Genomic DNA, 288,358 nt, shown 5'->3' with positions numbered 1-288,358 from the left:
AGTATATTTAAGTACGAGTATATTAAGTATGAGTTGCCAAGGAGGGTAAGAAAAATCTGTTGAGTATACAAATCTGCCTTTGTGGGGATGAAATACGTTCAATTTCTTATCAAATGTTTAAGAAAATAGAATTAAATATGTAAATAATGTTAAATGTTTAGGAGCATTTGATCAATTAATTTTGCAGCCAACATCCCTCTGGCTTGTCAGCTGCCACACTTGTGGCCCCTCGCTGGGTGGAGCTAACCCTTGGGCTGGCCGACTCTATGGACACGCCTCATTCACCATGTACGAGGCAGAGTTGTTCCCAGCAGGGTCTGGTGTCTGCTGGAGCCTGCTCTTGTCCGAGCCATTTGTGTGGCTAGTTTGGTTGAGCTCTGGTGGTATGAAACCCACCACTGGTTGTGCTGGTTTTGGGGTCTCCTTGGCCTGGGCTCCAGTGCAGTTAGATGTCAGATGTTGCGTGTAGCCAGTCTTGGGCTACCCATCTGGTGCTACCACCTATTCACTGTTCGTTGCTGTGTCTACTGGGCCTGTGTGTGTGTGTTGGGGGGTGGGGGGAGGGGAGTAGGTCAGGCTGTGTACCAGGATTGGCTTCCTGAAGCTCCAAGCTGGGAGCAGATTATTAAAAGTCCAAGGCTCCCTGGGGTTGGCCACGTCCTGTCAGCTATTCCAAGGCCCCTAAGGTTGCCTGGCCTTCCTCCAGTCTGATGAAGAAAGGCCGTAGTGGGCCTGAACTGGCCATGCCCACTAACCCTTCCGCAGGGCTCAAGCTCAGTAGGGTGGGGCCAGTGGATTGGGAAGACAGGACTAGTGAATCCTCTACTTGGGGGCAGCGTGGCCAGGGACTCAATGGGGAGAATGGGACCCCTATTTCAGAGCCAACTCTAGCTCCCCCAGGAGGAGCGAGCCACAGGTTCAGGTTGGGTATAGCCAGCTGTTCCCACTGCAGAGGTAAGCTTGGCAGGGTGAGGTCACCGGGCCTTGGGCAAACAGATCAAGAAAGCCCTCCGCTGGGGTGGCAGCGGCTGGACTGCCCCGGGGGCGAGCTGCACTCCTCCCCTCAGCTCTGTATCCTCACGAGCCCCTACCTGGAAACTGCAGGAGGTGTACTTCGAAGGGATATGCTACCTCGGAACCAGCCACCTTCCCCCCGCTGAACTGAGCCTCGAACGACAGGGCCAGCAGGAATGACAAAACAAATCAAGGGGGTGACCCAGGTCAGCAGAGGGGAACAAGCTGCCCTCCTCCCCTTGGCTCTGCAGCTATGCCGCCTGAGACCCCAACAAAGGAGTCTCCATTGGGGTGGCCCCTGCGGAACCCGTGGGAGGGGAAGATTCGCCACCATTCCAAAGCCACACAGTTCAATGACCACCTGAGAGTCTGCCTCTAGTTTCTGCAGGAAAAGATCGCACCTCAGGACCCTGTTGGGAGCAGCCAACAGTTGTTGCAGCGGACTTGAGCTCGGCGGGGGGGCGTCCCCAGTATTTGCAGGACCAGGTTAGTGTGCTCCCCCAGGTGGTGCTGGAAGAATGGCTCACCCTGGGCCTGCGTGTGGGGGATGGTGCCCGCAGGCGGTGTGGGATGCTGACTCAGGACTGGGACCTGTAGCCAACCCTCCAGACCTCTCTCCAGAGCCATCCTTTATGGCTTCCACATGCTGAGTCGCCTTCCCACTACCAGAGCCCCAGGTGAGTGCCCAAGGGAACGCTCCCGTGCATGGGCCTTTAGGAGAGCACCTGGGATTCTAGCAGACCCCCTCTTTCCAGGGGACAGTCCCCACCGATTTCCACTGTCAGCAGTACCCAGGCTCCTCTTTGGCCCTGGTGCATTGGGGTGGGGTTCTGGGTTGAGACCCCCAGGCTCAGGGAGGACTTCTGCAGCCGTTTCTCAGTCACTGCACCTGGGTGCAGGAGTCAGCCCTCTCGGGCTCCCCTTCCTTATCAGTCTCTGCGTAGCTTCTGGGAATCGTGGCTGTCATACTCTTGTCCAGCTGTCCAGCGGGCTGACCGCGCTAACTCAGCTGTGACTGCAGTGCGGCACTGGAGGAGGTGCAGCCTCTCGGACCCTTTCTAGGCCTTCGCCCCGCAATCAATCAGTAGATTTCTACTCAGGGCACACCCTGGGCTTAGTAATAATCATTAACCTAGAGACGTTAAGCACAGTTTACATAAGAGCCTACGACCACATTTTTTTCTAATTTACTTAATCTTGAGGTAGGTAGTATTTTCAATGTACAGATGGAGAAACCAAGGTCGTGCCATCTGCCAAGTGGCAGAGCCAGGATTCAAACTGTTTGACTGCAAAGCTCTGAGCTTCTGCAGCTCCTGAGATGAATGACAGGCGCCGAAGTTGCACATCGTCCTCAGGCTTGTAGTTTCTGGGTATAAGCAATCAGTCATGTGAGGAATGGTTTTAACCCAGAGTATTATTTTACATAGGAACTCCACACATTCATTCACCTCTCTAATCAGTACTCGTATTACTGATTCATACATGGTCTGAATCCAGGGTCCTTGATGGGTTGTTTCCGGAGGGAGGTGTGATTTTTGAGTAAGGAAATGAAGGTAGTCTATTCCTGACATAGGGACCATCTTCTCAAGATCCTGGAGCTCCCCTGTGACCCTCCCAGGCACACAGCAATGCCAGCTAATGAATCAATGGGAAACAAATTGTTGGCTAAAAAGACAGTGTTTAAGAGGCTGGGGTTAAATATTTGCACTTAGTTCAGTGTTTGACAAAGGGGTTCATTAAATATTTACAGAGGAGAATGGCATTTCATTAATTCATCAGTATTTCCTGACCCTCATCCATGTCTTGGGCACCCTGGAAGACACATGGTTTAATGCAGCATGATTCACACATGGTTCCTACTTAGAAGGAATTTGGGGTATAGGATAAATAGCACCCAAAACAAGGATAGATGACAGAAAGTAGTACATACTGACATAAGACTGCCTATCAAGTGTTTTCAATTTGAAGTTAGGAAAAACAAGGAAAGGAAATTCTTGACCCCTTATGTCGGTTTATTTCTTTGGACATTTTTTCATGTACTCCTTGGCAATTGATCTCATGATCTTAAACTTCTCTTCCAGGCGTTAATCCCAAATATATTCGTTCTGATTTGTCTCCCTAGTTTCCATCTTCCTCCTTGACATCATCTCTATGTAAATAATCAGCCTGCACAGTAAACTCCATGTAACAAAAACTGAACATAGAATTCTCTCCCAAATCTGTCCCCGACTCCCTGAAGATGCAAAGAAACATGATGCAGGGTGATGAGAAGGAGGCAGAGCATCCCGACACAGGAAGACAGGGAGACAGGGAGACAGGGAGACAGGCAGGAAGATGAGATTCACTAAGGTTTCTGGGTTCTGTACCACCTCAACCCATTTTCCAATTTCTAACATAATCATGGAAAATATCTTGACTTTCCCTTCCTGTCCTATAAGTAGAAAAGGTTTCAAAGTCAAGGGGAAGTCTTTCACTTGATATTACCATGGAAGGAAATTTAGACCCTCACTTCAGTGACTCTTCTCTGACTTCCTTTGGTGGAGGACAAGGTCAGGACTGCCTTCCAGGACATGCTCAATAGGGCCAGACTCAAAGAAAAAGGGCGGCCCCGGCTGGGTGGCTCCTTTGGTTGGCATGTCTTCCCATACACCAAAAAGGCCGTGCAATCGATTCCTGGTCAGGGCACATGTGGGAGGCAACCGAGTGATGTTTCCCTCTCTCTCTTTCTCCCTCTTCCACTCTGTAGAAATCAGTAAAAGGATATACTTGGGTATGGATTAAAAAAAAGGGAGGGCAGAGACTAGTTTGATTACCTTTGAGGAAGCTTCTTTCTCTCCATAAATTATGCCCTTTCTTTTCTATTAGCTACACAGTAACATAGAGGAAACTTTAACATTACAATTAGAGTTACAGAATTAAGGATGAGAAGACTAGTTCAAGAATAACTTGATATAATTTTGGGTGCATTTAGCCCTTCAATACCTTTATTGGAACCCTCAAAAAGAATACATTAGATGAGTATGGCAAACTGGCTAACTGGTCAAGAAAATGATTACCCCATTCCCTGAATTCCTTTCAGTTAGACGGGCCCCTTCGCACTTTTGTCCACGGAACATACGCAAGGGACATGCCTGACTTCCAGGTCTGACCCGGACATTTTCTATGCATACGTTTCCCTCTCCCCTCACGTGCTCCTCCAGGAAAGGCTGCAGGCTGAGGGGACGGCACCTGCCAGGACAGGACGAAGGAGCGCGGGACTCAGGACAACCGGACGCTGCGCGCTGACCAGCAGCAAGCGCACGGAACCTGCCAGAGAGAAATGACCTTGGAAATGCACGCAGCCGGGTCCCAGTCTCCTGTGGCAAGTATTTGTGACAATGTCTGATCAAGGGTAAATGCTCGATAAATATTAGCTCTCATTATCATCAGAAAACAAAATCCACTTTTAACTTCCCTTCTTTTTCTTGGGCAAAGTGGGTGGGGTAGTTAGTGGAGAGTACTAGGATGCATTTACTAGTTAGAACACTGGTGTATTTAAGTAAAACAAACATTGTAACAGCAACTCAAAGAGGAAAAAAATCCACCTGGATCCCAAGCATTAAATTTTATAACTAGTCTCATAAAATTGAGCGCTAAAACAGTAAAATCTAATAAAAATGTGAAGCATAAAAAGAACGAGATAAACTCTTTCTCTCCTTGACAATGAGCATCTGGGGACAGTCTACAACAGTTTTGACAATCAACATCATCTCTACGGTTTGAAATCAATATAAAATTTGTACAAAGAATACTCTGTGCTATTACAATATTTGTGATACAGCTTAATAGTCATAAACTTTTATCAATTTTAAATAAATAGCCTTTACAAACCATGTTTTTCCAATATATTTATGTTACAATACACATTTATGAGACTATTAATTCAATCTTTTTTGCAGAGGAAATGGGAAAAAGTGAGGGGAGAAGAGGGAGAACAAGATTTCAAACTAATCTTCAGTGTTAGGCCTAAATATTTGGCAATTATTCCTGATTATAGAAATTACAATGTTGAAACATCAAAAATGCAGTACATCCAGCCAAAATGAATAGTTCCGTTGGATATTTTATTTTGTAAAATCAATCCAGCATGACTGCCATTCATATTTCAAAGCTGAACCAATTCTGTCATTATGATTTTTGACATAGTTTCTGGGTTGTGTTAGAAATTAGAAAATTCTAACTGAAGATCTTGTTACTTTTCTATAAATCACATGAAAAATGTCATATTTTATGTTGAATAGCCTCCATGTAGTTTTTCCATAAAAGGGATATATAACATTTCATTTTCTTCCAAATACATTGAACAATAAAAAGTGCAGTGCTTAAATGTAATTTAAAAATTAGTAGTGTTGCAATATATTATTTGGACATCAAATTTCCTTTGTAACTACTTTATCAGTTATTGTTGTTAATCTGTGCCTAGTTTATAAATTAAATTTTATCATAGCTTTGTATGTATAGAAAAAAATACAGTATATATACATATGCATGGTTTGGAAAGATCTGCACTACCGGGTCTGGAATGTGTGCCCCATGGCGAAGGGGAAATACTGCATATTCAGATTCACAGATTTTTACACTTATTAAAATACAGTTTTGAATAATAAGCATCAAAATCTTTAAATAATCCCAGATCTGGATTAAATCATGGTAGTATCAAAAATTTTTTTAAATTCCAATTTATTCATCAATAAAATGTAGTATTTGACAATGTCCCCAGAGAATAAACTTCCTACATGTAGAAAGTGATACTCTAATTACACTGCTATTAACTAGGTCATCTACAAAGCCACTAAGATGTTACATTGGTGTATTTTTCCACCTGATGTTTGCACTTGAACAAATCACGCTAAAACCAAAGATGCGACCGTCCCTGAAACAAGGAACCATCTCTACCTCAGTACTTCTTTGTTACGGTGCTTAGTCCGTGTTATTAAGCACAATGGTGTTTTCTTAATGAGTATGATAGATGAAGGCAAAAAGACATGACCTAGTCCCCTCAATAATTTATTTTCTATCTTTTAGAAATGGTGCTGAGACTACACAAATTACAGCTGTGCGGGATCCTAGCCCACCATCTAGCACGTCAAGCATGAGGCTGGAATCGGCTGTGCACAGCGCCCTCCCTGATCCTCCATCGCGGTCCTTCCGCAGCAGCACCACAATGCTGACTTTCAAATGATGCCATCTACTTGCTATGTCTCCTGACTACAGTTTTTCTTATTGAAAATATTTAACTGGACAATACTCTATTCAGTCTTTGCAGCCTCCCCAGTGGCTCCTCTCTCACTTCCGCACCCGTTCCCCACGTGGCTGCTCCACTTCTGCTCTTCCATCTTCTTCACGTAGCTGAGTGGTCCCTTCCCTTCAAAGGAGGAAGGATTCTTGAATGAGCCTCCGATTCGATCCCACAATGTGAAATACTGTCCATAGTTATAGTCGAAGAACATGTGGTGGTCTGTATGATGAGCTGAGCCATTAATAAATGGCCTTAAGATCCGGGGGACACGGAAATCACCATCGTGAATGGAAATTGTCCAGATATTCACTAAGATGTACAGACCTAAATAGACCACCTTGTGTAAGGGGAAGACAAAGGGGTATATGTGGTAAGGCAGGCTCTGCAGGAAGCCGTCCACGGGGTGGAAAGCATGGCTCGCGAACGGGGTAGGGACCTTCCAGACATGGTGGGGTTTGTGCACGTGCTGCAGAAGAAGAGACACCGTCAGCACCGCATGACTGATGCACCTGCAAGCAGCTTTTCACACAGGCTCTGAAAATGACTTAACTAGAAACTCCCTTTGCAATGAGCAAATCAGTTTATAAAATGCCCTCCTTCTTCAACCCCAAACTGTAACATTTTAGCACAAACACTTCAGACTCCTAAAACTCTGAACAAAATATACTTAGCATTTGTCACGACTATGGTTACTTAGGTATTTAATCTAGTTATAGGAAATTCTTGGAAATAGAGAACTGAATTAATTCATAATCAGGAACTGCTGAAGTGTATATATTTTTTCTTTTATCACACCCAGCTTGCCTTAAATTACACTACAGGACGCCACACACTGCGTTTCCCACCAGAACCACAGTGACCCTACTCTCCTGATGCCCCAACCATATTCCAGACTCAGGCTTTAGTGCGCCTGAGCAGCATCTGAGAAGTTTGTTAAAAATGAGATGCCTGAGTCCTATCTCCAAGATTACAATATATAAGTCTGGAGTGGGGGCCAGAAATAATTTTTAGTAAGGACCCAGGTGGTTCGGATACAGCTAGCCTGGGGACTACACTTTGAAAATACTGCTATATTGAGGGTAACTCTTTCAACATTTGCTGCAGGATTTTAGTTAGAATAAGGAATGTGGCAAATCACCACTGAGTCAATAAAATTCCATGTTCCTCGATCTATGTCAGTGGGATCTATAGCTCTTTTCAGTTGTGCAATAAAATTCAGTGAGAACAAAAGCAGGAAACCCCATAACTCCATCCTCAGTACTCACCCCCATCCTGTCTTGTCTAGCCCGAAGGGTGCCAGTCTGGACTGTAAGTGTCCAGTGGCACTGACCCAGGCGAGAGAAACTCAAATATTCTTGATGTTCTATGCAAGGGTCTTGAGAGCTGGTGGTCCTTCACCAAAACAGCAAACCAGGTCAGGCACACAGTCCTCCCACCAGCCACACCAACCGCTGAACCTGGCATCTTCTTATGTGGTGCCACCACACTTGAAAAGATTTCTTTTTTTTTTAATTGAATGTTTTTGGTGACACGGGTTAATAGCATCAGTTTCAAGTGTACATTTCCACGATGCATGATCTGTACACTGCCCTGTGTGCCCACCACTCGAATCATCTTCTGTCACCATAGTTTTGCCCCCTTTACCTCTGCTACCCGCCCACCCCCTTCCTTCTGGTAACCACCATAATGTTGTCTGTGTCCATGAGTTTCAGTTTATATATATATTTGTATACAATACTGTTTTTTCCCCACAAAAATGACTACCTTATATATGAGCCTGTGGTGCAGGCCTCTGTGAATCCAGTAGATGAGCATGTCAGTGAAGAAGAGGAAGGACAGCACACTGACGACGAGCTGCAGCCAGCCTGGGAGCGAGAACAGTGTGAAGCAGAATCGAGATTCGGCTTCAGGATCAGCCCTTCTCTTGCGTATGTCTACCGCAAAACACGGTCCTTCGCTCAACACTACAGACCAGCTGTTTTGGCCAATGAAACACATTATACATTAATCTCCCTTGACTCTCTGGAATCTGCTCATTTCCTCCTTTCCCTCGTATAAAAACCTGGAAGTGCCCCACCTGAAATATTTCTGTGTGTCTGTTAATCCTTCCACTCATTTGTAGATAGGGCGAAAGGGAGAAATAGCGATGTGAGAGAGGCATATCCGATTGGTTGCCTCCTGCACCACCCAGACTGGGGCTGTGGTGTGAGCCTGCAACCCAGGTACGTGCCCTTGACCAGGAATTGAACCTGAGACCAATCGGTTTGCGGGTCAATTCTGTAACTGCTGAGCCAAACTGACCAGGGCTAAAATATTTCTTAAGAATATACTATTAAGCTATTTATGAGACAGAAAAAAGGTATTCCCGAAGCACTGTTATTATTTAAATGTGAAAATAATTATATTTAATAATTTTCCTTCATAAACATATCTGTATATTATCTCCCTGCTTAGACTTTTATTTTCCACGAACTACCTTAAACTGAGCAGTTCCTCCGCAACCTACCCCTTTCTGACCCTCCCAGCCTCGCCTGCGCCCGCGCTGCCCAGGCTGGCACTGATGTCCTCCCCGTGTCCTGGAAGGCTCCCCTCTGCCCTCCAGTCATGCTGTCCCATGTATCCGAAGCCTTCCTCCTTCTGTTTTTGCTCATCATCCACCCCTTTTCAAAGCCTGGTCAAGTCACCTTGGTGTGTGATTTCTGTCCCCTCCTTTAACTCACTGACCTCTTACTTAGAAAGCAGGGTACTGGTGCAGACCCACCAATTATTTGTTGAGGAAATTGGGCAAGTTACTGAAATTCTCTGTGAACTTAACTTACTCACATACAAAGTAGCATAATAACAGAACCTGCCTCATAGAGCTGATGTAGAATAAAATGAAGACATACATGTGAAAGCTTCAAACTGTAGCTGGTGCCTATTAACACTTGGTAAATGTTAGCTATTACTCTTACGTTAGAATACTGGACACTAGAATGTACCTTGAATTCCACAAAAAGTTAATTTAGTTAAAGCAAGACTGTTTATAATGGACAGAAAACAAACAATCTAAGTCTAAAAATTAGAGCGCATTTAAATAAACTATGGATATCTATAAAATGAGATACTATAACTAACGTACTATATAATGCCAATAGTTATAGACATAAAAATATGGGCATGCCCTGGCAGGTTTGGCTCAGCGGTTGGAGCGTCGGCCTGCGGTACAGAGAGACCCGGGTTCGGTTCCCGCTAAGGGCATGTACCTCGGTTGCAGTTTGTCCCCGGCCCTGGTTGGTCGTGCGGGTGGCAGCCACTCGATGTGTCCCTTCACGTCGATGTTTCGCTCTCTCTCTCTCTCTCTCTCTCTCCCTCCCGCTCTATCTGAACAAAAAATGGAAAAAATGTCCTCGGTTGAGGATTAAAAAAATAAATAAATATGGGCATATCTATGCTAACAGAAAAAACAGTACAAACCAGTATGCATAGTCAAGTTCATTTTTGTAATGTATATATTTTAAGCATATAAGGCATAGAAAGTGTGAAGATATAAACCACAAGATTTACAGCTTCTAGGTAGAAAGAGAATTGATATTTTAACCCCTCTATTTTCTGATTTTCCACAATTGTCATGTACTATTGGAGTTATTCATTTGTATAGAATTTTTAGTTTTAAAAAATTCAATACAGTTAATAGAAAGCAATGCAATGGCTCATGTCTGATCAGGCCAATCTCCACTCAGGCACAATTTCATCTCAAACGAAGACTTGAAATTGAACTTAAGTAGGTGTTGTATGTGACAAGACATAAATGCATCAAAGAAAAGAATACTAACAAATACTGAAAACAACGGAGCAAGCGGCAATTATTTTAAAAGGAAGGAGAGGCAGATCCGGTTCCTGGGAAACCAGCCGTGCCGGACACTGTTCTCCACTCACCGTGCTGAAAGCCGCCCGCGTCCGAATACAGTTTGCTGTAACCCCGCAGCTCCAGCAGGAACAGTGAGACCGTGGGGATGCTTATCCACGGCAACGACCGCACCGTGAACATAATCTCTCGATAGACTTGATTCTGGAAATGAAATTGCCAATACTTAAAAAATCACAAACTGTCTATTAAGCAAAACTAACAAAGTTGTTTTGGATTGGATTTTTACACTCTTCTTTATATGAACAAGCTTACTTCCAAAACGTTTCTATTAAAATGTTAATACGTGGGAATGGGTGTGTAAAAAAGAATTCTTTTTGTACAGAGCAAAAACAATAAACATTAAAAAAAAATTTACTGATTTTTCGAGAGGGGGAAAAGAGGGAGAGAGACATGGAGAACATCGATTGGCTGCCTCCTGCAAGCCCATTGGGGGGCTGCAACCTGGGCATGTGCTCTGACCAAGAATTGAACCAGCGACCTCTTGGTGCATGGGTTAACTAACACTCAACCACTGAGCCACACCGGCCAGGCAAAACAATTAATTTTAAATTCTCAAACTTGGTTTCATTATTTGTTTAAATTAAGGAAGGAGGGGTGGGATTAGCCCTACATAAAAGATATAACCCATTTGGGGCTGGTTTCAAAAACTTTACTTAATGCTTATAACCAATTTCACCTGAATAGCTCACAAATTCATTGTGTTGTTATTTTTAGTGTAACAGTAATTAAAAGTAGATAAGAAAATCACTTACCTTTAAAAACTGTGGATGCTTCATCAATGAATGATCAAAGACAAAATAATAGCTCAGTGTTGCAAATACGAAGTAAAGGATATAAGCACCGAGATTTGTTATGATCAGGAGACTAATAGTTTGTCGAAAGAAGTCATCCTCTGGCCATGTGGCTGGATATACGTATGGAGTAAAAACATAATAGTCCGCAGCACTGAGTACCAGATCCATCTCAGCACCTGAAGGATAAACGTGGGCGACAACTATTTACCATGCTGACATTTCTCAAAGCAACATTTTTCAGAAAACTATACACGAAGTTCCTGCTTTAAAAAGCATGTGAAGCTTTAAAAAGCACGTGAAGCCCTGACCGGATTGCTCTGAGCAGCGGTTAGCGCATTGGTCCATGAACCAAAGAGGTCCGGGTTCGATTCTGGTCAAGGGCAGTACCTCGGATGCAGTTCAGTGGCCGGCCCAGGTCAGCGTCGTGTGGGAGGCAACCAATCAATGTGTCTCTCTCAAGTGGATGTCCCCCCCCCCCCCGAAGATAAATGGGAAAAGATCCTTAGGTGAGGATTTAAAAAAAAAAATCTGTGCGTAGTACAAGTCTGCTCCTACCAGAACCCCCTAAATGCCATCTTTAGAGCCAGGAGGGATCCAAATATCCTCTCCAGTCCAATCTCTTCATACTACACATGGGGCACCGAGGCTCAGAGCAGCTGAGAGCAGCAGGTTTTTCTCTACGGTCTAGCTCTAGCTGATCCCGGCCTGAGTCCGCATCTGACCCCACACTCCTGTTCTTTGCTGTGTCCCCGGGCGACAGGGCAAGTCCACGGTGTGGAACGCAAGGCACCAGGCACTCAGGCAAATGGTGTCCTCTTCCAGCGACACCAGGTGCCAGCAGCTTCTCTCCTAAACAAAACGCTTATTTCAGATTTTTGCTTCAGCACTGAAACTTGAGGTTAATTTCCTAAAAGGTATCTATGTTGCCACCACAAGCATAGAAGTCAGGAACTTCCTGTTCTTATGACAAGAAAAGGAGAATATATTTATTCCTCTCTCCACTAAGCAATACTCTAGGTCAGGGGCTGGGAAATGGGCGCACGATCCAAACCCAGGGCCTCTTTCTGTAAAAAAACAAAAGCTTTATTGGAATACAGCTATGCCAAGATGTTTACATATTGTCTATGGCTGTTTCTCTAGAGAGGGCTGTCATTGCAGCCAAGACAGGATGGCCCACAAAGTCTAAGATGCCTAGTTAAAGGTAAAAGTTGTCAGCTCAGGAAATAATCAAGCCTATTCTACATGGATAATGCTGTTATATAGTTCAGCTACATTATGGTCAGCATGTGTGGACTGACCACTGACTCCAGATCACTTTTGATCTATGCCTTCATTCTTTTTTTAAAAAAACTTATCCTGATTGTTGAATGTATTACAGATTTTTATTTGGGTCTCTTCTTTAAAAAATAAATTCAGTCACTTTATCAATAGCTTCTACTTGGTGGGATATTGTCCTCATACTTTCTTTGAGTTATTTAGATGGTGTTCCTTAAACATATTTAGAGTAGCTGATTTTAAGGTCTGCCCAGTAAATCTAGATTTTCTTAAGAGATAGTTCTGATTGATGCTTTTTGTGCATGTATAGGCCATATTCACTGTTCCTTTGTGTGTCTCATAATTTCTTGTGGAAAATGGATATTTTAAATAGCACAGTGTGGCAGCTCTGGAAACAGACTCCCCGTGGGCCACCCCGAGGGATTCACGCTGTTGCTCTTTATTTAAGTGGCTTTCCCAGACTACTTGTTCGACACCACTGTTCTTTGCTGTGTGCAGCTCCTGAAGTCTCTGGCCAGCAGCGACTGGACAGATTTCCTTACATGCCTCAGACCAGTACGTCTCCCAGCCTTCTGTCAGACGCGGCGTGTTGGGCTCTCTTCGCTTCCGTGGGCAGGTCGCGCCGGGGACTGAGCACTCCCTTCCTGCTGGCACAGACCGGCAAGGTCGCGCGAATGAGACGGGGGCCTTCTCCCACGTTCGTGGTAGGTGCACAGCACTTCCCGTGGAAACCACTCTGATTCCCGATAAAATGAAGAGCTTTCCAAAGCCTCCTATGGACATGCCCCAGAGCTTCCTATTACGTTCTTTGGTCTGGCTCTTCTTGGTGCCAACTGTCAACATTTTGTCCTAAAACTACGATGCCAAGCAGTCACCTCTGATTGTCTTGACAAAAATCCTAGGGATAGGATCATTCACAGCTAACAAACTCTAAGTCAGGTCAAATAAAGAAGAACCTTGAAACTAAAGTTTTTCAGAGAACTGCCAGAGGTCAAACAGCGGCGGTTCGGTTGGGCTTTGCGGGGACCTGCAAAGCTGTCCGCCCCCCACGCGGCGCTGCGGTCCCGCGGCTCCGAGGCGGCCGGGCAGCGGGATGGAGTAAGGAGCTGGCATGCCACAGAGCTTTCGGTTTCACTGCGTTTCAGCCCTTTTCTAGAATAAACCTTCACAGGATTATTGTCCATCTTTAATTTCTAGAGTTCTACAAAAGTTGATCTTGACAAGTTCTGTCAGTATTTTGCAGCCTTTATAAAAGCAGATTTTCAGAGGTTCTCAGCCTGCTACTCTGGAAGTCATCACCTCCTCCCGTACAGTACAGGTCTGCCATTTTTCACAAAACATTTGGTTTCAGATGTATTTTACAATTCACAATTTCTGGATGGATTTTTCAGAGGTCAAACATCTCCTTGCTAGTAAACACAAATATTTGTTTATAAAAATGTATAAATGTTCACCCTCAAAGAAAATACACTGTAAACAGTTTTACAACTCATTTGTATGGTAATAATTTATGTAATAATTATATATGTAGTAATAAACTAATAAAAAGAGAATTAGTATAGACTGAAACAGTACTTTATTACCCCTATTTTTAAAGGAAAATACCCAGTAAATTTTCAAATACATAGCCGAGTTAAGTAACTGTGCGTGCATACACGTAAGGCACTCACTGAACCTGGCTGAGGCCTCACAGAGAAGGGTCCACGAGGTTGGGCTGTGACAACGAGGATGGGGAGGATCAGGCTCCCAGGCGACACAGCAGCGCTATGCAGGATGCCTTCTACGATTCCTGCCAACGTCATCCCTTAACATGTCTCAGCCCAAGCAACTGCTGTTTAACTGTCCCCCATAATGCCTTCGGGAATTTTTCCACTTGCATTCACAACGTAGCCATTGTCATCATCATTCTCGTAGTCATGACTACACTCATGCTTGAGTGTGTTCAACAACCTTTCAGCCGTTTCCCCGTCACCCAAATGCACAACAGAAGCATCGTGATTAATATTCAGCATTTCTTCAGCATCAGAGTCTCCTTACTTATGGTTTTGGCTGTTAAAATAGATGATGTACTTAATGAAATCAGGTATCATCATCTCACTGGATATAAAATGTTGCAAAATCTTTCTCTGCAGGTTCATTTTCAAACCTCATTGTCAGCTACAATGTACAGCATTTACTAATGCCGACTTATCAACATCATTTCAAGCATTAGCAATTTTGAAAAAAAAAAAGATTGTTACGACTGCACTTTTTTTTTTTCAACTAGAATTTTTTTCCTTTTTATTAAATCTATTGGGGTGACACTGCTTAACACAATTATACAGGTTTTGCACAAATCTACAGTACATCATCTATCCACTGCACTGTGTGTTCACCACCCCAAGTCAAGTCTCTGTCCATGAACATTTATCCCTCCACACCCTTCTCTCCCTCTCCCTCTCCCATCCCCCAACCCCTACAATCTTGTAAGTTCTCTTTTGTTCCTTTTTGTTCAATCTCTCCATTCCCCCAGCCTACTCCTACTCCCATAATAGCTGTCAGCCTGCTCTCTATTTTTGAATGTTTCTATTTTGCTGATTAGTTCATTAGATTCCACATATGAGTGACATGATATGGTATCTGTCTTTCTCTAACTGGTTTATTTCACTTAGCATAATGTTCTCTAGGTCCATCCATGCTGTCGCAAAGGGTAAAATTTCCTTCTTTTTTATGGCCAAGTAGTATTCTATTGTGCAAATGTACCACAGCTGTTTTTTTTTACCTCATCTACTGATGGTCACTTGGACCGCTTCCAAATCTCAGCTGTTGACAATAACGCCACAATGAACAAAGGGGTTGCATATATTCTTTTAAATTAGTTTTGGGTTTCTTCGAATAAATTCCCAGAAGTGGAATAGCTGGGGCATAGGAAGTTTTTTTTTTTTTTTAAATACAATTTACTGGGGTGACACAAATAAATATTATGATTTGCAAAACCATGTAGGTTTCAAGTGTACAACTCAATGAAACATCTTCTGCCCCCTGCATCATGTGCCCAATGCCCAGCAAAGTCCCCCCCCCCCTCCGCTTCCCCCACCTCTGCCCACAGCCGCCTTTACCTCTGGTTATCACCACGCTATTGTCTGTGTCTGTATGTTATGTATATACGTTTTTAGGCTAATTCATAAGTCTTTGTTAACTACTGCAGGTAGTACAAACACTTGTTTTTCCCAGAGTGTAACACATCTTAGTAAAAAGTCTGTATTTCAGTCATAGTTGGTGGAAAGTAAATGCAAAAATCATTATTTTTAACAAAAAGCTGAGGAGAATGCACTGAAGAGCTGTGTAGGAGTCACTTAAAATCTTCAGCTACCTTCCAGTCCTGCCTGCCTAGAGCTTGTACCACCAGCATACATGTTACTGAATCAGCCAGAAGATTTCTCTGCGTAAATATGCTCACTTTATGAGATTCATTTGAACAGTTTAGATGGTGGTTTCTTCTAATCATTGACAACTTTATCTTTTATGTATCTGAAGCACTGGTATTTCTCCTGCAGTCTAAAGTCTTTTAGGAATGTAAAACAAACACGCAACTATTTCATCACCACTACAAATTTATTCAGCACTCAGGGTTTCATCAGATGTCATCTTAGCAAATTCATTAAGGTAATGTTTAGCTAGCTATTTCATGATCAGCTGGATAATATTCACCAGACTTTCAGCTATTTTTCACTAATACTGCTTCCTAAACTTCTGAACCCTTTCTTCTTAATACTAATGTTAGTGTAGGTAGCCATATATGTATACACACACACACACATTTTTGTTGTTAATCATCACCCGAGGGTATTTTCCATTGATTTTTTAGATAAAGTGGAAGGGGGGGGGGCACTAATGTGAGAGAGACATCTATTGGTTGCCTCTTGCATGACCCTGACCAGGGCCAAGATGGAACCTGCAACCCAGGTACATGCCCTTGACTAGGAATTGAACCCAAGACCTCTTAGTACGAGGGCCGACGCTCTAAGCACGGAGCACACTAGCCTGGGTGGTAGCTGGATATTAGTAAAGGAAGGCAGCAAAGGGAGCACAATAAACTAGACTTTAATTGGACAATAAGCCTTTTTGCTTCACTAGGAAGTTATGGCCTCACCCACTCCCCAGGGAACCACGGCCCACCCTCCACAGATCACTGGGGGAAGGAACAGAAGGATCAAGGGGGAGGTAACCTCATGTGCAGTAGAAGCCCAGATAATGACCATAAAGGCCTGTCTAGCCTGGGAAAGGATCAGACTGGATAAGGGACACAGCATCCTGGAAGACCTAGGAAATGGACTGGGGCCTTCCCAAGCCTGAGATAATATAACCAGCCTAACAGAGACAAAGCGAGTTCTCTCTCTCGCCCGGTAACAAGGCCTTGCCCGGTTTGCTCATACAAAATGTCTGGCCACTGGCCATTTCGGAGCCTGATAAAGAGAACACTGAACTGTTTTCACAGCTGGATGGAGCTACACCTGGGACAGTTCCTTGTGTTTACTGTACCCCGGTAACGCTTACCACTGACCCTCCCTGTATGGGTCTCCAGAGCGCTCTCCTGCGGCCCTGTGAAAGGACCCCATTTCCGCTGGCAACACTGACATTCATCTAAGTAGCAGTTCTTCATGATACATTCTAGCTTATGTCATGATCCACACAGCAACCTGGCTTTTACTTACTTCCTCATTATCAAATCCACTTAATCAAAAATGGTCAGATGAGAGAATAGACATATTCATGAGAAATTTAGCAGGCAAAATCCCAGTAAGATTTGATAACTGATTAGATATTGGGATGTGAAGGAGAGAAACATCTAAAATGCCCATGAAGTTTAGCTGCCTGAGTGGATGGCAGGGTTGTTTCAATGCCCAATAGGTACAGATGTAAACAAAGCTGACTCCATCTCCATGTGCTGTCGTCTTTCTAGTTCACATTCTGAACCCGACCTAGCTAGTCTCAGCCAGCACCAAAGCCTCATAGTTAATCATTAGCTTTGTCCTATGGGCTTACACAATGTAGCCATAAAGACTCCTGTCAGTAAAGGTCAGGATGGCATAGCAACCGCGATATCAGAGCCAGGTGCTGGTACACGGCTGGTGTGCTCAGTGGACTGAGAGGTCCTGGTTTGATTCAAGGTGAGGGCACATGCCCAGGTTGCGGGCTTGATCCCCAGTAGGGGGTGTGCAGGAGGTAGCCGATCGATGTTTCTCTTTCAGATCAGTGTTTTATCTCTCTCTCCCTTCCCCTCTCTCTAAATAAAAACAAACAAACAAAAAACTAGGTGCTAGTGTCCACTGTAAGCAGTTATCCACTGTAAGACCACCAGGAGGTGTGGCTCCTGCCCCGTCGCCTTGCCAGCCATCAGCAGTTAGGCTCCAGTATAAAGCTGTGTAGCACGGAGAGCCATCTGTGCCGAGTCTGTCCCCTCCAACCGAATCTTCCTGTAAGTAAATTACCCACAATAAATTCTCTTGGAATTGAGTCGCCCAATTCATTCTTCAGTCTTGATGTATCTTCTTGGGTGGAGGTCACTCCTTGTCAGACACATGGAAACAGGGACTTGAGAGAGCCAGCGGATTTGGTTCGACAGGGATAGGGTGTATGTAAGGAATAAGGCATTCAGCTTGGGTCTTAAGTCTAATTGCCTGTGGCTCCTCTCAGCTACCAGACATAAACAGCAGACTACATGCAAACATGAATCTAAGTTCAACAATGATCCCAGTAGTTGAAATTGAAGCCATATAGGGTAGACTGTTAAGGGGGATAGTGTAGCAGGGGAAGTACACTAAGCAAGCAACACCAGGAAACATAAACATCAAAGAAGAGTCTAAGAGTTGTAAAAGATATTGCTACCCAGCAAAGGCTGGTGAGAGCTGACGGACTGATCTGTGGCACCTGCAATACACAGAGCCCCAGTTCAATCCAGGACCCGAGACAGCACAATGCAGTCAAGAAGAACTCACACGTTACCCAAGAATCTTCTTTATCCAATCTTTAATATCAGACAGAAATAAAAACTTTGTAAGATCTCAACCCTTAACTTTAAAAACTCTTTAATACATACTTTTTAATACTGTATTAATTTATGCATTATCTGTACGTAATTGTTATTACAGTAAACCTATATTTTGTAGACCTCGATTTACAGACTTTGGATTTAATGGGCAAAACTGCTGGTCCATGTCATATGTGAAAATGAACACCCTGTTAATTTAAAAATGCTTTTAACCAAGATTTGCTTATAAATAAATTAAGAGATTATTTTTTGTTATTAATTCAGTTATTTTTAACAAGTTTTAGCGAACAGGCCATTAGTGGAGAAAACACTAGTAATTTCAACGACATAAATAAATATTACCTATATACAACTATAGTCTACATATTTAAATCCAAGAGTCAACACTTGAAAACAATGGGGACTAATTAGCAGGTGATCACACCGCACTGTACCCGGTAATTAGTTCTGTTTTGCATGAGTGACTTTCCCTAGCAGTTTTAACACTTGTAGGCTGATGCTCCTTGTGCGCCCCGCCATGCACCAGCCGTGTGCATCTGTTTACTTGCGGTGACGGGTGAATGCGCCCATGTACTACTAGGCCTGTTCCGTATAAATTTAAAATTACTGTAATACACATACAAACCTTTTCTGTGACATTAAATTGTTCACACATACTTAATTTTAATTACACAAACATGTCTACATAAATAAAAACAGGTAAACTAGCGAATTGGTCAATTTTTTCACATACACATTCGGAAAGCCTACTTTATTATATAAATAAACAGACGTTTGGCTTGAATGGACCCCCCCGGCCAGACCCAGTCCTCATGTCGAGGTTCCACTGGACAGCAAACCAGTGTCTGGAAGGAGGACAAAATGTTCTCCAGTCCATCTAAGGCCAGTCTTAAGTGTTTTTAAAATTTTGGTTTCAATTCATTCTATTTGTTGAACGTAGTGAGTAGGTATTTATGAATATGTTGCTGTAATTTCTGACATCTAATATAAAATATGAAATCAACAGCAATATGATTGTAAAACTGAAATTCGAGTTTGAAGTTTAGATTCAAATTCACATCGATAAATTGGTGATAGCATATCCACATTATATATTGTTGTAAGAATCAGAGACTAAGAAACATGGTTTAGGGGCATAATTTCAAACATAGAAAGTAGTTAACTAATTGGAGCTATTATTATTACTGTAATGGGAGCCAAAGATGAGTCAAAACTACCCTAACCTAACATGAAAAAAAGTAACATTTGATTTTTCTTGGAAAAATAATTAATAGCTAAACACTGATAATAATAGAAATATTAATATTTTTACATACTAGGTATTATAAATATTAACTCATTCATCCCTTTGAAGAAATCTCAGGTATTAGGTACTAACATTATTCTTATTTTACAGAAGAAGCTGGGTACAGAAAATTCAAGTAACTTTCCCAGGGCCATTGAGAAAATAAATGCTTGAGCTGAGATGCATATACATGAAGTCTGGTGGCCAAATCCGCTGACTTTAACCAAATTCTACTGTCTCTTTGTCACTCTCAACTCTTTAGCTCTTTAATTTTTAAAATTTCGGTGACTCTACAAGCTCATATAATTTTAAGGTGTTGAATTCAGGGGCTAGAAGCTTATAGTAAATATTATTTTACCTTTGTAAAAACAATTAAACCTTTTCTTAAAACATAGTTATTGATAAAATACAATTAGGCTTAGACCGACTAAGCCTACAATTACCTTTTTGCTTTTCCCTAAAAGTACAGTTAACACAGTCGTCCCCGCCACTTCACACTTCAACCTTCGCGGCTTCACTCTATCGCAGTTTTTTCAAATATATTCATTAAAAAGTTGATTGAGGCAGTGAAACTGATACTGCATGCGCTCGGTTGTCTGAATCAATTATACACCCCTGTATGACAATTAAAATTAAAATCACTGTACATATGGACTGGAGGCCTATGTATTCGAGCACCCCAGGGATCCTTCAACACCAGGTGCAACCACTAGAGTCTGGAACGGATGAACCACGATAAACGAGGGACGACTGTATTACTTAAAGCATTTTTATGTATTCCATTTCTTAATTCTCATAATGCTTATATCTCAAAACCCTAGTATTATTTAAAGCACTGTTTATGTATTCCACTGCTTAATTCTTGTAACCCATTTCTTAATTCTAAAACTCCTATTTTATAGATCGGGAAATTAAGGAGTATGTACATAACTTGTTCAGTAACAAGTGAAAGCCAGGATGCATATTCCAGAGCCTGTTCATTTAGCTATTACATCATATTATCTCTCAAGATGTTACACATACAGGTGAGATATGGAGTATCCATATTAATTACAACACATAATGAATAGAAAGATACTCTTTAAAAAACATCAAGAATCATGTACTTATTGTTGTTAGGTATTTATCATTACAAAGCTAAGGGGGAAAAAAAAAGATAAACTGTCAGAGGCTACCCGCCAGCCCGCAGGCAGAGATGAGTCTCTGGGCGCTGAGCATTGGGGCGCCTTGCGGTCCTTGAGTTTTGTGGCTCAGCACAGGGGACCAGCCAGCCTGGTCCCCTGTGCTGAGCCATGAACCTGTGCTGCAGAAACCATTCTTCTCAGGCAGGGTTCTATCAAAGCCGCTGTAGCCTGGGAAGGAAGCAGCTGCCTCCCTGGAGGAGCCGGCACCTGGCCCAGACCTGCACTTGAGGCGCACTAACTGTCAGACTACCAATCAGCCTGCAGGCAGGATGAGTCTCTGGGCGCTCTGAGCCTTGGGCCTGGCTTGCAGTGACTGAGTTCTGGGCTCTGGGGTCAGAGCGGTGACGGCTACCTGGGCTCCTGCGCTGAGTCATTAACCCACACTGCAGAAACCATTTTCTTCAGGCAGAGTTTTCCTCACAAAGCTGCTTTAGCCCAGGGGTAAGCAACTGATTAACCCATTGGAAACTGCCCACTTGGGGGAGTTTTCATCCAGCTGAGGGCTACAACCTGAGGCTCATGAAGTGACTGAGACTAACAGTCAACCTGCAGGCAGAGGTTCTGGTTAGCTGAATCGTTGCCTCGCCTGCGACTCTACCTGGGAGAGTTAAGACCAGACATTGGTGTTCAGCTTGGTTCCTTCCATACACATCCAAACCCAACAGAGGGAGCCACAATCTGCGGAACATCAATACTCACGGGGAGATTTTGGCGGCTCCCAAACCCGGCTGAGACAGCCAAACTGGTGAAACAAAGAAACAAATCCCAAATGAAAGAACAAGAGACTTCTCCAGGAGAAGGGCTAAATGAAATGGAGACAAGCAAGTTATCTGAACTCTTTCAGAGTAATAATTATGAGGATGCTCAACAGCATGAGAAAAGTAGAAACAATGAAAAACAACCAATCAGAAATCAAGAACTGACAAAATAGAGGCAGGTGAGGCAGTGAGGATGGGACCATAAAGGGAAGGCTAAGACAGAGGGGACGTTTCAGATGGCTTGGAGCTCAGCACACAGGCAGGCAACCCAGTACAAAGTATATCTGAAGGCTTATTTGGATTCTACAGATCTCAAAATAAAACTAAATCGACAAGGGATACTATGCTTCCAAGGTCAGAAAACCCTAGCTCCCATTTATAGAAATGCAAATTAGAAGCTCATGGAAGAAACACAGGTCAATTACATAACAAAAAACCAGAAAGGCTATTTACAGGCAAGGCAGGATTTACAGGATTGATGAATGAGTTCTGCTATAAAACTGTAGAGTGTGTTTCTATTACAGAAAGCCAGGTTACCTACAGGAAACCAAGGTTGGATTTGGGGGAAAAACCAAAAGCAAGCATAGGGTTGCTCCAAGGGTGTTTCCCCTCCTCTTCACTAATAGTGTGGGAGCATTTGAAATTATCAAAAAAGGGAAGCTACGAGGAATCCTATAGATGACCTAGGGCTGAACCCAATCAGGCAGAAAACACAAGCTTTAAAAAGTATGCAAGCTGCTAAGGCAAAATTATTTGAAAGGACCAATCAGAGGCTAGCAAAGTATATATCGACCCCTAGACAATGGAGGCTAACTGGCAACCCTTTTGGGTCCCCTCCCCATTGCAGGGAGTCTACCGATCTTTCAAATAAACTTTCCTTTAGCTTACCCCTTTGTCCATAAACCCATTCTTCGATTTTTTGACAACAAATCCACACCTGAACACTGCTGCTTGGTTTCAGAACGACATAGCAGAAATAAAGAACACATCTGAAGGAAAAACCAGCAGATTAGAGGAGGCTGAAGACAAAGTAGAAAAATGCCACTCAATCAAAAAAAACAAAAAGAAAAAACAATGAAAAAGCAAGACAGTTTTAAAAAGCTGTGGGACAAAAGGAAATGTAACAACATCTGCATCAAAGGAGTACCAGAAGACAAAACTGACTAAGGGTTAGAGAAACCATTTTAAGAAATAGGGGCAGCCCTGGCCAGTTTGGCTCAGCGGTTAGAGCGTCGGCCTGCGGTCTGGAGAGACCCGGGTTCGGTTCCCGCTAAGGGCACGTACTTCGGTTGCAGTTTGTCCCTGGCCCTGGTTGGTCGTGCGGGTGGCGGCCACTAGATGTGTCCCTTCACGTCGATGTTTCTATCTGTCTCTCCCTTTCTCTCTCTCCCTCCCACTCTATCTGTACAAAAAATGGAAAAATATCCTCGGGTGAGGATTAAAAAAAAAAAAAAAATTTAGAAATAGGGGCAGAAAACTGCCCTAACTTGGTGAAGGAAAAAGGGATACAAGCTCAGGAAGCACAAAAAGCCCTAAGCAAGAAGATCCTAAAGAGGTCTATACCAAGACACATCATAATTAAAATGCCAGAAATTAAAGACAAATAGAGAAGCTTAAGGGCAGCAAGAGAAAAGCAACAGATTACCTACAAAGGAGCTCTCATAAGGCTGTCAGATGCTTTCTCAATAGAAAGACTACAGGCCAGAAGGAAATGGTGTGAATTATTCAATGTAATGAAACATGAGGATCTGAATCCAAGCCTACTCTATCCAGCCAGGCTTTCATTCAAAATAGAAGGTGAAATAAAGAGTTTCCCAGACCAAAAAAGGCTAAGGTAATATATTAATACCAAACCAGCACTGCAAGTAATGCTAAAAGGACTGCTGTAATTAGTAGAAGAAATAGGAAGAAAAATATAACCACACTAAACAAAAATGGCAATAAATAAATACATATCAATATCATTAAATGTAAATGGATTAAATGCTCTGATCAACAGACACAGAGTAACTGAATGGATAAGAAAGCATGACCCACATATATGTTGTCTACAAGAGACCCATCTCACAACAAAAGACTCACAGAAGATAAAAGTAAAGGGATGGAAAAAATTTTTCCAAGCAAATGCAAATTAAAACAAAAAGCTGGGGTAGCAATACTCATATCTGATAAAATAGATTTCAAAATTAAGGCCATAACAAGATACAAAGAAGGCCACTACATATTAAAAGGATTGATCCAACAAGAAGATATAACCTTGGTAAACATATATGCACCCAACATGGGAACACCAACATATATTAAGAAACTTCTGGAGGACTTCAAGGGAGAAATCCACAGCAACACAATCTTAACAGGAAACTTCAACATCCCACTGACATCACTGGATAGGCCCTCTAAACAAAAAAATAACAAGGAAACAGAGACCCTAAACAATGCACTACATAAGACGAATTTAATAGATATTTACAGAGAATTACACCCCCAAACTACAGAATATATATTCCTCTCAAAAGCACATGGGACATTCTCAAAGATATACCACATGTCAGGACACAAACTAAGTCCCTACAACTTCAAGAAGACTAAAATCATGAACCTAGAAATTATATACAATAAAAACACTCAAACACATTCAAACACATGGAGGCTAAATAATATGTTATTAAACAATAAATGGGTTACCAAGGAGATCTAGGAAGAAATAAAAAAATTCCTGGAAATCAATGAAAAAGAACACACAACGCAAAATAAATGACATGCCCTGGCCAGTTTGGCTCAGTGGTTGGAGTGTCAGCCTGCGGACCAGAGAGTCCTGGGTTCAGTTCCTGCTAGGGGCACATACAAAAAAAAAAAAAGTTAAAAAAAATAAATGACATAAAGACTAAAAAACAATTCAAAAGATCAATGAAATCAAGAACTGTTTCTTTGAAAAGATAAAACAAGACTGATGGACCTTTAGCCAGACTCACCAAGAAAAAGACAGAGGACCCAAATAAACCCCAAAAAATCAGAAACAGAAAAGGAGAAGTAAAAACTGACAACACAGACTGTTAGAAAATACTATGAACAATTATATGCCAACAAATTGGAGAACCTAGACGAAATGGACAAATTCCTAGAATCACACAATTTTCCAAAACTGAACCAGGAAGAGTCAGAACATTTGAACAGACCAATGACAACTAAGGAAATTGAAGCTGTAATTAAGAAACTCCCAGCAAACAAAAGCCCCGGTCTGGACAGCTTCACAGGGGAGTTTTACCAAACAGACAAAGAAGAACTAACACTTATTCTTCTCAAGCTATTCTAAAAAATCAAAGAAGGAAGACTTCCAAGCTCTTTTTATGAGGCCAACACAATCCTAATTCCAAAACCAGATAAAGACACTACAAAGAAAGAAAACTACAGGCCAATATCCCTGATGAACATAGATGCCAAAATCCTCAAAAAAATATTAGCAAATTGGATCCAGCAGTATATTAAAAAATGTATTCACCACAAACATGTGGGATTCATCCCAGAGATGCAAGGCTGGTACAATATTCACAAAACAATAAGTGTGATACACTACATAAACAAAATGAAAGATAAAAATCCTATGATCATATCAATAGACGCTGCAAAAGCATTTGACAAAATCCAGCACCCATTTCTGATAAAATGGCTCAGCAAAGGGAAAATAAAGGGATCATATCTGAACATAATAAATGCCATATATGAAAAACCTATAGCCAACATCATACTCAATAGGCAAAAACTTAGAGCATTTCCCTTAAGAACAGGAACAAGACAGGGATAGGGATGTCCACTTTCGCCACTGTTATTCAACATTGTACCTGGCAGTTTTAGCCACAGTAGTTAGACAAGAAGAAAAAAATAAAAGGGATCCAATTGGAAAGGAAGAAGTGAAACTGTCATTATTCGCAGATGATATGATATTCTACATAGAAAATCCTAATGACTCCACCAAAAATGACTAGCTTTCATAAATGAATTCGGCAAAGTAGCAGGATAAAAAATGAGTATCCAGAAATCAGTGGCATTCTTATACACCAATAATGAACACTCAGAAAGGGGAACTAAAAAAACAATCCCATTTACCACTGCAACAAAAAAGTTAAATACCTAGGAATAAAGTTAACCAAGGAGGTTGAAGACCCATTCTCAGAAAACTACATGACACTGAAATAAGAAATAGAGGAAGATATAAAAAAGTGGAAACATATACCATGTTCATGGATTGGAATAATCAACATCATGAAAATGTCCATACTACTCAAAGCAATCTATAGATTCAATGCAATCACTATTAAAGTACCAATGGCATACTTCACAGATGTAGAACAAATACTGCAAGTTTATATGGAACAAAAAAAGACCCTGATTAGCCTCAGCAATCTTGAAAAAGAACAAAGTAGCAGGGATCACAATACTGGATATCAGGTTATACTACAAAGCCATCGTAATCAGAACAGCCTGGTACTGGTACAGGAACCAGCATACAGATCAATGGAACAGAAGAAAGAACCCAGACATTGACCCAAGACATTATGCTCAATTAATATTCAACAAAGGAGGCAAGAGCACACAATGGAGAAAAGGCAATCTCTTCAATAAATGGTATTGGGAAAATTGGACAGGTACATGCCCCCCAAAAAGAAACATTAAGCTGGACCACAAACTTAAACCATAAACAAGAATAAACTCAAAATGGATAAAAAGACTTAAATGCAACTTGTGAAACCATAAAAATCCAAGAAGAAAATGTAGACAGCAAAATCTCAGACATCAGAAGTAGCAGAATTTTCACTGATACATCGCCTAGGGCAAGCAAGAGAAGCAAATTGAAAAAATTCATAATGGGCTACATCAAACTTACATGCTTCTGCATGGCAAGAGAAACCAGCCTCAAAATGGAAAGGGAACCCACTCTCTGGGAGAACATATTTGCCAAAGATACATTGGACAAGGGGTTAATATCCAAAAAATATAAAATACTCATACAACTCAACAAAAGGAAAACAATCCAATTAAAAACGTGCAGGGGACCTGAATAGACACTTCTCCAAACAGGACATAAAAATGGTCAAGAGACATACAAAAAAATGCTCAACGTCACTAATCATCAGAGAGATGCAATTTAAAACGACTATGAAGTATTACCTCACACAGACCAGAATGACTGCCATCAACAAATCCTCAAACAACAAGTGTCGGTGAGGGTGTGGAGAAAAGGGGACTCTAGGACACTGCTGGTGGGAATGCAGACTGGTGCAGCTACTGTGGAAAACAATATGGTGTTTCCTCAAAAATTTAAAATTTGAGTTGCCATTTGACCCAGTGATCCCACTTCTAGGAATATATCCTAAGAAGTCTGAAACACCAATCAGAAAGAATATATGCACCCCTATGTTCATAGCAGCACTATTTACAGTTGCTATGATCTGGTAACAGCCCAAGTGTCCATCAGTACATGAGTGGATAAAAAAGGTGTGGTACATTTACACAATGGAACACTATGCAACCGTAAGAAAGATCTCTTATCTTTTGAGAGGACATGGAGGGTTTTGGAGAGTATTATGGTAAGTGAAATAAGCCAATCAAAGAAAGACAAATACCAGATGATCTCACTTATTTGTGGAATATAATGAACAAAATAAACGGATGAACAAAATAGATCCAGAGATAAGGAAATAGGGAACAGAGTGACAAACCTCAGAGGATGGGGGGGGGGGTTGGGAAGAGATAAAGGAGAGAATTTTATGCATATATACAAAACCAATGGACACAGACAACAGTTTGAGAAAGCAGGAGTTGGGGATGGAAGCAGGAAGGAGGGGGTCAATAGGGGGAAAAGGAGGGGAACATTTGTAATACTTTCAACAATAAAGATAAAAAAAACGTATCTCTTAGCCTTAAATTTTGCCCCCGTTTGAGATTTGGTATTTTTATAAGTAGATTTTAATTAATTTACACTTTTGTTTTTGTTGTTAATCCTCATCTGAGGATACGTTGATTAAAAAAAAAAAAAAAAAAAAAGAAAGGAAGGAAGGTCATATACATTTTAGTCAGCTGTATCAGGTTTTGGCTGAAAATACCCAGCCACCACCAACTTCGCACTTCGGAAATGACCTACCCAGGTAACTTCTCCGGTACAGCCGCCCAGTTCACTCTGCTGTTACACAGGAACGCTAGCGGACGTGCTTCTCCTTCGAGGGCGCTAACACGGCGCTTCTTTCCCTAGTCTTCCGATCTCCTCCAACGCTGGCCTGTTGCCCCCCGCCTCGCCCCGTCTAATTAAGATGCTGTCATTGGGGCTGGCAACCAAGCGGTCAAGAAGCCACAGATGATGACTAGTTTGTCAGTCTGAGTCCTTTGCTCCCTAAAAGACGGGAGCAAGCATCCCTGCCAGAGGGGAGGGACGTCCGCGTCCAGGTAAGGCACAGCGTGCCGCGGCCCGCCGTCCGGGGACCAGGGCTCCGCGCACCACCGAGCCCTGCGCGTTCCCACGCCCGTCCGTCGGTCCGCACCACGCCCAGGCCTCCGCGCCCGGACCCACCTCTGCCGCCAGGCAGGGGCCCCGGACTGGGTCTCGGCGCCACCTCCTCCCCGCGGCCGGGCCGGCGGGCGTGCTCAGCGCCAGCCCGCGCCCATCGCAGCCCTCGCGGCCGCGCTCCGGGATGTCCACCTACCTGCCCGTTTCCGCTAGCAGCGGGGGCAGCGGTCCCAGGGGCAGGCTCATCCCATCCGCCCAGGGACTGCCCGGCTGGGGAACAAGTAGCCAGGCGCCCCGCTCTCCCCTGCCCGGGTCAGTCCGCCCCCCGCGCCCCTACCTAGTGCGGCGCCGCGATCCGCTGCAGCCTCCGCGCGCTCTGGCTCCGCGCGCGCCGCTCCTCCGCGTGCACTGGCGCCGCGCCCTGCGGTTCAGCCCAGCAGGCGCGGCCAGGGGGGCGGAGCCAGGCCCTCCGCGCCGTGGAGCCGCCAGCCAGTCAGAGGCCAGCACCATAAGCTGATATGACGTCGGAACGCGCGATTCGACCGCACCCCGCCCCCTCACTCTGACGGAAGGAGGGCGGGGCCTGACGCTACTCCGGTCGCGGGTGCGTGAGGACTCGCAGGTGCTGGGTTTCTGGCTGTTTAGCTGACTCGGGCTTCCGTGCGGGTCTCCGAGGAGCAGGTTTGCCGTGTTGTGGAACCGGGCCGAGCCACGACGCGCTGCCTCGGGACACGGATGACGTTCCTCGGAGGTGCCTGTCCGGCTTTTCCCCTCCAACGTGGGGGAGGCTCGGTCTTCCTGCCGGACAGCTGCTAGTGTTACTGTTCCTGCAGCCGGGCTGCCCTTTGCAGTAGCGTGGGGTGGCGGAGTCCACCTGAGCCAGCTCACACAGCGTTTAGAGAACAGAAACCTTTTCAACATGGGGCAGGAATGGGGTCACATGCTGACCCCATAGCTCAGAGGAGGCCTGCCCGACAGCCGTGCAAAGTCCGACCCAAGGTCACCAGGAAGGACAGCCGGAGGTGAAAATGTTTTAATTAAAAGCAGTTTATGGCAGGTAGTCATGTCCTAGGCCGGCATCTTCCCTGACAAAGGTCAAGCTTTACCTTAACCCAGCCTGTCTACGGTCTTATGCATCTACGCTGACATACCTTTGCATGTCAAAGTCTTTTTCCTTTCTTGGGACCCCTCAAAGCACAGGCACCTCTCTATAAATCCCCTCACCTTTACTGAGTTCACTGTGGCGTGTTAACTGTCCTGCACCCCCTAGTAAAGGGAGCATGTGTCTATCATTTCACTTTCCATCCAATGCCAGAGGTTTCCCTGCTTTGCTTTCTCCCACTCCCATATGTCACCAGTGGATTTCATGTAACCCACTTAAGTCTCCTCTTTTGATAGTAATGTATAAAATAAGATGCAAAACCACCCTTCTCTGGAGCATTATCTCAATCCATTGAGATTTTGCTTTTTGACAATTGACGGTTTTGGCTCAAATACATACACAAAGTTCTTTTACAGGTTTGAATGTTTCTTACGTTTACTTGGCATGGTGCAGCAGGGACCCAGAGAAGCTCACCCAGGAGCACCCTGTGGACCCGGACCTGGTGCTAGGATCCAGCAAAGGGCCCAATGAGCCCGCGGGCTCCCCACCTGTCACATGACCTTGAGTGAGTTATCACTTGGATCCAGGACCTTCCCTGCCTGTGGTAGAAGGTCTCACTTTATTTGAGCTGTATTTTTTAATCCTCGGGGTTAAGGGTAGACAAGACCCAGGCTAAGGAGAGACAGAAGGAAAATGGGTAGCTGGTTTTGATTTCTGCTTTTCAGTTGGAATAGCTTTCTGAGAGTCCGAGCAAAAATCCTTTGCTGTGTAAAGGAGAGCTGAACTCACTCGGATTCGAAGGTAAGGGGCAAGGCCTCCTCCAGCCTGCATCTGGCTGTTCATAGGCAACGGAGAATCTTTGTCAGAGGTCATTCCTCATGACATACAGGATCCCCATGGGGAATTCCAGCTTAACTGTAATTAACTGACCGGCTCCTCCAGGGGAAGTGCCCATAAGGTTTGGTCAATCTGCCCCCTTGAGCCCTTGTAGTTGTTTTGGAGAAAAACAAACCCTTCAGAGTGTTGAATGGAGGGGTGAGAGCCTCCTGGAGCTCAACCCATAAGCAGCACACTTCGACCCACTACATAACACCCCTAGATTTTGCATAGACTCTACAGATTTTAAAATGCCCCTGAATTGACATGGTAAGTAGTGCCTCCAAGGCCAGAAAGCCCCAGACCCCAGCCCTCATGAATACTCCTGATAGGAAGACCCTACTTACAAGTGATTTACAGAAATGAGAAGATATAACTGGAAATGATATCAACTGTAAATGGCCAAAATGCAATTGTCCAGGTACCTAAATTAATTCTTTTGCGTGCAAAAATTAGAAAAATGCTGGCTCTAAAATTAAACGGAATGAATGAATGGGAAGCATATCTTGATATGGAAATTAGAAGCTTCTAAGGAGAAGCACAGATAAATTCTTAAAGAAATTAATAAGTTTTAGAGACTGTTTCTGATCTACGCTGAAGCTAGTAAATGCCTACACCCCATTCCTCCCCCTTCTATCCTCCTGCACTACATCCTTTGTCTCTGAACTTCCTGGTCCTTCCTGTCTCTGGACTGGCCCTTCCCCTTCCTTCTTTCTCCCCTGTCTCCTTCACTACCACTCCTTTCTGACTCAAGAGAAAATGAAAACAGGAATTCTAACAGCTCCTTTTGGAGAAAAGTTTGTCTCAGCCAGAGAGGAACAGACAGTTGTTCCCAATTTTATCCAGGAACCGGATAGATTCACCAAGAAATTTAACTGTTGGAACATGTAACCCTGGCCATTCTCACCGATTTCAATTAACTGGTTTCTGGGAGCAGAAGCAACAGAATTGCTAAATAAGGATTGCAAGAAATCTCCTGTAGAGAAGTCCGCCCACCATAAGGATTATAGGAAACTGAAATGGGATTTAGAAAAACAGAAACAAGCATAGGGCTGTTCTGAGGACTAAGAAGGCATCTCCCCTTCTCCTTATTAATAGTTTAGAGGAAATTAAAATTACCAGGAAAAGAGGGAGCTTATAATTCTTTGTGCAAGGTCCTGTAAGTCTCCCAATAAGAAACCAAATAGTAAAAATGGAGGTTTATACACAATCTCGGAGCTATAAATAAACTAGTTATTCCCAGACATCCTGTGGTTGCAAATTCACACACCTTCTCAGCCATTCCTGTGACTCAATATCTTTCAATAATATATTTATATAGTGCCTTTTTCAGCATTCCAGTAGAAAAAGACAGCCAATACATCTTTACTCTAACCTGGGAAAATTACAAGTTTACTTGTCAGTATGTCCCAGGGGTATACTAGGAGTCCCACCTATTGCTTAGAAACTAAAAGCTAATTTAAATAATGTTAAATTTCCTAGATATTCCACTCTAATACTACATGTGGGTGATTTTGTTTTATGCTCTAGAAATTGCTAGACTCCCAAAAGGACACAATATACCTATTACAATAGCTTGTTCTACAGGGGCATGGATATCAGAGAATAAGTTCTGACTCCAGTAAAACACTTTAGTCTGATATCTAAAGTTTGGCTACTAATTAACCCTGAAAAAGAAAAACCCAGAGGAATCCCTCTTTTCCTCTTCAAAAACAAACAAAAAATAATAAAGCATCTTAGAGGATACCTGGGTTTAACTGAATATCTTCATAATTGGGTTCCAAATTTTTTATTAATGCCCCAGCCTCTGTTATGTCTTATTAAAATTAAATCGACTTGATACAATTCAGTAAAACCTGGAAATAAAACAAGCTATAAAGTCTCTGAAGAATTATCTAAATCTTTCACTCTGGGACACCTTAATTATAGAAATGTAAACTCAAAAATTGACCTATAGGTTATTGTAGTCAGCAACTAGAGTTGGTAGCCAAAGGGCTCCCTCCCTGCATGACAACCATTTCTGCTATAAACATATTATGCAAACAAACAAAAGGGAGTTATGGGCTCTCCTTTGTTTATGTTCCTCACTCTATTAAATCTCCACTGAGTTCTCAGCACATTCGACCACTGGTCAGCTGATTGGCTCTTGCCTTCTGTAGCTAATTGCACTTAAACTGGATACAACAGTCTTATCCCAGCCACGTTGCTACTTACTTTACTGGATAAAGACATCCATGATTGCCTTTTGCTGACTCAACAATTTATCCCTAGGAATGGTTCATAGGAAACTCCTTAATAATGCTGACTTAATTTGATTCACAGATGGATCTTTAAAGGATAATCAGGAATGTTATCACACTGGATATGCGAAAACTTCCAGTGGACATAATTGGAGGTTCTTATCTACCTAAATATAATATGCCCAACAGGCCTAATTCTAATTCAGGCTTGTCGATTGGGCAAAGATCAGATAAGCAGTATTTACACTGATAGTGATTATGCCTTTGATATAACTGGCAACTTTAGAAAGTTCTGGAAGCAGCAAGTCTTCCGTATTTCCTAAGGCAGCCCATAAAGAATGGAAAATAGGTTGCAGAACTATTGGATGTAAAACACAAAAATTTAATCAATTGGCAATTATCAAAGTTCCAGAACATTCTAAAGCTGCTACCATGGAAGCAAAAGGAAACTATTTAGCTAATGTTACAGCTAAACCTGTTTTATCATTCCCAAGGGAAAGGGACAAAGGTCCTGTATATCCAAGACTTCATGGCTCTCAGAAGTGACCCTAAACTCTGTGCTGTCTGCAAACTAGAAAAACATACCCACATGGGAAGAGACAGTCCAGAAATGGGTGACTGGATTTGTTGAGTCTGTTGTTGAGGTATTTAAATAAATAAACAAATAAATGAATAATAATGTCCTTGTTTTATAATGCAGTCCTTACAGGGCCATAGGTGTGGCTCTAGAAATTCAAAGCTCACCAAATCCTATCTGGGCCATCTTTTATTTTTTTATTATATTTATTTATTTAATTTATTTATTTTTGTTACAGATGTTTCTCCTTTCCCCCCACTGATTCCCCCCTACCCCTCCCATCCCTACCCTGTCCCAAGCTTGGTTGTCCATGTCCATTGTTCATGCACATATGCATATAAGTTCTGTGGTTTATCTCTCCCCTACCACCCCCTCTTCTGGGGATTGTCGGTCTGTACCCCACTTCCACGTCTCTGGGACTACCCCATTCCTCAGACTGTTATGTTCATTATATTCCACAAATAAGTGAGATCATATGATACTTGACTTTCTCTGTTTGGCTTGTTTCACTGAAAATAATACTTTCCAGGTCCCTCCATGTCGTCTCAAAGGATAAGAGATCTTTCTTTCTTACAGCTGCATAGTACTCCATTGTGTATATGCACCACGGCTTTTTTATCCATTCGTCTACTGATGGACATTTGGGCTGTTTCCAGATCTTAGCTATTGTAAATAGTGCTGCTATGAACATGGGGGTACATATAGTCTTTCTGATTGGTGTTTCAGGCTTCTTAGGGTATATTTCTAGAAGTGGGATCACTGGGTCACATGGAAGTTCAATTTTTAATTTTTTGAGGTAATACCATATTGTTATCCATAGTGGCTGCACCAGTCTGCATTCCCACCAGCAGAGCACTAGAGTCCCCTTTTCTCCACACCCTCGCCAACACTTGTTTGATGATTTGTTGATGGCGGCCATTCTGAGAGGTGTGAGGTGATACCTCATAGTTGTTTTAATTTGCATCTCTCTGATGATCTTCATATGTCTCTTGGCCATTTGTATGTTCTGTTTCGGGAGGTGTCTTTTAGTTTCTCTGCCCATTTTTAAATTGGGTTCTTTGTCTTCCCTTTGTGGAGTTGCATGAGCACTCTATATATATTGGAAATTAACCCCTTATCTGATATATCATTGGCAATTATGCTCTCCCATACAGTGGGTAGCCTTTCCATTTTGATGATTGTATGTTTTGCTGTGCAGAAGCTTTTGAGTTTGAGGTACTCCCATGTGTTCATTTTCTCCTTTGTTTCTCTTGTCTTAGGCATTGTATCAGTGAAAATTCTGCTGTTTGTGATGTCTGAAATTTTGTTGCCTACATTTTCTTCTAGGATTTTTATGGATTCACGAGTTACATTAAAGTTTTTTATCCATTTTGTGTTTATCCTCATGTATGGTGTAAGTTGGTGGTCTAACTTCATTTTTTTTTTGCATGTAGTTATCCAATTTTTCCAACACCATTTATTAAAGAAGCTGTCTTTACTTCATTGTGTGCTCTTGCCACCTTTGTCAAATATTAATTGAGCATAATGTCTTTGGTCAACTTTTGAGTTCTCTGTCTTGCTTCGTTGATCTATATGCCTGTTCTTATGTCAGTACCAGGCTGTTTTGATTACACTGGCTTTGTAGTATAACCTAATATCCGGTATTGTGATCCCTTTTACTTTGTTCTTCTTTTTCAAGATTGCTGTGGCTATTCAAGATCTTTTTTGGATCCATATAAACTTTTGGAGAATTTTATCTAGTTTTATGAAATATGATGTTGGTATTTTAATGGGGATTGCACTGAATCTATAGATTGCTTTGGGTAGAATGGACATTTTAATGCTGTGATTCTTCCAATCCATGTACAAGGTATATACTTCCACTTTTCGATATCTTCCTTTGTTTCTTTTTTCAATGTCCAATAGTTTTCTGAGAAGAGGTCCTTCTTTGGGTAAATTTATTCCTAGGTTTCTTAGTTTTTTTGTCAATGGTAAATGAGATTGTTATTTTTTGCCAATGGTAAATGGTAAATGAGATTGTTATTTTAGTTTCTCTTTCTGTGAGTCCATTGTTTGTGTATAAGAATGCTGTTGATTTCTTGATGTTAATTTTATATTCTGCTACTTTGCCAAATTTATTTATTAGCTCTAGTAGGTTTTTGATGGAATCTTTAGGGTTTTTGTATGTGCAATATCATGTCATCTACAAATGATGACACTTTTACTTCCTCTTTCCCAATTTGTATCCTCATTATTTTTTCTTCTCGTCTGATTGCTGTGGCTAAGACTTCCAGTACTGTGTTAAATAAGAGTGGAAAAGTGGGCATCCCTGTCTTGTTCTTAAGGAAAATGCTTTTAGTTTTTGCCCACTGAGGATGATATTGGCTGTAGGTTTTTCATATATGGCCTTTTTTACGTCAATATATGATCCCTCTATTCCCACATTGCTGAGCGTTTTTTATCAGAAATGGGTGCTGGATTTTGTCAAAGGCTTTTTCAGCTTCTATTGATGTGATCATATGGCTTTTATCTTTCATTTTGTTTATGTGGTGTATCACATTTATTGATTTGTAAATATTGTACCAGCCTTGCATCTCTGGGATCATTCTCACTTGGTCATGGTGAATAATTTCTTTGGTGTATTGCTAGATTTGATTTGCTAATATTTTGTTAAGGACTTTGGCATCTATGTTCATTAGTATATTGGCCTATAGTTTTCTTTCTTTGTAGTGTCCTTATCTAGTTTTGGAATTAGAATTATGCTGGCTTTATAAGTCTTGGAAGTCTTCCTTTTTCTTGGATTTTTTGGAATAGTTTGAGGAGAATGGGTGTTAGATCTTCTTTGAATGTTTGGTAAAACTTCCCCATAAAGCTGTCCAGGCCTGGCTTTTTGTTTGCTGGGAGTGTCTTGATTACATCTTCAATTTCCTTAATTGTTATTGGTGTGTTCAAGTTTTCTATCTCTTCCCGGTTCAGTTTTGGGAGAGTGTGTGTTTCTAGAAATTTGTCCATTTTGTCTAGATTGTCCAATATGTTGGCGTATAATTGTTCATAATATTTTTTAATGATCCTTTGTATTTCTGTGATGTCAGTTGTTACTTCTCCTCTTGCATTTCTGATTTTGTGTATTTGGGTCCTCTCTTTTCCTTTCTTGATGAGTCTAGCTAAGGGTCCATCAATCTTGTTTATCTTTTCAAAGAACCAGCTCTTTGTTTCATTGATCTTTCGAATTGTTTTTTTTTTTTTAGTTTCTATGTTGTTTCTTTCTGCTCTGACCTTAACTATTTCTTTCCTTCTTCTTGCTCTTGGTTTTTATTTTTGTTTACTTTATGGTTCTTTAAGTAGTGAGGTTAGATAGTCAATTAGAAATTTTCTTGTTTCTTGAGGTAGGCCTATAGTGCTATGAACTTTCCTCTCAGGACTGTTTTCGCTGCATCCCATAGATTTTGTGTTGTTGTGTGTTCATTTTCATTGGTTTCCAGAAAGTTTTTAATTTTTTCTTGATCTCCTTGATAACTCATTTGTTGTTTAATAACAATACATTTAGCCTCCATGTGTTTGAATGTTTTTGCATGTTCTTGTTGCAATTGATTTCTAGTTTCATGCCATTGTGATCTGAGAAGGTGCTTTATATGATTTCAATCTTCTTGAACTTGTAGGGACTTAGTTTGTGTCCTAACATGTGCTCTATCTGTGAGATTGTCCCATGTGCACTTGGGAAGAATGTGAATTCTGCAGTTTTGGGGTGTAATTCTCTGTGGATGTCTTTTAATGTCTATTAATGTCTAGTGCTTCCTTTAGAGTCTCTATTTCCTTGCTAATTGTTTGTCTAGAAGATCTATACACTGATGTCAGAGGGGTGTTGAAGTCCCCTGCTATGATTGTATTGTTGTCAATTTCTCCTTTGAAGGCCTCCAGAAGTTTATTAATTTTTTTTTTTGTCTGGGAAGCTTTTTATTTCAACTTTTATTTTGAATGATAGCCTTGCTGGATAGAGTAGTCTTGGGTTCTGACCCTTTTTTTTCATTACCTTGATTACTTCATGCCATTCCTTTCTGGTCAGTAGTGTTTCTGTTGAGAAGTCAGCTGATAGCTTTATGGTGGTTTCTTCCTAGGTAACCTGTTGCTTATCTCTTGCTGTCTTTAGGATTCTCTCTTTGTCTTTAATTTTTGGCATTTTAATTATTATGAGTCTTTGTGTGGGCCTGTTTGGGTTCTTCTTACTTGTGACTCTCTGTGCTTCTTGGACTTGTATATCTTTTTCCTTCACCAAGCTAGGGAAGTTTTCTGTCACTATTTCTTCAAATATATTCTCTAGCCCTTGCTTATGTTCTTCTTCTTCTGGCACACCTATGATGTGTATGTTCTCATGCTTTATGTTGTCCCACAGTTCTCTTAGGCTGTCCTCCTGTTTTTTAATTGATTTTTCTTTTTGTTTCTCTGATTGAGTGATTTTTTTCTACCCTGTCTTTTTTTTTTTATCCTCAACCAAGGACATTTTCACATTTTTTGTTCAGATAGAGTGGGATAGAGAGAGACGGAGAGAGAGAGAGAGAGACATCAATGTGAAAGGCACACATCGAGTGGCTGCCACCTGCACAACCCAACCAAGGCCGGAGACAAACTGCAGCCAAGGTACATGCCCTTAGCGGGAACCAAACCCGGGTCTCTCCAGACCACAGGCCAATGCTATAACCACTGAGCCAAACCGGCCAGGGCTACCCTGTCTTCTAATTTACTGATCCGGTCCTCGGCTTTGTGTACTCTGCAGGTTATTTCTTCCAATATGTTCTTTATTTCTGCTATGTCATTATTCATTTCCAATTGGTTGGTTTTCAGTGTTTCTATATCTTTACTCATGCTACTGAGCTCTTTACTCATGCTGTTGTTGCACTTGTTCCTGATTATTGCTCTGAACTCTCCCTCTTACATCTTGCCTAATTCTATGTCATTCATTTCTTCTCCTGCAGAATTGTCTTGTTCTTCCATTTGGGATTTGTTTCTTTGTTTCACCATTTTGGCTTTCTCAGTCAGTTTTGGAGCCTGCCAAATTTTCCCTGTGGTTGTTGGTGTTCTGCTGATTGTAGCTCTCTCTACTGGGCTTGGATGAGTGTCAAGTCTTACTTTCCTGTGTAGTTTTGCAAGCTAAGGAAAGGGTCGGTTATCCTCTAGCTATTTGCCTGGAGGCCATTATTTTCAGTTGTTTGATGAGCCTCGGGTGGCTCTTGCTAACTTATTCAGTTGAGATGTTAATGAACCTCAATTTGCATTTCCCCTGCCTGGCCTGGTGGTATTGAATTCCTGTGGGAGGGTCCTTTGCTTCTCCCCAGAGTTCTAGGAAGGGGCTCTTTGAGTAAGATGGCCACTGTCCTGAGTGGTAGCGACCCAGCACCGAACTCCCGGCGTCCACCCCTCCCGAGCCAACAGTTCTGGACTTTCTCCATTCAGTTCCAGTCCAGTCCGCCCTCCCTCAGCCAGAGAATAAGGTGAGAGGCTATAGCTGATTTGCCAGTGAGGCCCTTACTAGCTTATTAAATTGAGATGTTAAGGAGCCTTAATTTGCATTTCTCTGGTCTGGCCTGGTGGTGTTGAAGTCCTGCAGGAGGGGCTGTTGCTTCTCCACAGGGCTCTGAGAAGGGGCTCTTTGAGTAGTATGGGTATCATCCTAAAAGGGAGTGATCCCACACAGAACCCCCTGTGTCCACCCCTCTGGATCTCGGAGTCTTCTTTCCACTCAGTTTCAGACCAGTCCCCTCCCGCTCTGTCCAGGCCCAAGGTGAGTGGCTGTAGCTGGCTTGGTGCTTTTCTTTTTTTAAAAAAACCTCTGCTTTCTCAGTGGGAAGCACACACTGCTAATACAACTCCCCGCAGACTCCCAGTCCGTGCCCGCATGCCTCTGCAATTCCCACCAGGCTCGATTTGGTGTCCCTGGGTGTAGTGGTTCTGTCCAGCTGTTCTTTAGGTGGTGTTTCCTGATAATTTGTTTTTATTTTAGTTGTAATTCCGGTTTGGTTCTGGGAGACAGACTTGTAGGTTCCATTAACTCTGCTGCCATTTCTTTTTCTGTGGCTAGAGGTTTTTTTTATTGAGAGTTTCAACAGGTCTTTCTGCTTGGTATTTAGGAACTTCCCTCCCCTTTTATGGTCTTCTTCAAGGTTGTCAAAAGCAAATGAAAAAAATCTTGCATCTTCTGTGCAAAAACGAGTAATTCAGAATATGTGTATGATCTTTATGTGTTTAGTCTTCATGTGTATGGTCTTTATGTGTTTGTCTGTGTATGATATGTGGTGTTACTCAAAATGGCATTACTAAGGGCTGATATTTTATTGACCTAAAGAGAGTAAACACTTATACAGGTTTAGCAGGTTCCTATGGTCTGGACACAATATTTAATATTAAAATTGGTTCATGTTTAATTATGTCTGTTAGAGTTATTACCATAAAATATGTGTTTGTTTTACCTAGATTTACAGAGAGTTTATGATATAATCTTTTGACTAAGAATGTTTGACAACCTTCCCAAAGTTTAAATTTTAAGAGAACTTTTAACTGAGAGGTGACTTTGAGTTATTCCAGTGGGCACTGGAACACCTCAAGGATTTATTCTCCTTATAAAATAAATGTTTTTAAACTAATCCTATTTAATATGCTTGAAATTACATGGTAAGCTTTATCAAATAAAAAAAATAATAACAGCTGTTCTATTTAAATACATATTTTTAATGGATATTCTAAAGATTTCAGTCTGCACTAGGGAGGAACTTGGCAAGATTCAAAGCCAAGGTCAAACAGGGCGCTCCCAGGGATAGCAGGTGTCTTGTCGGTGGCACCAGGCAAGCTAAAGGTAATGGTTCCCAGTGGGGGTGTCCGGCATGGTACCTGAGTGTCTGTGGTCCACACATTGGAAGTTTATGAATTAATTCCAATGCTCAGTGCACACTTCTGATAAGCTATGTGAAACATTTTAAAATCTTGCATATTACTTGTTCTTTATATATTGAAATTGTGTATTGAGTCCAAATATGCATATATACATACTTTATGTTATTCTCTATGTCATTTAACAATAATTATTATTTACCAAGAAACTGTTGTCTTACAGATGTTATATTTTATAAAAAAGCAAAATTTTTTTATCAATTGCACTATAATCAAATCTATAACCTTGTCACTTTAAGTTCTGTCATTTATAGATAGTTATTGTTTCACTCTCATGCAGATATGTGACATCTTTAGAAAAATTCCTGAAAAGGACTCTGACTTACTCTAAATTACAGGTTTCTAAGCAGGTCATATCTTTGAACTGGATGAAGATTTATAGAACTCTAAGGAATAACAGTTCGTGAAAATACTGGCAAATAAGCAGAGTAAACAAAAATTGGCTATGAGACTAAATTAACTGAGAATAATCATTATTCCTATGAATCTTTTAAGTATTGTTGATTTTTAAATCTCCCTGTTTTCCAAATATAAGAAAAACTAAAAAGAGACATTCTGCATTATTATCAGTGGCTCATTAACAAGGTTAAAGGGACTGAAAAATTAGTGACATGATTTCACAGTGTGCTCCCAGGGGGCAGACTTCAAAGACCATGACTTACCATCAGAAAATTTTTGTCCATTGGGAAAGACATTAATTAAAGATTCTGTTCAACAGTGTTGGAAGGGACTTGACCTTATCAGACGTCTAACTGCAGATGGACATCTGTCCTGGTCTCTGATTCTGACGTCTGTCTACAGCAGAGATCAAGGACTTCTCAGGGATGAGAAGCCTCCACCACGGAGGCAGACAGCTACCCCACAGGCCAAGGTCCGTGTGCTAACAAACTGATGCTGCTCAAACCTTATTCTTATATCACCTAATTGTTATTAAGTAAATGCACATAAAGTTATTTTTATATTGTTATTATCTTCCTTAATAATCTTTTCCTCATGAAAACAATATCTGTCTCCCGAGACCCCCTCCCTTATTATATACATGAACATTTTAAGTTGGGTATCTGCTAATTTTTCCCCCTACTAGACAATGATATTCTGATTGTCAGTTACGATAATGAAGTAGTACAGAGTTTTAATTAACCTGGCCAAACATATCATAAGGTACAAGTGACAGTGGATAAAAAAGAAAAACATATAATTAGCTTAATAAAAAACTATGATAATACATGTAAAGGCCTTTTTCATTTGGCTGGGATGCTTGTTCCCCCGAAACTTTTTCTTGTATAGTAATAGACATTTTATGTTCCTAATTGGTGTTACTGTTGCATTTATTCCCGGTATATAAATGTTATGCTAAATGCATAAAAAACAAATACAACTTAAGACCAGCAGCAAAAAGATTCGAATCATCGTGGCTCAAAAATTAGAAATATTCCAGAATATTTTTAACAAGGGCATACAGAATCTGACTACCTCCCATTGGCCTGCCTTTTTATTTTGAACAATAATAATAATTTGATGGTGAATGCCATCTAAAGTTACGGTCTTGCCCATCCTCAGTGGTCCACCCTGTTTAGCAAGACAGGCACCAGCACCGAGACTTCCAGGAGTGAGCCTTCCTAGCACCGTGGAACCTTGTCATCCAAACAGAACTTTGGTCATCAGTGTATCCTTTGCATTGATTATTGACCAAAAGGGGGTTGTGTAGATGAGGGGCCACATACTAACCTGACAAGCTCAGGGAAGGTCTGTGTGGTGTCCTTGCAAACTCAGTGACCTAAAGTAACCACAAAGTATGGTTTGAAATTTGAACTTTTTAACTAAAAGCAGTTTATGTCAGGTAGTTGTGTCCTAGGCCGGCTTCTTCCCTGACAAAGGTCAGTCTTTACCTTCACTGAGCCTGGCTGTTGTCTTTTTGCATCTACAATAACATATCTTTGGAATGTCAAAGTAATCTTCCTTTTTCTGGACCCCTCAAAGCACAGGCACCTCTCTGCAGGGACCACTAATCCTCTCATTGTTACTGAGCTCACTGCTGACTGTTAACTGCCCTGTATCCACCTATGTAAAAGAGGGATGTGTCTATCACTTGACTTTCCATCCAATCCCAGAGGTTTCCCTGCTTTGCTTTCTCCCACTCCCTAATCTGTCACCAGTGGATTCATGTAACCCACTTACATATCTTTTTTTCATTGTAATGTATAAAATAAGGGACAAAACTACCATTCTCTGGAGCATTATCTCAGACCTTTGACATTTGGTGCCCAGCAATTGGCAATAGTTTGGCACAAATAGACTCACAAAATTCTTCACAGGTTTGAATGTTTCTCATGTGGACATATGCCACCATGATGTAAGAGGGGCTAGTTTGATTGAATGAATGGCGAGAATGTTCACTATCAGTGTGACTCATCAGCAGGCTCCTAGGAAAGTCTTTTTGTATTGAGATAATGAAATATTATTCCAGCTTCTTGAATTTGAAGGTCGAGCTTTTTCCATAGGTTTGGGAAGTTCTTATTGATTATTTGTTTGAATAGGCTTTCTATTTTTTCTCCTTCTCTTTTCCTTCTGGTGTACACCAGTTATTCTATATTGTTCTTTCTAATGCGATCAGATAGTTCTCTGATTTTTTAAAATTCTCAATTCTCTCTCTTCTGGGTCATTTCTAAATTTCTATCTGCAAGCTCACTAATTGTCTTTTCTATCTGCTCTTCTCTTTTTTCCATGGCCTCTAATGTATTCTTCATCTCATTTATTGAGCTCTCCAGCCTCAGAATTTCTGTTTGGTTCTTGTTTATAGTTTCAGCCTCCTTGGTGATGGGCTCCTTTTGTTTGTTGATTTTACTCCTGAGGTCAGTGAACTGCCTTTTGAGTTTTCTTGTATCTCATTGAGTTTTTTCAAAACTGCAATCTTGAATTTTCTGTCATTTAAAACACAGTCTTCCATATCTTTGAGTTTGGTTTCTAGAGATTTTATTTTCTTTCTCAGCTACCTTGTTACCTCGGTTATTCATGGCACTTAAGGAATTATAGCTCTGCCTTGGCATTAAGGGAATTGAAAAAAATTTTAGGTACTTTTTTGCTTTTAGCAATTCAGCAGGTTGATAAGCAGAGGTCTTCCTGTTTTCTTCCAGTAGATTGTGGTCTAGTGCAAGTTTTTATTTTCTCTTATCTGCCCTACAGGTAGTTCCAGGATCTCAGAGGGTCAGGGTTACCTCCCTCACAGGAAATGCCCTGTGCTCTCTGAGGAGATGGGCATCCTCTCTGTTACCAAGGCAGCCTGCCTGGGGCCACCTCGCCGTGATGTGGGCCTGGCCTGCGCGTTCCTGGCACTGCCTCCTGTCCCCAGGGCTCCAGCTGTGCTGTGCTGTCAGAGTGGTCTCTGTTCCTCTCCCGGCTCTGCTGTGGTGGCGTGGAGGGGTGGGCAGGAGGAGGGGTAGCAGATCTGTGGCTTTGCCCTCTTGCTGGTAATGGGGGTTGCTAGTTCCCGGCTGCCACATGCTGTGCTGAGTTTTGTCCCAGTTTAGCCACAATGTGCCAGTTACTCAGGCAGGAATGTTGCTTTTGCCCCTGAATGTTTCTTCAGGCTTCCAAGTAGGACTTGCGTCCTCACATCTCCACTGCTAACTCCTCACCTTAGAGCGAGTGGGTGCTGGGAGGGAAGACGAAGTGGGCTCCTGTGTCACAGTTTGTCTTCCCTAGCCATGGCAGCTGCCACACCACGGGGTGGGTCTGTGACCCCGTCCTGCTCCCCCCCCCTCCCCTGCTCATCCCAGGGCACCCACATCCCCACATCTTCATACACAAGTTTGTGTACTGAGCGGGGATTTTTTGTAGGTTTATAGTTGTCTGACATAACTTTAAGTGGACAAATCAAGGGACCTTCTCTCTCCATGATACCGACATCACTTCTTGAAAAAATATTTTCAAATAGGAATACTCTGGAACTCATTTTATGAAGATAACATAATTTTGGTATGAAATTCCAATGACAATGTAAGAAAGAAAAAGTATAGGCCTATATGAATTAATTATTAACAATTCAACAATGTTCAAAATGGTTAATATTTTACAAGCAAGAAGTATTTATCCCACGAATGAAAAGTTGGCATAATATTAGGAAATAAATTAGGCAAGTACCATATCAATAAGTTAGAGGAAGAACTTACATGATCAACTCCATAGATGCTGGGAAAGCACTTGAGAGCTTTTAGCATCGAGTCATAACGCAAACTATTGACAAAGTGAAAATATAAGGAAACTCCTATAAACTGATAAAGGGCATTCACAAAAAATTTGAAAGCAAAGATCCTACTTGATGGAGACACATTGAAAGTTTTTACTTGTGATTAAGATCAAAACAAAATCACCTGCCATCACTCTTGTTAAAGTGTCCCTGATATTCTACCCAACACAGTAAGACAAGAAAAATCAATAAATAAGAATTTAAGTGGAAAAAATTGTGTGGGTCCACTTACATGAAAATTTAAAAAAATAAATAGCAGTCAGCACTTTGTGTTTGCAGATGTACATCCATAGAGTTGACCAACCACAGATGGAACACTGTTTTCCCATTTCCGACTGCGGTTTCCCAATACCGCTCTCAAAACCACAGGTTGAAAGGACTGTGCCGACCCAGGGCTGGTCGGATGGCATGTGCGAAGAGCTCATTGTGGTTGCGTTTCTGAGGAGTCAAAATTTACGCACTGATTGCCAACTGTTTGATATCGGCACCCAAAACCTCTGTGTTGTTCAAGGGTCAATTGTATATAAAAAGCAATTGTATTTCAACACATCAACAACAGTTAGAAAATATGTTAAAAATAATAGCATTTACATTAAAGATTTTTTTTTTCTCTATTGATTTTAGAGAAGAAGGGAGAGGGAGAGAGAAACATAGATGAGAAAGAACATGAATTCATCTCTGCAAATCCAGGCAAATAAATATTTTTTAAAAAATTTTTTATAGATTTTTAGAGAGAGAGGAAGGGAGAGGGAGAGAGAGAGAGAGAAACATCGATGAGAGAGAAAATTGATTGGCTGCCTCCTGCATGCCCCCCACTGGGGATCAGGCACACAACCTGGGCATATACCCCAACCTGGAAATGAATTGGTGACCTCTTGGTGCATGGGTCCATACTCAATCACTGAGCCACACTGGCCAGGCTAGCATTTACATCAGCAGTTCTCAACCTGTGGGTCACGACCCCTTTGGGTGTCAAATGACCCTTTCACAGGGGTTGCCTAAGACATAACAGTAGCAAAATTACAGTTATGAAGTAGCAACGAAAATAATTTTATGGTTGGGGGTCACCACAACATGAGGAACTTTATTAAAAACCACTGATTTATATTAATAACAATTATATATATATAATTATATATTATGGCTTCAAAATAAAAAAGATATTTGGAAATATATTAAAGTGTGGCCCTGGCCGGTTTGCTCAGTGGTTAGAGCATCGGCCTGCGGTCCAGAGAGACCCAGGTTCAGTTCCTGCTAAGGGCACGTACCTTGGTTGCAGTTTGTCCCCTGCCCTGGTTGGATTGTGTGGGTGGCAGCCACTCGATGTGTCCCTTTCACATCAATGTTTCTCTCTCTCTCTCTCTCCCTCTCCCTCCCTCCCACTCTATCTGAACAAAAAATGGAAAAAATGTCCTCGTGTAAGAATAAGAAAATTAAATAAATAAAAAATAAAGTATAAATAAATAGAAAAATTACGTTCATGGGTAGGAACTATTGTTTATAAAAGTATCAGTTCTCAAGTGGATTTTGAGATTCAATGGAATTCCAATAAGAACTGTAATAGGATTTTTTGTTTTTTGGGGGGTGGATTTCTGAATGTTGTTTATGTAGGTTTCTGTGGAACAGGAAATGACATGTGCTGGTATCTGTATGGAAGAGTGAATCCTTAAGAAGAGCCAAAACTCTTTTGATAGAAAGAACAAAATACAAGTATGCTCTCTGGTAGGTATCAAGATTTATTATAAACTATCGTAATTAAGACAGTATGGTTTTAAGGCAAAAATAAGTTAGTAGGCCAGTGAATAAAATATTCAGTAACAATCCACATGCAAAGTGGGCACTGCAGACAACGAGAAGAAGTCATTCCATGAATGGTGCTTGGGCTGCTGGGTACCAAATGGAACGAAAGCATGAACCGTATCCTGATCTCACCCCACAGTCAAGTCCAGGAGCTTAAATACTTAAATATAAAACTTGAAACTAAATGTTTTAGGAGAAGGAATTTATGAACTTGAAGTAAGAAAGATTTTTCAAAACATATGCACACATACACAACTAACCATTGATTGATAAGTCAGTCAACTATATTAAAATTAAGAATGTGTATTCCTTACAAGGAATTATAGAAAGAGTAAAATCAGGTCACAAATTAGACGCTATTTTAAACATTTGAAATTATACAGATTAGAGTCCAGAATATAAAACTTTTATGAATCAATAAAAATGTGTTTATTAGGAAAATGTGCAAAAGCCATAATCAGATGGCACAGAAGAAGAGGCAAAAATGGCTGCATCAAAACATCTTCACCAAAACTTACTGTTTGTTGATTTGTCGATGATAGCCATTCTGGCAAGTGTAAGGTGCTATCTCACTGTGGTTTTAATTTGCATTTCTCTGATGATTAGTGACACTGAGCACTAATATGTCTACTGGTCATCTCTATATCCCCTTTTGAGAAATATCTATTCAAGTCCTTTGCTCATTTTTTAAATTGGATTGTTCATTTTTGTGGTGTTAAGTTGTATGGGTTCTTTATAAATATTGGATATTAACCCTTTATCCAATGTATCAGTGCGAAATATCTTCTCTTATTCAGTAAGTTGCCTTTTCATTTTGTTGATGGTTCCCTTGCCTGTGCAAAATGTTTTAGTTTGTTGTAGTCTCATTTGTTTATTTTGTTTGTTTTTCATGCCTAAGGAGATATATCAGAAAAAAATATTACAAAGAACAATGTCAGAGAGTTTACTGCCAATGTTTTCTTCTAGGAATTTAATGGATTCAGGTCTCACATTTAAGTCTTTAGTCCATTTTGAATTTATTATTGTATATGGTATAAGTAGATGGCCTAGTTTTATTTTTTTGCATGTATCTGTCCAATTTTCCCAACACCATTTATTGAATAGAGTATCTTTCTCCCACTATATGTTTTATTTTATATTTTCATAGATTAATCAACCATATAGACATGGGTTTACTTCTGGGGCTCTCTATTCTCTTTCATTAATCTATGTGTTTTTATGCCAATACCATGCTGTTTTGATTACTATAGCCTTATAGTATAGTTTCATATCATGTAGTGTGATACTTCTAAATTTGTTCTTTCTCAAGATTTCAGTGGCTCCTCAGGACCTTTATGATTCTCTGTAAATTTTAAGATTATTTGTTCTAGTTCTGTGAAAAATGCCATTGGTGTTTTGATAAGCATTGTATTAAATCTATAAATTGTTTTGGGTAGTATGAACATTTTAACACTGTTAATCCTTTTTATTCATGAGCATGCTTCTATTTATTTGTATCTTCTTCAATTTTTTCTTTAGTATTTTGCAATTTTCCAAGTACAGATATTTTACCTCCTTGGATAATTTACTCTTAGGTATTCTATTTTTTTATGCAATTGTAAATGGGATTATTTTCTTAATTTCTTTTTCTGATAGTTTATTATTGGTGTATAAAAAATGCAACTTATTTCTAAATATTAATTTTGTATTCTGCTACTTTACTATATTCATTTATTAGTTTTATTCATATATAGTTTATTTGGAGGAATATTTAGTTTTTTTTCTATGTAGTATCATGTTATCTACATATAATGACAGTTTTACTTCTTTCCAATTTGAATGCCTTTTATTTATTTATTTTTGTTGTCGGATTGCTGTGGCTTGGCCTTCTGATACTATGTTAAATAAAAGTGGTGAAAGTGGTCATCCTTGTCTTATTTGTGATATTTTAAAACAAAGCTTTTTGTTCTTCTATAGTGAGTATGATGTTGGCTGTGTGTTGTCATGTATGGCCTTTAGTATGTTGACATATGTTTTATTCACACTGGACTGAATTTTTATCATATATGGATTCTGGTTTTGTCAAATACTTTTTCTGAATCTATTGATATGATCCTATAGGCTTTTTGTTTTGTTTTTTACTGATTTTTTAGAGAGAGAGGAAAGGAGAGCGAGATAGAAACATTGATGTGAGAGAGAAACATTGATCAGCTGCCTCCTGCATGCCCCCTACTGGGGATGGAGCCCACCATCTAACCATATATAAAGGCTGACTTGAGGTGAAATGTCAGAGCAATCTTTTCATGGTCTTACATCTGCTGCTCTCTCAGATTGCCAGCCTTCTGAAGAATAAAATGCACCATAAAGAGTTAACCACATTTCTGCTTCTTTGACTCTGGTGGCAGTGGGCAGTAGGACCCTTTCATGTCTGGTGTTAGGGTCAGCACCCTGCTCGGTGTCTGGCCAGTGTGGGACTGCTGCAGGGCAGCCCGCTGCTAGCTCCGGGGCTGTGGTGACTGCAGTGTCACTGTTCTTCCCACTTCCTCTTTCTCTCCACTAATCCTCCTCTGCATAGGATTTGAAATTACTTTCTTTTTAAGCCTCACCTGAAGACATTTTTGCATTTATCTACAGATAGAATGGGAGGGAGAGAGAGAGGAAGAGAGAGAGAGAAACATCGATGTGAGAGAGACACACTGACAGGTTGCCACCCACACGGGGCCGGTGACAACCTGCAACCAAGGTACGTACCCTTAGTGGAAACTGATCCCGTGACTCTCTGGTCTGAGAGCCGATGCTCTAACCACTGGGAAAACCTGCCAGGACTGAAATTACTTTAGAAAAATGTTTTTATTTATTATTTACAGAGAGAAAGGAAGGGAGATAGAAACATCAATGTAAGAGAGAAACATCCATCAGCTGCCTCCTGCACGCCCCTACTGGGGATGGAGCCTGAAACCCAGACATGTGCCCTACTGGGAATTGAACCAGGACCTCTCAGTCCATGGGAGGATGTTCAACCTACTGAACCACATTGGCCAGGCTAAAATTACTTTTTTAAATGAAAAGTGGAAGCAATAAATAGGGCATGGAGGATTTTGGGGGCAGTAAAACTATTCTGTATGGTACTATAATGGGGATACAAATCTTCATACATTTGTTAAAACCCATCGAATGCAGAGCACCAGCAGTGGGCCTGAGCATGAACTACGGACTCTGGGTGGGGACATCAGTGTCGATTCACTGACTGTGACACATGTACCCTCGGCTGTGGGGTGTCGACAGCAGGGGAGGCTGTGCATGTGCATGGACACGGGGATATGGGAACTCTGTGTGACTTTTAATCAATTTTGCTATGTTATATAAAACTATAAAATATAAAGTACTTAAAAAATAAATTGGATAATACCATTCACAAATCATCTTCTAGTGGATTACTATTACCGTTGAAATAAAATTCAGCCCAGTTGGTGTTGCTCAGTGGTTGAGCGTAGACCCATGCACCAGGAGGTCACTGGTTTGATTCCCAATCAGGGCACATGCCCAGGTTGTGGGCCAAATCCTCAGTGGAGGACATGCAGGAGGCGACCAATCTGTTCTCTCTCATCAATGTTTCTACCACTCTCCGTCTTCCTTGCTTCCTCTCTAAAATCAATAAGGAAAAAATATTTTAGCAAAAGGAAATAAAAATTCAGCTGCCTTCTTGTGGCTAATAAGGCTCCTGCCCACCTCTCTAGCCCTCGCTCGTGCCAGCCTGGAACAGTCCGTGCACACTCGCCCTTCCTCGTTCCTGCCAGCCTGCCGTGCTCGTCCTAGCGCCCTGCCCTTGCACGAACCGCTGTCTGCAATCCTCCTCTTTCCCGCAAACATCAGCTGGAATGATGCCATCCCGGAGGCCTGCTCGACCACTATATTTAAATGAGTGCCCCACTTCCCTATTTTTTCATAATTCCCTATTTGTTTTCTTCATGAGACTTTTCTCCGTGGGTAATGACATCTTCATCATTTTGTTTTCCTCTTTATTCTTGCTCTGCCCCACTGACCTATACATTCTATAAGGGTAGGGACTATATCTGTTTCTATTTGCAACTGTAGACCTGGTACAAGGTGGTCAATCAAGTATGTGGTACGTAAATGAATCAAGCACGTTTGGCTAATAAGTGGTGAAACTAGGGTTAAAACCCAGTTTTGTTCAACTTCAAAGTCTGCGTTCTGAGTTATTATGCTATGAGCAAAGTTACTCCATTCCCAGCGAGCATTCTTTCCCCATTGGTTTCCTTAGCAAACGGAATTGGATTCCCAAGTTCTTCATGGAACCATGAGTTATTTTGTGCTTTAATTTTTATCTATAGACACAGAGCTATGTTCCTCTATCATGAAGATGTTGTCTTAGATGAGTTTATTTCAGCAAACAAAATTAAACCATCATCACAAACAGAGCCTTTCATTAGAACAGTTATTGCTGGTGAGATTTAATGCATAGGAAAGTAAATCACATTCTGAGGGGGGAAGAAAGACTGCTAAATACTTCACGGATTTTAAAAATCAGATTATTTCTTAACATTTAAGAAATTTTTTTTTCAACAGCTATTTTTGGCAACAACACATTAGAAAGTTCATATTAAGGACACAATTTGCATGGGATGCCAAGAGCTAGTATTCTCCTGGAACAATGCTTACTGTGTGCATAAAATAGCAAACTGTTCTCCAGAAAGTGTCCTTGGCAATTATGTGTTCTCTAAAGCTAGATTCTGGTAATGTTCTGCATCTAAGGTTTCAAGAAGAGGAAGAAATCCTATTTTTTTTAAAAGGTATTTGCTACTGATATTTAGAGAGAGGGGAAAAGGAAGAGAGAAACATTGATGTGAGATTGAGCCCACAACCCAGGCATGAGCCCTGACTGGGAATCGAACCAGTAACCTTTTGGTGCACAGAATGACACCCAACCAACTAAGCCACACCAGCCAGGGTGTAGAATCTTTTTTGATTGGTGTAAATATACAAATTTGGATTTTATGCAAAACCAAAAAAGAACACCAGAAGGTGGTGTTAGCTTTTGTTTTTCACTAGGTTATACTGCAGATGCCAGGGCATTGGGGACCTACAAAAATGCCATTATGTTCTGACCAGAACCACTTTGCAATGAAATACAGGATGTAGAAATACCAAGTTCTAGAAGAGAGTCCGGAAGGTTCAGGATTGGAGTCGATGCTTAGTTAATTCTGAATTAGTCTTTGTTAACCTAAACCTGCATGATTATCATCTTTATTTTTTGTTTTTTTATACTATTTATTTTTGTTACAGACATTTTTCCTCTCCCCGCCAGACACCCTCATTCTGATCTCCCCCAATTATTGTCTGTGTCCATTGGTCATGCTTATATGCATTTAAGTTCTTTGGTTTATATCTTCCTCCTTCCACTCCCCCCCCCTTGAGGTTTGTCAGTCTGAACCCCACTTCTGTGTCTCTGGGTCTATTTTGCTCATCAGCTTATTTTGTTCATTATATTACACAAATAAGTGAGATCATGTGATATTTGTTTCTCTCTGACTGACTATTTCACTTAGGATAATACTCTCCAGGTCCCTCCATGTCATCTCAAAGGATAAGAGATCTTTCTTACTTATAACTGCATAGTACCCCATTGTGTACATGTACCACAGCTTTTTTATCCACTCATCTACAGATGGACACTTGGGTTGTTTCCAGATCTTAGCTATTGTAAATAGTACTGCTATGGACATAGGAGTACATATATTCTTTCTGATTGGTGTTTGAGGTTTCTTAGGGTATATTCCTAGAAGTGGGATCACTGGGTCAAATGGCAGTTCAATTTTTAATTATTTGAGGAAACACCATATTGTTTTCCACAGTGGCTGCACCAGTCTGCATTCCCACCATCAGTGTATGAGAGTCCCCTTTTCTTAACACCCTCACTAACACTTGTACTTTAAGGATTTGTGAACAGCAGCCATTCTGGCAGGTGTGAGGTGATACCTCATTGTTGTTTTAATTTGCATCTCTCTGATGATTAGTGATGTTGAGCATTTTTTCATATGTCTCTTGGACATTTGTATGTCCTGTTTGGAGAGGTGTCTGTTTAGGTCTTCTGCCCATTTTTTTAATTGGGTTCTTTGTCTTCCTTTTGTTGAGTTCTATGAGTACTCTATATATTTTGGAAATTAATCCCTTATCTGATGTATCATTGGCAGTTATGTTCTCCCATATAGTGGGTTCCCTTTCCATTTTGATGCTGGTTTGTTTTGCTGTGTAGAAGTTTTTCAGTTTGATATAGTCCCATTTATTCATTTTTCCTTTGTTTGTCTTTCCCTTGGCTTTGTATCATTGGAAATTCTACTTGTGGTGTCTGAAATTTTGTTGCCTACATTTTCTTCTAAGATTTTTATGTATTCATGAGTCACATTTAAGTCTTTTATCTATTTTGAGTTTATTCTTGTGTATGGTGTAAGTTGGTGGTCTACCTTCATTTTTTTTTTTTTATGTAGCTGTCCAATTTTTTTAACACCATTTATTAAAGAGGCTGTCTTTACTCTACTGTATGCTCCTGCCACCTTTGTCAAATATTAACTGAACATAATGTATTGGGTCAGTTTTGGGGTTCAATGTTCTGTTCCATTGATCTATATGCCTGTATTTATGTCAGTACCAGGCTGTTTTGATTGCAATGGCTTTGTAGTATAACCTGATATCTGGTAATGTGATTCCTCCTAATTTGTTCTTCTTTTTGCTCTGGCTATTCAGGTTTTTTTTTTGTTCCATATAAACTTTTGGAGTATTTGTTTTAGTTCTGTCAAATATGTCATTGTTAATTTAATAGGGATTGCATAGAATCTGTAGATTGCTTTGGTAGTATGGCCTTTTTAATGATGCTAATTCTTCCAACCCATGAACAAGGTATATGCTTCTACTTTTTTATATCTTCCTCTATTTCTTTTTTCAATGTCCTGTAGTTTTCTGTGAACAGGTCCTTTACTTTTTTGGTTTAGTTTATTCCTAGGTATTTTACTTTTTCTTTTTCTTTTTTTTTTTTTTGCATTTGTAAATGGGATTGTTCTTTTAGTTTCTCTTTCTGTGTGTTCATTATTGCTGTATACAAATGCTGTAGGTTTTTTTATGTTAATTTTGTAATCTGCTGCTTTGCCGAATTCATTTATTAAGTCTAGTAGATTTTTGATGGAGTCTTTAGGGTTTTCTATGTACAATATCATGTCATCTGCAAATAATGACAGTTTTACTTCTTCCTTTCCAATTTGAGTCCCTTTTATTGTTTCTACTTTTCTGATTGCTGTAGCTAAGACTTCCAGTACTATGTTAAATAAGAGTGGTGAAAGTGGACATCTCTGTCTTGTTCCTGTTCTTAAGGGAAATGCATTTAGTTTTGCCCATTGAGTATGATGTTGGATGTAGATTTGTCATAAATGGACTTTATTATGTTGAGATATGATACTTCTAGTCCCACTTTGCTGAGAGGTTTTATAAAAAATGAATTTTGGATTTTGTCAGATGCTTTTTCATTTAATTTATGTTTCATTTTGTTTATGTGGTATATCACTTTTATTGATTTATGAATATTGTACCATCCTTGCATCCTTGGGATAAATCCCGTTTGGTCATGGTGTATAATTTTAAAAATATATTGCTGGATTCAATTTGCTAAGATTTTGTTGGAGATTTTGGCATCTATGTTTATCAGGGATACTGGCCTCTAATTTTCTTTCTTTTTTTTTTTTTATTTCTTTTTATTTTTTTATTTTTTTTATTTTTTATTATTTTTATTATTTTTATTTATTTTTTATTTTTTATTTTTATTTTTTTTTATTTTTCCACATCTTTATTGTTGGATGTAAAATGTATTACAGATGTTCCACATTTTTCCCCCATTGACCCCCTCCTCCCCACTCCCGCCCCCCTCCCACCTTTTCCCAAACTATTGTCCGTGTCCATTGGTTATGCATATAAGTTCTTTGGTTTATTTCTTCCCATCCCCCCCAACCCCTTTCCCTTTGAGGTTTGTCAGTCTAGCAATGAATTTGTGCTTCTTAATCCCTTCACCTTTTTCATCCATTCCCCCAACCCCTTTCCCAACTGGCAACCAACAAAATGTTCTCTGTATCTATGAGAATGTTCCTGTTCTTCCTGTTCATTTTGTTTGTAGATTCCATTGTTGATGGATATGTATTCATTACCATTTTGTTTGTTCATACATTTTATCTTTTTCTTTAAAAAGACCCTTCATCATTTCATATAATAACGGTTTGGTAGTGATGAACTCCTTTAACTTTTTCTTGTCTGGGAAAGTTTTTATATGTCCATCGATTCTAAATGACAGCTTTGCAGGATAGAGTAATTTTGGTTGTAGGTTCTTGGTTTTCATCACTCTGAATATTTCTTGCCACTCCCTTCTGGCCTGCAAAGTTTCTTTTGAGAAATCAGCTGACAGCCTAATGGGAACTCCCATGTAGGTAACTAGCTGCCTTTCTCTTGCTGCTTTTAGGATTCTCTCTTTGTCTTGAACCTTTTGCATTTTGATGATGATGTGTCTTGGTGTGGGCCTCTTGGGGTTCATCTTGTTTGGGACTCTCTGTGCTTCCTGGACTTGTATGTCTGTTTCCTTCACCAAGTTAGGAAAGTTTTCTGCCATTATTGTTTCAAACAGGTTTTCGATTTCTTATTCTCTCTCTTCTCCTTCCGGCACTCCCAAGATGCGAATGTTGGCACACTTGAAGTTGTCCCAGAGGCTCCTTACACTATCCTCATTTTTTTGGATTCTTTTTTCTTTTTGCTGTTCTGGTTGGGCGTTTTTTGCTTCCTTATATTCCAAATCGATGGTTTGCTCCTTGGATTTACGTACTCTATTATCGAAGCTATGTAAATTTTTCTTTATTTCAGTTAAAGCCTCCTTCGTTTCTAACTGTGCAGCGATCATTTCTGACTGGTACTTTTTTATGCTCTTGAGGCCCTCACTGAGTTCATTGAGCATCCTTATAAGCAGTATTTTGAACTCAGCATCTGTTAGGTTGCTTATCTCCATTTCGCTTAGTTCTTTTCTTGGGGTTTTGTTCTGTTCTTTCATTTGTGACCTGTTTCTTTGTATCCTCATTTTGGCTGCCTCCTGTGTTTGTTTCTGTGTATTACTTAATGAGAAGTATGGGGCTCGCTGAGACCCATGCTGCTCGTTTGAAAGAATTTAGGAAAAACCTGAAGCAGGATCCAAGACCGGCCAATCCTATGGTTAAGCAAGTAGCAACAGCTTGGGTGGGCTTGAAAGTTGTGTGGGGCGGGGCGGGGCGGGGCCTCAGGGAGTCAGCAGGGCGGGGCTACCAGTGTGAGCCAGGTTGCTGGAGTCCCAGATATGGCGACTGTCTGCCGCCCCAGGGAAGGGCTCACCAAAGGAACAAAGGCCTCTTACAGCACGTTTGTCCCCGAGAAAGCCCCCTCTCCAGCCCTCGCTCTAGTGCCAAACAGCTCAGTTCTTCCCTGTATGTCTCTGGTGCCCCTCGAGCTGCCTCCCCTCCGAGCTTAGAGGGAGAGAGTCCGACCAGTCTGTGCGCGGGCCCTTTAAGGAGCTGCCTGTGGCTCCAGCCAGGTCAGCTTCCCTGAGCCTCAGTTTCTGCTGTTTTTTCCAGCCAGAAGTTATGGGGACTTTTCTTCCTGGCACTGGAAACCTGAGCGGTGCACCGGTCTGGATGTAGCTGCTTTTTTTTTTTTTTTTTTTTTTTTTAAATTCCGTAGTTGTAGGACTTCCATTCAGCTTGATTTCAGGCGGTTTTGGATGATGGTTGTTCTGTAGTTTTGTTGTAACTTGGATGTGGTTGTGGGAGAACGCGATACTGCATTTCCCTACGCCGCCATCTTGACCGGAAGTCTAATTTTCTTTCTTTGTAGTGTCTTTATCTGGTTTTGGAATAAGGATTATGTTGGCCTCATAAAACGAGCTTGAAAGTCTTCCTTCCTCTTGAATTTTTTGGAGTAGTTTGAGGAGAATTGGTGATAGCTTTTCTTTGAATGTTTGGTAAAACTCCTGTTCTACCTTGTCTTCTAATTCACTGATCTAATCCTTGGCTTCCTCTACTCTGTTAGTTATGCTTTCCAATGTGTTCTCTATTTCTGCTATGTTATTCTTCATTTCTGCTTGGTAGTTTTTCATTTCCAATTGATTGATTTTCAATGTTTCTATATCTTTACTCATGCTGTCGAGCTTCCTCATTATCATTATTCTGAACTCCACCTCAGATAATTTCCTTAATTGCATTTTATTTATCTCTTCTTCTGTAGAATTGTCTTTTTTTTTTTTTTTAATCCTCACCCAAGGATACTTTTTGCATCTATCCTCAGACAGAGTGGGAAGGAGAGAGGGGGGAAGAGAGAGAGAGAAACATCGATGTGAGAGAGACACATCGAGTGGTTGCCACCCGCACAACCCCAACCAGGGCCGGGGACAAACTGCAACCGAGGTACATGCCCTTAGCGGGAAGCGAACCTGGGACTCTCTGGTCCACAGGCCGATGCTCTAACTGCTGAGCCAAAACCAGCCAGGGCTTGTCTTGTTTTTTAATTTGGGATTTGTTTCTTTGTTTCAACTACTTTGGCTGTCTTAGTGAGTGTTGAAGCCTGCCAGATTTTCCTTGTGGATGTTGGTGGTCCACTGACTGTGGCTCCCTCTACTGGGTTTGGATGGGAGGACCCATGTTAAACACCACTGCCAAGTCTTACTTTCCTGGGTAGATTTGCAGGCCAATCAAAGGTTCATTTTTTCTTTAGCTTTTGACTTCTGGCTATTAGTCTCAGTTACTTGATGAGTCTTGGTTTATAGCCCTCAGCTGAAGGAAAACATCCCTCAGGTGTTCAGGATAAGAGGATTTCAGCAGGTGCAGTAGATGCTTGCTGGCTATCTGTAGCTGTTAATGTGCCTCAATTTGCATTTCTATGGCTTTACCAGGTGGTGGTAAATTCCTGAGGGAGGGACTGTTGCTTTTCTCAGGGGCTCTGGGAAGGGTCTCTTTGAATAAGAGGGCTACTGTCCTTTAAGGGAGTGATTCAGCACAAAACTCCCGGCGCCCTCCCAGCTCTCCAAAGTCCCGAGTCTCGCCACACAGCTCCAGTCCAGTGTGCCTTCCCTTCTGCAGATCCCAAGGTGAGTGGCTATAGCTAATGTAGTGCTCTGTCCCGGCACTCTGCACTGTGGAGCTGGCTTGGTATTTTAACCCTGAGAGAGCTGCTCACAACTAAAACAGACCCCAGCTTCTGTCCGTGGTCTCCCAGCCCATCCTCTCGTGCCTCCACAGTTCCTACCAGGCTTGATTTTGTGTCCTCTTTCCATCCCTGGTTATGCAGATACTCTCCAGCTGCTTTTCTGTTGGTTTTCCCTGATGATTTTTCTTTATTTTAGTTGTAATTCCAGTTTTGCCCTGGGAGATGGTCTGTGTAGCTTCCATTCACTCTGCTGCCATGTTTCGACCTCCTATTATCTTTATCTTATTTTTATATATTTTTTAATCCTTACCCAAGGATATTTTTGCATTAATTTTCAGATAAAGTGGAAGGGAGAAAAGAGCAGAGAGACAGAGAAATACTGATGTGAGGGAGACACATTGATTAGTATCCTCCTGCATGAACCCAACCAGGGCCGGGGATCAGACCTGCAGCCCAGGTATGTGCCCTTGACTGGGAATTAAACCCAAGACCCATTGGTCCATGGGCTGATGCTCTAACCAGTGAGTCAGAATAGCTGTAGCTGATTATCATCTTTTGATAATTAATTAATTTATTTAGTTGAAAAAATTTTATTAGACTTCAATATCAAACAGATAGAATATTAGACAATGTGAAAGTTAGTGCATTCAATATTTTTAAAATGTATCTTTATTGTCGAAAGTATTACAGATGTCCCCCTTTTTCTCCCATTGACCACTACCACCTCAATCCTGCCCCCACCCTTCCTTCACCACACTGTTGTCAGTACCCATTGGTTATGCATATATGCATATAAATTCTTTGGTTTATATCTTCCTGTGCCTCCTCCCCTATTCCCTCTGAGGTTTGTCAGTCTGTTCCCTACTTCCATGTCTCTGAATCTATTTTGTTCATCCATTTTATTTATTTATTTATTTATTTATTTATTTATTTATTTATTTTTATTTTCCTTTTCAGATAGAGTGAAAGGAAGGGGGAGAGAGAGAGAGAGAGAGAGAGAGAGAGAGAGATGTGAGAGAGACACATCAACTAGTTGCCTCCTGCATGACCCCAACCAGGGCTGGAGACTCAACTGCAACCAAAGTATGTGCCCTTGACCAGAATCAAACCTGAGACTCTTGGGTCTGTGGGCTGGGCCAACACTGTAACCACTGACCAAACTGTCCAGGGCCATCCATTTATTTTTGTTAATTATATTCCACAATTAAGTGAGATCATGTGATATTTGTCTTTTGCTAATTGGCTTATTTTGCTTGGTGTAATACTCTCTAGGTCCCTCCATGTTGTCTCAAAGGAAAGAGATCTCTCTTTCTTATAGCTACATAGTGTTTCATTGTGTATATGTATCACAGCTTTTTTATCCACTCATCTATTGATGGACACTTGGGCTGTTTCCAGATCTTAGCAATTGTAAATAGTGCTGCTATGAACATAGAGGTGCATATATTCTCTCTGATTTGTGTTTCAGGCTTCTTAGGATATATTTCTAGAACTTGAATCCCTGGGTCAAATGGTGAGTCAATTTTTAATTTTTTGAGGAAACACCATATTGTTTTTCATAGTGGGTGCAGCAGTCTACAGTCCCACCAGCAGTGTACTAGAGTCTGGTTTTCTCCGCACCTTTGCCAGCACTGTATTATTTCTGTTGAGAAACCAGCTGATAACCTAAGGTGAGCTCCTTTTTAGGTAACTTGCTGCTTTTCTCTTGCTGCCTTTAAGATTCTTTCTTTTTCTTTAATTTTTGGCACTTTAATTATGATATGTCTCAACATGGACTTCTTTGGGTTTTTCTTGCTTGGCACTCTCTGTGCCTTTTGAACTTGTATGCCTTTTTTCTTCACTAAGTTAGAGAAGTTTTCTGCCACTCTTTCTTAAAACAGATTTTCCAACCCTTGCTCACTTTATTCTCCTTCTGGTACTCTTATTGTGCAGATGTTGCTATGTTTCATATTGTCCCATAGCTCTCTTAAATTGTCTTCCTTTTTTAAATTTTTTTATTTATTTTTTTCGTTCTCTGATTGATTTTTTTCCACTCTGTCTTCTAATTCTCTGGTCTGATATTTGGCTTCCTCTAATCTGCTGGTTATTCCCTCCAAAGTGTTCTTTATTTCTAATCTGTCATTCTTTTTTTATCCTCACCTGAGGACATTTTTCCATTTTTTTTTGTTCAGATAGAGTGGGAGGGAGAGAGAGAGAAACATCGACATGAAAGGAACGCAAGGACAGACTGCAACTGAGGTATGTCGTCTTAGTGGGAACCAAACCTGGGTCTCTCTGGACCGCAGGCCAACGCTCTAACTGCTGAGCCAAACTGGTCAGGGTATAATCTGTCATTCTTGATTCCCAATTGGTCATTTTTCATTGTTTCCACATATTTTTTTTATGCTGTTGAGTGTCTTCATAATCATTACTCTAAACTCTATGTCTGATACGTGCTTTTCTTCATTTTATTTAGCCATTCTTCTGGAGAATTCTTTTGTTCTTTCATTTGGGATTTGTTTCTTTGTTTCACCATTTTGGCTTTCTCAACAGGGTTGGAGATTGCCAAAATCTCCTTGTGGGTATTGATGTTGCGCAGATCGTGGCTTCCTCTTCTGGGTTTAGATATGTATGGGAGGCACCAAGCTGAACATCAATGTCTGGTCTTATACTCCAGGGTAGAGTCACAGGTCAGGCAATGTTCAAGTGTCACTGAAGCTCTGCCTTCTGGCTGACTGTCTCAGTGACTTACTGAGCCTCATGTTGTAGCCCTCAGTTGAATGAAAACTCCCCCAGGTGGGGAGGGTAAGAGTATCTCCAGTGGGTGAGGCAATTGTTTTCCCCCTGTCTAACTTTGAGAGGAACTCTGCATGAAGAAAATGGTTTCTGCAGCATGGGTTAATGACTCAGCACAGGGGCCCAGGAATCTGCCTTCACAGTTCTGACCCCAGAGCTTCGAAACCCAATGACCGTGATCTTGGCCCAGTGCTCAAAGCATTCCAAGACTTGTCTTTGTTTGCAGCTTGGCTGGTAGTCTCTGACTGTTAATGAGCTTCAGGTTGCAGTTCTGTGCTAGGCACTGGCTCCTCCCAGCTGATAAGGATTAAATTCTAATGGGTGGGACAGTGGCATCATTCCTGGGCTATAGTTGCTTTGATGGGAGAATTCTGCCTGAGTAAAATGGTTTCAGCAGTGTGAGTTAATTGCTCAGCACAGGGAACCAGGCTTCAGCCATCACAGCTCAGTCCCCAGAGCCACAAAACCCATTGACCATGAGCTGGGCCCAAGGTTCAAAGTGCCCAGAGACTTGTCTCCACCTAAAGGCTGGCTGGTAGTCTCCGACAGTTAATAAACCTCAAAACTTGGTTATGATTCCTCTCAGCCAGTTGGGGTTAAATTCCAGTGGTTGGAGAAGTTGCTCCTCCCACCCCCAGGCTATAGCTGCTTTGATGGGTATATTGTGCCTGAGAAAAGTGGTGTGCAGCATAGTTTAATGGCTCAGCCCAGGGCCTCAGGCAGTCGCCTTCACATTTCAGTCCCCAGATCCATGAAACACAACAACCGAGAGCTAGGCTCGCTGCTCAAAGCATTTAGAGAATCATCTCTGCCTACTGGCTGGCTGGTAATCTCTGACAGCTAATGAGCCTCAAGTTGTGCTTCTCCCAGCCTGGCAGAGCTAAATTCCAAAGTGTGGGGAAGTTTCTCCCCCTGGCCGGGCTAAAGCTGCTCTGATAGGAAAAGACTGCCCGAGAAAAATGGTTTCTGTAGTGTGGGGAATGACTCAGCATAGGACTCCTGATGGCCTCCTTCCCAGCTCTCTCCCCAGTGCCTTGAACCCCTGACTATCCTTATGCAGCTCAAGTCCAGTCTGCCCTCCCTCTGCAGGAGCCCATTGTGAGTGGCTGTAGCTGTAATTAGTTTAGTGCACTGGCCCTTTAGGTGGGTGCCCCTGTTCTCGGTGCCCCTTTCTTCCAGATAGAATCTCTGCTCTGGTGTTTTTCACAGCCAAGTGTTATGTTGGCACCTTTCTCTGTTCCTCCACTCTGTGCTGGGGAGCTGACTTTGGGGTTAAACCCCAGACTTCTCAGAGGGAACTTTTCACAGCTAAGATAGCCCTCAGCTGCTGCCTGTGGGAGCCCAGCCAGCCCTCTCACACCTCCGCACCTTCTACCAGTCTCAATTTGGGCTCCTCTTTAAGTCCCTGGTTATAAGGGTTCTCTCCAGCTGGTCTTCTGTTGGTTATTTCAGATGACTATTTTTTAATTTTAGTTGTAATTCCAATTTGGTTCTGGGAAACAGTCAGTGTAGTTTCCATTCATTCTGCTGCCATTTTTCCTTCCTCCACCTTCAATTTTAAATTATAGACTTGCTGGATAGAGTAGTCTTGATGTCAGATCCTTGATTTTTATTACCTTGATTACTCCATGCCAATCCATTCTATACTGTAGTGTTTCTGTTGAGAAATTATCTGACAGCCTTATGGGCTCTCCTATTTAGGTAACACATTGTTTTTTTCTTGCTACCTTTAAGATTCTTACTTTGTCTTTAATTTTTGGCATTTTAATTATGATGTGTTTTGGTGTGGGTCTCTTTGGATTCATGTTGTTTGGGACTGTCTTGTATGATTATTTTCTTCACCAGGTTAGAGAGGTTTTCTATCAATATATCTTCAAACAGGTTCTCTATCCCTTGGTCACTTTCTTCTCCCTCTGGTACCCCTATCATGTAGATGTTGTTATGTTTTACATTGTCCCACAGTTCCCTTAAACTATCTTCATGCTTTTTTATTATATTTTATTTTTGCTGCTCCAATTCAGTGATTTGTTTTACCTTGTATTCTAATTCTCTATTTGATCTTCTGGATCCTCTAATCTACTGTTAATTTATTCCAGTGTACTTTTTATTTCAGATATGCCATTCTTTGTTTCCAAGGGGTTGTTTTTCATGGTTTCTATATTCTTTTTTATACTGTTGAGCATTCTGGAGACCACTACATTTTATTTTGTTTTTGATTAAAATGCTTGCCTCCATTTCGTTTAGCTCTTATTCTGGAGTTTCCTTTGTTCTTTCATTTGGGGAAGGTTTCTTTGTTTCCCTATGCTTGCTCTCTCTCTCTCTCTGTGTCTGTGTGTTTGTTTGTTTCTGTGTATTGTACAGGAGTGTTATGACTCCCAGTTTTGGTAGAATGGCCTTCTACAGTGGGTGTCTTGTGGGACCCAGTGGTATATTCTTCTTGATCTTCTCAGCTGGGTGCTCTAACAATGTCCCTTGTGTGGGTTATGTGTGCCCTCCTGTTGTATTTAAATCTTTACTGGTTTTGTTCTGTTCATTGGTGGGCTCAGCATCAGGCATGCTGACTGGGAGGCTCTACCCCAATCAGATCATACCCACTGTCATATAAGTTCAGACAGAACAAAACTAGAGAAAACATGACCAAATGAAAAACAGCACACACACACACACATGTGCGCGCACACACACACACACACACACACAACCAAAAAACAAACAAAAAACCATCCACTGCCAACAACAAAAAAGACCAAAAAAAAAAGAATAAAGACAAGAGACCAAAATAATTAATAAATAAACAAAGAAACAAAAGAAGAGAACATGAAAGAAAAGAATAAAGAGAAACAAATAGGAATAAGAATAAAAATTAAAAAATAAATGAGATAATAAATTTAAAAGTAATAATAAAGAATAAGTTCAAATATAGAGTAGGAAAAGAAAAATGAGAAAACATAGAAAATAAAAATTAAAATATAAAAGGAAAAGAGAAATAATAGAATAAAAGGAAAGAAGACAATAAAAGATATAAAAGGAAAAAAAAAGAAGGAAAATAAACAAACCATTGTATCTCCTATTTGTGGAGCTCTCTGGATTTTGTACCAGTGTTGTCTGAATCTGACCATTTGATTTGCCTGTCCTGGGCCTCCTAGGAGTTTCTCTGGTACAAGCCAGTATCAGTTGCTGTCCCTGCCTGGACCCCAGCAATCTGACTGAAGAAGCACTGCAGGGCAGAACCCTAATTTGTTTATTGGCTAAGGCCTGAGTAGCCCAGAGACGAGGTCTGCCTTGGGTCTTGCACCCTGAATGTCCCTGTTCTGCGCTACTTTCCCATCCCCAATAGAACTGAGCTCTATGGGGTTATCTGGGACCTGGTTAGGATTGTTCAAACAAACTCGCTTTGGGGGTGGTGCTCATAGCTTGTAGGAATGTATGTGGGCACTTCCTCTTTTACCCAGGGCTTCATTGGCTGAACTCACTGGGTAGGTCAGCTCTGGTTCCCTGTAATGCAGCCAAAGGGCCTAGAATACGCCATCTGTCTCACAGACAGAAGCCCAACAGAGAGACATAGTCACAATGCCTCAGCTCTGCCTTGTTCCCTGGCACCCCCTTGCCACCACACCAAGTAGGAATGGATAAAAAAGTTAATTTAAAATTTTAAAAAGTCATCCCCACTTGGCCCTTTAATCTTTCAGCATGGCCAACCCCCAATGGGTGGGGCCTCAGCCCAGGCTCCAACTGGGCCATATGTATGGTCCTCCGTGCCATCAGATCAGGCACACAGGTGCATATTTCCAGCCAGTAAGAATTAGCATAAAAAATTCAAAGTGATGAAGATCAAAGACCTGCGACCAAGATTACTTAACCCAGCAAGACTATGATTTAAAACTGAAGGAGAAATAAAAAGCTTCCAAGACAAGAAAAAGCTAAAGGAGTTCATTACCACCAAACCAGTAATACAAGAAATGTTAAAAGATCTGGCCAGTGTGGCTCAGTGGTTGAGCATCTATCCAAGCCCCAAGAGGTTGCTGGTTCGATTCCCGGTCAGGACACATGCCCAGGTTGTGGGCCAGATCTCCAGTGGGGAGCATGCAGGCCAGTTAATGTTCTCTCTAATAGATGTTTCTATCTTTCTCTCCCTCTCATTTTGTCTCTCTTTCAAATCAATAAAGGAAAAAAAATTTTTTTTAAGAAATGTTAAAGGGTCTTCTTAAAGAAGAAGGAGAAGGTATAGAACAAGAACAAGAACCAGAAGAGCATTGTTATAAAGAATAAAATGACAACAAAAATGTACCTATCAATAATCACTTTAAATGCAAATAGCGGAAATACATTTGTCAAAAGATATAGGGTAGTAGAAGGATAAGAAGATAAGACCCATATATATGTTGTCTATAAGAGACTGACCTCAGAATGAAAGATACACTCAAAATAAAAGTAAAAAGATGGAAAAAGATTTCATGCAAGTGAAACAAGGGCCATAAAAAGAGACAAAGGACATTATATAATGCTAAAGGGACCAATATGACAAAAGGATATAACCCTTGTAAACATTTATGTACCCAACACAGGAACACTTAAAATTATAGGAACACCTAAAGTTATAAAGCAAATCTTTATGGACATAAACAGAGAGGTCAACAGTGATGCAGCCATAGTAGGGGATTTAACACCCGTTGAAATCAAAGGATAGATCATCCAGAAAAAAACATCTAAAAGGAGATGGTGGCCTTAAATTACACACTAGATCACATGGGTTTAATTGATATAATTAGAGCATTTCTTTCTTTCTTTCTTTCTTTCTTTCTTTCTTTCTTTCTTTCTTTCTTTCTTTCTTTTCTTTTCTTTTCTTTTCTTTTTTTTTTTGGTACATGCCCCTACTGGGAACTGAACCCGGGACTCTCTGGTCCGCAGGCAGATGCTTCAACTGCTGAGCCAAACCAGTCAGGGCTATTTTGAGTATTTCAACACAAAGAAGCAGAATATACATTCCTTTCAAATGCACATGGAACATTTTCTAGGATAGACCAGATGTTAGGACATAAAACAAATTTTAATAAACTTAAGATTGAAATGAAAAGTCAAGAACGAGAAAAAAATGGAAAAACACAAACACATGAATGCTAAATAACATGTTTCTAAACAATGAATGGGTTAACAATGATATCAAGGAAAGAATCAAAAGATACCTTGAAACAAATTAAAATGAGAACACAACAACTCCAAATCCATGGGCCACAGTGAAAGTAGTCCTAAGACGGAAATTCATAACAATACAGACTAGAAGAAAGGAAATAATTAAGATTAGAAGAGATGCCTGGCCAGTGTGGCTCAGTGGTTGAGCATTGACACATGCACCAAGAGGTCGCTGGTTTGATTCCCAGTCAGGGCACATACCCAAATTGTGGGCCCAATCCCCTGTGGGGGGAATGCAGGAGGCAGCCAATAGATGTTCTCTCTCATTAATGTTTCTATCTCTCTCTCCCTCTCCCTTCTTCTCTCTCTAAAATCAATATAGAAAAAATATTTTTTAAAAAGTTTAGAAGGGAAATAAATAAAATAGAGTTTAGAAAAATACAAAAATACAAAAAAAAAAAAAAAAATCAATGAAACCAAGAGCTGATTCTTTGAAAAGATAAACAAGACCAAGTTGGAGGAATCATGCTACATGATCAAAATATATAAGGCTACAGTAATCAAAACAGGACAGTACTGACATAAATATAGACATATGGATCAATGAAACAGAAAAGAAAGTCCATGCCTTTATGGCAATTAATATTTGACAAAGATGCAAGAACACACAATGGGGTAAAGGTGGTCTATTCTATAATTGGTGTTGAGAAAACTGGACAGGTACACGCAAATCATTAAATTAGACCACCTTATTACACTATACACAAGAATAAACTGAAATGTAGTATTGTCTTAAATCTAAGACCTGAAGCCATAAAAACCCTAGAAGAAAATATAAGCCATAAGATCTCTGGCATTTCTTGTAACAATATACATATATATTTTTATATATTTCCTTGGTCAAGGGAAACAAAATAAACAAGAAGCAAATGGAACTATATTACACTAAAAAGTTTTTGCACAGCATAAAAAAACCATCAACAAATTGAAACAACAATCAACTGATTAGGAAACAAATTCACCAGTGATACACCTGATAAGGGATTAATATCCAAAATCCATAAAGAACTTATATAAGCCAACATCCAGAAAGCTGATAATCCAATTAACTTGATGTTCACTTCCACCACTTTGATTCAATACAGTATTGGAAGGCCTAGCTACGAGATTCAGACAAGATGTAAAAGGCATTAAAATTGGAAAAGAAAAAGTAAAACTGTTATTATTTGCAAATGACATGATATTATATAGACAGAATGCTAAAGATATTGTTAAGTAAATTTAGTTAAGTAGCAGGATACAAAATTACTTTTCAGAAATTGATTGCAATTTTATATACCGACAATGAACTATCAGAATGAGAAAATAAGAAAACAATCCGCCCTGGCCGGTTTGGCTCAGCGGTTAGAGCGTTGGCCTGTGGTCCGAAGAGACCCAGGTTCGGTTCCTGCTAAGGGCATGTACTTTGGTTGCAGATTGTCCCCGACCCTGGTTGGTCATGCGGGTGGCAGCCACTCGATGTGTCCCTTTCACGTCGATGTTTCTCTCTGTCTCTCTCTTCCTCTTTCTTCCTCCCACTCTATCTGTACAAAAAATGGAAAAATGTCCTCGGGTGAGGATAAAAAAAATTAAAAAAAAAAAAAAAAAAAAAAAAAAGGAAACAATCCCATTTACAATTGCATCAGACAAAACCACCTAGCAATAAATTTAATCAAGGAGGTAAAAGGCCTATGTTCAGAAAATTAAAAGACATTGAAGAAAGAAATTGAAGAAGATACAAATAAATAAAGCATAGACCCCGCTCATGAATAAAAACAATTAACGTTGTTAAAATGTTCATACTACTCAAAGCAATCTATAGATTTTAATGCAATCCCTGTCAAAGTACCAAAGGCATTTTTCACAGGACTAGAACAAATAACCTGAAAACTTTTATGAACCACAAATGACCCTGAATAGCCACAGCAATCTTGAGGAATAAGAACGAAGTGGGATACACAACCTTATACCAAACTATACTACAAGGCTATAGTAATCAGAACAGCATGGTACTAGCATAAAGATCAATGGAACAGAATAAACAGTTCAGCAATAAACCCGTGTTTATATAGTTAATTAATCTATGACAAAGGAGGCTGGAATATACAATGGGGTAAAGACAGACTATTTAATAAATGGTGTTGAGAAAATGGGACAGCTATATGCAAAACAAAACAAAAAAACTAGACTACTTTCTTACAGCATATATAAGAATAAACTAAAAAGGGATTGAAGATTTAAATGAAACCCCTAGAAGAAAACATAGGCAGTAAAATCTCAAACATTGATCTTTGTCATATTTTTTTCTGATATATCTATTTGGCCAAACGAAATAAAATAAAAATAAACAAATGGAACTACATTAAACTAAAATGTTTTTGGACAGCAGAAGAAACTATCAACAAAAAGAAAAGACAATCTCCAAAATGGGAGAAGATATTTGGGAATGATACAGCCAATAAAGGGTTAATATCCAAAATTTATAAAGAACTCACACAACTCAATACCAAACAAAAATAAACAAACAATCCATTTAAAAATGGGCAGAGGACCTGAATAGACATTTTCCCAAAGAGGACATACAGTTGGCCAATAGAACAATGAAAAGATGCTCAATAGTCACTAATCATCAGAAAAATGCAAATTAAAATGACAATGAGATTTTGCCTCACATCTGTCAAAATGACTACCCTCAATGAATCAATAACAAGTGTTAGTGAGCATGTGGAAACGGGGAACCCTTGTACATCATTTGTGGGATTGAAAATTGGTACAGCCACTGTGAAAACAGTAGGGAGGTTCTTCAAAAAACTAAAAATAAAACTACTATCTAATCCAGCGATTTGACTTCTGGGTATTTACCTGAAGAAATAAAAATGCTAATTTGAAAAGATGTATGGACTCCTATGTTTACTGCAGCACTGTTTACAACAGCCAAGATATGAAAGCACCTTACATGCCCATCAACACATAAGTGGATAAAAGAGTGTGGTACATATATACAATGGAAGAAAACATAGGCAGTAAAATATTACTCAGCCATAAAAAAAAAGAAATCTTACCATTTGTGACAACATGGATGGACCTAGAGGGCATTTATTATATAGTAAGTAAAATAAATCAGACAGAGGCAGACAAATACCATATGATTTTCTTATATGTAGAATCTAAAGATTAAAATAAATGAAACAGAAAGAGACTCAGGTACAGAGAAGAAACAGATGATCACTAGATGGGAGGGGGTTGGGGGCTGGGTGACACATTTGAAGGGATTAAGAAGTATAAATTGGTAGTTATAAAATAATCATGGGGATGTGAAGCACAGCACAGGAAATATAGCCAGTCATAGTGGAATAACTGTGTATCGGGTGGGTACTAGACTTATCAGAGGATCACTTTGTAAATTATATAAATGTGTAACCACTACACTGTGCACCTAAAACTAGTATAAAACAATATTAAAGGCCAACTGTAATTGAAAATAAAAATAAATAGATGAATGGGTAATGTTGGCCACACACACACACACACACACTGGAATTTTATTCAGCCATAAAAAGGAATAAAATCCTACCATTGCAACAACATGGATGGACCTTGAGGGCATTATGCTAAGTGAAATAAGTCAGTCAGAGATACTGCATGGTCTTACTTACACGTGGAATCTGGAATAACAATTCATGGTACAGAGAGCACATTGTGGTTGCCAGGGGCAGGGGTTGGGAGTGCGTGAAATGAGTGAAGGGGTTAAAAGGTACACACTTCTAGTTACAAAACAAAAACATCCTGGGGACTGTAATGTACAGCATGGTGACCCCAGTTAAAGTCCTGTATACAGTGATACCTCGGTTCTCGAACGCCTCGGTTTTCGACCAAATCAGGATTCGAGAAACTTTTGTCTCGGAATCCGAACAAATATTTGGAACTCGAACTTCCGAGATGAGCCGAGTTGAGCCGAATGGCGTTCATTCGGCCCAGCGCGCCTTGCTTGCGTCATCAGTGTGAGTGCAGAGAGAGAGTCACGCTTCTCGAACAATTCGGTTCTCGACCGTCCTCCTGGAACGAATTATTTTCGAGAACCGAGGTATCACTGTATTTGAAAATTGCTAAGAATGTAGACCTTAAAAGTTGTATCTGTGTGGTGATGGATGTAATCTAAACACTTTGGTGATTACTTCCCAAAATACATATCCATATCAAATTAGTATATTGTTCACCTGAAACTAATGCATTATATGCTAATTATATCTCAATTTAAAAAGTATAGTACTGAACAGGACCAGAGAAATAAACAATGGAAAAGAATCAAGAACACACAAACAGAAGCACAGGTATTGAAACCTGATATATGATAAAGGCGGTATTTGAGTTCTAGGAGGAACAGAAAAATTGTTCAGTGAATTCTGTTGAGAAAAAAAGGGATTATCTAGTTTCCATGAACCCCTGTCCCAGGGTGAGCATGAGGACCAGGGCCCCTGGCATGAGTGAGGTTTCTTTCTTAGAGATCTGTGTTCAACACTGAGACTCTGCAGTCTTCTGTTATGGGACCACCACCTAGCTTGTCCCGACCATAGACAAGTTAAGGGTGTCAACCAAATGAGACATCCAAAAGTCAAAAATAAAGTATGGCAAGAAAGGACTTAGTTTAAATGCTTTAAAAAAAAAAACCCAAAAACCCATTGTCCTTTTTTCCCTCAAGTCTGCCTTTATTTTTTTATTTTAATTTTTTAAAATAATTTTTGTTACAGATGTTTCTCCTTTTCCCCCACTGATTCCCCCCTCCCCCTTTCTCCCTGCCCTTTCCCCAGTTTGTTGTCCATGTCCACTGTTCATGCACACATGCATATAAGTTCTGTGGTTTATCTCTCCCCCACCACCCCCCTCTTTAGGGGATTGTCATTCTGTACCCCACTTCCGCATCTCTGGGACTACCCCATTCCTCAGACTGTTATGTTCATTATATTCCACAAATAAGTGAGATCATATGAAACTTGTCTTTCTCTGTTTGGCTTGTTTCACTTAGGATGATACTTTCCAGGTCCCTCCATGTCGTCTCAAAGGATAAGAGATCTTTCTTTCTTACAGCTGCATAGTACTCCATTGTGTATAATATGTACCACTGCTTTTTTATCCATTCGTCTACTGATGGACACTTGGGCTGTTTCCAGATCTTAGCTATTGTAAATAGTGCTGCTACAAACATGGGGGTACATATATTCTTTCTGATTGGTGTTTCAGGCTTCTTAGGGTATATTCCTAGAAGTGGAATCACTGGGTCAAATGGAAGTTCAATTTTTAATTTTTTGAGGTAATACCATATTGTTTTCCATAGTGGCTGCCCCAGTCTGCATTCCCACCAGCAGTGCACTAGAGTCCCCTTTTCTCCACACCCTCGCCAACACTTGTTGTTTGATGATTTGTTGATGGCGGCCATTCTGACAGGTCTGAGGTGATTCCTCATTGTTGTTTTAATTTGCATCTCTCTGATGATTAGTGAGGATGAGCATTTCTTCATATGTTTCTTAGCCATTTGTATGTCCTGTTTGGAGAGGTGTCTATTCAGCTCCTCTGCCCATTTTTTAATTGGATTCTTTGTCTTCCTTTTGTGGAGTTGTATGAGCAAAACCCATTGTCTTCAATACAGAAATTTCTAATGAGTTTGAAATGAAAATCAATGAAGAGGAGTTCTTCAGTACTAAAACCTCCTTCTTTGCATGTTTTCAGCTAAAATTCATCTAATAAATCAAGTCAATCGTGTGAATAAGACATTATTGTATTCAACTCAGATTCTGTCTGATTGTGGAAACTCAAACCTCACACTGAGTAGAAGAGGTGGTGTCCTTTGAATCTTCTGATCTTGGAGTGGGCGACAATCTGGAGCCGAAATTTCTACGTGAAAAAAAAGCATCAACTTCCACCCCAGTGAAGATGTATTGTGTCTCCAGAGAATAAATGGTTTGATTCCTGACTCCATCTCAGTGTGCATTTCCCAGAGGAGCTGAGTCCCCGCTGAGCAGATCCTGTTTTCTCCATGGAAACCCATCGTGTTTTTAGCCACATCGTGTGTCACCAAGACAAGCCCCCAGCTGCGGCCGTTCCCAGGGGTCGGGCACAAGGCAGCGGGTGCAGGCCGAGCGAGCCCCTGCGTCCCGGGCCGAGGGCCTGCCGCGCTGAGCGACACTGGTGGTCCTCACTCCCGCAGCGAAGGACGCTGAAGATTTCTGCTGGCATTTCACTGAGTTCGGGGAAAAATCAAAGTTGCCTTCAGTTTCAATCCAGAACAACTTCAAAATAAGTTTGAAGTGGGGTTTATCTTGCTTTCACCTTAAGAAGCATTTCGGGGATATATTTAGTGGACGCGCCATTTGGTGGTTGAGCATAACAAGCGCGTGTTTCTGGAGCAGTCACACGGGAGCGCTGACCGCGCCCAGCAGGAGCGCGGAGCCTCCCGCCCGCGGGCCTGGCCGCGCTCCGCCCGCCGCGGGGTCCGCGCAGCGGGAATGATGGCAGCCACCACGTCGTGAGAATACTTGAACACAAGTTTATTTAAGCATAAAACACATTAAACATGATTTGGTTGATTTATAAAAGAGGAGAAATTGGGTCGGAGGGGACTGGATAGGGGGGTCCCCAACGTCTGCAACCAATACACCCCGTGACCCGGCTGCCTGGCGGAAGGACAGGAGGGGAGACATGCATCGGGGAGAAGGGGCGACTCATGCATTTCACAGGTCAGACACTGCACGGGAGGCTCGGGCCGCCCCTCCGCACCCTGGCCCACGGCCTCCTGGTGCCGGCTAACCCGGGGCAGCGCTGGCTGGACAGAGTCTGCTCAGAGTCCGGGGAGAATGTTCTAACCGGAGGTTTTTCCTTTAGTGAATCAAAGTTTCTAGCGGCAACTGTGTGAACATTTTGGGTGAGATACATGCTTTCCACAACTGGCTTCAGAAGCCCGTGTGTACTCGGAAAGAGGAGCCGGGACTCTCCCGTCTGCAGATGTCTGGCCGTCTGAGGCAGGTGGCATCATGGCGAGCTCTGGACACTTTCAGGTAGGTTCGACTCGGGGCACACACCTGTTATCCTATCGGGAACTGATTTACAGTACTTTACAGAGCAGCCCTGAGCTAACTATGAGGTCACGACTGATCTATACACAAAGCACCATAATGAAATCTGGGTCACGATGAGGAGAAGTGTCCGCGCTTGAAGTTCAGTGGAAGAATTAGAGGCTGTGGACAGAAAGGAACATAGTAAGTCCTGTGAAAACACCCAGACACCTGTTTGATAAAGATTAGACATGTTTGCAGTTCTCAGCTAAAGGGAATTACATTGCCAAGAACCCACTTTATCCAGTGGCCACAAAGAAACAGAATCAGGCCCGGCCAGTGCGGCTCAATGGGTGAGCGTCGACCCTGCACCAAGAGGTCACTGGTTCAATTCCCAGTCAGGGCACTGCCCAGGTGGTGGGCCTGAACCCCAATGGGGGGCATGCAGGAGGCGGCCAATCAATGTTTTCCCTCATTGATGTTTCTTCCTCTCCCTTCCTCTCCCTTCCTCTCTCTATAAAATCAATAAAGAAAAATTAAAAAAAAAAAAGTAGAAGCAGAATTAACTCAACTTTCAGAAGACCCCTGTGAACCTGAGCGCACCAGGGAAACCAGAGCCAAGTCTGCTGCAGGAAATCTTGTCTGTTGAACCAAACATTCCAGTTCCAGCCACAGCCCAGGTAGACTTGGTGGCCAGATGCAAGGCCAACCTTTGGTCCTTAAATGGTTGGATACATTTTTTTTTTTAATCATCTTTATCTTTTAGTAAAATAGCAGAAACCCAAAGGTTTTAAATGATGGTGCTAATATTTCTTGGGAGTTTTTCTAATCTTTCCTTCTTAATTTCTGAATTTTTATAGATGCATTGCTGGCTGGGCCTCAGGCATGACTTTCTGCTCCTCTGTAAAGAAGTCCCTGTGCCCAGCTGCTGCCCAGAGTGGGCACGTCTACCTCTGCAGCTCTTGCCGTCCTCCTGCAGGGTCCCCGTCACGCAGCTGCACAGAGGCCCCTCGACCCGGCTCGTGCAGATCTGCTCACACCCTCCGTTGTCCTCACACCAGTCCAGCCCTAAAACAGAGCAGTGCGTCACAGTAACTGCCCGCGCCTCAGCTCTCGCCTCGTACCCAGGGCAAGGCTTTAATGTTAGGAGGGAGAGAATGCTCATGTGAGTGTGAGTTTTCACAGTCAAGGAAAAGGCCTCATTATGGAAGTGGGAAGAATTCGAACTGGCCCCCTCGACCGCCCCGCTCACCAGCTTCACGTCACCGGGAAGCAGGCGTCCCCAGCCTGCAGACCCCATCGCCTCCACGTTTACAGTGTGTTTCAGGAAGTATACGTACTTTTTCTCCTAATGGGTCCCACTGAGATGATTTGTTCTTTAGTTTCTTTGGTATACTCTGTGGCGATCCTGGAATTTTGTGGGCAGGTCTGAAAGACAGAACACCAGAGCGAACATTTCACACAGTCAAGCTGATAGCTTTTACTCGCCATGTCTCCTCCCAAGGCGCAGTGGTTCAGCCTCAAGCAGGTCACTGTCCCGATTAATTAGCTCCAGTGCCTTTTTGATCACTGAGCCCTCCGGGACTCGAGGCTTTATTTAGAAGATAATTAAATACATTCTCCACACTAGAATTGGTCAGAGAGTCCCCCCTCCTGGGAATGGGGCTGTGTCTCAGCAGATGACAGTTTCCACAGCCGCATGTGGAGGACGCTCGGACTATAATTCACAGCTCAGTTCTACAAGTATGGGTTAAGCAGAAGCTGGAATGTTAAAGGCAATGTCATTGCCTTATGTGATGGGGGCAGACACCTGGCACCGAAGACGGGATTGGTTTGTCATCTCATCCCACCAGCCCTTCCGGAGGCTCAGGCTCTGCTGTAGCTCAGGATGAGCTGCAGGACAATTCCTGTCTAAAGGACACCTGGATCCAGTGCCCCTGAGCCCAGGAGTCTGCTTCTGCCGTGGAAGGGAGCTTGGCCCCACTACTCTCTGCAGAGTCAGGCGACCTGGCTCCGGGAGGCTCCAGTGCAGTAGTTCTCCAATGGGCTGCTTTGCCCCAGGCCAACTGGCACTGTCAGGAGACGTTTTTGGGCGTTGCAGCTGGGTGGGGGTGCTACTGGCACCTAGTAGGTAGAAGCCAGGGAAGCTGCTAAAAGTTGTACAATGCACAGAACAGTCCTCACACAAAGACTTATTCGGTCCAAAATGTCAACAGAGTCAGGGTTCCAGGATCCCTCGTCTACTGTTACACCAACGACAGCCCAACACCGCAGAGCTGGAGGGGCCAGTGGGCATCATGTCACGCGTTCTCTCTCCTGCTGTCCCACCAGAGCTGGCTTCCCCTTGAAGGATCTGAGGGTGATTCTAGTTCAGCCGTTTCCAGGTGCTGTGAGACCCCAAGAACCCCGAGGATTCACACAGGTCCTGGCATTTGTGAGTCCCATGGTATGAATCCTGGGGCAGTGAGAAATGAGGCTACGCCTTGACTCGCCCCACTGCCACTTACTATTTTACAGGAGTACTTTTCTGAATCACAGAGCGACACTGCACAGTGGAGGTGGACTTCGTCGTAATCCCCGATGAACTTGAAGACTGTGACATGAAAGCGGCAGGTCAGGGAGACGCCATTCTCCTCGATGCCAATGGTGTTGTCTTTAATGTTCTGACATCTATTTGGACAAAAATAACATCTTCGATTCTTATTTTTATATTTCAAATAAAACCACTGTCAATGGTAAAAATGCCTTTGCATTTGAACGTGATCTCTGGACTCTGTGAGTTTGTCATTTGTTACCATTCCCTTGTATTTACATAGTTGGTTTTAAAAATTATTTCCCTTTCTTGATTTTAGAGAGGAAGAGAGAGAGAGAGATAGAAACATTGATGAGAGAGAACATTAATTGGCCGCCTCCTACATGTCCCCCACTGCGGATCGGGCCCACAACCTGGGCATGTGCCCTGACTGGGAATCAAACTGGTGACCTCTTGGTGCAGGGTTGACGCTCAACCACTGAGCTGCACCAGCGAGACCATAGTTTGTTTTAAAAGCATCAAACAGCACCTCCAGTTAGTACTCTAACTGCAATAAAAAACACAATGACTGAGGTGGAACTCAATCTCCCTGAGCCTCAGTTTCCCATTCTGCTCCCTCCCGCTGCTGCTCCTGACATCAGTGTACCAAGCACAGAGTGCTTCTTCTGTAGGTTCTTTCGCTAACTCAGCTCGGGGAGGAGCCCCTGATTCAAAACCACTGGGAAACCTTCCCCTGAGTGAAACGGGGAGCTGGAGGAAAAGAAGGAACAGTCAGGGGTGAGCTGGAGAACTGTTTGAAGTAGGTCCAGTCTCTTCTGTCACCCCTGCTCCGAGGGGTACTGACAGATGCAGCCCTCTCTCAGGCACAGATAGCTGGTCTCCACTGCTGAGAGCTCCCCAAATGTCCAGTCTCTTTTCACATAATGTCCCCCCTCCCCGAAGTCTTTCTGCAGCTCTTCACATGCATGACTCCTGCTCTTTCTCCAGCACCAGTCTGCTCCCCTCCTTTGTAAATATTCCCTGGTCCTGCCCTGCTCAGGCAGAAACAGCAGCTTTTCCTGGTTTGCCAACAGCGCTCTGCTGAGCCCCAGGATGCGAGACTCCCATCATGACTCTACCGTGCCTCTGGCACACAGCAGGCGTTGCATCCTTGTCGGACACCTGCACTAGTGAGCCTATGGACCTGCTGTATGGCTCACGGGAGCTAAGAAGGTCTTTAAAATAATAAAGATAAAAGGATGACTCTTTCTCTTATGTTTCCCTCCTTGAGCCCACAGAATTAAATAGCTTAGTTAATAGGAGAATTACAAATTGAAGTAATCCTTTAGCATTCCCACACCTCTTACATTTTGCAATTAGTCTTCAAGGCAATAACCTCTTAAATGCTTTGAAACAAAAATGTTTCAGACTGCTGCTTCTTGTCACTGCTACTCATTTGAATAATCTAAATTGATTCGAAGATTCTAAAATATTCATAGCCCTTGATCTTCAAGCCTTTCCTCCAACGACCAGAGAGATTACTTGAGGTTTCAGCATCACAAGAACATGGAAGGGAAGGCAGAGACCCAGGGGCGCATAGGGCTGCCTGTGCACCCCCGTGTGAGCAACAAGCCCAGAACTCTGCGTCCTTGCTTGGAGGAAACCGGCCTTCCTCCGCCAGGCACCTGAAGAGGACAGCGACTGACTGCACGTCCCCAAGCTTCTTTCTGAGTCACAACAGACCCTGGTGCCATCTCTGCCCTCCACAGAGTTGGAAGGAACAACGGCCCTCCGAATTCTTAAGGGGCCTCATTTGGGTGTGTTCATCCAGCACTGAGCACTTTTCACGCAGGTTCATGGAAACAGAAGACAGGATCCCGGGTCAGGACTCATGGACTAAGATCCTCCCACGTGATGAAATCACTTTGCACCCAATAACGGTTTCATCTGCAGGCCTTTATTCAGACCCAGGAGGAAGCTGAGATTTCTGAACATGCTCACTTGCCCGCTCTTTCTCTGGGGGTCAAGTCTACTAACCACTATTATAAAAATGCTCCATGCACAGTGGCCTTCCAAGGAGGCACCGTCCATATCACCTGGGTTTGCATTTGGTAGTGGACCAGGTCTTAGCCCTTCCACCTGGGGCGGGGGGGAGAAATGGAGAACAGGAGAACAGTGATGCTAACCCAAGCCCTGAGGCCTGCAGGGCACCACGCAGCCACTAGGTGTCCCTGTGCCTCTGAAGAACCTAGAAACCAATTTGGGAAGTCAAAGGCCTTAGTGAGACCTTCGCTGAAAGTCCCAGTTTGCCGCAGACACGCCCACCACAGGCCACATCTGGCCAGTGTGTCTTGATGCCTGCGAGGACCCTTCCCCCTCCCCTTGCTGGTTGGGCAGCGGTGGCCAGTTGTGTACCGAACCTCTCTGAGCCTGTTTCATCTGCCAAATAGTTGCTTTTGTTGTCCACTCAGACCACACCCTTCCTTTGAGGAATCATTCCCAACCTTAACTACAGGTAACACAGCACTTCCTGACCCCCGCGCAGCAGGACCCAGGGCACACTCCCTCAGAGCCGGCACCTTGGACAGCGAATGCTTCGAGGGGAATGACTCTGAGATAACGGCAGAAGCAGGAAGGTTGTCCTGATCTTCTCCCTGACCCTTTCCACCTGAAAAGGGTCATAAAGCCCTCGTGTGGAGGTACCCCAAACCCCAAGGCAAGGAGCATCCTCATCTCCAAGACAAAGGGGCTCGGAGAAGCACCTCAACAGTCACTACGATCGTTTCTTGCTCTGACCTGTCACATGCTCCATGACTGCCCATCAGACCAGCATGAAGCTCTCAGGTCTCACCATTGCCTTGGGTCTTCATGTCCCCTAATGAAGGCTCCTGTGTCACATAAAACTTGTATTAACTAAATGATGACACTTTTATTTGTCCATCTGTCTGTGTCTGTTTAATTTTCAGACCCAGTCAAGGACCCTCAGAGGGTCAAGGAGAGGTCGGTCCCCCTCAGTACCAAGCGGTTTCACATGCATCTCCTCCAGAGGAGAAGCAGTGGCCATGAGGGCTCCCCGCGCCCCTGCCCGGGATCCCTGCGTCGGCCGGACCCGTGCTGCGGATGTGCACCCAGGGCTGCCCGTGTCTAACAAGGGGACCAGAGACAGAGACAGACACAGGGACGAAGGCGAGACGGGGACCGAGCGAAGGAGGGAGAGTCAGGCAGGGCTGGCCCCTGGACCTAGTCACCCCGAAGCCACACGGCTCCTGGGAGCTGCTTCTGCAGTTACTAAATGCCTTGTTTTCTGCATAAGCTACTTTTGAATTGGTCTCTACCACAGCTAAAGGAAAATAATTTGATTAAGCAGTCATCTGTGTTAGGGCGATGTTCTAAAATTAGATTATGGTGATGATTATGCTCCTCTTGTAAATCTACAAAAACACATTGAATTTACATTTAAAGCAAGTTTATTTTATTGCATATAAGTGATGTATGCAATAAAGCTGTTAAAAATAATTATTATTGCTTGACACAACCAGTGTTTTAAAAACAAATTATCATTATTGTTGTTTGATCTATAGTCTTTTCTTCTTTTTTATTCATTTATTCACACAATAAATTTTGTTTCATAATCACTAAATTTCAAAAAATAATCATTATAATCACCTCGTTACTATATTTCGAAAGAACTAGGTGCCGGGCATACAGGGTGAGTAAAAAGAAACTCTGGTTTCTAGGCTTTCTAATTCCTTAAAAATTTTAACAGAAGTCCTAGTCACCTTTAGTTATTCTCATTCTGTTCTTTCATTTGCAGATGGTCCACCTGTCTCAGACTGAAATTTACAGAGGCAGGAAGAGCCCTCTCGGACCACACTGAGAATATGTCTGTGTTCAGCGCCACGTGGCCTTCGTGGTCTGCGGGCTCCTCGCTGTGTGACCCCGAGCAAGTTGCTGGTTCTCACTAAGCCTCAGCCTTCTCTTCCATAAAACGGGGCTTCTGCTGTCTACCTCACAGGCGGTGATGCAGCGTGATAGTGCTGGCCCTGTAGGTCGTTGGCAAATATTCATCCCTGTTCCCTTCTCTAAACTAGGGTGTAGCTTAAGCCTGTGCTGAAGGCTCTGAGCCCACCCTTGATGACAGGCTACGCACCCTTCTTCGATGATGAAATACCGGAGTTTATCGTTGCTGTCGCGGGAGGGCGTGGCATAGCACTTGTTCAGTGTCAGGATCAGATGTGTGGCATCCGCCCCGACCACAAAGACGCCGACATACAGCACGTCTCGGGTCGTCAGCACCACTTCGCCCTGCCGATAAGGGTGCTTGTACGAGGCGTTTTTGTAGAGTGCCATCTTGGTGGTGAAGCTGCCTTCTTGGGTTGGAACTGTCAGGTTAATGACACTAAAAGGGAAAAAATAATCATGAGGCAGGGAACCCCAAACAATTATATTTATTCAATTACCTGCCATTATTTCAAGCTGAAAATGTAGAGCTAAAGAGCAGTAGATAATAGTAAAACCCAAGGCTTCCCTGTCCAGAACGGTGCCCACTGGCCACACGTGGCCGTTAAAATTATATTAAATTAACATTTCAATTCCCCAGCCACATTTCCAGGGCTAATCGCCACACAGAGCTATGGTGCTGGGTAGGACAGATATAGAATGTTCCCATCATTATAAAATGTTTTACTAAACAGTGCTAGTCTAAGCGAAAATAAGATGCAGAAAATATTATTTTTCCTAGTGATTCAAAGATAAAAGCTAGCAATTTTGATTATGCTAACCTCACCTGTCAGTGAGCAGACAAAGCAAGGTGCACAGACTGTGAGACTGTACCTTAGCATGGGCTTCACCACGGAGTCCAAGGAGATCTTGATATCCAGCTCGTAAGCACATGAAAACTCCACGTTGATTGTGCGGTCCCGGGTGATGATGTTGCCAGTGTTGTTGGCACTTTCTATCCAGACTGTGTTCTTGTACATGATGTGAGTGCCGTTGGACTGCAGGGCAAAGGGGTCAGAGCATTAAAGCTGGGCCTGAGTGTGCTGGCTTGCATTCAAACTCACGCCTGAAAGTGGAGAAAGTGCTTCCTGTCGTACACACCTCAGATGCCAATATAAATCAGCAGGGAGCTAGCTTCAGCATGTACTAAAAACCTGTGATAATAGAAGTCAACAGCATTCTTCAGTGGGTGCCCTGGCTGCCTGCAGAGGGTGGTTTCAGGAATGCTAACTATACCAGCCCCACGTCTCTCTGGGCACCAAGCAGGGGACAGCATAAAGTATTACCATTAGGAGCTAATATGTGTCTTCTTTTTCCATTCTTAATTCAAAATCTCTCCTCCACCAAATCTTATACCGGACATGTCCACAAGGACCAAAATGAACAAATGCAGTTTCACCTTCTTACTTCTTTTACTTCCTGATAAAAGCGTTAATAAAATACAGTTCATATCAGCATTACTCATAAGGGCCCCATATGGATGTAACACAAATGTCCATCAACTAATGAATGAACAAGCAAAATTATACACACATGGAAATATGATTCTGCAATAAAAAGAATGGAGTGCTGATAGATGCTATGACCTTGATGAACCTTGATAACATGCTAAGCAAAAGAAGCCTGACACAAAAGACCACACACGTTATGGTCTATCTACGTGAATGTTCAGTTTAGGAAAGTCCATAGAAACAGAGTAGAGGTTGCCAGAGGCTGAGCAGGAGGGGAGGGATTGTTAACAAGTGAATGAGTTTTTTAAAAACATGTTTTTACTGATTTGTTTTAGAGAGAGAGATAGAAACATTGATGTGAGAGAGAAAATTAATCGGCTGCTTCCTGCACGCCCCCTACTGGGGATCCAGCCTGCATGCAACCCAGGCACGTGCCCTGACCTGGAATCTAACTGGGACCTCTCAGTCCATGGGGTGACGCACAATCCACTGCGTCACAGTGGCCAGGCTAAATGAGGGTTTTTGAGAGATGATGAGAATATTCTGAAATTAGATAGTGGTGATGATTGCACAATTCAATGAATGTGCTAAAAACTACTGGATCGCATGCTTTAAAGAGTGAATTTTATGGTATGTGAAGCTTGTCACAATAAAACTGTCACTTAAAAAAAAAGAAACAGTTATAAAAAAACAAAACAAAAACACAGACAGCAGGAAGAGGAGAAGAAGGAAAAGGCTTTGCTAACCCACAAATTGGATAATCTGACACCAGAAGTTGGGGCCTGCCGTGTTTCTCTTAGATGATGTCTGGGACACCTCTATCCCTGACGTAGCTAAGCCCAGCTGTGTTTACCTGGGAGAGCAACAGAGGGTAAGCGAGGGAGCAACGTGCTGTCACCGTGCAGGGCGGGGGTGAGGAGAGGAGCTTGTCATCCAGCGAGCTCACAGCTCAGTGTCCACTTGGCACCGAGTCATCATTCTCCTGACGCCTTTCATTACCTACACGCACCTGCTCTTTCCCAAGGAGGATGTTTCTAACTGGACCCACCTGAAGCTGGCTGTAAGGACAATCCCTGTGCAAACACCGGGGCAGTGCCTGCTTCTGCCAGGTGCTCCCTGGCCCGTTTCTCACCTGCACAATGTTTCCGCAGTTGCCTTTGGTGTTGTTGATCTGGAAGGAGATGAAGTCTTCCCCTTCAATGCCAGTGCACTGCCTGTCATTGACCCGCACACCCTCTCTCTCGAAGCCAAGCTGGAACAGTTTGCACTTGGATATGGACACTTCCATCTGGGACGCCTTGCAGGTCACCTCGGCATCGATGATGTCATGGGAGTCTGCGGGGAACAGTTGTGAGAGCCAGGTGAGTGGGAGGTGATTGCAGCCAGGTCAGGGGAGGCATCTGCACAATTTCCTTTAGAGAAGTCAATCTGCACAGGGCTGTGGCAGTTCTAGCTGAGCTTGGTACCAGATGAGTATATGAACTCATTCAGTGCAATAGCTGGGACATTGCAGGGCCTTTTTAAAAGATGAAAACACTGCCCGGCAGGTGTGGCTCAGTGGCTGAGCGTCGACCCTACCAAGAGGTCGCCGGTTCGATTCCCGGTCAGGGCACATGCCCAGGTTGTGAGCCCGAACCCCAGTGGGGGGCATGTAGGAGGTGGCCAGTCGATGTTCTCTCTCATCAATGTTTCTCTCTCTCCCTTTCCCTTCCTTTCTCTAAAATAATAAAGAAATAAAATAAAATAAAATAAGAAAATGCGAATGAAGTGTCTTTTGTTCATAAACCCAGGACTTTCTCCCCACGTGGTGGGAGCAGTTTCTGCAGCTGTGTCTGGCTCATCATGGCTCAGCCAGAGAACCTGCCCCAAGTCCCAGTAGCCCTGGCCAGGCCGGCCCAAAGCCCCAGCACATTCCCGGGTGAGCACCAGGAGCTCTTGTTCCTGACACAGTGGCATGCCGGCGGACGCTCTGTGAGCTCACAGCACAGCTCCGGGCACAGGGAGACAGACGTTCCCCTCTGCAGGGACGTTTCCGACACAGTGGCATGCCGGCGGACACTCTGTGAGCTCACAGCACAGGGAGACAGACGTTCCCCTCTGCAGGGACGCACGGACAGCACCTGTCGTCTCCTCCTATGGAGCCAACGAGGCTTTCGTGGTCTACCAGCGAGAATGCAGCACGTGCCTGCTGAGTTACCTGGTGTGTGTGTGGGGGGGGAGCAGCTGCCCCTGACATCACGGCTGTGCTCCTGTGGGACTGGCTGGGAGCGGGGCCTCACTCCTCCCTGCTTACGGTTGCCTCAGACCTGGGGCCCGACCAGCTGGCCTCCGAGAGAGGTGACGCCCGCAGTCCCGCCCTGATCCTCTCAAGTTCCGTCAAACCTCCGTCACCCTGTCCGTCCGTCTCAAACGTCACTTCAGCTCTTTCTAATGCTGCACGTGGCCTCAGGTGACACTGCCTGATTCCACTCACGTGCACGTTTTTGTGTCATCATTTATTGCGGGAAAGGATGTGGTTAAGTGGAAATAAGCATTAGCCTCCTTCGAGGTGGTCCGGTCACTTCCTTGTTCTGACGAAAGGCTCTTTAAGTCTGCTATTCCTGGGCGCTGCCTCTGGCCTGCGGGGGTGGCAGGGTCACTCACTGTTTCCGTAGGGGGGCGGCTCGATGCAGCCGCACAGCTCTCCCCCGTTGTCCAGCTCACAGGTTCGGTTGGGACAGTCCGCCCCCACACAGGGGTCTTCGACCACTCCTGCTAAAAAGGAAAACAAACAGAAGCACACAATTTGATTTTCACACCAACACACAGTAGCATGTGGTCACCCTCTGGGTCTGCCAGTCGAATGGAATTGGCGATGGACAGAGAGCAGCCACAGATGAACCTATATAGTGGCCACAGCTCGCAGTCGGGCCCTTGCTGTGGGCCCAGCACGAGCTCCCTGCTCTAGCGTGCTACCTGTTCCAACCTCGCACGTGCGCCTTGCTGGGCACTGCCACCCCGTCACCGCCGGAGCCTGCCCGGGGCGCCCAGACGGAGCTGGGTGCGGGAGATGGACTGCACATGGCCTCAGCCACCCAGACCCCCACGACTGCTGACTTGCCGTGCTGGGCACTGGGGCCGTCATCTCTGTGTGAGCCGCCTACTTCTGTACAGCCACCCCTCACGTCACAGTGGGTGTCCACAAACATTTCTCAAGAAAGACAGTCTTAGAGCAGGAAGTGCCGTAAACAAGGACCTCTTAGTCTTTTTGATTCATGGTCCACCTTCCCCATAAGCATCTACTTAATTGTATAAAAATAGATAAACCAAAAACCTACACAGAGCTCACAAGCATTGAATCAGATTAACGGTACTGTTTTTCCAAAAGGGTAAAACGGTAAGAGAAGTGTGAACGTACGTCAACTCTCACCATCCTCACATGATGAACACGTTTCTGCAGCAGGGTCCGAGACCACCTTCCAGACCGTCAGCAACTTAATTTACACCACGAACTGAGATTTTGTTTGAGACACTTCTTTAGTTAGAGAACCTCTCTCCCTATCCAGATGTAATAATTCTTCTGTCTGTCACGGTAGATGATGTTGAGAGCTAAAGAACCACTATTCTGTCCCCACACGAGTTTAGAAATGAAACAAGGGAGCAGAGCTGTCCCAAAGCTGCAATCGTCTCTCCTGACACAGCAGCCAGCTGCCTGCAAATCACCTGACCGGACCAGGTGGGAGCACACCTGACCGGACCAGGTGGGAGCACACCTGACCGGACCAGGTGGGAGCACACCTGCCGGACCAGGTGGGAGCACAGCGATGGCCTAACATCACCATCTGAATTCCTGCAGGAGGACTTCAAAAAAGTCATTAGCATCCTTTAAATACATTTATTGTAAGGTCCTCCTTCATAAAGACCCTTTCACGGCCTGGCATGCTCAGTCCCTCTCACAGAGCTCAGCACACAGCGCCCCTCAGCAGGTGTTCTGGTTACTGAACACCAGCTGAAAGCAACCCCAGAGCAGCACAGAAAGGAGGTGTGGAGGCTCCAGCCCGAAGGAGAAAACCTCACTTAAGATACGAAGGCCCATCTGCCAACTGGCCAATGAGATATGCCCTTATACAGAGGATGTTTTTGAGGCTAACGACAAAAAACAAATGATTTTCCAAAATATTCCAGACAATTTAACAAGTCTAAAGGTTAATTTTTAAGTTAAAGTATTGCTTGTTCACACAACCTATTAAAGTGATCAAAGCATTTCTGTTAGTTTCCAGAAAACACTAGTAATGTCAAGACATTCTGAAGTCACTGAATGCAGATTTAAATCAAATGCACTGTTTTAGGTTTGGAACAAACTGTACTCCAGTGCTTGGCCAGGTTTAACCCTCACCTCCCGAGGTGCAGCCAGCCCGGCGCGAGCCAGTGCTCATGGTGCCGCCTGCGGGCGGGGTGGCACCTCTCAGGCACATGCACACGTTCTGTGAGATGCAGATTATCCCACATTATGGGGCAGAGCCACCACTTCTTTATATGGACACGTATTTATATGACAAACGTGTATGTGTTTATATATATCTGCTCCATGTATTTGATTAACATGGTAAGAAAATGAACAAATAGAATAATGGGTCTACATCAAATAATATTCTTAGGACAGAAAAAACCCCCCACAAGAATCCATAGATCTTTATTATATCACTGATTTAAAACCCCTCAATAATTCTAACCACAGCTTCCTTTCAACCCAGGTAGATACAGCCAGCTCACTTCCAACTCAACTTGCTACACATTCTCCTTCCGGTTTGGACTCTGGCTTATGTTAAAGGACCTGAAAGCAATCGGGAGTCCCACGCTCTCTCCCTCTGCCTCATAAGTCCAACCCAGAGACCCCCATCGTCCCAAGCCTGCGTTCCAGGGTCCCCAGCAGGGCAGGAGCTCCAGGGGGCAAGGCTGCAGCTCACAATCTCAGCTGTCCGTCCGAGAAGCAGACCTCTACTCAGCCAGCCACAGGAGACAAAGCAGTGCAACCAGCAAAGCTGTTCTTTGAACTTAGACAGTAATCTGCAGAAATAAAATAATGCTCTTACAGCAATTCTCCTTCTCAATCCACTCGGTGCTGAGGATGCCGAAGGAGCGGCAGGACTCTCCGTAGGCGGCCAGGGAGCCGCACAGCTGCAGCTTCTTCTGGTTGTAGCAGCCGTCCAGGTAGCAGGATTCGTAGAAGGGCAAGGGGTCGAGCAGCCCATAGCAGGGCTGGAAGAAGCCCTTCATGTCCGTGAGCTTCAGGCAGTAGCCGTCGCCCTGCATCTTCTGAATGTGCACATTGTCACACGTGGCTGCGTACTGGGAGAACTGCAGCTCGTTGCAGCTGGGGGCGAGAAGTCTGGTCAGACCGAGACAAGCAGAGACAGCCGTCTAGCGACAGAGGAAGGGAAGACTGCGTCTGTTACCTCTCTGGCTAGCCCAGAGGTCAGCGCGCTGTGCTGACTCCACACCAGTCGGCTAGGCAAGCGTAGGAAACTACTGTTAATTTCACTGAGATAAGTGAACATGAAGTAAAATAATGAATTGGTAGCCAACTGTCAGACAAAAGGTAGATACTGACATAATGAGCATTCACCTCTGATATAATTAACTGATATAATTGATACAATCACCCTTAACAAGCATCGATATAACAAATATCAGCAACAATAATTACTACTATAATAGTAATGACAGTGGGTAGAATTAAAGATCTGGGAGAAAGTCCAGAAGCTTCTAAACCAGTTCCAGCTTAGCTCTCAGGGTCCAACAGCAAAACCTTCACAAGAAAATTGATGTCAGGCTGAAATTATTTATAGAAGAAGAAAGGACGGAAAAGGAAGTGTAAACAGAACCATAACTCCTCAGGAGCTAACCCTGCTCATCTTTGGAAGCCTCGGACACTCGTTTTCTAGCTGTGGGCCGAGAGGGCCATTTCAGAGAAAGGAACCTCAGCAGTTCTGGAACCTGACCCTGGCCCTCACAGGGTGTCCTCCTGCGGATCATCCTGCTCCAGCTGCCATTCCGCCCGGAAAATAAAAGACTGGACGAGATGCTGCCCAGGGCTCTTTCCAGGCCTGAGCCCCATAGTGAATAGGACTGTCTATTTCCGTTTACTTGCAAAAGGGTCAAAAGGGTTTGAAGCTTCATTTCCACATCTGGGCATTTAGCTGACATTTGGCATGTTAACAAAATAATGCAGGGCAAAAGAAGTATATTTATGGGTCCAGAAAGGTTTGACTATAATTTAGCATCCCAGAGGGTCCTAAAGTAAACCTTTGAAATAACTAGTATAGCTCATTCTATCTATTTTGGACAGGTAGGGCCTGATAATAACCTTGGTGACTCCCACCAAATTCTACCTGCACAACCACAACCAAGCCTTCTGGTGAGAGTCACAAACACACAATTGGACTCAACACTGGGTGGCAGGTTAGCCCTTTTTCTCCCGAGTCAGCTCTGAACCCCATGGCAGCAGGGTGCTCAGGTCCTGGGGAGCAGCTGGCAGACTGCAGAGCTAAGCCTGGGCACACCTGGCTATGTAGCCAGGGCTGAAGGACATGCACATTTAGAGGTACTCCACCTAAGCCAGCTCCTTCCTCTGACATTGGAGAAGTCACCGAGGCCTCTGATGTGTCTCTTTGTACCATGAAAACTCCATAGACTCTGCGTCCAGCTCTTTGCAGGAGAGGAACATGTTATGGAAAGTGCATTTTTTATGAATGCCTCCTGTGGGTGTGGGAGGCCCGGGGCCACGGAGTCCAGGGGCTAATCCTCACCTCTTCTGCATGCCGTTGGTTTTCCAGCTCTGTGCCAGCACCACACTGCTCACCACGGGCTTTCCCCGCAAGGTTACATAATCATCAGTTAGGTCCCCATTGAAGTTGCCACAGAGTCCACACACTTTGTTCTGCAGCCTCTCACTGATGCTGATTTTTATGACATTGTAACCATTGTAGTGTATCTGGATGTCAGGGCTGGTGTCAATCACCAGGAACCCCTCACTGCTGTAGATTTTGGTGGCCAACCCGGTGATAAATGGAACATTCACTTGCGTGCCATTCACCTATTGAAGAAAATAAAAGTAAATGACCCTTACAGCAGAGGTTGTCAAACACTTACTGTAAAGGGCAAGAGTTAACATTGTATGATCTCTATTGCTACTCAACTCGAACCTCATGGCAGGGAAGCAGCCCATAGACGAGATGGGTCTGAGGCTGTGTTCCAATAAAGTTTTATTTAGAAAAACCAGCAGCAACTCAATTTGGCTAAATCCTATTTGTTGACCCCTGCTCGAGTTCAAGGACACGTATTCATCTTACAGTGCATAGTTCCCTCCAAAGAATCAAAACATGAAGGTAGAGAGGTAAGAAAACATTAGAAAAATATAACCTATAGCAATGACTAGATTTTTGTATACAACTGAAAATGAAATTCAGTCCTGCACTGAGGAGAGTCTAACATGGTTAACATGAATCTGAGGATTATTGCCATTTTTAGTATTGTCTTGCTTATAATGTCCAAACAGAGATCCTGTAGGCGTAGTATTTCCTGCACTCATCATTCTCCTGCTTTATAACAGTGTCTTTTCTTAGCCCTTAGCACAGAACATAACATGCTTTTCTCATACTTACAAAATAAATTGGGATTTTTTTTTTCACCTGCAGGTTATTAGTAAATTTTATTTCTTAACAAAAAAAACCAGAAGGCTTTAAAAATTGTAATTCTTTACTGTTTTGGTCACTTGGGATATTTTATCCAGCAACAATGACAGTTTTGTTGCCATGTGGTCATTTTTCACTTTCTAGCTCCCGGATTTTGTCCCAACACAGTTGTGTCTGTGTGGGCCGGTTTTCAAAAGGAATTGGGATGTCAAAAAATAGTAGAAGTTTCCAGTGAAGGTAAAAACCAGCATTATAATTAAAACTCTTTCTTTTAAGCTTGCAAATTACTGCATCTTTTGCCTGACTCTGGATACTAAGCTATTTGATGACTGTTCAAATCAAGACACACTCAATTACCTAAGCCAGTGATGGAAAGCAGATACTCACAATGACACTCAATTCCAAAAATAATGTTCATGTGTATATCCTGCCTCTCCCCCCTCCCCCGCTGGCATCAGAGCACGGAGGTCTGACTACCTTTCAGGTCTACCTGCACTGAGCAGCCGGTTTAACTGAGAGGCTGGGAGGCACTGCCAATGGTCACCAGAGCAGATTCCCTTTGTGGATGGAAGAAGGGGGAGGAATCCAAGTCAGAGGCATATTAGTTATGGGGGTGTGTTGGAGATTTATTTATTTATTCAGAAATTCGCCACATTCGGCCTCTTTTCTCTCATCTGGTAAGCCATCACGGGCCCTCTGCAGCGGGTGCGCCATCCGCTGTCTATTTAGGCACTCGTGCTTTTGGGCAAATGCTTGCCTTCTCTCCGCTTCTGGAAAAGATGGTAGAGAGGAGAGCATGCCTCACTGCAGGAAGAGCCGTGAAGAACTTTAAAGGCTCATGAAAGCAAATGAGATGCTCTGGGCAATGAGTCCAGGTGCAAGCTGCGGCGCCGACCGTTGCACACCTGCAGCCCGCTAGCACCTGCCATCGTTATGGCCGAGACGCCGTCCCTCTCCTGAAGCCTGGGCATGGTCAGCACAGGACTGAATGGGACCTAGCCTTACACTTGTGGAATCCTTCCACTTTCATGCTTTAAAATCTGGTTATCTGTGTACGGCTCGCATGGAGAACCACCCGTCATCCTCCAACTCGGCTATCTGGGAAAGCCACAACAGCTCTAGCCACGCCTCGTTCCTTAAGCATCAACGACAGGCTGGGCACCTTGACAGTGTTGCGGTCGTTGATGAGAATCTGCTCCTCATTAATGTAGAAGTAGACGGGAGAAATGATGGTGAGGTTAGGGGACGACCACTTGTCGAAGTTAATGATGAGCTGGAAGGAGATGTCGGGCAGCTTCTGGCAGATGGTGGAGAGCACGAAGGCGCAGTTGGCCGGGAAGCGCAGGAAGGCGCCGTCGAAGGTTCGGAAGACGCCGCCGCCGGCCGCCAGGCAGTAGGAGGTCTTGGTGCTGACGCAGCCGCGCACCCCGTTGCGCAGCGCGCACTCCTCGCCCGACTTGCACTGGCGCGGGTCGCACTGGATCAGGTTGCGCCGGAAGCAGCGGCAGCGGCGGGTGCAGTCGCTGTTCCAGAACAGCTGCTTGGGCTGCAAGAGAGGCGCGTGCGCATGAGACCCAGGTTCAGGCAGGCTGGGGACCCGAGCCCAGTCCATCTTTTGCGGGCTGGGCTAGCCTTTCTTTAACGGGACTGAAATTTACAACAGGGAGCAGTAATTCAAATGCTTTCATTCAAATGTCGCATCGGTTCCATGGAACTCAGATGGCCAACAATATGCAATTTAGTCTTTATTGATTTCAATTGAGAATTGGGGAATCTTTTTGGCTAGACTGCAGAACCACTCACAGCCAACCTGAATGTGCAGCTGTTAGATGAAATAGGTGGAAAGAAAATATATTTGGTACAAAAAAATTATTGTAACAAGTATCAGTTCCTCTTCAAGAATGACATGTAAACTTGCTCAGGAATAATAAATGGACCCTTCACATCTTAAAGAGGTAAAAAGAAAGTGATAACCAACCCTTGTGACGAACAATTTTGACATTTCACAATATTCGACACTCCAAACTGTTTTCTTGTATCTAGGCTACTTGTAATTTATTTCTATTGCAAGTACCTCCATTTCTATGTCCTGAACTGACAGGTCTGAAAAACAGTGACTCTCTGTGAACGGAGAGCTTTGAGATCACGCCAGCTGGTTTTCAATCCAGCTTGGCATGATGCATGTGCCACCCTGAGGAGCACTACCCTCTCAGGCTGACAGGTTTCTGTCTCTGAATTGAAGATAATAACATCTTGCAGGACATGTTCTGATTCCAGTCCAGGTGGAAGAGTAAGTAAATACCATGCTCACCACTTTCCATCAAAATTATATCTACATTATAGAACAGCCATCTTTTTTTTTTTTTTTTAATCCTCACCTGAGGACACTTTTCCATTTTTTGTTCAGATAGAGTGGGAGGGAGAGAGAGAGAGAGAGAGAGAGAGAGAGAGAGAGAGAGAGAAACATCGACATGAAAGGGACACATCTAGTGGTTGCCACCTGCATGACCCATCCAGGTCCAGGGACAAACTGCAACCAAAGTACACACCCTTAGCGGGAACTGAACCCAGGTCTCTCTGGACTGCAGGCCGATGCTCTAACCGCTGAGCCAAACTGGCCAGGGCTAGAACAGCCATCTTTGAGAACCACTTGAAGATGAGCTGAACAGAAACTCTATAACTAAGAATATCAAGAAAAACTGTGTTGAGACTGGAAGAAGGGTTGGAGTCATGAAATGGACTGGTTCCACACTGTGGTGGTTTAAGAATCAGCAGGTATAACTTGCTGTAAAGTCCCCACTGAGGAGTGAGGGGTCCAAGCCCCACACTGAGCTCTTCAGCCCAGAGCAGCAGTGCCAGGGAAGAGTCCCCATAATGCCTAGCTGTGAATATCAGCTAAGAGTACCTCTGGGTGAGACAGAGGGCTTCTAGAGTCCCGGGCATTCGTCTTAAAGGGCTCAAGCAGGGCACAGACACACTTGCTCACAAAAATCTCATCCTAAGCTCCAGTGAAGGGACAATAGCTCAAAAATCATGTGGGACACATGGGGAGGAATCAAATTGTCCTAATTCAGGGCAAGGGCTGGAGGGGCAACTCTCTCTGGAATGAAAGTGCTTGTGGGTGCCATTGTTCCTTTATAGAGCCCTCCACCCAAATGACATGTGTAGGCAGGTACCAAATCTAAGTCTCCATTAACCTGGCTAATCCTGCTAGCTCATCACACCCTGATAATTCCCTGAGACCCCACCCCCCGGCAAGGAAGCCCCAGACTCAACACACTCAGTGACCAATTTCAGACCACATTAGAGTACCACCCAAATAGTTCAACAAATAACACACTCAACGTGTGGGCATAACAGGAACCAGAACCCTGCTAAGGCAAACCCCACACAACAGCCTTTCTGTTTTAGTCATGGCCAGCGCTCACAGCAAGTCAGTCATAGGGTCAATCCCACCCAATAATGAGTCAACAGCAATTAAGGGTCAACTACAACAGGAGGCACACACAACCCACACAAAGGATACCATAGAACACTTAGCTCCAGTGACCAGGGACTTGCACAGTTGGGCCCCACAAGAAACCTACTGTATAAAAACATTCTGCCAAGACTGGGAGATGAAGCAGATTCACCTGGTATGTAGAAACAAACACAAGAGGTAGCCAAAATAAGGAGACAAAGAAAATGTCCCAAATGAAAGAACAGGACAAACCTTGCAAACTACCAGTTACAGAGTTCAAAACAATGGTTATAAGGATGCTCAATGAACTTTGGAAAAAAATAAATGAACTCAGTGAAATTTATACAAAAAAAGACAAAATAGAAACCATAGGGGAAAAAAACTTTCAGAAATGAAGAAAACAATAACAAAAATTAAGAATACATTAGATGGAATCAATAGCCAATTAGATAAAGTGGAGGATCAAATCAGCAATCTAGAAGACAAACAAGCAGAAAACATCCAGTATAACAGCAATTAAAAAGAAATAATTTTTTAAAAATTAGGACAGTTTAAGGGACCTTTGAGACAACATCTGCCTCATAGAGGTACCATACAAGTCCATGAAGTGAAGAGAGTCCAAAATAAGATGAACCCAAAAGGACACACACCAAGAAACATAATTAAAATGGCAAAGGTTAGAGACTTCCAGTCAAGATGGTGGTGTAAGTAAATGTGGTATCGCCTCCTCCCACAACCACATCAAAATGACAACTAAACTACAGAACAAACATCCTTCAGAACCATCTGAAATTGAGCTGAAAGGAAGTCCTACAACTACAAAATTAAAGAAGTCACATTGAGACTGGTAAGAGGGGTGGAGGTGCAGAAGGGCTGGGTCCACACCCCAGACAGACATGCTGGCAGAGGCTAATGTTCCTTTGATAAGCCCTTTGCCCATGGGGCTGCAGAAGGATGCCATATCTGAGACTCCAGAAACCTGGCTCACACTGTTTGACCCACCTTGGTGATTCCTTGCAGCCCTGCTCCACCCTATTTTTGGACCCACCCAAGCTGTTTCCAGTGGCTTTTACATAGGAGAGGCCAGTTTTGGATCATGCTTCAGATTTATCTAAATTCTCTCAAACAAGCAGCATCTGGCCTCAGCAAGCCCCATACCTCTCATTAATTGGTTCCAGGCCTGGCACTAGAAGCAGCCAGCTTTGGATCACAGCTTGACTTTGCCTGGGCACCTCCAAGCCCAGTACTAGAAGCAGTCATCTTCAGATTGCCTTGTAGCTTATGCCTCGTGGCCCTGGGTAGAACACAGGCAGTGGCTGACCTTTTTCTGTACCTACGGGGAGACCCCAGAGCCAGCACACCCAGCAGACAGTTTCAGACCATGTCAAAGCACCACCACCCAACTACCTTCACAAGTGACACCCTCAAGGGATGGACTCAGTGGGTACCAGGGCCCCGATGAAGTAAGTCTTGCTCTGCACGGTGGGCTTCTGCATAGCAGATCTTCCAAGTTGGTCAGAAATCAGTGGTCAGTGGGCATGGCCATTCCTTGCAGCTTATCAGCCTGAGTAAATCCCTCCCATTGATGTGCCAACAGCAATCAAGTCTCACTTACAACAGAAGGGCATACAGTCCACATGAGGGGTGCACTCGAGGGTGAACCTTACAGGACACCTACTACAATAGGCCACCCTATGAAGCCTAGGAGACATAAAAGCTCTTCCTAATACATAGAAACAAACACAGGGAAGCAGCCAAAATGAGGAGACAAAGAAACATGTCACAAATGGAAGAACAGAACAAAACTCCAGGAAAAGAACTAAAACAAATGGAGATAATGAATCTAACAGATTTAGAGTTCAAAATATTGGTTATACAGATGCTCAAGGATCTTAGTGAGGACCTTAAGAACATAATAAAGTACCAGTCACAAATGAAGGATGCACTAATGGAAATAAAGAATAATTTACAGGGAATCAATAGTAGAGTAGGTGAAGCTGAGAATCAACCCATCAATTTGGAATAAAATGAAGCAAAAAAGATCCAGTGAGAACAGGAAAAAGAAAAAAGAATCCAAAAAAATGAGGATAGTGTAAGGAGCCTCTGGGACAACTTCTAGCGTTACAACATTTGCATCATGGGGGTGCCAGAAGGAGATGAGAAAGAACAAGAAATTAAAAACCTATTGGAGAAAATAATGATAGAAAACTTCCCTAACCTGGTGAAGAAAACAAACATACAATTCCAGGAAGCATCGAGAGTTCCAAATAAGATGACCTGAAAGAAACCCACACCAAGACACATCATTATTAAAATCAAAAGGTTAAAGACAAAGAGAGAAGCTTAAAAGCAGCAAGAGAAAAGCAGTTAGTTACCTACAAGGAAGCTCCCATAAGACTGTCAGCTGACTTCTTAAAACAAGCTTTGCAGGCCAGAAGGGAGTGGCAAGAAATAGTCAAAGTGATATAAAGCAAGGACCTACAACCAAGATTACTCTACCCAGCAAAGCTATCATTTAGAATCAATGGACATATAAAGAGCTTCCTAGACAAGAAAAAGCGAAAGAAGTTCATTACCAATAAATCAGTATTATATGAAATGTTGATAGGTCTTCTTGAAGAAGACAATAAAAAATATGAACAATAGAATGGCAATTAATATGTATCTATCAACAATTGAATTGACAAACTAATTGAACAAGTAGGACAGATACAGACTCATAGATACAGAAAACGTTTTGTTTGTTATCAGATGAGAGGGGAGTTGGGGTGATGGATGAAAAAGGTGGAAGAATTAAGAAGTACAAATTAGTTGTTAGACTGACAAACCCCAGAGGGAAGGCATGAGGGAGTGGGGTAAGAGAGAAATCAATGAACTTATAGCATATATGCATAACCAATGGACACAGACAATAGTGTGGGGAAGGAAGGAGGGGGCAAGAGGAGGGGGTAAATAGGGGAAAAAGAGGGACATGTGTAATACTTTCAACAATAAAGGTACATTATTTAAAAATGAAGAAAAATATGCCCAAGATTAATGACAAAGAGATAACCTTAAAAGCAGCAAGAAAAACACAGTTAGTTATCTACAAGGGGGCTCCCATGACACTGTCAACTGATATCTCAACAGATACTTTGCAGGCCAGAAGGGATTGGCACAAAATAGTTAATATGATAAAAAAAAACAAAACAAAAAAATAGGACCCACAAACAAGATTACTCTACTCAGTAAGACTATGACTTAGAATTGATAAAGAGATAAAGAGCTTCCTAGACCAGAAAAAGCTACAGGAGTTCATCACTACCAAACCAGTATTACAATAAATGTTAAAGGGGCTTTTTAAGAATAAGAAGAAAACACAATCTATAACTTGACTCTTACTAAGTGACACAGATTGCTGATGCACCTCCAGGTCACACCACCATCTGTCCACTGAAGCTTCAGTCAAGAAATGGCAGTGGAGTGAATGAAAGCTACAAAGACCATCTTCCAGGACCAAACTGGAATTACAACTAAAATAAAGACAAATCTTCAGGAAAACCAATAGAAAAGCAGCTGGAGAGAACCCATATAATGAGGGATGGAAAGAGGACACTAAATTGAGCCTGGTAGGAACTGTGGAGTCACAAGAGGGCAAGCTGGGAGCCCGCAGATAGCAGCCGAAGGGTGTTTTAGCTGTGAGCAAGTCCCTCCGGTTAAAACTCAAGGACAGCTCCACAGCACAGAGTGCTGGGACAGGGAATGGCACCTGAATAAACACCTGGCTGCAATCACCAGAGCTGAGGCTCTGACTAGCAAGAAGAGGCACATGGGAAAAAAACAGCAGAGCACTAAATTAGCTACAGCCACTTCACCTTGGGCACTGGCAGAGGGAGGGCAGAACGGACAGGAACTATGAGGAGAGACTTGGGAGTTTGGAGAGCTGGAAGGGAACAGGGAGTTTTGTGCTGAACCACTCCCTCACAGGACAGTAGCCATATTACTCAAAGAGCCCCTTCCCAGAACCTCAGAGAGAAGCAACAGTCCCTCATTGAGGAATATAACAATACTCAGGCCATAGAAATGCAAATTGAGGCTCATTAACAGCTAAAGACTGCCAGCAAGCATCGGCCCTACCCACTGGAAGTCCTCTTACCCTGAACACCTGAGGATATTTTTTCAATCACCTGAGGGCTACAAACCAAGGCGTATCAAGTAAATGAGACTAATAGCCAGCAGGCAAAACCTAGAGGATAACTGAACCTTCCCTGGTATTGCAAATCTACCCACAAAAGTAAGACTTGACAGTGGTGTTTAACATAGATCCTTCCACACTCATTTAAACCCAGTAGAGGGAGCCACAATCAGTGGAACACCAACACCCAAAGGAAAAATATGGCAGGCTCAAAAACCCACTGAGACAGCTAAAATGGTGAAACAAAGAAACCCTAAATTAAAGAACAAGAGAATTCTACAGAAGAAGAGATAAATGAAATGCATTAAGCAAGTTATCAGAGGTGGAGTTCAGAGTAATGATAACGAGGAAGCTCAACAGCATGAGAAAAGAGCTCAACAGCATGAGTAAAGATACAGAAACATTGAAAATCAACCAATTGAAATAAAACACCACCAAGAAGAAATGAAGAATGACATAGCAGAAATAAAGAATGCATTGGAAGGAATAACCAGCAGAGTACAGGAGGCTGAAGATTGGATTAGTGAATTAGAAGACACGGTAAAAAATAAATAAATAAATAAATAAAATAAATCACCCGATATGAGAACCAAAAAGAAAAAAAAAACATTAAAAAACAGTAAGACAGCTTAAGAGAACTGTGGGACAATATGAAATGTAACAACATCTGCATCATAGGAGTTTCAGAAGAAGAAAATAGCAAAGGTTATGCACTATATTTGAAAAAAATAGTGACAGAAAACTTCCCACACTTGGAGAAGAAAAAAGGCATACAAGCTCAGAAAGAAAAGTGAGTCACAAGTAAGAAGAATCCAAAGAGGCCCACACCAAGACACACAATAATTAAAATGCTAAAAATTGCCCTGGCTGGTTTAGCTCAGCAGTTAGAGCATCAGCCTGTGGTCCAGAAAGACCCGGGTTTGTTTCCCGCTAAGGGCACATATCTCGGTAGCAGTTTGTCCCCGGCCCTAGTTGGGTCATGAAGGTGGCAGCCACTTGATGTGTACCTTTCACATCAATGTTTCTTTGTCTCTCTCTCTCTTCCTCTCTCTCCCTCTCACTCTATCTGAAAAAAAAAAAAAATGTCCTCAGGTGAGGCTAAAAAAATAAACAAATAAAATGCGCCCTGGCCGGTTTGGCTCAGGGTTAGAGCGTCGGCCTGTGGTCCTGAGAGACCCGGGTTCGGTTCCCGTTAAGGGCGTGTACCTCGGTTGCAGTTTGTCCCCAGCCCTGGTTGGTCATGCGGGTGGCAGCCACTCGATGTGTTCCTTCATGTCGATGTTTCTCTCTCTCTCTCCCTTCCTCTCTCTCCCTCCCACTCTATCTGTACAAAAAATGGAAAAATATCCTCGGGTGAGGATTAAAATAAATAAATAAATAAATAAATAAATAAATAAATAAATAAATAAATAAAATGCTAAAAATTAAAGACAAAGAGAGAATTCTAAAGGCAGTAAGAGATAAGCAACAGGTTACCTACAAAGGAACCCCCTTAAGTTATCCACTGACTTCTCAATAGAAACACTACAGGCCAGAAATGAATGTCACCAAGTAATCAAGGTAATGAAAAACAAGGATCTGAATCCAAGATGACTCTATCCAGCAAGGCTATCATTCAAAATAGAAGGTGAAATAAAGAGCTTCCCAGACAAAAATGGCTAAGGGAATATATTAGCACCAAACCACCACTGCAATAAATGTTAAATAAACTACTGTAATTAGCAGAAGAAATAGGAAGAAAAATAAAACCACAATAAACAAAAATATCACTAAATAAGTACATATCAATAATAACTTTAAATGTAAATGGATTAAACACTCAGATGAAAACACTCAAAGTTGCTGAATAGATAAGAAAACATGACTCATATATATGTTGTTTACAAGTGACCCACCTCACAACAAAAGACTCACATAGGTCGAAAGTAAAGGGATGGAAAAAAATTTTCCAAGCAAACTGAAAGAAAAAAAGCTGGTATAGCAATATTCATATCCAATAAAATAGACTTCAAAATGAAGGCCATAACTAGAGACAAAGAAGGCCACTACATAATATTGAAAGGATTTATCCAACAGGAAGATATAACCATGGTAACCATATATGCACCCAATATAGGAGCACTAAAATATATTTTAAAACTTCTGGAGAACTTCAAAGGAAAAATCAACAGCAATGCAATCATAGCAGGGGACTTCAACCTCCTGCTGACATCACTGGATAGATCCTCTAGACAAAAAATTAACAAGGAAATAGAGTCTCTAAATGATGCACTAGATCAAATGGATTTAACAGATATCTACAGAGAATTATACCCCAAAACTGCAGAATTCACATTCTTCTCAAGTGCACATGAGACATTCTCAAAGATAGACCACATGTTAGGACACAAACTAAATCTCTAGAAGTTAAAAAAGATTAAAATCATATCAAGCATCTTCTCAGATCACAATAGCATGGAACTAGAATTCAATTACAAAAACAAAAAACCACACTCAAAAACATGTAAACACACAGAGGCTAAATAGCATGTTATTAAATAATAAATGGGTTACCTTGGAGGTCAAGGAAGAAACTAGAAAATTCCTGGAAACCAATGAAAATGAACACACAACAACACAAAATCTATGGGACACAGCAAAGGCACTTCTGAGAGGGAAGTTCATAGCACTACAGGCCTATCTTAAGAAACAAGAAAAAATTCTAATTGAGTATCTAAACTCACAAATTAAAGAACTAGTAAGTAAACAAAAAGAAAACCCAGAGCAAATAGAAGAAAAGAAATAGTAGATCAGAGCAGAAATAAACAACATAGAGACTAAAAAACCAATTCAAAGGATCAATGAAATAAAGAGCTGGTTATTTGAAAAGACAAACAAGATTTATGGATCCCTACCCAGACTCACCAAGAGAGGACCCTAATAAATAAAATCAGAAACTAAAGAGGAGAAGTAACAACTGACACCACAGAAATACAAAGGATCATTAACAAATACTATGAACAATTATAGGCCAACAAATTGGACAATCTAGGCTAAATGGACAAATTTCTAGAATTACACAGTCTCCCAAAACTGAAGTGGGAAAAGACAGAGAACTTGTACAGACCAATAACAACTAAGAAAATTGAAGATGTAATCAAGAAACTCCCAGACAACAAACGCCCATGCCTGAATGGCTTCACGAGGGAGTTTTACTGAACATTCGAAGAAGAATTAACTCCTATTCTCTTCAAACTATTCCAAAAAAATAAAGAAGAAGGTAAACTTCCAAACTCATTTTATGAGGCCAGCATAATTCTAATTCCAAAACAAGATAAAGACACTACAAAGAAAGAAAACTACAGGCCAATATCCCTGATGAACTTCGATGCCAAAATCCTCAAAAAAAAAATATTACCAATTTAGATTCAACGATATATTTAAAAAATTATTTACCATGTCCAAGTGGGATTCATCCCACAGATGCATGGTTGGTACAATATTTGCAAATCAATAAATGTGATACACTACATAAATAAAATGAAAGATAAAAACCATATGATCATATAAATAGATGCTGAAAAAGCATTTCACAAAATCTAGCACCCATTTCTGTTAAAAACATTAAACAATGTGGGAATAAAGTGATCATATCTCAACATCATAAAGGCCATATATGGAAAACCTACAGCCAACATCATACTCAGTGGGAAAAAACTATAAGCATTTCCCTTAAGAACAGGAACAATACAGGTATGCCTACTTTCATTACTCTTATTAAACATAGTACTGTAAGTCTTAGCCACAGCAATTAGACAAGAAGAGAAAATGAAAGGGTTCCAAATTGGAAAGGAGGATGTGAAACTGTCATTATTCATTGACAACATAATATTGTACATAGAAAACCTTCCAGACTCCATAACTAATTGACTAGCTTTAATATGTAAATTTAGAAAAGTTGCAGAATATAGAATTAACATATAGAAATTGGCATTCTTATACACCAATAATGAACACTCAGAAATGGGATACAAACAAACAAACAAAAAATAATCCCCATTATACCATCGCAACAATAATCTAGAACTAAACTTAACCAAGGAGGTAAAAGGCCTGTGTCAGAAAACTACAGGATGTTGAAAAACAAAATAGAGGATGATATAAAAAAGTAGAAACATATAGCATGTTCATGGATCTGAAAAATCAACATAATTAAAATGTCCATATTACCCAAAGCAATCTACAGATTCAATGCAATCTCCATTAAATGAACAAAGGCATATTTCACAGATCCAGAACAAATACTCCAAAAGTTTATATGAAACAATAAAAGACCTCGCATAGCCACAAAAATTTTGAAAAAGAAGAAATGGAAGGGATCACAATACTGGATATCAAGTTATACTACAAAGCCATCATAATCAAAACAGTTTGGTACTGGCATAAGAACAGACATATAGATCAATAGAACAGAAAAGAGAACCCAGATATTGACCCAAGACAGTATGCACAGTTAATATTTGACAAAGTAGGCAAGAGCATACAATGGAGAAAAGGCAGTCTCTTAATAAGTGGTGCTGGAATAATTGGACAGCTATAAGCAAAAAAAAAAAAAAAAAAAAAATTAAACTAGACCACCTACTTACACCATACACAAGAATAAACTTAAAATAGATAATAGACTTAAATGTAACCTGTGAAACCATAAATATCCTAGAAGAAAATTTTAACAGAAAAATCTCTGACATCATATGTAGTGGAATTTTCACTGATACATCACCTAGGGCAAAAGAAACAAAAGAATAAATCAATAAGTGGTACTACATCAAACTGAAAAGCTTCTGCATGGCAAAAGAAACCAGCATCAAAATAAAAATGGAACCCACTCTTTGGGAGAATATATTTGCCAATGATACATCAGATAAGGGGTCAATATTCAAAATATAGAGAGTACTTTTACAACTCAACATGAGGAAAAATGGGCAGAGGACCTGAATAGACACTTCTACAAACAGGACATGCAAATCACCAGGAGACATATGAATAAATGTTCAACATCTATAATCATCAGAGAAATGCACATTAAAATGACTATGAGATATCACCTCACACCTGCCAGTATGGCTGCCATCAACAAATCCTCAAAGAACAAATGCTGGTGAGGATGTGGAGAAAAGGGTTACTCTAGCACACTGCTGGTGGAAATGCAGACTGGTGCAGCCACTTTGGAAAATAATATGGTGTTTACACCAAGAATTAAAAATGGAACTGTCATTTGACCCAGTGATCCCACTTCTTGGAATATATTGTAAGAAGCCCGAAACACCAATTAGAATATATGTACCCATATGTTTATAGCAGTGCTATTTACAGTAGCTAAGATCTGAAAACAGCCCAAGTGCCCATCAGCAGATGAGTGGATAAAAAAGCTGTGGTACATATACGGAATGGAATACTATGCCGATGTAAGAAAGTGAGATCTCTTACCCTTTTAGATGACATGGTGGGGCCTGGAGAGTATTATGTTAAGTAAAATAAGCCAATCCGAGAAAGACAGGTACCACATGATTTCACTTATTTGTGGAAAATAATAAAGAAAATAAGCTGTTGACCAAAAGAAATCCAACATTGTTGAAGTAGGGAACAGACTGACAAACCTCAGAGGGATGGGGTAGGGGTAAAAAGAGATAAACCAAATGACTTATATGCATATGTACACAGCCAATTGACATGGGCATTAGGCTGGGGAAGGCAGGAGGGGGTAGGAGCAGAAAGGAGGGGGTCAATGGGGGAAAACAGGGGGACATCTGTAATACTTTCAACAATAAAAAAAGTAGAAACATGTACCATGTTCATGGATTGAAAGAATCAACATCATTAAAATGTCTATACTAACCAAGGCAGTCTATAGATTCAGTGCCATCCCTATTAAAATACCAACAGCATATTTCACAGATCTGAAAGAAAAACACCAAAAGTTTATATGAAACCAACCTTGGCCAGTTTGGCTTAGCAGTTGGAGTGTCAGCATGTGGACCAGAGAGTCCCAGGTTTGGTTCCCACTAGGGGCACATACCAAATATATATATATATATATATATATATATATATATATATATATATATATATATATATATATCACCAAAAGAGACCCTGGATAGCCACAGCAATCTTGAAAAAATAAAAAGTAACAAAGTTGGAGGGATCACAATACCTGATATCAGGTTATATTATAAAGCCATTGTAATCAGATCAGTTTGGTGCTGGCACAAGGACAGACATATAGATCAATGGAACAGAACAGAGAACCCAGAAATTGACCCAAGACATTATGCTTGATTAATATTTGACAAAGGTGGCAAGAGCATACAATGGAGTAAAGACAGTCTCTTTAATAAGTTGTTTTTGGAAAACTGGACAGCTACAGGCAAAAAAATAAAACTAGACCATCAAATTATTCCACATACAAAAATAAATTCGAAATGGATACAAGACTTAAATGTAATCTATGACACCATAAAAATTCTAGAAGAAAATGTAGGCAGCAAAATCTCAGACATCACAAGTAGCTGAATTTTCACCAATACATCACCTAGGGCAAGAGAAACAAAGGAAAAACAATGATAAATGGGACTACATCAAACTAGAAAGCTTCTGCACAGCAAAAAACAAAACAAAACAACAACAACAAAAAAACAACTATCAAAATGAAAAGGGATCCGACTGTATGGAAGAACATATCTGGCAATGGTACATCAGTTAAGGGGTTAATTTACAAAATATATAGAGTACTCATATACCTCAACAAAAGGTAGACAAACAATCCAATCCAAAAATGGACAGAAAACCTAAAAAGACACTTTTCCAAAGGGGATATACAAATGGCCAAGAGACATATGAAAAAATGTTCATCATCACTAATCATCAGAGAGATACAAATTACAATGATTATGATGTATCATCTCACACCTGCCAGAATGGCTGCCATCAACAAATCATGAAACAAGTGCTGGAAAGAGTGTGGAGAAAAGCAGACTCTAGCACACTGCTGGTGGCAATGCAGACTAGAGCAGCCACTATGGAAAACAATAGGTGTTTCCTAAAAAAATTATAAATGGAACTGCCAGTGATTCCACTTTTAGAAATATATCCTAAGAAGCCTAAAGCAGCAATCAGCAGTATTTACAATTGCTAAGATCTGAAAACAGCCCAAGTGTCCATCAGTGGACGATTGGATAAAACAGCTGTGGTACATGTACACAATGGAGTACTATGCAGCTGTAAGAAAGAAAGATCTCTTATCCTTTGAGATGACATGGAGGGACCTGGAAAGTATTATCCTAAGCAAAACAAGCCAAGCAGAGAAAGACAAATATCACATGATCGCACTTATTTCTGGAATATAATGAACTAAACAAACTGATGAACAAAATAGACCCAGAGTCATTGAAGTAGGGTACAGACTGACAATCCTCAGAAGGGAGAGGTTGGAGGGAAGGGATAAACCACAGAACTTATATGCATGTATGCATAACCAATGGACATAAACAACAAAGCTGGGGATGAGATTGGAGGGGCTAGGGAGCAGGGTGTCAATGGGGGGGGGGGAGAGAAACATCTATAACAAAAATAAATTAATATACATTAGAAAAAAATGTTTTAATAAATTAGTTTAATGATTAAAAAATAAACTACTGAGTGAAAAAAATTCATGCAACTCAACAATAAGCAAACAAATAATCCAATTAAAAATAGGCAGAATGCCTGAATAGACACTTCTCCAAAGAGGATAAACATATGGCCAATAGACATATGAAAAGATGTTCAACATCACAAATTATCAGAGAAATACAAATTAAAACCAAAATCAGATATCACCTCACACCTCTTGAAATGATTATCATCAATAAATCAATAAACAGGTGCTGGTGAGGATGTAGAGAAAAGGAAACACTGATGCACTGTGGGTGAGAATGCAGATTAGTACAGCCACTATGAAAAACTCTATGTTGGTTCTTCAAAAAATTAAAAACAAAACTGCCTTATGGCCCAGCCATTCCAGTTCTGGGTATATATCTGAAGAAACACAAATCACTAATTTGACCTGACCTGACCTGATACCCACAGGACCAACTTCCATTGAGGAAGGAAAAGCAGTTCAGAACAAGCACATTCAAGGGGCAAGCCCTGAAGTATATCCAGCCTCTAGGCTACCTGGGGACCTGCCCTGCAGGTCTTCAGCCAGGTGGCCCAGGGCCGAGCAGGAACAGTAATTCACATTGGCCTGCACCAGAGAACTGTCCAAGAGGGCAGGGACTCACACATCAATGGGCCAGATCCAACAATATTAAAGCAAAATCTAGTGAGCTCCACAAATAGCAGATTCAAGGGGTTTTATTTATTAGTGTGTGTGTTTTTTTTATGTACACTTCTATTGATTTTTTTTTTAGAGTAGAAGGGAAAGAGATAGAAACATCATTGTGAGAGAGAAACATTGATCAGCTGCCTCCTGCACACCCCTCCACTGGAGATTGAGCCTATAACTGGGTCATATGCCCTGACTGGGAATTGTACCAGGACCTCTCAGTGCATGGATAATGCTCAATCCACTGAGCCACACTGGCCATACTATTTATTTATTTTTTCTTTTTTGTTTTTGTTTGATGTAGACTTTCTTTCTCTGTCTTCTCACTTTTTGCCTATATTCTCTTAATGGCATCTTTTATTATAGTCTAATATTTTTTTTCTCTCATTTTGTTTACCATTAAAAAAATTTTATTTATTCAATTTTTTTCTTCTTTTCTTTTCCCATTTTACTTTCCTATTCCATATTGTATTTTATTTAACATTATTACTTTCTAAAATTATTATTGTTATATTCTTTCTTTTATTTTTTATATTTACCCTATTTCTGGTCTCTTCCTTCTTTGCTTTCATATTCTTTCTTTTCTTCCCTCTCCTAATTCTGTTGGTCTCATGCCCTCTGGTATTCTGTGTGTGTGTGTGTGTGTGTGTGTGTGTGTGATTTGTTTGTCTTTTAGTCTTTTTTTGAGGTTGTTGCTTTTATTATTGTTTTTGATGATTTTTTGTGTGTGTTGTTTTTGGTTTGGTCTGGTTGTGTTTTGTTTTGGTTCTGTCAGTATTTGTGTAACACTTGGCATGATAAAGTCAGGGTTGAGACACATAGTCAATAACCCTGATGGCTGAGCCTACCCACAAACAGACAACAACATTCAAGACACAAATTCAACAGGATAGCCCACATAACCCACACAAGAGTCATTCCTAGGTACCCAGCTTAGAAGATCAAGAAGACCACTCCACTTGATCTGACAAGATAGCCATCACACCAAGACTGGGAGGCACAGCAGTTTTATCTGATACAAAGAAACACACACACACACACACACACACAGAAAAAATGCAGAAACAAAGAAACAGGCCCCACATGAAAGAACAGGAGGAATCTCTGGTAAAGAGTTAAATGAAATGGAGGCAAGCAATTTGTCAGATACAGAATTCAAAGTAATGGTTATAAGGATGCTCAAAGAACTTAATGAGAACTATAATAAACTTAGTGGAAATTTCATCAACATAAAAATAGACAGAAACAATAAATATGAAGCAATTAGAAATGAAGAATGATATAGTTGAAATAAAGAATACCCTGGAAGAAACAAAAAGTAGATTAAAAGAAGATAAGGATCAAATAAGCAAATTAGAAGACAAGGTAGAAATGAACACTCAATCAGTGCAGCAAATAGAAAAAAGTTAAAGAGCAGAAGAATAGTTTAAGAGAACTTTGGTGCAATATGAAATGTAACAACATCTGCATCATAGGGGTTCCAGACGGAGAAGAATCTGAGCAAGGAATAGAAAACCTTTTTGAAGAAATAATTACAGCAAACACCTTTAACCTAATGAAAGAAAAACACTCAAGTTCAAAAAACACAGAGTCCCAAACAAGATGAACCCCAAAAGACCCACACCTAGACACATCATAAATACAGTCACAAACATTAAAGACAAAGAATATATTTTTTTATCTTCACTCGAGGGCATTTTTCCATTTTTGTTCAGATACAGTGGGGAGGGAGAGAGAGAGAGAGAGAAACATCGACATGAAAGGGACACATCGAATGGTTGCCAATTGCACAACCCAACCAGGGTAGGGTACAAACTGCGACCAAGGTACATGCCCTCAGCGGGAACAGAACCTGGGTCTCTCTGGACTGCAGGCCGATGCTCTACCGCTGAGCCAAACAGGCCAGGGCCAAAGATAAAGAATGTTAAGGGCAGTGAGAAAAACAGAAGTTACCTACAAGGGAGCTCCCAATAGACTGTCAACTGATTTCTCAAAAGAAACACAACAGGCCAGAAGGAAGTGGCATGAAGTATATTGAAAAGCAAGGGACTGAATCCATGACTACTCTACCCAGCAAGGCTATAATTCAAAATTGAAGGTGAAATAAAGAGCTTCACACACAAATAAATAAGTAAATAAATAAATAGCTAAAAGAGTTTACTACCACCAAACCAGCATTTCAAAAAATGCTAAGGGGACTGTTAGAAGGAGAGGAAAAAGAAGAAAAAAATGAGAGAGAGGGAGACATAAAAAATAAAAATTGCAACAAATATATACCTATTAATAATAATCTTAAATGTAAATGGCCTAAATGCTCCAATCACAAGACATACCGTAGCTGAATGGATAAGAATAGATGACCCATATATATATACTGTCTACAAGAGACCCACCTCAGAACAAAGACTCACACAAGAGAAATGAAGTTATAGGATAAAACTTTTCCATGAAAATGGAAATGAAAAAAAGCTGTGGCAGCAATACTCACATATGGCAAAATAGACTTCAAAATGAAGGCTGTAACAAGAGACAATGAAAGCCACTTTGTAATACTAAAGTGATCAATACAAGAAGAGAATTTAACCCTGGCAAACATATATTGCACCCACTGCAGGAGCACACAAATGTATTTAAAAAAAAAACAAACTTCTGGAGGACTTTAAGGGAGAAAGTGACAGCAATGCAATCATAGGAGTGGACTTTAATACCTACTGGCATCATTGCATAGTTTTTTGAGATAAAAAATCAACAAAGAAACAGCAACCCTAAATGACACACTAGATGAGATGGATTTAATTGACATTTACAGAACACTTCACCCCAAATCTGCAAAATATACATTATTCTCAAATGCACAAGGGACATTCTCAAAGATGGACCACATGTTAGGACACAAACTAAGTCTCTACAATTTCAAGAAAATTGAAATCTTATCAAGCATCTTCTTGGATGACAATGGTATAAAACTGGTAATCAACAACAATAAGAGCATTAAAAACATTCAAACACATGCAGGCTAAATAGCTTGTTATTAAAAAATTAATGGGTTACCAATGAGATCAAGGAAGAAATAACTAACTTCCTGGAAACAAATAAAATAGAACACACTACAACCCAAAATCTATGAGACACAGTGAAAGCAGTCCTGAGAGGGAATTTCATAGAACTATAGGCCTACTACAAAAAACAAAACATATATATATATATATATATATATATATATATATATATATATATAAAACGATCTAACCCTGAACTTAAAGAAGTAGTAAAAAACTACAAGAAAAACCCAGATTAAGTAGAAGAAAAGAAATAACAAAAATCAGCAAAAATAAATAACATAGAATCCAAAACAAAAATACAACACAAAATATCAGAGAAACCAAGATCTGGTTCTTTGAAAAGATAAACACGTGTGATTAACTGTTAGCCAGACTTATCAAGAAAGAAAGAGAGAGAAACTAAATAAATAAAATCAGATTTGAAGGAGGTGAAGTAACAGCTAACACCACAGAAATACAAAGGAATGTAAAAATATACTCTGAACAACTATATACCAACAATCTGAACAACCTAGATGAAATGGATGAATTCCTAAAATAAGTGCAATCTTCCAAAACTGGTTCAGAAAGAATAAGAAAACATGAATAGGCTGATAACAACTGACAAAATTGAAGCAGTAATAATAATAATAATATAAAAAAAAACTACCTGCAAATAAAAGCCCTGGTTTGTTTGGATGGCTTCACAAGGGAGTTTTAGCAAACATTCAAAAAAGACTGAACACCTATCCTCCTCAAACACTTCCAAACATCCAAGAGGAAGGAACACTTCCAAGCTCTTTCCATTACCTCATTCCAAAACCAGATAAACACACTACAAAGAAAGAATTATTGACCAATATCTTTCATAAACTTAGATGCTAAAATCCTCAAAAAATATTAGCAAATCAAATCTAGAAATATATTAAAAAGATCCCACACTATGACCTATTGGGATTTATTCCAGGAATGCAAGGCTGGTACAATATTCAAAAAGCAACAAATGTGATACATCACATAAACAAATTGAAATATAAAAGTCATATGATCAAATCAGTAAATGCAGAAAAGACATTTGACAAAATCCAGCACCTATTTATGATAAAAACTCTAAGCAAAGTGGGAATAGAGGGATCATACCTCAACATAATAAAGGCCATATATGACAAACCTACAGCCAACATCATACTCAATGAGCAAAAACTAAAACATATACCTAAGAACAGGAATAAGACAGGGGTGTCCATTTTCACCACTCTTATTCAACATAGTACTGGAAGGCCTAGCCACAGCAATCAGACAAGAAGATGAAATAAAAGGCATCTAAATAAGAAAGGAGGTAGTAAAACTGTCAATGTTCACAGATCACATGATATTATATATAGAAAACCCTCAAGACTCCACCAAGAAACTACTAGATTTAATAAATGATTTTGGCAATGTAGCAGGATATAAAATTAACACCCAGAAATTGATGAAACTTTTATACACCAATAATGAATGCTCAGAAAGAGAAACTTAAAAACAACAAGAACCATTTACCACTGCAACAGAAAAATTAAGATAATGAATAAACCTAACCAAGGAGGTAGAAGACCTGTAGTCAGAAAACTACAGGATGTTGAAAAAAGTGGAAGAATATACTGTGTTCATAGATTGGAAGAATTAACATCATTAAAATATCCATACAACCCAAAGCAATCTATAGATTCAAGGAAATCTCTATTAACATACCAATGGCATATTTCACAGATCTAGAACAAATACTCCAAAATGTATATGGAACCAAAAAAGACCCAAATAGCCACAGCAACCTTGAGAAAGAAGAACAAAGTTGGAAGTATCTCAATACTGGATATCAAGTTATACTACAAAGCCATTGTAATAAAAACAGACTGGTACTGGCACAAGAACAGGCATATAGATCAGTTGAACAGAGGAGAGAACCCAGAAATCAACCCACACCACTACACTCAATTAATATTTGACAAAGGAGGAAAGAGCATACAATGGAGAAAAGGCAGTCTCTTAATAAGTGGTGCTGGAATAATTGGACAACTATAAGCAAAAAAAAAAAAAAAAAATTAAACTAGACCACCTACTTACACCATACACAAGAATAAACTCAATATATATATAAGACTTAAATGTGACTCATGAAACTATAAATATCCTTGAAGAAAATGTAAGCAGCAATATTTTAGACATCTTATGTAGGAGAATTTTCACAGATACATTGCCTAGGGCAAGGGAAACAAAGGAAAAAATAAACAAATGGGATTATATCAAACTAAAAAGCTTCTTCATAGCAAAAGTTACCAGCATCAAAATGAAAAGGAAACCCACTGTTTGGGAGAAAATATTTGTCAATGAAATATCTGATAAGGGATTAATTTCCCAAATATATAAAGTACCCATATAACTCAACAAAAGGAAAACAAAAAATCCAATTAACAAATGGGCAGAGGACTTTAATAGATACTTCTCCAAGCAAGACATACAAATGGTCATGAGACATGAAAAAATGCTCAAAGTCACTAATCATCAGAGAGATGCAAATTAAAATGTCAATGAGGTATTGCTGTCAAGGATGTGAAGAAAAGTCCTGGTGGGATTGCAGACTGGTGCAGCCACTCTGGAAAACACCTTGGAATTTCTTTAAAAAATTAAAAATTGATCTATCATTTGACCCAGTTATCCCACTCCTAGAATCCCAAAATACCAATCAGAAAGAATATATGCACCCCTATGTTCATAGCAGTGCTTTCTACAATAGCGAACATCTGGAAACAGCCCAAGTGCCCATCAGTATACAAGTGGATAAAAAAGCTGTGCTACATATACACAATGGAATACTATGCAAATGAAAAAAAGAAAAAAAAGTATCTATTGCCCTCTGAAACAGCATGTGGGGACCTGGAGAGTATTATGCTAAGCTAGATAAGCCAGTCAGAGAAAGACAAATATCACATGATCTCATTGTGGAATCTATTGAACAATATAAACTGATGAATAAAATGGAAAAAGAGGCATGAAAACTTGGATCAGACTGATCAACCTCAGAGGGAAGGGTGGAGGGGCAGGAAGAGATTAAGCAAAAAATTTACATGTATATGTGCATTACCCGTGGACACAGACTATAGGGGGGTGAAGGCCTGGGGCAGGATGGGAACAAAGAGGAGGAAGGGCATGGGGAATCAAAGGGGGGGGGTAGTGACATCTGTAATACTTTCAACAATATAGATTTCAAAAACTCAGCAATGACACCACAGAAATATAGAGGATTATAAGAATTTACTACAATCAATTATTTGCCAACCTACTGGACAACCTGGAAGAAGTGTATAAATTCCTAGAAACATTGAATCTTCCAAGACTGACTCAAGGAGAAACAGTAAATCTGAACAGAGAACTACTAATGAAATCAAATCAGTAATTCAAAAATTCTCAATAAACAAAAGTTCTCGATCAGAGGGCTTCACAGGTGAATTTTACCAAACATTCAAAGAAGAAATAGTACCTATGCTTCTCAAAGTATTCCAAAATATTAAATAGGAAGGATGGATGCTCAGTTCAATTTATGAAGCCAGCATTAACTATGATGCCAAAACTGGACAAGAACATTACGAAAAAAAAAAAAAAATCATAGGCCAATATCCCTGATGAATATAGATGTAAAAATCCTCAACCAAATATTACTGATCTGAGTTCAGAATATATTTTAAAATGTCATTTATGAAATCAACTGAGATTTATTCCTGGGATGCAAGGTTAAATACCCATAAATCAATTAGTATGATGTACCACAAAACAAAAATGAAAGATAAAAGCCATATGACCATATCAATAGATTTAGATAAAGCATTTTATAAAATCTAGCATCCATTTATGATAATAAGTCTCAGAAAAGTGGGAATAGAGGGAACATACCTCAACATAATCAAAGCCATATATGGAAAACCTACAGGTAAAAGTATTCTCAATTGTAAAAGCTAAAAGCATTTTCCTTAAGATCAGGAATAAGACAAGAATATCCACTTCACAATTTTTATTCAAAATATTATTGAAAGTCTTAGCCACAGCTATCAGACAAGAAAAATAAATTAAAGGCATTCAAATTGGAAAGAAAGAAGTAAAACTGTCATTATTTGCAGATGACATAATACTATATAGATAGAATTTTAGAGAGTCTACCAAAAAACTATTAAAACTGACAAATGAATTCAATAAAGAAGCAGAATACAACATTAATATTTAGAAATTGGTTGCAATTTTATACACCAACAACTATCAGAAAGGGAAATTGAGAAAACAATCTTAGTTACAATCACATCAGAAAAAAATACCTAGCTATAAATTTAACCAAGTGGGTAAAATGTATGTACCCAGAACATTATATGACATTAAAGAATGCAAGTGAAGAAGACAAATAAATTGAAGGCTCGGGATAGGAAAAATAAAAATCATTAAAATGTTTATATTTTATGCCCTGGATGGAGTTGCTCAGTAGTTAAAGTGTCATCCTGCACACAGAAGGGTCATGGGTTTCATTCCCAGGCAAGGGCATGTACCTTGGGTTGCAGGTTTGATCCCTGTTCCTGGTTGGGGCACAAGCAGGAGGCAACCAATCAATGTCTCTCTCACATCGATGTTTCTCCCTCTCCCTCCCTCCTTCTCTTTCATTTTTTCTAAAATTCAGTGGAAAAATATCCTTGGGTGAGGATTAACAACAACAAAAAAGAACTTATACTACCAAAAATAATCTATAGATTCAATGTAATCCTTACCAAAATACCAATGGCATTTCCACAGAACTAGAACAAAAAATAATCCTAAAATTTATATTGAATCACAAAAGACCCTGAATAGGCAAAGCAATCTTGAGAAGGAAGAACAAAGTTGCAGGTTATCAAGGTCCCTGACATAAAACTATATTACAAGCTATAGTAATCAAACCAGCATGGTACTGGCACTAAACAATACATATATCAATGGAACGAAATAAAGAACTCAGAAATAAATCCATGCCTATATGGTAAATTAACATGTAACAAAGTAGTCAAGAATATACAATGGGATAAAGATAGTTTCTTTAACAAATGTGTTGGGGAAACTGGAGAGATACATAAAACAAATTTAACTAGCCCACTTTCTTTCACCATATAAAAGAAAAGTAGATTAAAGACTTAAATGTAAAACTGATACCATAAAACTCACAGACGAAAACACAGGCAGTAAACCCTTTTATATCACTCTTAGTAATAATTTCTTTTGTGTATTTCCCTTCAGGCAAGGGAAACAAAAGAAAAAATAAACAAATGCAACTACATCAAACTAAAAGTTTCTGGACAACAAAGAAACTATCAATGAAACAAAAAGACAATCTACTTAATTGGGTAAGATATTCACAAATGATATATTCAATAAAAGTTTAATATCCAAAATATAAGGATTTCTGGTCAAGATGGTGGCGTAGGTAAACACAGTACTCACCTCCTCCCACAACCACATCAAAATTACAACTAAACTACAGAACAACCATCATTCAGAACTGCCTGAAATCGAGCTGAATGGAAGTCCTACAACTATGAGATTAAGGAAGCCACATGGAGACTGGTAGGAGGGTGGAAGTGGATAAAAATCAGGAGGACACCTTGGCTGGGAAGGTCCTCCCTGAGGAGTGAGGGGTCCCCATCCCACACCAGGCGCCCAGCTCAGGGCTCCAGTACCAGGAAGAGAAGTCCCATCATTTCTCGCTGAGGCTGAGGGAGGCTGAAGCTGCGGGAGCCCCAGGTAGCTCCACTTAAAAGGCCTGTGCATAGACTTACTCAGACTTGCTCCCTCTGAGCTTGGAATGGAGGCAGCTTGAGGGGCACCAGAGACATACAGGAAAAACTGAGCTGTTTGGCCTCGGGACGAGGGCTGGAGAGGCGGCTTTCTCCTGGACAGATGTGCTGGCAGAGGCTGATGTTTCTTTGGTGAGCCCTTCCCTGGGGTGGCAGACGGCCACCATATCTGGGACTCCAGCAACCTGGCTCACACTGTTTGCTCTGCCCTGGTGATTGCATGAGGCCCCGCCCCACCCAACATTTGGGCCCACCCAAGCTGTTTCCAGAGTCTTTCCCACAGGGTTGGCCTGTCTTGGATCCTACTTCAGAGTTTCTTAAAATCTCTCAAACAAGCAGCATTTGGTCTCAGTGAGCCCCACACCTCTTGCTAACTGGCCCCAAGCCTGGCACTAGAAGCAGCCAGCTTTGGTTCACAACTTGGCTTTTTCTGGGCACCTCCAAGCTCAGCACAAGAAGCAGCCATCTGCAGATCACTTTGTAGCTTACGCCTGGTGGCCCCAGATAGAACACAGGCAGTGGCTGACCTTGCCCCAGAGCCAGCACACCCAGTGGACAGCTTAAAACCATGCTGAAGCACCACCACCAAACCACCTCCACAAGTGATACACTCAGTGAGCAGACTCAATGGGTACCAGAGCCCTGATAAAGTAAGTTTTGCTCTGTGTGGTGAGCCCTGCACAGCTGATCCTCCAAGGGAGTCAGAGGCCAGTGGTCAGTGGGCACAGCCAGTCCTTGCAGCTGATCAGCCTGAGTAAATCCCCCCCATTGACATGCCAACAGCAATCAAGACTCAAATACAACAGAAAGGTGTACAGTTCACACTAGGGGTGCACCTTGAGGGACCAGTTGGGGTGACCAGGGAGGCTGTGCCACTGGATCCTACAGAACACCTACAACAATAGGCCACCCTATGAAGCCTACGAGACATAGCAACTCTACCTAATATATAGAAACAATCACAGGGAAGCAGCCAAAATGAGGAGAAAAAGAAACATGTCTCAAATGAAAGAAGAGAAAAAACTCCAGAAAAATAATTAAACAAAATGGAGATAAGCAATCAATCAGATGCAGAGTTCAAAATACTGGTTATAAGGTTGCTCAAGGAGCTTGGTGAGACCTTCAAGGAACTTAGTGAGAATGTCAACAACATCAAAAAGGACCAGTCAGAAATGAAGAATGCACTAACTGAAATGAAGAATAATTTATAGGGAATCAATAGTAGAATAGGTAAGGCCAAGAAGCAAACCATTTATTTAGAATATAAGAAAGCAAAAAAACACCCAATCAGAACAGCAAAAAGAAAAGAGAATCCAAAAAATGAGGATAGTGTAAGGAGCCTCTGAGACAACTTCAAGCATGCCAACATTCACATCATAGGGGTGTCGGAAGGAGAAGAGAGAGAACAAGGAATTGAAAATCTATTTGAAACAATAATGACAGAAAACTTCTTTAACTTGGTGAAGAAAACAGACATACAAGTCCAGGAAGCACAGAAAGCCCCAAACAAGATGAACCCAAAGAGGTCCACACCAAGACACATCATCATCAAAATGCCAAAGGTTAAAGACAAAGATAAAATCTTAAAAGCAGCAAGAGAATAGTAGTTCGTTACCTACAAAGGAGCTGCCATAAAACTGTCAGCTGATTTCTCAAAAGAAACTTTGCAGGCCAGAAAGGAGTGGCAAGAGATATTCCAGGTGATGAAAAGCAATGACAACGAAGATTACTCTATCCTGCAAAGCTGTCATTTAGAATCTATGGACATATAAAGAGTTTCCCAGACAAGAAAAAGCTAAAGGAGTTCATCACCACCAAACCAGTATTATATGAAATGTTGAAGCATCTTTTTGAAGGAGAAGAAGAACAAAAATATGAACAGTAAAATGGCAATTAATACAAACCTATCAACAATTGATACTACAAACAAAATGAGCAAGCAGAACAGAAACAGACTCATAGATACAGACCACTTTTTGTTGCTTGCCAGATGGGTGGGGGCTGGGGGGATGGGAGAAAAAGATGAAGGAATTAATAAGTACAAATTGGTTGTTAAATTGATGAACCTCAAAGGGAAGCAGGGAGGGAGGGTGGGATGATATAAACCAAAGAACTTATATGCATATGTACATAACCAATGGACACCAACAATAATGTGGGGAAGGCAGGAGAGGGTTGGAATTGGGGAGGAGGTGGTCAATGGAGAATAAAATGGGAGACATCTGTAATACATTCAACAATAAAGATGAGCTAAAAAAAATCTAAAATATATACAGATCTCATACAACTTAACACACAAAAAAACAAGCAATTAGATTAAGAAATAGACAGAGCTGCCCTGGCCAGTTTGGCTCAGCAATTTGAGTGTTGGCCTACAAAACGGAGAGTCACAGGTTCAATTCCAGTCAAGGGCATGTGCCACGGTTGTGGTTTGTCCCCAGCCCTGGTTGGGGTCATGTGGGAGGCAACTGGTCATTGTGGCTCTCTCATGTTAATGTTTCTCTCTCTCTCTCTCTCTCTCTCTCTCCCCCCTCCCTCATCCCTGCCACACTATCTGAAGATACATGAAAAAATATCCTTGGGTGAGGATTAAAAATTAATAAAATAGAGGATCTGAGTAGACATTTCTCCAAAGAAAACATATAGATGGCCAACAGACATATGAAAAGATGCTCAATGTCACTAATCATTGGAGAAATGCAAATTAAAAGCACAATGAAAGATATCACCTCATGCCTCTCAGAATAGCTATCATCCACAAATCAACAAGCTGTTGGCCAGGGTGTGGACAGAAGAGAACCCTCAGGCATGCACTTTTGGTGTCACTATAAATTGGTACAGTGTATGGAAAATAGTACGCAGTTTCCTTTAAAAATTAAAAATAAAACTACCATATAATCTAGCAACTCCACTTCTGTGTATTTATTTTAAAAAATTTCTAACACTAATTTCAAAAGATGTAAGCTTCCCTATTTTTCATTGCAGTATTCTTCACAATAGCCAAAATTTGGAAGCAATTTAAGTATCCATTGATAGAAAAATGGATAAAGAAGTGGTACATATATAGTATGTTGTGGAATATTAGTCAGTCATAAAAAGAATGAAAACTTACCATTTGTGATAACATGGATGGTCCTGGAGGGTATTATGCTGAGTGAAATATTTCAGACAGTGATAGAAAAATACCACATGATTTCACTGACATGTGGAAGCTAAAAAAAAATCAATAAACAAAGAAAGCAGAAACAACCTAATAGATACAGAGAACAAACTCATAGTTGCTAGACAACAGGGGTGTTTGGGCGCTGGGTAAAAAAGGGTAAGAAATTAAGAAGGAAAGCCCAGCCAGTGTGGCTCAGTGGATTGAACACCATCCCTTGGACTGAGAGGTCCTGGTTCGATTCCCGGTCAGGGCACATGCCTGGGGTTGTGGGCTCGATCCCCAGTAGGGGGTGTGCAGGGGGCAGACAATCAATGTTTCTCTTTCACATAGATGTTTCTATCTCTCTCTCCCTTCCTTTCTCTCTAAAGAATCAATAAAATATATGTAAACAAATAAAAATTAAAACATTAAAGAGAAGAAACTGAGAAGTACACATTGACAGTTACAGTCAGGGAGAGGGCTGTGAGGTACAGCACAGAGGATGCAGTCAGTGACATGTAATATCTATGTATAGCGTCGGGTGGGTGTGCAACTCACCACGGGTTAGCATGAAAGTTATATAAATCTCTGAGCACTATGCCATACATATGAAAGTAATAATACTGAATGTCAAGTATAATTCATTTTTTTTTAATTTACAAAAAGTATCTTGTAGGGAAGTTGTTAGATTAAACACGTGAAGCACAGTTCCTAACTTAGTGTGGGCACTGGATAAATCGTAGCTGCTGTTATTACAGGAGAAGGTCTAGTCATCCTCTTTCAGGTGACGAGGATTTATATCATGGTATATACCTGCAGTAAAGGTTATTCTCAGTCGGGGGCAGCTTTTATTTTGTACTCCCCCAAACGAGCAACAGTCTGCAGACAGAACTTTGTTGGGTAGTGTTTGTGCTCTTCCCCTTGCACTTGTTCTAGACTGAGAGTTCCAAGGAACTGTTGGATGCTGGTCATGCTTGTGTAAATTGGGGTGTTGTCCCGACAAGGAAACTGGCAAAGAGACTGGGCACACAGTGCATGACTCCCTTTACCCAGACAGTGCTATGCAGAGAAGTTTTAATCATACAAGTGGTCACTGTTTTCTGCTTTGACTTATCACAATCCTGGATATCAGCTACAGATAAGATTCAGATTCAAGGGTAAATAGATACAGGACAAGAACTTCCAAGATAATTGTCCTCAATCCACTTCAAGATGCCACTGCCGATAACTTGAATCCTCACACTAGAGTAGTTCCTGGAACCAAGTCTCCCTCTCTCCAGAGCTGTAAATGTTCTAGGGGCCAGTGGTCTCCGATTTGCAGAACAACTGAGTGGCTGGTCTGGGCTCTTTCTGGTAAGTCAGACATTCCATGGGCGGGAAGAGAGAACAACCTGAAGCATGTGGATGTGATAAGGGTCAACAAACCATCCCACAGAACTCAGGCATGAAACTAGCACCACAGTAAAGCAACTGGCCCCGTGCTCTCTTTTTAACCTAATTAGACAGGACAAGAGTGATTACCCTGCGTGCTAATTAATGGCTAGATACGCTTTCTCTTCATTTCCAAAGAAATCTGTTGTCTAAATAAGCCTCCAAGTTTGTTTGAATTCAGACAAGTAGATGTGGATTATTTGTTCTGTGTGTTAGCAGATACAAGTTATTGTCAAACGCACTAACTTTCCGATGGCAGCCGTTAGTGTTGTTCATAGTGTAATGGCAGCCAAGCATGGGCCTGTGCCCTTCCCGAGAGTTCCCGGGGCTTTTGTCTGCATCATTCCATTAACATGCCTGGATTTTTTATTTACAAAATGCTTCTCAGAATAAGAACAATAATAGCAACTACCAGTTATGGAAGTACTGGGTGCCATGGACCAGGCAAGGCACCCGGCATAGGTTATGTACACAATATCACTATTGAGTTGGTATTATTAGTCCCGTTTCAGACAGGGCAGCTGAACTCAGAGACATAGCACAGGCTGTCCTCTGTCACACCACAGCCATGGTTGAGCCAAGTGCCATTCCACTGTGCCCCAAACGTCCGGGACCTCTGTCGAGGGGCACAGCACACCTGTGCTAAATGGCTGTATTCAGTGAGGCTCCAGACGGGAGCAGAGATGAGAACCACGCCTTTCCAGTCTTGAGCCTAATTATCTCTTCTCCCAGATGGTGAGAAGATGGAATTTATTATTCTGATCTACCACAGGGTCTGCCTTTTCCTTTCAAATTATCAGTATTTTTCAGAACTAATTTCAAAACAAACTTCTCCCAAGAAGTCTTCTTTGATTAGCTCTATTTAACTATACTTTCTGGTCTTTCTACCACAATATTTAAGTAAATTTCCTACTGAAAGTGAAATTAAGGGTAACTTCAACTTTTTTTCTACTTATTCTCAAGGTAAAGTCAACTTAGTTGTTCTAGAACAAGCCAATGCATCTCTACAAAAAGGAGATACTATTTATTTTTACCTAGTTTATTTGCAATCCAGACATTTCAATTCAATGTGTTAATGCTTCTATTCTTTTCTATTTAAAATCGATTAGTTCTGAAGGTATTACTTTTCACTTGTTATGTTATTTTGTAACCATTTTCTTTGTCTTTGGAGTACACTTGCTTTCCTCTCTGGAGCAGATCTGTAAGTTCTCAAGGCAGGGGGAGAGTTTGTCATCCCTGCAACCTCACTGGCACTGGAATAATAGCAGACACTTGACATTTGCTGTTGTTAACTTCTCACAAACAGAAGGTATAGATGTTGTTCAGAGAGAAAATGGGCTTAAGAAAGAAGTATGGGCCAAATTCCTTCTTCAGGCAACACCATTCTCAGAGTATCATGGCACACGAAGGTCTTACCCAGGGCGAGATGGGGGAGCAGTTAAATGCGGCACTTGCATCCTCCCACAACCACATCAAAACTACAACTGAAGTACAGAACGTCATTCAGAATGGTCTGCAGTCTAGCTGAACAGAAGTCCTACAGCTAAGAATATACAGAAGAAGCTACATGGAGACTGGTAGGAGGGGCAGAGAGGCTGAACAGGCTGGTCCCACACCCACATGTGGTAGATAACAATTGGGAGGGATATCTTGGCTGTGGAGGTTACCCCTGAGGAGTGAGGGGTCCCAGCCCCACAGAAGGCCCCCCTAGCCCAGGGTCTAGTGCCAGGCAGAAAAGTCCCTACAACTTCTGTCTGTAAAAACCAGCAACGGTGGCCGAGTGAGATGGAAGGCTTCTGGAGCACCAGGTTCTCCTCTTAAAGGACCCACATGGACTTGTTAGTCCTCACTCACTCTGAGCTCCACCATGCATGGGAGATGCTGCAGCTCTACCCAGTACATAGAAACAACACAAGGAGGCAGCCAAAATGAGGAGACAAAGAAACATTTCCCCAAAAAGGAACTGAAAAAAAACTCCAGAAAAAGAACTAAGTGCCCTGGCTGGTTTAGCTCAGCAGTTAGAGCATTGGCCTGCAGACCAGAGAGGCCTGGGTTTGGTTCCCCCTAAGGGCATGTATCTCAGTTGCAGTTTGTCCCTGGCCCCAGTTGGGGTCATGTGGGTGGTCGCCACTTAATGTGTCTCTCTCACATTGATGTTTCTCTCTTTTTTTTCCTCCCTCTCTCTTTCCCACTCTATCTGAAGATAAATGCAAAAATGTCCTTGGGTGAGGATAAATAAAAGAACTAAGCAAAATGGAGACAAGCAATCTACTAGTTTCAGAACAAAACACAGGTTATATAGATGCTCAATGAACTTGGGGAAAAGTAGATGAATATGCCAGGGGAGTGGTAGCAGGGAGGAGAGGCTAAATGGGGGGTGGGGAGGTAAAACATCTGTAATATTTTCAACGATAAAGAAAAAGGAGTAGATGAACTTAGTGAGTACTTCAACAAAAAGGTGGAAAACATAAAAAAGAACCAGTCAGAAATGAAGACTACATTTACTAAAATGAAGAATACATTACAGGGAACCAACAGAGAAGTAGATGAAGGAGAGGATAAAATGAAAGATTTGGAAGATAAGAAAGCAGAAAACACCCAATCAGAACAGTAAAAAGAAAAAGAATATTTAAAAAAAATGAGGAGCCTCTGGGACAACTACAAGCATACAAACATCTGCATCATGGGAGTGCCAGAAGGTGGAGAGAGAGCAAGAAATTGAAAGCCTATGTGAAAAAATAATGAAAGAAAATTTCCTTAACCTGGTGAAGGAAATAGACACACAAGTCCAAGAAGCACAGAGAGCCCCAAACAAGATGAACCCAAAGAGGCCCACATCAAGACACATCATAATTAAAATGTCAAAGGTTAAAGACAAAGAGAGAATCTTAAAAGCAGCAAGAGAAAAGCAGTTAGTTATCTACAAGGGAGCTCCCATAAGATTTTCAGCTGATTTCTCAACGGGAATTTTGCAGGCCAGAAAGGAGTGGCAAGAAATATTCAAAGTGATGAAAAGCAAGGACCTACAACCAAGATGACTCCATCCAGCAAAGCAATCATTTAGAATGGAAGGAGAGATAAAGAGCTTCCCAGACAAGAAAAAGCTAAAGGAGCTCATCACCACCAAACCAGCATTACATGAAATGTTAAAGGGAATTCTTTAAGAAGAAGGAAAAACATAAAAATATGAATAATGAAATAGCAATAAATATATATCTATCAACAATTGAATTTAAAAAACAAAAATGAACAAGCGCAAAAGAAACAGACTCATAGATACAGAGAACATTTTGATGGTTGCCAGATGGAAGGGGGCTTAAGGGAAAGGGTGAGAAGGTTAAGGGATTGCCCTGCAGGTGTGGCTCAGTGGTTAGAAGGTTGGCCTGTGGATCGAGTTGCAGGTTCAATTCTGTTGAAGGGAACGTACCTCGGTTGGGGTTCGTCCCTGGCCCTGGTTGGATTGTGGGGGAAGGAACCAATCAATGTGTCTCTCTAACATCAATGTTTCTCTCTCCTCCTACTCTTTGTGCTCCTCCTCCCCCTCCCTTCCTCTCCCTCCCTCCAATTTTATCTGATGATAAAAAGAAAAATATCCTCTGGTGAGGATTAAAAAAAAAAAGGTTAAGGGATTAAGAAATACAAATTGGTATTACAGAATAGTCATGGGGATGTGAAGTACAGCATAGGGAATATAGTCAATGACATTATAATCATTGTGCATGGTGTCAGATGGGTACGAGATTTATCGAGATAATCATTTAGTGAATTATATAAGGTCTGAACACTGGGTTGTACACCTGAAACTAAAATGATATTATAGGTCAACTATAATTGAAAAATAAAATATTATTTAAATTCTAAATAAATAAATACAATTTATAAAGTACAAAGTACTTAGTACAAACATATTAGTGAGTATCAAGTACAAACATATTAGTGGGCTAATATGTGTCACTAAGTGACAACTACACAGGACACCTTCATTAGCTCTGTGGTTTAGGCCTATGCAGAGGGAGGCAAAGGGGTGGGGCAGGAGGCAGTGCAGCCGCATTCCCAGGGCAGTGCCAGACCCATAGATGGCACACGCTTCTGCTCACTCCAGGGAACTTCAACAGCCAAAGAGGGAAGCTACCCTTCCACGCCTCAAGCTCCATATTGCCAGTTAAAAATGTCCTCAGCTACCCCAGCTGGTGTGGCTCAGTGGCTGAGTGTCGACCCTGCACCAAGAGGTCCCAGTTCGACTCCCGGTCAGGGCACATGCCCAGGTTGAGGGCCGGATCCCCAGTGAGGGGCGTGCAGGAGGCGGCCAATCGATGTTCTCTCTCATAGATGTCTCTATCTCTCTCCCTCTCTCTAAAATCAGTAATAAAAACAATTATTTAAAAATAATGTCCTCGGCTAAGACAGCTACAAATGTCAGAGTCACAGCTACCATATTTCCCAACAAAAGCCATATCACAAGCTTCCAAACTAAGCTTCGCAGAAGAGGCGATCCGAGGCCTGGCGGAGAGGAGACAGGCTGGGGGAGAAGCCCAGGGCTGCAGAGGAGGGGCGCGGTCGGAGACCTCACGATGCGAGCAGGGGGAGTGGGGCTCAGCCGCATTCCCAAGGCCAGTGCTCTGCCCGCGGGAGCCTCTGCGGACTGTCCGACCGCCTTGTGCCGCGCCCCGCGCCGCCCCGCGCGCAGCAGCGCCGCCCACCTCGTAGTATTTGCCGTCGGAGTAGCAGCCGCAGCTGTGGGGCAGGATGCAGCTCCGGCCGTCCAGCACGTAGCCCGCGTCGCACTGGCAGCCCTCCACGCAGTAGTGGTTGCAGTCGCTCTTCAGGCGGATGGCGGCGCAGCGGGGCTGGCACACGCTCACGCAGCTCTCGTAGTGGCTGTTGGGAGGGCAGGTGACGGCTGGAACAGAAGACACAAGTCAGAACTTGCAGTCACAAGAAGGGCCAGCCGTCCGTCCCCTCAGGCTCCGCTCGGGAGAGGGGAGAGGGCGGGCGCGTGTGCCCAGGGCGAGGGTGAGCCTCCCCCTTCCCTGACCGCCCACTCTGCTCATGCACAGCGCCGCTCGCGGCCTGAACGGGGACCGAGGCGCAGAGGAGGCAACCAGAGGCTCCTCACTGGACCTTTGTCCTCTCTTCAGCCTGTTTTTGAGGTCCTCTAATCGGCTACCTTAAACTCACCTCCCAACACGCACTTCAGCGTCAGCTGGGCACCCGCACTGGTGCTGACTTCCCTGCTGCTGCCTGTCTGCCTTCCCACTCTGCTGTCTTACTGTAGAACTCCCCAGGCACATGCCCACACCGGCAGCTCGCCTTCATCTCAGAACTTCCACAGAAACTTCTAAGCCAGTCGTTTATAAACGGTAGGCATGAGCCTCTTGACTTCTGAGAAGGCCAGTGTGCACTGCGTGCGTGTGCATGTGTGCGTGTGTGTGCATGTGCATGTGTGTGCGTGTGTGTAGACTGACCCATGTCAACTATGTTCTATGGGTTTCAAATGCGTGCAGACGCCTTTATGGAAAGCAGTTAGGGTCCTGCTGAAGAGTGTGACTTCTGGAGACAGATGTGAGAGACAATAGCCAGGTACTTGGCCACCCTGGTCCTTAGCTCCTTAATGTGTAACGCAGATACCTGCGACACCTGCTTCGTGATTTGTTGGGAAGGACTGAGTGGGTCTGTGCTCAGAGCAGTGCTTAGCACAGAAGTGTTCAGTTGTGTTAGCCAATCATTAAAGACAGGTTTGCTTTAAAAGTTTTATAGAGTCCTTTTTTCATAGATGTATGCAAAAGCACAACTACTAATATGCGAGAATTTCTACTCAGTTCCATTTAGCCTTGAATTATTGTTTTGCACTCCTGCATGATATATTTTGTGCATTTATGATGATGCCTCAGTGAACATTCTTGCACTCATGAGCAAGTAAATCTGTACAAAAAATTTTTGAAACTGGAATTACTGGGGCAAAGGGTGCATGCATTCAAATTCTTGATAGATGCAACTGAATTGCCTTCTAAAGGCCTGTGCTAATGTATCCTCCTACCAGGTCTATAGGAGGAGGGTTATTTTTTCATATTCTCATTGGTTGTTTAGCACCAAACTTTTTGATCCTTGGAAATATGAAAAGTTAAATGCTGTAGGTATACGGGATTGCTATCCATAATATAGAGAGAGCTCTTAAAACTCAACAAATAACCTAATGGAAAAATGGGCCATGGACCAAAGAGTCACAGGTTCAATTCTGGTCAAGGGCATGCACCTCAGTTGCAGTTTGGTCCCCAGCACTGGTCAGGGTCATGTGGAAGGGAGCCAATTGATGTCTCTCTCATGTCTCTCTCTCTCTCTCCACCTCCTACTCTGTCTTAAAACAAATGGAAAAAATATCTTTGGGTAAGGATTAAAAAAATAGTAAGTTCTATTATATGTACTTTACCCTAACTTTAAAAATGCGGTATCTGCTTTACCCTCACTCAGTTCCATTCTTTGTGAGGTCCAGTGTCTCTTCTTTTGTTTTTAGTCCATCTGTATGACCTTTTCTGTTAACTGCCTTTCATTGTGCTTTGCAGATTTTCATATTAAATTATAAAATCTCTTTACAAATTTAAAACAGACTTTTGTCATTCAGTTGTTGTTAAATATTTTTCAACTGTTTTATGACTTTGCTTTTTTTGGACATTTATTTTATTGTTTTTGTTATGTTTTTGCCAGGTAAAAATTTAAATTTTTAAAGTGGTCAAATTTCGCAGCCACTATGGAAAACAATATGGTATTTCCTCAAAAAATTAAAAATTGAACTGCCATTTGACCCAATGATCCCACTTCTAGGAATATATCCTAAGAAGCCTGAACCACCAATCAGAATGAATATATGTACCCCTTTGTTCATAGCAGCACTATTTACAATAGCTAAGATCTGGTAACAGCCCAAGTGTCCATCAATAGATGAATGGATAAAAAGCTGTGGTACATTTACACAATAGAACACTATGCAGCTGTAAGAAAGAGTGATCTCTTATCCTTTGAGACAACATGGAGGGACCTGGAGAGTATTATGCTCAGCGAAATAAATAAATTAGAAAAAGACAAGTATCACATGATCTCACTTATTTGTGGAATATAATGAACAAAACAAGCTGATGAACAAAATAGAACCAGAGACATAGAAAGAAGTAGGGTTCAGACTGACAGACCTCAGAGGAGGGGGTTCAGGGGGAGGGATAAGATAAACCACAGAACTTATATGCATGTATGTGTAACCAATGGACACAGACAACAGTGTTGGGGGGGGATGGGGATGAGGGTGTCTCAGGGATAGAAGGAGAAACATCTGTAACAAAAATAAATTATTAAAAAATAAGTGGTCAAATTTATCAGGTTCTTCCTTATGGCTTTGGGTGTTTTGCTTGAAAGTTCCTCTCTACAAGATTGCCTAGCCAAACAAAAAGCTCCTTTGTATTTTTCTAGTACTTTTATAACCTAAATTTTGTTTAATCTTGGTTCTGTCTGAATTTTATTTTGGAGTGAGGAGTGAAAGAGGAATTTAGCTATTTTCCGCAATGATTGGAAATGCCACTTTACTAATTTCTCCTTAGTGTTTGGGCCTATTTCTGTGTTTCTTCTCTTCCTACTGACTGGCCTTCCTGCTCATGCTCCAGTTCTCATCACCGAAGCTCTGCAATGTGTCTTGATGTCCAGGAAAGTACGCTAACGACATCCATCACCGTTTCAAGTATGCTGGTCCTGTTTCTCCAACTAGACTCTAAAGTTTACATTTTTTACTTCTGATTTTTCCATGGAACCCAAAAAAGTACTAATAACATAGCAGAAAGTTAATAAACATTTGATTTTTTTACAACAAACTTTAAAGTACAAATACTGATTTACGCAACCCAAATGAAGCATGAGAGCCATGAGTGAGGATAGCTCTGCGCTTAGACTGCTGCGTGGTCACAGCTGTGTCTCCTTCCATGGCCAGTGGGCTGACTTAGCTCTGTCCCCGGGCAGGACGCGTGGACTCTCTGAAGAGCAATGCGATGCAACAGAATGGACAGGAGCTTTGGGGTCCCGTCCACCTGGGTAGAGCCCTGGCTCCGGCACTGACTAGCAGCATCACCTTGGGCATGTTACTTACCCTCTCTAAACTTCTTCCCCATCTGTAAAATGGGCATAATAACATCTCCCTCATCAAACAGTTGTTAGGATAATCGAGGTCCGGTTTTTCAAAGCTCCCAGTACAGTGCCTGGTGCTTGAACAACAGGGTCTGCTGCCAGCAGGGGTCACTGTTGTAGCAGCAGTGAGAGGATTCAGGTTTTTACCCTTATTCAACAGAAGTTTATTGATCTGCAGAGAACGCTGTTAGAAAACCCCTAATTACCACATTTTGTAACCAGGGCTCCGAAGTAGCAAAAGCTGCTGCTCATAAAAGGGAAAATAATAATGATTCAACCTTGACTGACGCCTGACCAGGCCAGACACTGGGTGGCCTGGTTTATGAGACATTGTCATCCTTAATTCTCTCAATGGCTGGCAGACACCTCCCATTCGATTCTCTAGAGCTGTCCATCCCCTCAGGCTCAGGGGAGTCCCCTGCTCGCCATGCCTTCTGGCCGGACCAGGGGCTGAGGGGCAGCAGTGCACCACAGGGAGAGCACTATTCCTGGAGCCGCGTTCGTTGGGAAAGTACTTAATTTCCCTGAGCTGTGGTTTCTTCCTACAGAAAATGGAACTAGTAATGACACCTCCTCTGCAGGATTGCTGTGAGCAGTGACGGCGTATACAGCGCCTAGAACAGGCCGGGCGCACAGACAGCTATGGACTGGCATCTCTCCTTGTTTTGCTTTCTGTACTTCCCGTCTAGTGCTTTGACTTCCCCACTTTACGGCCTGAAGGATGAGAGACTCAGCTGGATGAATCTTAGGGACAGGTTAGTAATGATGACAGTTCATTTCTTCCCTGTATGCTCAGATTGGGTAAGAATGTTTTCAATGCATTGACAAATGAGGTAGTTGAGTAACACATTATTTCATTTATAGGATCTGCGAATCACCTTGAAATAGTAAAGAACACAAGCACTGTACAAGGAAGCATAAGTTTATGGTCTAATCCCTGTCTCCCAAAAGCATCATTTCTCAAATTGCAACCTGTGAATGTTGGGTTGGATCAATTCTTAGTGGAATGAGGGGGAGGGGAGGGGTGTTAGTCATGCCTTTACTTGTTAGTGGCTAAAGTCACACCAAATATAGTTACAAACAAGTATGTTCAAGACAGATTTTCTCTGTTCACTGATCTCTCAGATTTAGCGGCTGTGTTGGGACTCAGCCTCTTACAGATTTTCTCTGCTTCTTAACTTCAAAACAAAAAACGAAGCTGCCTCCAAATGTGTCTGCTCCTGCCCCCAATCCTCACCCACATACTGTCTTCAAACGATGTTTTCTCTTATTTTAGCTCTTCTTTCTGCCAGTCACTGTGCCTGTCTCTTCAGGCACTCCCTTGGATATTTCCCGCCCTGAAATGCAAAGGTCGGGGAAGGCCTGACTCTCTTGGGATGGGTATTGGTAAGTAAACGGAGGGGGCACGGAAGCGGCCAGGGCTGAGGACAGACTCGCGCTGGGTGCCTTGGATCCAGCTCTCCGTCACTATATACTGAGGCAACTGATGACTCACAAAACTCGAAGGAGGGGAGAGAACTGGCTTGCTGGCCGAGGGGCAGAAGGACAAGAAGAAGCTCGTCATACCCTCTATCAAAGAAAATCACCCTAAGACTGTCTCCTCATCCTGCACTATTTGAAGCCCCCTGTGTCCAAGCTCTGTGGGGTACAGAGACCTTCCCCTTCAGAGAGCAATGTCATAGGGGCTTGCTAACTCAATTCCTTCCCCTTCCCATGAGCGACAAAAATTGAGACCCAGATTTAAGGTGAGAGTTCCTGGCATTAGCGCCCTGTAAACACAAATCTTCCACTGACATCCCTGCTCCCTGCAGGTAGAAGCAATAGTTCTGGCACACGCTGTGCCCACTCCCCACCCTGGCCATCCTGGAGCGGTTCGGCCACACGTCGTGGCTGCAGGGAAAAGGTCTCATTGGAGCAGGTCTCCAGACAAAGCAGGCGGAGGGTCCTTAGAACTCTTTCCCCACCATGCACCACGCAAAGGGCCCTGGGTGCACAGCCTGCTGCTCTGATCTGCAGAAAGGCAAGCTCTCTGGCCGCACTGGGCTGACCCTGATGAATCCAGGGTAGTTCTGGGGATATACACAGACCCTGAATTTTATAAGCACATTTATTTTACTGAAGTTATCAGAGGCCAGTTAGTGTGGACAGTGACCCTGGCGTCATCACCGCACCTCTGCCTGAGGGACTGCATCTGGATGAAATGGTATTAACATCTTTTCTCTCCCTCTCCCCATTTCCTCCCACAATCTACATGCATCTAATTATGTGGAATGTAAATGAACTGTGTGAGTGTTACATGGTGACACTATTTCTGGTTTTTCATCCAAATCTCCTTCTCCCAGAATGCAAGGGGCGCTTGCTCTCTGGGGCCCTGCTGCATCCCTCAGTCAGAGCGGCAGGCAGTGGGCTTCGGCCTGCAGCCTTCGGTACAGTTAGGTCTGAACGCTGGAGTGCTGATGGGGTGGAGATGGGAGAGCAGACTGAGGCAGACCAGCCAACGACCAGGAGCGGCTTCTCCTCCCAGTTTCCCTACCGCAATGTGCTAAACGAAGGCAAGTCATTTCAGTACACAGTGTACCAATATAGGGTATGGCTTGAGAGCATAAGATTTGGGGTTAGAAGGTCAAATTCAGATTCAGAGATCGTATAACTTTAGGCCAGTTACATAATTCCTCTGAGTCTCAGGCTTTCCCCAACCAATTGGGTTTTTGAATAGAAAACCTAAGATAATGTTGCTGAAGTGTTCAGCAGTGGGATTGGCTCGGAAAAGCCACTGATGAACAGGAACACCATGTAGCCTGCAGAGAATGTGCTGCTGCTCTCTCGGCTCCTCACCTTACCCGGATGTTTCTCAGCACAAAGGTCGGAGACGGCGGCATTATCATGGCATTACCGGGGCTAAGGGCCAGGGAGGGAACGTGAATGCTCCAAGGTCACATTACTCGAGGATACAGCAAGGCCAGAACCCAGGGGCTCTGGTTCTGTTTCTAATGCTCTTCACACCTTGCTATGTTTTATGAGCGCAAAGTCTGACACATGACATATATAAATCAAATAATAACACACTTAGAGAAAGCCTAGAAAATACCAATGCAAAGATGGGTCCATGAGGTCCTAGAACTAACTAACTGACCTACGAACTAACTCTTCTGCAGTAGTCTTTGTTAGAATGTTATCGTGTACCTGCTGAGTCCCAGCACCATGTGCCCGGGTGCCTTATACAAACGACGGGCCAAGACGGAGGAGCAGGTGGGGGCTGTGCTCACCTTCTCCCACAACCGCATCAAGATTCCAACTGAACTGCAGAAGAGCCATCATTCAGAACTGCCTGAAGTCCTATAACTCGGGCTATACAGAAGAAGCCACATGGAGACTGGTAGAAGGGGCTGGTCCCACACCCACGTGTGACAGATAAGAATTTGGAGGAATATCTTGGCTATGGAGGTCCCTCCTGAGGAGCAAGGGGTCCCAGTCCTACACCAGGCTCCCATCCCAAAGTCCAAGTGCTGGGAAGAGAGGTCCCTGTAACTTCTGGCTGTGGGAATGAGCAGGAATTGTGGCTGAGGGAGATGGAGGCTCTGGAGCCCCAGGCATCTCTTCAAGGGCCCTGCATGTACTCACTCGGACCCACTCCCTCTGCCCTCCAGCACCGGGACAGCAGCTTGAAAGGTGCCAGAGACACAGGAGGAACTGAATGTCTGGTTCTAGCATCAGGGTTGGAAGAGCAGTTTTCCCCCACACCTAGGTGCTGGCAGAAGTCATTGCTCCCTGTTGACCCCTCTCCCACTCCGCCTGCACACACAGGCGGGCACCGTGTCTGAGTCTCCGCCACCCTCTCTAAAACCATTCGCCCACCCCGCTGACTCCCTGAGACCCAGCCCCACCCAACTTGCAGGCCCACCCAAGCTGCTTCCAGTGATTTTTCCATGCAAACGGCCCATCTTGGTTCATGCTCTGGATCTCCCTAAAACCTGTTTCACAAACCCCAAACAAGCATCATCTGGCCTCAGCACACCCCATACCTCTTGCTAAGCAGCCCCAAGCCTGGCACCAGCAACAGCGAAACTCAGTTTACAGCTTAGTCTCTCGGGCACCTAAAAGCCCAGCACCATCTGCAGATCACTTTAGCTTATACCAAGTGGCCCTGAACAGGTCATAGACAGAAACTTACCATAGGCAGGTACCATAGCTCCTCCCTAGAGGCCCAAGAACCAACACACAGACTGGTTAGGTTTAGACCACACCGTGCCATCACCTGACAAACAGTACACCCAAAAGGCAGGTGCTAGAGCCCTGCCAACGTGAATCCTGCTTCATAGGGTCAGCCCCTGGACAACTAACCCGCTGTTGCAGTCATGACCAGTCCTTACAAACCACCATCCTGAGCAACCGGCCAACAGCAATTAAGCATAACTTTCAGTAGGAGCCCACACGCCCACACCAGAGACACATCTGGAACCCTGGGCTCCGCAGGACACCTGGCTCAGGTGGCCATGGAGACTGCCCCTGGGCTCCACAGGACACCTGCTACAGAAGGCCACTCTCACAAGAACAAGAGATCAGCAGTTCTACCTAGTGCACTGAGGCAACTACAATGAGGAGACACAGAAACATGTCCCAAATGAAAGAATAGAACAAAATGCCAGAAAAACACTAAACAAAATAAAAGACAAGCCACTTACCAGATGCCGAGATCAGAAAACTGCTTATAAGGATGCTCAATGATCTGGTGAGAACATTAACCACAAAGAGACAGGAAACATAAAATTGGAGATAGAAAGCATAAAAAAGAACCATCCAGGAATAAAGAATACAATAACTGAATGAGAATACATTAGAGGGAAGCAACAATAAATTAGAAGAAGCAGACGATCAAATCAGCAATTTGGAAGATAAGATAGCACAAAACAGGGTGTGGAGAAAAGGGGACTCTAGTACACTGCTGGTGGGAATGCAGACTGGTGCAGCCACTATGGAAAACAATATGGTGTTTCCTCAAAAAATTAAAATTGATCTGCCGTTTGACCCAGTGATCCCACTTGTAGAAATATACCCCAAGAAGCCTGAAACACCAATCAGAAAGAATATATGTACCCCTATGTTCACAGCAGCACTATTTACAATTGCTAAGATCTGGAAACAGCCCAACTGTCCATCAGTAGATAGTGGACAAAAAGCTGTGGTACATGTACACAATGGAGTACTATGCATCTATAAGAAAGAAAGATCTCTTATCCTTTGAGACAACATGGAGGGATCTGGAGAGTATAATGCTAAGTGAAATAAACCAATCAGAGAAAGAAAGTACCATATGATCTCACTTATTTGTGGAATATAATGAACAAAATAGACCCAGAGACACAGAAGTAGGGATCAGACTGACAAACCTCAGAGGAGGGGGGTGGGGAAGGGAGATAAACCACAGAATTTATATGCATGTACACATAACCAATGCACATAGACAATAATGCCTGGGGGAGGGGGTCAGGATTGGGAGGAGGGTATCAATGGGAGAAAAGGAGAAACATCTGCAACAAAAATAAATTAATAATAATTTTTTAAAAAGAGAGCAAAAAACTCCAATGAGAGCAGCAAAAAGGAAACAATCAAAAAAGATGAGGATGGTTTAAGGGGCCTCTAGGACACATCAATTACACCAATCTTTGCATCATAGGGGTCCCAGAAGAAGAAGAGAGAAAGCAAGATGAAAATATTCCCTAATATAGTGATGGAAATAGACATATAAGCCCAGGAAGTGCAGTAAGTCCCAAACAAGGTGAACCCAAAAGGCCCACACCAAGACACATCGTATTTAAAATGCCAAAGGTTAAAGACAAAGAGAATATTAAAAGCAGCGAGCAAAAAGCAGTTAGTTACCTACAAGGGGCTCCCAACTGATTTCTCAGCAGAAGCTTTGCAGGCCAGAAGGCGTGGCCACAAAATATCCAAAGTGCTGGGCAGCAGGGCCTGCAGCCAAGACTGCTCCGCCAGCGAAGCTGATGCTGAAAATCACAGGGCAGAGAAGGCCCCTCCAGACAAGTAACAGCTACAGGAGCTCGTCACCACTAGACCAGCACTACGTGAAATGTTAAAGGGACTTCTTGAAGAAGAAGAAGAAAAAATATTTAAAATATTAATAATAAGATGGCAATAACTACATATCTATAAACAATTACTTTATTTTTTAATCCTCACCTGAGGACACTTTTGAATTCATCTTCAGATAGAGCAGGAGGGAGAGAGGGAGGAAGAGAGAGAGAAACATCGACGTGAGAGAGACACATCGACTGGCTGCCACCCAGCCGGGGCCGGGGACAAACTGCAATCGAGGTTATATGCCCTTAACGGGAACTGAACCCGGGTTTCTCTGGACCACGGGCCAACACTCTAACTGCTGAGCCAAACCGGCCAGGGCTATAAACAATTACTTTAAATGTAAAAATTAAATGCTGCATCAAAAGACATGGGGTGGCTGAATGGATAAGAAAATAACACCCTTCTGCATGCTGCCTACAAGAGACCCACTTCAGACTGAAGGACACACACAGACTGAACGTTCGGGGTGGAGAAAGATATTTCATGCAAATGGAAACCAACAAACAAAAATGCTGGGATGGCAATACTTATCCCAGACAAAACAGAGTTTAAGACAAAATCTATAACAAGAGACAAAGAAGGACTTAGCAACTGTATCCAAAGAAACCAAAACACCAGTTCGAAAGCCTACGTGCATCCCTATGCTCACGGCAGCGTTATTCGCAACAGCCAGATGGGAAGCAACCTCGTGTCCATCACGGGTGACGGGTAAAGAAGTGGTGCACGTATGCACAGAACATGTCAGCCATACAAGAGTGCAATCTTGCCATCTGCAACATCGGTGGCCCTGGACGGTGCTGTGCTGAGTGAAATAACTCAGACTGAGAAAGACAAATACTGTAAGATTTCACTTATATATGGAATCTAAAAAACAAAATGAATGAGCACACAATGCAGAAACAGTTATGAATACAGAGAACATTTGGATGGCTGCCCGATGGGAGGGGTTTGCAGTGAGGGGTGGGAAAGGAGTCAGGATTAAGAAGTACAAAGTAATAGTTACAAAATAGCCATGGGGATGTAAATTATAGCATAGGGAATACAGTAAAAATGATTGTAATAGCTATGTATTGTGTCAAATGGGTAATAGATTTGTCGGGTGATCAAACGGGTAATAGATTTGTTGGGTAAGCTCCATAAATGCCTAATTACTGCGTTGTACACCAGAAGCTAATACAATATTGTACGTCAACTGAATTAAAAAATAAAGCTATTTAAAAATAATAAAATAGCCCTGGCCGGTTTGGTTCAGCGGTTGGAGCATTGGCCTGTGGACCAGAGAGTCCCGGGTTCGGTTCCTGCTAGGGGCATGTACCAAGAAAAATAAAAATAAATAAATAAATAAACAAACAAATAAATAAAAATAATAAAATTTTAAAAGATAAATGATCTTATTTCATCCTCAGAGCAACACATGAAATAAGTGTATCAATTTACTCTTATGAAGAAATGGAGGCTCTGGGAGGTTATACAAACTCAGCTCCAAAGTACTTATCCTTAAATTGCTCTACTAAATTTTCTCTGATGCCCATGTAGATGGAAGACGGGTCCGTCCACACCAATCAGGACACAGGCAAGACAAGGGAGGACTCACAGCACGCCGTGTAGTTCCTCCAGCCGGTCACCGCGATGCCCTGCGTCTGGCAGGTGCTGGCATAGTTCTGTAGCCAGCTGCAGGCCGTCTGCACGGCACCCCCGTCGATGCACGAGTCAAACAGGCAGTTCTTGTAGAAGAAGGTGGGGTTGACCTTGCTGTGGCACTTGGTGAAGCCAGCGTTCTGGCTGGGGATCAGGCTGCACAGCTGCTGCACCTTTGAGAAGCCTTCCACCTTGGCACAGGAAGGGCAGCGGTCCCCACAGCCCACCTGGCAGAAGGTGTCCCTCTTCACCCAGCTCTGCCCAAACTCATTGACACTGGACGCAAGCAGACCCATGGGCATCTCCAGGTCGTCGTCGGGGTGGCCGTTATAGCGGCCGCACAGGCCGGAGGTGCTGTTCTGCATGCTTCTCGGGACGGTGATCGACAGGAAGGTCTTCCAGTCGTACACAACCTTCAGGCCAAAATCAGTTTCCACCACCACATGGAAGCCAAAAGAAAAGATATTTATCTTCCCTTGCCCCAATTTCAGAGGTAGATACAGCCGTTCATTGTTGACCTGCAAGAGAAAGAGGGTTGAAGTAGAGAAATTCGAGATCTCCTGGCTCTTCTCCTAACGATTCATCTTTTGAGAGGTCGTTCCAGGGGGTGATTTGAGCAGGTTGAATGCAATCTTTGCATTTAGTTGTGTGTGTGTGTCAGTCAGCTACTATTAGCATTTGAACAGGGTTGAATGATTATCCTTTGTATACTAATATACCTATTTACTTCAGACACTTCTGTTTAGATAGCATTATTCCCCCCAAGAGTTCGAATTGTTTCCTCCAAGTAATGGGAGAGTAATAAGAATTCAATCAAAGTTTAGACTAAAATCCCCAAACCTGGAATGACTGTGTTCCTACTTGCAGCTCTAATGTGAAATTATTTTAGCAAGCCTTTTGGGATGCATATATATTTCCCTGAAGAATGACTATTCGCTGGTCTCTGCCTGGAATACTATTCTTCACCCATCAGCATCCCTCTCATCCTCTAGACCCCGCTGGAATGTCATACCTTCTATTAAGCAAGATGATCTTATCTGAGCCTGTGGTCAGAATTAATCTCTCCTTTATCTGGGCAACCAGAACATGTTCTCTCTGCTTCTCTTGTAGTCTTCCCCACCTTCACCCAGCGCTGCACGCTGCTACGGAAGCACAGATCACAGTCTGACTTATGTTATGACTGGTTGTCTACACTCCTAGCTCACCTACAGGACCTTGAGCAACGCAGGCAGGACCGTGCTGTGCTGACCTCTACACCCGCCCTCTCCTGGCCACCTGACGTACAAGCAGCACGATGCCGCACGGGAGGGCACTGACACGCTTCTTCCACACCCTTTGAATTCAGCAAACAAGGAAACTCCCTGATAACTGACTCCCCTTGAACTATTTTGATTCAGTGTAGCCAGACTCTGTAACGCTCAGCTCAGTGAGTGTGAGGTGGCAGACAGACGGCTTTGAGCCCGAGAGGAGACCTGCTCTCCCGGTGAGAGAAGGAGGTGCTGCTCCTACGGGGTGTTCTGAGACTGCTGCATGAGCAGAAACCCCGTCCCTGCTGACTGCTTCTTCCCCTGCCCCTCTGACACCCTCCCCGTCCCCACCGCACTGCTTCCGTCCAGAGTCGCATCCCTTCACCCTGATTCCTGAGTGCCCCCCAGGCTCATCCTGCTCTGGGGGTGCTCCGCTCCTCCATTCGCCGTGAGTGCACTCCAATATTTCTCACTGCGATCGAAAGCAGTTAACCCAACACTTAACACTCCTCTGTGGCCTGAACGTAACGTCTGCTACACCGAGCACATCGCACGGGTCCTCCAGGGCTATCCTCTGCCCCTCAGACCTCGCCCACCTCCTTCTGCCACTTCAGCAACATCCCACACTTGGCAGTTCCCCAAATGGCGCCAGTCACACCTCTCTTCCCGTCAGCTCCTTTGCTGCAAGAGTGGTGGCGCTCTCTGTGCTGGCATGGGACCCCACCCCAGCCGTCGGTGACCCAGGCGGGCTCCCCGGCAGTCACTCGGCCGGGAGGCTGTGACCCCCACACTCCCGCCCCCTCCCACGCCAGGGCACTGGCTGGCCAGCAGAGGGACCGGCTCTGTGGGGTCGTGTGCGGGTGCTCCCGGTGGCCAGGGGGCGTTGGTTTCCAGCTCAGATGGCAGCGAGGCACTTCCCCCTCTTAATGGGACCGTGTTCACCCTTCAGATGTCAACTCAACTCTCCTCTTCAGATATTTTTCTAGACCAAATGCACTCAGCTGTCCAGCAGACATCAATCGGCACGACACCAGGCACCAGGCACTGTACTAAGTGTTAGAATGAAGCATGCGCTTCCTCCAAGCAGCTCACAGTACAGAAACAGATAATAATAACATCATCTGATTGAAGCCGCAGTAGAGACATACAGAGGTATGGGCACCGGACTCAGTGTGGGGACAGAATGAGGGATGCCTGCAGATGATGTCCACCCTCGATTCTAAGAGAGAAGCAGGTAGTGGCCAGCCAAGGAGGGATGAAAGCAAAGGAGAGAGAATCCCAGGAAAGGGGCAAGAAGACAGAAGAAACCTGATAAATACGAAGAACGGCAGGAATTTAGCGCTACTGGAGCATAGAGCAGGACCGTGGGGCTGGTGGGGGGAAGGGGAGGGGGAGAGGGCTGGGATAATGGAGGGCCTCGTATGCAATGTCAGAGGCTCATGAATTAAAGCCTGAAAAAGACCCAATCATTTAGCCAAAAAAGGCGTCATCAGTGACCTTAGTAAGCGAACATCAGCAGAATAATGAGGCCAGAATCAGACTGCAGAGGTTAAACAGTAAACAGGACATACGGAAGTAGACAGTCTTTCATCAGGAGTTTGGATAGAAAGGGGAGGAGAGATTGGATAGAATCCAGTGTACAATTGGAGTCAAAGTTTGTTCAGAAAGAGCATGTTGATAGGTTAAAGACACAGGAGGAAGAGGAGAAGACAGATGGGCAAGATGCCTGGGAGGGCGGAGGTGATGAGTCTGTGACGGGTCGTTTCAGTGACGGGTACCGGAGGGCGGGAGGAGGGAGGGCATGCCTGGCGAGGGCATTCCCGGAGACGCAGTGACTTAGGCTGTGTGTAAACAGAGCAGAAATGTGACAGGTCACTGAGGGAAGCACAGGCCACGGGGACCTCCACCTGCTGGGAGACTCACACTGGACGCTTTGCACCCAGTGGCCAGTTTGCTTCGCCTCTATGCTCTTGGCTGCTGGGAGTCAGGCGGGAGGACAACCTCGGAGAGACGGTACAAGGAGTGAATGCTAATGGCTTAGAGACTGTGGTTGCCCAGGAGAACCCCGAGAAGGAGACGCCCTCGACACCCCACAGCTGGCACCTCCGCCTGACATCACTGCCCTGTCTGAGAATGAGAAGCGGGCAGAAAAGGGGTCAGGGAGGAGGCAGAGAAAGAGAGAAGTGGTCAGAGAAGCAGAGCCCGGTGGAGGGAGGACGAAGGCGCAGAGGATGAAGAGAAGGGGGCATGGGGATGGCTGCGGAGTCGAGTATTGGAATGTGGAAGTACGGCACATCTCCTATTTGTAGTGGAGAACTGTCCTCTAAACAGCTGGCCCTGGCGTGCTCCACCACCTGTCGGGAGCCCCTCCTGCCTCCCTGCGCTCCCCCTCTGGGTCTTCACTGGTGTTTCCTTTTCCTGAAGCCCTTCCGTCACCCTTGGCCTGGCTGACGAACTCCTTCAGGGCTCAGTTCTGGGTCATCTTTACCAGAAAGCATCTCCAAAGGCCCTGCTGGCTCAGGCAACCCATTTTCTGTGCTCCCATGATCCTCTGTTTCTGTAGAACTTCCCACGACAGCCACATTCCCCGAGAACACATCGGTCTCTCCCATCAGGCCCTGAAGTTTAATTCATTGTTTTTCACCAGCACAACTTAGCACAGACTAGGCATCAACATAAGCTCATCCAGCTAACTAGAGCTGGAGTGATGCTCAAAACCTCACTGTCCTCTGCTGGCGGCAGGTTTGGCTGCGAAGATCCTCAGTGCCTTTGCTTTGGCTGCACCATGATGCACTCGGCTGAGGGCACATCCTTACTGAGCTCTGGCTGTGGAAGGCTGAGGTGTGGGCTGCTCCTGTGCCCTGGGGTGGCCCACCCTCTGCTGCTCACCCCCATAACCCTGTCTGGTAAATAGCATATTTATTTCTGTTTTTCTTGGCTTAGGGTATTTCCCCATATCCTCCCCTACTGCCAGGTACAGGGAAGGGTCAGAGTCATAGAGGGACGCTGTGTCCCAAAGAACTGCGTCTGTCACCTCCATTCCTAACAGCACAAGCAGTGACCCAAGGCTCTGCACTATTTTGCTCGGCATTTTATTGCACAGTCATTATGATGGCCATTAATCTTTTCTTAGGGAGAAATGGTAACTAATAATAATATCATGGGGAAAACAAATGGAAATCATTGAACAAGCAGATCCTGTAATGCATATTAATAATTCAAAGTAAATGCCAAATCTATCCCCAAGGCCCCCAAAGAAAGAACCTTTAATGCATCTTGAAATTGATCTTCTTGTCACAGATTTGAAAGCTGTTTGCTCTGTTTCCAGCTTAGGCACTTGGGACACCTGGGTGACTTACAAAGTTGAGCTCTGGCAAGGAGTCCCCCTCCCCATGTAATCAATTCCTCCCTGATGCTAATTATCCCCTGTAGTGGGTCAAATTATGTTCCCAAAAGATATGTGGAAGCCTTAATCCCCAGGACCTGTAAATGCATTTGAAAGTAGGGTCTTTGCAGATGCCATCAAGTCATGGTAAGATCATATTAGATTAGGGTGGGTTCTAAACCCAATGACTAGTGTCCTTAAAAGGAGAGAGGTTTGTCACAGAGAAACAGAAGACACAGAGAGAAAGCAGCCATATAAAGATGCAGGTCAGAGACTGGAGTATGCTGCCACAAGCCAAGGGCCATCAACAACCACCAGAGGCTAAGAAAGAGGCCTGGCACAGATTTTTCTCTAGAACCACAGAGGAAGCATGGCCCTGCTTGTACAATGATTTTGTACTATCTCCAAAACTGAAAGAGAATATATTTATGATTTTTTTGTTTTTGTTTTGAATCCTCACCCAAGGATATATTTTTCTCTCTATTTATCATCAAATAGGATGGGAGGGAGGGAGAGAGAGAATCATTAATGTGTTTCTGTTGTTTTAAGCCACCCAGTCTGTGATGCTTTGTGAGGGCAGCCCTAAGAAACGTAGACCCCCTTCCCGTTCTCTCTCTTCATGAGAGCAAGAAGCCAGAGGCACGGTACTCATGAAGTCTGACTTCAGTCATGGGTGCATTGCATGAAATGAGAGCAGGACCCATGCCTGGGGGTGAGCTGACCCATTAGGCCTCATTCCTAAAGCAAAAGGAAAAGGAATGAGATGCAGTGGGAGTGGGGAACAACTGTCATGAGAGGAGGAAGGGGCAGCATGAGCAAGAGTAAGTGTCCATGAGGATCCAGTGATCTATGGATGGAAATAACTGGCTCAGAAAACTACCTGTGTAGCCACAGGGGTCCGTTTACCTAAATGATGAAAGCATGTGACACAAGGCAGAAAACATGATCTCTTAATATTGGGTGAGACAGAACCTATGAACAGATTACATTTCAATAGAACAAAAATCCTGAAAGGTAGAAAGGTGGAAGAGTGTTGAATATCAAGGCAATAAGGAACTGCATGAAAATGGACAAATTTAAGAGAAAAGATGGTGATACAATAGGTAGAAGTTACACTCACCTCCTCCCAGAATCAAACTAAAATTACAATTAAAATATAAAACAATCAGCCTGAATAACCTGTGGAAGACTAGCTGAACAGAAGCTTTATAACCAAGGATTTACAGAAGAAGCCATGTCAAGACTGGTATGAAGGGAAGAGACACGAAAACAGCTGTCCCCACTCCCACGGGTAGTGGCTGAGAATCTAGAGGGGTATCTCAGCTGCAAAGACCCCCCCATTAGAGTGTGGTGTCTCAATCCCATTCCAGGCTCTCCAGCCCAAAACATCAGAGCTGGAAAAAAGAGCCCGCATAATATGTGGTTGTGAAAATCAGTGGGGATTCTGTCCACCAAGTAGGGTCAGGAGTCTATTAGAAACCCAGGAACTCTCTTTAAGGGCCAGCACACAAAATCTGGTAGCAGCCATGCAACCTGGGCTCCTGCAGAGTGAGGGTGGCTTGGAGGAAACTAGATCATGCAAGGAAAGACTGGGTGGTGTGGCTCTGGGGAGAGAGCTGAAGAGACAGCAGTCAGTTTCCCTGCACAGAGTCCCTCTTCTATGCCACCCCCAGACACCAGCTTCATTGAGTCAAACACTCTCTCCATATGTCATCAGCCTGGAAGAATGCAACAGTCCCACCATCGCCCTGCTCTGCTGAGCTCATGCCTTACAGAGGAGTCAGCTATCTGGGGTCCTGGTGCAGAGGTCTGGGTAGACTCAGGAGGTGTCAGAGACTGAGTTGTGTAGCTCTGGGGTGGGGGCCACTCACCCTCCTTTCCCATGAGACTGACCAGGACTATTCCCTCTCAGGAGATCCACTAGCCCCACCCTCCCACTCCCAGAAGTCCTACCTGCCAAGCTATGGAACTCTCAAGGAGGTCAGGCCAAATTCAGAATAGACAAAGTTGTATTGCTCTAAGTCAGGGTCCATATTTTCCTTGCATTCCCGACAGGTAAAAAGCCTTCCCTTCACACGGTAAAATCTTGCTTTGTTTGGGCCTGACAGACTCTGACAACTTCCTGAGACTGTGCCCCACCAGGAAGTTCTGCTGGCAGCTGACCCCAGTGTACCCTGATACTTTTGCTGAGTGGCCTGAGACCCAGCACTGGTGTCAAGTCTGAATCTGCATCAAGCTGGTGAACATCACTCACCCTACCTGGTGATTCACTGAGAACCTTCTTCATGCAACCTGTGTACCGCAAGAGGCTCAGTGACTGAGCATAACAGGCAGATGGAGACGGGCAGAGATGGGTCTCAGAATGGCTTGGGCCATTTGCTGACCTGCCCCTGGGCTCAGTGTTAAAGAAGCCAGCCTTTAAATAGCATGTTGTTGAACAATGAATGGGTTACCATGGAGGTCAAGAAAGGAATTAAAAACTTCCTGAAAACCAATGAAAATGAACAACAGCAACAAAAAATCTATGGGATGCAGCGAAAGCAGTTCTGAGAGGGAAGTTCATAACACTATAGGCCTACCTCAAGAACAAAGAAACATTTATAATTAACTATCTAACCTAACACTTTAAAGAATCATTAAGTAAACAAAAATAAAAACCCAGAGCAAGAAGAAGGAAATAAATAGTTAAGGTAAGAGCAGAAAGAAACAACATAGAAACTAAAAAAAAAACAACAACAACAACAAAAAATTCAAAAGATCAATAAAACAAAGATCTGGTTCTTTGAAAAGATAAACAAGATTGATGGACGCTTAGCTAGACTCACCAAGAAATAGAGAGACTACCCAAATACACAAAATCAGAAATAAAAGAGGAGAAATAATAACTGACACCACAGAAATACAAAGGATCATTAACAAATATTATGAACAATCATACCGCAATAAATTCGACAATCTAAGTGAAATGGACAAATTTCTAGAAACGCATAGTCTCCCAAACTGAACTAGGAAGAGATAGAAAACTTGAATAGACAAATGACAAAAAGAGAAATGGAAGATGTAATCAAGGCTCTCTTCACAAACAAAAGCCCAGGCCTGAACGGCTTCACAGGGGAATTTTACCGAACATTCAAAGAACTAATACCCATTATCCTCAAAATATTTCAAAAAATTCAAAAAGAAGGAAGACTTCCAAACTTGTTTTATGAGGCCAGCATAATTCTAAGCCCAAGACCAGAAAAAGACACTACAAAGTAAGAAAACTACAGGCCAATATCCCTGGTGAACATAGGTGACAAAATTCTGAACAAAATACTAGCAAGTTGGATCCAGCAATACATCAAAAAATTATTCACCATGACCAAGTGGGATTCATCCCAGGGATGCAAGGCTGGTACAATATTCACAAATCAATAAATGTGATACACCACATAAACAAAAGGAAAGATAAAAATCATATGATCATGTCAATAGATGCTGAAAAAGCATTTGACAAAATCAAGCACCCATTTCTGATAAAAACACTCAGCAATGTGGGAATAGAGGAATCATATCTTGACATAATAAAGGCCATATATTAAAGACCTACAGCCAATATCATACTCAATGGGCAAAAACTAAAAGCATTTCCCTTAAGAACAGGAACAAGACAAGGATGCCCACTTTCACCACTCTTATTTAACATACTACTGGAAGTCTTAGCCGCAGCAATCAGACATGAAGAAAAAATAAAAGGGATCCAAATTGGAAAGGAGGAAGCAAAACTGTCATTATTTGCAGATGACATGATACTATACATAGAAAACCCCAAAGACTCCATAAAAAATTTATTAGACTTAATACATGAATTTGACAAAGTAGTAGGATACAAAATTAATGTCAAGAAATCAAAGGCATTCTTATATACCAATGATGAACTCACAGAAAGAGAAAATGAAAAAACACTCCCATTAACCATTGTGGCAAAAAAATTAAGATACCTAGGAATAAACTTAACCAAAGAAATAAAGAACTTATTCATAGAAAACTACAGGTCATTGGAAAAAGAAATAGAGAAAGATATAAAAAAGTGGAAGCACATACCTTGTTCATGGATTGGAAGAATTAACAACATTAAAATGTCCATACTACCCAAGGCAATCTATAGATTTAATGCAATCCCCAATGACATACATCACAGAACTAGAACAAATACTTCAAAAGTTCATATGGAACCAAAAAAGACCCCAAATAGCCACAGCAATCTTGAAAAAAAAATACAAAGTAGGAGGGGTCACATTACCAGATTTTAGGTTATACTACAAAGCCACTTTAATCAAAACAGCCTGATACTGGCACAAGAACAGGCAGATAGATCAATGGAACAGAACAGAGAACTCAGAAATTGACCCAAGACAATATGCCCAATTAATATTTGACAAAGGTGGCAAGAGCATACAGTGGAGTAAAGACAGCCTTTTTACTAAATGGTGTTGGGATAATTGGACAGCTACATGCAAAAAAAAAAAAAAAAAAAATGAAACTAGACCATTAACATACCATACACGAGAATAAACTCAAAATGGATAAAAGACTTAAATGTGACTCATGAATCCATAAAAATCCTAGAAGAAAATGTAGCCAACAAAATTTCAGACATCATACGCAGCAGAATTTACACTGATCATCACCTAAGGCAAAAGAAACAAAGGAAAAAATGAACACATGGGACTACGTCAAACTCAAAAGCTGCTGCACAGCAAAAGAAACAACCACCAAAATGGAAAGGCAACCTACTCTAAGGGAGAGCATAATGGCCAATGATACATCAGATAAGGGGTTAATTTCCAACATATATAAAGTGCTCATACAGCTCAACCAAAGGAAAACAAAGAACCCAATTAAAAAATGGGCAGAGGAACTAAATAGACACCTCTCCAAACAGGACATACAAATGGCTAAGAGACATATGAAGAAATGCTCATCATCACTAATCATCAGAGAGATGCAAATTAAAACAACAATGAGGTATCACCTGACACCTGTCAGAATGGTCGCCATCAACAAATCATCAAACAACAAGTGTTGGCGAGGTTGTGGAGAAAAGGGGACTCTAGCACACTGCTGGTGGGAATGCAGACTGGTGCAGACACTATGGAAAACTATATGGTGTTATCTCAAGAAGTTAAAAATTGAACTTCCATTTGACCCAGTGATCCCACTTCTAGGAATATACCCTAAGAAGCCTGAAACACTAATTGGAAAGAATATATGTACCCTCATGTTTGTAGCAGCACTATTTACAATGGCTAAGATCTGGAAACAGTCTAAAGGTCCATCAGTAGACAAATGAATAAAAAAGCTGTGGTACATATACACATGGAGTACTATACAGCTGTAAGAAAGAAAGCTGTCTTATCCTTTGAGACGACATGGAGGGACCTGGAGAGTATTATGCTAAGTGAAATAAGCCAAACAGAGAAAGACAAATATCACATGATCTCACTTATTTGTGGAATACAATGAACATAACAGTTTGAGGAACAAGGTAGTCCCAGAGACGTGGAAGTGGGGTACAGACTGACAATCCCCAGTAGATGGGGTGGGAGGGGAGAAATAAACCACAGAACTTGTATGCCTGTATGCATGAACAATGGACATGGACAACAAAGCTGGGGACAGGGCGGAAGGCTGGGGGAGCGTTGTGTCAGTGGGGGGAAAGGAGAAACATCTGTAACAAAAATTAATTAATTAAAAAAAAAATCAGCCTTGTTGTGAAGCTTGCCTATTCTCATGAACACCTAGGCTCAACAGAGGAAGTTACAAACTATGGAGCACTTTATAGATCCAAACGTTGCCCAGAGCCAGTTAAAGTCAGTGTCTGATATTGGCCTGCACGAGAGTCCCTCCCAAGAGACACCAGAACCAGTAGCCAGCTTCAGACCACATCAGAACAGGGTCCAAATAGCTCCACAAGCAGCACAGTCAAGATCTTGGCAGGCACCAGACACAGCTGAGATGAATTCTGCTTTGTGTGGTCAGCACCTTCACAGAAGCTCATACACTGTGATTGGGATTGATCCTCAAGTGCACCAGCCAGGGGTCAACCCCATGCACAAACAAGCCAACAACAATCAAGACTCAAATGCAAAAGAAAAGCTCACACAACTCACAGACATTTCTGAAGCACTCAGTTCAGATGGTCAGGAAGACTGAGTCACTGGATCTACACAACACCTCCGATATAAGGCCACCTTACCAAGACTGGGAGATATAGCAGAGCTACCTAATACACAGTAAAAAACAAACAGAGATGCAGCCAAAATGGGAAGACAAAGAAACACTCCTAAAATTAAAAAAATCTCCAAAAATTGAACTAAATGAAATAGAGGCAAAGCAATCTACCAGATATGTAGCTTAAAATAATGGTTATGCGAATGCTCAAGAAACTTAGTGAGAACTTCAACAGCATAAAAGAGGAAATGGAGACCATAAAAAAGACAAGTCACAAATGAAAAGTATACTGGAAGAAATAAACAGTAGGTTAGATGAAGCAGAGGATTGAATGAGTGATTTGGAGGCAAGGTAGCAGAAAACACCCAATCAGAGAAACAAAAAAACATTTTTTTAAAAAAAATGAGGGTAGTTTAAGAGACCTTTGGGACAAGATAAAGTGTAACAACATCCATATCATATGGGTACCAGAAAGAGAAGAAAAAGAGCAAGAGATTGAGAACCTAGTTGAAGAAATGACAGCAAACTTCTATAAACTGGTGAAGAAAAATACAACACAGAGGTCCAGGAAGCACAGAGAATCCTAAACAAGATGAACCTAAAGAGGCCCACATAAAGACACATCATAATTAAAATGGCAAACGTTAAAGACAAAGATAGAATCTTAAGAGCAGCAAGAAAAAGACAGTTACCTACAAGGGAACTCCCATTAGACTGTCGGTTGGTTTCTCAACAAAAACTTTTCAGGCCAGAAGGGATTGACATGAAATATTCAAAGTGATGAGAAGCAAGGACCTATGACTGAGACTACTCAGCAAGGCTATCATTTAAAATTGAAAGTGAAATAAAGAGCTTCCCAGACAAGGAGAAACTATAAAAGTTCATTACCACCAAATCAGTATTACAAGAAATGTTAAAGGGACTTCTTTAAGAAAAGGAAAGAAAGAAAGAAACATAGTTACAAAGAATAAAATGGCAAAATATACAAAACTATCAATAATCACTTTAAATATGAAGGCCATAAATTCTCCAATCAAAATACCTAGGGTAGCTGAATAGATAAGGAAACAAAACCCATATGTATGCTGTCTACAAGTGACCCACCTCAGAATAAAAGGCACACACAGACTAAAAGTAAAGAGATTTCATGGAAGCAGAAATTTTTTAAAAAGCAGCGGTAGCAATACGTATATCACACCAAACAGGCTTTAAAACAAAGGCTCTAATAAGAGACAAAGAAGAACCACACATAATGATAAAGGGATCAATCCAATAAGAGAATGTAACTGTTGCAAAATGTATGCACCCAACATAGGAGCACCTAAATACAGGGTGGGGCAAAGCAGGTGTACAGTTGTTTGTATGAAAAATAATACAATAATTAATAAACAATAATAAAAGAATAAACTCTGTTTCACATACAACCATAAACAAACTTTTGCCTTGTCTTACGTATAATGCAAATCTTAATGGACATAAAAGTAGAGATTAACAGCAATACAGTCATAATAGAAGACTTTAAGACCCCAGTGACATCAATGGATAGATCTTCCACAAAGAAAATTAACAAAGAAACAGCAGCCTTAAATAACACCTTAGACCACAAAGACTTAATATTTTCACAGCATTTCACCTCAAAGCAACACAGCAAAAGCAGTCATGAGAGAGAAATTCATGGCAATACTGGCCTACCTCAAGAAGCAAGAAAAATCTCAAATAAATCTAACCTTATACCTGAAGAAACTAGAAAAAGAACAGCAAACAAAGCCCAAAGTGAGTAGTAGGAAGAAATAATAAAGACAAGAGCTGAAATAAATGACATAGATAGTAAAACAAAACAAAACAAATAAGAACTGATTCTTTGAAAAAAATAAACAAAATTGACAAACCTTTAGTCAGATTAATAAAAAAAGGGTGGAGACAACACAAATAAATGAAATCTGAAACACAAAATGAGAAAAACAACTACAGAAATAAAAATGATTATGAGAAAATATTACAATGAGATGCCAAAAAATTGGACACTGTGGAAGAAATAAAAAATTTCCTAGAAAAATAAAATCTTCCAAAATCTTCTAAATCAAGAAGAATCAGAAAATTTAAACAGACTGATTACAACTTATGATATCAAAGGAGTAGTCAAAAAAACTCCCAGCAAACAAAAGTCCTGGACCAAATGGCATCACAGGTAAATTTTACCAAACATTCAAGGAAGAACTAACATTCATCCTTCTCAAACTATTCCCCAAAAAATCAAGAGAAGACTCCAAACATCATTTTACAAGGCCAGCATTATCCTAATTCCAAAACAAGGTAAGATACTACGAAGAAAGAAAATTATAAGCCCTGGCCAGTGGCTCAATATGTTGGAGTTTCATCCCATAACCCCAAAGGTTGCGGGATTGATTCCAGGTCAAGGTGTATACCTAGGTTGCAGGTTTGATCCCCTGTCGGGGCTCATACAGGAAGCAATTGATGGATTTTTCTCTCTTACATTTATGTTTCTTCCTCTCTATCTCCCTCTCCCTCTCCCTTCCACTCTCTAAAAAAAAAAAAAAAATCAATAAACATATACTCAGGTGAGGATTTAAAAAAAGAAAATTATAGGCCAATATCCCTGATGATCATAGATGCAAAAATACTCAACAAATATTAGCCAACCAAATCCGGCAATGCATTCAAAAGATCACATCCCATGATCAAGTAGGATTTATTTCAAGATTAGTACAATATTCTCAAACCAGCTAATGTAACACACCACATTCACAACATGAAGGATAAAAGTCATATGATAACATCAATAGATAAAAGAAAAGCATCAGACATAATCAGTAGCCATTTATGATAAAAATTCTCAGCAAAATGGAAATAGAGGGAACAAACTTGACAGGGATGTCTGGTTTTACCACTCTTATTCAACATAGTTCTGGAAGTTCTAGCTACAGTAAATGAGGGAAGAAGAAGAAATAAAGGCATCTAAATTGGAAAGGAAGAAGTAAAACTGTCATTATTTGCAGATAACATGATACTGTAATAGAAAACCCTAAAGACTCCACAAGAAATTACTAGAACTGATAAATGAATTAAGTAAAGTAGCAGGATACAAAATTAATATTCAGAAATCAGTTGCATTTTTATACACCCATCATGAACTATCAGAAAGGAAATCTAATAAAACAATACCATATACAATTGCATAAAAAATATAAAATACCAATGGGACTACATCAAACTATCAAACTAAAAAGCATTTGCACAGCAAAAGAAACAACCATCAAAATGGAAAGGCAACTTATTGTATGGGAGAGCATAATTGCCAATAATACATCAGATAAGGGGTTAATTTCCAAAATATAGAGTCCTCATACAGCTCAATTAAAGGAAGACAAGCAATCCAATTAAAAATGAGAAAAGGAGCCCTGGCCAGTTTGGCTCAGCGGTTAGAGCGTCAGCCTGTGGTCCGGAGAGACCCAGGTTCGGTTCCAGCTAAGGGCATGTACCTCGGTTGCATTTTGTCTCCGGCCCTGGTTGGGTCATGTGGGTGGCAACCACTCGATGTGTCTCTTTCACTTCGATGTTTCTCTCTCTCCCTCCCAAAATGTCCTTGGGTGAGGACTAAAAAAAGGGAAAAGGACCTGAATAGACACCTCTCCAAACAGAACATACAAATGGCCAAGAGGCGGATGAAAAATGCTCAATGTCACTAATCATCAGAGAGATGAAAATTAAAACAACAATGAGATATCACCTCACACCTGCCAGAATGGCTGCCATCAACAAATCATCAAACAACAAGTGTTGGTGAAGGTGTGGAGAAAAGGGGACTCTAGTATACTGCTGGTGGGAATGCAGAGTGGTGCAGCCACTATGCAAAACAATATAGTATTTCCTCAAAACATTAAAAATGAGGCTACTTTATGAACTAGTGGCTCCACTTCTGGGTACATATCTGAAGAAACCCAAAACACTAATTGGAAAGAATATATGCACGCCTATGTTTATTGCAGCATTTATTTACAGTAGCCAACATATGGAAGCAACCCATCAATAGACAAGTGGGTAAAAAAAAGTGGTGGTATACATACACAATGGAATACTGCTCACCCATAAAAAAGAATAAAATCTTAGCATTTGCAACAGCATATATGGACCTAGAGAGTATTACAGTAAATGAAATCAGTCAGAGAAAGACAAATACCATATGAACTTACTTATCTGTGGAATCTAAATAACAAGGGAGAATAAAACTGAAAGAGACTCATATAGAGAATGGACTGGTGGCTGTTAGAGGAGAGGGAGGTTGGGGGACTGGGTGAAAGAGGGGAAGGGCCTGAGAAGAACAGATTGGTAGTTACACATTAGAGATGAGGATGTAAAGTACAGCGTAGGGAATATAGTCAATCATATTGTAACAACTACACATGCTGCCTGGTGGGTACTGGAAATACTGGGGAACACTGTAATGTATATGATTGCCTAGCTACTTGCTGTACACCCGAAACCCATACAAAATAATATTGAGAGTAAAATATAATAAAAAAATTTAAAAAAACAATAAAATTTTTTAAAGTGTATAAATCTAACAGTAACAATACATCAAAGGAGGAAAAATGTCAAGCCATTTGGAAAAAATGACTGATAAATTTGTTTTAGCACATATGGTGAAAATGGATTCCCATGAAGTTACAATAATGGGCAGCTTAAACTATCCAGACATCTGTTGCAAACCTTATGTGACTAAAACACAGTCTCTGATACATTTCTAACTTGCCTCAGTGCACTTCAGTCTCCCAGATAACTGCAAATGTGACCAGCAGGAAAATAAAAGTCACAGGGACCTTAGAAGAAAGATGTTACTGTGCCATCTCATTCACTCACTCGACAAATGTGTTGAGTGATGAGAAGTGGGGTACTGCATATTCATTTAACGTAGAGATCAGTTAGGTATGATTCCTGCCCTTACAAAGCCCTCAGTCAGAATTGAGTAAGTTAGATGTGAACATCACAATAAATACAGTATGATTCATGCAATAATAAATATAGTAACCAACTGTTATGAAAAGCACAGAGGAAAATAATCAGGGATTTAGGTATAATATCCAAGCAAGGGAAGAATGGGCAGAGTGAGACCTCTCCCTCAGAGACTAAGAAGGCACACTTTTCAGTAAATGTGAAAGGGAAGGTAGTTTATGAAGCCTGAAAACCTCTCTTTGACAGAGAAACAGGTTCTGGAAGTCCTAAGAAAGGAAAGAAATCAATAGAGTTGTCCAGGGAACTCTTTAGCAACAGCTCAGAATGTTAAAGAGAATGTATACAAGGTGAAAAAGGAGTCCCCTCAAGAATACATTATGTGAGAGATTCTAAAATGGTGGTGGAGAGAATGAAAACTACACACACCATCTCCCAAGACCAAACTGGAATTATAATGAAAATAAAGACAAATTGCCAGGAAAAAGCAACAGAAAAGCAGCTTGGAGGACCATATAACCAGGGACATGAACTCAATCCTGGTAGGATGGAGGAGGCATGAGAGGGGGGCTGGGAGCCCACAGACAGCAGTGGCCTTAGCTGTGAGCAGCGCGCTCAGGTTACACTCTCAAGCAGCTCCATAGCACACACCCGGGACAGGCACTAAAATAGCCACATCCACTCATCTTGGGCTCCAGCAGAGGGAGGGAGGACTGGACTGGAACTGTGTGGGGACACTGGGGATTTGGAGGGTGCTCAGAGTTTTTGCTGAGTTGCAGCCATGCAGGACAGTGGTCATCTTACTCCTTCCCAGGGCTCTGGGGAGAGGCGGTGGCCCCTCCCTTGGAGATTCAACCTCACCCAGGTGGCCATTAAAATGCAAATTGAGGCTCATTAACAACCAGCATCTGCCCCACCATCAGGAAATCCCCTTACGCTGAACACCTGAGGGAGTTTTTCATTCAACTAAGAACACAAGGCTCTTTAAGTAACTGCTACAACTAATAGCCTCCAGGCAAAAAGCTAGAGAATATCAGAAACATTCCTGGGCTTGCAACTCTACCCAGAAACTTGACAGTGGTGTTTAACACGGGTCCTCCCACACTCATCCAAACCCAGGAGAGGGAGCCAAAAACAGCAGAACACCAACACCCACAGGGAAAATTTGGCAGGCTCCAAAGCCCACTGAGATAGCCAAAATGGTGAAACAAAGAAACAAATGCCAAATGAAAGAACAAGAGACCTCTACCGAAGATGAGATAAATGAGGTGCAGTTAAGCAAGTTAACAGAACTAAAATTCAGAGCCATGATCTTGAGGAAGCTCAACACCATGTGTAAGGACATGAGCACCATGAGTAAAGACATACAAATGTTGAAAATCAACCAGTTGGAAATTAAAAATCACCAAGAAGAATTGAAAATGATGTACCACATAGAAAGAACACATTGGAAGGTCTAAATGGCAGAGTACAGGAAGCTGAGGACCGGATCAGTGAATTAGAAGACAGGGTAGAAACAAATCAACCAATCAGAAAACCAAAAGAAAAAAACAATTAAAAAACGGGAAGACAGCTTAAGAGAACTGTGGGATAACTGGAAATGTAATAACACTCACATCACAGGAGTCCCCAAAGAGGAAGAAAATGAGCAAGAGAATATATTTGAAGAAATAGTGACAGAAAACTTCCCTAATTTGGTGAAGAAAGAAGAAATTCAAGTTCAAGAAGCACAGAGAGCCCCAAGTAAGAAAAACCCAAACAGGTCCACACTAAGACACATAGTAATCAAAATGCCAAAAATTAAAGACAAAGAGAGAATCCTAAAGCAGCAAGAGATAAGCAACAGGTTACCTACAAAGGAAACCCTATAAGGTTCTCAGCTGACTTCTCAACAGAAACACTACAGGCCAGAAGGGAATGGTATGAGGTAATCAAGTTCATGAAAAACAAGGATTTGAATTCAAGACTACTTTACCCAGCAAGGGTATCATTCAAAATAGAAGGTCAAATAAAGAGCTTCCCAGATGGAAAAAAACAAAAAACAAAAACAAAAAGGCTAAGGGAATTCATTAGCACCAGACCAGCACTGCAGGAAATATTAAAAGGACTGCTGTAATTAGCAGGAGAAAAGAAAGAAAAATATAACAACCCTGAACAAAATGGCAATAAAAAAGTACATATCAATAATCACCTTAAATGTAAATGGATTGAATGCTCCCATAAAAAGACACAGAGTAGCGGACTGGATAAGAAAGCAGGACTCATCTATATGTTGTTTACAAGAGACCCACCTCACAACAAAAGACGCACATAGGTTGAAAATGAAGTGATGAAAAAAAATCTTGCAAGCAAACGGAAAGGAAAAAAAAAAAAGCTGGGGTAGCAATACTCATATCTGATCAAATAGATTTCAAAATGAAGGCCATAACTAGAGACAAAGAAGGCCACGACATAATATTGAAAGGATCTATCCAACAGGAAGATATAACCTTGATAAACATATATGCACCCAATATAGGAGCACCAACACATATTAAAAATCTGTAAGACTTCAAAGGAAATATCGATAGCAATACAATCATAGCAGGGGACTTCAACACCCCATTGACATCACTGGATGGATCCTCTAGTCAAAAAATTAGCAAGGAAACAGAGAGTCTAAATGAAGCACTAGACCAAATGGATTTAGTAGATATCTACAGATAATTACACCCCAAAATTACAGAATTCAAATTCTTCTCAAGTGCACATGGAACATTCTCAAAGATAGACCACATGTTAGGACACAAACTAAGTCTCTACAAGTTCAAGAAGATTGAAATCATATCAAGCATCTTCTCAGATCACAATGACATGAAACTAGAAATCAACTGCAATAAGAACATGCAAAGGCATTTGAACACATGGAGGCTAAATCGCATGTTATTGAACAATGAATGGGTTACGATGGAGATCAAGGAAGAAATTAAAAACTTCCTGGAAACCAATGAAAATGAACACACAACAACACAAAATCTATGAGATGCAGCAAAAGCAGTACTGAGAGGAAAGTTCATAGCACTACAGGCTTACCTTAAGAAACAAGAAAAATCTCTAATAGACTATCTAACCTCACAACTTAAAGAACTAGAGAGCAAACAAAAGAAAACCCCAGAGCAACCAGAAGGAAGGAAATAGTAAAGATCAGAGCAGAAATAAATGAAATAGAGACCAAAAAAACAATTCAAAAAATCAATGAAACAAAGAGCTGGTTTTTCGAAAAGATAATCAAGACTGATGGACCCTTAGCTAGACTCACCCAGAAACAAAGAGACAGAACCCAAATACACAAAATCAGAAAGGAAAGAGGAGAAGTAACAACTGACAGAACAGAAATACAAAAGATCGTTAACAACTACTATGAACAATTATATGGCAACAAATTCGACAATCTAAGCAAAATGAACAAATTTCTGGAAACACATAGTCTCCCAAAACTGGACCGTGAAGAGATAGAAAACTTGAACAGACCAATAACAATCAAGGAAATGGAAGATGTAATCAAGACTCTTCCAGCAGACAAAAGCCCAGGCCCGGATGGCTTCATGGAAAAATTTTACCAAATATTCAAAAAAGAACGGACACCCATTCTCCTCAAACTATTTCAAAAAATTCAAGAAGAAGGAAGACTTCCAAACTTGTTCTATGAGGCCAGCATAATTCTAATTCAAAAACCAGAAAAAGACACTACAAAGAAAGTAAACTACAGGCCAATATCCCTGATGAACATAAACGCCAAAATCCTGAACAAAATACTAGCAAATCAGATCCAGCAATACATCAAGAAAATTATTCACCATGACCAAGTGGGATTCATCCCAGAAATGCAAGGCTGGACAATATTCGAAAATCAATAAATGTGATACACCACAAACAAAATGAAGAATAAAAAGCACATGATCATATCAAAAGATGCTGAAAAAGCCTTCAACAAAATCCAGCATCTATTTTTGATAAAAATGCTCAGCAATGTGGAAATAGAGGGGTCATATCTCGACACAATAAAGGCCATATATGAAAGACCTATAGCCAACATCATACTCAATGGGCAAAAGTTAAAAGCATTTCCCTTAAGAACAGGAACAAGGCAAGGATGCCCACTTTTGCCACTGTTATTTAACATAGTACTGGAAGTCTTAGCCACAGTTTTCAGACAGGAAGAAAAAATAAAAGGGATCTAAATTGGAAAGGAGGAAGTGAAACTGTCATTATTCGCAGATGACATGATACTATACGTAGAAAACCCCAAAGACTCTATCAAAAATTTATTAGACTTAATACATGAATTTGGCAATGTAGCAGGATACAAAATTAACGTCAAGAAATCAATGGCATTCTTATACACCAATGATGAACTCACAGAAAGAGAAAATGAAAAAACACTCCCATTTACAATTGTGGCACAAAAATTAAGATACCTAGGAATAAACTTAACCAAAGAAATAGAGAACCTATTCATAAAAAACTACAGGTCATTGAAAAAAGAAATAGAAGAAGATATAAAAAAGTAGAAGCACATACATTGTTTATGGATTGGAAGAATTAACAACATTAAAATGTCCATACTACCCAAGGCAATCTATAGATTTAATGCAATCCCCATCAAAATACCAACGACATACTTTACAGAACTAGAACAAATACTTCAAAAGTTCAAATGGACCCAAAAAAGACCTCAAGTAGCCATAGCAATCTTGAAAAAGAAGGACAAGGTAGGAGAGATCACATTACCAGATTTCAGGTTATACTACAAAGACACTGTAATCAAAACAGCCTGATACTGGCACAATAACAGGCATATAGACCAGTGGAACAGAAGAGAGAACCCAGAAATGCACCCAAGACTATATGCTCAATTAATATTTGACAAAGGAGGCAAGAGCATACCGTGGAGTAAAGACAGCCTATTTAATAAATAGTGTTGGGAAAATTGAACAGCTACATGCAAAATAATGAAACTAGACCATCAACTTACATCATACACAAAAATAAACTCAAAATGGATAAAAGACTTAAATGTGACTCATGAATCCATAAAAATCCTAGAAGAAAATGTAGGCAACAAAATTTCAGACATCATATGCATCAGAATTTTCACTGATACATCACCTAAGGCAACAGAAACAAAGGAGAAAATGAGCACATGGGACTACATCAAAGTCAAAAGCTTCTGCACAGCAAAAGATATAGTCATCAAAATGGAAAGGCAACCCACTCTATAGGAGAACATCATTGCCAATGATACATCAGATAAGGGGTTAATTTCTGATATATATAGAGTGCTCATACAACTCAACAAATGGAAGACAAAGAACCTAATTAAAAAATGGGCAAAGGAACTAAATAGACACCTCTCCAAACAGGACATACAAATGACTAAGAGACATATGAAGAAATGCTCAATATCACTAATCATCAGAGAGATGCAAATTAAAACAACTGTGAGGTATCACCTCATACATGTCAGAATGGCCACAATCAATAAATCAATAAACAACAAGTACTGGCAAGGGTGTGGAGAAAAGGGGACTCTAGTACACTGCTGGTGGGAATGCAGAGTGGTGCAGCCACTATGGAAAACACTATGGTGTTACCTCAAAAAGTTAAAAATTGAACTTCCATTTGACCCTGTGATCCCACGTCTAGGAATATACCCTAAGAAGCCTGAAACACCAATCAGAAAGAATGTATGTACACCCATGTTTGTAGCAGCACTATTTACAATAGCTAAGATCTGGAAACAGCCCAAATGTCCATCAGTAGATGAATGGATAAAAAAGTGGTGGTACATATACACAATGGAGTACTACGCAGCTGTAAGAAAGAAATATCTCTTATCCTTTGAGACGACATGAAGGGACCTGGAAAGTATTATCCTAAGCAAAACAAGCCAAACAGAGAAAGACAAGTATCATATGATCTCATTTATTTGTGGAATATAATGAACTTAAGTAACCATCTGAGGTATGGGGTAGTCCCAGGGATGTGCAAGTAGGGTGCAGACTGACAATATCCAGAAGAAGAGGTGATGGGGGAGAGATAAACCACAGAACTTGTATGCATGGATGCATGAACAATGGACATGGACAACAAAGCTGGTGACAGGGTGGGGAGGGAGGAGGAGGGTGGAATCAGTAGGGGAAAAAGGAAAAACATTTGTAACAAAATTAATAAATTAATAAAAAATAAATAAAAAAGCAATAAAATAAAAATAAAAACTCTTTATTCTAAATAAAGAGAATACATTACACCACAGCTCAGTGAGAGCAACGTAGAAAGTCTAACAGCCTGTATCAGCTCCTGTGAAGCGCTCAGCCAGAGGCTGTTGGCTGGCGTGTGTGCGTCCACGTGCTGCTCCGAGCCAGGCCTTGGATGGGCTGGGCCTGCTGCTGGTCTGAGGTCCCCAGGCTGGACCAGGAGTGCACGGGACTCCTCAGCTCCTGCATACTCTTCTCTTTATTGTCAGGGGAATGGAAAGTGGGAGGGGTGGGAAGCGGAAGCCAAGGTCTCCATGAGGAAAGACTGTAGGAAAGACCCGGAGCGCCCCAGACACTTGCAAGCCTCTCGAACTCCCAAATCCAACGGAGAGAGCCAACAGGTAGGCTGGAAGAGGGGAAGAGGCCAGAGCAGGCAAACAGTGTTCTGATCCTGAAAAAGGGCGGGAGGTGGATTGGACAATGGTACCCTTTCAGATGCCCAATGCACTGGGCAAATGTTCTCTCTGACGGAGAGTGACTGCCAAGGCCACAGAGTGGTAGCCACGCTGGCCTGGGGACCTAGGTCTGTGTCGTATCCAACAGACTCCACTGCACTGTGCAGGTGCCACTTCTGGACCTGTGCCTGACCCGGAGCCTGTGGCTGGGAAGGTCCTTCTCCTCTCCGAGGCTGAGCTCCCTGAGACACAGTTTCCTGGGTGCTCTCTGCTCTCACATCCTATCTGCGCTTTTCCTTAGATTCAGAACCAGCCTGTTTCAGAGCAGCCTTGCTTGCTGACCCAGGACCCTTGTCCCCCCATCTCCATGACCCCCTTCCCGGGGTCTGGCCTGGGACTACTCACCAGCACGGTGTGCTTATAGGCCCTGTGAATCACTATGCTGTAGCCAAACATGGTCACGTCCACCTGCTTGACCCACAAGGCCAGTGACGGGTCCCGGTCCTCATTCTTGGCTGTGACGATGAACTTGGGGAACGCATCTGAGCTTGGCCTGTCTCCTGTGGTGCAGAGGATGAGCGGGCAGCTGGTCTGGAAGTCAAAGGGGTAGCCGTCAAAGGTCAAGTAGTGACCATAGCCCGAGACGATGCAGGAGGCGTCGGTGCGAGCCTGGCAGTAGTACAGGCCCCCCTCCTCCATGCAGTACTCGTCATCCCTGCAGGGGACGGTCTCGCAGTGGACACTGTTGTCGGTGCCGTTGCAGTAGCAGAAGATCTGGCAGTCCAGGTCCACCCAGAAGGTCTCATTGGTGGCAAGCTGGTGCCCCTCGAAGTTGCAGCCACACTCGCTCCGGGGGACGCACTGGCTCCCCTGCAGGGCATAGCCCTCGTCGCACTGGCACCCCTCAGAGCAGCTGTCCACACAGATGGGGCCCAGCGCCAGCGTCTCGCAGGTCTCGGTGCACGTCATGCATTCCTCGAAGTGGCTGTTCTCCGGGCAGTCCAGAGCTGAGGGTGGTCAAGGAGAAGGCAGGCTTGAGAAAGGGACAGACCGCAGACAGAGGTGGGCGCGCTCTAGCATGCACGTGTGTGTGTGCTGTGTGTGTGTGGTGTCCTGTGTGTGCACTCTTATTGTACAGCACAGGGCTTGGTAAATGCCATGTCATCCTCGTCTGGGGTCCTCAAAGGCTCAGCAAAGCCCTCACTCATGTGCTCCTCTGGGGCACTTAGCTTTCTGTGTGCAGGCAGTGAGCTCCTGCCACAGGCAGGCATTGCTCTGGGAGCTGCAGTGTCGTTTGTCCATGAGCCAGAAGGTAGGGAAGCCTTATCACCCTGCCTTACAGATGAAGAAACAAGCTCTGTGACTCAGCTTGAGCCTGTAGTAAGGGCCGGAGACATATGAACCCGCTCTCCTGTCCCGTCTCTTGACTCAGATACTGGGCAGAGTGCCCTGGAAAGAGCGATGCTTTGGATACACCTCTGAGCCCCAGATCCTTCTCTCATTAAATAAGGGTGCTACTTGCCCAGCCTGGTTGTTCTGAGGACCAGTAAGTCCACAGTAGACTCTCAAGGACCTTTCCCATCTCTGCGCTTCCTGCTGCTATGGGTACACTTTAGGAGGGTACTTTTACTCTACAAACTGGTCTTCCTTTTGTCTTTCTTGTCTCTTATCTGCTGTCTTCTGGCCTTCCCACCTCCTCACCACCTTCAGCGTTGGTCATCTCTACTTCCTTTGCTGAGTCTTTCCCCACCTGGACGGCCTTCATGGGGCCAAATCCTACCCAATCTTCCAGTTTCATTTCAACATGCACGTCTTCCCAACAGCTTCCTCAACAGACCCAGTCTGACTCACACAGCACGGCAAGTGTGACACACACAGCACGGCAAGTGTGACACACACAGCACGGCAAGTGTGACACACACAGCACGGCCAGTCTGACTCACACAGCACAGAAAGTCTGACACACGCAGCACGGCAAGTCTGACACACGCAGCACGGCAAGTCTGACACACACAGCACGGCACGTCTGACTCACACAGCACGGCACGTCTGACACACACAGCACGGCACGTCTGACACACACAGCACGGCAAGTCTGACTCACTCAGCACGGCACGTCTGACTCACACAGCACGGCCAGTGTGACACACACAGCACGGCACGTCTGACTCACACAGCACGGCACGTCTGACACACACAGCACGGCACGTCTGACACACACACGCACGGCAAGTCTGACCACACAGCACGGCACGTCTGACACACACAGCACGGCAAGTCTGACACACACAGCACGGCCAGTCTGAGTCACACAGCACGGCAAGTCTGACTCACACAGCATGGCACGTCTGACTCACACAGCACGGCAAGTGTGACTCACACAGCACGGCACGTCTGACTCACGCAGCACGGCACGTCTGACACACACAGCACGGCACGTCTGACTCACACAGCACGGCAAGTGTGACTCACACAACAGGGCAAGTCTGACTCACACAGCACGGCACGTCTGACACACACAGCACGGCACGTCTGACTCACACAGCACGGCAAGTCTGACACACACAGCACGGCAAGTGTGACTCACTCAGCACAGCCAGTCTGACACACACAGCACGGCACGTCTGACTCACCAGCACGGCACGTCTGACTCACACAGCACGGCACGTCTGAAGTCACACAGCAACGGCACGTCTGAGCACACACAGCACGGCACGTCTGACTCACACAGCACGGCACGTCTGACTCACACAGCACGGCACGTCTGACACACACAGCACGGCACGTCTGACTCACACAGCACGGCACGTCTGACACACACAGCACGGCACGTCTGACTCACACAGCACGGCACGTCTGACTCACACAGCACGGCACGTCTGACTCACACAGCACGGCACGTCTGACTCACACAGCACGGCACGTCTGACTCACACACGGCACAACAATAGAGCAGCACAGGCTGCTCGCCACGGAATTCTAGGTGGTCCTCCCGCTCTCTTAATGTCGGCGTCAAAGTCTGCCCTGGCAGAGCTGTCTCCAGAGGCACCGAGGGGACCCACCTACAAGTCTGCGCACCAAGGACCTGCACAAGTCTTGCCATCTCCTAGGACAACAACATCTCACCTTTAAAATTGTTTCTGCTCTTGTGCACACTGACTCCTCAACAGGGTCTCAGGATCCAAGTGCACACAAGGGGCCACGGAGCATTAAACTGTGCGGCAAAGCGGCCCTGCCCACAGCACCCGCTCATCAGCCCCGCGCCGTGTGCTGGCAGCCACCGCCGTCTGCCCCGGCCCCAGGGACTGCAGCCACGCAGCCCTGGCACGGACGCTGCTCAGCTCCGATTCAGTATCTGCACAGGGGTCGTCACACGCGTCTCTCGATTATGGATGTCAGAACACAGACTGCAGGTTTACAGTGACAGACAGTAGCATGACATTTACGTACTTCATGCTGTAAGGTGGACTGTGTTGTCTGCATTTGTCTGAAAGTCTGGGACACACAGATGTAAGTAATAAGCATTCCCTGGACCCTGGCATCATTTCAGTGGGGCAGTCTGCACTGCCAGCCAGGGGGCTGGTGAAATGTATCTACACACAGAGCAGTGGTCTGTCCCTGAGAAGAGGCGTCCCTGCTTCACAACTGTTGCCCAATCTAATTCCCATTCTGCATGACCCTGATCAGATAACTTCTTCGTACCCAGGGACCTGATTGATCAAGTGTGACCTGAGCACCTCATGTCTAGACGAGACGCGCTGGAGGGTGTCTCAAGTCCAAGCCCTGGCCTTTCACCCAAAGAAGCCATGCTTCTGCCCACATGTCTCTGCCCACAGGAGATCCTTCCAGCTCTGCAGGTGCAGGGAGGGAGGGGGAGGAGCTCATCCCATCTGAGGAAAGAGGGACTCACCACCATCCCGCTGCACTTAGTTCATAGAAACAGTGCCGCTGACTGTGCCCCGTGCAGTCCAAAAACCACCCAGGAGCACCTCCCGGGCAGGAGGCACAGAATGGCAGAATGGCACGGCCGCAGCCGGCCAATGAGATGGGTCTGGGACGGGCAGGCTCAGGGACGCCCTGCCGTGAATGAACGGCACGTCCAAGGCTGAGTGCTGTCCGGGGACAGAGGTCATGTTAGATGAACAGAGGGAGCACAAAGGAGCAGGAGGGATGTGGATTAAAAGGAAGGCATTGGGACAGGGTTATACAGTTGGACTCGATGTGGTGCTCAGTAGAAACCTGGGAACCTCTGTCTCTGCAGGTGACTTCATGAAAAGAGCTCCCAGAATGCCACCTTCCAGATTCACAGCATCTGCCACTCACTCCTCCCAGTGCAGTTAAGCTTCACCAGGTATGTGACTGCCCTCTTCTGTGATGACAGCCACCAAATGCTCCATGTGCGCTTCGAACTCCCAAAGCTCAGAAACCAGAGATCTAAATAGGCATGTGTGTGTGTGTGTGTGTGTGTGTGTGTGTGTGTGTGTGCGTGTGTGCTGGTTCTTAACGCTAAGATGTTTCTGTTGAAAGGGCTTAGAGAGGAAGCAAGAGTACTCTCCAGCGGCAATGGGTAAGCCTTACCAGACCCTGTGCTCTGGCACATTCTCCGCCAAAATTAATCAGGGCTTCTTGGAGTAATGGCTGATTGTAGTCTGGGGCTGGGGAAGGTTAACAGAGGAGTGTGGATTTGTTCTGATGCCAGACAGTAGGAAATGACAAAGGCAAGCCAAAGGACACAGGAGGCGATTTGAAGGGGCTCCCACAGGCCAAATTGGGAACAGTTTTAATACCAAAATAATTAATAAATGTAATATAAAATATAAATAACTGAAAAAATAGGAAATCCATGTACCTGCACTGATACGAGAGATAAATGACTGAGACAGATGGTGGAGGATGAAAGGCGAACAGGCCACAAGAAGGAGGACTCCTGCCCCCAGTGGAGAGGGAGGTGGCCGGAAGCCGTCAGTCCATGACTGCCAAGCCACAGACGGGCACCAGCAGAGAAGCTCAGTGGCGCTCACTGAGGGGTGGTGACGTGCAGGACACACATGTGGTCCTGAAGCATCTCCTCACAGATCATTCTTTATTTGCAAGAAAGAAACATAATGACTGCAGAGCAGAGACATTTGACAGCATCAAGGTATCAGACTTCTTATCACCCACAGAGAAGGTTGGGCAGAGTGTGCCCTCGTGGGCTGTGATACTATGAGAAAAGCTCACGCCCTGGCCAGTTTGGCTCAGCAGTTGGAGCGTCAGCCTGTGGTCCCGAGAGACCCGGGTTCGGTTCCCGCTGAGGGCATGTACCTCGGTTGCAGTTTGTCCCGGGGCCTGGTTGAGTCGTGCGGGGGGCAGCCACTTGATGTGTCCCTTTCACATCGATGTTTCCCTCTCTCTCTCTTCCTCTCTCTCCCTCCCGCTCTATCTGAGTAAAAAATAGAAAAATGTCCTCGGGTGAGGATAAAAAAATTAAAAAAAAAAAAGAAAAGCTCATGTCACCGTGCAGGAGTCTGAGTGGGAGTGCAGAGCAGAGTCTGATCGTGAGAAAACATCAAACGTAAACAGAGGGCCATGCTATTTTTAAAAGGGGGAGGCTGTCTTCTTTAAAGGTGAAAATCTCAAGAAAGGCAAATAAAGGTAAGGAATTGTTCCTAATTAGAGACTAACGAGACACGACCGCTCAGGCAACATGTGATCCTGGGCTGGGTCTGGGCTGAGGGACAGAAAGCCATAAAGGACACCACTGTGCTAATTTTTTTTTCTTGTAATCCTCACCCAAGGACATTTTTTTTTTTTTTTTTTTTGCATTTATTTTCAGATAGAGCCGTAGGGAGAGAAGGAGGAAGAGACAGAGAGAAACATCAATGTGAGAGAGACACATCAAGTGGTCGCCACCCGCACAACCCCAACAGGGGCTGGGGACAAACTGCAACCAAAATACATGCCCTTAGCGGGAGCTGAACCCAGGACTCTCTGGTCCATGGGCCGATGCTCTAACCGCTGAGCCAAACTGGCCAGAGCTGGGCTAATTTTAAAACTGAAATATTGATGTTAAATTACTATATCAAGCCCTGGCCTGTTTAGCTCAGCAGTTGGAGCGTTGGCCTGCAGTCCAGAGAGACCCAGGTTCGGTTGCCACTAAGGGCATGTATCTTGGTTGCAGTTTGTCCCAAGTTCCTGGTTGGGTTGTGCGGGCAGCAGCCACTCGATGTGTCCCTTTCACTTCAATGTTTCTCTCTCTCTCTCTCTCTTCCTCTTTCTCCCTCCCACTCTATCTGAACAAAAAATGGAAAATTGTCCTTGGGTGAGGATAAAAAAGAAATAAAAATAAAAAATTACTATATCAAGGTTAAATTTCCTAGCTGCGACTCTGTAAATGAGAATCATTATTTTAAGGAAACACACTGAACTGTGTAGGGACAAGGGCCAGGATGTAAACAACTAACTTCCACATGGAGAGTAAGAGGGAATGAAAAGCAGATGGGCAAATGCTAACAATATGTTAATCTGGGTAAAGAGTTTACACATATTCTTGCAATTTTTTCTGTAACTTTGAAATTATTTCAAAATAAAAAAATTTTTAAAGTAAACAAACCTAGATAGGAAGAGATAAAATGGAAGAGAAGTAAATACACGTTCAGGATGGAATCTTAGCAGTGGTGTTGGGTGTGGGTGAGGGTCGATCTTTTTGGTGGGAACGGGGTCGCTGCTGAAATTGATTGAGGTGGGGCCGCCCTGCTCCAGACGGGGCCCCACCTTCGCAGCCACTCCTCCACTGGACCAGAGGGGTCTCATGCCAGATGTTCCCTGCGATTTCTCCAGTGGCTACGAGTCCTGCCCTGCCCTGCTGAGAGGGGTCAGATCCTCTGGGGACAGATAAAGACCCAGCAACATGAAATCCTCTAAAGAGCCATGGTCAAGTTTGCCCCAGGAAGCAGTGCTGATCTCTGCTCCGTGAAAGGCACCCTGACTGACCACCCTCCACTGAAACAAACTGGACCTTCTTTGCCAAGAGAGAAGGCACCAGGGAGCCGTCACAGAGCTGCCCGGTCCTCTGACATGATGTGTGTCCAGCAAAACACTCAGAAGGATGGCTATATTCTTTCTGATTGGTTTTCAGGCTTCTTAGGATATATTCATAGAAGTGGGATCACTGGGTCAAATGACAGTTCCACTTAAAAAACGATTTTTGAAACACCAATCAGAAAGAACATATGTACCCCCATGTTCATAGCAGCACTATTTACAATAGCTAAGATCTGGAACCAGCCCAAGTGTCCATCAGTAGATGAATGGATAAAAAAGCAGTGGTACATATACACAATGGAGTACTATGCAGCTGTAAGAAAGAAAGATCTCTTATCCTTTGAGACGACCTGGAGGGACCTGGAGAGTATTATCCTAAGTGAAATAAGCCAGTCAGACAAAGACAAATATCACCTGATGTCACTTATTTGTGGAATATAATGAACAAATAAGCTGACAAACAAAGTAGATCCATAGACATGGAAGCAGGGATCAGACTGACAAACCTCAGAGGGAAGGGAAGGGGGGGCGGACCCCAGAACTGACATGCCCAGGGGCACAGCCAATGGGCAGAGACAACAGTGCCCTGAAGGCGGGGGCGGGAGAGGGGAGGGTGGCAGTGGGGGGAAAGAGGGACATCGGTAATACTTTCAACAATAAAGACAAATTTTTTAAAAGGATGGCCAACCGTTCTTCCTGCAGCATCTACAGGAACCGTATTGTGAACTGAAACAACACTGAAGGCGGGAACCGCTGGGTTCCGAGGCGGCTCTCGGGAAGCCACGCCGGGTTAGCGCAGGTGGGCACAGCATGAGCCTCACTGAGCCCCCTTCCCGCAGGAAGAGACGTCCCGAGCAAGGAGACCCCGTGTGTCCTCTATGTCCCGCCACGCAGGGGCTCCCCACCCAGCAGCCCACTTACGGCAGAAGTCGTAGGTGCGCCAGGGGCCCACCTCCACGTCCGCGTTCTTGCAGGCGCTGGCGTAGCGGGCCACGGAGTCGCAGAGCTCCGACTCGTTGCCCCCGCTCTGGCACAGGCGGAACAGGCAGGTGCGGTAGTAGGCCGTGACGTTGACCACGCCGTGGCACTCCAGGAAGGAGCTGTTGGAGGGGTCGTTGATGATGCCACACCTCGAGCGGCTCCGATAGAATTTGAGCAGCTCCGAGTCGTTGTTGCAGGCCTTGAGCAGGTCCCCGCACTCCCCGTTGCAGATCTCCTCGAAAGTGGTCCAGCTCTCCAGGAACACGGCCAGGTTGTCGGTGCACTTGCCGTTGGGGAGACAGAACTCGTCACTGGCGTTGGCATTGAAGAAGCCACACAGGCCCCCAGTGCAGTTGAAGTACACGGTGGAGAGCCGGATGTACAGCAGCCCCGTGTCTGAGTACTGCACGCTCAGGATGCCCCTGGACTCCACCGTCGTGCTGTTTTTGTTCCGATAGATTTCCAGCTTCCCCGAAAGATGGAAAAAAGGCAATTCCACTTCCTGACCGTTCACCTGAAAAATCAAAGCACGGGCATTAACTCCAGCTGCTCACAGTCCTCACACCCCCAGGCTGTCCCGGTCCCTGACCCTCACACCCCCAGGCTGTCCGGGCCCCAGACCCTCACACCCCAGGCTGTCTGGGCCCCAGACCCTCATACCCCCAGGCTGTCCCGGTCCCTGACCCTCACACCCCCAGGCTGTCCCGGTCCCTGACCCTCACACCCCCAGGCTGTCCGGGCCCCAGACCCTCACATCCCAGGCTGTCTGGGCCCCAGACCCTCATACCCCCAGGCTGTCCCGGTCCCTGACCCTCACACCCCCAGGCTGTCCACGCTCAGACTCCCTCCCAGCTGTCGGGCCGCACACCCCAGGCTGTCCGGTCCCGACACCCAGCTGCCGCACACCTCACCCAGGCTGTCCGGCCCCAGACCCTCACACCCCAGGCTGTCCGGGCCGACCCACTGACTGTCGCGCCCTCACACCAGCCCATGCTGTCCACCAACCCCAGGACCCTACATCCCCAGGCTGTCCGGGCCCCAGACCCTCACACCCCCAGGCTGTCCACGCCTCAGACCCTCACACCCCCAGGCTGTCCGGGCCTCAGACCCTCACACCCCCAGGCTGTCCGGGCCCCAGACCCTCACACCCTAGGCTGTGCAATGAAGGCTGTCCCGGCCCCAGACTAGCACTTTGGGACTGTCAAGACGCTGACAGTGTGTAGACATCTCACAGACAGACACTGCCTGTTTTTTCAGGGACACCGTTTTTCTTTTATTTCTACTCTCCTTGGATTCAGCACAGTGGCTGTGTTTCCGCATGTGTGAGGCTCTAAGTCCCCAATGAAGCTACATGTGAGCAGCTGTCTTACATACGTGGCTTCCTCCTTCTGCTTGACCCCTTTCCGCAAACAGAAGCCCTCCCCCACGTTTCTGGCTCCTGCCTCCCCTTTAGATTTCTCTCTCTCTTTTTTTTAATTGCCTAACTTATTTTATTAAAATAAAAATCACAAATCATAAGTAACATACACAATGTCCCTTTCACCATTTAAGTAAGATACTTTGATTTTATTTAAATATTCTCATGTTTTCAAGGTAACCGTATCTGAGAATGAGGCATACAGTGGTAGGCAAAAGTAGGTTTACAGTTGTGAGCATACAAAACACAATTCTGGTATTATTATTTATTAATCACTGTATTATTTATTCGTATGCCTACTTTTGCCCACCCCTGCATATATTCTGTAGTACTACAAACCCAGTAGCCACCAACCTAGATCTTATGCCGCCCGTGTCCCAGCCCCTTGGGGGATGTGTGTGTCCATCCAGCCCCAGCTGTCCTTCCTCCTGGCTCTTACCTTGCTTTCCATAAGTGAACTAGCCCTGTTGGTCTGTGGGCATGTGCTCTTTATGTCTATGTCCAGTACTGCTTCGACTTTGTTTCTAAATTGTATGTCATGTGATATTACGAGACGCATGTCAGACTGGGAGAAGGACGACCCCTCTCTGCATCCCAGCTCTACTACCACTTAGCTGTGAGGCCCACATTCCTGAAGCAGTAGAGAACTAGAGGTCTGTAAGTGCAGAGGCCTAATCCTGGGCATTCTAGAGCAGGTCGGAGGGGCGAGGGAACCACCGGCGCCTTTGCACTGCCCCCGTGGATTCCCGCTCAGCGTCAGGGCAGGGACAGACTCGCTGGAGCCAGCCGCTGGGCTTGACTCTGACTGTCCCTGAAGAAGTGATGCCACCTTGGTGTCCCTGTCAGGACAGGGACAGACTCGCTGGAGCCAGCCGCTGGGCTTGACTCTGTGACTGTGTCCCTGAAGAAGTGATGCCACCTCAGTGCCCCCGTTTTCTCATCTGCGAAGTTAGGATGATGCTCGCTCCCTGACAGGAGTCGGTGTGGTGCTGCTCGGAGTGGCTTGGCACACGGTAATCGTCCTATGAGGACTTGCTCTTAATGAGAGTCGGTCCTGCTGTATCTTCTCTGAGCAAACCCAGCTTCCCTTCATTTTTGTACCTGTTGGACTATTTTTTTTAAATCCTCACCAGAGGATATTTTTTTATTTATCTTCAGATAGAGTGGGAGGGGAGGAAGGAGAGAGAAACATAGACATGAGAGGGACATGTGGACTGGTTGCTTCCCGCATGACCCCGACCAGGGCAGGACCAACCGTACTGCCCTTGACCGGAATCGAACCATGGACTCACTGGTCCACGGGCCAGTGCTCTAACCACTGAACAACGGCCAGGGCCACCTGCTGGTCTCTTCCTTGGTGACGGAGGTAGACCATGTTCTCATTCTGTAGTTGCTGCTTTTCAGGGATCCACTCCTGGTCAAAGGCAAAGGCCAACCTGAAGAACAGGCTTCTTCCCACCCACCTGCTCCGAAAACCCTCTGGCAGCGGGGGTCTTACCTTGACTTCCGCAGCCCCGACGCCTCCCAGCTTGACCTCCTGGTTGGCCACCAGGATGCGCAGGCCGCGCAGCCAGGCTGGCCCCCCGTCCGGCTTCTTCTTGTTGATGTCGATCTCCAGGTACTCGGGCTGCTCGGGGCAGGTCCTGAGCAGCGTGTAGGAGAACTCGGAGGGGAAGGCGTAGGCCGCGCCGTCGAAGGTGTGCAGCACCTGGTTCTGGCTGAGCAGGCACACGGTCTCGCGCTGGGGGAAGCAGCCGCGGTAGCCGTCCTCCACGGTGCACACCTCGTCGCCGCGGCACGTCTTGTTGAAGCAGTACACGTCGCCGCCCTCCTCGCACAGGCACTGCACCGTGCAGTCCGCCGTGGCCCAGAAGAACTCGCCCATGGCGTAGTAGTGGCCGTGGAAGTCGCAGCCACACTGGTGCAGCGGGACGCACTGGCTGGTGCTGAGCACGAAGCCTTCGTTGCACTCGCAGCCCTCCGTGCAGGGCGTGGCGCACCTCTGCGAGGCCGTGAGGTCGGAGCAGGTGTCGGGGCAGCTGCTGGTGCACACGGAATAGTGGCTGAAGCTCGGGCACTGCACCGTGGACACTGGCATGGGGAGAGAAGAGAGCGTGACAGCAGGTTAATGACCTGGGGGCTAATGGCCAGAAGCCACCCGCGCAGCAGCCTGGAGGAAAAGAACCCCTTCCGTAGCCCCTGGACCGAGGGCCAGGCGGCCGCTCCGGCGGAGAGAGACAAGACCGGATCTGCAGAAACCGCTCCGCGGCTCTCTGGCAACCACTGAGCAGCCTCACACACGAGAACTTGACTGAAATTAAACTTCAGGTTGCTATCCTGACTAAGCTATACATTATTCAACACAGAGGTATTGTTTGGTAACCTGCGGCCATTAAGATGTTTTAAGATCTTCAGGCGATGGGCATATAAATTGTTCTGATCATGAAGGGTATGGGCTGTTCTTAGGAGGAAATAAAGTCAACTTGAAGGAGAAATGAAAAATGGAACTGTTAGAGGAGTCCTATTTGAACACATAAATGTCTCACAGGAAGGTACTTAGAGTGCCTAAGAGTGACTGAAGACGACTGTGAAAATGACTTTCTGGAACATTAAACAGGAAAGAGCCTGGCTGTCTGAAGAGAACACTGCCTGTTCCTCGGGAGTCGGGACCAGAACTCGCTCTGGAGCCCTCTGGTGGCCCTTCTCGCCTTGGAACCCCCTTCCTGTTCTGAGAGTACCAAGGTAGCCCGGCTGGTGTGGCTCGGTGGCTGAGCGTGGACCCTGCACCAAGATGTCCCGGTCAGGGCACATGCCCAGCTTGTGGGCCTGATCCCCAGCGGGGGCATGCAGGAGGCGGCCAGTCGATGCTCTCTCTCATCGATGCTTCTCTCTCTCTCTCCCTCTCCCTCCCTCCCTCTCTAAAAATCAATAAAGAAAACAAAATTGAAAAAAAAAGGGGGTATCAGAGTCTAGTCAATGTTTGGATCTGTCTGAATCCATCAGGCAGGGCTCAAGGGGCTGGTAAATAGCTCTCATAATCAATATGATTCAAACCACTGACGCTGGAGAGGAGAGGAGGGGACGAGAGAGGGGTGTGGTGCCCCGGGGGAAAGCGTCATCATGGACAAGAAGTCAGTTAGGCAACTTGGAGGCCCTCGGATTGTACAGGATCAAAGAAAAGCCACATTTAGTTTAAATGTAAATCAGAATTTGGATGCTCCAGACATCATAGAGGCTGGTCAGTCATTTGCAAAGAGAAAAAAAATAGACTGTCTCTTAGTAGATTGACCAGTACTCAAGGAATTGAATCTGCTACGTGAGGATTTCTGTGAATTCAACCTGTACTGGCAGGATAAAAATCTTGCTCTGGCTTGGAACTTAAAGAAACTTTTAAATTTCCTCACTTCTACAGCACTCTTAAATGCATGGATTATAACTTTCTGTTTACTCATATGGAGAAAATCAAGGACCAGAAAAGAAACAAAACATAACGAGAACATAACGAGATAACTAAATGGTGCACAATGCTTCATCCAAAAGTATAATTCAAAAGAAGCCGATTTCCCTGCACTGTTGGTGCTGTTCCTACCACCCTGCACTTCCTCTCCGCAGGCCCTCCTCCCGCGCAGAGCTGCACACAGGAGGCAGGGAACTAAGGGGCTGGAAGTGGAAAACAGCGACCAAGGAACAAAGGCCGTTGGGAGGGGACTCACTTTGCCAAAGGCTGGTTTTGAGCACCCAGGCCAATGTCTGCATTTACTCAGCAGCCACCAAGACAGCCAGCCACTCGAGCCCCACCTCAAGGCTCAGCTCTGAGACTGTCCGTTCTACTGGGCCTTCCTCCGGCCAAGCATTTCCTGCCACACATTTCTGTTCCCAGACCACCTATGATCGTCAGTGGTGTGTGGCTTTCTGGCTATGATGTTGGGTGGCGGGTACAAGTAAAGATCCTTTCAGAGTCCACTCTTTACGACTTGTGAGAGTTGAACCTCACCTCCACTGCCGGACAACCTCTCCTAACAGGGGGACTTCTGCGGGCCCGGAAGCCCGCCCCCTGCCCGCGCACAAGAGCAGCCTTCTCTTTGGGGGAGACGCCAGCTTACCACAGCCCGTCTGCAGCCGCCAGTCTCCAATGGGAATGCCGAGGGCTTGGCACACGAGGGCATAGGCCTGGATGGCTTGACAGAGGAGTGTCCCATTGTCCCTCACGCTGCACAGGTCGTACACACAGCTGTGCACAAAGGCCGTGGGGTCCACGACCGTGCCACACTCCCACAGGGGGCCGTCCGTCCTGTTGAGGAAGCCACAGTAGTCGGGGCCGAAGTAGAGGGCCTCGGCGGCAGCATCACACTGGGTGCAGTTGTCCACGCAGCCGGAATCGCACTTCCACTCGGCGTGGTACACCCGCCAGCTCTCTCCAAGGTCCAGGACGGACATGGCTGGCCTGCCGTCGGGGCGGAGGAAGTCATCCAGCGGGTTTTTGTTGTAGTTCCCACAGAGCCCGCAGGTGGAGTTTGTGTAGGAGCCTGGGACGGAGATGGAGGCGTAGTGCTGGCCATCAAATATCACTAAGAGCCCGAAATCGGTTTCCACGGCAGTCGACATGCCACTTTGGTAGATTTTCACTGCCCCCAAGTCTAAGGTGACAGGCAAAGAGGTCACTAGATCATTCACCTGCCAACAACAATAATAGCAAAAGGCAGGTGAGCAGGTTCCAGGGCATTGGTTCCGCCAATGTCAGGAATGGGAGGCAAAACAACTTGGTGCCCCAGAGAGACAGTACCCCCAAACTACCTGGGCTCCAGTGGGCTTGCCTGTGCCAAGGCAGAGGCCTGGGGAACCCGCAAGACCAGGCTGGCGTGGACCACCTGAGCACTGTGTGCCATTTAAGCTGTGACAGGTGCACTGCCAGTGCCCGGCGGGACTCTTCTGGGGACCGCTGGGCCTCAGCTCTCCCTGTTGGCTCTCAGGCTAGCTAGCTTCCAGTCTCTTCTTAGCGGCTAGTTACCTCGTCTTGCCTCTTTACTCCTCTAACTCCATTCTTTACACGCCAGCTGAAGCCGTCCACTTCCCAGGCTCCCTCCGTGCGCTCAGCACTGCCCGCCCGCCCCAGCTGGAGGTGGGCTGCCCGCCGCCCCTCACAGTTCAGGGTTGCAGTGCCTCACACTCTTCTCCAGGGCTCACCCTGCCACTTCCTGTGCCCGGAGGAGGTCAAGGGATCATTCAGCCACAACAAATTCGAACACTGACTGGTACCAAGCACTATGTTAGGCGTTAAGAAATAAGGAATAAAAATAAGAATAATTGCTCCTGCTTCTCATGAGTTCTAAGTCTACAGAGGAAGAGGCCACAGTGATATGTGTAATAGACTGTTTGAAGGATGTGTTCACAGGTGATGCAGCGGGAGAACAGAAAATGAGCACTTAATCCAGCCCGGAGAAGTCATATAAAGCTTTTTAGAGGGGATTAAGTCTGACCTGGGTCTTTATAGATCAACAGAAGTGGTCAAAGGAAGAGTGGGGGCAGGGAGTGGGGGGCAATGAATTCCCGGACAGAAGAATGAAGGCAGGTGGGATGGTCATTGGGGCGTCGTTACTGCACTGCAGAGAGAAGGGGTGGACAGAGATGGAGCTGGAGACAGGGGTGGGGTCCACTTGTCCAACGAATACTGATTCAGCCTTTTCTGTATACTAAGCACTGTTCTAAGAGCTGGGGCTTAGCAACAAGTGAGAATCCCTGCCTCGTGGAACTTATATTTTAGTTGAAGAGACCAAAACAAACAAAATAAATAAGTAAAATATATAAGTATGTCTGAATAATATTCTGCAGAAAAATAAAGCAGGGAATGTGTATCAAAACTACTAGGAGAAGGGGTTTCTAATTTCAAATAGGATAGTCAGGGAAGACTTCGCTGGGAAAGAGACATTTGAGATGAGGAAGCAAACCATGCTGTCATCTGGGGTGAGAGTGGTCACAGAGGGGGCAGCCAGACCCAGGTGGAGTGTACCAGGGACCTCCCGGGACCTCAAGAAGCCAGCGTGGCTGTGACAGAGAGAGCAAGGCAGTGGTAGGTGATGCCAGAGGGGTACCAGCAGCCAGGGCAGCCAGAGCCACTCAGCCTTTGTGAAGACGTGGGCTTTGACAAGCAAGAGGAAGAGCCAGAGGATGTCTGGAGCAAGAGAGCGACATGATCCAACTTCCATTTTTAGAGAGTTGCTCAGGCTTCTGTGTTGGAAACAGACCTTGGGGCACCTTAAAACCATGTTTTAAAACAAAACAAATAAAATCCCACAAAAATGGAAACAAAATCTTGGATTTCTCTTCCATAGAGAGAGTCCCAAAGATTTTTCAAAAGGAAATGACATGGTCAGACTTACATTTTAGAAAGTCCGTTACGGCCACCATGAAAGACTCAATGAAGTATGTCACAATTAGAAGCAGAGAAACCAGACAGGCAACTGCTGCTCGAATCCAGGAGTGATGGAGGAGGAGGGCCTCATTTCATAATGGCATAGAAAGGGGGGGCAGACTCATGGGCACACTCAGCAGGACCTGGTGGGCTTTTGCAGTGTGGAGTGAGAAGTGGGGGCAGAATCAAGAGTAAAGTCCAAAGATCTGGCTCACTTGATTAGGTGGCTTGAAAAGTCTCTAACAGAGAGTTAATTTTCTCCTTTTTCACACTCAACATACCTACCACCTACAGAATTGCATTTGTGGGCTGAGATAGAATGGTCAGTCCTTGATGTAACTAATTGCAAGTGCGCATATGTTTGCCAAGCTGCCCTGGCACAAGGCCGAGGGTCTTGTCATTATCATTGCTACTTTCTGAGTTGTCTAGGAAGCGATACAATAGACTGTCCAAGCATTGCTCCCAAGATTTACTGTGATAAGTACCACGTGCAATTTTCTGTCTCTAGAGACTAGTACCACGTGCAATTCTCTGTTTCCTCTTAAGGAGGGAAACAGACAAGAAATATATGCTTAACAAATAAGGTGTCCAGAGATTGAAGACAGAGGCAGAGCAGGTGGAAGCTACACTCACCTCTTCCCAGAACCAAACTAGAATTATAACTAATATAAAACAATCACCATAAATAACCAACTAAAAACTAGCTGAACAGAAGTCTTATAACCAAGAATTTACAGAAGAGGCCACATGGAGACAGGTAGGAAGGGTGATAACACATAAAGGGTTGGTCCCACTCCCAAGGGTCACAGCTAGGATTCCAGAGGAATGTCTCAGCCTCAAAGGTTCCCCCTGAGGAGGTTGGGGTCTTAAACATACTCTGGGCTCCCCAACCCAGAGCACCAGAACCAGGAAGTGGAGCTCATGTAATGTCTGGCTGTGAAAATCAGCAGGAATTCTGTCTGTAAGAGAAAGACAGGAGTCAGCTAGAGACATAGGCAATACTCTTAAAGGGCCAATGCAAAAAATCTCATTTTCAGCCACTCACATTGGGCTCAGGGGGAGGGAGGTGGAGCAGACCAGAGTCTCGTGAGAAGGAACTGGGAGCTGTGGTTCTGGGGAGAGAGCTGAAGAGACAGCTGCTAGGATCCCTGGGCTGAGTCCGTTCCACACTGCAGCTGCCATCTTCCTTGAGTGGAGCACTCCCCTCTGCATGGCATCAGCCAGGGGACATGCAACATCCCTACCCTCTGAACTTTTGTCACTTTGCCTTGCAGAGCTTGTTCTCTGCTGAAGAGTCAGCTGCCTGGGCTGAGGTGCAGAGGTCAGGACAGACTCAGGCGGTGTCAGTAACTGAGTAGTATGGCTTTGGGGTGCTGCATGTTCTTTCTACTATCCCATGAAATTGACCAGCACCTTCCTCGCATGGGAGATCTGCTAGCCCCACCCTTAGGACTCCTGGTGGCCTCACCCAACCAACTCCTGGTCATCCCACCCTTCTGAACATGGTTTCCCTAGGAGGTCTGTGCAAAATCCAAGGCAGACAGAGTTGCGTGGCTCTATGGCAGGGGCCATGCTCTCTACCTTTCCCAGGCCTGATCTGCACCTCGCCTTCTTGGAAGATCCACTATCCCCATTCTCCTGACTCCTTGTGGCACTGCCCTACCAAGCTAGGACTCCTGGGAGAATCTGGGACAGACAGAGTTATGTGACTCTAGGACAGAGGCCACTATATTTCCCTTCCACACCTGATCTATTCAGAACCTTCCCTTCACACAGCCAAATCTTGGTACGTTTGGGCCTGATAAACTCTGTTGGCGTCACCCTGATGACTCCCCAAGACCCTGCCCCAAGCACAAAGGTCTGTAGGCACATGGTGGCTTGCAGCTAGACTTAGTGTACCCTGGGACTTTTGCTGAGTGGCCTCAGACCCAGCACTGAGACTGAGTTTGAACCTGTATCAGTTTGGTAAACACCACTCACCCCTACCTTCTGACACACTGAGAACCCACCTCATGCAACTTGAATACTGCTGGAAGCTCTTTCAGTGACAGAGCTAAACAGGCAGCCAGAAAGTGAAGGCAGGTGGAGGCAGATCTCAGGGTGCCTTGGGACTTTTGCTGACCTGCCCACATGCTCAGTGCTGGTGGAACTCAAACTTGATGTGCATCTCGGTCATTCTCACACACACAAAGGCCCAGTAGAGGCAGTCACAAAGTGTGAATAGCTTTGTAGCTTTGATATGACCTGTACCAGAGTCCTTCTTTTCTTTTTTTTTTTTTTAATCCTCACCCGAGGACATTTTTCCATTTTTTGTTCAGATAGAGCGGGAGGGAGGGAAGGAGAGAGAGAGAGAGAGAGAGAGAGAAACATCGATGTGAAGGGACACATCGAGTGGCTGCCACCCGCACGACCAACCAGGGCCGGAGACAAACTGCAGCTGAGGTACGCGCCCTTAGTGGGAACCGAACCTGGGTCTCTCTGTACCACAGGCCGACGCTCCAACCGCTGAGCCAAACTGGCCAGGGCCCAGAGTCCTTCTTAAAGGCACCAGAACAGACACACCAGTGGTCAGCTTCAGAAAACATCAGAGTATATTCCAATTAGTTTCACAAGTGTGATATCCAAAGGGAGATCTTGACAGGAATCAGACCCTGCTGAGGTGAGTTCTTTGTGTAGGAAGCACATGCACAACAGTTCGTACACTGTGGTTGGGGTCAGTCCTCACAGTCAGCCAGCCTGAGCTGACCCCACACACGAACAGATCAATAGCAATCAAGACTCAATTAAAACTAGAGGGTTCACATAACCCATTCAAGGGACATTCCTAGATCACCAAACTTAGATGATATAGGGGACTACACCACTGGGTCCCATAAGACACTTACTGCATAAGGCCACACTATCAAGAGAGGAAGACATAGCAGGTGTACCTACTACACATGAAAATACACACAAAAGCAGCCAAAACTGGGAGAGAAAAAAGTATGCCCCAAATAAAAGAACAAGTTAAATCTCCAGAAAAAGAACTAAATGAAATGGAGGCAAGAAATTTACCAAATATAGATTTCAAGAAAATGGTTATAAGGATGCTCAAGGAAATTAGTAAGAATTTCAACAGCATGAAAAGGGACATAGAAATTATGGTAAAGAACCAGTTAGAAATGATGGCTGCAGGTAACTGAAAACTGAGCCCACTTTCTTCCTGTCCCAAACAGGATTTACAGCTAAATTACAAAGCAATCAATCTGAATAACAAATTGGAGGCTAGCTGATCTAAAATATTATAACCAAGGAGTACAGAAGAAGCCACATGGAGACTGGTAAGAATGGCGGAAAAGCAAAAAGGGAATTCCCCTGCATGCAGTAGCAGTGGTGGCTAAGAAACCAGAGGGATACCACAGCTGTGGAACTCCATCCTCCTAGGAGCATGAGGTCTCAACCTCACGTGGGGATCCCCAACTCATAGCAACAGAGATGAAAAAGGAGCCCACATGGTGTCTGGTGGTTGGAGTCCATGGGTATTTTGTCTGCCTGGGAAACTTGTACTGCACCCTCCCAGAAAAGATTACTCCCAAATTTACAGCCCTAGCCTGAGGAGTTTACTCTGGACTTCAACTGCTGGAGAGGCCACACTGCCATACTCAAGTCCTGTGGAGGAGTCTGCTAGTTACATCCAGCAATGACTTTAAGGAGCCCTCTGTTGTCTGGGGAGACTGTCAGTAAAGGTTCATACAGTAACTTAACTGTGTGGCTTGGGAAAGATTAACAGTCTCCTCCACCTTGAACGAACCAATGGTAACTCACCCCCACATGTTGAGCTGCTTGGCCTACTTCATCCTGCTGGGGTCAGTGGTGCAGGAGAGCTGTGCATGGCTGGGACTTTGACCCTGCCAGTTAAGTGGTGTGGAGGAGCCACACTTTCAGTGCCATTTTGCTGCGTATGGAGCCCAAGTGCAACTGGGACTTTTGGCCCCATCCTGCTGAGACCCGCTACCCTGAGAAACCAAAGTGCTAAGCAGGACTGACCTTTTTCAACTTGGTTTGGCAGCATGGGGGCTGGGAGAGCAGGAAGCTGAGCAGAGTGGGATTTCCAGACATGTCTCCCTGGGAAGCTTCTGTCCAGGAGCCAGACAGGGGAGTGCTGGTCTGTGCGGCTGCATTGCGGGGAAGCACATCCAGCCTCCCCTGTGAGTTCATCTTGCATTACCCCAGGAATGAGAACAAGTGCCCACTCCCCTCCTTCAGGTTGTGGGCACCACCCCCAACAATAGACTATTTGTATTAGCCCTGCCAAGTCATGGATACCACTGCTGGGTGTGGTTCTGTTGAAGGAAGGGAGAGCACTTCATAGTGGGGAAATTGAAAGTGTGAGACCCTCAGAGGCTGTTGTTTAAGAATGGGATGAAATGCTTAGTTCCCTTCTGCAGCATCATCCTCAATGGGAGACCCTTTTGATCTATCCTCCTGAGCCCAAGGTAGCTGAGCCTTTTCCTGCAGAGGGGATAGGTGGCTGATCCCAACCAGAGCCTGCAGCAAACCTCCTTAGATGGAAACAAAGTTGGAGACTCTGGCAGAGATTAAGGGGTTTGTCTTTGAACCAGGGCTTACTTCCTCTCATTCAGTGCCTGACTGCATAATCCCCAAGTAGGGAACCCACTAGCCTTATCTTGGCTAGCCTCAGCTTATCCTACAATCTTCCTTCTAAAGGCTCTGGGGTAACACCAGGCACCCTCGGGGTAGCAGAGTAGCTGACTTAGGGGTCCTTGTTCCTTTTACAGATCTGCCCCCAGCTCTAAGATAGAAGAAGCCAACACTTTTCATACATTGAACACTCTTATGCAAACTCAGGTACAGTAGACACAGACATAAGCAGTGAAAAGCATGGTAGCTATAGATAGGTAGACCAAGGCCAATTACACGCAATATCTGACGGTGACTTTACCTGAACCCCACCAAAGTGGATCTAAAAACAACACAACCAGAGGTGGCTTTTAGACTCAACCCAACAAGCAGCACACCCTGCTAGGAACAACCTCACCACAAAAGGCAGCCCTTGCACAATGTCTCATATACAGTGACTGAGGTTTACCCTGAAAGTGATCCAGTCAGAAGGGCTAATTCCACCCACAGAAGGGCCAACATGATTCAAGCCTCAACTACAGCATGGGGTGCATACTATCCATGAGAACATTCTAGACTACAGAGCTCAGGTCATGTGGAAGATTGTGCCACTGATCCCAACAAGGCACCTCAAGATGGCACTTGCACAGAAGTTTGCATTCCATGGCCAGAGTTGAGCTTAACGGTCAGCCAGCCTATAGATTGACAGCACCATGAATGGGCCAACAGCAACCAAGATGCAATTGCAACAAGGGGACTCACATAACCCAAATAAAGGTCATTCCTAGAGCACCCAGCTCAGAGTATCAAGGAGATTGCATCACTGGTCCCATAGGACATCTACTACATAAGACCACTTCACAAAGACTGGGAGTCACAGCTGTTCTATCTAATACGTAGAAAGAAACACAACAGATAGACAAAATGAGGAGACAAGAAAATGGGCTCCAAATAAAAGGACTGGAGAAATCTATGCAAAAGAGCTAAATGAAATAGAGGCAAGCAATTTATTCAATATAGTGTTCAAAGTAACGATCATAAGAATGCTCAAGGATCTTAATGAGAAATACAACAGCATGAAAAAGGACTTAGAAACCTTGAAAAACAACCAGTCAGAAATGAAGAATACCATATCTCAGATCAAGAATACACTAGAGAAAAATAAACAGTAGATAGGATGAAGCAGAGGATCAAATCAGTGATTTGGAAGACATGGTAGAAAAAAACACCCAATCAGAGCAGCAAAAAGATAAAAGAGAATGAGAATAATTTAAAGGAACTTGGGACAACATCAAACATAGCAACATCTGCATCATAGGGTACCAGAAAGAGAAAAAAGACAACAAGGGATAGAGACCCTGTTTGAAGAAATAATGGCTGAAAACTTTCCTAACCTGGTGAAAAAAATAAAGTCACATCCATTTAGGAGGCAGAGATAGTCTTAATCAAGATGAACCCAAAGAGACCCACAACAAGGCACATTTTAATTAAAATTCCAAAGGTTAAAAAGAAAGAGAGAATCATAAAGGCAGCAAGAGAGAGACAGTTATTTACCTACAGGGAATTCCCATAAGACTGTCAGATGATTTCTCAACAGAAAGACTTCAGGACAGAAGAGACTGGTATGAAGTATTCAAGGAAATAAAAAGGAAGGACCTGAATCCAAGACTATTCTATCCAGCAAGGTTATCATTTAAAATTGAAGAAGAAATAAAGAGGTTCCCAGAAAGAAAGAAAAAAAAAAAGCTAAAGAAGTGTATAACCACCAAGCCAGAATTGCAAGAAAAGTTAAAGAGACTACTATAAGATGATGAAGAAATACATATAAAGAGAAACATAGGTATAAAGAACAAATGGCAATAAATAAGTACCCATAGATAATAACCAAAATGTAAATGGATTAAATACTCCAATCAAAAGACATAGGATAGCTTCATAGATAAAAAACATAACCCATACATATGCTGTCCAAAAGAGACCAACCTCAAACAAAAGACTCACAGAGGATGAAAGTGAAGGGATAAAAAAGTTTTTATGCACATGGAAATGGAAAAAAAGCTGGGGGAGCAAACTTATATCTAAGATAACTGACTTCGAAACAAAGGTCATAGCAGGAGACAAAGAATGTCACCATATAATACTAAAACAATTGATCCAACAAGATAATATAACCCTGGTAAACATATATGGTCCCAATATAGGATTACCTAAATATATTTATATATATATATATTTTAAAAACCTTGAAATACTTGAAGAAAGAGATCAACAGCAATACAGTCGTAGTAGGAAACTTGAACACCCCACTGTCATCACTGGATAGATTTTCCAGACAAAAAATAAACAAAGAAAAGTGACCTTAAAGGACACACTAGATAAAATGGATAATTGATATTTACATAACATTTTATCCCAAAGCAGCACAATATACATTCTTCCCAAGTTTACATGGAACATTCTCAAAGATAGACCACATGTTGGGACAAAAAATAAGTCTTAATAAATTTAAGAAGATTGAAATTATATAAAGCATTTTTTCAGATCATAATAATAGCATGTAATTAAACAATAAATGTATCACCAATGAGATTAAGAAATAAATAAAAAAATTACTGGAAAACAAATGAAAATGAACACACAACAACCCAAAATCTATGGGACATAGTGAAAACAATCTTGAGGAGAAAGTTCATAGCTTTATAGGCCTCCCTCAAGTAGCAAGAAAAATGTCAAAGAAACCATTTAAACCCTGCATCTAAGAGAATTATGAAAATATACAAAGCCCAGAGTAAGCAGAAGGAAGGAAATAAAAAAGATCAGAGTAGAAATAAATGTCATAGACACTAAAAAGAAATCAGTGCAATAGATTAATAAAAATCAAAAGCTGGTTCTGAAAAAAGAAAAGAGATTGATAAACCTTTAGCCAGATTCATCAAGAAACAAAGAGAGAGGACTCTAATAAATAAAATCAGAAATGAAAGAGGTGAAGTAATAACTGACATCACAAAAATACAAAGGATAGAAAGAAAATATTCTCATCAACTATAGACCAATATATGGACACCTGGGCAAAACAGACTAATTCTTAGAAATGTACAATCTTCCAAAACTAAATCAGGAAGAATCAGAAAACCTGAGTAGACCAATAATAACTAATAAAATTGAAGCACTAATAAAGAAAAACAAACAAAACACTCCCAGCAAACAAAGTTTTGGACTCATGGCTTCACAAAATTTTTTTTCCAAACATTCATAGAATTAACACCTATTCCAAAAAATTCAAGAGGAGGGAATACTTCCAAGCCCCTTTTATGAGGCCAGCATTGTTCTAATTCTAACTCCAGATAAAGACACTACAAAAAAAGAAAATAATAAGCTAATGTCCCTGATGAACATAGATGCTAAGATCCGCAACTAAATATTAGCAAATAAAATTCATCAAAACATTAAAAAGGTAATACACTATGACCAAGCAGGATTCATACTGGGGATGCAAGTCTGGCACAATATTTGCAGGTCAATAAATATGATACATCACATAAACAAAATAAAAGATAAAAATTATATGATCATATCAATAAATGCAGAAAAATTATTCAATAAAATCTAGGACTCTTTTATGATAAAAATTTTAGCAATGTGGGAATAAAGGGATTATACCTTAACATAATAATGACCATACATAAAAAATCTACAGCAAACATCATGCTTAATGGGCAAAAACTAAGCATTTTCCTTAAGATGAGGAACAAGACAGAGATGTCTGCTTTCACCACTTTTATTCAACATACTACCGGAAGTCCCAGCCACAACAGTCAGACAAGAGGAAGAAATAAAAGGCAACCAAATTGGAAAGGAGGAAATAAAACTGTCATTATTTACAGATGACATGATAGTGTACATAGAAAACCCTAAAAATTCTACCAAAAAAACTACTATATCTAATACATGAATTTGTCAAAATAGCAGGATACAAAATTAATACCCAGAAAATGGTGGCTTCTTTTTTTTTTTAATCCTCACCAGAGGACATTCTTGAATTTATCTTCAGATAGAGTGGGAGGGAGAGAGGGAGGAAGAAAGAGAGAGAGAAACATCAATGTGAGAGAGAGACATCGAGTGGTTGCCACCCACATAACCCCAACCAGGGTCAGAGACAAACTACAACTAAGGTATGTACCCTTAGCAGGAACCAAACCCAGGACTCTCTGGTCCACAGGCTGACACTAACCACTGAGCCAAACCAGCCAGGATAAATGGTGGCTTCTTTATACACCAATAATAAACTCTCAGAATGAAAAACTTAAAAATAATCCCATTTACCATTTCAACAACAACAAAAAAAGAGGTACCTAGGAATAAACATAACAAAGGAGGTAATAGTCAGGTACTTGGATAATTGTAGAACATTGAAGAAAGAAATAGAGGAAGATACAAACAAGTGGAAGCATATACTGTGTTCATGGATTGGAAGAATTAATATCATTAAAATGTCCATATTACCCAAAGCAATCTATAGATTCAAGGCAATTCCTATTAAAATACTAATGGCATATTTCAAAAATCTAGAACAAATATTCTAAAACTTTATTTGGAAATAAGAAAAGACCTTGTGCCCGGCTGGTGTGGTGCAGTGGTTGAACATCAACCCAAGCACAAAGAGGTCACTGGTTTGATTCCTGGTCAAGGCACATGCCCAGCTTATGGGCCAAATCCCCAGTGGGGGACATGTAGGAGGCAGCCATTAGATGTTCTCTGTCATTGATGTTTTCATCTCTCTCTCCCTCTCTGGTCCTCTCTCTCTAAATTCAATAAAGGAAAAAAATGTACTTAAAAATGAAGACCTCATATAGCCTCAGCAATTTTGAAAAAAAAAAAAAAAAGAACAAAGTTGGAGGGATTACAATACCAGATATCAAACTATACTACAGAACCATTGTAATAAAAACAGCCTGATACTGGCACAAGAACAGGCATGTTGATAAATGGAACAGTACAGAGAGCCCAGAAATCAATCTATGTCTTTATGGTCAATTAATATTCAACAAATGAGGCAAGAGCATACAATGGAGTTAAAACAGTCTCTTTAATAAGTGATGTTAGAAAAAGTGGACAGGCATATACAAAAAAAAAAAGAAAGAAAAGAAAAAGAAATAAAAACTAGACTAACAACTTACACCATACACAAGAATAAACTCAAAATTGATAAAAGACTTCAGTGTCAATTACAAAACCTAGAAGAAACTATAAGCAATAAAATCTCTGATATCTTGCATAGTAATATTTTTACCCATATATTTCCTAGGGCAAGGGAAACGAAGGAAAAACATAAGCAAATCAGACTACATCAAACTAAAAAAGCTTCTGCACAGCAAAAGAAACAATCATCAAAATGAAATCAAATGGAACCCATATTTGCCAATAATGGCAATAATAAGATGTTAATTTTCTAAATATATAAAGAATTTATAAAACTGAACACTAGGAAGACAAAAATCCAATTAAAATATGGGTAAAGGACCTGAATAGACGCTCTATAAAGAAGACAAACAAATGGCCAATAGACATATGAAAAAATGCTCGATGTAACTAATCATCAGAGAGATGCAAATTAAAATTGCAATGAGGTATCATCTCACACTTGCCAAAATAGTTACCATCAATACATCAATAAAAACAAGTTATGGTGAGGATGTGGTAAAAAGGAACCCTAGTGCACTGTTGGCAGGAATGAAACAGTATGGCATTTCCTAAAAAAATTACTAATAGACTTGCCTTTTGACCCAGTGATCCCACTTCTGGGAATATAAGAAACAACAATCCGAAAAAATATAAGCAACTTGTTCATAGAAGCACTGTTTACAATAGCCAAGATCTGGAAACAGCCCAAGTTTCCATCAGTAGATGAGTATATAAGAAAGCTACTGTGCCCTGACCAGTTTCGTTCAGCAGTAGAGCATTGGCCTGTGGGCCAATGAGTCATGGATTTAATTCCAGTCAAGGGCACATACCTCGATTGTGGTTCATCCCTGGCCCTGGTTGAAGTCGTGTGAGAGGCAACCAGTCAATGTGTTCCTTTCATGTCAATGTTTCTTTCTCTCTCCTTTTTTCTTTCTCTCCCTCCCACTATCTAAAAATAAATAGAAAAATATCCTCAGGTGAAGATTAAAAAAACAAACAAAAAAAAACTATCACACATTTACGCAATCAAATATAGTGCAGCTGTAAAAAAGAATGAACTCTTACCCTTTGCAACAACATCAATGCACCTGGAGTTCATTATGCTAAGCAAAATAAAGCAGTCAGAGAAAGATAAATACCATATGATCTCAGTTATATGTATATAATGAATAAAATATATTGATGAATAAAATAGAACCAGAAGAATGAATATATGGAACAGATTGACAGAAGTCAGGGGTGGGAAAGACTAGATAAAAGAAGGTGAAGAGAATAGTCAAAGATCATATATACATGACCCATGGACACAGAAAACAGAGTGGTGAAGGTCAGGGGATGTTTGTTAGGTACTGGTTGGAGGTGGGCAAAGGGTGGGAGAGGGAGTGGGGGACATATTTAATAGTGTCAACAGTAAAAACAAAAGTAAACAAACAAACAAAAAAAAACAAGTCTCAATAAATTTAAGAATATTAAAATCATATCAAACATCTTTTCTGACCATAATGGTAAAACTAGAAATCAATCATGAGAAAAAAAGCCCTGAAAAACACAAACACATGGATGCTAAATAACATGTCACTAAATAATAAATGTGTTAACAATAAAATTAAAGAATAAATTAAAATGTACTTTGATAAAAATAAAAATGAGAACACAACTGAAAAATCTATGGAAAACAGTAAAAGCAGTCCTAAGAGGGAAATTCATAGTATTACACCTCTACTGCAAGAAACAAAAAAAAATCTCAAATTAACAATCTAACTTTACACTTAAAGGAAATGGAAAAAGAACAATATACAAAGCCCAAAGTAAAATAATAATAATAATAATAATAATAATAATAATAATAATAATAAAGATAAGATTTTGGAGGATCCATAGGGTCCTCCTTGGGAGAAGGCTGCAAGGAATGGCAGAGAACCCAGCCCCACTACCTCTACCCTAAAAACAGAGGGCCACTGCTCCCATGGGACCTGGCAGCACCATAGGGTCTCTCTGACCCCAAAAGGTATGCAGCAGAGGCCTCCATAGCCCTGTGGGACACCAGCAGCAGAGAGCCACCAGCACCATTGCAGCTGTGATATGAAGGCACCATAGACATCCTGCAGCTGCAAGCCACCATTCCAAAGACCCAGACACGGCAGAGAGCCTTTGGTCCCGCTGCTGCTGCCACCATCAATGACAGCAGCTAAACCTACCACAGTGGCTGCCGGCCTTGCTGTGAGCCACTGGCCCCTCCACCACTGCCACTGCCACTGCCACTGCCACTGCTGAGAGCTGCTAGCACCTCAGATGACTGGCCCGAATCCAATATCCAGTGCATATGACCCACTATGACCTGACATGTGTGGATGCACCAAACTGCTCCTACAATGCAGACTGCATCAACTGGCCCCAGACCACAGGACCAATTAAATGGTGAGACAAAGAAACAGCCCCCAAATGAATGAAAAGGGAGACTTGCCAGAAAAAGAACTAAATAAAATGGAGGCAAGCAATTTATCAGATAAAGGATTCAAAGTAATGCTTATAATGGTGCTCAGACAACTTAGTAAGAATTACAAGTACCTCAATAATATTTATAAAAAACTGAATGAGAACTGCATCAGAATGAAAAAAATCAGTAGAAGCTATGACTAATAATTCAGCTGAAATGAAGAATGACAGAAGTTAAATAAAGAATACCCTGGAAGGATTCAGTAGAAGATTAGAAGAAGCTGAAGACTGAATCAGTGTATTAGAAGACAAGGTAGAAATAAACACACAATTAGAGCAGCAAATGAAAAAAATTTTAAAAAGCAGGACAGTGTAAGGGAGCTTTAGGACAACAGGAAATATAATAACATTCTAATCATGGGGTACCAGAAGGAGAAGAATTGGAGAAAGGAATAGAGAACATGTTTGAAGAAATAATGTCAGAATACTCCCCCAACCTGCTGAAGACACACGTCCAAGAAACATATAGCCCCAATGAAGATGAACCCAAAAAGACACACACCTAGACATATCATAATTAAAACAGCAAATAGTAAAAACAGAGAAAGAATCTTAAAGACAGCAAGAGAGAGACAGAAAGTTAACTACAAGGGAACTCCCATAGACTGTTAACTGATTTCTCAACACAAACATTTCAGGTCAGAAGGGAATGGTATAAAGTATACAAAATAATGAAAAGCAAGGGACTGATTCCAAGACTACTCTATCCAGCAAGACTACCATTCAAAATTGAATATGAAAAAAAAAAAAAAGAACTATGCAGACAGAAAAAAATGGCTAAAGGAGGTTACTAAAACAAAACCAGCACTGCAGGAAATGCTAAAGGGACAGCTGTAAGGAGTAGGAGAAATATATAGAGAGTGGAAAACAGACCTAAAGAATAAAAATGGCAAAAATAAATACTTATCAATAATAACGTTAAATGTAAATGGTTTAAATGTTCCAATAAAAAGACATAGGGAAGCTGAATGGATAAGAAAACATGACCAAGGGATTCTAAAATGGAAGCTACACAGACTATCTCCCAGGACAAACTTGGAATTACAATTAGAATAAAGACAAATCACTGGAAGAAAGCAACAGAAAAGCCACTTGCAATCACCATATAACCAGGGACATTAAATCAATCCTGGTAGAATTGCAGAGGTGCGAGAGGAGGGCTAGGAGCCCACGTACAGCAGAGGTCTTAGCTGTGAGCAGTGCCCTCGGGTTAAACTCCTAAGTGGCTCCACAGAGCAGATAGCGGGAACAGAGCGCTAAAATAGCCACAGCCACACACCTTAGGCTCTGGCAGAGGGAGGGCAGACTGGACTGAAACTGTGTGTGGACACTCAGAATTTGGAGGGTGCTCAGAGCTTTTGCTGAGTTGCGACCATGCAGGACAATGGCCATCTTACTCATCCCAGGGCTCTGGGAAGAAGCGGCAACCCCTCCCTCAGAGATTCAACCCCACCCAGTAGGCCATTAAAATGCAATTGAGGCTCATTAAAAACCAGCATCTGCCCCACCCTCGGAAAATCTCCTTACACTGAACACCTGAGGGAGTTTTTTATTCAACTGAGAACCCAAGGCTCTTCAAGTAACCTCTACAAATAGCCTCCAGGGAAAAAGCTAGAGGATAATTGAACCATTCCTGGGCTTGCAACTCTACCCAAGAAAGTAAGACTTGACAGTGGTGTCTAACGTGGGTCCTCCCACGTTTGCCCAAACCCAGTAGAGGGAGCCACAAACAGCAGAAGACCAACACCCACAGGGAAAATTTGGCAGGTTCCAAAATTCACTGATATAGCCAAAATGGTGAAACAAAGAAACAAATGCCGAATGAAAGAACAAGAGAATTCTATCAAAGATGAGATAAATGAGGAGCAGTTAAGCAAGTTAACAGAGCTAGAATTCAGAGCCATGATCTTGAGGAAGCTCAAGAGCATGAGTAAGGACATCAACACCATGAGTGAAGACATAGAAATATTGAAAATCAACCAATTAGAATTAAAAACCACCAAGAAGCAATGAAGAATTACATAGCAGAAATAAAGAACACATTGGAAGGGCTAAACAGCAGAGTAGAGGAAGCTGAGGACTGGATCAGTGAATTAGAAGACAGGGTAGAGAAAAATTATCCAACCAGAAAACCAAAAGGAACAAAACAATTAAAAAACAGGAAGACTGCTTAAGAGAACTCTGGGACAACTGGAAACATAATAATATTCACATCATAGGAGTCCCTGAAGAAGAAGAAAGAGAGCAAGGGTTAGAGAATATATTTGAAAAAAATAGTGACAGAAACTTCCCTAATTTGGTGAAGGAAGAAGGCATTCAAGGTCAAGAAGCACAGAGAGCACCAGGTAAGAAGAACCCAAACAGGCCCACATCAAGACACATAGTAATTAAAATGTCAAAAATTAATGACAAAGAGAGAATCATAAAGGCAGCAAGAGATAAGCAACAGGTTACCTACAAAGGAACCCCCACAAGGCCATCATCTGACTTATCAACAGAAACACTACAGGCCAGACGGGAAAGGCACGAGGTAATCAGGGCCGTAAAAAACAAGGATCTGAATCCAAGACTACTCTACCCAGCAAGTCTATCATTGAAAATAGAAGGACAAATAAAGAGCTACCCAGATTTTTAAAAAGACTAAGGGAATACATTACCACCAAACCAGCACTGCAAGAAATGCTAAAAGGACTGCTGTAATTAGTAGAAGAAATACAAAGAAAAATATAACCATACTAAACAAAAACAGTAATAAATAAGTACATATCAATAATCACCTTAAATGTAAATGGATTGAATGCTCCGATAAAAAGACACATAGTAGCAGATTGGATAAGGAATCATGACTCATATATATGTTGTTTAGAAGAGACCCATGTCACAAAAAAAGACTTACATAGGTTGAAAGTGCAGGGATAAAAAAAAAAGCAAACAGAAAGAAAAGAAAAGCTAGGGTAACAATACTCATATCTGATAAAATAGATTTCAAAATGAAGAGAATTTCATAACTAGAGAAAAAGAAGGCCACTTCATAATATTGAAAGTATCTATCCAACAGGAAGATATAACCCTAATAAACATATATGCACCCAACATAGGAGCACCAAAATATATTAAAAGTCTTCTGGAGGACTTCATAGGAAAAATTGACAGCAATACAATCATAGCAGGGGACTTCAACACCCTGCTGACATCACCGGATAGTTTTCTAGACAAAACATTAACAAGGAAACACAGACTCTAAATGAAGTGCTAGATCAAACGGATTTCATAGATAACTGTAGAGAATTACAACCCAAAACTGCAGAACTCACATTCTTCTCAAGTGCACATGGGACATTCTCAAAAATAGACCACATGTTAGGGCAGAAACTAAGTCTCTACAAGTTCAAGAAGACTGAAATCATATCAAGCATCTACTCAGATCACAATAACCTGAAACTAGAAATCAATTGCAACAAGAACATGCAAAGATATTTGAACACAAGGAGGCTAAATAGCATGTTATTGAACAATGAATGGGTTACCATGGAGATCAAGGAAGAAATTAAAAATTTCCTGGAAACCAATGAAAATGAACACACAACACAAAATCTATGAGATGCAGCAAAAGCAGTTCTAAGAGGGAAGTTCATAGCACTACAGGTCTACCTAAAGAAACAAGAAAAATTTCTCATAGACTATCTAAACTCACAACTTAAAGAACTAGAAAGAAAACAAAAGAAAACCCCAGAGCAAGTAGAAGGAAGGAAATAGTAAAGATCAGAGCAGAAATAAATGACATGGAGACCAAAAGAACAATTTAAAGGATCAATGAAACAAAGAGCTGGTTTTTCGAAAAGATAAACAACATTGATGATCCTTAGCTGGAATCACCAAGAAACAAAGAGAGAGAACCCAAATACACAAAATAAGAAATGAAAGAGGAGAAATAATAACGGACACCACAGAAATACAAAGGATTGTGAACAAATATTATGAACAATTATACAGCAACAAATTAGACAATCTAAGTGAAAGGGACAAATTCCTAGAAACACATAGTCTTCCAAAACTGAACGGGGAAGAGATACAAAACTTGAACAAACCAATAACAATAAGAGAAATTGAAGATGTAATCAAGACTCTCCCAGCAAACAAAAGCCCAGGCCAGATGGCTTCATGGGGGAATTTTACCAAACATTCAAAGAACTAATAGCCATTGTCCTGAAACTATTTCAAAAAATTCAAGAAGAAAGAAGATCCAAACTCGTTTTATAAGGCCAGCATAATTCTAATTCCAAAATCAGAAAAAGACACTACAAAGAAGACAACTATAGGCCAATATCCCTGATGAACATAGATGCCAAAATCTTGAACAAAATAATAGCTAATCGAATCCAGCAATACATCAAAAAATTATTCACCATGACCACCTGGCATTCATCCCAGGGATGCAAGGCTGGTGCAATATTTGCAAATCAATAAATGTGATACACCACATAAGCAAAATGAAACATAAAAATTATACGATCATATCAATAGATGCTGAAAAAGCATTCGACAAAATCCAGCACCCATTTCTGATAAAAATGCTCAGCAATCTGTAAATAGAGGGATCATATCTCAACATAATAAAGGCCATATATGAAAGACCTACAGCCAATATCATACTCAATGGACAAAACTAAAAGCATTTCCCTTAAGAACAGAAACAAGAAAAGGATGCCCACTTTCACCACTCTTCTTTTACATAGTACTGGAAGTCTTAGCCACAGGAATCAGACAAAAAGAAAAAAATAAAAGGGATCCAAATAAGAAAAGAGGAAGTGAAACAATCATTATTTGCAGATGACATAATATTATACGTAGAAAACCCCAGAAACTCCATCAAAAATCTACTAAACTTAATAAATGAAGTTGGCAAAGTAGAACACAAAATTAATGTCAAGAAATTGACAGCATTCTTATACACCAATGATAAACTCACAGAAACAGAAACTAAAAAAACAATCCCACTTACCATTGCAGCAAAAGTAATTAAGATACCTAGGAATAAACTTAACCAAAGAAATAAAGGACCTATTCGCAGAAAACTACAGATCATTGAAAAAAGAAATGGAGAAAGATATAAAAAAGTGGAAACACATACCCTGTTCATGGATTGGAAAAATTAACATCATTAAAATGTCCATACTACCCAAAGCAATCTATAGATTCAATGCAATCTCCATAAAAATACCAATGACATATTTCACAGAATTAGAACAAATACTTCAAAAGTTCATATGGAACCAAAAAAGACCTCAAATAGCCACAGCAATCTTGAAAAGAAGGACAAAGTAGGTGGGATCACAATACCAGATTTCAGGTTATACTACAAAGCTACTCTAATCAAACAGTTTGGTACTGGCACAAGAAAAGCATATAGACCAGTGGAACAGAACAGAGAACACAGAAAATGGACCCAAGACTATATGCTCAATTAATATTTGACAAAGTGGCAAGAGCATACAGTGCAGTCAAGACAGCCTCTTTAATAAATGGTGTTGGAAACATTGGACAGCTACATGCAAAAAAAAAAAAGAAGGAAACTAGACCATCAACTTACACCCTACAGAAGAATAAACACAAAATGAATAAAATACTTAAATGTGACTCATGAATCCATAAAAATCCTAGAAGAAACTGTAGGCCACAAAATTTCAGACATTATTTGCAGCAGAATTTTCACTGATACATTACCTAAGGCAATAGAAACAAAGAAGAAAATGAACACATGGGACTACATCAAACTTAAAAGCTTCTGCACAGCAAAAGAAACCACCACCAAAATGGAAAGGCAACCCACTCTATGGGAGAGCATAATTGCCAATGATACATCAGATAAGGGGTTAATTTCTAATATATATAGAGTGTTCCTACAGCTCAAATAAAGGAAGACAAAGAACCCAATTAAAAAATGGGCAGAGGAACTAAATAGACACCTCTCCAAACAGGAGACTCCAAACAAATGGCTAAGAGACATATGAAGAAATGCTCAACATCACTAATCATCAGAGAGATGGAAATTAAAACAACTATGAGGTATCATCTCACACCTGTCAGAATGGCCACCATCAACAAATCATCAAACAACAAGTGTTGGTGAGGGTGTGGAGATAAGGGGACTCTAGTACACTGCTGGTGGGAATGCGGACTGGTGCAGCCACTATGGAAAACGATATGGTGTTACCTCCAAAAATTAAAAATTGAACTTCCATTTGATCCAGTCATCCCACTTCCAGGAATATATCATAAGAAGCCTGAAACACCAATCAGAAACAATATATGACCCCCCCCCCCTCCATTGTTCATAGAAGCACTATTTGCAGTTAAGATCTAGAAACAGCCCAAACGTCCATCAGTAGACAAATGGATAAAAAGTCTGTGCTACATATACACCATGGAGTACTATGGAGCTTTAAGAAAGAAAGATCTCTTATCCTTTGAGACGACAAGGAGAGACCTGGAGAGTATTATCCTAAGTGAAACAAGCCAAGCAGAGAAAGACAAATATCATATGATCTCACTTATTTGTGGAATATAATGAACATAAACATCTGAGGAATGGGGTAGTCCCAGAGACGTGGAAGTAGGGTGCAGACTGACAATCAATAAAATCACAAATGACACCACTGTAAATTAATTTCAAGAAAATATTACAAACAATGTTATGCCAGCAAATTGAACAACCTGGACAAAATGGATCAAGTTTTATAAACATACAATCTTTGAAAATTGACTCAGGAAGAATCATAAAATCTGAATAGACACACTACAACTAATGAAATTGAAGCAGCCATAAAAAAAAAATCTCAACAAATGAAAGTCCTGGACCAGATGCTTCACAGGTGAATGTTTCAAAACATTCAAAAGGAAACTAATACCTATCTTTCTCAAACTATTCCAAAAAGTTCAAGTTGAGGGAAGACCTGAGCTCATTTTACAAGGCCAGCATTATCCTAATGCCCAAACTAAATAAATACACTACAAAGAAGAAATATTATAGGCCAATATCCCTGATGCACATAGATGATAAAATCCTCAACAAAATATTAGCAAACTGGATCCAGCAGTACATTGGAAATACTTGATCACACAACTAGATCAAGTGGATTTTATTCCTGAGATGCAAGGTTGGTACAATATCTGCAAAACAATAAAGGTGATACACCACATTAAAAAATAAAAGATAAAAATCATATGATCATATCAATAGATGCAGAAAAATCATACAACTAATCCAGCACTAATTTATAATAAACACTCTCAGCAAAGTGGAAATAGAAGGAACATACCTTATCGTAATAAAGGCCATATTTGACAAACCCACAACCAATATCATATTCAATGAGTACAAACTAAAACTATTCCCCTTAAGATCAGGAATAAGACAGGAATGTATGTTTTCACCACTGTTATTTGACATAGTACTGGAAATCCTAGCTACAGTAATCAAATAAGAAAAATAAATAAATGTCATTCAAATTTAAAAGAAGTAAAACTGTTATTATTTGCAGATAGCATGACACTATATAGAGAACCCTAAAGGTTCCACAAAAAACTACAAGAATGGATAAATGAATTCAGTAAAGTGGGAGGATACAAAATAAATATCCAGAAATCAGTTGCAGTTTTACACACCAATAAGAAACTGTCAGAAAGGGAAACTAAGAAAACAATCCCATTTACAAAAAAAAAAAAAAAAAGTACCTAGGAATAAATTTAACCAAGGATCTAAAAGAACTGTACTTTGAAAATTATAAGACACTAAAGAAAGAAATTGAAGGAAATACTAGTAAGTGGAAGCATGTACCATGTTCATGGATAGAAAAAATTAACATCATTAAAATCTTCATACTACCCAAAGCAATCTATAGATTTAAAACAATTCCTATCAAGATATCAATGGCGTATTTCACAGAACTAGAACAAATATTCCAAAAATGTATTTGGAACTATAAAAGACCCCAAATAGCCACAGCAATCTTAAGAAAGAAGAACAAAGTTGGAGAAATCATGCTACGTGATCAAACTACACTACAAGGCTACTGTGATCAAAACAGCATGGTACTGGCATAAAAACAGACATATAGATCAACGGAATAGAATAGAGATCCCAGAAATAAACCGACGCCTTTATGATCAATTAATATTTGACAATAGAGTCAAGAACATACAATGGGGCAAAGACTCTCTATTCAATATATTGAAGGCCTAGGTTGAGACAGGAACCCAGAGGGGGGAGCCATGAGGGGGGAAAGGGGAAGACATCTGTAATATTCTCAAAAATAAAGATAAAATATACATATATAAATATAAACCTTTATATTTATATAAATAATGTTGGCAAAATTGGACAGATATGTGCAAAAAATGAAACTAGATCACTCTATGCCATACAAAATATAAACTCAAAATATATTAAGGTCTTATAGGTAAGACTCAAAACCATAAAAATCCTAGAAGAAAACATAGGCAGTAAGATCTCAGGCATTTCTCATAGCACTTTAGTGTAAGAATACAATATATAATACATACACGCCACACATGTTTATGTTATTGGTAAGGATTTCAGTCAACAGTAGGCTATTAGCAGTTAAATTTGGGGGGAATCAAAAGTTATATGCACATTTTCTATTGTGCAGAGGGTCAGTGCCCCTAACCAGCACATTGTTCAAGGGTTCATTGTATACCCATTATTAACGCTCTTCTCTCACTTAAGCTTCTGCTAACAAAGGGTAATCTTTGTGTCTCAGAGCAGAATCCAGGGGGTATACTGTCTGTGGGCACTGAAACAGTCCGCCTAGCTCCTCTGCATTGGGTCTTGTCCCATGCAGACTGACTGTGTCCGGAGGTCAGCCACAGGCACTGGTGTTTCAGTTCATAGCTTTGTTCCTGGCCTATGTGTTCATTGTGTCCTTGTTCACTCCCACACGTCTCTGTTTAAACCACAAAGCCTAGAGTCCTTGTGTTTGTAGCTCACATTTCAAGCAGTATGAACTCTCAGAGAACTCTTACCCCAAAACATGAATCTTAATGCATTCCTCCAGTCTCAGTGCTCAACACTCGATTAACCAGGGGTTGGAGAATCTCGCCGCTGTGCGTCCCTTCTCCCTGTATGCTAGCCTCTGACGGTGTCTCTCCCAGCATGTGAGCAGGGACATGTTAGGAGAGAGAAGAAGCCCAGGTCTTAGAATGAAGAGAGATTTTGGTGGGGACGGCAATGGGAAATGAGCCAATGCAGAGCGCCCACAGTGTGCCCAGCGTTGTGCTGGGTCCTGTACATGCGGCTCCTGTATTTCATCTCCTGACCATCTCAGAAGGTCTCTGTCCTCTCCCTCTTTTGCAGAAGAGAAAGTTAAGGTCCAGGGCTCGCATGACTGGTGGGTGGGAGGGCCTGACTCGCCCCGCTGGGCTCCCCAGCTGTGCTCTCCGCGGCTCCGGCCACCCCCGGCCCAGGACTGAGTAGAGGTGGCCAAGTCCAAACTCATCACCCATTTCATGAGTGGCGAATGTGAAGCTCAGGAAGGCCGCCTGGCTGGTGGTAGCGGCACAGGGGCTGAGCTGCGTGGACCCTGGCGTCCGAGCTCTTCACCACCACACGCTAATTGGCCTTGGCACACTTTTCCCGGGAGCACCCTAGACTAAGGTTTGTCTGAGGGAGAAGTAGGAAAACTGATAAGCATCAGCTAGAAGGCAACATTTATTATACATGCGTTTTAGATGCCTTTTGTGGGTCTCCACTGGCATATCTAACCCTAGATTGTTTATTTTGTTCCTTGAGAACAGTTCAAGGGGGAAAATCCATATAGGAACACAGGTGCTCAGCCCAGCAGGTGGAGAAAGGAGATCTCCAGTTTGCAAGAAGAGATCTCAGGGGCCATTCCTGGCCTGGCCAGTGTGTCCAAAGAGGTCAGTTGTCTTGCGGGTGTATTGGACTCTCTCTTGCTTCCCGTCTCTCTCCCTGACTGTCCCCACCTCACCCTGGGTGGGAGCTCTGCCCACCTCCCAGCTGCGCCCCCCACCCAGGAAGAGCAGGTTTATTCAGAGAAACTTGGAAGCCATTTGGCAAAAGGAAAAGGAAGCTATTGTTCGCTTGCCATTGGAGTCACATAACCTTTCCTCGGAGACATTTGCATTCACACTCACTTCTCCCTGTTGCTACAGAAATTTGAGGAATCTTTGCCCTGTGTTTGGAGGATAGAAGGAGCCACACAGAATGAGCAGAGCCGCAGGGCCTGCAAGGGTGCCGGTGCCCTGTTCCTTCTAGAAAATGTCTGACCAGGAGCAAAAAGAGTGTTCCTCGAAAAGGAAAGTAGGAATAAAACATAAAGGTTTGTTTTGACTTTGGATGTTGTGCCCATCACCCCACCATACAGGACATAGGGGAAAGCTACTGAACACTGCTCAGGAGACGATGTGAGCATCTATCTGCAGGGACAAGCACAGTTCTCTACAGCACCGTCCAGATTTAAAGGGGAACCAGCTTCAAATTTCTGTGCTCAAACTCTTCCCTTCGAATTGATGTACAGACCTGTCCTGAACCAACAACAAGCAAATTGGAATTTCAACCATAGTCATAGCTCACATTTTTAATTAGGACACCGATAAGCTCCACAGAGCTTGGAAGGGCAGAACCAGAAAAGGTGGGATTAGTTCCTTGATCCTGCCTGTTGTGGAACATGCTGCATGGATTAAAATCACAGCGCACGTTTAAAAAAAGAAAGAGAGCCCTGCTCTGTAACCTCTGTGCCGGCTCTGTGCTCAGGGACTGGGGATTGTAGGGTTGCCGCAAACAAGCCCTGGGCCTTGGTTAGCATCGCTACACTGTTGCAGTGAGGTCTTCGCTACCTTCCTGAACATCGGAGCCTCCACATTCCGAGTGATTGCAGTGGTATTTTGCTCTGCCCCCCCCACCCCCTTAAATATGTTTTATTGATTTTTTTCAGAGAGAGAGGAAGGGAGAGAGACAGAAACATCAATGTGAGAGACAAACATCAATTGGCTGCCTCCTGCACACTCTCTACTGGGAGTTGAGCCTGCAACCTGGGCATGTGACCTGACAGGGAATCGAACCAGGACCTCTCAGTCCATGGGATGACAATCCACAGAGCCACATTGGCCAGGCCTTGCTCTGCCCCTTTGCTCAATGCCCCTGCTTGACATCCAGGGGTCAGTGACAGGGGTGTTTGCACATGCTAAACAGACGAGCAGAGAGCCATGCTCTTCTCTTGCTCCAGACAGGAGTGAGGCGTGCTGTTTGGGATGTTTGGGCAAAGCCTTAATGGCATCTTCTAAGCAGGCCTCACTGCAGAAGCCGCCAGGCCCTCTCCAGTATTGCTTGGGCTGTCCTCTGAAGACACAGTCAGTTTGGAGGTTTCTCTGGGAATGAAGCAACGGGACAGGGGTGAGAATTATTAACCAAAGCCTGCACTGAACTATGGGTTTGACTTTGTGCTGATACCATCTCCATGGCCACATGGCACCACTGTTTCAAGGCAGATCTATGAGAAACGAAGCTTATCTCTCTTCTCAGCTACTTATGAGCTTGAGCGTGTGTGTGTGTACCAGTGTTTAGGGGGAATCGGGAACATAAATGTACTTTAAGATAAACAGCAGATAGGCACATTAAAGAAGGAGCTTGAGTTAGCTCTTACACACACAAAATTGAGCTTAGTAGAGAATTTCACAAGATTTTGCAAGGCGGGAGAAGCCATGTATCTCTTTGGTACACATAGCAAGTAGCAGAACCAGGAGATCTAGGAAAGTCTTCCCCAGGTTGAAGGATCACCAGCTTCTCCATCTCCCTGTGAAGGATGGAGGTGCCTCACCTTGACTTTCCCATAGCTTCCTTTGGGAATGAGAATCTTGTAGCCATTCACCTCCACGGAGAGCTCCTTCACCCAGGAGACAGCCGACCCCCCCCGGTGTTCATTCTTGGCCTCCACGCTGAAGAAGGGGAGGCTGGAAGTCTGCAGACACTGCCGGGCCAGCAGGTAGGCGCACGAGCCTTGGAAGTGGAAGAGGAAGCCGTCGAAAGTGTGATAGTGTGGCTCCCCAAACACCACGCAGGTGCTGGTCTCCATGGGGCTGCAATAGAAGAATTTGCCTTTGGGTTCGCACACTTCGTAGGGACCACAAGAGGCCTCCTGGCAGTAGATCTCATTGTTGAAATCCAGACAACGGCACTTGATGGTACAGTTCAGGTCATCCCAAAACACCTCCCCTCGCCGAAGGAACTGCCCTGGGGAATAATGACATCAGAGCCAACATTTACTGAGAACTTACCCTCTGTGCCAGGCATGGGACTCAATGCTTGACTTTTACCACACCATTTAATCCACCAAATAACCTTATGTGGTAAGGATTGTTGCCTTCCCTTGACAAGTGAAGAACTGAGGCTTAAGAGAAACAAAGTAACTTATCCAAGGTCACCCAGCGACAGTGGTGAAGTGGGGATTCCAAGAGAGTCTGTCTGAATGCAGCCCAAGCTCTTGGTGTGATCTTTTCCACCCTGAAGAGCACGTTCTCACTTAAGGAAAGACACACTGTCTCATCCACAGGAAAGGCTACGAGACCCCGGAGTCAGAGCCCTCCTTCCAGCGCAGGAGGAAGGGTTCCCCAAGAAGGCCAGGCTCTCCAGGTAGCTCAGCGAAGTGCTCACTCACTCACCCATCCACTCACTCAACAAACATGTGTTGGGGCCCAGTGTATGCCAGCAAAGGTCAACAGCAGGAGCCAGGAATCAGATGTACACATTTAAATCCCAGTCTTCCCGGGAAGATTCTAGGAAGGGCTCACCTCTGGGTTGGCACCTTCAGGGCTTAGGAACCCTGCAGACGCTGCTGAGGCAGAACTTACAACTACACTCTGGGCTCTGACCACACCCCATGCTTCCCTCCCTCTATCTGCTGGACAGAACTTGTGGCCCGGATCTAGGTTAGGAGGAGCATGAGGTGAAAGAAGAAAATGGCTTCAGGGATGTGCTCATTTTTAAAGTTTCACTACTAGTTGTTGGGTAGACAATCCATCTTTAAAGCCATTTCCCAAAATAAATTATGTCCTCCATCAAAATTTTTGAAAATTTCCAGTCGTTAATATCAACCTTCAGTTGAAATAGCATCTCAGGGCCGAGGGCTGGGACAGTCCTTGGTTGAGGGTCGGAGTCAAGATGACTGGGCCAGGGTCACAACTCTGAAGCTGATTTCTGTGACCACAGACCTAACACCTATCTGCCTCAGTTTCCTAACCTGTGAAATGTTTTCTCATCCCTGCCTCATGGGGACCAGGGATGCTACTGCAACTTGATAGAGGTAGGGGGTATTTGCCAATTGAAAATGTCTAAAAAGAAAAGAATAATAATAATAATAATAATAATAATAATAATAGAACACACAACATGAAGAAATGTAATGTCATAGACCAGGAGTAACTATAGTTTGAAAATGTAGTTTGAAAAGATTTCTCAAGTTTTTATACGTCTGTCTACCTAGTGAATGGCCCAGGCAAAGGTTACCCCAAGCAGGAGGCACGGAAATCCGGCCTCAGTAACCGGCCTTCACACTCCGTCCGGCAGGCAACATGGTATCTCAATGGGCAGTTATGTTTCATGCCTGATGAGCACAGGCCCCCAAAGAGGGTCATAGATGTGTCCCCTTCTCAGCAGGCCCCCCGTTAGCCTTGACAAAGGCCCCTCGGACCTCACCGCCGTCGGCACCAGCGCACACAGCAGCGTTGTTGCACCTCGCACTCAGAGTTACGTCAGTCTCTGCTTTTTCGGGCTTCAGTGAATGAGAGGCAAATACCTTGGCATAGTGGAGGTCTGGACAAAAAGGTAGAATCTCTGACATGATTTTCTTTGCTAAATGAAGATGTAATAAACCAGCTCCACACAATTCCCTGCCATCCACCAGGCCAAACCCCAGTCTCATCAGACAATGCAGGTCCAGCAGCACAAGAAAATGCACAGCAGCCTGTACAAGGTATTCGATTTGTCCTGGGTGTGAGACTCAAACCCGCAACTCAGGAGGTGTGCACACAGCTGGCATCCGCCCAACCCCTGCTGTGCAGGCCGGCATCCGCTAACCACAGCTGCGCACTGCCACTGGCCACAGAGGCTGCACAGCACAGCTGGTCAGCTCCGTGACGCCTGGACAGAGGGAGAGCAGCTGGGCAGATCTCTAGGGCAGGACATAAAGGGGGGAGGGTAAAGGGGTGCTGGTTTGGTCGTTTTCCAGGGTGCAGCGGTGGTTGCACCCTGAGGGAGGAGAGATCAGCTCTGAAATCCTGGCAAGCTCGGGAGCCAGGTTCTTTTCCATCTTGTTCAATACCAGCCCCACCCTCAAACATGTATTTGCTACTCTGAACATGGAAAAATTCACAGGCAGAGGAAATGTCCAGGCACACCATCTTCACAAAATGACCTTTTCTTACAGCAAAGGCAGAGGTTTGATAAGCCTGACCCCAGTGTAGGGACGGGGGCCGTGGGCATGGGGATTTCAGGCCAGGACAACACAGCTTTTCCATACATCACACGACTCCAAGCTGAGCTGAAGGAGGACCCGAGGTCTTCCAGGGCTGCCAAGGTCACAGGTCACCAGGCCAGTCTTTCTTTTCATCAGAAGAGGCAGGAGACCTCCTGAAACCTTCATCCCAATCCAAAACTGATTCATGGATCTGAAAACATTGCCCCCAGGGTCATCCTCTGCACGTCCACAGCACCCTGCCCTCGTGTCTATAAGAATATGTGTTACACTGTGTCATCACTGTTCCTGTGGCCGGCTTCTCTGCCAAAGTGGTGTCACGGAGGCCAGAGCGTCCATCTTCAGCACCTAGGAGAGTGTCCAGCCCCTTGCTGGGCTCTCAGGTGCTCTTTGGGAAGAGGCAGTGCTGGGCTGCTGACGGGCTGGGTGGGATGATTTACTAATCCTAGGTGTGTCGTCTCCACTCCAGGAGCAGACGTCATAACCGAAAGCCTGTTTTCAGAATCCTCTTCGGTACAGAAGCAGAAGTCTATTAGCCAGGATGTTCCTGTGAGACCCCTGGGCTTTTCGGCACATCCAGGGCGGTTTAATAAAAAATGGCTCCAGACTTTGGACATCAATGTAAAGAGCACCCCTGAGGTCCAACCACAGCTTGTCCACACAGCCCTCAAGTCAGCTTGGATGCTCCCCCAATCCCTGCATGTGTTGCTGCTGCTGTGAGGATTTTAAGAGAAGCTACCCTAAAGATTAGGACACCTTTTTCTTCTTTCTAATCAAATACTCTAATACTGGGTTCCCCTTGTGGAGACGAGGCAACGCTCCAAGTCAGCCCACTCCTGTGGTTGACAAAGTGCACACGGCAGAGTGGGAGCCAAGACAAGGAGGAAGATTAAAGGGGAGATGGCGACAGCAATGATAATGTCGAACAGAAGGGCTCTCTTCCGGCCTCTGGCTGAGAAATCACTGAGATCCTTGTCTGCTTTGTGGTTGTTCCAAACCAGAAACTAAGCTCACACCCCAGGCAAGAACTTCATACACCACTGTGTAGCAAAGGCAGGGCTTTGCCTCTGGTCTGGTAAATGTGCGTGTTACCGTTACCTGGATCTCCACTGCCAGCTGAGAGATGGCGAAAGAGTGTACCTCAGGAACATGTCCACCCTCGGGGCTCAGAAGCCTGCCTACACCACACAAACCCTGCAGAGAAGAGGGAAGCCGTTACCTCTGGAGGTGCAGCCATTGGCTGGGTCAATTTCTTTCCCATCGACTTTGAATGCCCAGCGGCCTGGAACATTGACGTTTGTTGTCTCCTGGATATTCACAATGTCAGGGGTTCTTGACCCCGGGAGACTGAAGAAATTGGTGAGGTTTCCACCATTAAATCCTGCCTAGAACACAGAAGGGAGACAGGATTTTTTAGCACAGACATGACCCCCACTGGTTAACTTGCCCAAATGCCTTATTTTCAGAATCTAGCACACCTGAATCGAGAGAGCCTGCGGTCCGGGCCACCTTTCAGGTGAGAGAGGCCTGCCTGGTTCATGCTGCCCTCTGACCAAGTTATCAGACATGGACAAGACTAGCCTCTGTCTACACAAAGCATCAGACAGACCTAGTCAAAGCTGTGGGAGGACACTCTCCAGGGTGCTGAGAAGCACGAGCAGAGAGTGCAGTTCTTCAGAGCACGCAGATGGATGGATGGAGAGCAACACACCTGAGCCATCACCCCCGAGACCCACCAGGGGTCCCCCACCTGTGTCATCACCCCCGAGACCCACCAGGGGGTCCCCCACCTGTGTCATCACCCCCCGAGACCCACCAGGGGGTCCCCCACCTGTGTCATCACCCCCCGAGACCCACCAGGGGGTCCCCCACCTGTGTCATCACCCCCGAGACCCACCAGGGTGTCCCCCACCTGTGTCATCACCCCCCGAGACCCACCAGGGGGTCTCCCACCTGTGTCATCACCCCCGAGACCCACCAGGGTGTCCCCCACCTGTGCCATCACCCCCCGAGACCCACCAGGGGGTCCCCCACCTGTGCCATCATTCCCCTGAGACCCACCAGGGGTCCCCCACCTGTGTCATCACCCCCTTTGAGACCCACTAGGGGGTCCCCCACCTGTGCCATCATTCCCCTGAGACCCACCAGGGGTCCCCCACCTGTGCCATCACTCCCCCAAGACCCGTCAGGGGGTCCCCCACCTGTGCCATCACTCCCCCGAGACCTGTCAGGGGGTCCCCGCCGCTTGCCGTCCCAGTGGTCCAGTTGATCTCATAATAATTGAAGAGTGTGAACGTGTAGGAGCCGTCAGACACCAGGACGGCCTGGAAGGTGTTGACCTGCAGGATGGGAACAAATAGGCTCGTAACTCCCCCCCCACCCCCAGCTGGAGCTCCCTTCACTCCCCCCTCCTGCCCCCAGCAGAGCAGGGATGCTGCTCAGCAGCCGCCACTCTCTGCCTTGCTCAGAATGCGTTCTTGCCTCCACGGGAAGAGCAAGATATGTGGGATAGTGCACCTGAAAGAAAAATAACCTGAGAATCACCTAGAGGCTGATCAACAGCGTCCCTCTTGGATCTCTGACTTGCACCAGACAGAAAAGGCAGAGGCTAGGCTCAGCTTGCATGACGAGCAAGCACCTACAGGTGGCAGCACTAGAATAAACTCCAGGAGATGGTCCAGGCAGGCACAGGGCTGAGCACCTGTGTGGGTGTCTCCGGAGGTGGAGGGAAGAGTCAAGTGCGTGCCCGGCATGAAATCTCCCACTTCCCAGAAAGCACAGGAAGTCTGTGGCGATACCTCACCTTTTCAGAATGGCAGCTGAAAGAGATTTTTGTGGTGCACTTTTTGGGGAGCAGCGCACCCGTAGCTGAGTGCCCATCCCTCCCTTTACATCTGCTCAGTCGCAGCACCGGCACCTCAGACCAGCACGAAGACAGGAGCTTTGGGGGCCATTCCCATCTCGTAGCTTGGAAAACCGAGAGCTAAGGGAAGGAGTTGCTGGAGAGCTCGCACTGCCGGTGACAGAAAACGGGACTGAAGCCAGAGCTGCCGGCCTCGCCTGGCAAGAGGCTCCGCGCTCAGCTGCGCAGTCAGAGGCGGCGCGCGTGCCAGGGAGCCAGCCACCAGCTCTGCAGACAGGCGGCAGCCAGCGCTGTCTGTCAGCATGTCCCTGTGCCAGTCCCTATCCTCTTGACACATGGTTTCAGGAAATTAAAATAAAAATAGAGTTAAAAGGAGAGGCTGATTTGACCTTTTCCATTCAAACCTCGCGTTTCCCCAGATGCCGGATGCAACCCTGGTTCACATTCTGTCAGAGGCAGAGGAAGGCCCAAATCCTTATCCTGTGTAATCAAACTGGGCCAGAGGATCTCGGAAGCCCCAACTTGCCTGTCCTAGACTGTCCCAGGGAGGGAGACAAGGTAGAAGGAAAGAAAAGCCCTTTTTGTAACTGAGAATGTTCTGCTAAGCTCTGGGGCTGACACCGTTGATGGTGTTCAAGATAGTCGCCCAGGTATATGCCTCCACTCTGGCTCTGCTCAGCCAGAAAGGCGAGTGGGGGTGCTGAGCAAGCTGCAGACCGCGACAGGTCCCTGCCGGGCCAGGTTCGAGAGGCAGGCGCCAAGGCAAGGCCACACAAGGACTAAAGCTATACGCTCCCCCGGAGATGCCCCTCCAGGAAGAGGATTCTTTCTCTGGAAAGGAAATTGGAAAGACATGGGGTCCAAGCAGGTCTCTGGAGCAACCTCTTCTGATCCCAGAAGTCACCTCAATGCCAACCAGCCATCCTGACAGCCGCCGGAGGCTCACCCGCCCCCGCGACACCCCTGCGGGCATGCACACCCCTGTACACACGCGTCTCTTCAACAGCACTGTGAAGACTTCTGCAGACCTGTTTTTGCAAAACCATGTTTTCAGTTCTGGAAATACCCTCTAATACTGCGGAGACTGTAAGGGTGCCTGGAGGAGGCAGCTGGGATGACGCTCAGGAGTCAAGTCAGGAGACGTCAGTTTGAACCCCTTCCCCCTTGTCTGGGGTTCAGATCTCTTTTCTCCACTCTCGGGAAGCGTCTACGCTCCCTGGGCTGCTCCTTCACGCTAGGCGGAGCGGGCTGTCGGGGAACATTTCTGCAGGGCGGAATGATGTGCACAGGGGCCCACCCCACAGCGGGGAGCAGCCAGTCTGCAGCAGAGTCATTCTCCTTCCTCACAGCAGCACGTCCCCGCCCCTTTCTGCCGAGCTGGCGGAGACCGCTGCCTGCAGGCCCAGGGCGCCTGGCCTGGCACCAGGGAGAGAAGGTGGGCGCGTCTGCAGCTCTGCTGGGCTGCGGTGGCTTTTCTCCCAAGGAGCTCAGAGCGTTCAGGGCTCACCTCCTTTACCCTGTTGAAAACGTTCTCACATCGCCCAGAAATTTACTTCCAAGTACAGATCAGAGAGTATCTAAATTATCTTGCCATTTTTATTGACAATGGACTTTAAAAAAAAACCCAAAAAACAACAATGGTGACCAGTATTTGACGGGTATTTGTTCTGTTTTCCCCTCCGCAGACACTAAAATGTATCAGTCGCCCGCATCTCACATGCTTATGCTGTAAGTAGGAGGCTTGAAGGACAAACAATCTCCGGAGCAGGCGTTAGCAATTCATAACATGACAGAGAAAAATGTACGCTTTTTAGAGGGTGCTTCCCCTAAGGCACCCACTGTTTAAACAGTGTCTTTCTGTCACCTCCCACGATAAAGGTACCTTGAGGCTCTGGCCAGGGTGCTGAGGCCCAGGAGTCACTGTGGCCGCTGGGACCGCCAGCCCCCAACCACCCCTCTGCCTCTGCCTCTCAGCTTCTGTTGCCCCCCAGACAGCTGGCTGTCTGCCGAGAAAACCAGAAAACAGATGGGCCTGGACCTGATCTCGAGAACGCAGAGGGCAGATTTTTCAGTGTCTCTTCTTACTGGAAATCATACAGGTGAAGCTGCACCTGCTACTCCAGAAACCCCCACTGCCAAGGTCAGCAAACCAGCCTGAGGCGTTCGTTCATGAAGAGGGTGTTCTGTTCCCTTATAGAGAAAGCTGAGGGTCTCTACTGTAACGCCAGTGATAATCTTTCTTATCTGAATTTTATTTGCTCATTTGGGATTTCAGAGCAGATGTTAAAACTTTATTCATGAATGCATTAACTGCCCACTTCAATTAGCATCAAATACGAATGCCAACCTGGCCACAATAAATAAAAGGTCATAACATCATAAAATTAGTCAAGTCATTTGTGTTCATAACCAGCACCCTATTTTGCTTGTCTTACCAGGTTTTGTAGGGGGAAAAGACAAAAAAGGGAAATCAGGCGATAAAGAGAATCACTGTGCCTCTGGAAAGCAAAAAAGAACCTCTGGGTGCCTGGTGGGTCCCTGACCACGTGGCCGGATCAGAGCGCAGGGCCTTGCTCACGCTCCTGCCAACAGAAATGCTGCAAGGACGCTGCGGGGTCTCTCCCTCGGCGCTGGTGACCGACAGGGGCTGCGTAACTAACATGCTACAGCTGCCTGCACTGGTCAAGTCTCCTAACTCCCTCGTGCCCTGGAAAGTGGACAGCAAGACGCATCAGCCTAGCGCAAGGACATGGGTGTCCCTCAGCTCTGACACGACACTCCTCCACGGGAGGGAAACAGACAAGAATGAGATGTCAGGAAGGAAAATGGAAAATTTGAATTATTACAGGTGTGGTGCTGCTTCCTCCGTAAAATGTGACTTCTTCCCAGGTCACAATGAAAACCCAGGTGGCAGAGAAGGTGGCCATGTCCTTGAAGTACTTCCTGATGTCCTTGGTGGCTCTCCTCAAGACGGCGGGGTCCATGGTCTCTCTGTAATAGATCTCGCCTCGGATCCCGTTGTGCACGTCTGCCCAGAACGGGGCGATGAAGGCCCTCCCGTCCGTCAGGGGGAAGGACTCCGGGGTGAACTGGCTCACCAGCACGTTGAAGGACACGACTCCGTTGTTGTTGACCTACAAGCACAGGACAGGTCTCATGGTGAGTCTGAAGCCACGCCGCCGTTACAATCCCAAACCAAGAAGTTGTTTCCTGATCACACGAAGGGAAACAACTTCTGCTGAAGTAGAAGCCCCAGGGAGTCTCCGCCCGGTTCGCGTCCAACGCCTCTGACTTACTTTCCCTTCCACCTTGCAGCTGGCTGCACCTGGTTTGTCAGCCTGTTTCAGAAGCAAGGGTGTGGAGTTTGGAGGAAGCTGGAGACCCAGCTACAAGGACATTAAAAGTCTACTGTGTGTCGTGATAGAGGATAAGCTAGAGGCATGACATGACTAAAAACCCTTGGGACCACTGTGCCCTCAAAAAAGTCTGCCCAAAATGAAGGACCCTCCTGTGGGAGGACAGGAACTATTCAGACTGCACGTCACACAGCGCACAGAAGAGAAAGGAGCTTCACGGAATGTGTCTGCTCTGGCTGCCTGGACGCAAGTCCGTGCAACCCTTCCCTCTGCGAAGCTGGCGGCATTCTGCAAGTCTCCACTGCTGTCGCGGCTCAGACAGCTCGACTGTGCGGGCAGCGCACAGGCCCCGCAGGGCGCCGGAGACAGGTGTTTGCCAGGGAGTAATGGGTGTAATTAAAACACAGAGACCAACCTGGCCGGTGTGGCTCACTGGCTGAGCGTCGACCCTGCACCAAGAGGTCACTGGATTGATTCCCTGTCAAGGCACATGCCCAGGTTGTGGGCCAAATCCCCAGTGGGGGCATGCAGGAGGCGGCCAGTCGATGTTCTCTCTCATGGATGTTTCTATCTCTCTCTCCCTGTCCCTTCCTCTCTCTCTAAAACTAATAAATAAGACACACAGACATAGACACACAAAACCAGAGAGACCAGCAAAAGCAGCTGGTGATGACTCGATTGTGTTTTGATTCTATTCTAAGTTAAGATCAGCCATCCTCAAACTTTTGTAGACTTCAGAGTTACCTGGAGGGCTTGTTAAAACACAAACCATTGGTTGCCCCCCCCCCCCAGAGTTCTGACCCAGTGGGTCTGGGGTGGGGCCTGAGAATTGGCATTTCCAGTGAGTGCCCTCATGATTCTGATGTTGCAGATTCAGGGACCACTGGTTAGGTAATGGAACAGGGAACTATTTTTCTAATGGGAGTCAGCCCTGAGCTACAGATCAGAAGTTGGAGAACAGAGGTCCCCGATCAGAGATGGCCACAGGTGCTTGGAGTTCCATCCCTTCCTCCGGGACAGGGCACAGGACAGACAGGACGTTCTCTGATCCACGCACCCCTCGCCCAAAGCCGGAGATGAAAACCGGTTCCGTTGCTGGAGACCTTCTTCTTCGTGCTCGCGGCAAACCCAGTGCGCCAGACACGGCAGGAGAACACCGGAGTCGGCACAGCTCTGACGCAAACAGCACCATTTCTCCATGCGCGCTGGACCGTGGGCCCTCGGCAGATCCCGGACACCGTGAGGGTGGCCGGTTCTGCAAACAGCCCGGGTGCAGCAGGCCATGGCCCCCATAGGCCCTGCCTCTGTTTCCCATCGGTGGGAAGCCTGAGAGCAACAGATACTTAAACTTGGCACACCCCTAGAGGGTAAAGAAAAGTGATACTGCTCCTACCGTGGTTCATTGTATCTTTTTATCTCTCCCAGTAGCAGAAATAATCTTCATGGCTCCGAGGCCTCTGCTTCACTTTTGTGTTTAATAACCCAGAAAAGAAATGTATCGTCCTGTATACTATGAGCATTAGCCATTAAATATACTTTTGACTTCCTTAATCATAAAATCTAGCAGAGCCTGTCGTTTGGGAGCCAGTAAATCCCTCTCTGTTCCTGGAGCCTGGAAGACGTATTTTAAATGTTTCTTTCATGGCGAACAAGGAAAAGCCACAGAGCAGCGGCTGGGCAGCTCCCCCACTTACGTAGATGCTGCGGTAAGGGACGCCGAAGAAGAAGATGGGGATGGCCAGCTTAATCTCAGATGAGCTCCCGTCGTCCACTTTAGGGGTTTTGGTGTCATTCTGCCAAAATGGATACATGAGCTCCCTGGGCTGAACTGTCAAGAGAGCGGTGGTTAGGTAGAGGGCAGGCCCCTCCTCGGCTGGGCAAGCTCTTCCCTCCCGCCCATGAAGCAGCTCCTGCCAGGGTGTCTTACAAACTAAAGGCAGTCAGACCCCTCCATTTCCCAGGCCGAAGCTGTGCACCCTGCATTTTCTGCTGTCTCTGGGGGCAGCGATGCCCTCCTCGGGGGCAGTTCCTGCTCATGTCTGAGCTGCCCTGCATTCCAAGAGGGCAGTGTTCAGAAGGGGCGGGGAGTGTAAACCACCCTGCCTGGAGCTCTCGGGGCCGAGAGGTGGCCTCCCGCTCCCACCGGCTGCGGTGGCCCATCCTGATCAGGAGGCAAGGTGAGGAGAAGGGGACTTGTGGCTCCGCAGCTCCCTTCGATCCCAACATTCCACTATCATGTCTTTTCCTGAAAGGAGCTCCTCCCTCTTGCTACATAATAGAAGATAGCGGCTCCCAGAAGGAAAAAAACCTCAGCTGGAACTGGGACAAAATGGGAGGGGAGGGTTCGTAGTAACTGGCCTGTGAGTGACCTTGACTGGGTTGCAGCCCTGCCAGAAGGCTCTGTGCCCAGCTCCCGTTCCCAGAGGACAGTGCAGCGCCCTCCTGGGCACCGGCCTGTGGGCCCTTGAGGACTCTTTGGTCAAGGGCAAGAGTCAATGCACACGACACAGCTCGCCCCTGACACTGCCTCCAGTTCTCCCTGCAACCTGGCTTGTTTCTCCTCCTAGAGGCTGCGGGGAGCGGCCCCGTTTAGCCACAGAAATCAGAACAATTTCCCAAGGGTCTACTTAACTGAAGCCACGTCTAGTGTTGCCCAGGAAACAGACTACACGAGAGTGCACCATCTCTCCGCCTCTGTCCTCGCTTCTCTCTTTTTTTCTTTTATCCTCACCCGAGGACATTTTTTTTTTTTTTTTTGATATTTTGTTCAGATAGAGTGGGAGGGAGAGAGAGAGAGAGAGAGAGAGATCGACGTGAGAAGGACACATCGAGTGGTCGCTACCCACACAACCCAACCAGGGCCGGGGACAAACTGCAACCGAAGTACATGCCCTTAGCGGGAACCGAACCCGGGTCTCTCCAGACTGCAGGCCGATGCTCTAACCGCTGAGCCAAACTGGCCAGGGCTGTCCTTGCTTCTCTCGAATGAAAACAGAACAATGGCACATCATCCTTTCTTTTCTTTTTTTCTTTTTTTTTTATCCTCACCCGAGGACATTTTTCCATTTTTTGTACAGATAGAGTGGGAGGGAGAGAGAGGAAGAGAGAGAGAGAGAAACATCGAAGTGAAAGGGACACACCGAGTGGCTGCCACCCACACGACCAACCAGGGCCGGGGACAAACTGCAACCGAGGTACATGTCCTTAGTGGGAACCGAACCCGGGACTCTCCGGACCGCAGGCCAGCACTCTAACCGCTGAGCCAAACCGGCCAGGGCCTTTCTTTTCTTTTTGTCAGTGTTCAGGGGCAGGGCAGGGATAGGGCAGGGGCAGGTTCATGGGGGCTTCGGCCTCAGCCCTTGAGCAGCTGTTGCGCCATCCGGATGCAGAAGTGCTGCCCGCAGGCCCGCCCTCTCCTTGGGAAAGGCCCTGCTCTGTGCTGAGGGGGCGGAGAGGCTGGCAAGCGCCTGGCCATGAACTGGGAGCTGCTCAGTGTGCAGACAGCTGCTCAGGTCAGAGCGAAGGCGGAGGCCCGGGCCTGCTCTCCCTGCTCTGCGCACGGAGAGCTCGCCTGCTCCCCAGGCCGGCCGCAAAGGGAAGCAGGGACAACCAGCCTGGCCACCAGTGCGGGCGCATTGCTCCCCAAGCCCCAGCAGCCTCTGGGAAGCCAACCAACTGTCCACCTGTAGGAGGTGCTGTAGCTAATGTAGTCACAGGGGCACTCAGCTGACAAGTTTTATTTGAAGTCACAACTGGTAGGCAAAGGCCTTCTTGAACATTCATATTTACACAGAAGTAACAAATTCAAAATTCTTAGAAGGTAGGAATTTTTTAAAACCTCTTTATAATCCCTATTTTAACATCATACGCAGTTACTTATTAAACTTGAAAGGTGATAAAATTTCTCAAATTAATGATAATAAATCAAATCGTGTCATGGATTTATCCTTCATGAGGAACTATTTAGAAGTGATGCCCAAGTATGAAGATGGGCTTATATTCACACTGCACTGTAGTCGTTTTAATGGAAAGAGTAATTGGCATTTCGGGCAGTGCTGGCAAATCTGCCTAGGAAGTGGAAAACCCATACCCCTCATGGAGGCGACAGAACTCACTCATGAAGACTGTCCCTAACCTCTCTCTGCCCCAACAGTGAGGTCAATTTGCAAGATTCTTCTCATCATGAGTGATCCTAACTATTGCTTGACTTTGAACAGGAAAGAACAGAGAGTTAAATTTTTTTCAATTTTAAGAAGAATGCAAATAACAAAGTTATATAATATTGTAACTACTTAAAAAATACTTATTGAATAAAAAAAAAGGTGCTTAATAAAAGGGAGTAGGTTTGATTGTAGCAATTTCTACCTTGGAAGTTACTAACAGCATAGTCTGTTTAATACCATCAGAGTTAATAAAAGAAAGAATATTCCTACCCATGGCTGGGGATTTTATAATAAACATGACTGTGCTCACTGGACTTTGTTTTTGTTTTCACCAAATAAAACAAACCCTCTTAGAGCAGGGCTGGGAGCTTCACGTCAGCGGACTCAGCACTGTGGGCCTCACACTATCGTTTGCATGATACAACTGTTCAAATGTACCCAACCCCAGAAAATGTGAGGGTGCACACGCCTGACAGAGCTGTCCACTCAGACGGAACCATGTGCTGGGTGACAAAACAAAGAAAGGTGCTTCCGAATTTTCGCCATAGAGGCTTCAGATCCACATAGACTTCCCCTCCTTGCTTTTCTAAAATCGAAAAACAGCAGAACGAAATGCGGTGGCTTCTCGCCTGCCCTGGGCAATGCCACAGAGAAAGAGAAAATCACTGAGGGCAGTAATGTTTCAGTTTCACCTACAGTTTCAGATTTCTGGCCTTTGTGAAAAGCCACCGAGACACAGGCCGCCAACACCAATGCCATTGGAACTTCCTGATTTGGGCTAAGTCTCCACCACAAGTTAAAGGCCTTAATGGGGATAAATCATTAGGTATGGGCTGCTCACACACCCATCCTGTGTGCTTTCATGAAAATAATTTGCATTATCTTACAGACCAGTCTATTGACATAGGGCAATCTGGTCTATATAAAGTGTGTTCACAGTTAAATAGAAAAGGTAGGGATGTAAATAAACATTGTCCAAAGGTAATGTTTTGCTTTTGACAACAAAATTCAGTCTACATCTCTCTCGCTGTGTCTGTCCTCACATGAACATGCCCGGACCACACAGTTCCCTCGGAAGTGTCTCTATGAATTCAAGAGCTTGCTAATCAGAGTTTCACAAAATCCGCGGTACTCACCTCGGTGCTGTACAAGTGCGAAGATGAAAGAGACCCCAATTCTAAGTAATGATGAATAATTCATCCTGGAATTTTAAAAAGAAAAAGAAAACAAATCCCCAGCTTGCCAGAGTACACAGAACAGCGGGTGCACGTGGTGGCAAATCCCAAGAACATCCCCACCCAGAACAGACCCGCAGGACCAGTCCACAGCCCCAGCCGGGCTGGGGCCCGCGCACAGCAGGTCCTCCCAAGCTGGACACTTCACGAACAGTTAAACTGCCCCGGAAGCCAGTTCGGAAGTGTAATGAGACCATTCAAACGGCAGCGAATTATAGAAAGTCAACGAGCACAGTGGTGGCCAGTAAGCGACCCCCGCTCTGCAGCCCTGAGGAGTTTCCAGAGGACTGAGGGGACCGCTCTGAGGATGTAGGTCCCCTGCTGTGTCTCCTCTCTGACACCTGGCTCTTCTGATGCTCACAAAGCTCTCAATGAGGTTGAAATACAGTCAACTGAACACGATGCATTTCTACAGGTGGGAGCGCGGAGCCTTTGCCATCGCCGGCCCCATCGCATGGGCCACTCCAGCGTTTGGAGGCGCCGACCCGATCCGTGGGCAGTCTCAGACTGTGCCCGGACCCCCAGCGTGCAGTGGACAAAGAGGTAGGGTCATAAACATGCTCCTTGGAGTTACAATGAAAATAGACCTCAGCACACAAGCAAGTAATTAGCCCAGCAAATTAACCAAGGAACCTCATACGGTGAACCTGTCTGCCTTCCAGGCAGAAGCAGCTGAACGGGCTGCTTCCCCCAGGTCAGGAGAGCAGACAGCCCAGGGCTGAGCTGCAGGCTCCGGGGGAACCTACCTGCACCGGCATCCCCACCCAGCGCCTGGCTAGACCCGGCGTCGGCAGTCCTCTTGAACACAAAGCCCTCCTCTTAATACCGGAGGCTACCGCAGCTCTTCAGTCCAAACCCGTGGAGAAACCAGGAGCTCCACCCTGGCAGGGTTTCCTCGCGCCTCTCGCACTCTCAAGTGCACACACTGAAGCTCAACACGTCATTCTCAGCAGTTTTGCCCAAAATGGTGCAAAGACTTCTGCTGAGACCACAGAGCTTTAGCGGAGGGGACGCTGAGCGCTGCCCTTAGGGAAACAGTTCAGAGAGCAACAAGGAGAATGCATTTAAATACCTGCACTTACGAGAAACGTCACTAACCTGTTCTGTAGAGACTGGAGGAATGAGTCAGAGGTATTAAGCCAAATCTTGGTAAACCAGGAAAAAATTAGGCCAAACAAGAATTCATGTCAGTTCTCCCCTCTGGCTGCCAATTATTTCTGATTCCTGAAATGATGTCTGAATCCCCTACTCTTAAAACCAAAAATTCAGTTAGTCCTGCGCTAGAGTCAGGGAAGTGTTGAGTTGCAATCAAGTTTTTTTCTATTGATTAAGGAAAAGTGAATCTAAAGATCAGTTTCAGGATTGTGTGGAGAGGCTCTTTTCCTGAAAAACTAGACCTCCCCCCACCCCTTAAAACAGTAGATTCAGATGGAAATGTCAGGTACTTGGAGCTGAAACCTCAAGCCTTTCTGATCGGAATCACTTTGCACTGAAAAACACAAAAGAAACCCCCCTTCTACTTTTGTACCCAAAAAAAAGGCAACTGTATAACGTTACAGAATTAGCATCCAGTAGCATGGGACTAAAACTCAGACAAAGCTGCTGCCTCCAACATGTAGCTGAGGCTGGTTTTCTACTCAAGTCTTTTCAGTTTCCATGGGTTTGAACCATTGCCACAGGTCGGCTCTGCTCGGCTTTTCACAGGTGTGCACGGAGTATTTAAAGAAAGTTTCTCAAACTTTTCTCGGCTTCATTTCTTCTCTTTCCTCTGTGGCCCACACTGTGCCGTGGGACAGTCTAGGCCCTTTCTAGCAAAACTGAAGGAGGTAAACAGTGTGGTGTGAGCTTTCCCCAGGAAAAGCCAACCCCGTTCTGGAAGCCTCGTGAAGCCCAGGGAAGGTCTTCGAGGGGGAGGGGCAGACAGACCCCTTCTGACAGTAAGTAAATGATTGAAGATGTATTATAACGAGGAAAACCACGCGAAGATAGACGAAGAATGAGACAAATTGGCTAAGGCATAAACTAAGTTTACTATGCAAAATATTTCGAGTAAAATTTGTTTAAAAAGAAATCATTTCAATGTAACAGGAAAAAACTCTATATAAATCAGTGGAAAATATTTGAGTTCTCCAAATCTGTCTCTGACCAGACGTTAAATGTCGACTGTACCAAACAACACAATTCCAGTTTTGAGCAAGTTGTCCTAAAATGGGCAAGAGTATTTGGGATACTAATTGTTTAGTATGAATTATTCGATATTTTTCTCAAAGCCCAAACTTCAGTAGCTTCACATTAAGCTTGCGCTCTCACTGTGCTAAGGACCCTCCACAGGATATCCCACAGATATCAAGTGTTTATTTCCCTCCAAAAGCACGTTTATGGAACAGAACATCTAATTTTAAGTGCCTAACCAAAATAAAATTAACCCTAGACCCCCCTGGAAAACCCCTCCTTGCCTAGTTTTATAGGTTCAGCCCCGCAGTCGACCTGAAGTCTGGGAGCAAATGGTCGGTTCTGTTTAAGAACTGCCCAGGCCTGGTGATGGCTTCGTCTCCCTTCCTGCGCTCAGGGGTATTTGTGTCGCAGCCTTTTGACCCATATGCGATGCGGCGTCTTTCTTGAGGTGGGACTCCCGCTGAGACAAATGCCCTCTGGGCAGAACCAGGTGCACAGGGTGGCGCAGGCCTGGAGAGCGTCCCACTGAGAACCCAGTGGCAGGGCCCGCGTCTGGGGCGCTGGTCTGCTCGGCAGGAAGCTGGTCAGTGAGGGGGCATTTCAGGTGTTCACTCAGTGGCCACAGATGGAGAAATGAAAAAAAACATCTATTTTTGCCGTTTTTTATCTTATTTATTTTTTTGATTGCTTAAAAATGTTATTACAGTATAGTTGCCATGCAATATTATATTAGTTTCAGGTGTACAGCACTGATTAGACATATAACCCGAGAAGGCTGGTCCCCGTCCGGCACCTCACAGCAGTCATAGTATTGACTATATTCCCCATGCTGTACCTACATTCCTGTGATCCTTTTTATAACGGGCCATTCGGGCGTTTTAATCCCTTTCGCCTACTCCCAACCCCTCCCCCATGGGGGAGTATCGTTTTGTTGTCTGTATCTAGGAGTTTGGACAAAAATCTTTTCATGACCCACTGGCAGCAGGGCTGGTTTTGTTGAAGGTGCAAAGTGAGCAGAGATTTCTGACAAGATGCAGACCAAAGGTGCTTGTGCATCACAGACTGCACAGCCCGGGCTTCTGCAGGAGGAGAGACGCTGACACCCAACATCTGTAATTCCCTAAAGCTGAGGGTTTGATTTGGTTTTTCTTAAGTTTCTTACTCATTTTCTATGAAAGAGAGATTCTGAGCTCAGCAGAAGGAAGGCACTGAGAATTGTGGTGGGCCAGTGGGTTCGGCAGGGGTTTCTCACAGGCTCAGCCTCGGGGTTGAAGCCAAAGGTCATTCCTCTTGGGGCAGTGCCTGGCCAATGGCCTAATATTTTCCACCCAAAGCAGAACTTCTCTAATGAGCAATTATTGGTTTAGAGAGGTTACTTGAGCTGACAAAAAACTCAACTGAGGCAGCTCTATTGTGCAAAAATCAGGGCCTAACTGGGAAAACCATATATATATAACTTTATATGATAAGATTTATCATATACAAACATGTGCATATATGCGCGCGTGTGTGTGTGTGTGTGTGTGTGTGAAGGCACCCTCCAGGAGATGTCCCCAGGGACTGTGGCTGAGTTTCTCAGACTTCTGAGCCCTCAGACATATTTAACTCAACCCCATTAAGAGCCAAAAATTTCTCCCAGAACAGGAAGACAAGAGCAGGTCTTGTCTCCCACAAGGCACCAGTGCCCACCCTTCTTAGAAGCTGCTCCCCTCCCCCTCCCTCTCCCCACTGCTGGCTTATGATCAGGTGAAGTTGCAGCAGGACCCAGGCCAGACATGCTGGGCACGGTGAGAGCCGGAGGACTACCCCCGGCAGCGGCAGGACCTGGGGCCCTGGCGCAGAGTGGGGGAGAGAAGTCCCCGTGGGCCTGGATTGTTGGGAGGGTGCTGTCAAGGAGGCGGGGCCACACCCAGAATAAGGGAATGCCTGTTGACTGGGGCACTCTCTAGGGAACAGCCTTTCACACTGGCAAGGATGTGGGATAACCCAAAGTCGCTGCCAGGGCAGCTCCTAGAAGCCTCCGCTGAGTGAGGCTGAAATGCCTAAATGACTGACAGACGACAGAGGAATGGAAAGGCTCAGGGATGTGAACGTGCTGGACCAGATACATGGTGTGAGTCCGGAGAACCTCCCGATGCCCCTGTTCCCTGAGAAAGCTCACGTTATCCACCAAAGCCGGTGGAACCTGCTGGCGAGCAGAGCGCAGGCAACACTACGAGCTCAGGCAGGTTCCTCTGCAGGCCGGCATCGCGGCAGGAGGGCGGTCACAGGCCCTGACTGTCTGACAGCAGGGACATTGTGGGCGCCTGAAACAAGAAGCCAGGTAGCCGGGGATCGTCATCTTCACCATGACTGACAGACCAGAGCGAGCGCCAAGGGGCCTGGTTCAGAGAGCTGTGGGGATGGTTAATGGAGCATGGCGTCTGAGGGGCAGAGTCCATGGCAAGCCACAAGGGCATTGCTTCTTGTAGTATAAAACCAAGAGCGAGCCCTGGCCGGTTTGGCTCAGCGGTTAGAGCGTCGGCCTGTGGTCCTGAGAGACCCGGGTTTGGTTCCCGCTAAGGGCGCGTACCTCGGTTGCAGTTTGTCCCCGGCCCTGGTCGGTTGTGCGGGTGGCAGCCACTCGATGTGTTCCTTTCACATCGATGTTTCTCTCTCTCTCTGTTCCTCTCTCTCCCTCCCACTCTACCTGAACAAAAAAATGGAAAAATGTCCTCGGGTGAGGATAAAAAAAAAAAAAAAAAAAAAAAAACAAGAGCGAGACTTCGTGAGCAAGAGCCCGAAGGCCGCTGCCCCAATAAAAAGTTGCTGTTTGTGAATCTGAGTCAATCTTGAAATCTGGAATCCACAGACTGAAAAGGTGACTGGGTCCCCAAAGGGAAGAACCCTGCACCACCAGGGCAGGCACACATGGTAATGATCCTTCCAGTCCTTTCCCCCAAAGACCTATGGCCATTTTCTTGAGTGACTGTAGACTAGGGGCAAGGGGATGCCTAGACATTTTGAGGACTGGGGCAAAATTGTCACTGGACCGGGGTTTGAGTTCACATTGATACCCAAAGACCCTGATAGAGTGGGAACACACAGGGCTCCGGGAAGGAGTCCTGGCCAAGCCTAGCGTATGGGGTGGGGCACAGGGCTGCACACCTGAATGTCAGTTTTCAGGTTCCAATATGTAACTGAGATAGATGCACTGAGCACACTGGGTCCTAGGTCTGTGGGTCCACTCCAGCCGAGGTAGAAAACACAAAACAGGATTGCGTCCTGAGGTCAGGGGCAGGTGGTGAAAACTGGTGCCACTCTTACTTAACGAGCCGGAGCGGGGGGCTCCACTGCACCCCACTGAATTGCCACGATGACCCTCAGGACAGCCCACGGACGGCGCAAGCTCAGCGGGCAGCAGCCCAAGCAGCAGCTGCTCTGCTCACACCCTAGAGCCAGTGAACATGGCTTCAGGTGCGTGATATGTGGCCATTCAGTTGGCAAATGCATCTCTTCCCCACCTGAATCAGGAACAAAGATCAGAAATAGTTCATGTTCAAATAGAACAGACAGCAAAATATATTTATCGTTTTTCCCCAGGGCTGAGATCGGGACCCTCTGGATTCTACAGAACGTCACCGTGATCCATAATGTTGGTAACACTAAGCTGACAGGCTAGCGGCGTTGGTGAGGCAGGTGCTCCCGGAGGTGGAAGACAAATCCTTCAAGGATTCAGAGCTGCTCAGCAACGGTTGTTAGCAACGCAGTGGTCAGGCTCATGCTTGGACCTCCCTTTCAAAGTAAAAGCTAGGCGAAACAAAGTGCTGCATCTTGTAACTTCTCGAGCAGGAACTGTTCCGCTCTCTGTAGCTTCCTTTGGGGAGAGGCCGAGCACCCCATGCCTAGGAGGACTGCTGGCCACATCGCGGTCACACGGCGCCTTCCAGCCTGACGTCGCAGCCCCAGGCTGAAACGCAAGCAAGCCTGCCAGGCGGGTCACATGTTCGGGAGACTGTTGTTGAAGGGTGTCAGTGGTGGAAAAGTTGAAATGTACGGTTCATTTCAAAACTCAGGGCGAGTCCCAGCCCACAGGCCTCTGAGTTCTGGAGTAAGGTCACGCACCTGCAGCAAGAGCAGCAAACCTGCAGCCAAGCCAGTACAGAGCACTTGACCAAGACGAGTCATGCACCCAGAAGTCTCCCACAAGCTAGCCCTGCTGGACATCAGGTCATACAGCAAGTGGGACTGGTGGGAACCTGTCATGGGACAGGAAGGGGCGCCTGGCACTGGCCATGAGCAAGCTGTGTGACTGAGTGGCCTGGACTCTGTGCACCTCCCACGGTCGCATCAGTGCCCCCCCACGCAGGTCACACACATGCACGTGTGGGTGGGCGTGGGATGCACACGGCAAGGAGAAACGAGCCTAAGCTTGGTGTATAGAGGGGTCATCTCGGCGTGTGTGAGCCTGAAGCGACGGTGGCTATTTCACAGCCTCCGTCAGGTGGCCTGGAGAGACAATGATTAGGAGGCGTCTTTCTAACATGTGGAGTTTTCGGTGATACATGCTGTCATGTATTTTGTGTTCAAGGGGAAGTGTCCTGAAGAGAGAACATGAAGACTTGTGGGCAGTGGCGAGTCTCCCAGCCAGCGGACAGTAAGCAGCAGGGAAGTCTGCAGCAGCCTGGTGACGGACAAGTGCGTCCCACAGGTTTATCTCAGACCTGGGGAAGAGTATGTGCTCACTGCAGCAGATGGAAGACAGAGAGGCTGTGTGTCACAGTGCTACAAATTACACCTATGTCATGCTGCCAACAAAGGGTGAGGTGACCCCCTGGGTACTGCTATTAGAGAGGGTAACATTTTAAGTTTTAATAAAAGCAAGGTGCATGATATTCTGTAACATACTAACTTGACTCTATAAGGGGAACTGTATGAAGATATAGTCTCCTTTGCTAATATTTGTTTAAACTCTGGAAAGACACATAAGCTAATAATAAGAGATAGAGTACAAGGGTTAGAATGGGATTTTCTAATGTATACCTCCTTTAACATTTAAAGACTTCTTTTTGTAAACAAATTGGAATTTAAATCAAACAAAATTTTAACACAACCAAAGCCATTCATAATGTCCTAACTGTATTCTCTAACAGTGGAGTGATGCTTACATCTGCCTCACCTGTTGCAGACATATCAGAAAACATCCCTTCTCTTCAGTCTGCTTGAACATCTGCCTCCTCTTATTCCCATTCTGATTAACACCTGAAGTGCATTACCTATAGTGACTGAGCAGCACTCAAGAAGGGTCTGGGAAAGACGCAAACTGAAATCGAATAATAATTGTTGGTGGACCTACTTCCTGCCGACCATTATAGATAGTCCGGCTCTTCTGTTCTACAAACAATACTTCTGTTCTTCTCAAGGCTCTCAAATCCCAGGAGAAACAATAGCAGTGACAGCCTCATCCTTCCCGTATCAAACCTTTAATACAGGCTCCACGAGTTTTTCTGTAAATACCAATTTTACGTTTACTGGGGCACTGATGTCTCCTTGATTCAAGTCTGAATTGGAACAGAGTGACCTCTTTCACCTTTGTCTCCTGAAACAGTTTCAAGGCTCTAGAATGCTCTCAGGTTAGAAACCAACTTGTCAGTGTCCTTGCATCATGTTGCTGTTTCATTACCCTTGTCAGGGCGCCTCAGCGCCTAGCAAGGCATTTCAGAGGGGCAGTCACAGACGCACCGAGTTCACCACTCCGGGACGCGGAGGGCGGAGAACGTGGGCTGACGGGCAGATGGGTGTGGCCAGCGCACTGAGGAACACCTGGCGTCGGCGTTCCTGACCGTGAGCGTGTGGCCCAGCCCAGCTGTGCAGCACACAGTCCCAGCCGCCGGAGCACCGCGCAGCTGTCAGCAGTTCTTAGTTTACCTGTTTAAAGAGCACGTGTTTCCTTTATTCTTGTTGGCTGTTTGTTAGGTCTAATTATTATTTAGGTCACTGTTTCAGTGTTTTGAAATGAAGTTGTAAAAACACCAGTAACTCAGCAGAATAATGCTGAATCCTAATGTGTTGTTTTCTTTAGTTCAGGGTAAGGTGGAAGCAAAAGAATAGGTTCTTGTATATTACCTTCATTACATATATATGAATAAATATTTTAGTACATTAGTTTTTTGGGAAAAATGCTAAACATTTCTAGTGCTAACACTCAAATTTCTGAAGGAATCAGAAACACATTATATTTTAAGAAGATGCACTACAATGTGGTGTGTTACCCCTTTCATGGATTAGCTCAGTTCCTAATTCTCAGTTACAGGAAAACTTAAAGCAGGTGCAACGACTGACGATAGGTCTGTAACAACCTATGTACGTTTCAGAAGTTACCTGGCTACATTTGCACTCTGAATCTCTAAGTCTGAGCTGAAGAACTTGTTTTTTTCCCAGAGAAGAGTTGAGAAGAAAAAGGTAAGGTCGAAGGTCAGCACTGTGTTATAAACACTGTCATGTGAAAGTCACAGTATTTTTTCAGTCCAGTGAGTGCTGATGTCTTGACATGTTTACCTCACAAGTAGACAGTGTACTTACAAGTACTCAGGGAAGCTAACAATAAATACTAATTAAATAGAATTTAGCACAGAGGTTGAAATTATAGTTCTTTAAAATCTGAATGAGGTAGAAATGATTTTAAATTTGAACAGGTCATGACACTTATGCACTTCTGAAGCACTGAGAAGTCAAAGACTCTCCTTTAGAAACAGAAATAAAGTACAGTTCTTGGGCCTTAGTTCTTGGCTTAAGGTGAATGTATAAGTTTTCCAAGAAATTATTGATAAGCAGGTAGGGTTCAAATGTCCAAAACTATAATTCCTATGGAAAATTATTTTTCAAAGGAAAAAAGTATCACAAATTTCCAAATCATCAAGATGAGATTTTCATTCTTACTCAAAAAAGGGGGTGCCAAATATCTCTAAAGAATGTTGAGCATGTTAGACGTATGTAATTTTGCTAACACAGAAACAGTAACACATTTCCTATGAACTTTGTTTCTCAGTTTTGATTTTTAACTTTAACAAAACTCCGATTGAGTTTGTTAAGATGGTGAAACTCTTACCAGCTGAGGCCAGTCCTCAGAGGACCCCATCACAGCACTGATGTCAATTTTTAGTTATATAAAAATAAACATACATCTTGACCACACAACTCGAGAAAAAAAAAAAATCAGAACACAAAGAGAAAGCGGACTTGGATTTTTAATTTTTTTAAAGATTAACTCTCTCTATATATTAATAAAAAGTGCAAAGAACATGTTAAATTATATTCTAAAATAAAATATATATTTCCATCAACTGCAGGAGACAACTGGCAAGACCTGAGAGCCAGCCCCTCATCACTACAATGGGTGTGTGTTTGAGGAAGCACCTATGGAAAATAGTGTTCACAACACTTCTGGTAACACGGAGAGCTCCGGGTGTCCTGAAAGCAGTCGGTTGTATTTCCAAGCTAAGTGAAATAGGGGAGACCTGCTGGCTGCAGTGACAGGCAGAGAACGGCGCCCCGCCCTGGGCGCAGCCAGCAGAGTGCGGTCAGAGGGCACCCAGGGCCTGGGCGGGTGCTGTGCGCTCCGTCCCCGCGGACGGGCAGCCCCGCGGACTGGTTAGCACTGGACTTTCATTCTGTTCTGTAAACAAAATTTTACAACACAGCATAGTAACATTAGGCTCTGTTACACACAGCTCATGTTTTTAGCTGATTTTCATTAAAAGGTTATAAAGAAACAAGTGGTTACATAACATCTGCTACTTTCTTATTTATCTATGGCAATGGTGGCAACAGGCTGCAGAAACAATAGAAACTTCTAATCATAAAACAAGACATACAACTCTGAACTTTTTTTTCTTTAAAACACTTTGGGGTATTTCAACAATCCAATTTAGAAAATTGATTTCTACTGTGGCTTCAGCAGCTAGCTACATGCTGTCATGGTAGAAAGGATCTGTTGGTTTTGATTTGGATTTCTTTTATTACCCCTTTCCTTTTTCATAACTGAGAAGAATTTCCATTTTAGAAAAGATATTTTACACACTGTGCTGTAGCGACAAATCTGTGATGCCACGACAGCGTTTGGACTCCTACGTGTCAGTACTGTGCTCGCACTGAACCTAAACGTCAGCATTAGAACAGAGAAGCAGCAGCAATCCACTAGGCCTACTTGTAGACTCAAAGATACATGGTGTCCTCTCTTTTTGGCCTGTTATAAAAATAATTTTGGTTACAATTGTCTACACAGCACCAATTTTATTTCAAAAGAAGCATCTTTACTCAGCCACTCAAATAAATCTACAAGTACACATGCTCAAATAGCTTTTCTCATTTACTTCTGTAACTCTAAAAGACCAGTAATTGTATTAGGTTTTGTCTCAATCAAAACTTATTCAGCAGTTATTAGAACTGCCCGTCACAACAGCCTGGAAACACCCGCACGGAACCAACGAGCAGCCCTGACGTGCAGGCGCGGTGGAGAACTACCTGCAGCTGACCGACAGTGTTCTGCAACAACAGAAGGGACCGGTCTCATAGTAAAAAAGCATTTCATAAAACTTTATCATATATAAAATATCTTATTGTGACCACTCCACTTGCGATTAGAATAACACTGAGTGTTCCCTCTGCTGTCTGCTGTGGGTCAGGGTCACACAACCTCAGAAACTAAGGGCACGTCTATTTCCCAGGCTGACACAGCAGAGGGCTCGGCTCCTCTCTCCAAACTGACCGTACACACACACACACAGCATCACAGTGTCATCTTCACGACACCCAGCCACACGCTCTTCCCACTTCCAAAAATATGGCAGAAAATTCTGATTGCGAAATAATTATTCTCATCTACACCCAGCCTGGGTCACCACAGCTCGACTTCTGATTGTAAAAGGTAAAGTTGGCAGCAGTAGGCGAACAGGCCTCATTCGTCATCTCAAACCCTTTGGTCTCTACCCTCAGCGTTACGGTGAACGGAGATCTGACTCAGTGGGCCTGGGTCAAAGGCTTCACAGATACTGAACCTGAAGTGCACTAGGAGAATAAATACCTGTTATTATGGCACAGGAAAAATGAAAAAGCAACAATAACAAACACAACAACATATACATGAATTTACAAACCACCTAAAACCACCTACAGGTTTCATAAGAAACCTGTAGGAGCAATGGAATCATGGGAAAGGTCAAAGCATCAGCAGGACCGCGACCCTCCGAAAGCACGCCCTCTGCACCCGCTCTGCCGCTCAAGCCCCGCCCACACACAGGGTGGGCGGGGACAGACACAGATGAGGGAGACGCAAAGAATGGACCAATGGAAAGACTTCGGCGCAACTAAGGAACTAGCTCTTAGAGAAAAGTGCTTTAAATATGCTTCTGCAAAAACTATGACTTGGAGGCAATTCCGAAGTTTTGACACTTATACTTTACTCATAAATGAGTCAGAGCTGTTCTGTAGGGGCAACTAAATTAAATTATAAAACAGAAAGAACTGCTCACGGTGACATCACAAAGTCCCGGGGAGAGCTGGCGCAGGCTCCCTTGATGATGATGCCGCTCATGCAACGTGCTCACGCAGGGCCCTGGAAGGACGGCAGGCAGGGCCGCGCACCCCTCCCGCGCTGCGGCTCCCTGCCGCCCGCCCCTGCACGCCAGGCAGCCCTCTACTGGGGGCTGCGGGTCAGGCCTCTATTCCCAGTAGTCTAAGTCATGAAGGAAAAGACAGATCTGCGGAAATACATTCAATAAGCCCAGAGAAGAAGCCCCGGAACCGGACCCGTCCCCTGCGTGACCGCGATGACTGCTGTGGAGGGTGGGGAGCACTGGGACGGGCAGCCACACCCAGCGAGGTCGGATCTGCCGGCTGAGGACAGCAGCAGTTTTCCTGGGGTCTCCTCTCGTCCACCTTCTTCAAGACCCTAAGAGTCATAGGTTATAACTGAGTACCTGAGATCAGGGTCAGGTTGAAAATGTTCAAAACACTTTAAATTATTTCAAAAGGGAGAAATAAAGAAAAAAACCAATCACCCAAGTTGAGAAGTTAATCATGGACAGAATAAACTCTCAGTGAACATGTGCTGACACAGATCACAGTAAAAACTGAGCCAAACCACGAGGAGGGGGGGTGGGGAGGGCCGGAGCACTGCGCCCCCCAGAGGCCCCGAGACCGTGTCTCCTGCCTGACCTCTCGGATGCCCGCCCAGGGTGCGCCCCGGTGCGCCTGGCGATCCCAGAGAACACGGCCCGGGAGGCCCGCACCTTCCCCGAGGGAGGGCGCACAGGCTGCGGCTGCGGCAGTTCCGCGGGCGGAGCCGCACAGACCTTGGTAAAAGTACTCAACAGCCCCTACCCATTCTGGGGGAAAAGAAACACCATCACTCTCCAAACCTTAGCAAAGCAACATAAAACAAAACAATCTTCCCCCTCCTAAAGAAACCGATGGAAACAGATGCCCTGCGAGAAGTCCTGTGTGTGTCGACAAGTCTGGGCTCAGAGGTCACTTTGTTTTGGATTCCACGTAAATCTTGTCTCCGTCCCGAATGCCGAAGGAGTGCACGGCCCGCGAGCTGTGCTTCATCTCCTCGGGGCCGAAGGGCGCTTCGTGGTCAAAGTGGTAGAGGAGCATGCTGCTCGTGGGCAGCTGGACCAGGGTCTTTAACTGCTTCTTTAGCTCTGCCACTGTTTGGTCCAGACGGATGCTCATTTCCTCCACCTGATCGTTAAAGTGGACTTCGACCTTTGCACTGCTCTGGGGTCTTAGATCCACTTCTGCCAAAGGCTCCAACTTCCCATATTTTGTGATCAGTTCGTGATACCTAGAAGGATAAAAGGACAGTGTCAGCTTAAGCCACTAGCAACTGAAGTACAAACTTTTTCACGACTGCTGGTAAATCACACTGCAATACTCAACATTTCCTAATACCCCGTTCCAGTGTTCTATCTGTGCACCTGTCTGACGACCACTGCGGACTGTGGTCTGACATGTGGCCCTTTTGAGGTCACAACAAAACCACATCCTGTGGACAGAGTTTCTCCTCAAGAGGGTCACCACGCCTGCTGCTAAGCATCATATGGAAACAGGCTTAGAAAGGACAGTAGAACCTAGAACAGAAGACACTACAAAGATCAGAGAGGAGTCCAATCTGTAGACCTTGCGTTCTGGGTGTCATCATGCAGAAGGGCAGAGATGCTCCCTGGAGCAGATGGGAAGATAAGATGGAAGTAGCCAGCAGCTCTTGGGACCTGGAGAGTCAAAACTTACAAACAAAAACATCTAGTTGTATGTTAGCTGCTCACCCAGCTCTGCGGCGATGCCCTGTTTGACTGTCCCAGCCTAGTCTGATCAGCTACAATACAAGGAGTCTGTTCACCCAGCTCTGCGGCGATGCCCTGTTTGACTGTCCCAGCCTAGTCTGATCAGCTACAATACAAGGAGTCTGTTCACCCAGCTCTGCGGCGATGCCTTGTTTGACTGTCCCAGCCTCGTCTGATCAGCTACAATACAAGGGGTCTGTTCACCCAGCTCTGCGGCGATGCCTTGTTTGACTGTCCCAGCCTAGTCTGATCAGCTACAATACAAGGGGTCTGTTCACCCAGCTTTGCGGCGATGCCTGTTTGTCCCAGCCTAGTCTGATCAGCTACAATACAAGGGGTCTGTGGAAGAGTCAAGGACAAATTCTTGTACAAAAGTGGTGAACAGGGGAGACAAGTTCCTTGATCAAGGCAGTAGTGAAGAGCAAGATACACCAGAGGAGAGTGAGTTACAGAGGTGAGACTAGGGTCCCAAGGTCAAGTGTCCCATCTGGAAAGTCTTATTTCCACTATCAGTCTGATTTTACTGAAGAAGCTGAACAGTTTCCTAAAAACCAGAGAAGGAAAAATGCTAAAAAGATCTGATATTAGCTTTATTAAAACCAAGACACCGAAGGTTACCTCGTGGTCAGAAGACGAGGGCCACGTGAGACCATTCCCCCACCTCTCCCAGCCTCCTCTCGGCTCTCACTCAGCTACACCAGCGCCACGTGAAGTTGCTGGGAGCACCAGAGCCACAGTGAGACAGCTGTGGCCTGAGAGGGAGGCAGTCATTTCCACAGGGAAGACAGGGTGTGTGGATGACACTGGCCTTGGAGTCACAGAATGGGATTGAGTCTTGACTCTTCTTACTGTTAGCTGCGTGACTTGGAAACTCACTCAAACCTTTTGGATCTCAGTTTTCTCGTTAGTAGAATGGGGATAATAAAGTCTGCATTTCCTACCTTTTAAGATAGTCTTAAGAGTTATATGAAATAACAGCTGAGTAGTACTTTATAAATTACCACTTCACATATAAAAAAATATATATATCAATATTACATTCTTGCTGTTCTAGAACTTACATTATTAAAACACACACACCCCTTAGAAAATATATAACTGAAATATACTTAGACAGAACTTCTTGAAATAGGTGGTGTTATGATGAAGCAGCTTACAAAATCTTCTCCCAGGACTTGAGTCCAAAATAGTATTTTTTTAGGATAAAGAAATCATCATCAGCAACTAACAAAAGAAGAGAGATGGTCAACCAAAGGTTGTCATCACGAATTCAATGCCAACAGGCATTGATTCAGTGAAAACGGCTCAGCTGTGAAAAGCTCAGCTGTGGAACAGCACGGCTGAAACAGCTCAGTGGGAAACACCTCAGATATCTGACAGCGCAAATGGAGCAGCTCAAGGATTACAGCCCCAACACTGCAACCCCAACATCACCCTCCAACATCACAGCCCCAGCATCACCCCCCAACACTGTAGCTCAGGTCAGGGAGCACAGCCTTGATGGAGAAGGAAAGAACACTCCATAAGACAAGGTGAAGCTGGCCTATGCAGAGAACAGTATCTGCACTCAGTCCCTGATTGGTCCATTTCTATGCAAATAAGGACCCCAAATCTTTATATTCGTCCAAATGGCAATGTCCTGATTGGTCAGAGTGGGCTGCTCTGATTGGTCAGTGAGAATGCAAATAGATATACCGCTACACAGCTCTGACTGGACAAGGAATCTCTCAGGCCTCCTGGTCGCACTGAAGCCCAGGACTCTCTCGGGGTCGCCTCAGGCAGCAGGGCATGTACAGGCTCAGCAGCCCCATCTGTGGCTGTTCCCTAAAGTGCAGAGTGCGTGAGGGCCCTCTGCAAACAATGGCTGCCGGACTCTTGCTCCAAAGCCAAGTCCAATTACCACTCCTACTCAGCAGATATATTCTTCTCGGTCAACAGAGGGAATAACCTTATTGCCACAATCTTTTAAAAGGAACAAAAGCTCTGAACTAGTGGTAAGCTGTGGATGCATAAGATGGATGAGCTTCCTCATTCATCTGTCCAGCCTCTTCCTAGAATGCCTCCCTGAACTGCAGGGCTGAAATGAAAACATTTCCCACGCTCTGTTGCCGATGAGATTAGCTTCTGTCGGTCACATTCAGAAGGCATGGGGAGAGAAATATGATCTAGCAGGAACAACCTGGGGAGAGGGCTTCCTGGTCACCAGCTGCAGCTCAAGCAGAGTGCCCAGGAGCCACTTGCCGACCTCGGGTGTACGGCCCAGCACCAGGACTTTAGCTGCGAGTCCTCCTCAGACGCCGCCGCAGGGGAAGCGGTGCCCTTGGTTGGCCAGCTCTGTGTAGCATCTAGAGGCAGCTCAGTTCTAGGTAGACAGAGCTTCCAAAGTTTTGTAAGCACCTTATTTTCTGTATTAAATTTCTTTCTTCTTAAAATAGCAACTGTGAGGGGATGTCAGGGGAATGGCGGCATGAGAGATTCCCTTGGTCTCTCCCTCTGAACTGTCAGCAGTTGAACAGCTATACCTCAACAGAGGATCCCTTGCTTGATGCACAAACTCGCCTGAGAGCTCCACACAGCGAAATATATAAAGGTGGACACACTGGAATAAACTGGTGGAGAGAAGTGAGAATCCGGTTGTGGCTGGTGCTCCCTTCAGCTGGGAGGGGCAGAGATTCAGTGGGTATTCCTGCAGCAATGAGTAATACAAGCTTCAGCTGAACCCAGAGACCTGGGCGAGGACAGAGCATGGAGATGCAGCCATGGGCCGCGCAGCCTCCTAGACGTGTCTCCCAGGGCCTGCCTCCTTTCCCCCCTTGAAGTCAGGCTGTGAAACACATTACCTGCACACCTGAGAACTAGCACTGCAGAATCACTTTTCCCCTGGGCAAAGAGTGCACTCTGTGACCTGTCCCAGGGTTGGGGTGCAGGGGGAACCCACAGAGGTCTGAGGTCATCATTAGTGGGAGGGCAAAACAACTAAGTGGGCTGGGAGAACCCCCATATGTATGGCTACACAGAGGGCAACGTCTGGCTGTGGAGGACAGCACAGAGCTAAGAAAACTCGTGATCCCGCAGCACCCACGGGGACATCACACAGAGACCTGCCCGCAGTGACCTGCCAGAGAAGCGCCAGCACACAAGTGCTGAGACAGAGGAGCCCACCAGATGCCCTGAAAGACCGAGGCAGCGAGGCAGCTCAGAAAGAAAAGGAGCCGGAACACAGGGAAGGACCTTGTGCCATAGATGACAGAGGATTAAAGACTGCAGCTCTGAAAACACTCGGGATGAGGAAATAAGACAGGCAATTTAATGCACTCAGAACACATTAGTGAACAAAAGGAGGACCTTACCAAAGAGATGAAAACTTTAAAGAAGAACTAAGCAGAAATTCTGGAGATGAAGCACGCAGTAAGAGATGATAATGAACCAGCGAGCACAGGAGATACAGCAGACCAGGGGAGGAAAGGGCTAGTGACATCACAGACGGAAATGACACGGGGAAGAAGAGAGACTTGAGCATGGAAATAAATAAAAGAACTCTGCGAGAACTGTTTGACACCATCGGAGAGAGCAGCACAGGGACAGGAAAAGCAGAAGAAGACAGGGAGAGAAGAGCAGAGAGCCTGCTCAAACAAATAGTTGGCGAGAACTTCCCAAACCTATGAAAAGAAAGAGCTAGATCCTTGAGTCCAACAAGCAAACAGAACACCTAGTCACCTCCGTCCAAAGAGGCCTTCTCCAAGGCACACTGTATTAAAACTGTCAAAAATTAAAGACAAAGAAAGGACCCTTAAGGCAGCCTAGGTAAAGAAGAAAGCAACCTGTAAAGGAAAGCCTACTCGGATAGCATCGGTCTTCTCAGCAGAAACTCTACAAGACGGAAGACAGTGGAACCAAATACTCTAACTACTGAGAGAAATTATCAGCCAAGAATAATATATTCAGCAAAGTTATCATTTAAATATGAATGAGAAATAAAGACTTTTCCAGACATACAGAAGCTAAAGAAACTTATCACCAGAAGACCTTCACTGCAGGAAATACTCAAGGGGTTATTGTACCTGAAACAACAAACAAAAGGTCACAAAACTACAAATAAGATCATCAACAAACTTACAGCATAAACAGGGATAATTTTGACAACCAAAGCATAAATGTCTGAACCAGCAAAGGAGGATGGAGACCAGATACACTCAGAAGAAAAAGGACTAAGTATATATGATGAAACTTTCTTTTATATAATCCTAATAGTAATCACATACAAAACCCCTAAAACTGAACACATAACTTTAAAAAAAAGGAAACAAAGGAAAGAAGTATGAAATACCACCACATAAAAATGACAGAAAAACAAAGGAAAAGAACCAACGGAGGCACAGAGCTACCAGAAAACAAAAGATAAAATGACTGTAGGAAATGCTCATACATCAACAATTGCCTGAACTGTAAATGGACTGAATTTACCAATAAAGAGGCAAAGAGCAGCAGAGTGGACCATAAAACAAAACCCAACCATAGGTGGCCTCCAGGAGACACATCTAAGCTGCAAAGACAAAGGCAGATTTAAAGTGAAAGGGTGGGCCCAGCCGGTGTGGCTCAGTGGTTGAGCATCCACTCACGCACCAAGAGGTTGCCAGGCCAATTCCTGGTCAGGGCACATGCCCAGGTTGTGGGCCAAATCCCCAGTGGGGGGCCTGCAGGAGGCAGCCAAGCAATGTTCTCTCTCATTGGTGTTTCTATTTCTCTTTCTCTTCTTTCTCTAAAATCAATAAAGAAAAAAATTTTTTTTTTTAAATAATAAAGTGAAAGGGTAAAAAATGATTCTCCAAGAAACTAGCATCCACAGAAAAGGAGGTGTGGCCATACTTATATGCGACAAAACAGATCTCAAAATAACAAAAGATAAAGATGGACATTTTATAATGATCAAGGGGACACTACATCAAGAAGACATAACACTTCTCAATATATATGCACCCAATCAGGGAGCACCAGAATATATAAAGCAACTACTAACTGGACTAAAGAGAAAAAACAAATAACACAATAATAGCTGGGGACCTTAATACTCCATTAACAGCACTAGACAGATCATTCAAACAGAACGTTGACAAAGAAATATTGGCCTTAAATGACATACTAGACCAAAGGGACATAATTGACATTTACAGAGCCCTTCATCCCAGAACATCTGATTAAACATTCTTCTCCAGTGCACATGGAACATTCTCAAGGAGAGACCATATATTGGGTCACATAACTTGTCTCCACAAATTCAAGAAGCTTGAAATCATACCAAGCACATTCTCTGACCACAGTGCTTTGAAATTAGAAATCAACTGGAAAAAGTAAAAAGTTCACAAATATGTGGAGATTAAACAACACGCTACTAAAAAATGGCTGAGTCAGAGAAGAAATAAAAGGTGAGATCAAAATATATAGAGACAAATGAGAATGACAATATGACCAAAACTCCTAAGATGCAGTGAGAGCACTAATAAGAGGGAAGTTTATATCATTACAGGCCTATCTCCAGAACCAAGAGAAATCGCAAGTAAACAATCTAACGTTATATCTCAAACAACTGGAAAAAGAAGGAAGAAAGCAACTCAAAGTCAGCAAAAGAAAAGAAATAATAAAAATTAGAGTACAAATGAATGAAATAGAGAACAGAAAGACTACACAAAAATTCAATACAACAAAGAGTTGGTTCTTTGAAAAGACTAATAAAATTGACATACCCCTGGCTAGACTCACTATAGAAAGAAAAGACTCATATAAAAAAACCATAAATGAAAAAGAAGTGACCACAAACATCACAGATATACAAAATATCACACTAGAATATTCTGAAAGACTACATATATGTCACCAAATTCAACAACCTAGAAGAAATGGACCAGTTCCTAGAAATATATAAACTTCCTAGAGTGACTCATGAAGAACTGGAAAGTCTGAATGGACCAACCATAAGTGAGGAAATTGAAACAACCATCAGAAACCTCCCCAAGCCCTAACTGGTTTGGCTTAACAGAGCATCAGCCCTCAGACCCAAGGGTCGCAGGTTTGATACCCTGTCAAGGACACATATCTGGGTTGCAGGTTCGATCCCCAGCCTTGATTGGGGTCATGCAGGAGACAACCAATTGATGTGTCTCACATCAATGTTTTTCTCTCTCTCTCTGCACCCCCCAGCTCCCTCCCCGCTCCCTCCTTCCCTTCCACGCTATCTAAAAAAAAAAAAAAAAATCAATGGAAAAGTGTCCTCAGGTGAGGAGTAACAAAACAAACAAACAAGAGAAACAAAGTTTACTGCTCGCAGCCTGAAGGCCAGCATGCCACAGGGCAACGGAGCACGTGGCTGGAAACCCAATGCTGACGCCTCCTGCACAGAGCTCGGCCCTCAGACAAACTGGCACTGCGCTGGTCATGTCTTTTCTTCCTGTGAAATAAAAACACCCACTGAGAGAAGAGCGTCTTTCGACATTAAGGGTCTTAGAATCATGGCCAGTGAGCAGTCATACCACTGGTCAAGTGGGGCTGGAGGTGCTGCTGACAAAGGGCCACAGAGAACGAAGCCACCCTTAGAATGGCCGAGGCAGCCCCCTCTCAATGCCCATCAGCAGCCTTCACACCTGGGCTCCCAGCCCAGGCACACCTGCTGAGTGTGACAGACACAGGAGCAGCCTTGGGCAGTGTGATGGTCAGGTTGAGAGATGCTCCTTTCCCCTTAGTGCTCACTTTCACTCCCGATCCCTATGATACCGGAAGCCTTTCCTTAATCACAGCTGAGCAATGGGTCTGTGAGCCCAGAATAAAGGAAGAGTTGGCACACGACTTGAAAATGACTTGCAGGTTCCTACTGTACGTTTAGTCTGAGGGTAAATTTATGATAATATCTAAAACCCAAAAAAGATAGAGACAAGGTTAACTCATTCTCAGCTCTGAGCAGCCTTATAAACTATCTATCCTGACTAAATAATACAAACACTAAATATTTTACATAATTTTTAGGAAACTGGAAAACTAACGTAGGTATAGAATCAGGGGCTTTTAGGTAGTGAAAAACTTCCATGTTTTGACCTCATGTCTACAGATATTAGAAAGAAGAAGAAGGAGAATGAGAAGAAAGGGGTGGGAGGGAGGAGTTGCTGTTCACAGTCTCAAAGAGCATCCTGGGAGAAAGATGGGATTCACATTCTATGCAGGTACCTGACCACAGTGGGATTATGCACAGTCTCACCATCCACACAAAGCAAAGTATCTTAAACTGGACTCAGTATTTCTCATACAAATTTTCACAAAGGCTTAACTCATAAAATTTTGTTTCAACTCACTATTTCTTAAATTCAAGTCCTGTCAAAATTACCTACTGAATGGATAAATAGAATGTGACCTATTCACATAATAAAATTCTATGCAGCAGTTTAAAAAATGATTTAAAAGTCACACAAATTAGAAAAGACCAACACTATGCCTGAACATAGACAACCTGACTGTCCATAATGCATCAACAAAACAACTACAAAAACCAGTAAGTTTTAAAAAGTTGCAGAACACAGGGTCAATATAAAAAAAATGTATTTTTATACTTGGCAATGAACAATTAAACATTAAAATAGCCCTGGTCGGTTTGGCTCAGCAGTTGGAGTGTCGGTCTGCGGTCCAGAGAGACCTGGGTTCGCTTCCCGTTAAGGGCACGTACCTTCGTTGCAGTTTGTTCCTGATCCTGTTGGGTTGTGTGGGTGGCAGCCACTTGATGTGTCCCTTTCACGTCGATGTTTCTCTCTCTCTCTCTTCCTCTCTCCCTCCCGCTCTGTCTGAACAAAAAAAAAAAAAGGAAAAATGTCCTCGGGTGAGGATAAAAAAAAAAAATTAAAATAAAAAAAATAGTACGAGTTATAACAAGACCAAGATACATGAAATCCCTCAGTAAAAATGTCACAAAATATGTGCAGGAGCTATATGTGAAAAAATACAAAACATCAAGAACTACAGTAATCAAGACAGTGTGATACTGGCAAGAAGAGCAGACACACAGATGAATGGGAAAGAGCAGAGAATGCAGAAATAGAGAATCTATCTATATTAATTAATTTCCAACACAGGTGTTAAATCAATACAATAGAAAGAGAATAGTCTTATCAATGAACACTGCTGTAACAACTATACTTATGTGCCAAAATTAAAACAAAAGACTTAATCCATACTCTACATCATAAAGAAAATTAATTCATATGAATCATAAGCTTAAATGTAAAATCTAAAACTCTAAAATGTCTACAAAACATTAAAAAACCTCTGTATTCTTAAGATGCTACAAGATTTTTGAGATAACACAACAAAAGTGCAATCCATAAAAGAAGAAAAAACCAAAAAGTTGAATATCTTTAAAATTTAAATTTCTACTACTTGAAAGCAACTCTTAAAAGAAGGATATGACAAGCCACACTGAAAGAAAATATTTACAAAACACACCTCTGGTAAGGGATATATATCTCAAATATATAAAGAACTCTTAAAATTCAATAATATAAAAACAAATAACCCAGTACAAATATGGGCAAAAGATTTTAGGTGTCTACTTCACTAAAATAGGTATTTGAATAGCAAATAAGTTCATGAGAAATGCTCAACATTATCAGCCATAAGGAAATCCAATTTAAAACCACAATGAGATACCACTCTGTATCTATTAGAACGACTAAAATTAAAAAGAAAAAGACTAAGTACCAAGTGGGGATGAGAACGTGGGAGGAGATCTCTCACACGTTCTGACCGGAAGCCACAAGCACAGCCACTGAGAGCAGCCTGGCGAGTTAGACATGCACGTCCCCAACACCCAGCCCCCCCACTTCTAGGCATTTTATGTGAGAGGATTAAGAATTTATATTAAGAAATCTGTAGGTGACTGTTTCTCAAAGCTTTTTTGTTCAAATCCTCACCTGAGAATATGATTTTTATTGATTTCAGAGAGGAAGGGAGAGAGACAGAGAGCAAGAGAAACATCGATCGGTTGCCTCCCACAGGTGCCCCAACCTAGGTGCGTGCCCTGACTGGACACTGAACCCGCCACTTTTTGGGATGGTGCTCCACTCAATTGAACCATCTGGCCAGGACTATCAAAGCTTTCTTAATAAATTACTAAAAAAAGGAAAACAACACAAATGTACCTCAGCTGATGAATGGCTGGATAAACTGTTACATCTATATAAGAGAATACTACTGAGCAGTAAAAATAATCTCACTAGTGATACACATAAGACAAGTGAATCTCAAGTGCATTGAGATAAATAAAAGAAACCAAACTCAAAAAGCTGTCTACATCTCCTTTCAGCAAAAGTTAAATTAAAATAAAAAAATCAGCAAGAATAGAGATTTGAACAAAACAATCAATCAACAATATCTAACTGACATATATAGAACAATCCACACACAACAATAGCAGAATACACCTTTACTTAAAACACTCATGGAACAGTCACCAAGATAGGCCATAAAATAAACTTTAAAAAATTTATAAGAATTGATATTACATAAGAAATTTAAAAGAATCAATGTTCCCTAACCACAATGGAAACAAAGTAAAAGTCAACAAAAAAATTCCTAAACACTTAGAAATTAAATTTCTCAGTAACTCATAGATCAAAGAGGACAAAAGAATGATTTAAAAATACATAGAAATGAATGAAAATAAAAATAAAACATATCAAACGTGATATGCAAGCAGTGCTGAGAGAAAAATTTATAGCACTAGCTATTGATTAGGAAACATCTCAAATCAACAACCTACCTCAGGAAAAAAAAAAGGAGAAAGCAAATTATGCAAAAGGAAGAAAATAACAAAAACAGCAGAAATTAATGTGTTTTTGAAAGTAAAACTACACTAAAAAATATAAAACACTGCTGAAAAAAATTAAAGAGGACACAAATAAATGGAAAGAGATTCCATGTTGATGGTTTGGAATATTTAATATTATTAAGATGTCTAAACTACTCAAAGCAATCTACAGATTCAATGTGCACCCTATTGAAATCCCAAAGCATTATTTTTCAGAAGTAGGATAAATCATCCTGAATTTCATAGGAATCTCAAAGAACCCCAAAAAACAATTTTGAAAATGAATACAGTTAGAGGACTCACACATACTTAATTCAAAACATATTACAAAGCTATAGTAATCAATACAGTGTGGTACTGGCATTAAAACAGACATATTGACCAATAAAACATAATGGTGAGGCCAGAAATGAAACCTCATGTACATGGTCAAATGATCATCAAGAAAGGTGCCAAAACCATTCAAAAAGAAAAGGACAGTTTCTCAGCAACAAATGATGCTGAGACAACCTGAAAGCCACATGCAAAAAAGTAAAGGTGGACCCTTACCTTATACCATATACAAAAAAACCCCAAATGAACTGAAAATACATTGAAAACCTAAATGTAAGACCTAAAACTATAAAACTCCTGGAAGAAAACATATGGGAAAAGCTACCTGACACTGTCCTTGGCAATGATTTCTTGGATATTACACCAAAAACACAGGCAACAAAAGCATAAACAGACAAATGGGACTATACCAAACTTAAAAACTATTGTGCATGAAGGGACACCAAGAACAGAGCAAAAATGCAACCTATATAATGGGAGAAAATATTTGTGAATCATATATCTGATAAGGGACTAATATCCAGCCTTTTTAAAGAAATCCTACAACTAAACAACAACAACAAACAAAATGTGATTTTAAAATGGGCAAAGGACTTGAATAGATATTTCTCCAAAGATGACACACAAATGATAAATAGGTGTATAAAAGATATCCAACATCATTAATTATCAAGGAAATACAAATCAAACCCAAAATGAGATACCACCTCAACACCCATTGGGATGGCTATAAAAAAAAAAACACCCCAAAATAACAAGTCTTGGTTAGTGAAAAAACTGGAAAGCTTTTGCAGTGCTGGTGTATTTGTAAAAGGATGCAACTGCTATGGAAAACAGTAGGGCGGTTCTTCACAAGTTAGAAATAGAAGCACATGTAACCCAGCAGTCCCAAAAGAAATGGGACTCAAAAGAAATGAGAAGCTGGGTCTTGAAGAGGTGTCCACACACCCATGTTCATAGCAACACTATTCACAACAGCCAAGAGGTGGAAGCAACCCAAATGTCCATTGATGGATAAAGGGATAAACAGAATGTGGTGGGTACACACAAGGAATATTATTCAACCTTAAAAAGTAGGAAATCTGTCATATGCTACAATACGAATTAACCATGAGGAAATAAAGTGAAATAAATCAATCACAAAAAGATGAGTACGATATGATTCCCTTTATATAAAATACCAAATTCATGGTTGCCAAGTGGTTTCAGGAGCCTGCACAGAGTGGGTACTGGGGAGTCGTTGATTCATGGATATAGGGTTTCAATTTTGTCAGATGAAAACTGTTCCGGAGACTTGCTGCACAGCAATGAGAATGTACTTACCACTTCTGAACTATACACTGAAAATGGTGAAGATGGTAAATTTTATATTATGCATATTTTACCACAATTAAAAAATGATTAAGTTGGTAAACTTTATGTGTATTTACTACAGTTAAAATGTGTTTTAATTTAAATAATAAAAAAAGGATTTAACACCAATTTTACATAATCTTGTCCAGAAAACAGAAGACGTGTGTGGGGGTGGGGACGACTTACCAACTCATTTTATCTAGCCAGTATCATCTTGATACAAAAAGCACATAAAATAGTTTAAAAAATACTACATACCAATATCTCCCATGACCTTAAACACAAGAATCATGACTGATTAGAAATTATTTTAGGTACACAAGACTAGTTTAACATTTGAAAATCAATCAATAGGGCGTCTCTGCCAACAAGCTAAAGAAGAAAAATCACATCATAGTAATTGATACAAAAAAGAATTTGAAAAAATCTGATATCTACTTATGATAAAAATTTTCAGTATGTTAGAAACAGAGAGAAACTACTTCAACTCAATGAAGAGCACCTACAGAAAAAACCTATAGCTAACATTATACTTAATGGTAAAAGACTAAATGTTTTCCCTAAGATTAGGAGTAAAACAAGGATTCCAGTCTTACCTAAGTCTTATGCAATATAGTATTGGGAGTTATAGCCACTCAAACAAGGCACAAAAATAAAATAAGTCATAGAGAGTAGAAATGCAGAAATAAATTTTTCTGTGTTTACAAATGACGTGAAATACTTAGGTATAAATCTAACAAACGATTGAACAAGACTTGTATGCTGAAAATTACAAAATGTGGATGGAAGAAATAAAAAATGGCCTATATAAATAGAGACATACTGTGTTCATGAATTGGAAGATCCGATATAAAAATATGCCAATCTTCCCCAAACTGATCTACAGCTTTAACACATTTCCCATCAAAATCCCAGCAAGATTTTTTAGAGACAGAGACAAGCTTAGTCTAAAATTTATATAGAAAGGTAAAGGCCCTAGAATAGCTAAAATAATCTTAAAGAATAAAGTGGGAAGAGTCATTCTATGTGATAGTAAAGCTCATTACACAGCTACAGTAATGAAGACAGTGTGGCAGTGGTGAAGCAATGGACAGACATGTAGACAAGTGGAACAGAACAGAAAACCCAGAAACACACCCACACAAACATGCTCACATACTCTCCCGATTTTTTTTTTTTTATCCTCACCCAAGGACATTTTTCGATATTTTGTTCAGATAGAGTGGGAGGGGGAGAGGGAAAGGGAGAGAGGGACAGAGGGAGGGGGTGGGGGTGGGGGGGGGGAGAGAGAGAGAGAGAGAGAGAGAGAGAGAGAGAGAGAGAGAGAGAAACATCGATGTGAAAGGGACACATTGAGTGGTTGTACCCACACAACACAACCAGGGCCGGGGACAAACTGCAACTGAGATACGTGCCCTTAGCGGGAACCGAACCCAGGTCTCTCCAGACCGCAGGCCAATGCTCTAACCGCTGAGCAAAACCAGCCAGGGCTACTCTTCCGACTTGTAAAGCAGTTGCCAAAGCAATGCAATGGGGGCAGATAGTGTTTTCAATAAATGGCACTAGAGTAATTGGACATCTATAGGCCAAAAAATAAACCTCAACCTAAACCTCTCACCTTGCATAAAAATTAACTCAAAATGAATTATGTACTTAAATGTACAATGTAAAGCTATAAAACTTTTAGGAAGAAAACAAAAGTATCTTCAAGACCTTTGGCTAGGCAAAGAGTTCTTGACACTAAAAGCACAATAAATAAAAGAAAAAAACTGATAAGCTGCACACTCCTCAAAATTAAAAATGTTTGTGCTATCAAAGTTAACGTAAAATAAATTAAAAGACAAGTTACATACTAACAGAAAATATTTGCAAATCACATATCTGGAAAGGACCAGTGTCTGGAATACCCAGAGCTCTCAACTTCAACTGCAAAGAAACAAACAATTCACTGAAAACAGGGGCAGACCCAAGTATAGACACTTCACCAATGAGGCTTGACAATGGCAAGTAAGCACACGAAAAGATGTTCAACGTGTTTAGCCATCTGGGAAATAAAAATTAAAATCACAAGAAACTATTACTCATCTATCAGAATGGTTAACACCAAATGCTGGCAAGTTTGCAGAAAACTCGATCTTACTCAGATTTCTTCAGTTTTACTTTTACACATTTATGTGTTTAGCCCTATGCATTTTATTGCCGTGTGAATGCATGTACCTACCAGGACTGTCAAGCTAATGAGCAGTTCTATTACCACAAAGATCTCTCAGGTTGCCCGTTTTTAAAAAAACTGATTTGAGAGAGAGACATCGATCGTTGCCTCTTGTTCGTGCCCCTACTGGGGGCTGAACCCCCTAGATGTGTACTCTAATCTGGGATCAAACCTGTGACCTTTTGGTGTATGGGATGACGCTCCAACCCACTGGGCAACACGGCCAGGACTCAGGCCGCCCTTTTATAACCACCTTCAGCTCCGGCCAGCTCGGCCATTCCCACCCCATCCCTCAGCAGCCAGAATCTTATCTCTATTTCTAAAATTCTGCCATGTCAAAAATGATACATAATGTACTTATACAGTACATAACCTTTTGGAATTGTTCCTGGTTGTGATGCTGTACTACAGTTCTGCAAAATTTTACTCATAGGAAAAAATGGGTAAAAGGTAGATGGGATCTGGCTGTATAATTTCTTACAAGTCCATGTGAATCCACTATTATCTCAACAAAAATTTCAATTATAAAAGGTTATATTCTAGTCTGGCTCAGTGGTTGAGCGTCGACCCATGCTCCAAGAGGCTGCCGGTTTGATTCCCAGCCAGGAGTCAGGGCACATACTCAGGCTGTGGGCCCAATCCCCAGAGGTGGGCATGCAGGAGGCGGCCAATCGATGTTCTCTGTCATCTATGTTCCTATCTCTCCCTCTCCTTTACTCTCTCTCTAAAAATCAATAAATAATACACAAAAAAATTAATAAATAAATAGGTTACATTCTAGATGATTCCATTTATGTGACATTCTGAAAATTCAAACTGTAGGGCAGAAAACTGGTTGGCAAAGAGTGGGAGTCGGGAAGGACTGAGGAGTACAGGAGTTTTTGGGGTGACAGAACTGCTGTATATTCTGATTGTGCTGGTGGCTACATATTGTCATGTTTGTTAAAACTGAGAAATGCACACTAAAAAAGGTGAAACTTACTTTGTGTCAATTATACCTCAATAAACCTTAAACAAAAGATACAACTAAAAATCCCTCATCATGAAATAATGTTGAAGAGCTATTATTATATGAAAAAGGCAAAGTGTGTATTGTTTTGTGACTATTTATGCACAAAATTCACACACTGAATAGCAATGGAAACTATAACAAGAAACTAGTGTAAGTAGCTGCTTCAGGACCAAACAACTGAGTAGTTACAAAGGATAAAAGTGAGAAGACTTCGTTTTTGGTCTATAATCTTTTAAAAAAATTTAATTGTTTTCCACATGGAAGTATTACCTACTTCAAATGAGAATTAAATGGACTAAAATAATTTAAAAACTTGAACATCTACCCTGAAATCATAAGAATATTATGGATGACAATAAAATTTTCAAATTATAAGAACCAATTAATTTAATGGACCAATAAAAAAAATCACCAACCTAATTTACTTTATGAAGCTAATATAACCTTCATAACAAAACCAGAAAAAAACAGTAGAAAAGAAAATTACAGACCAATTTTAAATATGAAAATAGATGGAAACACTCTCCAAAACATTATACAATTAAATTCTACAGTGTTGAAAATAACATTTATGATTTTACAACTAAACTGAATATTCCAGAAATGTAAATATAATTCACTATCTTAAAATGTATGATTAAAATTTAGATTAATAGAACAAAATAACGTGCTTATCTGAACAAACAAATAATATTTTATTTAAGAAAACAATATTCATTTAAAATAAAAGAAACTGTTAGAAAAGGGACAGTGAGTACCTTAACTTGATAAAGGGCACCTATCAAAGCCTACAGCAAAAGTCATCATTCACAAAAAAACATTTTACATTGAAACTTTAGAAATAGAACTCCCCAGCCCTCAGTGGCATGACCTGGGGCACCAGAGAGGCCTGTGTGACCCAGCAGGGACTGTGCGATCCAGTTAACTGCAGGACCTCCTGCAGGGTGCTGAAGCACCAGAGAGGCCTGTGTGACCCAGCGGTGCAAAAGATAGGCATACAGGATGTCAAAATGGCCCCAGAGTGAATGGAAGCTACACAGACCATTTCCCAGGACCAAACAGGAATTACAACTAAAATAAACACAAGTCCTCGGAAAAAAGCAACATAAAAGCAGTAGGATAAGACCATATAACCAGAGACACTTGTAGGATCTGCGGAGGTGCGAGACGGTGGTGGGCTGGGAGCCCACGGACAGAAGCAGTCTTAGCGGTGAGCAGAACCCTTGGGGAATAAAGACCAAGCCCGCTCCACGGTGCAGAGAGCCAGGACAGAGCGCTAAAATAGCCTAAGCCACTCACCTGGGGGCTACGGCAGAGGGAGGGCAGACTGGGCTGGAACTCTGTTGGGACACCAGGGATCTGGAGGGCACCAGAGTTTTTGCTTAGTTGCGGCCACAAAGGATGGTGGTCAGTGTGCTCCTTCCCAGAGCTGTGGGGAAAAGCAGCAGCCCCCACCCTCTGAGATTCAGCCTTTCCCAGGTGAGGCAAAGAAATACAAATTGAGGCTCATTAACAACCAGCATCTATCCCACCCTCTGGAAATCCTCTTATGCAGAACACCAGGGCTACATTCCAAGGCACTGAGTAACTGAGACTACTAGCCACCAGGAAAAAGCTAGAGGATAACTAAACCTTTCCTGGGCTTGCAAATCTCCCCAGGAAAATAAGACTTGACAGCAGTGTTTAAAGTGGGCCCACCAAGGCTCATCCAAACCCAGTAGAGGGAGCCACAAATAGCAGAACACCAACACCCACAGGGAAAATTTGGCAGGCTCCAAAACCCACTGAGATAGCCAAAATGGTGAAACAAAAAACAAATTCCAAATGAAAGAACAAGAGAACTCTATCGAAGATGAGATCAATGAAATGCAGTTAAGCCAATTATCAGAGGTAGAGTTCAGAGACATGATCTTGAGGAAGCTCAACAGCATGAGTAAGGACATCAGCACCATGAGTAAAGATATAAAAACATTGAAAACCAACCAAGTGGAAATGAAGAATGACATAGCAGAAATTAAGAACACATTGGAAGGACTAACCAGCATAATAGAGGAAGCTGAGGACCTAATCAGTGAATAAGAAGACAGGGTAGAAAATAATCAACCAATCAGAAAACCAAAAGGAAAAAAACAATTAAAAAACAGGAAGACAGCTTAAGAGAACTGTGAGACAATTGGAAATGTAATAACACTCACATCACAGGAGTCCCCGAAGAGGAAGAAAATGGGCAAGGGTTAGAGAATATATTCAAAGAAATAATGACAGAAAACTTTCCTAACTTGGTGAAGGAAGAAGGCATTCAAGTTCAAGAAGCACAGAGAGTCGCAAGTAATAAGAACCCAAACAGGCCCATGCCAAGACACACAGTAATTAAAATGCCAAAAATTAAAGACAAAGAGAGAATCCTAAAGGCAGCAAGAGATAAACAACAGGTTACCTACAAAGGAAACCCTATAAGGCTCTCAGCTGACTTCTTAACAGAAACACTACAGGCCAGAGGGGAATGGCATGAAGTAATCAAGGTCATGAAAAACGAGGATCTGAATCCAAGACTACTCTACCCAGCAAGGCTATCATTCAAAATAGAAGGTCAAATAAAGAACTTCCCAGACCCCCACCCCCCAAAAAAGGCTAAGAGAATATATTAACACCAAACCAGCACTGCAAGATATGCAGTTGGCGAAGGTGTTGAGAAAAGGGGACTCTAGCACACTGCTGGTGGGAATGCAGACTGGTGCAGCCACTATGGAAAACAATATGGTGTTTCCTCAAAAAATTAAAAATTGAACTGCAATTTGACCCGGTGATCCCACATCTAGGAATATACCCTAAGAAGCCTGAAACACCACTCAGAAAGAATATATGTACCCCCATGGTCATAGCAGCACTATTTACAATAGCTAAGATCTGGAAACAGCCCAAGTGTCCATCAGTAGACGAATGGATAAAAAAGCTGTGGTACATGTACACAACGGAGTACTAGGCAGCTGTAAGAAAGATCTCTTATCCTCTGAGACGACATGGAGGGACCTGGAGAGTAATATCCTAAGCAAAACAAGCCAAACAGAGAAAGACAAGCATCATATGATCTTACTTATTTGTGGAATATAATGAACATAACAGTCTAAGTAATGGGGTAGTCCCAGAGACGTGGAAGTGGGGTACTGACTGAGAATCCCCAGAAAAGGGGGTGGGAGGGAGAGAGATAAACCACAAAACTTATGTGCATGTATGCATGAACAATGGACATGGACAACAAAGCTGGGGATTGGGCAGGGAGGGTATAGGAGAGGGGAATTAGTGGGGAAAAACAAGAAACATCTGTAATAAAAATTAATTAATTAATTAAAAAAAAACCTTTAGAAATAGTCCCTTTAAAGAGAGAAAAAAAGATGAAGATGGCCTCTTTTACTGTTCAGTTTTAATATTATTCTGGAAAACATACTACCCCCAAAAAAACAAAAAAAAAAAGAGGATAAAAAATATTTGCAGACATGACTATCTGTGTGGATCTGAAAGAAAAGCAAAGATGAACTATTCTAGCCCCACCGGTGTGGTTCCGTTGGTTAGAGCATCGTCCCCCACACTGAAAGACTGCAGGTTCAATTCCCCGGTTAGTGTACATATCTAGGTTGCAGGTTCGATCCCCAGTCAGGGCGCATGCAAGAGGCAACTGATCAATGGTTTTTTCACATCGATGTTTCTGTTTTTCTCTCTCTCTCTCAAAATCAATGAACACGTCATCAGGTGAAAATAAAAACACCAAAAATAAATGATTAACTATTCTATACATCAGCAAAACTAATAGATACATGAGGAACCATTACAAATTGCTAAATTATAGTAAATCTGAATTTCCAGTTAGGTTACATTTCCCCACCTAATTGTTACTTTCAGAATACCTTAGTCATTATAGGCCATTTTCCCTATGAGTTTTAGGATTGGCTTATCAACTTCACCAAAACCCTACTGTAATTGGGATTTTTATTGCATTCCCAAGAGGAACAAAAATAAAAGCATGCTTATACACTAACTGTAACCAATTAGAAAGTAAACAAAAATAATTACATTTAAAATAGCAACAACATGTAGAAGATGCGTACAAATTAATTTAACAAAGATGTGTAAGGCCTTTGTGAGAGAATTGAAACCTTGCTAAAGGACAGAAAAGATGCTCTGAATTAAATGGGAGGATATCCTGTGTTCACAGATCAGAAGACACAATAAATAGAATCAAGATGTCACTTCTCCCCAACTAGGCAGTGGGAATGCAATAAAAATCCCAATTGCAGTAGGGTTTTTGTGAAGTTGATAAGCCAATCCTAAAACTCATAGGGAAAATGGCCTATAATGACTAAGATATTCTGAAAGTAACAATTAGGTGGGGAAATGTAACCTAACTGGAAATTCAGATTTACTATAATTTAGCAATTTGTAATGGTATAGGAATCAACAAATATACCAACAGAACAGAACAGAGCCCTAAACAGAACCATGCATAGATACATGTGTATAAAAAAAGCTATATGACAGAGGCGGCACTACAGATCAGTGGTGAATATCAATATGGGGAGGGGGACAAACCCTTAGATATCTATTTGACACTATACATAAACATAGATTCCAGGTAGATCAAAGACATAAATGTGAAATACTTCAAGGAAAAAAAAAAAAAAAAAAAAACCCAGGAGATTATCTGAAGTGATCTTTGGAGAGAAAAATATTTTTTTTTTTAATAAAATAAGTAAGAATAAGCCATAGAGGATTGATACATTTGATATTAAAATTTTAAAACTTCTCTTAAAAATACAAAATGAAAAAAAAAAACAGATTGAAAAGCTACAGAGAAGAAATTGCACGTTGACAAAGGACTATAAAATCTTACTTTATATTTAATAGATATATAAAATATAATAAGTAGACACCAAGGATACACATCAAATTTTTGTCAGTGATTACTTCTTGGAGTAAGGAATAGGACTGAGAATAAAGAAGACACTCCAATTTTATCTGTAATACTTTTTCTTTTAATTAAAAAATAAACTTGAAGAGTAAAATATTAACAATGATAAGTTCTAAACAGTGAGAACACGAGTGTTTTGTTATTCGCAGTACTTTTTAGGATTAAAGAAAAATATTCTAAAAAGCAAACAAAACAAAAAGATACAACTGGACCCTTGCCCTTGCCAAAACAAAAGTTAAGACAGACACTAAGGAGAATACCCCTCAAGACCATGACTTGGGAGGGCTGGCTCTATTCCCTATTTCCTTTGCAGGTACATTCAGATTCTGGTACAAAATTCCAATCAAGATTAGGAAGGCAGCCCATCTTCTGCTGGGCTGGGAAAGTGGCAAGAAGTCAAAATAGGGCCCAAGGTAATTGAATGACAAAGGCTGTGAGCAGGGGAAGCTAGCATTTCAGGGGCTCCTGGGCTTGGAGGAGAAAGCCCCTTTTGTTTCCCAGAGCCTCCAGCTGAATGAGGACTGCTGTGTCAGGCCCTTGTCAGAGGATGATGGAGCCTGGCAACATGGAGAGCCCCAGGAGACTCTTGTCCTATGTCGGAATGTTTCTTCACAACAGCAGGCCCTCTGTCTGGAAGGAGTATGAGGTAACGGACACAGCACACTAGGGTTTCTCCAGCATCCCAGACAAAATAAGCCTTCACTGGGGTGGTGTCCAAATACAGACTGCTGCCCTACTCTAACAATAACAGGAAGATACAATCAGCTCTATTTAGAAAGCCATTAGTGTCGAGCAGGAAGAAAACATACTCTCCATATTTTATAAAGCATACCACTGATGACTACCAAATAATCACTGGACAAATGCCTAACATAATCCTTGACATAACAAGTGAGAATTTCCCAGGGCACAGATCAAGGAATCCTGGGGACCAAAGGAGAGTAAAGCCAAGAGAAGTCTTCAGAAACGTGTCCTGGTCCTGCCGTCTCTCTAACAACAGCACTTATTCCTATCGAGCGACTGTTCAGGGAGCTGTGCCTCTCATCCTTCCTGCTTAGGAAAAACAAAGTTTAAAGTCTGAACAGTCACCCCAAATCAATGAATTTACTTTCCCCCACTGTCCTCAAAAACAAAAATAAACCACTGAATCCCAAAAGATACACGACACTTTGATTTAAAGAAGAAAAGTTACACAATTTTTCTTTTTCTTGTTTTCTCTCTTTGAAACTATAACTGGGTATTAGTGAAGTACTAAATAAGCAATTTAAATTCAAACTCTCAGAGGAAATTAAGAGATACAGCGAACATAAAAGAAAAGAAAAACTGATAAATACAGGCAATGTAGATAGACATCTGACAAAGGGCAGGGCAAAAATAATAAACATGTATACTTGAACAGGTACCAGATTCACAAACGTGAAGTTTCTTCCTTTCTAAATGACATTTCCTACCCAATGAGAAACCAGGGCTCTAAGTGTCAGGAGCAGCAGAACTTCTCAATGTATCCTGAGAGGATGACTTGGGATCCTGGCGCCATCTGCTCTCCCGCGGGAGCCTCTGGAGAGACACGCCACCTCCAGCGCGACCTCCAGTACACAGGCCGCCTTAACGGAAGATGCCCTTGGGAGCGAGGTCACTGGGTCTCTGTCAGCTTCTCCTTCTAAATGCAAACCAAAATCTGCCAATGTGACTTCGCCACTGAAACCTTTTGATGACTTTCCACTGCCTCCAAAAAACCCTGGTCTCGCCCTGGCTGGTTTGGCTCAGTGGTTGGAAGCGCCTGCCGCCAGACCAGGGAGTCCTGGGTTCGGTTTCCGCTAAGGGCACGTGCCTTGGTTGCAGTTTGTCCCCAGCCCTGGTTGGGGTCTCATGGGTGGCAACCACTCGATGTGTCTCTGTCATGTCGATGTTTCTCTCTCTCTCTCTTCCTCCCTCTCTCCCTCCCACTCTAGCTGAAGATAAATGCAAAGATGTCCTAAGGTGAGAATAAAAAAAACAAAAACCCCCAAAATCCTAGTCTCCTGGTATGTCACCAAGGCCTTTGGTGGCCTGCCCTGCCCTCTCCCTCCCTCCCCAGAATGACCTGCCACACTCCCCACGGAGTCACACAGAACAAGTGCAGTTCGCTACACACATGAAGAGTTACTTCCCACTTCCGTGCTCTGCTTCCCACGTGCTCAAAGCTGCCTGGTGCTCTCTCCCACCGTCACCAATCGACTCCTTCCCCAGGCAGCACCCCCAGCAGACTGCGCTCCAGACCACCACGTGCCAGGACAGTGCAACCTTGGCTCTTGAATCTCATTGTTCCAGAAGGCTGTTCAAGAAACGATTTGTTCAAAACCAAATCATTTGTTCCCATTAGAAATAATGTAAATTGAATTAATCCGTTTCAGACCCCAAATGATTCCGTTTTAACCTTCCTCAGCTGCCTGTGATAGCTGCCTCATGAGCACGTTCACCCCCTTAGCAATGTCAGCACCCCTGGTGGCCCCGATGCTTTAAAACTATGCTGATCGTAGACTTCGGCATGCCATACTCAGTAGCCAGATCAGACACGTGGCCACTGCTATCATACTTTGCAGCTATTTCTTTTTTGAGCTCTATCATTTTTCTCAAAATTTTCCTTTTCACTTCATTGCTATCACTAAACTTGTTAGTACCCATGGTGACTTACTATACTTATTTAATAACAATAAGCAGCAACAAAAGCAAAAACAATAACAAAAAATACAGCACAATTTCCTGAGATGTTAACAATGCAAGGTGTGGTAAACTGACTCAGACACATTCTCTCATTTTTCGCCCGAGAGACACTGGTCATACAGGCATCAGCAGGAAAAAGTTGTGAGGTTGAGAACCGAAGTTTTATGACAACTGAGATTATTTTTCCACGAACAACTTGGTCAAGAATAGATTGATCCAGATGGGAGATGATCAAGACCGCAGGTTTGACTGGAAATACCCGGTGAAACACTATGTACAATACATGAAGCTAAGTTTACATTCACTGTTATTTTGTATTAGCTTCATACACTATACATAGTGTTCCACCAGGTATTTCCAGTACCCACCTGGTACCACACAAAGATATTACAATATAACTGACTATATCTTGGTGACTATATTGTAACTAAAAATTTGTACTTCTTAATCCCTTCACCTTTTTCACCCAGTCTCCTAACCTGCCTCCACTCTGGCAACCATCAGTTTGTTCTCTGGATCTCTGAGTCTGTTTCTGTTTTGTTGTTCATTTATGTTATTCTTTAGATGCCATATATAAGTAAATCATATGGTATTTGTCTTTCTATGACTGACTTATTTCACTTAGTATAATAATCTCTAGGTCCATCCATGCTGTCACAAATGGTAAAATTTCCTTCTTTTTAGTGGCCGAGTAGTATTCCATTGCATATGTGTACCACTTCTTTATCCTATCATCTACTGATGGGCACTTGGGTTGTTTCCATATCTTGGATACTGTAAATAATGTTGCAATAAACATGAGGGTGTATGTATTCTTTCCAATTAATGCTTTGAGTTTCTTCAGATATATACTCAAAAGTGGAATCACTGGGTTATAAGGCAGCTCTATTTTTAATTTTTTGAGGAAACACCATACTGTTTTCCACAGTGACTGAACCAATCTGCATTCCCACTAACAATGCACAAAGGTTCCCTTTTCTTAACATCCTCGCCATCACCTGTTTGTTGATTTATTGAACCATTCTGGCAGGTGTGAGGTGGTACCTCATTGTGGTTTTAATTTGCATCTCTCTGAAGATTATTGATGTTGAGCAACTTTTTATATGTCTAATTGGCCATTTGTATGTCCTTATTTAAGAAATGTCTATTCAGGTCCTCTGCCCATTTTTTAAATTGAATTGTTTGGTATTTTAGTAATGAGTTCTTTATAAATTTTGGATATTAAACCCTTATCAGATTAATCACTGGCAAATATCTTCTCCCAATCAGACGGTTGTCTTTTTCGTTTCCGTGATGATTTCTTTTGCTGTGCAAAAACTTTTTAGTTTGATGTAGTCCCATTTGTGTATTTATTTGGGGAGGGTCCCCTGCCAAAGGAGATATATCATAAAAAAATATTGATTTTGTTCTTGTAGTTTAAGAGAAATGTCAGAGATTTTACTGCCTATGTTTTCTTCTAGGATTCTTATGGTTTCGAGTCTTATATTTATGTCTTTAATCCATTTTGAGTATGTTTTTTTATATGGTGTTAGAAGGTGGTTTAATTTTTTCCCATGCATCTGTCCAAATTTCTCAGCATCATTTATTGAATAGACTTTCTTTACACCACCTTTGTCCATATTAATTGACCATATAGGTGTGTGTTTACTTCCGGGCTCTCTTTTCTTTTCCATTAATCTGTATATCTGTTTTTATGCCAGTACCATGATGTTTTGATTACTACAGCCTTGTAGTACACTTTGATATCAGGTAGGGCGATACCTCCAACTTTGTTCTTCTTTCTCAAGATTTCCAGTTATTCGTGGTCTTTAGTGGTTTCATATAAAATTTTAAATTATTTGTTCTAGTTCTGTGAAAAACACCATTGATATTCGATTACAAATTCCATTGAATTTATAAATTACTTTGGGTAGTCTGGACATTTTAATAATGTTAATTCTTTCTATCCATGAGGACAGTATATGCTGCCATTTATTTGTATCTTCTTCAATTTCTTACTATATTATCTAATTATCTGAGCACAGGTCTTTTACCTCCTTAAATTTATTTCTACGTACTATATTTTTTTAAGTCAACTGTAAATGGGATTCTTAGTTTCCCTTTCTTATAGTTCATTATTGATGTATAAAAATGCAACCAATTTCTCAATATTTTGTATCCTGCTACTTGACTCATTTATTAGTTCTTGTAGTTTTTCTGGTGGAATCTTTAGAGTTCTCTCTATACAGTACCATGTAATCTGCAAATAGTAAGTTGTACCTCTTCCTTTCCAATTTGGATTCCTTTTACTTCTTCTTGTCTGATGGCTGTGATTAGCACTTCCAATACTATGTTGACTTGGTCCATACCTTAAGGAAAATGCTTTTAGTTTTTCCCCATTGAATATGTTGCTTTAAAGTCTATTTTTGTCTGATATAAGCATTGCTACTCCAGCTTTTTTGTTTTAACTTGCAATATTTAATCCATTTACATTGAAAGTGATTATTGATAGGTACACATGTATTGCGATTTTATTCCTTATCATTATGTTCCTCTTTTTTCTTATTTTTTTCCCCTTTATTGATTATATATAGAGAGAAAGTGAGAGGGAGAGATGGAAACATTGATGAGAGAGAACATCGAGTGGCCGCCTCCTGCATGCCCGCACTGGGGATGAGGCCCACAACCTGGGCATGTGTCCTGACCGGGAATCAAACCGGCAACCTCCTGGTGCATAGGTCAACGCTCAACCACTGAGACACGCCAGGTGGACTCCTATTGTTATTTATAAAGAAGTTTCTTTAACTTTTCTTGTAGTACTGGTTTGGTGGTAATAAACTCCTTTAGCTTTTTCCTGTCTGAGAAGATTTTGTGTGTTTTTTGTTTTTTAACTTTAACTTTTTCTAATGTGTTTTTATTTATTTTCTTAGAGAGAGAAAGGGAGAGAGAGATAGAAACATCAATGTGAGACAGAAACATTGACTGGTTGCCTCCTGCATGCCTCTTCCTGGGAATTGAGCCTGCAACCCTGGCATGTGCCCCAACTGGGAATCAAACCAGGACCTCTCAGTCCATGGGACAACACTTAATCCACTGAGACACACTGGCCAGGCTGGGAAGTTCTTTTTTTCTTTCAATTTTAAATAACAGCCTTGCTCTGTAGTCTTAGTTATAGGTCCTTTCTTTCCATCACTTTGAATGTTTCATGCCAATCCCTTCTGGCCTGAAATGTTTCTGTTGAGAAACAAGCTGACAGTCTAGGAGCTCCTTTGTAGACAACGTTTTTTCTCGGGGCTCTTTGTGCTTCCTGGACTTGTGTCTTTTCTTTACCAGATTAGAGAAGTTTTAGTCGTTATTTCTTCAAACAGTTTCTCTATCCCTTGCTCTCTCTCCTTCTGGTACCCCGGTGATGTGGATATTGTTATATTTCATGTTGTCCCAGAGGTCCCTTAAAGTATCCTCATTAAAAAATTTTTTTTCATCTTTTTGCTTCTCTGATTGGGTGTTTTCTGCTGCCTTGTCTTTCAAATCACTGATTTGATCCTCTGCTTCATCTAATCTGCTGCTCATGCCTTCCAGCTTAGTTTTCATTTCAGATGCTGTTCTTCATTTCTGACTGGTTCTTTTTTGTGGTTTCTATGTCCTTTTATATGCTTACTATATCTTTATTTTAATTTATTTTGTTGATCCTCACCAAGGATTTTTAGAAAGAGGGGAAGGGAGGAGAAAAGGGATGGGGAAAGGGAGGGGAAGAAACATCGATGTGAAAGAGACACATTGATTGGTTGCGTCCTGCATGCACCCCAGAAAAAGTGGACCCCAAGAAGAATTAGCCCCAGTAGGGTCTGTTGCCTGCCGAGATCTCCCTGTAGGTGTTACACTTGTGAAGCTAATTGGGTCATGCTCTAATGTGGTACCAAGCCTGGGGATGGGTCAGTAAAAGGGCCAAGGCACATAGAGATACCTGTGGACCACCTGTTAGGCTTAGTCACTGAAGGAGCCACTGACAATATGCAAGTTGTGTGAGGTAGGTTCTCAGCGAGTCATCAGGTGGGAGTGAGTGATGTTCACCAGGTTGATACAGATTCAATCCTGGTGCCAATGCTGGGTCTGAGACCACTCAGCCAAAGTCCCAGGGTACACCAAGGCCAGATGCCACCACCTGAAGCCTTCAGACCTTTGTGGTCTCAGGGAGATTTCAGGATAAGGTCAGTAGAATTCATGAAGCTAAAACAGACCAAGATTGGGTTGTGGAGGAAGGGATCTGGACAGGAATGGTGATGCCAGAATGGGCATGTGGTGGGCGATGAGTGGGTGGGGACATGAACCTCCTTAGAGCCTTCCATTAAAGTCTGTAGCATAGGCCTAGGCTGACTGCAGCCAGCCAGCCAGAAAACTCTTGTGCAGGAACCAAGCTTGGCAGGGTGGGGCCACCGGCAGTCAGGAGTATGAAGCCAGTGCATCCACCCAGAATGACGTGCATGGAAGCAGAGTGCTTGACCCAGGAAAGATGGTGCCTGTGAGCCATGTGGGAGAGGGACTCAGCACCGGGACAATGGCAGCTGTCTCCCTAGCCCTTTCCTAAAAGACACACAGCCCAATCTCTCCTTGAATAACTCCATCTGCTGGAGCACACGGTGAGGGGCCGTGAATAAGATTTTGTGTGCTGGTGCTTTAAGAAGGCACCTGGTTTTCTAACAGACTCCAATCTCACCCTGGCCGACAAAATCCCTGCTGATTTTCACAGCTAGATATTATGTGGGCTCCTCTTCCCAGCATTAGTTGTCTTGGATTGGAAGGCCAGAGTGAGGATGAGACCTGCTACTCCTCAGGGGGACCTTTGCAGATGAGCTATTCCTCCCAATTCTCAACCTTATGGGTGTCTGCCCTTCCTCCCAGTCTCAATGTGGCTTCTTCTGTAAATCCTTGGTTATGAGACTTCTCTTCAGCTAGTTTTCAGTTGGTTATTAGACTGACTGTTCTCTCATTTAGTTACAATTACAGTTTGGGACTGGGGGGAGTGAATATGCCTTCCACCTGCTCTGCCGCTGTCTTGGATCTTCAGAGGGTAAGTAAAATGGCCTGACTGCATGCAGCTAATCAAGCCCAGAGAGCTCAGGATCAGGATAAATGGGTTATTTAATTTCAGGGAAAGTAAAATGTGTTTTCATTTATATAAGAACATATGAAAGCAGGTAAAAATAAATTCTTTAAATGTAACTGTGGGGGAAAGATGTATGTATAGATGTTGGGTAATCAACGTATCAGAGTATAACAGATGATCTTTGATGAATTTTTCCTATTTAGGGAAAAGTTCCAAGATCTACCTCACTGCAAAGCCAAAGTGGAGCAGAGAGCTGATAATCCCTCTCCCTATCTCTTGAGAAACAGATTGTGAGCAAATGCCTTGAAGAGAGCTCACTAATCGGTCAGATGCATAATTTTGACCCTGAGAGAATGAAGCAAAGGTCAGTGTGAGATTACTGTCATTACTTAGGGAGAAAGTCAAAATCCATGACAGAGCTGCAGGTGTCCAGTGGTAAAGTCCAGCACTGCAGTGTCCAGATGAGACAGGGCCAGCAGTGATATATAAAACAAACCATGAGTTGAAACCTTGGCTATCCTTGCCTCCCTCGGTTCCTGTCTAAGCCAAGTCCACAGCCTGCCTGACAATCCTTGTAGTTTCTCAGTATCCTTCCAATAAATTATTCCATTGATTAAAGATGATTTCTAAGACCTTTATTCAAGAACAGAGACTAGTACAGAGACATAAATGTCCTTTAGGATACTTAATGTCATCAGGGACAGAGAACACTACTTCTTGCAGCAGACTGGAAGTAAGCAAACTATAATGGAAGACTGCCTCAAAGTTAGAATATTTACTTCTTTCATTAATGTTAGTTGAATCAAATGAAGCTATAGATATGAGACCATTTTTTTACCTAAAAAAAAAAAAATTTCTACACAGTGTAACCTAATATTTCTGGGCTGCATTAAAAGGCATGGCAATATCTATTTCTATCTACCTGGCCATTCTTAGCTAATTTTAAAAGGTTACCTTCTATTGTTTTTCCTTTATTGAATTTATTGGGGTGACACTGGTCAACCAAGCACACAGATGTCAGGTGCACAGGCCCACACACAGCATCAGTACACTGCACTGCGTACACCGCCCCAAGCTAAGTCTCCTTCCATCACTATTTAACCCGCCCCATACCTGTGCCATCTCCCCTTCCTCCCCGCCGCCCGGCAGTCACACTGTCATCTGCATTCATGAGTTTCTTCCTTAACCCCTCCACCTCCCCACCAGACCCCAACAGCCTCGCCCTGACAGCTGTCAGCCCACTCTCTGTCTAGGAGTCTGCCTCTATTTCGCTTATTAGTTCAGCTGTATTAAAAGGCATGGTAATATCTATTTCTCTCTAACTGGCTATTCCTAGCTAATTTTATTTTACTTTATTTATTTAATCCTGGTTATTCTTAGCTAATTTTATGTATTTATTTAAATCCCCATCTGACGATTTTTTTTTTTTCCATTTTAGAGACGGAGAAACATGATGTGAGAAACATTGACTGGTCGCCTCCTTTATGCGCCCCTTCCAGGGACTGAGCCCACAACCTAGGTGTGTGCCCTGACTGGGAATCCAACCAGCACACTTTTGGTGTAGGGATTACACCCAACCAAATGAACCAACTGGCAAAGGCTTCACTAATTTTAAAAGGTTACCTTTTAAATCCTTACTTAATTTGTCTCATATTTTTTAAATGCTTAGGCTTTGTAATTCTATTAATGATGTGACAAAATATTTTTGTTCAGCACTTATTGAGCTGTACAGAATGCTGACCTATTTAAATAATAGAGAACTTTGTAAAAAGTGGATTAATTTGAATCACAGAAATTTCTAACCAGAAAGATCAAGTGATTTGACACCTTCAGTCCTAATCTGTATCGTTTGTCTGAAACTCCTCATGTTAAATAGGACTCACATGATTCTTAGTCATTAAGAAAAGTATACAACTTCCGGGTAACTGAATGTAGTTACCAACACCTAGAAACCTGTTTGGGGAATTTTATATATGTATATTACCTATATCCTACCTGTCTCATTTCCTTTTATATTTAAACAGTACTAAAGGTAGTTCATCACTAACAATATATATTAACTCTTCATATACTTAAAGGTACTTACTACTTTAGCCCTCAGCATTTCTCTTCATACTCAGTCACACTACATTCCTGTAACATTTCCAGAAGTCTGTTTCCAGCCCTTTCCTCATATTCTCAAAACCTAGCACACATTTGCCAGACCTTCTGAACTGCAGGACTCAGCTGCCGAGAGCAGACGCAGTGCAGGGAAAGCCCGTGGCTCAGGGGAAACGTGCCCGCAGGAGGGGCCAGACAGCAGCCGATGGCTGGAGGATGGAGTGGGAATGCTAGACGCAGTCAAAGACTTACCCAGGGCAGGTGGAAGAAATACACTGTGGAAAATGAGATAAAGTTGGTTTGCTAATGTGTTTGTTTTTAATCTATCACCAATATCCTCTAAGAGGGTCCAATGATAAATTACTAGATTTTGCTCTACCAAGATGGTTTTAGATGGTCTCAGAGAACTCGCTGACTGACGAGGGACTTTACCTGCACGGCACTTCCTCCTGCGGAACCTGCACATGATAACGAATGAAGAACCTCTCGGAGTCTTCTCGCTCGTCCTCGGTAACAACACTGCCATTGAGTTTGGAAACTGATGGCAATCTGTAAGTAAATACAAAATAAGAACATGTTAGCTATTACAAATATTTAGCTTTGGAAATAAAATTATTGGTTTGAGGCTCAGTCTTACTCCCTTGAAAGGACACCTTTGATACAGCTCTGCTTGTGAACAGTCACGACAGAAACTAAAGTGGTATGAAATAGAAGGACCAATAGTTAGTTTCATTTTTGGATGAGACACTGACCTTTTATAATCATAACTCACTTTTCAAAATAGGATTCTAGGTGGCACTGTCCAACTGAAACATAATGCAAGCCACACATGTAATCTGCACTGTCTAGCAGCCATATTTTAAAAAGAAGTCACACATGGCTAGTGGTACCAAATTGGACAGCATAAGTCTATAGACTAGTCAGTACAATGTGGTTATATAACTTCAGGATTTACTTTATTAAATTTACAAAAGAACTATGTAAAAAATAAAATACACAATAAAAACATAGCAAGACTTCTTCTGAGAAGAAAAGTGTGCTAAACTTATTTCTCCAGTGAAATATTAATGTGCATGCCCACAGCTGGACAGCAGTGAAGACCTGCTAGGTGTCAGGTGGCCAGAAAGACCACCAACCACCCTGTTTAATAATCACTCTCTTTGACAGAACCTTAAAGCCTACTGTTCCCTTTTCAAAACCACTGTGTGCAGCACACAAAGAGTACAAACCAAAGTCCCATGGCCTTTCACAGCTTAGCTGAGTGTCAGTGCTGCTAACGGCACATGCAGAAATAAACACCCACGGATCGTTTCAGTAGCCTCTGGGCCTCGAGACAGGGAAGCCAGGGGTCAAAGGAAGACAATACAGTCATCATATCTAAGTTGATTATATAATAAGAAGAAAATGCAGTTGCTGTTCTCTTATGTTTTACACTTAATGAAACAGCCTGATTTTGGGGTATTAACACTTAATTTTTTTTGTTTTTTATCCTCATCTGAGGACATTTTTCCATTTTCTACTCAGATAGAGCGGGAAGGAGAGAGAGGAAGAGAGAGAAACATCGATGTGAAAGGGTCACATCGAGTGCCCGCCACCCACACAACCCAACCAGGGCCAGGGACAAACTGCAGCCAAGGTACATGCCCTTAGCGGGAACCGAACCCGGGTCTCTGTGGACCGCAGGCTGACGCTCTAACCGCTGAGCCAAACCGGCCAGGGCGGGGGTATTAACACTTTAAATGACCACTATGTTTTGTGTTGTTTTTTTTAAATTAATTTTTGTTACAGATGTTTCTCCTTTTTCCTCTATTGACACCTTCCTCCCCATCCTGCCCCACCCCACCACTGTCCCCAGAATTGTTTTCTACGTCCATGATTACGCATACATGCATGTAAGTTCTGTGGTTTATCTCTCCCCTCCCCCTGCTTGTCCCCCTCTCCTGAGGTTTGTCAATCTGTACCCTACTTCTATGTCTCTGGGTCTGTTTTGTTCATCAGCTTGTTTTGTTCATTATATTCCACAAATAAGTGAGATCATGTGGTATTAAATGACCACTATGTTAACAGAGAAAATAAGGACAACTGATTGTACCAACTTTCACTTCATGACCCAAAATAAAATTTCAAATATTATAAATATCCAAAAGTATAAAAACAGAATAGATCTGGTAGGAGATTCTGCAGAGTCTTGGCAGGCCTATCACGTCCTGGCTGATGGCGTTCCTTTCCTTCCAGGACTTCAAGCAGCCCCGTCCAGCAGTCTGTCGCGAGCCGGACCAGTGCAAAACGCAGTCCCTCCTGCACAGGGCCTCACTCCGTGAAGGGAACAAGGCCCCGAGGAGGCAGCAGAGGAAGCGGATGACAGACATACCTTGCTATCACCAACTTCCTGCGCTCCTCGGTGGTGTACGGCTGCAGAAGAGGAATCCCTAACAACCTCACTTCTTCAAGTTTGGGGAATGAATTGAGTTTGTCAATGTCTTCCCAGGACTGCAAACCTAATTTGAAAAACATATTTTTTAAATAAATCCAGAGAAGTGTACAAATAAGAAGATACAGAAAAATACAAAAACAAAAAACTTCAACTAATAATACATGAAATGTTAAAAGAACTGTAAACTAGTTATTCTAAAAATTTTTTAATCCAAGGAAAAAAAGAATACACTTAAACAGCATAAAAATGTTCCTCCAGTCTCTCCGATCCCGGGGATCCCCGGGGTCAAGAAGAGACCTTTACTCTCCGGCGTCCACTCATGTTCCAGCTCATCACCCCAGGGGCTTGCAGAAGGAGTCAATGTGATTTCAACAAGCAGGGTGCATGTCATAATTACAGAAAATGGTGACATGACCAATGACTCTCTCATCAAATACAGAGTCACAGAACATAACTATTAATCAGACTTGATACTGTCAGACTCAAATTTCTACCCAGCAAATTCTAAAGTGGGGCAAGGTCAACAGAACCAGAAACTAAACATGACCTCTCTTTCATACTGTCCTCATTTGGGGGACAGGGAAAGATTCAAAATTTAAAGCAAACAAAACAAGAATCTGAACCTCTGGGTAAGAACATGCAACAAATTAAGTTCACTCTGTCCCCAGTCAAACCCTTCCTGCGGCAACGAGCGCGTGCGTCATCCGTGTCAACCGGTCAATCTGCACCACGCTGAATCCATGTCAGAGAACCTGGTCCCTCCCTGTTCCTGTCACCCTCTAGCAGTGGTAAAGGCAGAGGCGCATCGGTGAGGGCTGGGGTCACAGCTGTCCCAAGTCACAGCCTCGTCCCTTCAGGACGCATTTCCATCCAGCAGGGAACACAGTTAGCTCGAGGGGTGTGGAGCTATGAAACAAACAGCTCTGCACCCAAAATATTAGTTTTTAAAACTTGGTTTCCAGCCTTATAACCTATATGGTAAATTCAACTGTTTATGTTTTTTCAGTTGTAGGTTAGTTGTTTTTAGTTAAGTAGTTGTTTTAAGAAATAGGCTGAAAGACAATGTCAAGAGAACAAGAAGAAAAGCCATAGACTGGGAGAATGAATCTCTGTGCTACAAACACATCTGATAAAGGATTGTTACCCAAAACACACAGAGACTCTTAAAACTCAACAAGAAAATGAACAATCTGATTAGAAATGGGCAAAAGACCTGAACGAACATCTCACCAAAGGACATGCACTGACGGCAGTGAGCATACGGAAGACACTCAACATCACGTGCCAGCAAGGACTGGCGGACGGGCGACATGAGGCGCAGCGAGGCACACTGCAGACGCACTCGAACGTGGACCCAGAACACTGGCGCCGACAGCTGATGAGGGCGTGGGGCAGGGGGCTCTCCGCACTGCTGTGCAAAATGTCACAGCCACTTTGGAAGATGGTTTGGCAGCTTCTTACAAAACTAAACATACTCTTCCCATATGATCTAGCAATTATCCTCCCTGGCTTCTGTCTGCACAAAAGCTCTGCACACAGAGCTTCACAGCAGCTTTACTCATATCTGCTAAAACCTGGAAGCAACCAAGACGTACTTCGGCTTATGAGTGGATGAATAAACTGTGGTCCCTCCAGACAACAGACTAGCACTGTTGAGCCTTATGGAATATAAGTGCTAAAAATAAATAAGCTATCAAGTCATAAAAAGACATGAAGGAAACTTAAATGCAAAGTATTAAGTGAAAGAAACTAATCTGAAAAGGCTACACACTGTGATTCCGACTACACGACGTTTGGCAAAGGCGCACTACGGGGCAGTGAGAAGAGCAGTGGCTGCGGGCCTGCGGAGGGAGGGGGAACGGGCGGAGCACCGAGGAGTGTGGGAGCAGTGAAGCTGTTACATCACACCCCGGTGGCAGAAACGTGTCATCATGAGTCTTCCTATGACATGAACACCACCAAGAGTGGCCCTAACGTGAGCTACGGGCTCATCTACTGTGACAAGTGGTCCGCTTTGGGGGTGGGACGTGGATGGGGGAGGCTGTGCATGTGTGAAGGCAGGGAGCATGCCGAAACTTCTGTATCTTCTGCTCAATTTTGCTGTGACTCTAAAACTGTTCTAAAAAATAAAGTTTATTAATTTTTCAAAAGAGGCTAAAAACAGTCACTGCTGTGATACACGGAATCGGATGGCGACAGACTGGCACTCACCTCCCTGTAAGCACCAGGAAAGAAGGCACGTTTGGAAGGCAGAGCGGGTTGGCCCTGGCCTAGGTCCAGACAAATGGTCTAGTCTCCAATTCCTTGTGTTTCTTGCTCTTCCGTTCGCTACACGGCTAACCAGCCTCACTCCTTTCACAGCATGGCCCTCTCACATCAAAGGTAAACAGCTAACACAATGCCACGCCACTCGGCTCACGGAAATGGATGCCAAGGCATCTGCATGCCGCTCTTCAGACACACCCTCTAAGATGGCAGACTGACTGAGAGAAACACATCCACTCACTTCATGCACGAGCTCAGGTCACTGCGCGCAGGAGGCCAGCCACACCTCACCTGACTTGTGGAGGCTGATGGACCGCAGGTTAGGGAACAACCTGGCCAGGGAGTCGTCAGGCTCCTCGATAGCGTGCAAGTGGTTGTTGGCCAGCACGAGTGTGTCCAGCGAAGGGAACATAGCTCCCAACTTCCGGATCTCAGTCCAGTCTTGCAGGTTGTTGTCTGTGATGTGCAGGAGCTTCAGAGACTGACAGCAAATAGAAGGACAAGACACTGTTTCATAGTCATTAAGGCACAGGAAGAGCTCCTCCAAACTGCAGAGAAAAACGGAAATATTTCATTGTTTAAAGCAGTTAATTTTGTACTTTGCACCTATTTTCATTCATTCAAGAAATAAGTGCCTATTATATGTGAGACTCAGCTAGGTGTTGTAGAGAAAATATACAGATGTCTTCCTGGTGCTTAAAATACAGCTGGGAATACAGCAGAGAAAGATACAACCCAGTGCTAAATTAATTTTGTGCTTAATTAAGCAGTACTAATTGTAAGTACAGTAGTATTTCATATAGGAATAAAATTAAATTGTAGTTAGAATAATCAGAAAGCATGCATAACCTTGAAGGAGGGGCAGACTGGCATAAGTTGAGGAAAGATGAAAAATTCCAGAAACAACATGAACAAATGTTTAGAACAGAAACAGCAACTCCATTTCCTGAATCCCACCCCTGTGACAGGCCTGTGCCAGGTGTTTCAGAGACTGCACTCCTCCTCCTGCAGGTGGACACAATGATGCTTGAGGGATACAGCTCAGAGAGCGCCAGCAGCTCATCAGAGGTCCTGTGACTACAAAGTGGAACTGGGATTCAAAGCCCATTCTCTGCCGGGATGTTGCAGGTGTGAGGAAACCAGTCTCATCAGGGTGACAGTGGAAAACCACGCTGGCCCAAGTGGGCTGAGACTCAATTGATAATTATCATGTTATCAGTCAAGACATCTACAGCTTCATACATTTCTTTAAACTACTTACTTTGAACATTGATGCATATCCAAAGATACATACAAACATAACAAAGCATTTTGAAACTGACAATAATATAATTTCTTGCTTATTTTTTTCTTTATTGTTTTAGAGAGAGAGGAAAGGAGGGGGAGAGAGATAGAAACATGGATGAGAGAGAACATCGATTGGCTGCCTCCCACATGCCCCCCACTGAGGATTGGGCCCACAACCTGGGCATGGGCGCTGACCAGGAATCGAACTGGCAACCTCTTGGAGCATGGGTCGATGCTCAACCACTGAGCCATACAGGCTGGGCTCTTGCTTAAATTATTGAAAAGAATACCAGGTTCATTTCCAATGAGGCCAGCTATGTACTTAATCATCTGAATGTTAATATATTTTGGAGATATTGTGATTATTTTTTCCTCCAAAAGAAAAGGGCTGAAGCAAAATTCTGAAGTCAGGTAATCAGAAGATTAAAATGAAGAAAGGTTGGGCTGATCTACAAATGATAACTGCTTCTCAGGGATACTTTCTAGCCTGAGAATGATTGGCCTGCTGCGCAGTGCCACTCAACAGCAGCACGCACCCAGGGAGACGCTGCTGCGCGGTGCCACTCAACAGCAGCACACACCCAGGGAGACGCTGCTGCGCGGTGCCACTCCACAGCAGCAAGCACCCAGGGAGATGCTGCTGCATCGCACTCACGCCCTCCTTGCACCACTGCATCTTCACACCGTCTCCGTGGTGTCTGCAGCACCAGTGTTTCCGTGGTGGCAACTCCGCGGTGAATCTGCGCACTGACACAGATGTCCACACACCCTCTCCACCATGCCCTCCGGCTTACTCTGGTAACTCCTGCAGTATCGTGTGGACTGTCTCCCAAGAAGCTTTGCTGTTATTGAGGACAAGTTTGCGAACCCCAGAGAAGGACCCAGCGCATGTTCTTTCTAAAACCGACAAATTCAGAGGGTTGGAACTCAGGTTTAGGAACTCCAACTGGGGAACATTTGACACAATTTTACTGACCTAGGGAGAAAGAAAAAGAAGCATATCAGGCAGTAATCAGAGCTTCTGCACATGAAATTGTGCTCAGCAGCCTGCGCAGCGTGTCTCCAAGCGCAGGGGTACGCACATTAGGGAGTTTGTTTAGTGACAGCACCCAGCGTGGCATAAATCATGTTAACAAGTCTTGGCAAAGAACTTAACCTCTTTCTATGAAACCGTGTCAGAACTGAAAAGCAATGCTACAAACAGAAGGATTTGCCATGTTGCCTCAGGCAAGGTTTTGATTCTGTTCTACATGACATTCCTGACAAATGGAGAAGAGATGGTTCCAATGACATCTTAGGCTACATGTTTCTGAAGAGCTTGGATTTGGTCCCCTTTGAATGTTCCCTTCCTTCCCTCCTTAGTACATTAAGACTAATTAACACTTTATTAAAGACCATAAAGTAATAATCCAGGTGTTCAAAATTGACTACATAGCCATGATCACTTAAAAAAGTTTCAGCTTGGTTCAAAGAGGTACTAAACTTCAAAATATATTGACTAAAAAATCAATAATTATATAATAAAAGGGAAAACATTATCATGAATGTAATGGTTTAGCCAGCAACTTGGTAGACAAAAGCTTTTTAAAATGGAACCGAGCATTGCTGACCTTAACTGTTTGCTTTGCATAGTACTAGACTCTTTGATATAGCTTATTTCACTACATACATGCTCACAACAACTTGCAAGATGACTAATACTATTTTCATTTTAATAAATTAAGAAAATGAGTCTCAGAGATGTTGAATAATTAACATCTTATGTTAATAAGGTCTTGGAGTCACAAAAGCCATACGCAGAACTTAAAAGTCAGAGTCATGGTTCTTCCCAACATGCAGTAGCCCCCTTATCTGCAGTTTTGCTCTCCTCCACTTCAGCTACCCAGTCAATCATGGTCTGAAAATATTAGATGGAAAACTCCAGAGATGAAGCAGGCCTGGGTTTCCCATCAGACGCCATGGTGAGGAGTAGGGTGCAATCTCGCTTTGTCCTGCTCCTTCCCCCAGGACGGGACGTCCCTTTGCCCACTGTGCCGTGCTGTAGACGCTACCTTCTGGGCTATCAGACTGACCACTGTTCAAGTAGTCCTCCCTTTACTTAATAATAACACCAAGGTATGATAGTAGTGATGCTGGCAATTTGGATATGCCAAAGAAAAGCCATAGAGTATATGTATGTATAGACAAAAAAGCATAGTATGAGTAGGGTTTGGTACTATCAGTGGTTTAGGTATTGATTTGAGGTCCTGGAATTTATACCATGTAGATAAGGGGAGACAACTGTACCACAACTAGTAAAGTATAAATATAACCAGAAAAAAATGAAAACTAAGCTTAAAGCAGTATAAAATAAATGCCAGAAGCCCAATAAATGTAGTAAACATCAAAGAGCCAGGCAGTGGATAACTAAAAGTTATGAGAAAGGAGCACAACAGAACAGTCGGCACTGGTCTCGGTCGGAAGACCTGCGCCCACAGCCAGCTCCGACACCTCCCCGCTGTGCGGCCTGACAAGGGCTAAACTTTCTGCAGCGCCGCTTCCCAGCCAGAACGCAGAGCAAACAGCGCCACCGCTTTCACAGGGCTGCCGGCAGGATTCATAGAGCTGGGTACACCTTTTAGAAGCGTGTTTCCTTTCCCAACAGAACATAAACTCTGCAAAAGCAGGGACAGTACTTGCCTAGTTCACTACTGCACAGATGGCACTTAATGTTTGCTGAATAAATCAATGAAACAAAATCATTCAATACATGTAAATACTACTAATATAAGTTTAGTATGAACCAAAATCTTAACTCTGATTATATGTCACATCATATTTATTTTATTAAAATGTCATATTTAAAATTGTTGATAGAATTTCCAAAAAATACTGATTTCCAGCATTCACCCTAAACTGCTGGATCAGAAACTTCATAGGCAGGACAAACTTCATGGCTGAGACCTGGATATCTGCTTATTTTCAGAGCCCCATGGGTAAAGTCAAAAAGGTATCAATCAGTGCTGAAAACTGTGGGAAGAAACAAACAGCAATCTGTGCTCCACAGCAGGTCCATGTGCAGCACACAGCTCCTGAGCGCTCGCTCCATCAGGGACAGTGCGCTAGTCCAAGGGGGTTCCGAGAAGCTCGTCAGAGGGACGTCCTCACAGGCACTGTGTCCTCTGTTCCACACGGACCCTTCTACGTGGGGCCGCCCTGTCCTCACTTCACAGATGAAGAAACTGGCTATCCTCTAGAAATACACTGGGCTTCGCTTTAAAATGTAGGAAATGTGTACTAGTCTGCACACCCCCCCGGGACTTGGAGCAGCCCTCTACCGCATCCCACCGCCCGGGCACTGAAGATCCAGAGGGCTTTCATACAGAAGAGGGTGACCTTGGCGTGTATCGCAAGAGCCAAAAAAGATGAAAAAGAATTCGGCTTCAACTACAGCATGAAGAATAAGTGCTAATTATAGCACAACCCCAGTTAAATAAAACATAAACTATTTACTAACCACCACCCCTCATATTTTATTTTTGTAATAAAAAGAAAATACTCAAAAATTGGTACTCTAAGGTTTTCTAAAGCGGTTTCCAGGAGAACGGCCACGGGCAGCAGAGCTGTGGCCGCCCCAGCGCCGGCTTCCACACTGCTGTCCGACGAGACGGGGGCAGAGCTACGGCTCACTAGCCAGGCCATATCCCAAAAAGACAAAACTGGATTATAGTCCAATAATTAAAGCAGCATAAATAACACATGTTAAAAATAAATATTTTCTTTATAAAGCTAAAATTAGAAAGTATTTTAGGGTAACCTTAACAATAATAAGATACTAAAAAATATAATATTCATTACACAAGCAAACTTATGACAGAAAGATATCCTAATAGTAAAGACTGACAAACATTCAATACATTTCTAGGGCAGAATATTGATCTTCTTTTTTAAATTCTAAAAAAAGAAAATAAAAAATCTCACTGGAGTGAGTTGGGCACTTATGTGCAGGGACATGGAGATGAACTAGCTCTCCTTCTAAGTCTCCACTGTTCTATAATTTCATAGGGGACCCTCTACTCTGCTTCTAAAAAGAAAGAAATTACAGCTTTAAGAAAAATGAGGAAAGCATTATAAGACAACAATCTGTAATTTATATCCAAGCTATTCTCTACCTCACCTGAGTAGCTAATCCCTCCCTCCTCTCAACTACTTGATTTAATTTCTTTTATAAAATGGTTTTGATAAGAAAGAGAGGAAACAGGAGATACCTTGGGAAAGGTCAGACTAAAATCTAGTTAGACAAAAATTCAAGTCAAAAGCTAAAAAATGCATCTTTTTTTTTTTTAAACACAAAGATGCCCAATTTTGGATAAAGACAGATCTTTGTTTCCCCCCAAAGTATTACACTTCTTACTCACACTTATCTTAGTCTCTGGATATACAGCAGCCAGTAGTTTAAACTACAAAAGAAGTTGCTCACAGCATTACTGATCATTAGAAACACTGAAAGAACAAATGATACTACAGTATTTTGTTCCACATTGCTATATCAAATACAGGCTGAATAAGCTTAGTTAATGGACAGAGACAAACGATCTTTTGGTAATCAGATATAGGGGCTGCAATGGGGTTGAAATGTAATGTCTTAAAACTGTGACCTGCGAGGCTTTTGTAGCCTGGAAAAGAGTTTAATCAACCCTAAAAATCAATATTCTTTTGCTGTCAGTATTTCTCCCATCTCTCTGTGTTCTGATACATATTCTAGAAGATTGAGATTGATTACATTTAAGGCTAAGGGCAAAATATAAAGAATGACGAAAACAAAAATAAATGGAAAAATAGACACCTGAAGGGTACAGAGAACACTCACTTGAAAACAAGCTACAGAGGGCACACAAATGGGGTCTGTGAGCTCGGCCGCCTGCAGGTGGGCATGTGGCCCTGGCTCACGCATCATCATGGTCGGAAAGATAGTCAGTGCAGAGCTCTGTCGAGGTAGAGGAAAGACTGCAGTTCTTAGTGCAAACTGTTCTACTCCATACTGACATAAAACCCATAAATTGTTCTCCTGAGGTAGCCACTTCATCACTATTCAACTGTTCCCACCAGTTAGCAGAAACCGATGTGAACTTTTATACTCAAAGAAACACACTGAGGAGAACCAGCCTGGAACAGAGCTGAAATGACTCAGAGGAAGACTTGGTGTGACCTGTCACCTGTGCAGGTCGAACATCGCACCTGCAGCAGCAGGACTACCGTGGGGTCGTGCAGGAGGAGGGTACCAAGGTAGTTCTCTGCCTCTGTGCAGTGTGGACAGAGCACACAAGTCAATTAAGCACCTCGAAGGACAAAGAAGGCACAGATTGTAATCTGTTAAATAGTGAACTACACTATTGTTTAGATAAGTATATCAATCAATAAATACATCTACAAATGGAGATTTTTTTTCTTGGAACAGCCCAATTAATCTTCATATATTAACAATTCACTTAGAAATCAAGTGACATGCCTCCCAAAGAATTCTGGTAACATCTTCACAGAAACGAACTATGACTGGGAGCACAGCGACAGGATCCAAAAAAAAAGTAAGAAAAGCAGAAGAAAACTGGACCAGATCCCTTCTCCTGGAGGAAGAGAGCTGCCTCAGACCCTGCAGGCACGTGACATCCTCAGTGTCTCAACGCCCATCTCATCAGCTGCCCGCTCTGAAGTGAGCGAACTGAAGCACTAACAAATCAGGAGATTTCTTTAAGATCACAAGGAAAGTTGGAGGAGTAATTTACTCATTAACAAAGTCAACAAACATTTGAGTGCCTAGCATTCTGGGTGCTGATGATAAAAAGACAAAAATCTCGACTTTGAAGAAGCTTAGTCTAGCAGGGAAATGTCAAATAAGCAAGTGATTGCCATGCGTGGTGACAAACCCTTTCACAGCAGCAGGATGTGGGCGTGGGGTGGTGCGGGCGCAGGGCGGGCGTGGGACGACTGGACCGCCTCAGGGACGGCCAAGGGGAGTTCCTCAGAAGATCAGCAACCAGGGCCCAGTCTTAAAAGACAGGACAAGAGCACTACATTCAGAATGAATTAAAAGCAAGGAAGCCTTTCATGTCATGTGTTTGTCATGAGCTATAAGCAGCAGCATGTGGCTAAGATGAAGACGAGGCCCCAGGAACAGCACCGGCCACAGGATGGGGCCACACTCAGAAACCTCAGATCTGGTTTCCAGGCAGCAACTGACAACTCAAGGTCTTGCCATTGGAGAGTGTCATAGCCCTATTTCATGTACGCACTGTAGAAGACAGCTTAGAGGACACAGAATGAAACTGAGGCAGGATAACCCATTAGCAAGCTTTTCCAAGCAAGAAATAAGAGCCTAAACGAAGTCAGGAGAACACGTCAAGTAGGAAGAAGTATTCTGCCCTATTCTAAAGGGTAGCTTCTACCAGGTAATGTTATAATCAGATAGATAAGGGCACGTGTAACAAAGAGAATGTTATATTTTTATTTGTGGATTAGCCTAGAGTTACTCGGAGATCAACAGAAATCAATTATGTCAAACCACCAGAGACTTCATAAAAAGAAGAAAAGGTTCTAAAATATTTGGAATAAATTTCAGTAACAGGAATATTTTTTATAATCTTAGTTTCAACCTCAACTTCATGTGAACGTGCAGTAACACCTGCTGAAGTAGCAGAGAGGATGAGTGCAGGAGGTGAGACCGCAGCAGCTGTAAGGCATGGCTAGCAGTCTAACTTCTGTAGTCCTGATAACCTTCTGATGCCTAGAATAAAGTTCCTCAGTGCTTTCACTTCCATAACAAACACATTAGCAATAACCAAGTTAATTAAAAAATTACCATGAGAACAGTTGAAGCAGTCAGTTATTTATATCTTGAGACATATCTCAAGTGAGAACCGAATTCAGCAGAATACTTAATAACATAAAGAATTATACAATGATTATTGCTACATTTCACCAAAATGCAGCTACATAAAAACTTTACCTCATGCCAGTCTTCTAGTTTGTTGTCAGAGAGATCTAGTTCCGACACATGAGCACAGAAGGCCGCAATTTCTGTTTCATCCCCTGCACAGGTGATCCCACAGCTGTTCAACACCAGGACACTTGGGAGGTTGAGGCGATCTGAATAGTGGGGGGAACAAAATACTTTCTATATCAGCCTGATTCTTGTCTATGTGCGTTCAGCACCCAGGAGTCAAAATCAAAAGGCTCTGATGAAATCCGAGGGTTCCGAATGCTAAGTGGAGACAGCCAGGTATGAACCAGGCCATCGTGTGGCTCAGAAAGGAACCAGGAGATGAGAAGTCCCAGAGCAGCACCAGCCAACATCCAGGGGCTTTGCCTCCACAGGACTGTTTATCCATCACACACACCATCATGATCTTGTCGCCTGAAAATCAGGTCCATGTGACTCAGGTCTGACTACACTGTCTTCTTATTGGCCTTCATTCTTTCCTTTTTAAATTTTAGTTCAGAAGTTCATTCTGGACAGCTCTTTTCTCCTTGACTGGTATGCATTTTCACCTCTTGCTGCCATTTAAAATAATCTCAAACCATCACAGATAGCCTCTGCTAAACTACTTCCATTCTACAGGCAGCAGTACAATCACTACTACCACTAACAAAATGGGTGAGCAGGAGGATTCAACCACTCTTTCTATTTGGTATAAAACAAGGACTCACAAAGGTGATATTTATTAATGGAAGTCTCAAATTACAAGATTTTTCAACTTAGTACTTGTTGGTATCAACTTTTTCAGAACAGGAATGGATCCTGACAAAAATGCAATAAGTCCACTTCTTTCTGTCATTCCAGTTTATATGGAGTGAGGATAGTTGTGCTGAGGAATAACAAATACTCCGTAACCTCCAGACACAGAAGCCCACACACTGCCTAGGGATAGCTCCCCAGATGACAAAGCCTGACCCGTGAACTGCAACTGCAACAGGCACCCTCGGGCTGCAGGTCTCTGATCACATCCTGACTCCTCTGCTGGAATGCCTTGTCTCCTCTCCAACCACGTTCCCTGTCCCTGAAGGGTAGTTCCAGTTTCACAGCTTTGAACCTTCTTCTGATCATATTAATAAATTCTCTTCTAAACTTCTCTCCCAATAACAGTGCCATTTATTTGGCTCAACATAACTACCCCGTGTTCTATGTGACTATCCTGTAATTCAGTGAGGCCGTGTGGCTGGTGAGGGCACAGGACAGTTTTGCAGTATCTTGCACCCTCCAAGTTCCACGAAAGAATGTATACGAAATGTTATCACTCAAATATTGTTCTTGCCCTATGAGTGAAACTGAAATGCCCTTTGGTCAATCAGGAGAAAACAAGTCTTTTCATTTTTTTTCAAAAAACTGAAATCACGGCAAGGGAGAAAGACTGATTCATGATTCAAAGTAAAGAAAATCATTTGCAAACAAGGCAACATTCTGGTTTACTGTCCCAAGTAAGCTCCAGCAAATACATGTTTTGGGTCCTGACTTTCTTACCTTTCATAGGAGAGCCCTGAGGTGTAGCTGGGACATGGACTCCCATCCCAGGACCACGGCGGTAAGGGAAGTTTTCAGGACTATATTTTTCACATAACACTTGCATAAAACTCCTTCCACTAGGCTGATCCATCTTCCTTTCCTAAAATTCTACAAGAAACCAAGAAGTCATCAAGATTATTTTCTAATATAATAAATATTTATCAAGAACCAATCATGGGTAAGACATTGAGCTCGGCCCTGCAGACACGCGAGACAGGTCATGGCCCAGGGCGTGCTGTGCCGGGCCCTAGGGCTGCCAGACCACCCGTGGCACGGCAGCAGTGCAGCTCAATCACACTGTGCCAATCACACCGACGGAAGGTGCTGCGTGGTTTAGAGGAGGAGGCAACCATTCCCAACCCAGGGAAAAAGAAGACTTTTAGCTGGTACATAGCGTCCATGTGGTAAGAATAAGGACTAAACAAGAAGGTACAGATTGAACATCAGATTGAACAAAGAGTTTGAACGAACCCTTTGATACTTGTCTCTTCTTCCACAGTAAAATAATTTTTAACTGTATACATAACTACTTGTTTTTAGGAATGATTATATAACTAAGTTCTAGTTGATGAACTAGAAATAAATTATTCTATGGTCACTTCTAGAAATCATCCTTAAAAGAGAGTCAGAGTATGCTTTTTGCCTGAGTGTTTATTTTTGCTTTTGCTGCCTTTGCCCAAGAAGACAAAAAAAAATATTGCTAAGATCCATATCAAAGAGTTTACTGCCGAAATTTTCTTCTAGGAGTTTGTGTTTCAGGTTTTACATTTAAGTATTTAATTGATTTTGAGTTTGTTTTCGTACATGGTGAAAGAAAATGGTCTAGTTTCATTGTTTTGCATGTATCTGTCTAGTATTCTGACACCATTTATTGACTAGATTGTCTTCACAAAATTGTATATTCTCACCTCCTTTATTATAGATTAACGGCATGGGTTTATTTCTGGACTCTCTATTCTGTTCCCTGATCTCTATGTTTTTCTGCCAGTACAGACACTTGTCTACTTAATGAACCAAAGTTTCACCTGTACAGTTTAGACAGCACATCTCGTAATTATTCACAAGTCACCTTGAGAACACAGGGCTGCCCCTGTCAGGTCCTCAGCGGTGAGCTCAAGGGTACAACCTGACTTAGCACAACCAGTCTGCTCTTCCACCCAGCCCGAGTGTCACGCGACCTGCTCTGCGTCTGCCTGGCTTTCGGGGAGCTTCAGGGCGAGAGGGTCTTTCCCATGTACATGCGGCACCGCCGGCCACACAGCTCAGGGCAGGTGGATGTCATTGCCAGAGCACCTCAGCTTTACCAAAGACTGTCTTAAGCAAATGCCAAGAAAGTTTTTAGAAATGTTTAACAAAAAGTCAGAGAAGTTACACTGCTATATTCCATACAACTGCCAGTTAAAAAAAAAAAAAGTGGAACTGTCAGTGTCAAAATCAGTCACCTGTATTTATTTTTTTCATATTTTCCTCAGGTTTTTTTTTCCTCCAATTTTTATTAATTTATTTTTGTTACAGATGTTTCTCCCCCCCACCCCAGACTCCCTCCACCCCATCCCGCCCGCCCCCCAGCACTGTTGTCTACGTCCAATGGTTATGCATACATGCATGTAAGTCTTTGGTTCATCTCATCCAGTCACCTGTGTTTAAATAACATCTTTTAACTGGAAGCTTGGGAACCATTTAAATTCAAACCTGTGCAATTCAAAAGCAATAATCTCAGACACAACCTAAATGGAGAGAAACTGAGGGATGGTAATATTAAAGACATATTCAAGTCAAAATAAGTCCTAGTAAGCCAGTGATCCTGGGCACAGAGAAGTTATTCCTCATGCCCCAAGCCTTGACAACTCCTTCAGACAGTCTGGGGTTTTTCCTTCTCCTCCCCCCACCAAAGACGGAAAAGTACTGCCAGGCGCCGTCACTGGTCGTTTTCCAGGACACTCTATTGAAAATGCTTTCCAGGAATGCAGATAGCGACACATTAAGACATGAGTTTTGAATTAGAACATTAAGATTGCAAAATGAATCAGTAATATAAATCTACTCAAAATCTGTTGAGGCAGTCTGAGGAGGAACAGTAGGTGGGAATAGAAAATTGAAAACGAACAGATTGAAAAATGAGGAAATACGGGATGGAAAAAGATCTTTAAAAGCCTTTGAAAAGGTTTTTGGGGGTTGGGAGGGTAATCTATAACTTTCTGGGGGAAAAAACAGGTGTCAAATTACCTCTGACTACCTCTACAGCTGGCACAGTGCTCATGCATCTGTAAAACTGTTCTAAGCCAGTGCCCCAGTCAGGTAGCTGGGAATCCAGGTGATGTTGCGGGTTCCACTGTCACGTTGCGGAGTGCGCATATGACAATTCCAGCTCCTTTGTGCCTCAAATCCTGACCATACTGTGCTCTTGTGAAGTGCTTGGAGCAGGTCAGGATACAGTGCAAGCTGTTCGATAACGTGCTCAGTATACTTCTGCCAAAGAGATTAATATAGGAACAGAACTCCCAATCACCTAAGTACCCTCAATCGCTATCAGACAATTTTTACTCTATGTCCCCAGGCAAAAGACTAGGTCAAAATTAGTATGAAACTTAACGCAACTGAAAACAGGAACGAGGTCATGTCCTGGAAGCAAGCCTCCGCTGTGGAGAGTGCGGGGGCTGAGAGGGCCCGGGGCTGCGGGGCCGCTCCCTCTACCTGGCAGGTGACGGTGTTCATGGACCTCAGCCAGACACTCCATCCAGAGAGCCCGAGCCGTGCCCCGACTGCTGTGGCGCTGGGACCATCAGGGCTCCAGGAGGCAGAGGGACAGAGTCACACATGAGCCGAGGCACTCTGGGGGCTCAGGCCTCCTGTCACCTCCTCCCAGGGAGACAGACCAAGGACAGTGCTGCTTCCTGAAGGACCCAAGGTCCTGGAATAGTGAGTAGCTAGGCAGTTCTCAAAATAAAATGCAGTCATTCAAAGCATGCATTAGCTTCGGGCGAGGCTAAATCTCCAGTGAGAGGTTTACAGCATGAAAGCAGTGGAGAAGAGGGGTAGCTGTCTCAGCCGTCCAACAGGGACCCGCTTACGTATAACTAGGCAGTCTCACCGGCTCCTCAGAGATGGGCAGGAAAAACCACTCTGAAAGCCGCCTGCTCACATTTTGCTACTAAGTATTTGAAAACAAAACTTAGGTTAGACATTTTGGACAAAGGCTCCACGATTTCACCTGTAGTTTTCTTTGGTCAGATGACATTTCATTCTAATCATTTTTCTCCACTTGGGTGTCTATTTCATTTACAAAGTAACTTAAAAATAAACATCTCTTTACCACTTGTTTAATAAAAATGGACAGGGCAAACATATTTAGTTAATTTTGCTCTCCCTTTTCTGTGCCTTATCAATCATTTTCCCATTCACGTATTCATAATATGAATGTTCTCAAAAGCCTCAAGTCTTACTGAGTCCCGTCCAGCAGACAGGAAGTGGACGCCGCCCCACATCGCCGAGCACTAGGAAGTTAGAGTACGTGAACCCAGCTCAGCCCTCAGGAAGCCACGACCCAGAAGTACATGGAAACCACATATGACGAATAAGCCGCACAGAAACAGTGAATCGAAACATAAGAAGTGACTGACGTTTGGAAGTGTGATCAAGGTGACCCCTGAGGCATTCTGAAAGATGAAGTCGGATTAACAGTGGAGAAGAGCCGTTCAGGCACAGGCAATAAGAGACTGTGAGCAGGCACACGAGACATAAAACACGGACCACCAAGCATATGTGCTGGGGAGAGGGGAGGCAGGATATCTGACTGCAGGTGGATGGAAGACTCAGCTGGTCGCTCAGGTTCAACTTGATCCTATAGAGACGAGAGTAGAAACAATTTTGATGGATCACCACGGACAGTGCAAGGACGGGGTTACCAATCTCTATGCAGAATATCAAGAGGTCCAAAGTGGTGAGCATTTTAGATCCCCTGGGCAATTAGGAGTTGATTCACTTGTGGAGGCATTTTCAGTCCCCACAAGTGGGGGAAATCTCATGAGAATGGGACAGTGAGCACAGACCAGGCCTTTGAGAAGCTTGGCTGCAAGCAGAAGAGATGGCACAGCTGATGAAGAAAAACCCAGTGTTCAGAGTTTTTATAGCTTGTTCTTCTTTTAAAAGGACAAAAAAAAAAAAGTATCAGTGATTTTTTGGGGGAGGGTGCAGGTCAATATTAACAAAACAAGTCTGTTGGGGGGAAATATCCTGGAGATTGTCAAAGACTCTCTTAAGAGTATTAGCTTTTGCCCAGCCGGTGCGGCTCAGTGGACTGAGCATCCCCATGGACTGAGAGGTCCCAGTTCGATTTCTGGCCAGGGCACAAACCGGGATTGTGAGCTCGATCCCCAGTAGGGGGCGTGCAGGAGGCAGCCGATCAATGTTTCTCTTCCTTCTCTCTCTGAAAAATCAGTAAAAACATTAAAAAAAGTATTAGCTTTCTCAATTTCCAAGTATTTTTTATTACTTTTAAAGTCCATTTAACTTTTGCTTTGTGGACCTTTAACCTCATCCAGGAAAGCTTCCTTTGCTGTAAGATCCCCACTACAGTCGCCCCTTGCCACTTCACGCTTCAACTTTGGCGGCTTCACTCTGTCTCGGTTTTTTCAAATACTATACTATGTTTCAAATACTACACTATATTTCAAATACTACACTATATTTCAAATACTATACTATATTTGAAAAAAACCACGACAGAGTGAAGCACGACTGTATAAATAAAGAATCCTACTTCGCGGAAATTCACTTATCATGGTAAAGTCTGGAACTGATTAACTGCGATAAACGAGGGCCGATTGTATACCCAAACCCTGCCAGATTCATGGACATTTTAGGTAGCTGGGACACTTTTGTTTATTTCTTTTCCAAAATCTTCTTGATCCTCAGAATAAGTATATCCCCCCAAAAACATAATTACCCTAGGAAAGTATACGTGTGTTATATATTATTTCCCTCCATGAAAGATTAAGTGAATTAATTAGTAAGCTTTTTCCTAGCTCTGGCTGGGTAACTGGCTGGATGGTTGGAGCTGTTTTCTAAATAACTGCTTCCAAAATACAAGTGATGCACATTCTGAGTTTTTAAATGTTCAACTGGAAAACCTACAGCACCATGTAGTTTTCAAGCAAACGTACTTCCCCGTCATAGACTAAGAGAGCACATAAATAAGTGTTAGCAAAACCTCCGACCTGAAGCCATCTAGAGCCACCTGGAAACTGGTCGACAGCCTTGCCTAGCAGATCAAGCCTGAGGATGCACCTTATGGTGTATATTTTTCCAGAAAATGTTTCCGTACTATGTAGACACATATTTTTTTACACAGAGATTAAATTGCTTTATACATACCGTTTTGTAAGCTGCCTTTTCCCTAAATAGCTCATGAAAAACTTTATCAATAAACATTTTCTACAGAATCATTTTTAAGATTTGTAGAGTAGTCCATGAACAAGCTTTTGCAGCTAAAGTCATGAATGACAGCTCTCTCTCCCATAAAAACACTTCAGGAACACGGTCCAAGTCAATTAGGCTAGACAGTCTCATTCTTAATTTCGTTTATCATAAAGTATGTAAACCTGCAATTCTATCTCAGTTACCTTACCTAAACATCATGTAATATACTTAGGTGGATGTCTTCTTGGGATGAAAAGAAAGAAAAATTAACTAATACTAATAAATTTTCAGAACTATTCTATAGAATTATAGTTCACCAATTCATGAATTTATGCATTCAAAGTGCAAAACTTGAGTGCAGCTGATAATCCCATTATCATGACACACCATTCATAACCTGCTGTGAGCCCCCCTACCTTCCAGTCTTTCTCAGCTGTGTACTAAATCACACTTAGTGTAACAATGTAGCACATCCACTTTTCAAGAATATTTTTTAAAAAAATCCAACATTACCAAATGAAATGTGAATTCAAACTCCTCCTTAGTCCTTGAATTACTCCTCCTACCCGCTTCAGTCCTCACAGTACTCTGCTTCTCTCTGAAAGTACCAGATACTAAAACATTTAACTAAAATTCTTTATTCCAAAGATATCTAAAGCTGTGACTCTGTTATCAGTGAGTAAAACCTCAGAGTTGTATGTATTTTATAGTAAACAACTATAATGCATACGGGGCATATGTAATGTTGAAAAAAGAGATGAAGTTTCTGACCCACAACTGCACATCTGCAGATATAAGCCACTTGCTTGCGGTCCACTGTGTGTAAACACAGCACTTGGCATTTCTGAGCCAAATGCACTAGCCCAAGAATTACAGGATTCTGATGAGAAAGCATTTGAGAGGAGACAAAAATTAAGCAAATATTACTATTTAGACTGAAGTACTTTTATATTAAAATATTTTTAATCATTTCTTTCTTGATTTCCATAGGTTCTTATTGTCCGGAAATGGTGGCTTAAACCAAGTGTCTATATCCCTATTAAATTTGGCATTCTAAAATATAGAAAACACTTTCCATAAACTTTCATTCAGCAAGAACAACAGGAAAAGTTTAACATTCACTATACCTTTAATTCAACAGCATCCAAGGAAGACTTTCCCTTCATCACACCTCCCAGCTCCTTCCCAAATTTGCACACACCCACGTCTACAGGCCCAGATTCAGCACGGGAAAACCTCAGGCTTGTCGCACTTACTCAAAATTCCGGAGTTGATCTATTTCCTCTCAAATTCATGTCCCCCCAAAGCCAAGTGTTCCCACACTGAGTTTAACAAGCCTAGTAATTTCCACAACCACCCTCTGAACCAGACTGACACTTATCTCTGTTTACAGGCTATAAACGGAGGTGACTTGCCCAGGTTTCAGCGGCCAAACAGCATGCTAAGTCATACTTTTTGCACCCCTAATCTACTGAACCATGCTGTCTTCTCTGAAAAAGAAATATTTCATGTCAACAATATATGGCATCACACAAAGATCACAGAAATACAACTTACATAAAATATATAAAAACCATCACATCCAAAATACTTCCTGGAACTAAGTCAAACTGAACCACAAAACCAAGGTGAATAGTTTAGTCACCAAAAGGGAAAAAAATATCCTCAACTTCTCCTTCCTGCCAAAAAAGCAATGCGCCTTAGTGTCTTGCGTGGGTCAGTTCCCTTAGAGAAGGCTGCATGAGCAGGCTCTCTCCAAGTGAAGACGCAGGCAGGCCATCCACTACCCAGGTGCTCAGAGCCGACTGCTTCCACTGTCTCCACCCCAGAAGCTATTAAGTTAAAATAAGGTCTTATTGGGAACAGACTACAACTTCATCACTCTGCAGCCTTCTAGACCAGCGATTTTCAACCTTTTTCATCTCATGACACATATAAACTAATTACCAAAATTCTGCAGCACACCAAGTAATACATTGTTTTTATGGCAATCTAACAAAAAATAGGTATAATTTTGATTCAACACACTGGACAGCTATTGTTGTATTGGCTGCTGTCATTTTTTAATTTGACAATCAAAGGGAAGCGTTCAGGGCCCTGGCTGAAGAGTCAGGACTGCGTGTTTTACAATGGCTGCAGCACAGGCTGGAATCGCTGCCTAGTTTACAAAGCATTAGGGCCATGATCAGGGATCGCCAGAGTGTCAGTACTCAGCCACAGAGTTGGCAAAGTGTGCAGGTTATGAAAAAGAAATCACTAGCTCCTTCCGCGTTCAGTGCCACCACAAGCAAGGCCAGTGGTGGTGCTGCTGGTGGCAGCAATGCTGGCTCCAGAAGGGCCGACTCTGCCGCTCTGGCTGCGGGCACGTTCCTTCGGCTCTCCGAGCCTTCGCAGCTTTATCCCTCGAAGGGGTGATGGGTAGCCCCTCTCCCAGCTCACAGGGCTGACGAGGAGTGGGGTGCCCAGCACACCGAGAGCACCTGGCAAGCGCACTGTCACTGCTGCTGCCGCTCCCGCCGCCACAGCCTGCTCCGCCGGCGAGCATGGCGGCCTGACCGGAGGCCTGAGGGGCTGGCAATTTTTGTTAAATAGATTGCGTCTCACTGTTTTTGGTCCCAGGACTATATTAATTAATGGCAATTAATGATTGAGGGAGTAAAAATGTCTGACATTTATGGTATCATTCCTCCTTAGCTGGAAGTTTTTCCCTCTCCTCTCCACCTATCTAAACTGTTTGCTTCCTTCAATGTCTAACTCAGAAAGTATTACAATTATACTTTCCACTGAGTTGAGCTTGTGGTATCTATTGCCTAAAATATTCAGTGAGTAACTAATCAATCACATTGGCATGGAATCTTCTCACTTTCGCCCCATGTACTACACCTATGCCGCGTACCACTGGTGCATGGGAAGGTTTTCGTGTGTGTGCCTCGTGTCCTCAGACTGCGTAGTTCTTGAGAGTAAGGACTATTGATACCATAATGCTTCTTTGTAGTAATCATGGCCTGGAACTTTGCACTTAATTGGCACTTAGTAAGTGTGATAATCGATGACTTTTCTAATTAATTCTGATTATGCGTATCAAGTGAATTTTATAAAATATGAAAAGCAGGTTTATTAATACTGAGATCACAGTACTTATGAACAGAAATGCTCCATATCTATCACAAATATGCACTTCTGTCTACCGTTCCATGAAGATGCCAAAAATAACAGATAAAATGATTTAATAATGAATCCATAGCAGAGTCAGAAATACATGCTACCTAGCACAAGCTCAATTCTTCTGCAAAACCTTCAGCCACTGAATATATACTGAATATATGACTTTAGCATCCATATCATGCATTTTTAATACTGAATATATGACTTTGGCATCCATATCATGCATTTCATATGCAAAAGTTAATAATGTATCCCACACTTCAGAACAATGGGCACTTCAGTTAACTACAGACTGATATATGTGCATCACTGGTGAGAACATAACATGGTATAACTGCCATTGTTATGGCCATTCCTCAAAAAATTAAACAGACTTACCACATGATCCAGCAATCCTACTTCTGAGTACATACAAAAAGAGCTGAGCAGACTTGACTTGAGTAGATATTTGTACACCAGTGTTCATAACAGCATTATTCACAATAGTCAAAAGATGGAAACAACCCATCCATGCACATATGAATGAATAAACAAACAAAATGCACTATGTACATACATAAAATATTATTCAGCTTTGAAAAGGAATCCAACACATGCTGACAAGGATGAATCTTGAAGACAATGCTGAAAGAAATACACCAGACACAAAGGACAAATACTGTATGACCCCACTAATATGAACACACATGAACTATCAGAGTAACAAAACTCATAGAGACAGAAAGTAGGATTGTGGGCTGGGAAGAGTGGGAATATGGAGTTATTGATTAGTGGGTAGAGAGTTTCAGTCTGGGAATATGAAAAATTCTGGAGATAGATGGCTGCACAGCAATGTGAATATACTTCATACCACTGAACTGTACACGTAAAAATGGCACAAATGGGCCCTGGCCAGTGTGGCTCAGCGGGTTGGGCACTGTCCCGTGCATTGTAAGGTGGCCAGTTCAGTTCTCAGTCAGGGCACATGCCTGGGTTGCGGGCTCAATCCCGGTAGAAGGAGCAGGAAGCAACCAATTGATGTTTCGCTGTCATATCAATGTTTCTCTTTCTCTCTTCCTCTCCTTTGCTCTCTCTAAAAATAAATAAAAAAGCTTTTTTAAAAAGTGGTAAAAATGTACATTTGTTATGTTCATGTGGAGAAATATCAGTAATGGATGAGAAACTAGAATTAACATTTAAATCACAATCTCGAAAAGGCACTTCCCTTTACAAAACTTATGCTTTATGTTATTAATAGTATCTATGAGAGGATATGACCATGATGAGTCAGAATCAGGGATTAATAATTTAGACTTGCTTCTAACATTTTAATGTTGTAATTCTTTCCTAAAATTCTTTGCTCATTTACCTATGAACTAAGTATATCATGATTATAAATATAGAAAAATATTCTCAAAAAAAAAAGTTTCCTGTTTAAGTTAATAGCATCTGTCAATAAGAACTTAGTATCTGAGAGATTCACTGCAATAAACTACTCTGAAAAATAAAATATTATAAAGCATATGTAAACATGAATGGGAAGGGCAAGTGCGCAAGCTTGAGGTTTCCTGAAGAACTCTCTCTCTCAAGTTCCCATAGTCAAGTCGAGCCTCCTTATTAGTGGATTCCTTATTTGCAAATTCGCCTACTCACTAAAATGTGTTGCAATCCAAAAATCAGTATTTGCACATTTTCACTTCAGAACTTGGAGTCGTTTGCAAATACTCACAAAACAACACAGAACCTGAGTGACCTCATGTGCACGTGTCCAGCTGAGACAGAAGCAGGTGGCCTTCTGCCTTCTAGTCTCAGCCCACAAGCTGTAAACAAGTGTCCTTCTCATGACATAGTTAGTGCCATGTTTTTGTGCTTTTTTTTTGAGGTTATTTCACTATTGAAAATGGCTCCAAATACAGTGCTGAAGTGCTGTCTGGTGTCCCTAAGCACAAGAAGGCTGTGATGAGACTTATGGAGAAAACACATGTTAAATGAGATTTATTTGGGCATGAGTTATAACGCCACTCACTTAAAATTCAAAGTTAATGAATTAACAATAGATATCAAACAAGGTGTCTTTAAACAGAAACATATATAAAACAAAGTTATGTACTGGTAAGTTGAAAATGTGACCAAGGCGGGCAGGAACCTAACTCTGTATTTCCCTCAGGAGCAATGGTTTCAGATTCACTAATGCAGTATTTGTGGCACCTTTACATATATATTGCAAATCACAGGCATCTGAAGCATGTACTGTACTTTGTTAAAGAAAACTACTTGGGGGTTGGGGGTGGGAAGGGCAGATCAATGAAACAGAAAAAGCAATCTCAAGGAGGATGTAATACGGCAAGAAGTAGCACAGAAATCAACAGCAAAAGGTTAAAATATTCAACAACTGGTCTTGAGACAGTGACTGTCAACCTGGGGAAAACAAAAGTTAATCCTCACCTCACAACTTAGAAAAACTCAACCCCTGACAAAATGTGCAACACAAACTTTATCCTTATGAGAAGAAAATAATTATATGTTTCTAATGGAAGAGTTTTAAGATCTTGATATAGGAAAATATTTCATAAACAAACCATAAAAGAACCCATAAAGGAAAGACTGACCAGTAAAATGAAAAACTTTTGATCATGGAAAAGACATTGAACACTTAAAAAGACAAATGGAAAGAGACACTCACAACACATGTAACCAGTAAAGAGAACTTCTAAAAACAAGAGAAAGGCAAACAAACCAATAGAAAAATGGACAAAAGAAATAAGTATTTAACAGAAGATAAAATTTGAATAAATACGTGTAAAAGATGTTCACGTTCAATAATATTCTGAAACAAAAAATTAAAATCTCAATAAATATTATTTTATATAAATCAGCAAAATTAAAAAGCTCTGACACCACTAAGTGTTGGAGAAAATGTTGAAGAATAGGAACTCTTCTATTGCTAGTGAGAGAACAAATAAATACCTTGGTACAAATTAATGCATGTAGTTTGCAAAACAATGTATCATTGTCTAATGCATTGTCTAATGAAGTTAAAGATGCACACCCCTGTGATACAGCAATTCTACCTCTCAGTGTACACTCCACAGGAACTTGTTCACGTGCACCAGGAGAAAAGTAAAAAATGTCCACAACAATAGTACTTTTTGAAATTACAAAAGTCCTGGTAGAAGAGAAAGGCCCTTACATCCAAGAATAGGCAATTGGATAAACTGTTATATTCATAAGATGAATAGTTACACAGCAATGGAAATTAACAATTGATAGTTCCCCACGACTGCTTCCTCATCAACATGAATGACTTTAAAAATTAATGTTGAAGGAATAAAAAAATCACAAGAATATATACACACAATCCCACTTAAAATTAATGGCCGTATCATTTAGAGTCACATACATATGTGGTAAAAACTGTGAAGAAGAGTCACTCAGGAACTTCTGGTCAGGACCGCGGCGTAGGTAAACGCGGTATCGCGTCCTCCCACAACCACATCAAAGTTACAACTAAACTACAGAACAACCATCATTCAAAGCCGCCTGAAATCAAGCTGAATGGAAGTCCTACAACTACGGAATTAAAGCAGCAGCCACATCCAGACTGGTAGGAGGGGCGGAGGGGCAGTGGCGAGACAGGCCAGTCCCACACCCACGTGTGGCAGATAAAAATCAGGAGGACACCTCGGCTAGGAGGGTCCTCCCTGAGGACTGAGGGGTCCTGGTCCCACACCAGATGCCCTGCTCAGGGTTCCAGTGCCAGGAAGAGAATCCCCATCACTTCTGGCTGGAAAAACCAGCAGGAACTGAGGCTCAGGGAGGCTGAGGCGGCTGGAGCCCCAGGCAGCTCCTTAAAGGGCCCATGCACAGACTTGGACTCACTCCCTCTAAGCTTGAAGGGGAGGCAGCTCGAGGGGCACCAAAGACATACAGGGAAGAACTGAGCTGTTTGGCACTGGAGCGAGGGCTGGAGAGGGGGATTTCTCCCGGACAGGCTTGCTGTCAGAGGCCTTTGTTTCTTTGGTGAGTCCTTCCCTGGATGGCAGACAGCCACCAAATCTGGGGCTCAAGCAACCTGGCTAACACTGGTTGCCCTGCCCTGGTGATTCCCTGAGGCCCCGCCCACCCAACTTTCAGGCCCACCCAAGCTGTTGCCAGTTGCTTAACCATAGGATTGGCCTTCTTGGATCCTGATTCAGGTTTTCCTAAATTCTTTCAAATAAGCAGCATCTGGTCTCAGCTAGCCCCATACCTCTCATTAAGTAATGCACAGAAACAAACAGAAGAGGAGACAAAAAAACAGGTCCCAAATGAAAGAACGGAACAAAACCCCAAGAAAAGAACTAAGCGAAATGGAAATAAGCAACCTAACAGATGCTAAGTTCAAAATACTGCTTACAAGGATGCTCAATGAACTTAGTGAGAACCTCAGTGAACTTAGTGAAGGCCTCAAGAGCATCAAAAAGGACCAGTCAGAAATGATGGATGCACAGTCAGAAATGAAGGAGGCATTAACTGAAATAAAGAATAATTTACACAGATTCAATAGGAGAGTACATAAATCCAAGAAGCAAACCATCGATTTGGAATACAAGGAAGCAAAAAACACCCAATCAGAACAGCAAAAAGAAAAAAGAATCCAAAATAATGAGGATAGTGTAAGGAGCCTCTGGGACAACTTCAAGCGTGCCAACATTCGCATCTTGGGGGTGCCAGAAGGAGAAGGGCGAGAACAAGAAATTGAAAACCTGTTTGAAACAATAATGGCAGAAAACTTTCCTAACTTGGTGAGGGAAACAGACATACAAGTCCAGGAAGCACAGAGAGTCCCAAACAAGATGAACCCCAAGAGGCCCACACCAAGACACGTCATCATCAAAATGCAAAAGGTTCAAGACAAAGAGAGAATCTTAAAAGCAGCAAGAGAAAGGCAGCTAGTTACCTACAAGGGAGCTCCCATAAGGCTGTCAGCTGATTTCTCAAAAGAAACTTTGCAGGCCAGAAGGGAGTGGCAAGAAATATTCAGAGTGATGAAAACCAAGAACCTACAACCAAGATTACTCTATCCTGCAAAGCTGTCATTTAGAATCGATGGCCATATAAAGACTTTCCCAGACAAGAAAAAGTTAAAGGAGTTCATCACCACCAAACCGTTATTATATGAAATGATGAAGGGTCTTTTTTGAAGAAAAAGATAAAATATATGAACAAAGAAATGTCAATGAATACATATCTATTGACAATGGAATCTACAAACAAAATGAACAGGCAGAGCAGAAACATTCTCATAGATACAGAGAACATTTTGTTTGTTGCCAGATGGGAGGGGGTTGGGGGAATGGATGAAAAAGGTGAAGGGATTAAGAAGTACAAATTCATTGCTAGACTGACGAACCTCAGAAAGGGGTTGGAAGGTGGGAAGAAATAAACTAAAGAACTTATATGCATAACCCATGGACACAGACAATACTGTGGGAAAAGGCGGGAGGGGGGCGGGAGTGGGGAGGAGGGGGTCAATGGGGAAAAAATGAGGAACATCTGTAATACATTCAACAATAAAGATTTAAAAAAAAAACTGTAAAGAAAAGTCAGAGAATAACAAACACAAAAGTCAAAGTTGCGGCACCCTTGCAGAGTGAGAATGGACAATTGGAGTACACAAAGGGTAAGAACTCTTCCTCCCCTCTTCAAACCTGCCCCTCCTCTACCAGTTCCCACCTTCAGTTACATTGATTTGTCTTCCTCTCACATCCTCATGTAACTAATCATCGAGAATGATCAACAGCACCTCTAAAACACCCCAGTTCTTTCCATCTCCATTACTTTACTCTGGTTCAAGCCTTCATTTATTCTCCACAAAGCAGCCAAGTGATCATTTCAAATTTTAAGTCAATCGCATCCTTTAAACTCTCCAACAGCTTCTCTCACACTTAGAATGACATGCAATCCCTTTATCATAGTCTCTGTGGCTTCATTTCTCCTGTTCTCTGCTCCTCTCTAACTTACCTCCTCTACCCTCTTCTTGGCTCTTGGCTTAGCTGGCTTCATCTCAACATTTAAGCCTCAAATAAATTTAAACACAAATACTACCTTTTCAGCGAGGCTGTCTCTGAGGGCCCCAACACAAATGGCACCACTGCTACTGTCAATCACTTCTGATTTCCACCTCTTTCATTTTTTTTTTTTTTTTATCCTCACCCGAGGACATTTTTCCTTTTTTTTTTTTTTTTTGTTCAGGTAGAGTGGAGGGCGGGGAGAGAGGAACAGAGAGAGAGAGAGAGAGAAAAACATCGATGTGAAAGGGACACATCGAGTGGCTGCCACCCGCACGACCGACCAGGGCCGGGGACAAACTGCAACCGAGGTACATGCCCTTAGCAGGAACTGAACCCGGGTCTCTCAGGACCGCAGGCCGATGCTCTAACCGCTGAGCCAAACCGGCCAGGGCCACCTCTTTCATTTTTTACAGCACTTCTCTCAGCCTCGGCTCTAGGTCCCTCTCCCCCAGAATCGAGTCCCACAGAGCAGGAGTCATCAGTTGGGTCCAGTGTAATACAGAGCAGGGTCTGGCACATGGCAAGAGACTTGTTGCACGAATGAAAAAGTGAATTTTACTGTGAATAAACCTATCTTCTGGCAGTGAATGAAAAGCAAGTACACCAGTTGGGAGTATGACAGAACGGAAAGGGAAACTTTGAAAATCACTGAAAAAGCACTGATCTAAGAATGCTGGTTTAAATACACTTTGTCTCAGAGCATTAGTAATGCACCCCACTCCTAAGGGCCACCATGAACTACCAGTCCAGGTCCCACACAGGCGCACAGTCCTACGTTCCAGCAGTGTCTTCCGCCTAAAGTTCCTGTTCTTTTGTTGTTGTGAATCCTCACCTGAGGATATCCTGTTCATTCATTTTTAGAGAGGGGGGCGCATAAATGTGAGAGACACATCGATTAGTTGCCTCTCCTATGCATCCCAACTGGGATCTGCAGCCCCAGTACATGCCATTGACCAGAAACCAAACCTGTGACCCTTAAGTGCACAGGCCTAGCTCTACCCACGGCGCACACCGGGCAGGGCTAAACCTTGTTCCTAGAAGAGCACTATGATTAAGAGCATGAGTTTCAGTTTGGCTGGAATTCAATTACGAATCAACATTGAAATCTGAGCAAGGTACTTACCTCTCTGCCTATTTTCTCATTTGTAAAATGGAGCTATTAATAACTACTTCATACAGTCATAGTGAAGATTAAATAAAGTTTTTATAAAATCTAGTTGCGCCTATCGTGTGGTAAGTATTCAATAAATTGTAGTTACAATGATGATGAAAGGTGAGATTATGAAAATACAAAGGGAAAGCTTATCTGAGTCAAATAACAACTGAACATCTTCCGCCCCTAACAGAGGTGGACTATTTAAAATGTACTGGGGATGTATACCACGACTAACTCCTTTCCCTTCTAAAAGACAAATGCACACAAAGGTGATACAAAGAATGCACAAAGCACTTTGAGACCACTAAGGGAGGGACTCTCCACTCAAGACATAGTCACACACAAAACTGAGTCTTAAAAGAGAGCCACAGGACTTCCTGAATAAAAAATACAGTATGCCCTGGCCAGTTTGGCTCAGTGGTTAGAGTGTCAGCCCACAGACCAGAGAGTCCCGGGTTCGGTTCCTGCTAAGGGCACATACCTCGGTAGCGATTTGTCCCAGGCCCCGGTTGGGGTGGTGCGGGTGGCAACAAGTCGATGTGTTTCCGCCACATCGATATTTCTCTCTCTTCCTCCCTCTCTATCTGAAGATAAATGCAAAAGTGTCCTCGGGTGAGGATTAAAAAGTACGTGTACAGGCCCGAATCAGTGTGAGTGAGAACTGTGGTGTTGCTGCTGGGAGTGCAGGGAAGAGGGCTGGCAGGCGAAGGCTGGCCGGCAGGACCAGATGGTAAGGTAGCTCTCTGTCTAAAAGTCTGCACTTGGTGCTTCAGGCAATGGAGAGATGAAGGGGAAAACATTTAACATGCTAATTTGATACCAAAATTCTAAAGCAAAACACCTTAATGACTTTCAACACCATACAAGTCCACTATCTGTTAACCATGAGCAATTAACGATGACTGACATGAAACCTGCTCTCACCACTTCTGATCACCTCAATGACCACTGTCATGTTGATCATCCCTTTGACAACAACAGACAAAATCTTCTGAATTTTACTATATGCCTTGTATTGTTGTTTTACATATGTTCTCTTATTGAATTATTACACCACCATTGCGAGGGGTACTAAAATTAATCCCAGTTAACAGATTGGAAATAAACTGACCTACTACTGGTTGCTCAGTTCATTGATATCAGTTGAACAAAAATTATATGAATGTACCAACTGTAATTTAAAGCATCATGCTAGGCCAGTGATTCTCATGTTTTACTGTACAGAAGAATCACATAAGCAGGTATCTAGATTTGATCCAGCAAGTCTGGGATAGAATTTTCAGAGCTCTGTAGTTTTGACCATGAATCCAGTGAACTCTGCTAAACCCTGTGCTAGGTGTCCTAGGGATTCAAGAATCCTCGAGTTTCCTGTCTTCTAGGAGTTCACAATCTAAAACGGGTAAAATCATGACACACAAACAATACAAAACAATTCAGGAAAAGCAATACAGGCAATACAGAAAAGGAAGACTTCAGAGATGAAGGGCATGTGTAATGAAATGAAAGTCAGTAGGATTTCATGAGGAAGGAGACATTTCCTGCAGACTTTCAGGAATAATGTTCCACACAAAGGAGGTGTGAGGAGTAGGACATGCATTTAGGAAAAGAAAAATGACGTCAGCAAAAAAGTAGAAGCTGCAGAATGACCTCAACGTCAACCTCTGAAGTATGGGTTTTATTTAGAGCTGCTGGCACTGGGAAGCTGCCTATGGTTTTGAGGAAGGAAATGACAAGTGACAACAATATTCTCTGAAGTTATGTGAAAGCATTCAGAACTGGAATAACAGACAGTGGGAACGGTTAGGCTGTCAGCATTCTAATTGCAAAGAAATGAGAGTGGGAACGGGGGCGGGGCATTGAAAAGGGGAGAAATGGTCACTCTCAATGACAAGTTACATGTAGGGCAAAGCTAAATGACTTCTTCACCCCTTAAATCCAGCCTGTATCACTATCAGATTCATGTGCCTTTTTAAGAACTTTTGCTTATACAGCTTACTAGGCTCAAAATCTATAAGGTTCACTTTTTAACACAGCTCATGACTCTGAGTAGCCAAAATGTATGTCACATAGTTCAGATAAAACACACACACAAAGATAGTAATTTACATATTATATATATTAAATGAAAGAACTTATTCAAAGCTACATAATCCCATTTCACACAAGTTCTAACAAATGTGAGCACCTCATTCCCAAGCTCACAACAGTCTGGAGGCCAACATTAGAAGAGGAGAAGATCCTGCGACAGGTCGACATTCATTTGGAAGTCTGAGGTTAGATGCTTTCCTAAGCATCTAATCAAGAATGTGGCCCCACTGATGAAGTTGAATTTGAACAATTCTTCCTTGACAGCCGTGCCTTTAAATTCCATGTTCCAAGTAATATGGAGGCATTCTAAACAAAAATGAATACTATTAAACTAGTCTTAAATATATCCTATGAATCTACCTACTGAAATCAGGTATGTTGACACTCAACATCCTGCAGCAATAGGCTATGTGACAACTTTTAAAAGGACTTTAGCCTGGCAGTTGTGGTTCAGTGGTTGAGCATCAACCCTGCACCAAGAGGTCGGCAGTTTCATTCCCAGTCAGGGTACAAACACAGGTTGTGGGCCGGATCCCCAGTGAGGGCCATGCAGGAGGCGGCCAATCAATGTTCTCTCTCATGGATGTTTCTATGTCTCTCTCCCTCTCCCTACAAAAAAAAAAGAAAAAAAATTAATAAACAATTTTTAATAAAAAATAAAAAAATTAAAAGGACTTTAAACACAGCAACTCATTGTAGGCGTCTCACTTGGTTCACCAACACTAACTAATGTTTAGTATAATACTATCATATAAGGACCTCACTGATTTACAAATAGATGAAAATACTTTCTTGGAGGGAATAATTATGTTAACTGATTCAAAGTTATATTTAAGTTATGATTAAGTTTAAAATACATACCAAAACCATATACCTTTGATTATGTAGAAGTCTATCATATATTACTTATTGGAGTAAGAACAGTTTAGGTTTCAGCCTGACATTTTTTTGAAATAGCAGAAAAGCAAATCAGTGTATGTTTACAGTGCTGTAACACTAAAATAAAATCACCTTAACTATGTTGTAGGGATAAATCAACTAAATGGAACTAGACCTCTCCTATTTCCAAGACATAGCAAAGGACAAAACAAATTAAAGAACATGCTTATTTCAAAAATTTCATCAAACAATCAAGCAAATTAAGATATCAAAGATTAAGATTATAGTACAAAACAGTAGTTAAATATGCTGTTATATTTAAACAAATGAGGCAGTCAACTGCACCTGGCAATTGTGCTCCCCGACATCATTATAGTCCATGTCCTTGCAAGCATACAATATGAGGACATTAATTGAGGCCAAAGAACTGTGCCTTGGAGAGTATTTTTCAAACTGCAATTTGTGACCCATAAATCAATTTAGTGGATTTAGTCAGCAGTTTTTAATGTAAGAGAATGAAATATAATAGAAATTATTAGACTGCATCACAGGTACTAAAGATAAATATTGCTTTGTGAAAGTTTCCGTTCTTGTGTAGGTATGTACTAGATCATGATATTTAATGTATTTCTATGGAGCACAATTAAAAAAGGAAACTTGAAAGCTGCTACTCTAGAAACTTAGGCCTAGCAGGTGTAGTGAGCCCTTTTTCTGCCAAGGGCCATTTGGATACTTACAACATCATTTGTGGGCCATACAAAACTATCAACTTAAAAATTAGCTTGCTATGTTCAGTCAGGCTTGTTTGGTGAAGCTGTGATGTTAGCCGGTATTGACTTTGAAGGCCTTATACCCCGCAGGCAGGACATCCCCACCCCTGCTGGTATAGCTCAGGACCCAGGGGCTGAATGCTTTTTCTGTTCCTCAGCACCTACACAAACCTCTTTGCTCAGGATGGACTCTAGGACGCCAATTTAAGAGCTCCGGGGCAGCATGAAAAGAACTGGGACCGTCTCAGCTAAACTCGTATTTGGTCTAGGATTATTAACTTCCCCAAGCAGCCCTGGATGGTGACTACAAATTCCGTGTGGGTCAGCAACCTTCAGGGCAGACCGCCTTCCACCACTGAAGTGACAGTTCAACCCTGGCGATGAACTTTCCTTGGCCACAGCGTCCAGCATCCCTGTGTCCGGAGGGAAGGCAGCAGGGAACCTCCCGCTGACCAGGTCCCAGAAAGTCTCCCGCGTCCCGGAACTCGCTCCCCCCATTCTCCACGCAGCCTGAGGCTACCCAGCCCGCCAGACCCCGGACAGGTGCCCTCCTCCCAGGCCCATCTGCTCGCATCCCCTCCTTCTCAGCATCTCCCACCGGGGGCGAAGCGCCGCCCCCTTGACCGGCCCTGGCAGGAGCAGGCCCGCGTCCCAGGACCGGGTACGCCCGCCGCCGCACTTCCCGGGGGACACTCCCCTGCTCGCTCCGTGTCCTGATCCAGGGGTTGGGACAAGTTTCGGGGTGCCCACCCAGCTGGCCCAGAGGCTCCCCTCTCCTGCTAGCCAGGGGGCGTCTCCATCCCTCACGCCCCTGGGGCTCCGGGACCTGTCTGGGTCCCGAACTCACCCCGGCGCCTGCACGCCCTACCCCGCCGGGACCGGACTTCCCAGGGGCGTCCCCGCAGGCCCGGCCCGGGCACCCCACCCCTCCCGCTGGCAGGCGGCCCGCTCCGGGCGCCCGGGGCTCCTCACACCGGCCCGCACGAGCGCCTGGGCCGCGGGGACGAGGGAGAAGGCGCTGCACTCACCCCTCAGCCCGGGAGGCGGGGAGCTGGGCCTCCCCGCCCCCTTCCGGCCGCCGCAGAGCCGCTCGGCCTCCGGCCCGGTCCCGGCCACCCCGGCCCGCTCCGCTGCGCCTCGTCCCCCACTTGGGCCGCGGGAGCCCAGCGTCCTGGCTTGACCCGGAAGCAGCTGTCATGGCCCCACAACAGCACGTGACCCTGGCGCACGCTCACGTCCGCTGCGTGAGTGGGAGGGGCGCCGGAGGAGCTGGTTCCCGCCGCAGCCCCGGTTGCCATGGCAGCGGGAGGTCTGCGTGCAGGTGTCTCTAGGGAGATGCTCCGGCGGGCGCTCCGTCTCTGCGCGTCCCGAGGGCACAGCCCAGGTGCCAGGAGGAGGGCGGGCGGGCACGTCGGTGAGACCCGGCGGCTCAGACCGCGCTGCGGAGACGCTGCGGGCCTGCGGAAAGGAGCATGGGGTTGAACTCCAGGCTTTCTGGGAATGTTGTCCTGGTTGTCACTAATGTGCAGTGTGA

The 288,358-nt window shown here is 43.2% G+C and overlaps 3 protein-coding genes across 9 annotated transcripts; all 3 read right to left on the bottom strand.

Moving 5' to 3' along the window:
- Positions 1 to 4,242: 4,242 nt before the first annotated feature.
- On the bottom strand, positions 4,243 to 28,413 carry SC5D (sterol-C5-desaturase). Of its 2 annotated transcripts, none has more exons than XM_036276959.1 (5): positions 20,031 to 20,202; positions 10,955 to 11,172; positions 10,211 to 10,343; positions 8,057 to 8,157; positions 4,243 to 6,758 (listed from the first exon to the last, which is right to left on the bottom strand). In XM_036276959.1, the coding sequence occupies exons 2-5, from the start codon at positions 11,162 to 11,164 to the stop codon at positions 6,303 to 6,305; spliced, it is 900 nt and encodes a 299-aa protein (XP_036132852.1). In that variant the 5' UTR covers positions 11,165 to 11,172; positions 20,031 to 20,202; the 3' UTR covers positions 4,243 to 6,302. The 2 variants fall into 2 exon arrangements, with proteins under 2 accessions (XP_036132852.1, XP_036132851.1); XM_036276958.1 differs by lacking the exon at positions 20,031 to 20,202 and adding an exon at positions 28,366 to 28,413 and having other exon boundaries at positions 4,244 to 6,758.
- A 43,639-nt stretch (positions 28,414 to 72,052) lies between these two features.
- On the bottom strand, positions 72,053 to 209,664 carry TECTA (tectorin alpha). The gene is made up of 23 exons (XM_036276159.1): positions 209,597 to 209,664; positions 205,992 to 206,125; positions 203,788 to 204,075; positions 200,280 to 200,417; positions 199,298 to 199,463; positions 195,427 to 195,839; positions 168,969 to 169,539; positions 166,364 to 166,956; positions 163,389 to 163,962; positions 155,850 to 156,451; positions 132,897 to 133,458; positions 121,744 to 121,943; positions 88,768 to 89,151; positions 86,721 to 87,007; positions 85,005 to 85,300; positions 82,576 to 82,686; positions 81,065 to 81,267; positions 79,316 to 79,479; positions 78,633 to 78,881; positions 74,478 to 74,640; positions 73,311 to 73,398; positions 72,922 to 73,038; positions 72,053 to 72,153 (listed from the first exon to the last, which is right to left on the bottom strand). Exons 1-23 carry the CDS (start codon positions 209,658 to 209,660, stop codon positions 72,053 to 72,055), a joined length of 6,468 nt encoding a protein of 2,155 aa, XP_036132052.1. The 5' UTR covers positions 209,661 to 209,664.
- A 9,507-nt stretch (positions 209,665 to 219,171) lies between these two features.
- On the bottom strand, positions 219,172 to 287,876 carry TBCEL (tubulin folding cofactor E like). 6 transcript variants are annotated; one of them, XM_036276161.1, is made up of 9 exons: positions 273,991 to 274,009; positions 273,248 to 273,332; positions 267,275 to 267,424; positions 265,763 to 265,902; positions 259,575 to 259,756; positions 257,785 to 258,041; positions 255,166 to 255,292; positions 253,227 to 253,343; positions 219,172 to 222,695 (listed from the first exon to the last, which is right to left on the bottom strand). In XM_036276161.1, exons 3-9 carry the CDS (start codon positions 267,405 to 267,407, stop codon positions 222,377 to 222,379), a joined length of 1,275 nt encoding a protein of 424 aa, XP_036132054.1. In that variant the 5' UTR covers positions 267,408 to 267,424; positions 273,248 to 273,332; positions 273,991 to 274,009; the 3' UTR covers positions 219,172 to 222,376. The 6 variants fall into 6 exon arrangements, with proteins under 6 accessions (XP_036132054.1, XP_036132056.1, XP_036132053.1 ...); XM_036276163.1 differs by lacking the exons at positions 273,248 to 273,332; positions 273,991 to 274,009 and adding an exon at positions 287,853 to 287,876; XM_036276160.1 differs by lacking the exon at positions 273,248 to 273,332 and having other exon boundaries at positions 273,991 to 274,099.
- Between the last annotated feature and the right edge of the window lie 482 nt (positions 287,877 to 288,358).

This window comes from Molossus molossus, unplaced genomic scaffold (genome assembly GCF_014108415.1).
Source record: "Molossus molossus isolate mMolMol1 unplaced genomic scaffold, mMolMol1.p scaffold_m16_p_22, whole genome shotgun sequence".
Lineage (NCBI taxonomy): Eukaryota > Metazoa > Chordata > Mammalia > Chiroptera > Molossidae > Molossus > Molossus molossus.
This window is presented reverse-complemented; position numbering and strand designations above follow the sequence as displayed.

Excerpts from the sequence above, each read along its gene's own strand:
- TECTA (XM_036276159.1), bottom strand. The coding sequence starts at position 209,660 with ATGAATTATTCATCATTACTTAGAATTGGGGTCTCTTTCATCTTCGCA. Across the intron at positions 204,076-205,991 it reads TCCCTTACCGCAGCATCTAC|GTCAACAACAACGGAGTCGT; the intron begins GTAAGTGGGGGA and ends CTGTGCTTGTAG. Across the intron at positions 72,154-72,921 it reads GGACGGCAAGAGCTGCAGAG|CCTCTAATTCTTCCACTGAA; the intron begins GTAGACGTGCCC and ends TTCTGTCCACAG.
- TBCEL (XM_036276163.1), bottom strand. The coding sequence starts at position 267,407 with ATGGATCAGCCTAGTGGAAGGAGTTTTATGCAAGTGTTATGTGAAAAA. Across the intron at positions 255,293-257,784 it reads CATCAGCCTCCACAAGTCAG|GTTTGCAGTCCTGGGAAGAC; the intron begins GTGAGGTGTGGC and ends TTTTCAAATTAG. Across the intron at positions 222,696-253,226 it reads CAGGAGGAAGTGCCGTGCAG|GTATCACGAACTGATCACAA; the intron begins GTAAAGTCCCTC and ends TTATCCTTCTAG.
- SC5D (XM_036276958.1), bottom strand. The coding sequence starts at position 11,164 with ATGGATCTGGTACTCAGTGCTGCGGACTATTATGTTTTTACTCCATAC. Across the intron at positions 8,158-10,210 it reads CGCGGGCGGCTTTCAGCACG|GCTGGCTGCAGCTCGTCGTC; the intron begins GTGAGTGGAGAA and ends TCTCGCTCCCAG. Across the intron at positions 6,759-8,056 it reads ACCACAGGCTCATATATAAG|CACGTGCACAAACCCCACCA; the intron begins GTAGTCATTTTT and ends CTTCTTCTGCAG.